The 288,358-nt window shown below is 38.1% G+C and overlaps 2 protein-coding genes across 2 annotated transcripts; both read right to left on the bottom strand.

Annotated features, from left to right (window-relative positions):
- Positions 1-63,130: 63,130 nt before the first annotated feature.
- On the bottom strand, positions 63,131-106,065 carry NEDD1 (NEDD1 gamma-tubulin ring complex targeting factor). The gene is made up of 15 exons (XM_083366028.1): positions 105,957-106,065; positions 98,584-98,730; positions 95,563-95,657; positions 92,777-92,893; positions 87,967-88,107; positions 83,640-83,869; positions 82,337-82,538; positions 81,816-82,005; positions 76,595-76,726; positions 71,254-71,301; positions 70,879-71,102; positions 69,818-69,965; positions 69,205-69,361; positions 67,367-67,433; positions 63,131-66,900 (listed from the first exon to the last, which is right to left on the bottom strand). Exons 2-15 carry the CDS (start codon positions 98,720-98,722, stop codon positions 66,796-66,798), a joined length of 1,995 nt encoding a protein of 664 aa, XP_083222154.1. The 5' UTR covers positions 98,723-98,730; positions 105,957-106,065; the 3' UTR covers positions 63,131-66,795.
- A 3,910-nt stretch (positions 106,066-109,975) lies between these two features.
- CFAP54 (cilia and flagella associated protein 54) lies at positions 109,976-285,134 on the bottom strand (the record flags this gene model as incomplete). Its single annotated transcript, XM_083366027.1, has 70 exons — positions 109,976-110,095; positions 112,005-112,082; positions 125,434-125,599; positions 127,403-127,509; positions 130,956-131,138; positions 132,528-132,736; positions 133,894-134,076; positions 135,082-135,223; positions 135,871-135,957; positions 139,179-139,290; positions 139,505-139,613; positions 140,605-140,760; positions 147,036-147,162; positions 148,400-148,579; positions 149,112-149,269; positions 150,026-150,176; positions 150,483-150,579; positions 155,241-155,410; positions 158,690-158,790; positions 160,758-160,974; positions 164,235-164,288; positions 164,655-164,777; positions 169,112-169,198; positions 170,140-170,322; positions 175,599-175,665; positions 176,123-176,329; positions 179,754-179,841; positions 181,770-181,979; positions 189,409-189,561; positions 199,741-199,825; positions 201,371-201,503; positions 201,596-201,819; positions 202,831-203,058; positions 207,773-207,933; positions 209,520-209,717; positions 211,857-211,999; positions 219,578-219,805; positions 226,671-226,774; positions 229,122-229,224; positions 229,693-229,819; positions 235,774-235,857; positions 236,531-236,630; positions 237,273-237,407; positions 239,540-239,662; positions 240,515-240,670; positions 246,372-246,519; positions 247,307-247,449; positions 248,200-248,385; positions 248,830-248,922; positions 249,918-250,088; positions 251,162-251,283; positions 251,359-251,430; positions 253,453-253,600; positions 254,352-254,480; positions 256,240-256,304; positions 258,529-258,673; positions 261,251-261,385; positions 262,026-262,111; positions 262,752-262,923; positions 263,038-263,150; positions 267,552-267,635; positions 268,586-268,784; positions 269,527-269,628; positions 269,708-269,821; positions 270,975-271,118; positions 272,977-273,035; positions 275,330-275,501; positions 278,042-278,188; positions 280,352-280,457; positions 284,935-285,134. 70 exons carry the CDS (start codon positions 285,132-285,134, stop codon positions 109,976-109,978), a joined length of 9,612 nt encoding a protein of 3,203 aa, XP_083222153.1.
- Positions 285,135-288,358: the final 3,224 nt, after the last annotated feature.

Genomic DNA, 288,358 nt, shown 5'->3' with positions numbered 1-288,358 from the left:
ATCAGGTATCCAATCTGAAGTTCTGAAATGTTAGGGAAATTCACCAAACTCATAGGAGGTCTGAACAATCAGGCTTCCCAGTGGACCGCCTTCTTCCCCTTGGGTTCCTCCTTCATGCCATTCCTGGAGTCTAGCAACAATTCCCTTTCAAAAGAGAAAAGCTTGCACAGGCCTAGTCTGAGCTGCGCTGTTGACTCGAGAAAAACAGAACATCTAAATGCATTCTCTCTCTTTTTCTTTGAGAAAGAGTTGCAGCAGTTCAGAGTATCCAGCATTCACGGGTATGCTTCACTTTTCAAGGCTTTAAGAGAAGTGCCCCCTCTGAAGCAAACCTGCAGAGCAAATCAGGACTTGCTCCTTTTCACTAAGTGGAGCAACCATTACTTTCTGCATTGGTCAATTATAACAGCTTTTTATATATGCAGAGGACAAAAGCTCAAAAACAACATTAGTGAAGGAGATTTGTTAGATCCTTAAGAGGCAAAGCACTATCACAGCAGCTGGCATCCTAGGAAATCCAGTGAAATGTTAGGTTTTAGTGGGCCTTGGCATGGTGCTCCCAGCATCAGCCAAATTCCTATCCAGCACCTCTGTCACATTCCTTTTCAGTGTTCCCTAAGCCTGATGCTGATCAGAGATATGGATTATTCATCATTAATTTTTCTATCTAGAGCCGTGGTGGCAAACCTATGGCCCGCGTGCCACAGGTGGCACACAGAGCCTTCTCTGTGGGCACGCACATTGTCGCCTCAGTCCTAGGCCTCCACCGCTGTGTGCAAAAAAGAAGGTTCAATCAATCAATTTCAACTTCTTGTGGGGAAAAAAAAAGATCTCGCAAAGTTGGAATTGCTTGATTGAACTTTATTTTCAGTCCCACACAGCAGCGAAGGAAGTGACGCGTCAGAGCTGGAAAAAAGGTCCTGTGGGGGGGTGGGGGGAGCGGTGGGAGCAGGGCACTCCATGCGAGGGGTGGGTCATGGCCTGTTGCTTACCTCCCCCTGCCAGACACCTGCCAAAGCCATGCAGGGTAAGGTTGCCGCCCCCACCCAGATGCCCTTGCCTCCCCCAAGCATTTTTTTACTAACCTGCATTTCAGCTGCAGTCTGTTCCTCCATTCTCTTCTCAGCCTTCACCTCATGTTTATGGGACAAAAAAAAGTTGCATGAGACTTTCTAACTTCTTGCGAGATCTCACAAGAAGTTAGAAAGTCTCATGGAACTTTTTTTTTTTACCGATAGTCCCTCAAACAAGTGGCAAAGGCTGAGAAACAAACAGAGAAACAGAATGCAGCTGAAAGGCAGGCTAGTAAAAAATCACTTGGGGAAGCTGCACAAAGCAGGCGGAGGGGAGGCTGGGCATATTGCAGGCGGTGGTGCGGAGGCTGCATGTTCAAGCAGGACAGCCACACAGGGTGAGGCACTGCCCAGGGCTGCAGGGAAGTCCGGGCAGATTGTGGGCACTGTCACTGCCGGCAGCGCAGAGGCCAATTGCATGTGTGAGTGGGACAGCCACGCAGGGCAGAGGCACTACCCAGGGCCACCAGCACCTGCAATCTGCCCAGCCTCCCCTCCAGCCCCAGGTAGCACCTCTGCCCTGCATGGCTGTCCTGCCTGCATGTGCATTTGGCCTCTGCACAGCCATTACTGCAAAAGTCGCACAACAGGGGTGTGTATCTGGGCAGCTTGGGTCAGAAGAATGTGGGCTTCATAGGGCTGGACCCTGGCACTCCCAAGTGCTCCCATGACAGTGCCCTGCTGATTGCTGGCTCTGAGGGCTGTGGCAGTGGCAGCAGCAAATGCGGCTCGATCCTCAGCAAGGCCTGTTTGCCACCTCCTACCCAATGCCGCTGCCATGAGGCCACAGAACAAGCCAGATGGAAGTAAGGAACCAAGTTGGGGCGGCGGGAGAAGGGCGGTCTGTGAGGGTTGGGTCTGATGCACGTGGGGCTGCTGCCTCACTTTCTGTGCTGTTCTGGGGCTGGGCTGGACTGGGCATGGAGCCTCCTCATCACTTCTTCCCCCGCAGACATCAGGAGCGGCCACCCCACCTACCTCTCATCCCAGGGCACCTCCAGCCCATTGCCAGCCAGCTGGGTGCGCTGAGTTCATGCCTTGGCAGATGGAGGCCAGAGGGGAGTGAGAACCTCTGCCTGAGGACGTGTGCAGGGAGAGGCACTGCCCAGCTCGGTAAGCCGTGCTCCGCCCACAGAAGGAGCAGAAGGATGGAGTAGGAGGGCTGGCTGGGGACGGGTGCAGGGCTGCCCACAGGGGCAATCTGACCAGCCCCAGCCTGGGAGGGGGGAGAGGCTGAGGGAGCCCAAAGGAAGGCATCCCAGTGACAGGCTGGAGAGCACAGGATGGTGGCAGCTGCCCCGGGATGAGCTGCAGGTGGGGTGGGCACTCCCGATGTCCACGGGGGAAGAAGCTGCAAGAAAGCTCCACACCAGTCCAGCCCAGTCCCGGCATGGCACGGAAAGCAAGGCAGCAGCCCTATGTGTGTCCCTGTGCGCAAGCGCACCCCTTCCATGCCAGGCAAGCAGAGCCGCGGCATCTACAGCAGAAGAGCGCAAGTGGGCAACGGAAGGCACGAGGAGCCCCAATCCCAGCACAGCCCCTCCTCCTCCCTCAGAAGAGCTACAGGGCTCAGGAGACTCCCCCCATGCCCCAAACCCGCTGAGCAAGATACCCTCCTGCCCACTGCCCCACCTCCTAGAGCAACATCGAGCTGGCTATGCCCACCCTGGCCACACCCACCCAGAGGGCCATGCCCACCCAGAACCTGGCAATACATAAGATTTTGGGTTGCAGTTTGAGCACTAGGTCTCTAAAAGGTTCGCCACCACTGATCTAGAGAGAGGACCAGTGGGATTTGGATCTTGCCATTTCTTTAACAATGCACAGTGATGTAATGCATCATTTTGAACAACAGTATGGAATATGTTTGTATTTTAAAAATATTTGTATTTTTTCTAAGAGAAAAATACGTATATTCCTGATTAATTTTTCACCTTTTTGTTTTAAGTATGTTCTTTGGATTTGTATTATTTGTATTTAGTTATTAGTATTTTTCTACTTTTGATTTTTACTTGTTTCATTTTTTTCTTGCACAATAAGAACTAGAAAATAAAATAAAATGCAGTGCTTGATTACTGATATAGGATGTGGTATTTTGGAAAATCTAGCAAGGCAGCTTCCTGTTATAGATAAGTGGCTCAGATTTCATTCAAAAATCAGTTTCAAGAATAAACATTGAAAAAAGGATTAACTACTTGTGGCAATATAAAAAGTGGTGATAAGGACTAAGATAACATCATTTTGAATTCCTCTTTACTTTTTTTAAGTGAAATTACTTATTTTTAAAGCTCTCATTCTGCTCCTTTTGCTCGTTTCTGTCATGGTTCTTTTCAGGGAAGGACCTCTTTACATAAAGTCATTTAAGAATATGTTTCTCCAAGTTTTTGAGCTGAAGCTCCTTGTTTATTTTGGGGGCAAGTGCACAAATCACCAACACTCAGAGAAGCCTATTTCAGTACAGAATGCCTGGTATACATATATTACTGAGTTTTTAGACCATATAGGCTGTCAACAACCATTATCAAGGTTGTACATGCCTGGTCTAGATCAAGACAATGCAGAATAGAAGTTTGGTTTGAGGTATTACTTTATATAAGCAAAATCTAACTCTGCATTCTACTACCAGGAGTTCAGTCCTAACCGGCTCAAGGTTGACTCAGCCATCCATCTTTCCAAGGTCAATAAAATGAGGACCCAGATTGTTGGGGGAAATATGCTGACTGTAAACTGCTCAGAGAGGGCTGTAAAGCACTATGAAGCAGTATATAAATCAAAGGGCTATTGATATTGATATTTGTGTGCTCTCTGTGTTAAATTAGATAAAGCAAAAGGTTACGTATTTTAATTGGACATGAGCTCCTTAGAAAAAAAAGAAACCATTTTAAGAAAAATAACTTTACATGTAAAATTCCTTTAATATCACTTTTCAGATCTACCGTTGCTTCAGCACTTGTACTATTATACAACAAAATGAATTTTTAAGAATGCTATATTATTTTGAAATATATTGGAACAAAATTACTGTATATCTGCAATTACAAGAAATATTTCATAATGCTGAAGAAAGGAAAACAAAGGTTTATTATTCAAAATATGACTTCATTTAAAATATTTATCATGGCTTCTTATTAAATATAAATTGCCTAACATTCTTCTTTCTACCCCTTCCCCACCTGTTAATTCTTTTAATATAATTGCATGTATGTATCTCCAATAAGAGTTAAGCACATTTGCTGGGCATGAAAATAAAAACTCTGCAAAATTAACAATTAGAAAGTTAGCAATTAAATTACCAGGCCTATTGCACACATCCAGCAAAAACCTTTCTTCCTCTTTTTATTAAAATATACTACTGATACTAGGCTATTGTGACAGCTGTATTTTATAAACCAGGTTAAGAAGGAAATAAAGTTTTATTGCTTTTCTAAAGACAAATCAGCAAGTTATGAGTAAAGGAAATCTTTTCTAATTTCTACCAGTTGTAAGGAAACTGCTAGAAGACAAGGGAGTCAGGATAGCGGGTGGGGGAATGGAAGTCATTCAGACAAAAGTGTGAAAAGCAAGAATTTCCTAATATTTTTAAAGCAGTGACACTAGAACCGCTCTAGGAAAGTTATTACAAGCTGACCTTAAATACACCAAGAAGAAACAGAGAACCAAACCAGCCTACAAAGGCTTATAGAGTACACTCAGAGAAGTGCTTCTTTTCTACCCTTCTGTTCTGTATTTTAATTAATCTAAAAGTAGAAATGCACAAAAGTCAAAGAAAAGAATCTATGCTGAGATGCAGCTACTCTTATGCTGACACCTACTCCAGGATTGAACTCAATTTTGGTGAACATGCACAGAATACAATTGAAATACATCTGCTAAGTAAATAGAAAGAAAATCTGGACAAACTATGCACGAGTGCTTCTTACTGCAAGACTCTATTGCCAAACTCCATTAACTGTGAAGTAAAAATCATCAGTTGCACAATCAAGACCTTTGGCTATGTAATGTGGACAGACTATTCAGACATAACCTGTGTTGGAAGGGAGCACATGGACCATTCTTTCATTTATTCAAGGGAAATTGGGTATGAAATTTGGAATCTATGGACTCAATTTTTTCTAAGTGCACAAGTCCCTCCTTTACAACACAGAGAAAACCCTCAGTTTGTGTTATGTACTGGGCTTGTGGTGATACACCACGTGCATTGCTGGAGCAGCTAATGGCTCTCCAGCAACCCAGACTAGCTGTCTCCGGTCCTGCAATTGGCTAGGCCCAGGCAGCAAGACTGGGTTCAAACCTATTGGCTACTGCCTAGGGGCTAAACTATATATTGTGGCTGGTTGCAGCCCAAGTTTCAGTACAGTTCTAGCAAGGATAAAGTTTGAGTTATCCTGTACTCAGCCTCGTGTTGTCATTCCTGCACCCAAGAGCCCACGACTTAACAGTGGCGATGAGGATGGGATCCTGCTTTGCTGATTAAGAGCTGAAGTCAACGAGGGGCTGGCAGCACACGCCGGAGGGAAGAGGCATTCCCCCCCTCTCTAGGCCAGCTAGTAAGCCACACTAGCAGCCTCGCACTCAGAGGAAGCATTCCCTGAGCCTAGAAGCAGGATCCAAAGATCGCAGGAATCTGAAGGAAGAATGCCGAAGGTCAGCAAATTAAGAGAATTTGACTTGAAACATCCGGAAGAATGGCCATCTTACCTTTCGCAAGTAGAAAACTATCCGAGAACAAATCAGATCGCGGAGGAAGGTCTGAAGGCCGCAAAAGTGCTTTGCGTGTGCGGCCCAGCAACCTTCGATTTGGCAGAGAATCTTTTTGCGCCGACACCCATCGAAGCAGTCTCATACGCAGACCTTAAAAACAAGCTAACTGGACACTTCCAGCCCAAGATGTCGGAGATGGCACGGAGATTAAAATTTGACCAAAGAGTGCAGCTACCTGGGGAGACAGCTTTGGAGTTCATTGTGGGCCTTAGACAGGCCGCACGCCTTTGCAAGTTCTCAAAACTTAGAAGAACGACTAAGAGACCAGCTCGTCTGTGGCCTTCAGGACAGAACATTTCAACAGAGACTGTTTGCTAGACCCAATTTAATGTTTTCCGAGGCACAGGATGAGGTGATGGCCGACGAAGCCACTGGGGGCGCAGTGCAGACAGTTCAGCCCACCAAACCTTAAAAGGTCAAAGAATCAGTCCATCTTGAGGTTGCCAAATGTGCCGGAGAATCATCAGAAGAACCCAAAATCAATAAACTCCAAAGGCAACCCAATGCGCAACACCGCAACAGCCACCAGCGAGAGGATGGTTACAAGGCAGTTCTCTTACTGAGATGTAAGGGGTGCTGAAGCAACCATATTCGCACCAACTGCAGATTTCGTTCAGCCACGTGTAGAGCTTGTGGAAGAACAGGCCACATCGCGGTGGTTTGCAGAGCCCACCAGAGAGACCGACCACCCAAACACCAGTTGGAAGAACTGACTAGGAGAGGTACTGGGGCCCAGGGTTCAGTTAGTGTGGGATTCTTCAGAAGCCAGAGAAGCATTTGCTGCACCGGGGCTCGATGCCCCCTCAAGCCCAAACTTAAGCTCTTAGTAGAGCTACAAGGAGTTCCATGTAAGATGGAGTTGGACTCCGGCTCTCCAGTCTCAATCATTTTGCAAGACACATACAACTTCGTGTGTAGGCGCAGTAACAATTGGGCCAAACTAAGACCCTCAGATATCATTTTAACGGATTTTCAAAATGCTCATGTTAAAGTTAAGGGTGAAGCCACCGTATTGGTAAAATTTAAAGGCTTTTTGGGGCACCTGGATGTAATAGTAGTAGGGGGCCAGAGAACAAGTCTCATTGGACTTGATTGGTTTGATGCCTTAGGTATTCAGATTACTGGCATAAACCGGACACAAACAGCAGACCTCATGTCAGTGTGCGAAGAAGACACAGATATTTTTGATTCAACCCTAGGGACATGCACAGGCTTGCCAATTTCTTTCAAGTTAGATCCCAACGTTGTCCCAATCAGGGTTAAACCTCACAGGGTCCCCTTTGCCTTAAAACATAAAATTGATTGTGAAATTGATAAGCTTGTAGAACAGGGCGTGTTACAGCCTGTTGATGGTGGGGAGTGGGAAACTCCTATTGTCACTCCACTTAAGGCCAATGGGAAAATTCGCATTTATGCTGATTATAAATGCACATTGAATAAGGCCCTCAAGCAGCATGCTTATCCAGTTCCAGTGGTCAACCATATTTTAGCCTCTTTGCAAGGGGGAACCATTTTTGCTAAACTTGATTTAGCACAGACCTATCAGCAATTGCTGGTTGATGAGGTCATAGCCATGGCTCAAATGATCGTGACTCACAGAGGGGCATTCAAAGTCAAACACTTACAATTTGGAGTCAGTGTTGCACCGGGTATTTTCCAAGGGATTATGGAATGTACACTTAAGGGTATCCAGGGCATCTGCCCTTATTTTGATGATGTTCTTATTGCTGGGGAATCCCCAGAAGTGTTGGCCAGAAGGCTCAGGGCTGTTTTGCAGAGGCTTCACGAAGCAGGCCTCAAATTAAAAAAGAACAAGTGTAGTATTGGGGTTTCATCAACAGAATTCTTGGGTTTCCGCATTGATGCTAATGGCATTCACCCTGCTGATTCTAAAGTGAAAGCCATTAAAATGGCTCCTAGGCCCAAATCAAAAGGAGAACTGCAAGCATTTTTGGGTCTCCTAAACTTTTATCACACATTCCTACCTCATAAGGCAGCAATAGCAGAGCCCCTCCACAGGCTGCTTGACAAAAAAGCTCCTTGGAAATGGACTAACTTACACAAACAAAAGTTTCCAGGACTTGAAAGCACTTCTGTCAGAAAAGTACACTGTAACTCATTACATAGAGTTTAAACCTGTATGTCTTGCATATGATGCATCTCCCTATGGGGTGGGGGCAGTCTTAAGCCACATAGAGAAAAATGGGGAAAAGGTTCCTATTGCATTTTACTCAAGGACCTTGTCCTCTGCTGAGCACAACTATGCCCAGATTGGCAAAGAGGCCGTGGCCATAGTTGCTGGAGTTAAAAAATTTCATGATTATTTATATGGCAGGGATTTCACTGTCTACACTGACCACAATCCTCTGTTGGGACTGTTCACAACAGACAAAGAAACCCCCCACATACTATTTCCAATAATGTTGAGATGGTCTATTTTTTTATTTGCATACAATTTTAAATTAATTCATAAACCAGGAAAGGAAATGGACCATGCCGATGGCCTCAGCAGACTACCACTGCCAGTAATGGATCCAATCCAGCTCCTGCTGCTAGAATACTGTCCATACAGGATATACCTAAGTTTCCCCTCCATGCAGGGGATATTGCTGCTGAAACTGCCACAGATGAAATACTGAGTAGAGTGTTCTCATGGGTATACACGGGCTGGTTGGAAAAAAGTCCAGGCTCTGAATTTCAAAGTTATTTTGTCAGGAGGCATGAGTTGTCTGCACATAAAGGGTGCATTTTATGGGGGAAGAGTCATAATTCCCACTTCCATAAGAGACAGGGTCTTACACTCATTACATGAAGGCCATCCAGGCATTGTCAGAATGAAAGCCTTAGCTAGAAGCTACCTTTGGTGGCCTGGCATTGATAAGGCCATCGAGGGTCAAGTCCATGGTTCTTATACATGCCAACAATCTAGGCCTGAAATGCCACAGGCCCCAGTTCACAGGTGGGAGGAAATGCACACTCCCTGGTCTAGGATTCACATAGACTACGCTGGGTCTTTTCAGGGGCAGCTTTTCCTGATAGTAGTGGATAGCCACTCCAAATGGCTGGAAGTTCCTAACATGACTACTGCTAGGACCATCCAGGTGCTGAGAAAACTCTTTGAAACACATGGGTTGCCTGATGTCTTAGTTTCTGATAATGGGGCCCAATTCACTGCTGCTGAATTTCAGGCTTTTCTTAGAGCTAATCTCATCAGACATGCAACGTCTGCACCATTTCATCCATCTTCTAATGGACAAGCTGAACGCATGGTAAGGACAACAAAGGAGGCACTCAAGCACATTGTCACAGGTGACTGGCATCACAGATTGGCAGATTTTTTACCCTGCCAGCATTCTACGCCCTGCACTGCCACAGGTAAAAGTCCTGCAGAACTACATTGGGGGAGGTGTTTGATTACTAAACTGGACAGGTTGCATCCAGACAGAGTGGCAGCAGAAGCCTCTCGACCAAAACCCCCGAGGGGACTGCACATGGATGACTGGGTTTGGGCCATGAACTATGGTCAAGGGAATTTATGGGTTCCTGGTCAAATAACCAAGGCATCCGGACCCCTATCTTATGAAGTGGGGTTGGAGGGAAGGCGAGTTGTCAGTAGACACATTGATCAACTCAGGAAAAGGTTTCCAGAATGGCCACTAAGTGAGGACTGCATCATAAGTCCCTCCCAAGGTCCTCAAACTTGCGGCCAAGCCAGCCCTCACTTGGACCACCAGGGTTTTTCCTTCTCAGTGGAGATGGATTCTGACGAAGAACCAGGTGGCACAGGAGTGCAACATGGATCCCCTGGTGAAGCGAGCCAACCAAATTTCAGCAACTGCTGTGCCTACTCTGCTGAACAGACTGACTCTGGGGTGGGCCAACCTGGCGAGGCCAGCCAGAGTGTTTCGAATCCCCTTGACACTGGAGCACAAAGGGACATGAATTTACCCAACCCACTGGGTAAGCTGGTAGACCACAAAGTGATGGGAACTCCAAGACATTCCTCTAGGCCACACAAGCCTCCTGCGTACCTCACAGATTACATTGTAAAATAAAGTGATGTATATTGTTGTAAAACTTGTTACCACTAACTACATAAAATAGTGCATTGTGAAACTGTTCAGTACTGCAATGGAAACCTGTTCATTAGACATTATTTAATCTCATTGTAGCCACAGTGATTTTATTATTTTTATTGTTTTTATTATTTTCATTATTATCACTACAGTTGTATGTGAGTTGATTAATAAGTCTTGACAACTGTCAAGACTAATCACGGTTGTCATAGTTTGATCTAAGAGGGGAGGGGTGTTATGTATTGGGCTTGTGGTGAAACACCACGTGCGTTGCTGGAGTAGCTAACGGCTCTCCAGCAACCCAGACTGCAATTGGCTAGCCTCAGGTCGCAAGAGTGGGTTCAAACCTATTGGCTGCCACCTAGGGGCTAGACTATATATTGTGGCTGGTTGCAGCCCAAGTTTCAGTACAGTTCTAGCAAAAATAAAGTATGAGTTATCCTGTACTCAGCCTCGTGTCGTCATTCCTGCACCCAAGAGCCCACGACTTAACAGTTTGGATATTATAAATAAGTTTTAGTTATATTTTTTGTATCTATTAGTTGCCTTCTAAAATGAATGTTTAATACATTATAGGCAATACATAAATATAAAAGTCATCAGAACAATAACAATCAGAATTAACATTCAAAGCTCTAAAAATAAAAGAATCAGAAGAATGGTATGGTATGGAATGAAATAGAAATCACTTGTTACACATTGACTAGGACCTTTTAAACCAAAACCAAACCAAACGTAAACCTAGAACTAGGATTTTTTAAACCAAAACCTTCCACTCAAAAAGTCAAGAACAAATATTATCAAAAAGCTTTACAAATAGTAAATAGTCTAGCATTGTAAATAGCATTTACAACTAATGTTAAGGAATAGAAATCATGCTTAATAATAAGCCATTATTTCTGTTAAAGTATTCAGACTATCAAACTATATTTACATTTGAATTTTGTCTCTTTTCAACAGTGCTATGGCTTCCATGTGGACATATTACTGAAATCTCAGGTTTTCAAAATAAAAGTTGTTGTCACAAAGCGAATTGCTCCATCCTAGTTTAGCATATATAAGACCTCTTGATCTCATAATATATAGTGGCTTAACTGACAGTTTTTTAAATCAATGAGCATATGAACCATCACTAGCTTTGGTTAGATCATGTGGCACAATAAAGTTATGCAATCCCACACTTAGGAAGAACTGTAATAAATATTTCACCTTGTAAAGAAAGTGGATTCTGAAATAACTATGACTAAATGAATAATAAATATTGCCTATAAGCATCTGAGGTTACATATATCATTCCCAAAATAACTGGAAGGATGTTATCTCTGCAGCTGCTGACAGTCTTGGAAGATGCCTATTATCTTAACCTATTTAGAAGTCCAGATGGTTGCCACAGGGAATTATTTTATCCCCTCTGTTACTTAAAATCCATATAAAACTGCTGGGAGCTCACACTAAATGTTAATAGTTAGGTGTCACCAATAAGCAGATAACACTTTGCTCTACTTGTGTCTGATATCAGTGCCTAGGTAAACTAACAGGATGAACTGGGGCCAATAAATTGAGAGTGAAACCAGACAAAATGGAGGATTTGTGGTTGGGAAATTCCTGGAGGGTTTAAATGTTTCCTGAAGGGTTTAAATGTTTTGAAGTGCCTTTGCGTACTAGTAGTCCTCATCTTACGACTATAATTGAGTCCGGAATCAAAGACATAAGCTACTGCAGTCATAACTCAAGGTATTACATGACTAGTCTGATTTTTTTTGACATTTTTATATGGTTGTTAAGTGAACACCAGAGTCATTAAGCGAACATGGCAGTCATTTTTCCCAATAGGCTTCTTTTTTTTTTGCTGAAAGCCAGAAGTAAATACTAGAAACCAGCCTTGTATATTACAAATATACCATAGGATCGTGCAAAGAGAGGGGGGGGGAGAGAGAACCTTTATTCTTAGTGATTGTTTTGCAAATATAAATGCTGTTTACCAAATATTAAGGTGACTATGTTAAAAAAATTCAATAAAATATATTTTTAAAAAATTAAAACTGTCACTAAGCAACTAGTCATAAGCTGAAGACTACCTATGTGTTCATATGGGTCTCCAGAGCTTATTCCAGAACTCATTCAGTTCTAGTAATTTCAATGAGTAGCTGGTAAATGCAATTGGAAAAAGTAACTGAGAGTATGTGCTTTGGTTAATGATTTAAAGCCACCTGCCCAAAAAATAATAAGGCCTGTAGACCTCAGTAGAGTATGACACTATACTGCAGCGTTAATTTCAAGGGATATTAGGTGGGAGTGGGGGTGGAGAGCTAGCCAAACCATGGGAATAAAGGAATTATCAATATGAACTCTGCATTTTGAAAAGATCTGCAAGTGGACATGAAACTGAAATTATGCTCTATACATTATCCCAAAACTTTATGTCTGGGTTTTCTCCCAAAGAATCTCACTTTTGTTTTCAACCTGCAGTTTAAAATGTCCTGCCTATTTAATGCTAAACAAGCTAATTTGTTAAAATTAAGTCATCATGCTTTTCCTTCTGTATACAGAACAATTATAGCAAGGAAACACATGTACTTTAAAAATAGAGGACATGAGCCTTCCTCCCCTAAGGTGCTGTAAGGTCCAATTGCTCATCTCTTCCTCTGCTCCAACTGAGGAGCTGGCAATATGTGGACCCCAATAAACCAGTAATGATGTACAAAAATGGGCAATGGAAAATGTTCTATATAAAAAGCTCCCTTCCCAATTTTTACCCCCATTTTTTTCCTGCACTCACGGGAAAAAATATAGTCTCCATGTTTTTTTCACCAAATGCTGACCCAAACATCAGCAGCAATTTTACTTAAAGAAAGGTTATTCACAGTTGTTTTGGCAAACAGAAACAATTATGCACAAAGAAGGATAGTACCTAATTTTAGAATATATGACAAACATATTTTTTAACAAAATGTATTTTCAGGAATCTTCTTTCATTGTTTAGGGCCAGAGAATATTATTTTAAAAACAAAGGAGGAATACAGATAAGTGGAAATAAAGTCTACCGTATTTTCCGGCGTACAAGATGACTTTTTAACCCATGAAAATCACCTCAAAAGTTGGGGGGTTGTCTTATACGCCGAGTCATCTTATACGCCGGAAAAATACCTCTCGGATCTTTTCTCTTTTCTGCTGGGCGGCGGGATCGCTGGGTGAATGGAGGTAGGCATGGGGACCCGTGGTAAAGCGGCTGGCGGCTGAGGGCAAACTCTCGTCAGCTTCTGGGGTGGCTACTGCAGCTGCTGCCATTGCTCTCTCTAGGACTGGCCATGCTAGCACCTCCAATGCTGGCCGTCAGGTCCCTGATGAGAGGAGGGGCAGGCAGTCCCCAGAGGCGCCCCGCTCGACCGTAGGAAGGGAGCACCTTTGCTCCCGCTGAGGCACCGCCTGACTCGTGCCGACCAGAAGAATTGCTTGCCCGGTCACGCCTCGGCTTCGCGCACTGCCACTGCCCGTGAATTGTCTCCAGCGCGCGCGGCACTCTTTTCAGCGTGGTGAGTCTGCCAATCAATCTTTGGGTTTTGGGCAGCGGGAGGGTGGGGGGAAAGAGAGATGGAGCGCCTCTTGTCTGCAGCCACTTGGTGCCCCTTGCCCGGAACTGAGAGCAGCAGCGCACCAGGCGAGAGAGCTCAGAGAAAAGAAGGCGAGGCACCCATTGGCGGGGAAGGAGCAAAGCTGGGCAAATCACAGAGCAGGCGGAGCAGAGAAACGTTACAAGGGAAAAGGGGGCGGGGTTTAATTATTCTGAAATAATGTCTGGTAGTTTTCATTGGCACCAGATGGTTACTAATTGTCTGACTGTGGGACTAAGAGGTGCTAACTAGTCAGAAACCACACACTGCATTGTGCTGGAGATGCTACAAACATAGACTTTTTCCTTTTTTCAAGCACTAGCAAGCCTTCCCCATTATAAACCTGGACATTTGCCATTGCTATTCAGAAGCCCTACAGATCTTCAATTGTAAATAAATAGTTGCTTGGAGTCAGATGGCATCAAATTACCTAAAATAATAAATTTACAACATAGGTAATGTCTTTTATGTCAATTATAAAGTCTGGCTTTGAAAAAAATAATTCAACTTAGTTAACATTAATTTTGTCCATAACTGTGGGAAAGGATGCAGTCTAAGGTTAGAAGCTATTATTTATAAATTTCATATAACATGACAGGTAAAATCAAATAAAGTTCATTGTGTACATTTGACCAAGTATTTTCATTGTCACAAAATCCAAGGCAATGTTCAATTTGAAAAGCAGCCATTATCAGTAAATGATACCCAGTTTCTTGTTCTAACGAGTCTCACACTGGCTCAACTACATCGTTTTCTACATTATTTCCATTCACCAATTTGTGAGAGAAGATAAAATATTGCCAATTGGAAAGTATAATGTAATTGGTATTTAAGATTTCTTTCCCTGTATAAATTTTTATTTTATGACTTTATATAGAAAACTGAAACAGATAAGCATTTAACAAAAAACAAATAGGAATCAAAATAATAACTGCAGTTTGTATAATCATTAGCTTCTTAACTTAGAAGGCTACTGATTATATAAATTACACAACAGAGAAAATTGTGCTTCAACGCAGTAGGTTTGTAAATCAACTAAATATCTCTTTCGTTCCTCTTTTTAAAAAAATGTCTTAGCAATTTTGACCTTTTAAATCAGAAGCTGTAATCAATCCAAGTTGATTTTTTGCTTTAATGTGTGCTGGCAACTAAAGTTTAAATGCCAAATGGCATTTCTTCCTTCATATGTGATGGTCTGAAGGACATTTATTGTAAATGTGCAATAGAGTGACAGCTCGCTCTGACTGATGTGTAAAGTTGTTGATCTACTGGTTAACTTTCTCTCATAATAAGCAGTTAATAGAAATTCACTGACCTGCAGTGCAGACTTAATTTATAACAGACAAGTAGTTGATTTAATAGGGCTGGAACACAGAAGAACAATAGATTTATTTTCTTTTTTTACTTGCACCTTCTGGTGATCTTTAGATATTTTGTCGGTAACAAAAATCAGTCTTAGCACTTGGAAAGGCTGCTGTGACTTTGAATAATTAGGCAACATTTGCAAAGGTAACTAATCAATATACATTAAATCACAGCCAAAGAAAAATCAGAAGATGTCTGTTATTTATTACTTTTCAACGTTTTCAATTTATAGAGCTGGAACTCCATGAATACAGAGCACACAAAGTGTACATAATATACTAACTACTAACCAGTAATACCTATTAGCCTAACGCAAAGGCTGCATCATTCAAGGGAATTTTCTTGGTTTACAGATATTATTCCTCCAGATGAGAAATGCTAAGGGATAAGAATAAGAAAGCAATGGAAGGTGCACCTCTGTGCAGTTCTTTTCTTCACACAGTTTAATTGCATAAGACAGCATTTTCAACCCATTTGTCTCCAAGTACTATAAATTGCAGAATTCCTATTCTACTGGGTAGGAATTCTGGGATATGTAGTCGCAGTATCTAGAGAAGGCCAGAGTGGATAGGAAATATTCACTTCTTTGTGTTATTGCTGATATTTTGAAATAAATCTTCAAAATATGCTAGAGTTTGTTCATGAGTCATTCAACCTCTATTTAAAAATTTAAAAAAAAATCAGAATCCTTGCACTATTAACATGAGAAATGTCAACCTGTGAAATATACCTTTCAAATATGAATGGACTGAATATTTTACTCACTCTTAAAGGTTGCCGTGTTGGTTGCTTTTGAACTAAATTGTTCCCATTCTTACTCATCAGTTGTTTAAAACTATTATTTTACATACAGGATCATTTGTAATTAGCCAAGCAAAAGAATGTATTAATTATATATTTTCTTTGTATTTTTAATTAACAAAAACAGTATGAAACTGAAACTTCTCTCAGCATTATAATGGAAAACTATTGTATAATACATTAGAGTAGAAGACAGGAAAATGGAAATCAAAGGAGGCAGAATAATAGTCTTGTTGGTTAAGAAGCTGGGCAAAATACAAAGATCTTTTTGTGAAGAGTTATTTTGTAACATGTTACTGTCTAACATTAACTGCAGCCCTTCCAGCGTAACGATTTTGGCACAATTCACTAGAGGTGATTATGCTGTCAATGTTATTTGCTTTACAGTACAGCATTCTTAATAGGACCCAGTGGTGGGATTCAACCAGTTCACACCACTTTGGCAGAACCAGTAGCTAATTTTTTGTTGCCCAGGCCCAGAATGGACTTCCGGAAGCAGCATCCACACAGAGAACCAGTTGTTCACATATTTGAATCCCACCACTGATAGGACCCAAAGCTTTTTTTTAAAAAAGACATTCCTTTGTTCCAAAACAAGATACCAACCTTCTGTGTTCATATAATGCTGTAAAATAGATAACTGGATTTAAGTAAAAGTCAACTTACTTCAACTGTTAAAGTTAATGACTGTGTTTTTCCTCTGTGACAAAACAACAGAGGCAAACGGGAGAAACAATAATTCAACGGTGCAACATATCTAGATTATATCCATGATACTTAATGGACCAAACTAGGCCAAGACTTCTAGTTGCAATTATGCCAGGCAGAAAAGAAAAGATAAAGTAACTAGTGATCTCCTCAGGGTCAGTCAGCTTTCTATAAAAATGCAACTCTTCAGTTTAGAAGAAAAATATCTGCTAGGAAATGGCTTACAGCTGGAGTGGGATCATTCTTTAAAACTCTGGTGCTATCCTAAGGCCTTTCAGAATGGTTCACAACTCCTAACTTGTATACATACATAAAAACTTCCACATGAACAGGTTTGCAGTCCACATGATGATGTCAAAGTGACAAAATGAGCATTGTGATAACATAGTGCAAGTTGTACTCTTTCATACTCAAGTCATGAAATGGTGCACAAGTACACAATATAAAATAAAAAGCCTTTATGTTGTACAAAACATATGTTACAAAACATTGTAACAAAAGTTTCATTGTTTTCTCCCTCCCCCATGGATGTTCATATCTTCAGCTACCAATCAAATGGCATTACAACAAGTACACACAAAAAAGGCATGAAAAATATTACATTTATCTCACTCTCTCATAGTGTTACTTTATGGTCATCTTCTGAAATAAACTACAGGAAATTCAGGATCAATATAATTCAGGACAAATAATGCTGGCATACCTAATGCTAGTTGAGACATATTCATTGCCCTCACATGTGATTACGCCCATCAATCCCTCCTATTCAGGGACTTGGATCAGGATCTTTCCCTGAACAAACTAATGAAGATCAGATTATCACTGGCAACTACTCATCATGGATACTGTATATACTACCTTTGAAATATGGGTGTGATACCTTAAAACAATTTACTATATAGCAGAAATTTAAGAGGTTAAAAACCCTGGTTTGCGTGTGTGGCGCTTCCGGACGTGCAGGAACAGTCCGCTTCCTGCCGTCCGTTCTTTCTCTTTCGGAAGACTCTGAAAAAAGTCGAAAATCACCCTGGAGGGGCGACTACTGCGAGGAGGCCTTCCCTAAAATCGTGGAAGGGCGGCAGCCCTCTACTTGAATCCGGGACAACTCCTTTGGCCCAAAGAAGAAGAGACAGGCCATAAAGATGGCTGATCATTAAGCCGCTCCCTGCCAAAAGCCAAAAGCACTACCTAGCACAAAAAAGCAATCTGGAGGACCTAGATGAGACTCTACCTTTTTTACTCCCTTAACTATTTTCCTGTGGGACTTTTTCTGAAAATTTCTTTCCCCACTTTTTGAGAAAATGGTGAATATTTACTTTGGGAACAAATCTTAAAGCTTTAAAGCCTTAAAGAAAATCAAGTAATTTAGCAAAGGAACTGAGTAATTTTATCTGTATTTACTAAAAAGCTCCTATTTTTTGGTGGGGATCTACTACCCTATTTCCTCTCTAAGCTGTAAATTAAAGGGAAAAAATTGGACTAATGTTACAAAAGTTTTATATTAATTTGGAAAAAAAGATATTTTCTACATTGCATTGTATATGCTATTGATGACATCTTGTGGCAAAATGTGGTACAGCAAGTAATTTTTTTCTCCTATTGTGAGAACTGACTGAAAAACAGAGCTGTCCTTGACGTTACTTTTAAAGATAAGTGTGGGAACTCCTGGCACTGAAAACAACTCTTGGAGGTGGATAATCTTTGACTATTATTAAAATAGCCTCCATGGAAGATTTAGCTGCAAATAACAACGAAATAGATGAATATATTCCACCACTTGATTATAAACTGATACTGGACACGATTTTAGCAATGACAGAGCAAATTAAAACCAAATTGCGAGAAAAATCTAACAACCTAAAGCCACCAAATCAAATTCTGACCTTAAATGAGGAAATAATAATCCAAGAGCAAACAGAAGAAGTGCAAACTAACTAAAACAGGAGATTTCAAAGAACAACAAATGCAATCTACAGAGAATCTTAAAGTCCAAATTTCAATGTCAACTACAAAACTTACAACTCAAAAAGCAATAGCACCTGAAGAAAGCAATATTAAGAGTGAAGACACTAAAGGCCTTCAAATATACCTTAGTGAGAATGCAACTAATCAAATGACAACCATCACACCAGCTACTACTCTCTACCTAATCCAGATGGAACTGGAAGAAGGAAAAGACGTGCCTGATTTAATGACAACTATATTACATCAATCATCAAAAACTGAACTATTAAAGCAAAGGGGACATTTTATTTGCAAAATTGACATTTGGATGCTCTGCCTGGATTCAAATAAAGGGTTTAGGAAGAAAGGGAGATATATTTGAGAATTTAAAGACGCTAAAAGGAAAGCCTGATTGGCACAAAAGGAAGGCAAGAGTTAGATTTTAAAAAACTGAACTTGTTTCTTTTTTGGGATTTCTAAAGATAGAGTATAAAAATACCTTTCAATGGATTAAGGGTAATCTCTAAAAAAATATAAGTGATTTTACATTTAGGTCTTAGATCTGTAAGGGAAGACAAAAGTAAATTCTTAGAATATAATTCTGAACTATATTATAGAATTTGGAATGATATATCAAAAGATAGTATTTTAACAATTGATGTATGGTTAAGACGATGTAAGATAGTATTTTAATAATTGTTGAACGGTTAAGACAAAAAATATCTTCCTAATAATTGGTGATTTGTTAAGATGAAAACAAGATTTTAATGGTAAAACATAAGAATGTTTTGTAATGAACAATGTAAGTTTTGTAGACAAGAGAATTATTCTTTATTGAAACAGGGAATTGTGGGTCACCCAAAAATTAAGCTTTCTTTTTGATATTATAGGCTATTCTAGAATATTCTATTGCAATAAGATAAAATTTAAAAACAGGGTATTGATATGTATTAGTGAAAATATATTGAAAATTTTGTTAATTGACTAGGTTACAACTAGAAATGTATTAATTTGACTATTTTGACTATCTGATAATTAATGGAATCAGAGAGGGAATCCTTGTTGATGCAACCTGAATTACTTACAACTTATTTGTTATTTTGACTACCCAACCACCGTATTGCTTCATTAATATATGTATATGTAAATATCATAAAATCAATAAAACTTTTATTAAAAAAAACCAACCTGACACTTGGGAACCTTGACCTAGCAAGATTCTGCTTATGTACCTCTTTTTTCTCTCTCACATTTCTCTCCTTCCACTCAACAAAAATGAATACTTCTTGGAATACTCTAAACATATACAATTTCCTTTAGTAATATATTCTAAGAACTATCTATTTATAGCTAATATATTATAATGTATCTTATTTAAAACACTCCTTGTTTTCTAGCAATATTGTGTACTATGTGAAATGTAACTAATTACAAGACCGTGTTTGATTTAAATATTAACAAATATTAGTATTTAATATTTGCTTCATTCTATCTCATCTCTCCAGACAATCCTACCTTTGGGAATTTGATTACAGAAAAGCAGAAGCTTCACAGACATGACATGGTTAAATAAGTTGCTCAATTAGACAAGATAGAAATCATAAATATGCAGATTACCCTAAAAGCAACAGAGAAATCAGGCCCTATATATCAGTCTGCTCCAGAGTACAAATCATAGTCTTTTTATGCCTCCTTTTGAATCAACAGAGGTTTGGACATTGTCATTTCAGTCTTGAGGGTAGGGAATAACAGTTAATAATGGTTTTGTTTAATTTTGAGAACTGCTTGTTCTCAGCTTGCTAGCTTCAGCTCAAATAATTTCCCCCTCATTTTTTCCCCAATTCTCTTGCCACTAAGTCTCAAAGTGCCTGGAGCATCCCTCCCTCCAGGCATGAGTGTGTGTACTTGACTTCCATTTCTTCATTGGCTGGATTTTTCTTCCTTTAAACATCTACCTCTGCTCCATCCTGCTTAAGGATCTCAGGAAGGGGGAAACTCTTATTTTTTTTTCTTTAGTGAAAACCAGAGATATTTCCCTCCTTTTATGTCTTTCTATCTCCTTTCCTTGACACCAGATAGAAGGAAAGGGGAACACTTCCACGTCTGCTGTTTCTCTATTTCACAATTTCCCTTCTCATGGATGTGGAGGTGGGGCTGTCCCTGTCATTAATCATTTAAAAAGTCTCTTATTCTCTCAAAGTAGAACTGCTAGCAAATGACAATGCCTGAATTTGTGGCCAGTTAGGTCTTTCTCCTTGTGATGGAACTGTCAAAGGAGGTGGCAGTTGTTTTAATCATCTGTTACTACCCAGTGGCCATTCCATTGAATAAAATATTCCAAACTGCCTCTCAAATTCTACAGTATTTCAGGTTCTTTTTCTCCACACCCAAGATAGGTGGTGATACAGTGAGTGATAAGGAGGGTATTGCAGGACCAGAAGGGAACAGTGGAAAACCAGGCATATTAAAGGGAATGATCCAGAATGATGATATCAAAATGATGGTACATGTATCATGATATCATGCAAAAATGCAAATACAAACATGCAAGCAAATAATTTGTTTTATTTGTAATAAGACACACAATATTATTTGCCTTTCCTACTCCCAAAAATTACCATGGGCACAAAACAGAATAAAGATGTCATCCATGCCTGATTATATATTGCTACAATATTTCAAGTCTTCCATCAGTTCCCAAGCAGACCCAGAATACAAAGTATATGGGATGGCTGACAAATGAATTTCACACATTTCATCTGTTAGTCTTTGCTTAAACTGGTCAGATATTGTTGCATCAAGCACTTACACTGTTGGAGGCAATGAATAAGATGTGTCACAAATTGGCAATGTTTTCCAAATCTGGGGTTGTTTTGCAGCAGAAGGGGATTGCCCATTTTGCAGATTACGTTGTCATTGAATCTCAATGGAATTTGAGATAGATCCCTGAGAAAATCATAATATCCTAGGGAGATGCATTGACAAGGCAGGGAGTACATTTTCTTGGATTTCCCAATTTAATTTAATTTAATTTAATTTAGACTTATATACCGCCCTTCTCCCGTAGGACTCAGGGCGGTTCACAAGGTTTTTTAAAACCAATACAACAAATTACAAAAATTAAAAACAATTAAAATGATTACACTAACCTTGAACTAAAAACCCAATTACAGTTAAGATACAGTTAAAACCCCAGTTAATACTCTCAGTCCAGGCCAGAAAGCTCGAAGAGCCAGGTCTTCAGGTCCCGGCAGAATGAGCGAAGGTCAGTGGCAGTCCTAAGCTCTACGGGCAGCTGGTTCCAAAGGGCCGGCGCACCCACAGAGAAGGCCCTCCCCCTGGGTATTGTCCGCCGGCAATCTTTTACCGGCGGTACCCTGAGGAGACCCTCCCTGTGGGAGTGCACAGGATGAAGGGAGCTTGATGCCGGCAGCAGGTGTTCCCTCAGATATCCTGGACCCAAGCCATTTAGGGCTTTATAGGTCATCACCAGCACCTTGAATCTCACCCGGAAGCCAATGCAGCTCACGGAGTAGAGGTGTTACATGGGAGTATCGGGAAACCCCCATCACAACCTGCGCGGCTGCATTCTGCACCAGCTGAAGCCTCTGAGTGGTCCTCAAGGGCAGCCCCATGTAGAGAGCGTTGTAGTAGTCCAACATATTTTTCAGGCACAGAACTAGATCCTTAGTGTCAGATTCTGTGAATGCTGCAGCTGCTAGATTTTACGCCAGGACTGGTATGGGAGTAACCATACGTGTCATACTCCACCCCACTTTGCTAGGGTATCTGATTCACTATCTGTACTAATAGTCCCATTTAGACTACAGTTTGGTTCTGGTATTGGAACTAGGTATTGACAATTTGATTTGTGGTTAGTGAAGTTGCAAAAGCAACTCTTGCTGTTATTTATCATTGTTGTTGACCTGCAGGACTCCTCCTATTGTGTTGTAATAATAATACACCAATCTTGCTATCAATAGTGTTGGCTGAAAGGTATATGGCATTCCTAGGCCACATTAACTGATGGCGCTACCTCCTGCTGGTGCAAGGATTTGCATTTTTAGAATGATTTGGAAGGAGGGGTGACCTGTTAAGCTTTGGACCCTAGGACAGTGCCTATTCAACCTTAGCCTGAAGGTGGCCCTGCCTATCAGGCTTTAGTCCTGGGCACAGCAATACTATAAATCCTGACATGGCCAAATACTAGGTCCCATCTTTAGGAACTGCCATACAGCAGACATTTCACAGGACTCATTTTCTAGGGTTCAATAGCCACTGTAAACCAATAAATGTGTTATGCCAATGGACACAAAAAAGAAAGCCATGTAAATGCAAGTTTGAAAGGCTTTAGTACTATGTCATAAACTTTTGATAATACCTGGGATCTGGGTGAATAATCAGCACTTAAGATTTAGAAAGATCAAAGAGTCTGTAACTTTCCTTATGTGAGACATAGTGACTTGCTAACAGGAGGTCCAGGATTTGACCACAAACGAGGTTTGGTTTGAGAAGATGCTCTGAAGGCCAAGCCTAGGTTCACACCAAAGAGCAGAAGTGTCAGGAATAACAATCTGGAGTTAGAAAGTTGTTTCTAGAGCCTGGGGAATGTCCTTATGTAGCCCGATATTATACTTGCTTGATTAAGGATATTACTAGCCTGGCTGATCACCTTTGTTCAGTCTTTAATAGCTGCTGATGTATTCTTGGGCTATGAGCCCTGTCAGAGTCTGGCCCCTCATTATCTGAATTGAGTCTCATCTCCTAAAGCTCATTTTTTTTTAAAAAAAAAACTGCTACAGGTGCTTGATTGCCTGCTAGCTCTGCAGGCTGATTATCTGTCTGGTCAGCCTCTTCAACCTCTGACTCAAAAGCTGCAACCAGCATAATAACAAGAAGATCCAGAAGGCTCCTGGGACAGACCAGCCTAATGGATTCCCTGTCCCTGTGAAGGACAGTAATGCTGATAAGCCTCAGCATAATCAGAAAATGATCTGACCATTACAGAAGGGCCTCTGCCCTCTTCACCTATCCAGACTGTGGAGAAGTATTGAATCTCTTCTACTTTCGTCCTTCTTAACTAGGATTGTTAATTCTTCTTTAGTGCCGGTATTGTAACATCCCTATCTCCATCCACTTTTAAAGGGGGAAAAACTTCTGGTGGATGCTTTTGCTTATTCTATTTTTGTGCAGTATCTTTTGTCTAAAATTGAGTACATTATTCACTAAGAGATAAAATTTACAATGTTACCAACTCATTCCAGTCAGGTTGTCAAACGGTGCATTCTGATAGTTATTACCAATCATTGAGTGCTGACTCACTAAGCAAACCATTGTTAGCACTGTACTGTCCTTTTCGAGTTCATTAGGTTTTAATACTGTATTTCTGGACCTAAACTAAGGGGCATAATTAGCTATTGCAATACCTCCATCCACAGTCTATGAAACTTCAACGGATATTACAGGGTGTGGTCTCCACTGCAACCTTCCAAATGGCAATTATTGGAAGTGGTAAAGGAAATGCAGCTGCTCTCTCTACTTCCAAGGAGTCAATATCCACTTGGATGCCAGCTTCTTCCTCCAATTTTGCAACTATGATGTCATCAACCAAACTTCTGGGCAGATTATACCAGCCCCAACTTCTATTTTGGCAAAGACAACTATTACAATATAAGAAAAGTGTGGAAAAGTATTACTATGTCAGAAAAAAAGTTTGGAAAAGTATAGTGACTAGTAAAGGAGCAAATTAAGTTTATGTATGTCTATTTTTCTTGTCTCGTGGATTTAATTTCCTTGGGCATTATTATTTTTCTGCTCTCTACATTATGTTGTTTACATTTAAAAAGTGAATCATGTGAGGAATGTGTGCTGCACACATTTAAATAAATGATGTACATTCCTTGTGAATCTCCCCAGGGAAAATATTTAATTTTTTTTATAATTAAAATAGATTGTCCAACTTGCTTATAAATTGTGTTTAGTGCTGAATAAGCAAATAGGATTATCTCCATAAGAAATCTTGTTGGCCATATCTATAAATTCCCTTTAATAATACATTTGAGAGCTTATGGTGTACTGCTAGATAAAATAAGATTAATCCCACCTGCATTTACAGCAGACAAAAGGAGGAAAATCCACTAGCAGAACAATCATTCAATCCATAAGCCTTCAATTCCTCTGTAGCTAATACATTCCAGCAAGCAGACACATGTGATAATTTTTTTCTACTTCTTGGAACTTGAGGTGAGATACAAGGAAGAATATACAATGTAAGAAAACATTAAAAAATATAACAGGGCATCATACATTGTAGTGAATAACCCCTCATTTGGTTAGATAACTACAGAGTAAAAAAATTAACCCTTAGTGATATGTAAATGCTGGTAATATATATTATAAAATTATTTGCAAAATAGAATTAATTTATGTTCATAAAATATAAGAGTATTTTCTGCAAGTTGTAAAAATTCTGGAAGGAAGGAAATAAATAATCTGGTCAGATTGATTTTTCTCTGAAAACAAAATAATCACTTTAGGAGACAGAGTAAGATAGAACAACCATTACAAGAGTTGATAGAACATGAATTATTCCTCTAACTACTTTTTATTTCTTGCTGTCTAGGTAATGGTCTAGGTTCTTGATACTAATTCTGCAAGACAGCAGTAGGATATGACCTGCCTTCCCACTGTTTGATATAAATTTCCACTGATACAAATTGAGTTCAGCCGCAGTGAACTTAAATGCAAAAGCTGGAAACATAAGACAACCAACTGTTTATTACCAGGAAGTTTTTAACTATGGCATATTCCCACATACTACTTTTGTGGTACATATCAAATTGGCACCACACATTGCATACAAATATCAAACAACATGGGCATAATATGTTCATTTTAAAAACAGAGTTGTCATGGCTAGTATACTTCATACTTCCCAATGTGAACATGTCAAACCTGCAGAAGTGTGGAATTTTGCTATGACCGTGAACACATAAACACATCCTATACTGTATCTGCTAGACCAGGGGTAGGCAACCTTGGCTCTTTTATGACTCGTGGACTTCACCTCCCAGAATTCCTGAGCCAGCCATGCTGAGGGAAAAGGGAGAGGTTTCCATGCTGAGCCATGCTGGCTCAGGAATTCTGGGAAGTGAAGTCCACGAGTCATAAAAGAGCCAAGGTTGCCTACCCCTGTGCTAGACCAATCGGGAGATATTCAACTTTCCCAGTCTAACTTTCTGATACAAAGCTGTAGTTTTGACCTGATTTTATTCATAGTTTGCAAATTTATAAGAGAAGGCTTTTTACAAAACATTTATTATAATAATCATGATTTCTAAAAAAAATTAGCCATATTACCTGAATTCCTCAATAGATTTCCCATGGATTAGCAGCAATTTCCTGGGATCCTTCAAATTCTATTTAGAGATGGCAAGAAGACAAAGCACATCCTGTGCTACTGAACAGGGACCTTTTTCTTTAATATGTACCAATTAAATATTTAGTGAAGATCAGTGTTCCTGGACAGGCATTGCAGCTATGCTGTAATGACTATAAACAGACTGTGCAATTAAACCTCCAGAAACACTTCTAAGAGAGGAAGAAGCTATTAGGGTATTCAGAAAGAAAGAAAACATTTTATTTTCTCTTGCCTTTTTGGTCAAATGAGCAACAGAATGCCAGCAAAACAGGGCAATGCAGGCTCGGGGACAGCATGCAGATTCATATTCCTCTTGTGTGCATTTATTGGAATGATGTGCTTGAAAAAAATGTACTTGTCCATCTATTCCCATGCTTATTTCCTAGCGAAAGCTTCCAGGGATTTACACGTGATCTGCATGCAAAGCAGCCTGAGCTCTGTTTTCAAACTACATACAGAGAATCCTTCAACTAGGAATACAATAGTTGAAAACAAGCAGTAGGAGCTATACAGTTTGTGTAGTTGCCTCCTGGTAGGGATATGGTACTTGCTGCTGAAATTTCACTATGGAATATATTTTTAGCCAGAAAGGAAAGTTTCATTAAAACTGTTCATCAGCTTTGTTTGATTCAGACTTTTAAATGTCAAATTATGACTGAAAATGACTGAAAACTACACATAGCTTTTACCAGAAGAATAAGTAATAGAGACATCTATTTATAAGAAGATTCAGAAGTAGTAAATTCTAAAATTAGGAAAAATATAACCAAATAGCTGACCCAGAATGTGCTTTGACCTTTAAATAAACCATTTGTTTGAAGTATTATCTTCTTTAAAATATTGCAGAAACAAAAAAATGAAATCTTATTTCAAGCCGGATTGCAAGAACATTACATAATAGTTTGTGAGAAACAGCAACTATATCCAATTAGATATTATTCATAACCAGTCTAAAGCTCATAAAAAGCTAAGTTTTAACTTCTAAAGAGGAATGACATTTTTATTTATTTATTTAGCTATCCAAAAACATTTATATGGCTATCCATGTTATATTAAACATTGGACAGCTCCCAGGGAGCAATTAAAATAATATCAATAATCAAAAAACATAATATATAAATACATTAAAACCAAAAAGTCCCTCATAAATTTTTCTCACCCAATTTCATCCAATCCCAGTGCCAGGTCTTCAGTGCTTTTTGGAAAGTTAGGAGGGTAGAGGGTAAAGACATCATCTGCTTTATTATTATTTTCAAATTAATTTCTACCCAGAGCTTACTTAGAGATAATAAATGATGGATGCAGTGAGCACCTAACTATATGCATGAATGTCTCTTTGAGCGAGGTCTGCAGACCAAACTGTGAAGGGGTGAACCACTAGTGGGAAGTGTATCCATAGTTAAGGAAGAAGTTTTTAATACACAGAACTGTTATATTCTACACAGAATGTTTTAAAGCAGGTAGAAAATTAAATCATATCCAAATTCTGGTATATTTCTAAATGGCCATGGAGTTATCTAGCTTGTTTAATTTTTTCTCCTGTAATATATTTGGTTTTGAGTGCATGATAGGAGACTTTGTCCAAATTCCATACTTTTCCTGAACTACATTAGTTGTTTCATTATGTGCCATCTGGCCCAGCAAGATGGAATAGCACTGTTGCCTCTCAAAGCATAGTATGACCATGTGTTATCAGAACCTCCAAAAGTGGCTTTGGAGTCTCTTCTATGTCATCCAGAAACCAAGGTTTATATCTGGCAAATTCAGAAAATGAAATGTTGGTCCATTCCTCAAAAGATAGGAAGATATCTTGCAATACCTGAAAGCAGAACCAATATAATTTAACATTTTTTTCTTTTACAGAAGTTCTTCAACTTGCCAAATTGCATCATTGTCCTTTGTGATGCTGTTAAATCTATTTTCACCCCACTGGCAATCATATGAGCTCCTTACTTTGAAGTGCTCATCTATGTTAAATGTCTCTTGCTTATTCACCTTGATGGGCTTCTTTCTTTTGCATTTCTATTAGGAAACTGTCAGTTTGAAACAGAGAATGGCAAAGCAGATCACACTATTCCTTCACTAATCCCTCAGTGTTGCATGCATATACACCTGCCTGTCATTTAGTTCTTCTTCAATATGTCATCTTGACTCTTTTCTATCTCCCCAACAGATTATGCTTTTTCATGGTATTTCCTTTTTTTCTATTTATGCCCACTGCTAAAGTTGTAATTGATGCCTTTCTTACTCTTGTACCTTATACTTATTTCTCTGAAATCATTGTGCACCTAGTACCCCTGACTACATTCTTTTTTTTTCTCCTCCCCAACCCTTTATTTTTGAACTCTTCACATAATTTTGCTCCAATAAAAAAGGGAATGGGACAAGGTTGACAGCTGTACTCTTAATTCAGGTTCTACTTACCACTGCACAATGAAAATGATATCAACTTCTGCTAAAGGGACCAATTTGAAATTGCATTTTCTGCATGGTCTACCACTAATAAAAACTTTTCTCCAATAGCAATTCATAGATACAGGCTCTGGTTGCAGTTAAATTGACAATGCCTTTGGGGGGCCCTCCCCTCTGACACCTACTAATGAAAAAATCTGTTATTTAACGCCAAACATGTGACAAACATCTAACTTAGCACTGTAAGAAGTCATTGTTTTCTACATCATGTAAACATCAGCATGTTACATGAACTGTTACATCTTGAGAGAGGCTTTCTATATGTGAAATAGTAAGAAAGCAGAGCCTCCTCACATTTGTTAGAAATGAAGCTGGGATACATAAATACAAAAGAAAGAAAGAAAGAAAGAAAGAAAGAAAGAAAGAAAGAAAGAAAGAAAGAAAGAAAGAAAGAAAGAAAGAAAGAAAGAAAGAAATTGTGAATTTCTCCAGATTAAAATTTTGATTTCTCCCCCCTCCCCCTCTTTCATTTGTCAAGCTATTTACTTACATTTATAGATGAGATTTATTTGCCACTTCAGTCGAAGCTGAGTCTTGTGTACTAAACAAAACTTTCTCTTCAGGGGCAAGTTCTCCTTCAAGGCAAAGACAAAACCCCATATTTAGGATCATTTTAATGGGAAAGCTTCTGCCATAAGCTAATGGTTACTCAACAAATTTCCCAAAGAATATATTTAGCAGCCATAAGCACCTGCGGGAGGACAGAAGAAAGTGTTGGAACATATTTGATGGCATCATGACGCAAAACCACAACTCGCATGCTGGTGTCAGACATTAAGATTCAAACACAAACAGAAGGGATTTGCATCATTACTTCACCATCCTTGTGACATTATTTGAACATATTGCTCTGAATGCCAGTGTTAGTAGCATTAGTTGGAGAAGACTCATGAAAACATCCCTGTTTGTTAGCTCAGGAATCCTATTATTAAAAAGGACACTGATAAAAGAAATTGATGTACCTCAAAATGACTGATAAAATACACATAAACACCAAGCCCTGTTTATAAAACCAAAACTTGCTGTGGTACATGAAAGTTAAAGAATGTGGAGGTTATTAAATATTCCATTTTTGTGACATTACTTCTTTGCCGTTTCATGACTAAAGTTGGTCAATACCCCTCTATGCAGGCCAGAGTTCAGGTAACTGGTTCCCAAGGCAACATACTGACAGGGTCTTAGAGCAAACACTTATACATGGACAACTTTGAATAATGCAAACACTTTTAAATGATACATTTTTGTTACGTTAAATATTTTATCCCCTATAATGCTGTTTTCTTTTTTTCCTGTGGAATGCACCCTTATTAAGAATGTAATTTCAAGCTTTACCAGTGGGTATGATGATTCTTTTATTAAAATAATAAAAATATTTTCAGATGAGTTTCCCACAATGTAGTAAAATATCTGCTCAACTCTTGGTAATACATTTTTAAAATACAATAACAATTGTCAAAGAGCCTATTTTCCTACAGTGTAAATAAGATGAAAGAATAATATAGTAATCACTCAATCTTCTAAGAAATCCATATGAAAAGATACATGTGATGTGACCAACTACAAGGCTTAAGCGGTTTTCCCAAGCTGCAAAACATATCAGTTTACAAATTTTCAATGACATTTCAAAATTAACACAATTTGGGAACAAATTGCCAGTTTAACTTCATTATTAAACAGGAATGCATAGCTGAAACTCCTTGAAAGAATCAGTGACATCAACATTGCAAAAAGCCAACTTCCACTGAATTTGCCCGCTCTGTAACATAATTATTAAATCTGAATCAGGAAGGTTCCAAAACAAGACCTATTATATAAGGGTTGATCAACCCTGTTGTTGTTGTTGTTGTTGTTAGCTGCGAAGTCATGTCCGACCCATCGTGACCCTATGGACGTTCCTCCAGGCCTTCCTGTCCTCTACCATCTTCTGGAGTCCATTTAAGCTCACGCCTACTGCTACAGTGACTCCATCCAGCCACCTCATTCTCTGTCGTCCCCTTCTTCTATTGCCTTCAATCTTTCCCAGCATTAGGCTCTTCTCCAGTGAGTACTTCCTTCTCATTAGGTGGCCAAAGTATTTGAGTTTTAGCTTTAGGATCTGGCCTTCTAAAGAGCAGTCAGGGTTGATCTCCTTTAGGACTGACCGGTTTGATCGCCTTGCAGTCCAAGGGACTCGCAGGAGTCTCCTCCAGCACCACAGTTCAAAGGCCTCAATTCTTTGGTGCTCAGCCTTTTTTATGGTCCAACTTTCACTGCCATACATTGCAGCTGGGAAGACCATAGCCTTGACTATGCACTTTTGTTGACAGAGTGAAGTCTCTGCTTTTTAGTGTGCTGTCTAGATTTGCCATGGCTTTCCTCCCGAGGAGCAAGTGTCTTTTAATTTCTTGGCTACAGTCCCCATCTGCAGTGATCTTGGAGCCCAGGAAAATAAAATCTGTCACTGCCTCCATTTCTTCCCCATCTATTTGCCAGGAATTGAGAGGGCCGGATGCCATGATCTTGGTTTTCTTAATGTTTAGTTTCAACCCAAGTTTTGCACTCTCCTTCTTCACCCGCAACAAGAGGCTCTTTAGTTCTTCTTCACTTTCTGCCATTAGAGTGGTATCATCTGCATATCTTAGGTTGTTGATATTTCTTCCGGCAATCTTAATTCCAACTTTTGACTCATCTAGCCCTGCCTTTCTCATGATGTGCTCTGCATATAAGTTAAATAGGCAGGGCGACAATATACAGACTTGCCGGACTCCTTTCCCAATTTTGAACCAATCAGTGCTTCCGTGTCCAGTTCTCACTGTTACTTCTTGGCCCACATATAGGTTTCTTGAGACAAATAAGATGGTCGGGTACGCCCATCTCTTTAAGAACTTGCCACAGTTTGTTATGATCCACACAATCAAAGGCTTTAGCATAGTCAATGAAGCAGAAGTACATGTTTTTCTGGAACTCTCTAGCTTTCTCCATGATCCAGCATATGTTGGCAATTTGATCTCTAGTTCCTCTGCCTCTTCGAAATCCTGCCTGTACTTCTGGTAGTTCTCGATCCACATACTGCTGGAGTCTAGCTTGTAGGATTTTAAGCATAACTTTACTAGCATGAGAAATGAGTGCAATGCTGCGATAGTTTGAACATTCTTTGGCACTGCCTTTCTTTGGAATTGGAATGTAAACTGATCTTTTCCAATCCTGTGACCACTGTTGAGTTTTCCAAATTTGCTGGCAAATTGAGTGTAGCACTTTTACTGCATCGTCTTTTAAGATTTTGAATAGCTCAACTGGAATACTGTCACCTCCACTACCTTTGTTGTGGCTCAGCTTTTCTAAGGCCCACTTCACTTCATATTCTAGGATGTCTGGCTCGAGGTCAGTGACCACCTCATTGTGATTATCAGGGATGTTAAGCTCATTCTTGTATAGTTCTTCTGTGTAATTTTGCCACCTCTTCTTAATCTCTTCTGCCTCTGTTAGGTCCCTGCCATTTTGGTCCTTTATCATGCCCATTTTTACATTAAATGTTCCCTTCATCTCTCCAATTTTCTTGAAAAGATCTCTGGTCCTTCCTATTCTGTTGTTTTCTTCTATTTCTTTTCACTGTTCATTTAAGAAGGCATTCTTATCTCTTCTAGCTATTCTCTGGAATTCTGCATTCAATTGGGCATATCTTTCTTTTTCTCCCTTGCCTTTCGCTTCCCTCCTTTTCTCAGCTATTTTCAAAGCTTCCTCAGACAGCCATTTTGCTTTCTTGCATTTCTTTTTCTTTGGGATGGTTTTGGTTGCTCCCTGTTGTACAATGTTGCGAACCTCTGTCCATAGTTCTTCAGGCACTCTGTCTATCAGATCTAATTCCTTAAATCTATTTGTCACCTCTACTGTATATTCAACAGGGATATGATTTAATTCATACCTGAGTGGCCAAATGCTTTTCCCTACTTTCGTCAGTTTAAGCCTAAGCTTTGCAATGAGAAGCTCAAGGTCTGAGCCACAGTCAGCTCCTGGTCTTGTTTTTACTGACTGTATAGAGCTTCTCCATCTTTGGCTGCAGAGCATATAGTCAATCTGATTTCTGTGTTGACCATCTGGTGATGTCCATGATGTCTCTTGGGTTGTTGGAAAAGAGTGTTTGCTATGACCATCGTATTCTCTTGACAAAATTCTATCAGCCTGTGCCCTGCTTCATTTTGTACTCCAAGGCCAAACTTGCCTGTTATTCCGGTTATCTTTTGGCTTCCTACTTTAGCATTCCAATCCCCCATGATGATAAGGACATCATTTTTTGGAGTTAGTTCTACAAGGTGCTGTAGGGCTTCATAGAACCGGTCAATTTCATCCTCTTCAGCACTGGTGGTTGGGACTTGGACTACTGTAATATTGAATGGTTTGCCTTGGATTCGAACTGAGATCATTCTGTCATTTTGAGGATTGTATCCCAGTATTGCTTTTCCTACTCTTTTATTGACTATGAAGGCTACTCCATTTCTTCTGAAGGATTCTTGCCCGCAGTAGTATACCTGATGGTCATCTGAATTAAATTCACCCATTCCTGTCCATTTTAGTTCGCTGATACCTAAGATGTCGATGTTCAGTCTTGTTATCTCTTGTTTGACCACGTCCAGCTTTCCTTGATTCATGGATCTTACATTCCAGGTTCCTATGGAGAAAAAATCTTTACAGCATCGGACTTTCCTTTCACCACCAGACACATCCACAGCTGAGCGTCCTTTCGGCTTTGGCCGTCGCTTCATTCTTTCTGGTGCTACTAGTACTAGCCCTCTGCTCTTCCCCAGTAGCATATTGGATGCCTTCCGACCTGAGGGGCTCATCTTCCAGCGTCATATTGTATTGCCTTTTGGTAATGTCCATAGGGTTTTCATGGCAAAGATACTGGAGTGGGTTGCCATTTCCTTCTCCAGTGGATCACATTTTGTCAGAACTCTCTGCTATGACCTTTCCATCTTGGGTGGCCCTGCACGGCATAGCTCATAGCTTCATTGAATTATGCAAGCCCCTTCACCACGACAAGGCAGTATTCCATGAAGGGGTGATCAACCCTGCATATCCCTTATTTGATAAAACTTTGTGACACTTAACATAGCTTCCATTGACTACAGGTAGTCCTTGACTTACAACAATTCATTTAGTGACTGTTCGAATTTACAACAGCACTGAAAAAAATGACATATGACCATTTTTCACACTTATGACCACATGATTTAAATTTGAATACTTGGCAAATGGTTCATGTTTATGACAGTTGCAGTTGTCCAGGGGTCATGTGAATCCCCTTTTGTGACCTGAGAAGGAAAGTCAATGGGGAAGCCAAATTTACTTAACAACCATGTTATTAATTTAACCACTGCAGTGGTTCACTTAACAATTTTTTCACTTGGCAACATAAATTTTGGGCTCTTTTGTGATTATATGTTGAAGACAACCTATATTATGGTGAGTCATATATAATAAGCCACATATGTGTAACTTATAATATCAAAATCCTTGCTTGAGGCCATATTTAAAGTTCCCTAAGGGAACAAGTTCTAATTTTAACTATACTTATATTTCTCAAAGTTCTTGTCATTGGCTAAGTTTCCTGAATAAATCTATCTCAATCTCACATTGTAATCCTGTGTCTAAATATCGAGGAGTAAATCCCATTGATTGTCAACTTTTAGCAACCACATACATACATATTCTCCATTATGATCTGTCCCTAACCTAGTCCCTCAACTCTTCCAATGGTAAACTGATCACACAGGGTCAGTCAAAAAGGACTCAAATATCTATACACCAATGTACAGAGTATGAAGGACTTGAACATTGGGCGCCATCTAACAAAATGAAATTCAATGGTGAAAAAAGAAAGGTTCTACATTTAGACAAGAAAAATCAAATGCACAGGTATAGTATAGATGGTACCCAGCTCAATAATAGTGACTATAAGAGGGATCTTGTAGTCCTAGTTGAGAATCACTTAAGTATGACCCAGAATTGTACTGCAGCTGCCAAAAAAGCCAACAGAGTTCTAGGCTGCATTAACTGAGGAATAGATTCAAGATCACATGAAGTATTAATACCACTTTATAATGTCTTGGTAAGGCCGCACTTGGAATACTTCATCCAGTTTTGGTCATCACAGTGTAAAAAAGATATTGAGACTCTAGAAAGAGTGCAGAGAAGAGCAACAAAGGTGATTAGGGGACTGGAGGCTAAAACATATAAAGAACGGTTGCTGGAATTGCGTATGTCTACTTTAATGAAGAGAAGGACTAAGGGTGACATGATAGCAATGTCAGGGACTGCCACAAAAAAGAGGGAGTCAAGCTATTCTCCAAAGCACCTGAAGGCAGGACAAGAAGCAACGGATGGAAACTAATCAAAGAGAGAAGCAACCTAGAACTAAGGACAAATTTCCTGACAGAAAAATTAATCAGCGGAACAACCTGCCTCCAGAAGTTGTGAATGCTCCAACACTGGAAGTTTTTAAGAAGAGATGGGGAACCATCTATCTAAAATGGTATAGGGTTTCCTGCCTGAGCAGGGGATTGGAGTAGAAGTCCTCCAATGTCCCTTCCAACTCTGTTATTCTATTCTATTCTATTCTATTCTATTCTATTCTATTCTATTCTATTCTATTCTATTCTATTCTATTCTATTCTATTCTATTCTATTCTATTCTATTCTATTCCTGTAACTGAGTCTATCCACATTGCTGCTAATCATCCTCTTCTTTTTCCTCTACCTTTCCCAGCACTGGAGTCTTTTCCAGAGAGCTAGATATTTGTACAATGTACAGTATATAAAGTAGGATAGTTTCAACCTTGTCATTTGTGCCTCAAATGAGAACTCTGGTTTGACAGCCCAATTACATTTAGTAGATATCAGACTACATATATCACAACTTTACTAATTTTATTTGCATTAAAACCCAATTCCATTTCTTTCAAATTTTGCATCTTGTCAAAATTTCATTTACAGACAAGCATACAGTTTCTGGAAAAAAAAATTCCAGTGTATTTATTATTGTTTGTAGGTATCATTCCTTAATAAATGCACTTACATATATTGCATTCATGAAAGCTAATTTTTAAGGCAATTTGTGCGCTGAAAGTGCCATCACAAAATCTTTAAAAAACTGTATTTTGAAGAACACCTATATCCTGATCCACGTTGGAACATACAAGAGCAGTTAGTTTCTCAAAAATACAGACCAGCAAACTTCTCCTGCATCCCTGACAGGATTGCATTGCTAATCACTGATTTCTATAAAATCATTTTGCATTTTCTCTTCTATCTTCCCTTTCATTGACTTCCACTGTTCCATACAGTGGTATTTCCTAGCAAATGCTCTTGATAGACTAAGATTAAAATTTTATCATGGCAGATTCTGGCATTTCCAAAGAAAATTGATTTATGATTTCATAATTACTTTGAATAGTAGGACATCACTACAGGCATGTGCAAATAGTGTAAAAAATAATTTAAATTATCAGTTCTCATCCAATTCAGCCTGACAGTTCAAATTGATTCAGAAAAGTGATCCAATTTCATTTGGATGTTCAAAATGAATTTTCAAATTGAATCAATTTATTTCAGTTATCCAAACTGATTTGGAAAAAGACATTTCTGTGCAGATGCAAAAACATTAAAAATAAATCTATTTCTTTCAGAGGCATCTGATTTCATTCAATGACTGAATCAACTTTTTAAAATTCCATTTGGAAAGTTGATTTTATTGGAGATTTCATTTAATTGCTTTTCATCTATATTTCTGAATAGAATACCTGTATACTGTACAGGTTTCTATTTGACTCCCACTATCATTATTCTCTTTTATGAATATATTCCTGTGTGATGAAATTAATGCAGAAGAGTAGAAAGTAGAAAGCTACTGTTTTTCTACGCACATGAAGATGCACTAAGAGCAAAAAGCAGTACTCAAAGAAAAGTGACAGTGAAGTAGGAACTCATTCAAAAATTATCACTTATTTATGCTCCCAGCTTGCTTGGACTTTCATATTGTTGGACACCCAGAAGATTTCTGGGAATGGTTAATTCAGCAAAGAAACCATGTTTTGTTTCTTCCAACTTTTTCCCAATGGGGTTTTTATAACTTAATCCCCAGGAAGTTTTTATCTCCAAAAAGGTTTTTGTTTTGTTTTAACTAAGCTAGTAAAAGCAAAATCTTAAAAAGTTTTGGTATTATAAAGAATTATTACACTGAAATATGCTTTTCTATTACAGAAGAGAGAGATAAAGACAGTTTCTGCATTATTTCAGGATGTTTGTGCAAATATAAACAAGCCTATATAGGTCAAAATGCCCATTCTAGATGGCAGCTATTCTTCAGGTTTAAGGCTTGACTTTTCCTACTCCTCTAAGGCATTCTCCATTATTTCTTGTTTACACAATTTCCTATACAAGAGAGAAAATGAGTAGATATGCTGTAGGTGAGTCTTGCAGGAATACTCAGTTTTAATTAGACTTTTGTTGCACATCCCTATTAGGTAAGTATTATTTCAGTGCTGTCACTCCTCGTTCAATTACTCTTTTCTAAGAACATCACTGTTGGCTCTTGAATTTATTTTTTCTGTATACAAAATCAGTCTCTTGAGCATATTGGTTTTTTTTCTTTGCTAAAAACCACTGTTCAAATTTCTCTCTCCAGAATAATTGCCTACAACAAAGTTCACAGTTGCATTTTTAAAGCATAAGCATAATATGCCGTATAACTTTCCTATTTCCTTTGTAACTCTTAACCTCCAAAGTACATTTTAAGTATTCCTTCATAATGTTACTATTTTGCTCTTCAAAAGGGAAACAAAAGAAAAGGAGGATAGAGAAAGAAAAGTAAAATGTATTATTTAATAAAGGATAGAATTCCAATTTTCATTTAATTTTGCAATTTTCCTATTCCTTGTTGAAAACAAAAACAAGTGCATTAAAAAGGGACTTCTAGATCCTTCCCCTTTATTTGCTTGCTTGTTTGTAATATTCTATGCCATTCTAAGTAGCATTGCAAAAAATCTTCATCAAGTAATCAAATGAAGCGTAAATCAACAATCATTTTATTTAGCAAAATCTGATAAAAAAAGAATTAAACTAGATCCAGGATGAAAATTCTTTTTTTATACAAGTTTTATTAATTTTTTAATATTTACATTCAAATAATTGTGAAGCAGTACAGTGGTTGGGTAATCAAAAGTAAACAATATCAAATAACAGGTTACTTCAACAAGGATTCCCTCTCCGATTCCCTTAGTGGAGATATCTACATAGTCAAATTAATCAAGTTAATACATTTCTAATTGTGACCTAGTCAATTAAAAAAATTTCAATATATTTTCACTAATACATAACAATATCCTGCTTTTAAGTTTTACCTAATTGCAATAAAGTAATCTAGGTTAGCCTATGATAAATCGAAGAAAGCTTACTTCTTGGGTAACCCACATTTCCCTATTTCAATAGAGAGTAATTATCCTGTCTACAAGACTTACATTGTTCATTTCAAAACATTCTTATTTTTTACCAGTAACGTCTATTTATCATCTTAACAATTCACCAATTATAGCAAAATATCTTATATTACACCTTTCCAAATTCTATAATATATATCGATTCTAATAACCAACTTTCCTTTAAAAGTTGAATACAAGATGAGTTTCTGTCTATATCATTACAACTAATATATTCTATATGTCATTCCAGATTCTATAATATAGTTCAGAGTTATATTCTAAAAGCTTAATTTTGTTTTCCCTTACAGATCTAAAACCTAAATGTAAAATCAGTTTATATTTTTTAGAGATTCCCCTTAATTCATTAAAAGATATTTTTAGACTCTATCCTTAGGAATCCCAAAAAAGAGACAAATTCAATTTTTTAAATCTAACTCGCCTTCCTTTTGTGCCAATCAGGTTTCCCTTTTGGCATCTTTAAATTCTCAAATGTATCTCCCTTTCTTCCTACACCCCTTATTTGAATCCAGGGAGACCATCCAAATATCAGTTTTGCAAAGAAAGTGTCCCCTTTGTAGCCATTAAAATTTTGCTTTAATAGCTCAATTTTTGATGTTTGATGTAATATAGTTGTCATTAGATCAGTCTGGTCTTTTACTTCTTCCAATTCCATCTGGGTTAGGTAGAAAGTAGTAGCTGGTGTTATGGTTGTCATTTGATTAGCTGAATCCTCAACATAGTGTATTTCAAGGCCTTTAATATCTTCACTCTTAATGTTGCTTTCTTCGGGTGCTGTTACTTTTTGAGTTGTAAGTTTTGTAGTTGACATTGAAATTTGGACTTTAAGGTTTTCTGTAGGTTGCATTTGTTGTTCTTTGAAGTGTCCTATTTTAGTGTTAGTGTCCACTTCTTCTGTTTGGTTTTGGATTGTCAGTTCCTCATTTAAGGTCAGAGTTTGATTTGGTGGCTTTAAGATGTCAGATTTATCTTGCAGTTTGCCTTTAATTTGCTCTGTCATTGCCAAAATCATGTCTAGTATCAGTTTGTAATTAAGTGGTGGGATATATTCATCCATTTTGTTGTTGTTTACAGCTAAATCTTCCATGAAGGCTATTTTAATAAGAGTCAATGATTTTCCACCTCCAAAAGAGTTGTTTTCAGTGCCAGGTGTTCCCTCACTTATCTTTGCAAGTAATGTCAAGGACAACTCTGTTATTCAGTCAGCTATCACAATAAGAAAAAGATTTACTTGCTGTACCACATTTCGCCACACGATGTCATCAATAGCATATAGAATGTGATGTAAAATTTTTTTTTTCCAAATTAATATAAAACTTTTTTACCATTAGTCCATTTTTTCCTTAATTCACAGCTTAAACAGAAAATAGGGTAGTAGATCCCCACAAAATAATAGAAGCTTTTTAGTAAGTACAGATAAGATTGCTTAATTTCTTTGCTGAGTCATTTGATATTTTTTTAAAGGCTTTAAGGCTTTTGAAAATTCTTTCAAAAAAAAGGGAGGAGATTTTCAGAAAAGTCCCACAGGAAGATGGTTAGGGGAATAAGAAAGGTAAAATCTCACCCAGGTCCTCCAGATTGCTTCTTAGTGCTAGGTAGTGCTTTTGGCCTTTGGCAAGGAGCGGCTTAATGATCGGCCATCTTAATGACCGGTCTATTCTTCTTCGGGCCAAAGGAGCTGCTCAGGATTCAAGTGGAGGGCTGCTGCCCTTCCGTGATCACAGGGAGGGCCTCCTCATGGTGGTCACCTCTCCAGGGTGACTTTCAACCCTTTTCAGGGTCCTCCAAGGAAGAAAGATCGGACGGCAGGGAGCGGACTCTTCCTGAACGTCCGGAAGCGCCGCACTCACAAACCGGAAGCCCAGGAAGAAAATTCTTGATCCTTTTGAGGTTGTTGGATTTCAGTTTCGATTAATCTTGGGTCACTTAATCAGGATGATGGAAGAGGTAATACAACAATATCAAAGGTAGCAAAAGCATCCTATGTCTGCACTGGGTGATAAAAAGCATATGTGAGAACAAAATCTTCATCTGAGATGTAAAAAAAAAAGACTTTCTACTTTGTGTTGCTTACCTTAAAAGTTGTCTCCTTTTCAATAGTAAGTGCAAAGATTGAAAAAAGAAATCTCTACTTCTTCAGCAGTCTTCTAGCAAACATTGGGTAACATTTTAATACAATAAAATACCCAGCTCATTTTTTATTTATTTGTTAAATTTATTTGCGGCCTATCTCACTGTGGGGCTACTCTAGGTGGCTTGCAATAATAAAAAGGAAAAATTATAAACAATAGAGATATTTTGAACACTGATGGGAAATTAAAATTTTAAAAAAGCGAAAACAGGATACTGATTGAACATATGGATATTAAGTGCAAATGCAATTAAGATACGTTTTGGTTAGAAAAGTGATCTAAAACTGACATTATTGATATTATGAGAAAAATTTAACAAAGATGTTGATAGTCAATTGTATATTTATTAATAATAATAAGAATTGTTTTTGCCTAGTGTGGGAAAACAGGTACTACCGGAAGAAGAGAAGAAACATTTGATGGTGTAATATTGGATCTAGATTGAAGAAGTTAACATATACCACTGAATTACTAATGGACCCAGACAACACGTTATCTATTAAGTATTTGATTGTAAAACTAGAAAATTAATAAAATATTTACAATAATAAAAAGGAAGAAAAATGAAAGGAATGTAAACAGAACAGAAGTAAAATAATAGAACAATAAAATAAACAATTACAAAAGAATACAATGAGAATAATACATCAATATAATAACCAAAAAGATGGTTGGGTGCAGAGCAGAGGTGGCGGGGGGGAGAATATTAATAACTTGAATAGACAATAATATAGAATCATTTACTCAAAAAGAAATAGACCATCCTGTTACATATGGGGATTCACTATTGGGATTATGTTGGGAAAATGTGCATTAAAAATTACATCTAAAGTGCAGCTTGATTCTTCATCCCCAAAATTGAGAGTCAGTCTTCTTCAGGTGTGAAGAACACATGTAGAATAATGAATATCCAGACGCAAAGATATTTTCATTTCCATTTTAACGTAGAGTTACACATACAGGAAGAAGGACTTGTGGAAGAGATTTTTATAATACTGCAGTTCAATTTTATTGTAACTGCAACAGGATTGACACATCATATCTTATTTAAATGCTTGTTAACATGCAGATCACACGAGCACTAGAGATAGAATATATAAAGATGAAAAGTGAGAACACTATAGATATGTGGCTAAACTTCAAAGACAGAAGGAAAAAGTGCATTTAAAACAAGAAGTTTTGTATTCCAAATCTAAATTCTGAAAAACTAGATGTGATTTGCCCTATATTCAAGGACTAAAATTTTGTTGAAGCAGACATGAAAAAGATGAGCATGACTTTGCTAATAATAAGAAAGGAAATCTCCTAAGGACTGCAGGTAATCCTCAACTTATCACCATTTGTTCAGTGATCATTTGAAATTACAATGGCGCTGAATGAAAAGGGACTTACAACCTGTGCCTGAGGTTATAGCTGCTGCAGTGCCCCCACTGTCACATCAACAAAATTTGGGTGTTTGGCAGGGTGCCTGCACTTACAACTGCAGAAGTTCTGGAAGTCTTCCCTGCATCTGCCTATTTCCTCCCGTCCATCATCTGTGCCCTTTTGTTCACACTGAATAGTGGCACTCGGCAGCTGTGCTGGAGCTAGGCATGAAGTTGATCACAAGGCCCTATCAGTCTGAAGCAGTTGTCACCATCCCTAGACCTCAGCTTCAGCCCAATTTGCTACCATTCTCACTGATAAATGCACCCAGCTTTCCACAGCAAGCCATGCCGCCACTATTCCACTCAGCCTCAATTACCAGCTCAGACTTGCGCTGCACAAGACCTGCTGCATGCCACTTACCTTCAACAGTCTTCTTCCTCTGCTGACAGGTCCATGCAGCCTATCTGAGGACCTCCTTGCCATACTAGGCCTTCTTTCTGAGGTCACCTTGCACCATTCTTATACTTTGGAAGCTTCATTCTACCAATCACACCATGGGGGAAAGGAAACTTTCAAAGTATCACAAAAAGGGCTCCTTCCATTCTCCATCCTGCTTTTTAGACAGGTGAGCAGAAAGTAAAAAAATAATCAAAAGCTCTCATCTATAAAGAGAGGATGTTCCATAGAGCAGGGGCTACTGCAGAAAAAGCTCGCCTTCTGGTCCCAGCCAGCCAATGTTCCTCAGCTGATGGGATCCGTAGCATGTTCATTTTGCTTCGCCTAGTTGAGTGGTTAGAGACAAAAGATGATCCTTCAGGTACCTCAGTCCCAAGCCATGTAGGGCTTTATAGGTAATCACCAACACACTGAATTGCACCTGGAAACACACTGGTTACCAGTGCAGCTCACGCAGAAATGGTGTTACCCTGTAAATCTGGCACCATTTACTATCCAAACAGTCTCATTCTACACCAGTTGGAGTTTCTGAATGGTCTTCAAGGGCAGCTCCATAAAATGCACTTCCCTGCAATCAGTTGCCTGAAGACTTCTGAGAGCAGCCTGCAAAGTTTCATAAAAACAAAGCTTTCAACTGTTTTGGGGCATTTGCTTCTACATAACCTGCAGTTCCACAGCTAAGAAACTTAGCAGATGAGTCAGAGTTCTGTACATTAGCAGTGCAAGTCTTCATTCTGGGCCTTCACATTAGAAATATAAACTGAAGTCTCTTCACTAATGATAGGGATCCCTTTACTGTTTCTATGTGCACAGATTCTCCCATGCTGGCTACAGGAAGTGGGGGTAAGAGTGAAAAGAGATTGTAAAGCTTCCTTTCCATACTATTTTTTCCATGTTTCAACTCTTCTAAATGTCTATCAGTTAACACCCAGTGTTAGAACAGTTTTTTAAAATTCTTTGGGGTGCCCTGCCTTACAAATTCATATCTTGGCTTATGGATGTGTCCTCAAAATTGGGCAATTAGAGTAAGATTATTCTATTCCCATTTCTATGGCATATAGTTGGAAATCCAATCTGTTTTTGCAGTGCTTACTGGTAATTATGTCTGTATGTTTGGCACATGATTCCAGGAATGAACTAAGGTATGCGCGCGCACACACACACACACACACACACACACACACACACACACACACACAGAGTTCCTGTCTTGGGCTATGCAACAACACACATTTCTGAAGTATTTTCCTATTTGGGACATTTTGTCTTCAATCACATCTAGACTGTTGTCAGACTTACTTATACTTTTAACCAAGTCCTAGCGAGCAGTTGGAACAATTATGTTTTCTGAAACAAATGATCAAAATAGTAAGTTTCTCCCTCAAAAAAAGTGGGAAACATACATGTAAATTATCTGTTCCAACCTGGTATGTTCCAACCTGGAAATGAACTATTTAATATGTGTCACATTTAATGCCTCAGAGGGAGATGGGTGGTTTAGAAATATGAAATATACATACATACATACATATATATACATACATACATACATACATACATACATACATACATACATAGAGTGAAAAATAGAATGTTCACAAAATGAAGGGGAGGAATATTACATTTCCACTCTGGTTCTGTATACAAGAGCATGAGTTCTGCTCCCATAATACTCAACCTATTATGTTTCTTCTTTAAAATAGTGGCTGTTATGTATTGAGATAAGTTGCTTGTAAATTGTGTGCAACGGTTAAAAGCCGTAATGGTTAAACTCCAGACAGCTTGTCTCCAGAGTTGTTACTTTGCATTTTAAGGTGGGAAGTTACTGTTTAATCTCATTGGCTGGTGACTAGCGGCAGAGCGGCGTTTGGGGCTGCTTCTGTTGTAACTGAATAAACTTGTTCCTGTTTCACCGTTCTGCCTCGTTCAAGGCCTCACTGAACCAAGAACTTAACAGTGGTGACGAAGGTGGGATTTGCTGCTTAAGAAGAAGGCAGGAGTCACTAGGGGGTGAGACCAGCACCTGAGCCTGGCAAGAACTACATTCCCCCCCTTGGTCTGCCAGCAAGTCATGCTGGAGACCACCATGCCCTGAGGATCCATCCTAGGGCCAGCACAGCAGCACAAGGCATTGCAAGGACAAAGAAAAAAAACTCACCATGGCCAAGGTCAGCAAATTGGCAGAATTCGACATGACGCATCCCAAGAGGTGGAGTTCTTACATCTCCCTCATCAAGAATTATCTGCATGCTAACCAATTTAGCGAAGACGGGTTGAAGGCCATGACACTTCTGTGTGTGTGTGGCCAGGTGACGTTCGATATAGCCGAAAACCTAGTCGCTCCGGCTACACTCGAGTCAGTCGCCTGCGCAGATCTTAAGAAGAAGCTCAAAGACCATTTTGAGCCAAAACTCTCTGTAATCGCAGTCCCTTAATTCAGCACCACAAATGGACTTTGGCTCGGGTCTACCGGGACAGACCAGCCAAAGGGACTTGGACCGATGCGGAGCAATCAGGTCTCAAAACCCTGGTCTACCTAGCCTGGCTGGTGAGCTGGTAGACCAGGAACTCCCAGCAACTCCGAGACGTTCAACATGACCGTGAAGGCCACCAACTTATTTAAAGGACTATGTACATTGTATAAGTATTGTACCATCTAGGGGGAAGGGTGTTATGTATTGAGATAAGTTGCTTCTGTTATAACTGAATAAACTTGTTCCTGTTTCACTGTTCTGCCTCATTTAATGCCTCACCAAACCAAGAACTTAACAGTGGCAATGGGAAAATTCAACTGAGGGAAGAAAGTTTCCAGCAGTAATCAAGAATATCAGCCCAATAACTGGATAAAATGCATCCTTCTTAATATTTCTCCCTATTTAAATACAGGCAGACTTTCAGTGTCAGGAAGAATCATAAAGTATTTTGCTGCTCAAAGAGGAGAGGAAATGGAAATCCTTTCTCCAAAGTACATAGTTAGTTTCCAAACCAGCCTTTTTATCCCTTTTGGCAATTCAGACAGGCGATTCCAGGAATGCTCTGTTACAATAATAACTAATATTTTTTTAGTATTCAAATCAACACCTGCAGCAGATACTTCACTCTAGCTAAGTGGAATCAGAACTGCAAAACAACTGGAAACAAAATTCAAGTTTCGAATCAAAGTTATTCAACATAAGTTTCCGTAACCTGTACCTATACAAGTATTAATATAATACAAAGGGCTTATTATACATTCAACTGCAATGGCAAAAAGCAGTCCAATATAACTTTACTCCTACATTTCTCTCAGTTTTAACAATACAAAGTTGCACATATTAAATATGACTGATTGCATATAAAATTGAAGAGACAACTGAATATTTTATATATTCAGTAGCTTTAGTATCATCAGACACATAAGCAGGGAATGTTGTTATACAGTGCATAATTTAAGGTGGCAATGCAATTTGAATCTTTTATTTATTGCTTAGTTTTAGTATACAGTATGTATGTGAAATATTGTGCACAGGATTTTTCAGAGGTTGCAGTAAAGAAAAGCCTCCCCCCAAATAATTTTGTTCATTATCTAGAATAAATTTCATGCAAAGCCTTCAAATACAGTATTTTGTTTTGTAGTGTTCCAGAACTATCACTGCAACAAGAGGATATATTAATCCATTTCCATTTTTTACAGAGTTGATGTTGTGTTATTGTTTCCCAAAGTCATAGACTTAGCTGTACCCATTACTTTCCTTTGTTATTTAGAACAGTTAAAAGATATCAAGCATTAGATATAATGTTCAAAATGCAAAGCTTATTTTTACAGTAAGTTCTTTTCTTTTTCTTTCCTGATTTTACACTCCTTTCAGGGTATCCCAGCCATTTACTAAAAAGCCCCAGATAGTGCTTAACCCAAGCTTTACCAAGGCTCACCTGATGGAATATTTGCTGCTGCTGTTGCTAATTTTTTTTGTTATTCTCTGCTCTTACTTTTCCTCTTTCTTTTTACAACCCTGTAGTCCCTTAATTCAGGATAGAGTCAGAGCAACAAGATGGATAGAGCTGAGTGTTTACTGTCTGTATGCCCTTCCTGACGCCTATGTGGAATTCGCAACATTTTTTTCCCTGTGCACAGGAGAGAAAAATTTGCCACTACCTAGGCTTGAATTCTCAACCTTCCGAGTAGGAGGCAAGCATCTTCAACACTAGGCCAACACACCACAGGGACAAATGCAATTACAAGCTATACTAATGCAATAAACCTCATCTCCAATTAACCTTTTTTCCTCCCCGTTTACAAGAAAATAATCCCATGTATCAAGTGTTTTTGGCTGCTCCTGTAGTGACAGGATTGAGCTGTTATTGTTGAAGTACCATTTAATGTCACAACACCAGGATGGTTTTCTGAATGGGATATCTCTAAAAATGGTAATATGAGAAAGAACATTTTGGAATTGGATAATCAATTCCAAGGATAATCTGGATGATCAATCCAGGGATAATCTGGGTTTATGCATAATGCTAAGATTATTTGGTCTTTTTGGAGTTCATTCATTTTTATGTGAACTATTCTGATGTCTTCAATCAGGTTCTCTAGCTCCATTTACACACCAATTGCTGAAAAGCAGAAATAGAAAAGAGGTATCTTTGTTTTGCCATGCTTGAGAGACCCACACAAGCATCCTGGATCAAATGCTCTTTTGAGCCCAATCCATCGAATCTCTTTTTGTATTTTTACATTCTTTGTGGTTTGTATGTAAATGAATGAGACATTTAATGTTTGTTTCTTTGCTATTTATATGCTACTTCATCACAATTTTGGGTTGGTGTGTGTGTTTTGACATATCAGCTACCAAATACAACCGCTACACTCTGCTTAGTGACTTGTAGAGCTATCTCCATCACATAAATAGAGGTTCACTCATTTGTTTTGGAATTCACTTATTATTCAATAAAATAAACAATCTAAATAAAATGAAATAAAATAAAATTTATCAAACGTATATAAGTATATCAAACATATAAGGCTTTCCAACTCTATAATGACTCTGGATGGCAAAAAAAATATTACACTGAAAACAATATAATAAAAAATAAAGAACAGTGATGTCCATACAGAACAATAAACATATAATCTAACATACATATCCCCATAAGTGTCCTGCCACCCATCCTAGCTCAAGGACTGGGGAACAAGCCATTTTTAAGGTCCATTTGAACAAGGGTAGGGCAGAATCCATACAAATTTAGAAAGCAGGTACTACAAAAGGTACTTCCTTGGTCCCAGCAATTGACACTATTTGAAGATGGACAGAGATGATTGCAGACTAAAAGCGCTTCAGCCTGACTCCATGCCATGAAGGATTTTAAAGGTAATCACAAACACTCAGAATCCTACTGGCAACCAGTACCTCTTACAAAACATTGGTGTTATATAGTAATATGCCCATTACAACATGCAGTACTGTATTCTGCATCCGCTGTGGGGTCTGAGGGGTCTTGAAATATATTCTTATTTAGGATACATTGAATAATCTGCATACAAGATGACTAAGGCATAAATTATTGTCTGAAGTACCTTTCTATTCAAGAACTGGTGCATCTAGTTCACAATGATTTCATGGCCAAAGATGTCACTTGCTCTTTGAGCAGGAGCTGCAAATCCTGGGAAACCTGCAAATTCTATTCAGTCTGAAATGGGACAGAGCAACCCCATTTAGGACTAAAAATGGACATTCTCCAGGACAAAGTGGTCCAAATAACTGCAGCCACTTAATGTTGCTATGGATGATCCTGAGTCTGTTCCTTCTACAGACACTGGACAAGATCCTGACAACACCATTTGATCAGCCTAAAATCAGAATATACATCTAGACATCATCAGCATACTGATACCTCATCCGAGCAATGAGTTATCTCACTCCATCGTGTCATGTACATCTTAAAACTCTCTGAAACTGTAGCCCAACCATCTCTTTAACCTTTCCTAAAACTGGATGGTTGGAGACTTGATTCCCTTCATATCTTACACTTATATACACACATATACACATGCACACAAAATAAATTATAGGACTCAGGATCATTTTTATATGTGTCATGATGAGAGAAGGGCAACAAGAGAGCTTTTGATGTGCTAACTTTGATTTGTTTATTTGTTTTTACATGTTGTATCGTAAGTGGTTAGCTTAGTAAGGTAACACTGGAGCATAAAGAATATAAGATTTGATTTATTTATTAAATTTATATGCTGTCCATCTCACAGTTTTAGATGACTCTGGGTGGCTAGATATAGATATTCTCTCTATATAATTTAAGGAAATAAGGACAAATAATAATTTATTAGATTGCCAAGATTGAAAGCAATGTACAGAGTTTAAAATATTATACAAATACATTACTGTAATACTAGCACATGGGGAAAACATGTAAACAAAACTCTAATCACTTATTGTCAACCAGGCAGAATCACAGAATGGTCTGGCCTATTGGAACAGCCAAGTTTCAAAATTTTTCTGAATGACTGATGGCACTGTATGGTTGATGGGTTTTCTGCATTCCAACCCTGTCTGATCTTAAAGGATAAGCAGAACCAACTGAAGAAAGTCTGTCCTATAAGCCACCTCACTTCAAGCCATGAAGCAGCACCTGAACTGCATCTAAAAGCCAACTGGAAACCAGTGCTGTTTGCAAGTTAGAGATGTTAAATAAGCATATTGAAATAGGCTACACCCATATCTATTTGTGCAGCCATATTCTGGACCAGGTATAATTTCTGAGTGGTCTTCAAGGGCAGCCACATTTAAAAACCATTACAATAATCCAGATGACAGGTGGTTATGGCAAGGGTCAGAAAGACCACAGAACGTATCTCTGGCTTACATTTGGCCAATCACTTTCTCTCACCCAGCCTATCTCAAAGGTTCATTTTGTTGCAAAGTGAGTAGTTAATGGAGAAATAAGTGATGTGATTCCAAGCTGACAAAGTATTCCTTGTTAAACAAGCAGTATAAGTGAGTTATAATCAAAGAAGTAGATACAGAGCAATAAATATATCCTTGTCTGGAATTTAAAAACAGCTAAATAATCAACATCATTAAATAGATATCCTCTTCTTCTGTAACTCCCAACCTGATTTGCACTTTACCTTCATATTTATTATCTACAAATTTAAAATGCTATTTAGCTTGTTTTCCGAATCCTAAATAAATATGTTAATTTATAAAATCAATCCCTGATGCTCTATCTGGATACACTACAATTTATAATTAACTTATTTATTTTCAAATTCATAAATCAAATACTCCTACTAGTCTCTGTGAGTTTAATTCAGCAGATTTTCAGTACTGCTGAGAAATGTTTACAGTCCTTCATTAGTTTTAATTCCATGTAGTAATCTTCATATTTAAGCCCATTTGAATTACCTTTTTCCATGAAGACTACTGAGTGTATTATGAAAATAATTTAATGAACATCAGACATCTGTATCAGAAGAAATATTACCATAGTGTTAATCTTTTTAAAATGAAACTGCTTCATCAGTTATGCAGATCTCTTATATTTTGCATGAGTAAGCAAATGAATCATAGTAAAAGTATGAATTCTATTAAAATGATAGGTAAATGCAGACATTTACAAAGGTTGCAAGATTTGTTTTTAACTTCTGATGTTAACCTAATTCAAGACCATTGGGATTATGACAAATTTGCTAGAGCTTCATCTTTTGATCATAATATAAAAACATAAACATGTATAAACATACACTTACTAGGAAGACTTATACAATAGATGTGTATAGAATTGTATTTGTAATATCCAGAAAATGACTTCAGTTGCTGTTAAATTTATTTAATTCTTAAATACCTTCATTCATCCTTTTGAACATCTATAGAAAGAAGTACATTAGTAAGAGAAATTACTCACAAGTAAATCAGTAAAAGAAATAACTTGCAAGCCAACTTCAGTTCCAGAACATTTGTTGAACAAACTACGATAAGGTAAATTTCATAGACTTACAGCTCAGTGAGTTTTATAAAATTCCCTAATACAATTGACCTTTTTCATTTCTTTTTATAGTATATTTCAAGTGAAGAAGGCTTCGTTACATGCACAAAATGTCATGCCTTTAGATAATTTATTGTGAACATTTGCAATATAGACATTTCCTTGTAGCAGCTTTATGAAATAATGCTGAACAAAAACAACAACAAAAATTTTGGGGCCTGCTATGTCACCCAGGATAATTAATATCATGGCAAATTCTTTTGTTGGATAAATACTGTAGAACATCAAGATTTGCAGTTCATTGTTTTCATATTCAAATAAGGACAGGAACAGCAAGAGCTTTGACTCACAGACATGAAGTGTCATACAAACAAGAAATATTATCGTACCAAGCTCTCTATTGTTTCATTTATTCTGCAATTGTCATATCTGTATTTATCATGACCCTAATTTTTAATAGTAAGCACTTTCTAAACTGCCACCTGAAATTTTATATTGGACAAAGCCCATCTTTAATCTTTCTTATACATCTTGGTGTTAAAATATTCTGTACTCAGAAGATAGAAAAATTAGCCATATTGTAATACAATACAGCATGTTTATTTGTTTAGTTATTTATTTGGTTATTTACTTATTATGTAGCAATAAGCCTTACGTTCCTAGACTTCCAATCCTTTTTAATCTGTTTTTGATGAATTTTAGTTCTGTTTTTTATTTCTGTTTCTTCTGAATATGGAATTAGTCTTTCTATGAATCCATAGTTAACAATGTGAAACCATAGCTAACCTGTGACAATATTCTAGTTTGTTAATCAGAATGTTAAGTTACAGGTTAGATTCACTTATAAAATAAAATATATATTTTTACTGCACTGAAAAAGAAAAACATTGTTTTTCTTTTCATATACCTTGAACAGAAATTTCAAATTTCCATCCATGTTGAAGAGGTGAGAATTCACTGCAGGAGCTCCTAACATACATATTGCCACATCTAAATATGATCTACATAGTCTGAAATTTCACTTCAAAGTGTATTAAATTAACTAGACAGAACCATATGTTCAGAAGTATATCTACTTCTAGTTAAACAGTAATCACTACAAGCTATTTTCTTAAAGCTGAAAATAACAGCCTTAAGAACCACTTAGAAAACTTATTTCAAAAAATATTTAACATTCTTTTGAAACAGGTATCAACACTGTAAGCTTTTATCAAACTCCAAAAAACCATTACATCACCATCCAAATAAAAGATTTTTAAATAAATTAGAAATGATCGAAATATTGTGATATCACTACACCTCAGAATATTTTGTGGATTTTCCAGGAAACCACTATAATATTTTCAGATTTCAGCTAATTTGTGCAAATTTACTAATTTTTCATGAAATTTTGCAAAATATTTTGGTGTCTTGGCCACATGCAAGATTACACAATCATGCCAAAGTTTACTTTATCCTAACTATTTGGTATCCTAGGCACCCTAACAGGAATAACCCAAACATCAAAGCTATAGAGTACTAAACAAAATGTTAACAGGTGCTTTTACTATTCTTAAATCACCCATTAATGATTAGGGTCTATTGTCATGTTAAAAAATAGAGGACAGTTACTTTGTTCTCTTGACTCCTCCTCCAATGAGAAACTTTTGCTTCTTTCAATTGATGACAACTTATTATTATATTAAAACCTGAATGTGGTTAGATTTATTTAGAGAACCCAAAACATGTTCTGAATATATTTTATTTCCCTATCATTAAAACTAGAACTGTTTTGTCCAATGTTTTCCAATGTAGGGAATTCCATTCTCTCGCATTTCCCTACCCTGACCTTTCTCCTTTTTCATCCAGGTGCTGTAGCCAAAACAGAATTACATCACTCCCTTTCTTGTCTCCTTTTCGGAGTCAGCTTTTCCGGAGAATTTTTCTTACACGTGGCTCTCTGAGCCTTGGTAAATCTGTAATGTTTGATAAAGCTACACCATCCTAGCTGTTCTGTGTTCAAAGACACCACAGCTTTACGAAGACAGCAATCCACAATTCTCAGTTAATGACTGCAAGAGGGATGCCAGGATTGCCATTGTAAGTTGGTGTGGTCATGTGACATCTCACTTTATGAGCACACTAACTTATGATGGCAATCCCAGCTCCAATTGTGGTTATAGGTTGAGGACTACCTCTACACAATTGGGCAACCATCAGTCTCTATGCACAGAAAACAATCTGGATCAAAGAGAAAGATGGTGGGAACCTTTCCTGTCTATCAGCAAGAGTCAATTCTCCAGATGCTCTAATCAACTGGCCATGGTGTTGATTCCATTTATAGAACAAGCAGTTTAAGTATCTCATCCCCAAACTGAATCAGAATGCAATCATTAGTGCTGTCATTTGGGAAAAGTTGTAAGATACATATTTACTGGAAAGTTTTTTCTGGGCAAGATTCAATTATTTCAGTAATTGTTTTTTTACTTGAATTGATTGTGCATTTTTTAGTGCTGCTGCAAATGATTCTAAGCTTTTGAGAAAAATGTCAGACTTTTTTAAAACAAAATGTAAGAGCACGTTAGGTTGGGGTTTTTAGAAACTGGATTTTAGATTGCTTCCACTCTACTTTTGATGAAGGCAGACCTTAGGATACCTGTCAGTATTAGTGTTGGGCACATCCAACAATAGCCATTGAAATAGATGCCAGAAAATTAAAGACTGATTGAACAATTTACTATTACAGAAAAGAGTTACAAAGAGGAAGTAATACCAGAAAAAATAAATACCGGTAGTAGGAAACTGAATTTCTTATAATTGATTCTCAATATTAACTCTTTTGTGAAATGGGCAAAGGAGCAGTAAGAGAGGCTGTTGAGGTTTCAAGTACAGCATGTCAGGCAACCTGTTTTGAAATACTCCTAACTTATTCACCTACAATGCAGGAAATTTACCTACTGTATCACCACAACTAAAATAAAGTGCATCTGACAGACCAGCTTTTCTATTGGATGGAAGAAGCACTGTTTTACTTTTTACTTTGGGCCTCTCAAAGTCTTGGGTTCACTTTGATCATGAATATAGACAATGTAGGAAGAAAGCCATACCCCACGACAGCAGATCATAAAACTTACACCTTTAATAATATTTGTTACTCAGAAAAAGTGCTACCAGAATCCTTCTGATAATGCAAGTAATGAACAAGCATGTTCCAGCTTAGTTGTAGCATAGAAAGCAACACTGTAATGCTTTGACTCCATTAGAATCCATAATTCTGGACTCAAAATATTATTAACATCAATATATATTTGATATATGTATTCTCCTTTGTTTAACTGAACGCCTCAAATTTTTAAAAAGCATGTATTAGGGGAAATGGTTTAAAACAGCATTCCAATACAGCATTTGCTTTCATTATAGAAAATTTGGCAGAATGGACCTCTACCTAAAATATTACCATGGACTTAGAATGATCTTTAGGATGGAGACATATATTCCCCATCAGCCAGAATTGTATATTAATCTTTCCTTTTAACTGAATTTCAGAAAAATAAGTTAAATGTTCTTAATTTATAGGATAAATCTGCTCTCTGCTGGAGAAATATTATAATCAGCAAAATCTCACACAAATGCTTTTGGGAAAGAATTAAATATTTAAGTTTTTTTAAAAAAATAACTTTATATAACAATTATTCAAGAAAGTTGTCCTTCAGTATTATGTTCAAAACACTCAAATATGAGGTATATAGTAGAAAACATTATGTTCAATCAAACTCATATGCATGGACAAAATGGCAGCTATGGATAATACTCAAGTATTTTCAGCAAATACAGAGGACACACAACCTTCCAGTTGTTACAAAATGAGTATCAAGCTACCTCAGCCAGTATAGCCAATAGTGAGAACTACTGTTGAGTTATAGTCTGCAATATTTCAGACTTCACTGATATCCTGTCACTGTTGTGTAGATTCAGGGCAATTGACTCGCTATAATAAATATCCAAAGCATCAATCCATTTAACCTCAATGGATGGGTATCTACATCTATATATAGAATTCAAAGCCAACTGAAATCACTACAAATGTAAGACATGATTGCATATTTTAAAAACATTCCCTCAGAGCTATTGAAACTTTACTTTAGGGATCGTAGTTCCACAGGAAGTGAATACTTCTATATAGTAACAACCTTTTCAAAACAACTACTTACCATCAGCACATGCTTTGTATCCTTTTAGTCATGGTATCAGTAGACCTGCTCCTTCTCTTTCAATAGTTCCCAATGGCAGTGACATACACGTTCCATTTTTTGAAGATATCACAGGCACAGCATCTTCTCATTTAATAAAGAATGGCTCAAAGGGTGAGAAACATATATGTGAATTTTCCTTTTCATGGTCAGCATAAATATTGTTTTTAGTCTTCCTCAACCTTTTTGTCATGTACACACTCATGCTCACAGATAGCAGTGAATGATATTTAATGATAGGAAAAATCTGGTACCAAAGGTTTCAGTCTAGAGCTAACAATTCCAGGTATCCTGCTAAATTGGTATTGTTTACAGAGCCTCCCAGTGCTTTTTTTCTAAAAAAAAAAAAAAAGGTGCCGGAACTCTCATCTTGGTGGGCGCAGGAGGCAGGGGGCGCGGGGTGTTGGTGGCTTGCTGTCCCCCAGGGCCAGAGCCGGTGTAGCTGGTGCTGTGGGAGCAGTGGGGCCCGCTCTATATGGCGGGGCTGCACAGGGTGGATGGCAAAGACAGTGCAGGCCAGGTGATGCAGAGCGGCCACTTAGGCATGCAGGGCAAGGTGGTGCAGGTCCAACAGCAGGTAGGCCACCAGCCTGGCTGACACGGGTGAGCACAAGGAAGGAGTGCACATGGACTCCACAGAACCCACCTCCCATTCCTTGTCCTCTCTTACTTACCTAGTTGAGATGGTGTAGTAGGGCAGCAGGGAGGGATGCAAAGTTCCTGTCAACTCACCTACGCTGCAGACAACTTGCCGGTGCAATGTTTGCCAGCCAGGTCTTTTGGCATGCTCAGCAGCAATTCCTATTGGCTTTCGAAAGCCAATAGGCTTTTGAAAGCCAATAGAGGGAGTAGCATAGCTTCTGCAAAAGCTTTTTTGTGTGTGTGCAAAAAAAGGTGCTGGAACGCCATTCTGAGCATTCTATGAGAAAAAAGCCCTGCTTTTATGTTTTAATCTTATAATTTTAAAAATATTGTAAGTTGCCCCAAACCTCACCATGTGGATTGCATACAAATATTATATAATCGGTAAAGGTAGAACATATGTTAAATATACATCAAATGATAATATGCTTCCCTATAAAGTCAATTCTTGCTTAATGACAGGCCAAAGAGTTAACTCGGAAAGGCAAGAGGAAAATCTAGAAGAGGTCTGTGCAACTTGTAGAAGGGAAAGGCCCACACTGATAAATTAAAAATCTTTGTGGTCTGCAAAGGAATGCTGATGGGCTAATCAATGATTTGGTGACTAGAGGAGCATCTACAGTGTTGGAGCTCGTGGTCATGATAAACCATGGAGGCACTAGGCAACATGACTTTCAGGGCAGTGGTGGTGATTTTATTACTTTTTAAAAAACAAAATCTGTGCTCTGTACAAGGGTGCTTGGTAGGCTGCATGTACAGGCCTGGTCTAGAATTTATTTTGGAGCATTCAACTATCTAGAGCAGGCATGTCAAACTCATTTTGTTTGAGGCAACTTCTTATAAAAGAATTGCCATTAATTTATTTTAATAAAATAATTTAAATCAATTTTTCACTTGATTTCAAATTAAATGAAGTGAAAGATTGTGACTAAACAAAATTTTAATGTACAGATAATACCACCAGAAATTATTTTAACCTTTTTAATAAATGTTGTTATTGATGTTAAGCTCACCATGGAAAACATCATATATTGTTATGTATATACTAGATTAATTATTTAAAGACTGAAGTGCAACATAACTAATAATCTAAATAATCTATTTTTCAAAACACACAACAGTCCAAACAGTAAAAGTAAAGTCCAAATTAAGAATATTTCATTCTTAAGAATTGTTTAATTTAAAGTGGTTTAGTTGTAATAGATGGTTAGATTCAAAATAGATTTCAAGAGTATGTACAAAAGATACTTTTTTTCTTAGCATCAGCTAAATTAGACATATTACATTGAGAAAAATGTTTCTCATTTCTTTCCTCTTACCTTTATTGATTTCATTGCAGAGATGTTAACATAGGAAATAGATTATTTTGTTATCTAATTTTACCTTCCAAAAGACAGAAGCAGATGAAAAATGTGAGGTTCTTTCCTGTTGGCTGTTTTGAATTAGCTGCTTTAGATTCCAAAAGTTTAGTTCCTAAAGAAGTAACCCTGTAAATAATTTTAATGTCCTCCTCTAGTGCAGGGGTAGGCAACCTTGGCTCTTTTATGACTCAAGGACTTCAACTCCCAGAATTCCTGAGCCAGCATGGCTCAGCTTGGAAACATCTCCCTTTCCCCTCAGCATGGCTGGCTCAGGATTTCTGGGAGTTGAAGTCCACGAGTCATAAAAAAGAGCCAAGATTGCCTAGCCCTGCAATAGGCTTAGGAAAGCCAATAGAGGGAGCTTCTTCTTCTTTTCTTTTCTTTTTTACAAAAAAGGTGCCTGAACGCCGTTCTGAGCATTCTATGAGAAAAAAAGCCCTGGAGTCTCCAGACAGGGAGGGCAGAGAAGATAGTTTATGAGCCCAGTTAGCAATATTTGTCTTCCTCTGAATGTATAAGCAAACCATTTTAAAGTGATGCCAGAAAAAGCTTGTCAGCAGGAATATGGTATATTTGATGCCAGCCATGCTATTTCCCAGAATCCTCTGGGCACCCTATCTCCATCTCCTTCTTCTCCATCTCCTTCAGTCTCTCCACAGTGAGCCAATCAATATCCTATCATAACTGAGCATGTAAGTCCTCTTTGGCCTTTTCCAGTGTTCTAACCCAGATTGTTTACCCTTTTCTAAATTTGTGGTTGTCCAAGTCTGAAAATAGTTCTGTTTGTGTGTCAATTGTGTGATATTGGCCATATAAGGAATCAGTCGTGGACGCTGCAGGAACCATTTTCTGCAAACACAAGAAGCTGCTTGAATGGAATTAGCTCAATGGACTGTACAGACTGTGACTGGACTGGACTGGACTAGACTAGAACAGAATAGAATAAGAGTTGGAAGGGACCTTGGAAGTCTTCTAGTCTAATCCGCTGCTTAGACAGGAAACCCTGTGCCCAAATAGTTGTCCAATCTCTTCTTAAAAACTTCCAGTGTTGGAGCATTCACAATTCTGGAAGCAAGTTGTTCCACTGATTAATTGTTCTGTCAGGAAATTTATCCTTTGTTCTAGGTTGCTTCTCTCCTTGATTAGCTTCTATCCATTACTTCTTGTCCTGCTTTCAGGTGCTTTGGAAAATAGCTTGACTCCCTCTTCTTTGTGGCAGCCCCTGAGATATTGGAACACTGCTATCATGTCACCCCTAGTCCTTAGTTTTTTTCATTAAACTAGACATATCCAATTCAGCAACTGTTCCTTATGTTTTAGCCTCCAGTCTCCTGATAATTTTTGTTCCTCTTCTCTGCACTCTAGAGGCTCAATATGTTTTAACATCATGGTGACCAAAACTGGATGTTGTATTCCAAGTGTGGCCTTACCAAGGCATTATAAAGTGGTATTAACACTTCATGTGATCTTGATTCTATTCCTGTTAATGCAGCCTAGAACTCTGTTGGCTTTTTTGGCAGCTGCAGTACACTGCTAGCTCATATTTAAGTGATTCTCCACTAGGACTCCAAGATCCCTCTCACAGATACTACTATTGAGCAAGGTACCATCTATACTATACCTGTGCTTTTGGTTTTTCTTGCTTAACTGTAAAACCATAATTTTTCACCACTGAATTCATTTTGTCAGATAGTGCTCAATGTTCAACTCTGTCAAGATCCTTCTATATCTTGAGCCTATCTTCTGGATCTCTGGCTATTCCTGCCAACTTGGTGTCATCTGCAAATTTGATAAGTTCCCCATCTATCCCCTCATCCAAATCATTGATGAAGATGTTGAAGAGTATTGGGCCTAAAACAGAGCCTTGGGGTACCCCACTGCATACTTCCCTCCATGTAGTTGCAGTTCTATTGAGTATTACACGTTGAGTGCAGTTGGTCAGCCAGTTACGAATCCATCTGTGGTGAAGTTGTGTAACCCACATTTTTCTATCTTATCTACTAGAAGGTTGGGGCCTATTTAATCAAATGCCTTACTGAAGTCCAAGTAAATGATATCCACAACATTCCTCTGGTCCACTAATTTTGTCATCTTGTCAAAGAATGCAATAAGATTTGTCTGGCATGATCCGTTTTTCACAAACCCATGTTGGCTTTTGGCTACTGACACACTGATAGTAACAGTCCAAGGTCCCAGGGAAGATTTTTTTTTCCATACTAGCCTGAGGAACCAAATCTGAAATCAACACTTTATTCATGAGATATGGTCCTTCCAGTGGCTTTTTCCCATGTAAAATAAATACTTAAATCACTGTTCAAAATCTGTTTTTAATGATCTTGTAAATGATGATATTCTATCTCACACCATTATTCTCAGACGCATTCCAGATTGTTTTTTAAAACATGAGGTAAATGGAACATGTATCTTCTGACTGGGTCTTTTTTAAAAGAGTAAAAATTATACTTCCTGAGTGGCAGGGAGTGAAAATTCCCATTGCCTGTCTTCATCCTACTAACCCTCCTAAGCAAACCAAATGTTTCTTATTCAGAGTAATAAATCCATGGATGAAGGATCAGAAATGTGACTTTGGTTTAGCAGAGGAGCTTTATAGCCCAGAACACCCCTAAAAGAATATTGCATCCTTAGTAGCTAGGCTTCCCAGTGAGCAATTTCCTTAGGTTTTTTTTTGCTTCTGTTTATTCCAGAAATTTTTGAGTACTTAGTCCATTGTGAAGTATGTGAAAATGTGTTTTGCTTTTTGTTGCGCTGGTTTACTTCTAACTACTGTAATATAACCATATGTTATTTGCTGAAATTATATTTAATTTCATTCTTTAGTTCTGGACACAAACGGTATACTTGTTCCAAAAGTATGCCCACTCTTCCTTTAAATGCGGAGATTCTAAAAACAGAATTAAATGAAGTGAGAGTGCCACCTGCTGGTAGTTAACAATATATACACATTAATGATGTTAGCAGCTACAAAACTTTTGTTTCTCTCACAGAGGGGGGGGGGACGGGGAGAAGGGGGAGGGAGGGAGAGGAGAGTCAAATGTGCTGTTTTAACATTAAACTGTACCAGCAAAATTATGCCCGATATTTATATTTGATTTGGAGAATATCCTAGAAAACAAAAGGAAGGCTTTATAGCTAGCCTTTTTATAATGGACCAAGTACTAGCATTTCAGAAAAATGAGAAAAATGTACTGCAACATCTGAATGAGCTTTACAAACAGAACAGATATCAACCAGTATTTTGACATTTTTATGGAGAAATCTATGATCTTCACAGTTACATTTCTCTCATTTACTAGGACATCTGAAAGAGGCCTATGTGGGAAGAACATACAGCCACAATCTATCTTTGCCCACTACTGTTTTAACTTTTATAATCAACTAGACAACCGTGTGGCACATTGAGGGATCTTTGACAGAAAGTTAGTACAGTGTTTTGTGACTAGAATTAATATTAAATTTATAATTAATAAAAAATACCATATTTTTTGCTGGGTAGTCCCATGATCATCTAAGAATATCAAAAACAGAAAAATAATTAGTGATATATGAACTTCACTGTCAATATTTACCTACCTAAAGAGATATACACAATGACCAGAAATGGGCAAAAAAGCAATACCAGGGGGAGTGGTCTACAGCTTCTTTTCAATTTCTCCATTGACTTTGCTTGTGGGAAGCTGGCAGGAAGTGTAGGAAATCATACATTACCACAGGGACACTGCAAGTGCCACAACTTTGCCAATAAATTTGACCTGACCATTGTGAAAATCTCAATTCCACAAATATTCTATACATTCTTTAAGTTAGCAGATTTTAGATATCTTGATTCAGAAACTGTTGACATATAATGCAGCATTTGTGCTAACTTGAGGGTACAGGCAGGTAAACACAGGTTTTAGTAGTATATAGATTCCAAAATGGGTTATTTAGACAAAGTGGAATACTATCCCTCTAACCCAGGAAGTGAGCACAGAGCAATTCTTATAGGGTTAAGGAAAGTTACGATGGCTGAGTCTCTTTTATACAGAGCACTTGATGAAGTTGCACCAATAACTGTGACAAATCTAATTAGGGCCACACAGTTTATTATTCAGGAAGTGATGTTACCTGCTTTGGTAATGTCTGCAAGAAAAGGTTCAGAGAGCAACCACTGTTCAACCCTGAACTACAGATATTCTCTTCTATTGGTATTCAGGAAATCCAAGGCCTATGGAGGTAGACTGGAAGGTCAAAAGACATCCCAGAATAGTCACCACTTCAAGACTGAGGCAAAGAAAATTACATATCCATGGAATCTCCAAGTGGAAGGATTTGCCTTTTCATTGTTAATAAAACTCAGATCCTAGTCATTATTTAAAAAGAAACCCTACAAATGTAGTCTGGCATCATCAGTTAACATAAGATCAAGCAAGTGGTGCATTTTAAATAACAATACAGGTGACCTTCCAAAGTCAGAGGTGTATAAAAGCCCTCTATCATCACACACTTCAGAAAATACGTACCAAGGGAACGTGGGAATGTGCATTAACAGAATCCACACTAAAGTTAGTCATAAGTCAGATGTATATCTTGATCAGCTTATTATATATGAGAAACTTTATGCTACTGCACAAGATGTTACTCTTAAGCAGGCATAGAAGGCAGATTCAGAACATTATATTAACTGAATCCAGTGCTTTTTTTGTAAAAGAAAATGGTGCCGGAACTCACATGTCATACAACCCGCATTGCCTACCCTACAAGGTTCCATCCAAAAGAGGTGCCGGAAGTCCGTTCTGAGCGTTCTATGAGAAAAAAAGCCCTGACTGAATCTATCTATCAAACACACTGCACTATACTATGATTTTATTAAAAATTTTCTTCAACATTTTATCTTAACTTTTGTCTGACCAAGACCCCAAAATTAATTTCCTGTTAGTTGGCTTTGCTTGCAAATTTAATAGCTGACTATAGACTGGCACCATATATGAAGGTCAGTTGATGTAATCTCTATTTTTAGTGTTTTACTATTTCTCTCATGACTCTACAAACTGTTATATTGGTTATTTTTATAATTTATTTGTAGAATTAGTTCAGAATTTAGTTGAAATTAAGTATTTGGTGATGGGCCTATGAAGAAGTTTTAATTCAATTTTAAAGGATACAAAAAAAATAACAGTACACTTCATCCTTGCACTATTACTGGGTTGTAAATCCACAAAAGATTGTTAGGGGCAATAAGCTGACTTTGTAATAATGCCGCTTGGGGCCCCCCGAAAGCCCTAATAAGCAGGCATATACATAGAATGAAGGCTATTGCTAAGCACATTTGATTTGTGCTTAGATTGTAAGCCGCCCTGAGTCTTCGGAGAAGGGTGGGATATAAATGGGATTAAAATAAATAAATAAATAAATACAATAAAATTAAATTAAATAAATAAAATAAAATAAAATAAAATTACTCATCACATTAGCAGTAATGTGTTTACTAGCCAGTTCTCGTGTGACTGACAGTAGCAGCTAAAAATCTTTTTGAGCTCATTTAGATGATTCCAAAATACAGACATTGCCATTCTTATAGAAGTCTATTTTATACATATTTTACCTGAGATACAAGCATGGAGGGAAAAGGTTAACAAATACTATAAAAATCTGTTTTTAACAGAGAAAATGGTTTAGAACAGGGCTTTTCAACCAGTGGTATGGGTACCACCTGTGGTACATTGGCACCACCTGTGGTACATTGGCACCTGGCAAGTGGTACGCGACCATCCTAGAAAAGCAGTAGCGGGGAAGGGGAATGAGCTGAACCGGTGGCAGCACCGCACAAGCCTGAGCGAGAGATAGCTGGAGCTGCAGGGCTGTCAGGGTTCAGTGGAAGCGCCAGGATCAGCACCTCTTTCTAGCTGATTGGCGCTTCTTCAGGGCTGTCAGGGCTCAGTGGAAGCACCAGAATCAGCGCCAGGCTCCAGCTGGAGCTCGGTGCTGATCCCAGCACGTCTGCTGAGCCCAGAAGAAGCGCCTATCAGCTGGAATGTTGCAGCATCTCCAGAATCTTGTGATTTACATTCAGATGCAACTGATTCATATTTATGATGGTCAGTGTCCCAGGCTCATGTGAAGTGACCAAAACCTGCTGCAACCACCCAGCAGAGGGGGGGGGGAAATAAAAACAAAACACCCCGCCACCCCACCCCCACTGCCAATCCTCAACAGAAATGCTCACAACAATGAAAAACTTGGACAGGAGGAAGAGCGCCACTGGGCAGGCAGGCAGGTGTCTTGCTCGGCTGTGGCTTCGGGGGTACTTTTTTCAGTGCCATTGTAACTTCAAACAGTCACTAAGCGAACTCTTGTAAGTTGAGGACTACCTGTACATCACTTTTTTCTCTCTTTTTTTGGTCATCAAGTTTTTGACACCCTGCTAGGCGACTGGTGGTACTTGGATGTTGCCATATCCTAAAAGTGATACAATGGGTGAAAAGGTTGAAAAGCCCTGATTTAGAAGAAACAGATAAGGTTTTGTCTATTGAAGAACTAACATTGCTTCCCCTTTATTCCTATCTCAACGACTTGCGTCATTTTGTACCTGGAATTTTGCTCCAACTAGCAAGAGTTTGAAAAAAGCTAATTTTGCCTCATAATAAGTGAATGCAAGGATAAGAAACAAAATGGATGTTACAAATAAAATAAACATTATTTTCTGTATATATCTTCCTTAAATATTGCATTGAACTACCTGTGAAAATAGTAAATATAGTGTATATTAAAAGGTGGTTTAAAAATAAAAGTAATAAAACAAGAAATTGTTTTAGGAAAACCAATTTAGAATGTAACTATATACACAACTAATCAGAATTAAATCCCACCAAATTAAGCAGATCTTACAATCAGGTATTCATGATTGCATTACTGGCTAAAAAACTGCATTTTTTGCTTTCATCACTAGAAAAATGTGACCTTAAGGGCTCCAAAACTTTGTACAAAATAAATGTATGGGGCAAAACAGCAACACCAGTCACCAATTGTTCTTGCAACAAGATATTTTGATTAGATTCTTCCACTTGCCCAGCCTGCCCCAAGCTTTCAAAGCATTTTATATTAAGCAATTTTATGTTTTGTTTTCACAGCAGAGGTTAGTGATATCCCTGCCACTTAGATCATTGTTTCTATGGCAACAAAATATACATCAGAAAGCAGAGGCTTTCATTTCAGTGCAGTAAAAATAAGCAGAATACCCCAAAAGAAAAGCATGTAATGTTGGAAAAAGTTTTATTTCCACTTCAGATCAACACAATACTCCAGAACAACAAAAAGAATCCCAATAAATGTCAAATGTTTTGCTATATTTTGGACAATATCCATTTTCATTTCATTTTGAAGTTGCTTATTTCATCAATCATTCACTCCATAGTCTTCCTTTCTGAATGACATGTCATGGAAACAGTGGCTTTAATTTAGAAGAATATAAAAGAGGAAATGTGAAGAGTAACTAGTTTGTACATTGCACTGAAACATAATTTGGTTAGTTTATATTTAGTATGATGTAAAGCCCAGTTTTCCAATAGAATACAATTAAGTATGGTGTGAGCCCAGCCCCTCTCTCTCTCTCTCTCTCTCTCTCTCTCTCTGTGTGTGTGTGTGTGTGTGTGCAAGAGACACTCCCTTGACTTTACCATAAATATGAAATAAAATGGAAACATCAATCACTGAGCTGCAACAACCTAACTGCATACACTTAGAATTAGATTATGAGTTAAGTAGAAAATCACAAGGGAAAATCATTGTAATAATTTAAAACTACTTTTGTGGTTACATGAAAATGATTTTGACTCCCAATTAAATACAAGCACAGGGGTTAAACAACTACCATTAATTATAGAAATGACATGACCAAAACTAGTCAATTTTGTAATTTCTTGGATATGATGTATGCTAGTATTGGTTTTTATTACATTTAATTCCAGTGTTAGAGTTCAATTTAATATATTACCTTTAATGAAGGCATAATTGCTGTCCATATATGAAGACTATTAATCTAGTGCTTTCTTTTCAACATAAGAGTCACATATTAATAGATTCCCATTCTTCTCAAAAATACTACTGAATTTTATATCTGTGAACATCTTTCCTCTCTAAAAAGGGGAACAAAATCCACTCTTATTTTTTTCTCATCATATTAAATGAACATATTTATGGTTTCTGCTTTGAAACTTGTTTTATTTATTTCACATCTTTGAACCATCCATGTCCCTCAGAGAGCTACTCTATGTACAATAAACTCATGCTATAATAACAAGCAACGTAATGGTAGCATCCATGTAACTGTTATATTTGGCAATAAAAAGACAATATTTACTTTAAAATATTTTAAAAGTTAATTGGACTGTATTTATTTTATACCACACAACACTTTCTGTGTTTAGTAAATGAATAAAGAAAGCATATTAATCTGAAAAATGAAACAGCATGTCAAAATTCACTCAGAACAGAAACCTGTGGATTTCACAGTAGGAAATTGGTTCAGTAAATTAAGAACTCACCATGCTTTCATTCTGGTTTCCACTCACCAAAGCCAGCATTCCCATCAATGTACCTCATATACTGTACTGCTTGTCACGTCTTATTTTTAAAATCCTGTCTATCTTACTAGTGTTCAAAAGCAGTATTCTAGCACAGATCTGCCATAACAATACTTAACTGAAGTATTAACTTACTTTATGACAGTATGATTTTTAAATATAAATTACATTTCAACTTTCTTCTGCATAGAATCTTGAAAGCATTTCTATATAGGACAGTTTTACAAAATAATCTAATACGGTTGCAGTTTTCTGAAATGATTTTAAGAGGTCACATGAAAGACAAGTACTTTCCATGCCAGATTACTGGGAACAGAAAACAGTCGGATCTTTAAGTCAGATGTGCAAGCTTACATACATACATACATACATACATACATACATACATACATACGTGTGTGTGTGTGTGTGTAAAAGCACTGAATAAGTTATACTCTGTGAAAGCATTTCATACTTTTACATTTTTAAACACTGTGATTTTGACTGCAGAATGTAAAAGAAAGTAACATGTCATATAAATTATGTTATGTATAATAAGACACCTGAAATTATCAAATGCTTTAGATATTGGAAAAAATATAAGGAAGACAAGCACAAGGTTTTGACATATTTTCCAAATATTTTATATCTTCTTCCAAAATAATATGCCTTATCTGTATAAGAAATTAAAATGGACTCATATCCTTAAACACACTGCCTTTCACAATAATTCCCATAGGTTCATTGTCAAGTCCCGTATGGAAAGTATATACAGTAGAACTGCTGCATATTATTCATTTCTGGAAAATTTAATTCTCCTGATTTGTAGTATGAATAGGAAAACAAAAGGGCTTTCATCGAGCCTTTTATATTTAATGCAGGACATACATAATTCTGATATCAGAACTTTCCTTCCTAAAATCAGTTTACTGTACTTATAAATAACTATGCTAGTTTGTTACTAACTAAGTAGCACCTGGAAAAGCAAATTCAAACTGCATTATTCATATTATTAAAATACTGAAATCTCTTTACATTTGGTGAAACTTACTGTACTAACTGACAATATGACACAATCTTTTGAAAATTTAGTCCAAACTCCTTGTTGATGGATAAAATCCATTACCATAGCATCTTGAAGCTGGCCAATTTGGGTTTACAAAGCTGCAATAAATAAACACTCTGCTGCTTTCAAAGACAGCCTGTTTTTATTCTGGAATGGACTGTATCACGATGTACACATTCCTCACTGATAATTAACCATTTTTTTGTACTTTACTGATCTGAAAAAAAAGGAATATTTTTTTCTCTCGTTATCCTATCCCACTCTTTCTTTTCCTTCCCCATTTCTCTACTATCTTTATTTTCCTTTGTACTTTATATTATGATAATCTAAATAAAATCTATATTAAAATGGATAAACTAATAATTTTACTGAATTGTATCAACTTGGTATAAATTTTTGAAAATATTCCAGCTGGACTATCAGAAAACATTTTCTTCATTTACATAGAAGGCACAGGTTTCTGCATTCTTTTAAAATATAATTGGTGACAGGAAGATCCAGGACACATTTTTGACCCATTGGATAGCTGAGTAGTTTTAGTTATTTTGTTTTGCAGATTAAATTACATTAAGTCCATTCAATTCTTTAATAACAAAAATCTAACAAACAGCAAAGTCAAACTGAAATAACAGTTTGACTATGGCTGCACTTGAAATCAAGAAAACTATACTGAAAGAACAGATTGAGGAATTGCTGATTTTAGTATAGTAATGCTATTGGGTCAAGTATGTTTAGACAAACTATACATATTTTTTATTCAAATTGTATTCTGAAATTATATAGAAAAGTTGAAGGTATTTTGTTTACAATTGAGTTACATATTAGAGTTGTATTCTGCACTTACAAAGTAACCATTGTAGGAAAGATATGTATTTTTAAAAAGCATGTACAATATAAAAATCGAAAGTCAGGCACTTGCGGTTTTTTTCAGGCAAAATGGAGAGAATTCCACCAACACCACACAAGGCAAAGAAGGTTGATTATTTGTTACACAAAAAAAAGTCCTATTTAGTTTCCTTTTTTATAAAAACACTTTATATACAGATAGAGAAATGGTTAATAATCCTGTTAGCCTCAATTTTCATCAACTTCTTTACCATAAAAACACTTTGATACAAATGTAAGTGCATTTTCTGTATTAAGTCAGTATATATTGCTTTTCTACAATTAAAAGATATTTGGTACTGAAAGAAATACTGAATTTACACTCTACTTCAGAAATTATCAGATGACACCACAATGTCTTAGCCATTTGGAACAAAAATATTAAATTATTTTCTTCACATGAATAGGAACCTGTCAGAAGTGGGTTTGAAGTCTTTTATTTTCTTCACGCAATTTTTCAATTTCTGCTACTAAACTGTCATTTATAGAATATCTTTCAAGCAAGGCATGCATTTCATTCTAGAGAAAAGAAAAGAAAATCAATATGTAATAGAAGAATTAATATTAAATTACTGTTAAATATGAAATTTTAACAGCAACATTTAAAAGTACCTTAGGGGTTTTTTTTAGAGAAAGGTAGATTTTATAGTTGTCACAAACAACCCAAAATTACCAAAACAGAGTAATGTTGTCACATTCTTTATTTTTTAAATAAACCACTAACCTGGAAAAGACCATTGCTCGACCTGACAATCTTGGACCATTTTTGTCTTGGCTCCAACCTCCCCCTTTTAGGTTGTTGAAAATGTAGCTTTCCTAATGTTTGGCTCCACATCCATTATGGCTAACAGTAAAGGATTATGGAGTTGCATTTTAAAACATATGGACAGCCTGCCCCAGATTTAGAATAATAAAATATTAAACGCTGCAATGAAAGGGAAGTTTGTCAACATATATGTACACCTCTTTATATTTGTATACATACCAACTGAACATGAAACTGTTTGATCATTTCTACTTGCAAATTTACAATGTCACGATGACAAGCTTCCCTGAGAAGAAAAAATACCAATTTATGTCACAAGTCTAGATTTTTTTTCTTCAACTCAGAGATTTACTACTACACAGGTAATTTTAAAATGATAAACTATCATCCCACTACATCCCCTCACTTCAATGTTAATGTATTTCTTTGATGGAACCTACTAGAAATAAGAGGCTATTAGAAAGGAGTGTGTTTCTTTTCATCTTGCTGCATTTCCAGTGTCAAGTACCCAATATGACAGCTAATGCATTAGGCTTCTAAATTACTTTGATAAATGTAGTACAGAGAAAAAAATCTGTTTATTTGTAGGAAATTCTGCAAAATATGTATAATTCTACAAATAGTTCTACAAAACACAAGAGGACAAATATAATTTGTGACATGACAAATAAGAAATTGTATGATTTGCTGCAGGCATAATCTACACATCAGTTTGTGCACGTGAGCATGCATATGTGTGTGCATATGCACAATACAGTTAGCTGAATCCTAAATTGGAAACTGGAGAAATTGACTATTTGCTTTCTTCTTAGGAAACATGTTGCAGTGTTCGCACTACTTCAATGTCTCAGGTTGTTTTTCTCCCCCCACATACCCTGTTTTATATCTACAAGTATTAAGTAATGCCCTAAATTAGAAATCTTCCCATAGATTCAAAAGTGTGTAACTCGACTATTAGTATATGGGATACTCAGTATCGGTACCAATGCACTAAACGAGTCTGTTTTGTATTTATCTTGAAAAAGATTGGATATAGAAGGCTTGCCAAAAATTTAGATCATTATTTTCAAACACTTGGTAAAATAATTACACTGCTTAATTTTTTATTTTTTTTAATCCCATTTATATCCCGCCCTTCTCCGAAGACTCAGGGCGGCTTACAATTTAAAGCACAAATCAATGTGCTTAGCAATAGCCTTCATTCTATGTATATGCATGCTTATTAGGGTTTTCGCCCCCCCAGCGGCATTATTACAAAGTCAGCTTATTGCCCCCAAGAATCTGGGTCCTCATTTTACCTACCTCGGAAGGATGGAAGGCTGAGTCAACCTTGAGCCTGGTGGGATGCGAACCTGCACTAATTGCAGGCAGCTGGTGTTACTTAAGGAGGCATTAGCCCACTGCTCCACCAAGGCTCTGTAAAATATTTGCTATATTTTAGATACTAATTGAAATAAGTACAAATAGAAAATATTTCTTTTAATTTTCAATAGTTTTCCACAGAGTTACTTCTTCTAATTTTTTTTTTTTGAAAATGGTTGTCTTCTAATTTTTTGTTGTATCAGCTACATCCTTTGTTTGGGGGGAGGCAGGGTTCTTATGGAATCATTGCAGAAATTACAAGAATGCCACAAAAATATCACCCCAAGGTCTTTCCCTTGAGAATTAGTACTGTAGTATATTTAAGAGTTTTCATCTTCAGGACCTAAGGTATTTTCTCTTAAGCAAATTGACAAGGAGATACCTACTGATGAATGAGCAGGGAATTTCATGACTAAGAGCGCATAAAGGTTATATGAAGATAGGAAAAGATTAACTAGAATTTGCTATGAAAATGGCATTAGCAGCTGTTTCAAGACTGACATAGAACATTATTAAGGCAGCCATTTCACATTCAGAAAAAAAGCCTGTTTCACTCTTGAATCAGGGCACACCAAATTCAGAACAGTTCAGTTTTGAAATAGTTTATATACAACATCTCCTAAGTGGTAAAGCTCATGAAAAATAAATGTGTAGAAAAATATGGTAAAGTAACATATGAATCTAATTCTCTTTACCTGAAATCATCCAGAGTTTCTTGTATCATATTCTGAATGAAATGAATTTGTATTGATGATAAAGGTGCATTTGATCGGCTGTTTCCAATAGTATCTATTATTTTTTCAGATAGTGTACTAGGAACTCCAGAAGTAATATTGGAAGTTATCTTTGGATCTATGCAAAATAATCAAGAAGCATGAGCATTTCATTTTTACAGGAATAATAGAAGTAGAATAGAAGTAGCCTGCACAATAGCATATCAAAAAGACATCTATAGTTACTCTTACCATGTCATTTCTCATCATCAACTATATTGCGAAGTAAGGAAGAGTAAGAAATCCTCATTCAGCGTACAAATTTAGAGCAAGCTTATGACCAAAACATTAAGGATAAAACCTTGAAGAATACAAATCAAATTCTAATACATACTAATGAAGACACTATCTGGAAATTATACTGTGTTCATAAAGAGTTAGAAATTTAAGATTATGTGATATTACCTTTCAGCTCAGCAATGTAGTAGTTAATGGTTTAAAGAAAGATTTTAAATTACTATTGAAATACAACAGCATTTTTAAAAATGTGAGCATCTCTTGAATATTATACCACAAAAGTGTGAGTTACACATACTTGTTGAGGTAGTGCCATTAATTGGTGATTCATATAAAAGTTGTGTCTGGGTATTTTTAATAAGTCTTTCTCTGGAATCAGGACTCTTGATTAAATTGGCAACAGGTGGAGTATTCAGGGTTGAAGAATCAGAGCTTGAGGAGCTCAACTACAGCAGGAAGGACAGAAAATACATGTATTAATATCCCATAACAATGTAAAAAGAGGATAGGGGAGACCTATCAAAGTACAATAAGTGATTATCTTTGCTACCAGCGTGATTGTTGCAAGGTAACAATTTCTCTCTTATTTGAATGCTATTTATCACATGCTAGGACCCATTTGAGATCCAAATCACTGGCAGCTATTCTTTCCTCAAATGCAATAAGTACATCTGAACTGCTTATTAAAACTTTCAAGGGGAAGTGCACAAGGCTTTTTGGTTTTGTCTGCTTATTTTTAAGAATCCATATCTGTTCTTAGCTTGCCCATGCAATATCAGTTTTTATATACAGTAGCATCAATAGCATCTATCTATTTTTAACTTTGTTCTCAAATGGGCTTTTTAGTTACATTTTTATATTATTTTATGATGTTTTTGATAAACTGCTCAGATTCACAGGTGAGATGGGTAGTGTACCAATTTGATAAATGAATAAATAGAGAAGTGAAAACAAGTACTGTAAAATAGAGATACCAAGCACCACCCACTCCTTTTACATCACTTGATAAAGCACTGTACTGATAAACTGTCATACTGGGACAAAGTGTCAAACTGTCAAGCAAGCAAGTACCATAATTCTGGCATGTTGAAATCATTCAAGAAAGCAAGGGCCAACCTATGGGCAGCCTTCATCATACCTTTCCTTCTAGGACCCAATAATAACACCTGATAGCTCCAAAATGAACAGGAAGAAAAAAGATGTGCACATAGTCACAGTGTTCCTGATGCAGATGTAATATGATCCAATCTTAAAGTTCCTGTAAGATTTCATGATGGATGATGTAACAGATTTTATGTTTTATGCAAAAGGAGAGAAGTTGAAAGCAATATAAAAGACAAAACTGTAATCACACTATACCTGTTTGATGTGCTCACTGGATTCTTGTTTTCCATGATTTGTTTTTTTAGCATCAATATCTAGATGCTCATCTTCCTCTTTAATGGGGGATCCAGCAAATATATTAAGTGGACTTGAATGAATAATTTGTGGATTTGATCCTGCTGGATTTTTTCTTGTAGGTAAAGCAGTATTAAACTGAGAGAGAAAATCCATGCTTAAAAGATAAGACTGAAAATCCAAACCTATAATGGAAAGCAAAAGATCATATATTTGCTTTGCTTAATTAAAAATGTTTCTGATACATAGTCAAAAGTCTTTTGAAATAGTATTTTAGTTGTATAATACCGCTACTATCATTATTATAACAGAAGACATGTTATAAAAGGTGCTTACCATCATTCTTTCCTGGAACATCTTCATTTGCTTTACAAGCTGCAATATCTAGAACAGATAAAGTGATATTGACAGTATAAAAAAAAAACAAATACATTCTGTTTTCTAAATTATGAGCTATTCCACCGAGTTTGTATCATTTACAAATATAATAAACATTCACAGCATCTCTTCATTCAAATCACTGATAAAAAGTATTGAACAAAAAAGGATCAATTTAGTATCTCCCTCCAATTTGATGAGAAGTAATTGATGAGCATTCTTCAAACAAATCTTGGGTCCACCTAATAGGTTTGACTATAGAATGACTGTAACATTCTAACCATAAGAGTCAATAGGAGCAAGAGTTCTCCAGCATGATAGATGGAGAATCCATGAATGGGTTTACACTGTCTTCCTGCCCAATTAGACTAAGTCTGACTTGCCATGCCTTTCCTGGGCCAGGACACCTCCCAGTCAGAACTTAGTCTGTGCCCAGAAAAGACGTAGCAAATTTGGCTCCCAGAATCCTGCTGAGTCTTCTCTTCAGAGTAATTTGAGCAGGTCGGATAGTTGTGTTTTTTTCCCCCTTCGTGGATTCTTCTCACCCCCTGCGCTGGGATCAGTGCAGTATCTGGTTTCTCCTTCCTCTTTCCAGCTTCAAGCTCTGTCTGAGCTGCAGCCTTCCAAAAGCCTCAGGCTTTCATTTTCGGCGGCCGCCATTTTGAATGCCTACTGTTTATTGTCAGTTCGGGGGGAGTTTTTCTCAGTTCAGCTGTCTGTTTAGGAGTGCCTGAAATTGCAGGAGCTCGTGAAAACATTCCCTTTTTTTCTAGCTGCAAGCTCTGATTAAGCTGCAGTCTCTTCTGACTCTCTGGCTTTCATTTTCCCAGCGCGTTTATTGCAGCCACCATTTTGAATTCTGTTTTTGAATTTTGCAAGTCTGTGGGGAGGCTTTCACTTAGAAATTCTTCATTGCTTGTTTTTTTCAGCGTGCCTGAAGTAGCAGAGGCACGCGAAGAGTGTAACATTTGCTTCCCTTCTTCTTTAGGGGAAGGAACAGATTCCCTCCTGTGCTCATTTTCAGTAGCGGCCACCATTTTGGGCGTTGCTATCGTCCCAGTTTTTCCAGAAAGCTTTTGGCTCGGTTTGTCCTTGCCAGCTCAGGAGGGGGAGCGGGTGGATTTCAAGCACCCTCAAACTACAGAGTTAAAGTTTGCTTTTTTCAATCCAAGGGAAGTTGGCCTCTGAGGCGCTGGACAGGCGCAGGGCCCCTTTTCAGGCTTCTTCCTTCTAATGATTGCAGAGGGCTCTGAGTTCGGATTCCTTCTGCTTGCAATTCTATATTTTGTGTGTGTTATCAGTTTTATGCTGACTCAACAACATCAGACCCATTTATTGTTTGTCTTGACTCCAAAACTTTTCAGAAGTGAATGGTCAAGCACAGGAGGTTTTCAACTGCAGTTCTAGACCTCAACCTAGCGGTTCTCATTGTCCATTCCAACAAAGTGTGCTGGCTGTGCCATCCTTGGCCTTGTCGCCACCAACTAGGACTAGTGAGCTGGCTGTTATCACCGAGGTGATCTGTCGCCACAGTAGACTTGGCCTATGCTCCAAAGCTGCTTCAACTAGTCTTGTGGGGTTTTTACTATCATTTTATTGGGGTTTTTATTAATGTATCAACTGTTTTTTATGGGCATGTATTTAATTACCTTTTAATTTTTGTAACTCTGTGTTTTATTCTTGCCCTGTACACCGCCCTGAGTCCTTCGGGAGAAGGGCGGTATAGAAATATTAATAAATTAAATTAAATTAAATTAAGGCCAGCAGGAACTTTGCAGGTGTGCCAGTTGTCCATTAAGTTGGGCCTGCAGTTACCATTGCCATAGAGTACTTATTGATCCCTGGGAGTGGCACACAGCCTCAGATTAGTACTCTGCTCCTCTGTTTGAGATCCCTCTCAGCATTCCACTGAGATATCTCCCAATTCTGATGGCAGACAACACCGCACCTCAGGCTTCACACGGTGCCCCCAACACTCCTGCACAATCAAAGCATAAGTCCTCCAAACCAGAGGCTGCTGGAAAGCTCAAGGCCAAAGCCAAGGCCATCTCTGGCAAAAGGTCCTCCAAGGAGGCAGAGAAAGAGGCCAGCAGGAGGCACCAGGCCTTAGAAAGACAGTTTGCGAAGGCCCAGAAACAGGGCACGATGGGTGCTGAACAGGTCTCTTCTCCTCCGGCAGAGGAATCTGTATTTGGGCCACAGCTTGCTTCTCCTCCCTCGTCTGCCCAGAGGGTCTGGTCTCTGGAGGGTATGATGACCAACCTTATCTTCCCAGGGCTGAGCAGGAGCAGATGGTTTCCTTTATCCAGGGACCAGGTATCCGACTGATGCCTCCAGTCCTGAAAGCAAAGCACTCCTGGCTCAAGGCCACCTTTACGCCCACAGCAGCCGGTCTTCGGCCCTCAGAGGCGCAGGGAGTGTGGTCGCCAGAGCAGTTTCAGGCTCTGATCTCCCAGGCGGTCGCCCAGGGCTTGGCACTAAAACATCAACAAAGGTATGCACCCAAATCGGTGGCCTCAATGACCCCGCCTTATCTCTCCCAGTTGGGAGCACCAGAATATTCTGATCCTATTTCTCCCACCCGATCTCCTCGCAGCAGAGTATCTTTTTCTGAGGAGTACGACCCGATGGAAATGCCCCTCTCGGAGGATGAGGATCTTATTCCGGACCCTCCTCCCTTTGTTGGTCTATTCAATCCAGCATTCTTTAAATCTCTGCTTCATAAGGCCAGCGCTACTGCTAAGATTGGTCCTGACCAGGTTCCCCATCCTGGTCCATCCACCAGCCAACACGCGAGGCCGGTATTTTCAGAGCATGTGGTCACTGAGCGTCACATCCCCTGTCCCCCTCTCTTCCTCAACACGGTACAGAAGCAATGGGGAACACCTGGCACCTTTCCCTCTCCAGGGGGGATGGACAAGAAGCTCTTTAATGTTGACCCGGCCTTGTCGGAAGTGCTAGAGGTTCCTTATGTGGATGAACCTCTGACTCCACTCTCCTCCTCCACAGTGTCCGGTGATATGGCTGAGACCTTGAAGGTGGAGGACAGGAAATCTGAACTTTCCTTCCGCAGGACCCACCAAGCCTCAGCATGGGCGGTGAGGGCGGCCACATCCACCTCTTTCTTTGCCAGAACCTCCCTTCTCTGGCTCTGCCAACTTCAGATCACAGTACCCCCAAAGTCCGAATGCACCAGGACTTAGCCAAATTAATGGCTGCTTCGGAGTACATGGCAGACGCATCTTTACATGCCGCTAGGTTGTCTTCTAGGGCCATAGCCTCCAATGTTACCGCTTGCAGGCTCCTGTGGCTCAAACACTGGCGAGCGGATGTTAAATCCAAGTGGCGCTTGGCAGCTACCCTTACTGTGGTGGTCAGCTTTTTGGTGAGGCCTTGACACCTTATTTGGTGGAGAACAAGGACAAGCGTAAGGTGATGTCTCATCTTCTTAGACGGGCAGACAGCCTACCTCAGGCAATTTTTCCAGTCAGGATCAGGATTGGAGTTTGCTCAGCCCTCCCGTTCCTTCCCTCCTACGTCTGACCGTCAATTTGACCGCCCGGGAACCAAAGACAGACCCAGGTCGCAATTCCAAGCAAAGCAGCCCTTTCGAGGCACGGGGGCCCGTCCCTTCAGAAAGTCTAAATGACTTCAGGGCAGTCTCCCCAATTGGTGGCAGATTGACATTGTTTGTTCAAAAATGGGAGGCCACCACCACAGACGCTTGGGTCCTCAACACTATCAGGAGCGGTCTGTCCCTAAAATTCATGTCCGTCCGTCCCCAGAGCGCTTTATTCCTTGTCCGCTGTCAAAAAATGCGGTCAGGAAGGCTCTCATGTCAGAGGCTATTCAGCACCTCTTAGAAATAAGGGCCATAGAACTAGTCCCGGATGGGTAGCTAGGAAGGGGGTTCTATTCTGCTAAGCTTGTAAGCCGCCCTGAGTCTTCGGAGAAGGGCGGGATATAAATGTAATAAAAATAAAAAATAAATAAATAAATAAATAAAATAAATATTCCATCCTCTTCATCATTCTGAAGACATCTGGAGGATGGAGGGCAATACTCGATCTAAAGGGGCTGAACGCTCATCTCGCATACAAGAAGTTCAAGATGCAAACACTAGAGTCCATCTTGTCCAGCATCAGGAGGGGAGACTTCCTGATGTCCATCAACCTCACGGAAGCATACCTTCACATTCCCATCCTTCCCGCCCACCGGAGGTTCCTCAGGTTTTGCTACAAGACTCACCATTTCCAGTACAGAGCCTTACCTTTCGTCAGCCCCCAGAGTGTTTACCAAGATCTTGGCGGTGCTGATCGCGCATTTGAGGTCCATCCCTGTATGCATCCAGTGCTATCTGGACGACATTCTCATCCAGTCCCTATCGGTCCAGCCACCTCAATCAGACCTGGCTTTGTCTATCAAGACTCTCCAGGACCATGGGTTCTCAGTGAACTTTCAAAAGAGCCAGACAGTTCCCTCAACCCGCCTTCTTCATTTGGGCACGGTCATAGACACCGAACTGTGCAAGGTCTATTTATCTCAGGACCGTCAGGACAGCATCAGAGCCCTGGTCCTTCAGGTCCAGAAAGAGCATGTAGTCACCCTGGTCATTCTTTCCCAACTGTTAGGGAAGCTGGTTTCCTGCATGGGAATAGTCCCATGGACCAGACTACATTCCAGGGCCCTGCAATGGTTCTTGCTCCCGTTTCAGAGACTCGGCACCAGCTCCTCCAACCAAAGGGTAAGGGTTCTGTCTCGGACCCTAAACTCCCTCCAGTGGTGGACCTCGCCAGCGGTAGCCAGGGGCTCTTTGTTCCAGGAGCCTGTTCGGATCCCCCTGACTACGGATGCCAGCCTGTTTGGCGGGGGGGCGCATCTCAGTTGGCTCAGGGCCAGTGGTCCCGGTCTGACCTACAGCACAACATAAATTGGTTGGAGCTCAGAGCCATACATCTGGCCCTACGCCACTTCCGCAACAGGGTGGCGAGACAACATGTTCTGGTCCTCACGGACAACATGGCGGCAAAAGCCCATGTGAACGGGCAAGGGGATACCCGTTCCAGGTCCCTTATGGCCGAGGCCCCAATGTTGGGCTCTTGGGCAGAGACCAACCTCTTATCACTCAGAACCGAGCACATCTCAGGGGAGGGAAATCAGCAGGCGGACTTTCTCAGCAGTTAACCCATTCGTGGATTCTCCATCATCATGCTGAGAAAAGGTGTTCAGGTAAGACAATGCCCCTTATATTGCAATGAACACAGTTCTTACTAACAAACAAACAGTAGTATCAACATACCATCTCGAAGTGGAGAAAATAAGTCACCCAAACTATTCTTTCCCAAGTCTTCAAAATTAGTTGAATTAGAAGTATTCCCATGATCCAACTCTTTGGAAGGAATTACATCCAAATTGCTACTCTGGGTCAAGCCTATAAGGGGAAAACATTTTTTAAAAGAAAAGAATTACTTTAAAAATAAACTAAACTCTCATTCATGCAAGCAACTTCTGTTTTCATAAGCAATATAATTTGGTATATTGAAGAGTCATAGCAATAATAAAACAAATTCAGCAGATTTCAGATAAGGGGATTAGAGATTTCTAATAAGAAGCTGACATTTAAAAAGAAGGAGTACTGCCAAAATATGATTGGTAGCATGTTCCACACAACCAATGGGGCTTATTGTAGAGGAAATATAATTAATATTGAGTTGCAAGCAACAGCCATAACCATAACCAACCATACCTGTGAATAACTTTAATTGTGTGGACAATGAATATTAACAAATTTTGTGCCAAGCCACCCCCAACACTGGTAGAATGCTACTTTTCTTTAGGCCTTAATTAACAATACAGGAAGGGCTGAAACATGTGCTGTCTGAATGAAGAAACACACCCCTCCCATTGTATGTGCAACTTGTAGTTGAGTATTTCTTCAGCATAAGTGAAAGTATCTGCCTGGGCACCTTAAAGTTATACACTAATTTATGGGTACTAATTGTAATGACTATCTCATTTTGTCTACTGATAACACTGGCCTTGAATACAAGATAGAACTGTTTTTCTGTAAATAAATATTTCTCAAAATCTCTTCCAAATCTTAAAAAAGGCATTATACTGCCATCTAAATATATTTATTATATCTGTAATCAGAGTTTTCTGGACAGATTACAAAATTATTCAAAACAAGAAAAATAATGAATAGTACAGAATACATTTAACACATAAAATCATTATCCAAGCATTTGATATTTTTTAAAAAAATGCCCAATAGGAGATTCCATAAGCATCCACAAGTCTACAACTTTTTGCCTAGAATGGCACACTGAAAAGGCTCTCCAAGTTGACCAGTCAAAATGAGGATTTTGTTATATTTTTATGCAAAGTTTACATAAGGTAATTTTTAAAAAGAAAGATATTAGTGAAACTACTTTAATCAAAATAGGAAAATGTTCTTGATATGCTATCTTAAAAGATAAAGAAACTTGTTTTCATATTTATTTAAAGCAGTGTTTTTCAAATTCAGCAACTTCAAGATGAGTGGACTTCAACATCCAGAATTCTCCACCCAGCATTCTTTCAATTCTGGAAGTTGAAGACCATTCAACTTAAGCTGTCAAATTTGGAAAACACAGATTTAGAGTAATATCCTTGATTCACCAAACAAACACAAAAAACCTCACAGATAAATGATTACATGATTTTCAAATCAGTATTGCAAGAAGCAGTGCTGGGAATATCAGATGTAGGAAAGGGTCATGTACTCCATTGCATTGGTGTTGCTGTCTTTAAAACACACATCTCACACACACACACACAGAAACACACACACAGAGAGAAAAAGAAGAGAAGAGAAGAGGAGAGGAGAGGAAGGGGAGAGGAGAGGAGAGGAGAGGAGAGGAGGGGAGGGGAGGGGAGGGGAGGGGAGGAGAGGAGAGGAGAGGAGAGGAGAGGAGAGGAGAGGAGAGGAGAGGAGAAAACTGTAAGAAGCATTTCTGGAAATACTGTACAGTACATATCTGCACAGCTATGCACTATGTTTGCCTAAATAAGTCTGGATTTATGAAGATATTAAGCTAAGATGAAAAGATACAATCAGGTTATGTCACTCAAGATACATAGTTCTTCAGTTAACAGCCCTGCTCCAATAGTCCAAATTTCTTGTTCAAATTCAAAAGCAAAGCCACATTGTGCATCCAGTATCTTTGCCATGAAAACCCTATGGACAGTACCAAAAGGCAAAACGATATGATGCTGGAAGATGAGCCCCTCAGGTCAGAAGGCGTCCAATATGCTACTGGGGAAGAGCAGAGGGCTAGTACTAGTAGCACCAGAAAGAATGAAGCGACTGGGCCAAAGCCGAAAGGATGCTCAGCTGTGGATGTGTCTGGTGGTGAAAGGAAAGTCCGATGCTGTAAAGATTTTTTCTCCATAGGAACCTGGAATGTAAGATCCATGAATCAAGGCAAGCTGGACGTGGTCAAACAAGAGATGACAAGACTGAACATCGACATCTTAGGAATCAGCAAACTAAAATGGACAGGAATGGGTGAATTTAATTCAGATGACCATCAGGTATACTACTGCGGGCAAGAATCCCACAGAAGAAATGGAGTAGCCTTCATAGTCAATAAAAGAGTAGGAAAAGCAATAATCCTCAAAATGACAGAATGATCTCAGTTCGAATCCAAGGCAAACCATTCAATATCACAGTAGTCCAGGTCTATGCCCCAACCACTGGTGCTGAAGAGAATGAAATTGACCGGTTCTATGAAGCCCTTCAGCACCTTATAGAACTAACTCCAAAAGATGATGTCCTTATCATCATGGGGGATTGGAATGCTAAAGTAGGAAGCCAAAAGATAACTGGAATAACAGGCAAGTTTGGCCTTGGAGTACAAAATGAAGCAGGGCACAGGCTGATCGAATTTTGTCAAGAGAATACGATGGTCATAGCAAACACTCTTTTCCAACAACCCAAGATACGGCTCTACACATGGACATCACCAGACAGTCAACACAGAAATCAGATTGACTCCTTTGGCTCTGCAGCCAAAGATGGAGAAGCTCTATACAGTCAGTAAAAAACAAGACCAGGAGCTGACTGTGGCTCAGACCTTGAGCTTCTCATTGCGAAGTTTAGGCTTAAACTGAAGAAAGTAGGGAAAAGCACTTGGCCACTCAGGTATGAATTAAATCATATCCCTGTTGAATATACAGTAGAGGTGACAAATAGTGTTAAGGAATTAGATCTGATAGACAGAGTGCCTGAAGAACTATGGACAGAGATTCGCAACATTGTACAACAGGGAGCAACCAAAACCATCCCAAAGAAAAAGAAATGCAAGAAAGCAAAATGGTTGTCTGAGGAAGCTTTTCAAATAGCTGAGGAAAGGAGGGAAGCGAAAGGCAAGGGAGAAAAAGAAAGATACGCCCAATTGAATGCAGAATTCCAGAGAATAGCTAGAAGAGATAAGAATGCCTTCTTAAATGAACAGTGAAAAGAAATAGAAGAAAACAATAGAATAGGGAGGACCAGAGATCTTTTCAAGAAAATTGGAGATGAAGGGAATGGGCATGATAAAGGACCAAAATGGCAGGGACCTAACAGAGGCAGAAGAGATTAAGAAGAGGTGGCAAAATTACACAGATGAACTATACAAGAATGAGCTTAACATCCCTGATAATCACAATGAGGTGGTCACTGACCTCGAGCCAGACATCCTAGAATGTGAAGTGAAGTAGGCCTTAGAAAAGCTGAACAACAAAGCTAGTGGAGGCGACAGTATTCCAGCTGAGCTATTCAAAATCTTACAAGACGATGCAGTAAAAGTGCTACACTCAATTTGCCAGCAAATTTGGAAAACTCAACAGTGGCCACAGGATTGGAAAAGATCAGTTTACATTCCAATTCCAAAAAAGGCAGTGCCAAAGAATGTTCAAATTATCGCACCATTGCACTCATTTCTCATGCTAGTAAAGTTATGCTTAAAATCCTACAAGCTAGACTCCAGCAGTATGTGGATCGAGAACTACCAGAAGTACAGGCAGGATTTCAAAGAGGCAGAGGAACTAGAGATCAAATTGCCAACATATGCTGGATCATGGAGAAAGCTAGAGAGTTCCAGAAAAACATCTACTTCTGCTTCATTGACTATGCTAAACCCTTTGATTGTGTGGATCATAACAAACTGTGGCAAGTTCTTAAAGAGATAGGAGCACCAGACCATTTTATTTGTCTCTTGAGAAACCTATATGCAGGCCAAGAAACAACAGTGAGAACTGGACACGGAAGCACTGATTGGTTCAAAATTGGGAAAGGAGTCCGGCAAGGCTGTATACTGTCTCCCTGCCTATTTAACTTATATGCAGAGCACATCATGAGAAAGGCAGGGCTAGATGAGTCAAAAGTTGGAATTAAGATTGCCGGAAGAAATATCAACAACCTAAGATATGCAGATGATACCACTCTAATGGCAGAAAGTGAAGAAGAACTAAAGAGCCTCTTGTTGCAGGTGAAGAAGGAGAGTGCAAAACCTGGGTTGAAACTTAACATTAAGAAAACCAAGATCATGGCATCCGGCCCTCTCAATTCCTGGCAAATAGATGGGGAAGCAATGGAGGTAGTGACAGATTTTATTTTCCTGGGCTCCAAGATCACTGCAGATGGGGACTGTAGCCAAGAAATTAAAAGACGCTTGCTCCTCGGGAGGAAAGCCATGGAAAATCTAAACAACACCCCAAAAACGCAGAGATATCACCCTGCCAACAAAAGTGCGTATAGTCAAGGCTATGGTCTTCCCAGTTGCAATGTATGGCAGTGAAAGTTGGACCATAAAAAAGGCTGGGTGCCAAAGAATTGAGGCCTTTGAACTGTGGTGCTGGAGAAGACTCCTGCGAGTCGCTTGGACTGCAAGGCGATCAAACCAGTCAGTCCTAGAGGAGATCAACCCTGACTGCTCTTTAGAAGGCCAGATCCTGAAGCTAAAACTCAAATACTTTGGCCACCTAATGAGAAGGAGGAACTCACTGGAGAATAGCCTAATGCCGGGAAAGATTGAGGGCAATAGAAGAATGGGACGACAGAGAATGAGGTAGCTGGATGGAGTCACTGAAGCAGTAGGCATGAGCTTAAATGGACTCCAGAAGATGGTAGAGGACAGGAAGGCCTGGAGGAACGATGACCATAGGGTCGCAATGGGTCGGACACGACTTCGCAGCTAACAACAACAAAAGAGTTTCATTTTTAAGCAGTAGTATTGTTTATTCTGTTTATCTTAGCCCGAAGATGATAAATTTTTTACCATAGACCAGCTATGATTGAGTTAAGGAACGTTTTTTGGCAAAAAGAAAAAAGAAAAAGGCCTTGCCAGAGTGAATAACTTTACATAACAAAAACATTTCAGTGGGGTTTCAGAAGTTTTAAAACAAGATAATGAAATAACTAACCTATACTGATTCTTTGGCACTTTTTGCATAACAGGATTTTTTAAAAAAAGTTTTTAAATTCTTTTTTTTACCTGATTTATCTGGAATAGCATCAGTTCCTTTAACTTCATTACTTGGCATGGACTGGGGCAGGAAAGTAGCAGGGACATTAGATATAAGATTTTTTAAAATGCCAACATTCTGAATTCCTGCAGTATTATTTGTCGACTTGACACCAGATTTTTTGCAAGTTTGTTTACTTGAACTTGTTTTATGACTAGACTAAAAATAAAAACAAGTATGTCAGAAATATTCCAAATAAAATTATCTACAACTATGACTAGAATATTAGCATCAATTATCCTAACATTTTTAATTCTTGTAAATATAAAGCATTCCAACAAATTATTTTCGAGTTAAATGTTAAACCAGTATGATTGAAAATATCAGCCATTTTGTAGACATAAAAACTGTACAATTTAAATACAATGAAAATATAAAGATATTTCAAAGCTTAATAAATATGCATGATTTGTTTATTGATTTGCCATAAATGGAAAATATTTAGTTTTTTTAATCAACGTTTCAACAATATATGCTCAAGATGTTTTACCTTTGAAAAACTGTTACAATTCTGCAGTGTTATGCATTTCACAGAGGTTTTGTGAGCACTGACTGATTTCACAGGTGCTGTCAGCTTTCTTAAATCATAATGGTATATTTTTCCACGAGAGGAGCCAATAGTTAGTGAATTTCCTTCAGGCATGAATTCTACTGCAGTTAGAGGAGATTCTGCTACTAAAGTTCTCAACTGCCTTTATATGTCAAATAAAGATATTGAACACAAAAGGGGGGGAGAAACCATAAGAATGTTACATACGGTTTTTAAAATAAAAACTGTTATCTTATTGAGTTTTTTGTTGGGTTTGATCTGGTTACATCTGTATATCTGACCCAAGATTATTCAGTGGGCTTCATGGCCAAAATAAGACTTGAGACACACAATGAGGACCCAGATTGTTGGGGGCAATAAGCTTTGTAAAAATGCCGCTTTGGGGCCCCCGAAAGCCCTATTAAGCAGGTATATACATAGAATGAAGGCTATTGCTAAGCACATTGTGCTTTAGATTGTAAGCCGCCCTGAGTCTTCGGAGAAGGGCGGGATATAAATGGGATTAATAAAAATAAAAATAAAATAAATTCCCGATAAATGATTATCTCTACCAATATGCCCATTTTATCTTTTTAGTTTTATTATTTATTCATCTTATATTTAAATATTAATGCATAAAGTTAATACACAAAGGTCATCATTCTTCTAGTGGAAGCATATCCCTAAATACTGCTAGTCGTGATACCTTCTCAATTTTGACAAAAATTCAATTATGTGGCATGGCAAATTGAACTCTCGGAGGCAATATCCTATACCTTATTTGTGGTTTCTGCTTAAGATTTTCTTCTCATACACTCCAACCATTATAGGTTCAGAATAAAAACAGATTTAAGGTTTTAATTGTCTGTGACAGTACATAAATAAATAAACTTCAGGGCATCAGCACTGGATTTTCTCCACTTTTCCCATTTGATTTAATCAATCTAATAATAAATTGCAAAGAACTTCATATTCAAGATTTGACATATGAATAATCATTTTCAAGTTTCATCACTATAAGGTTATCTTTACTGAAGCAAGCAAGATTTTTATATATGAAAAACATTCTAAAAACAATTTTCAAACATACTTTTGAAATTAAAATGAGTTTAGTTTCCTTAGAGAGTTCATGATGAAGGTTTCACAATATTTTGGGTTAGATGTAAATTTATTTAGTAAATATATCGGCAGCCCATTTATCAAGTGACTAGCTAAAAGCTGTTATTTATTTTGTAAATAAGTACACTGACAATTACATATTTACCTTTTACTTGCTGTGTCATAGAGAATTATTCTTTTATCTAGACCTACAGTTACAAGCAGCAACTCACTGATGGGAGAAAAACAGATTTCATAAGCTGGAGCTTTATGAGCATTTTCAAAGTTATGGTATGGAGTTTGACTGTTGACATCCCATAGGGTTACAGTTCCACTGTCAGAGACGCTGCCCAGTAATGCTTTTTTAAAGGGAGAATATTTCAAATGGCGTATCGGCTGTAAGAAAACAAAGAAACAGCATTCCATAATTTCTATTTCAACTGAAGTTTGCCTTAGCCAAAATCCAACTCTAAAAGTTTAAGTCAAAGTAATTAGTGGCACATGTTCATAATGTTTAATGTGTAGGGAGTCTTTTAGTCAAAGACTTCAAGTTGATGCATATTTGTGTTAAACGTACATTCCCAAGATGTCTTAATATTTTATTTTTAATCCTATTAATAAAAGAATTTATGTTTTTTAAACAACAGTTCAGGATCAAATAATCAGCTAAACACTACTTGAAATCTCAAGTTGTAAAAATCACATATGCAAGCAAAGGAAAATAAAAACTTCTATAGCAGCCTATAAAGTAGCCAAGGCATCTGGAAAAAAATGTGACATTTTTAATTATTTAAAAAGAATTGTAACACTTATACATTTCATGGGATCTCTTTCAAAACAAACTGGCAAAATCTACCATTTCTTAAGAACTGAAGGCCTTTAAGGTGAGATATATTTTTTATTTCAGTCGCTACTAAAAACATTTTATTTCATTTAGAAGTGTAGCACTTGTAATTTGGAAAGAATGGTGCATAAAAACTGGAGTGTTTTACTAAATGTGTTTCTAAATGAAGTTATTTCATAAACTCACCCATTTAAAAAAAGCAATATCTTTCACATTAATGCATAGGAGGCCAGATACTGTTGTTCCAATATAAAATCTATGGAAATACAGTACAGATAGTCCTTGACTTGCAATAGTTCATTTACTGACCATTCAAAGTTACAATAGCACGAAAAAAAGTGACATGACCGTTTTTCACACTTATGACTGTTGCAGCACATAATCAAAATTAAGACACTTGGCAACTGACTCATATCTATGATGGTTGCAGTGTCCTGGGGTCATGTGATCACTTTTTGTGACCTTCTGACGAGCAATTTCAATAGGAAAGACGGATTCACTTAACAACCGTGTTACTAACTTAATACCTGAAGTTATTCATTTAACAACTGTAGCAAAGAAAGGTCATAAAATGGAACAAACTCACTTAACAAATTTAGAAACAAAAAATTTGGCCTCAATTGTGGTTGTAAGTTGAGGTCTACTTGTTTACAATGAATTGCTGTACAGGCACTGATTGGAAAAAAAAGCACTGGTGCCTTTGCAAAAGGACTTTCTGTGTATATTATTCCCTTTTTCATATATTATGAAAAAAAAACATAAATCCTAATGCAGCATTTTAATAAAAATTCCACTCTTGGATGTCACCAAGAAAGAGGAAAGAATATTAAAGATGGCTTAGAGTATTAACTACTCTGTGAGACATTACCCAACGGTCTGCCCCAAAGATGTGTGTTTATTTTTTTTCCTCAGGATTTTTCTTTTGTTTGTTGCATTTGTTGCTAGATCTGGCCTATTTTCAAATTTAATATTCTGCCAGTTTCTTGTCCCACACAAAATCTGGCTCTGTTTATTTAGTTTTGGAACACTGAACAATAAAGTTCTCCCTTTCTTTTCCTTAATGATTTTCCAAAATTATGTTGAGTTGGAAAGAATAACAAGTTAGAGAAAAAACATGCAGAACATGTCTTTAGATCATATAGACTTGTATCAAAGCACAGCAACCTATTTTTTTTCCTTCCCAAACTATGGCAGAGAACTCAGCAATGCCACCTGAAAGAACTCAGGGGTTCAATTCAAGAGAATCTTTCAATTCTCTTAGGGATGCACTGGGAGATATTCTTCCCCTCTTCAGACCCAAACCAGAAAAAGTCATTTTTAAAATATACAGACCACACAAATTAGGTCCCAGTTCTCCTGCAGAGAACTGAGCTCTTTTACTTTATTTGTCTCCAACATTCTGTCAGGTTGGAAAGAGTGAAAACAGTGGGTCACAGGTATGGTTTTTCACTAAAAAGCACATTTCCTCTTGTGGCTCAACACTGTGGTCATAGCATAATACATAGCATTCAGAGAAGAGATTGAAACTGACACAATATCCAGTAGTGAGAAACAGAAAAGTAGTACCTGAAAAACCTTTAACTGAACGTCAGCACTGATACCACATCTTTATTACAAGAGCAGCCCTTTCAAATGTTTAGTCAGCAATTCTGCCATATAAGTTTCACTGGAGTGACATGCAATTAAAATTTAACAACTTTTCCAAGGTAGGCAATTTTGCAATAATGGAAACTTTTGAATCCTGACAAGAATGCCAAGCTTAGTGTCTGCTTTTTATTGCTAATTTTTTTTTCAGGACTGAGGTTGTGATTCAGCAAGATATTATGAAGCTAAAATTGAGGGAATAATGCCTTTCTTTAACTCCATGCATTCTTTGTTACCACAGAACATACTTTCAATGGGATTATTTTCACAATCCTTCATATATTAGACATTTAGCAAATTTTGAACACACATTTTAAAACTGTGCAAAAATGCTGGAAGAATCTGGGGGGGAGTGGGGGCTACTAGATTATCTCTACCTCCATGAAGTCTGCCGACCACCTCTTCATAATTACAGGTGGGGAATATTTTTATTATGGTGTTACATTTATATCCCACCTTCATTTATATAATTTAGAATATTATACACAATGCCTCTACCATCTATTTTTCTTGCAATAACCACCCTATGAGATGGTTTGGACTGAGAAAGAGTGGCTCAAAGTCATCCAACCAAGCTTTTGTGACTAAGGGATGACCAGAATTCAATCTCTCAGTTTCTAATCCTTTGCATTTTAACCACTGTTCCAAACTGGAACATATGCATCTTTCAGAGGTTAAAATGAACATGAAGGAGTTTTGAAACAGCTATACAAGAAAATCAGAAATGTCAGAGTAAGTCCATTTACTGTCGGAATATGGTGTTCTCAACACACACACACACACACACACACACTTTAAATTAGGCTACTTCTTCAAAACTTTAGAAATCACAGGTAAAGTTTACATGAGGAAGAAGACTTTAAATATTTTGTTCAAGTGTTTTCATGTCCTATTATAAAAAAAATTCTTTTCTACTTTCCTTTGTTCCATCTTGTACTTAAAAAAATAATTTATTCAGGTGGAGTTTCAAATAAACAAGCAGAAAATCTGAAACCTTTCATGTTTCTACTCATAAATTGCATTAAAAAGAATAATTTCATTAGCATATATTTTATATAACTATTTAAATTTCATTTATCAATATCATAGCAAATAATCCTCATTTCACTTTCATCCCTGAGTCATAAATCCCTATATTTTACAATAAGATGGTTCTAGATTAAGAGCAATTGAAATTTTATTCAGCTGGCTATAATGAAAAGTTATAAAAGTTACAAATGGCAAAATAAACCACAGCCAGGAATTTAAACTACACACAGAAAAGTCCAATTAATATAATCCAGCTATATGCCTTTTAGCACCTTGTCACTAAAACTCCAATCTTTCATTCCTATTTTCATTGCTTTGGTCTTTAAACAAAATCACATTGTCTATCAATAACTGTCAGACACAGTTTCCCAAATAAGCCACACATAAAGCAAGCAATGACAACTTTATTAGCTCTGCTATGAGGTGGCTTTTTAAAAAAGAGCAAACTGACTATTAAAAAGTTTGCATCAATATAACTGATGGATGATAACAACGAATCAAAAACATCAAAGTTTCTTCAACCTGGGATTTTGCTTTTAATGAACACAATGCCACTATCATATCTTTTGCAAAGTTGTGCTGTGTAATATTTAGTTTGTTCAGGTTACTGAAAATGAAAAGCAATATTTCTTATAAGAAAGATGCAATAATATACCTAAAAATAGGTTATACCATTAGCATCTGCTTTTCTGTTGTTATATATCAAAAGAATCCCACATTTTCATACATATTACCCTGTAAGTTTTATTCAAATAAAATTAAATAGAACCAACCAACTTTCCATTTATGTAAAAAATCATTATCCCTCTAATTTGTCACAAATTAGAATATGATAGCATTATTTGCAGAAGATACTCCCAGCTTTTGAAAGCTGTATATAAAATTGGTGTTCAAGTTGTACTACAGACCTTCTGTAAGATTACCAAAGAATTCATTAATGGCACTAGGAACAGATTGCTGTGTCACTGATACATACCTGTGAGCTTCCATGACCAAATGGAGTGCTGGATAAATTTGTAGCGATACTATGCAGGATAATTTCACCACTCATGGATCCTGAGGCAACATAGCAATCATTCCAATTAAATGACACACAAGTTATTTCATCTCTATGATCCTGAAGAAGAAAATATGCAAGCCTTAATTTAGTACAACACTCATGTGGCTCTAAGGAAATTTTGAGATTACATAATCACTATTTTACATGGCACTAGCCTCTTTTATGGTAGAAACCTCCACAGAACCAAATGGGATTTATGCTTTAGGTTTTTTTATCAATATTTATACACCACATATATGCAAGACTTGTCCTGCTACATGTCTGATTTTTAACAATCCACATTTTTAATCATCTGAATTTGAATTCAAGTCAAACTAGGGCAGACTACCTGTGGCCTCAGGATCTAATGTAGATCCTGAAACACTTCTTTGTGAATCCCAATCCTTCTGTGATCACTACTGGTGAAAATCAATGACACAATTTTTCACAATTCTGAAGGAAATACATTAAACCAGGAGTGTCAAAGTGTCAGCCTGTGGGCCGGATGCGTCATGCGGAAGCTGCGCCCACCCCATTGCCGGCAATGGCAAAACCATCCCGATACGTTGCACAACGTCATGGAACGTCACAAGTTTGGCATGTCTGCATTAAACAGTTCTGCAAATTCTATAATAGGCTTAAAAGAGTTTTTTTAAAAAGGTAGCCCTATCTTCCTAATGTTATTCTTCCATTCTGTGGAGCTCTTGCATTCCCACAAAAATATTAAGTGCAGCCTTCAGTCTCTAAAAGGTTGCCAGCTCCACCTCCCTGGAATGGTTATCACTCTCTATTCAACCAGTATATTCGTATGTGCTGTCTCTCAGAAATGATTAGATAGCAAATTCTTTTTTTAAAAAAAATATGGAACGCTTCACGAATTTGCGTGTCATCCTTGCGCAGGGGCCATGCTAATCTTCTCTGTATCGTTCCAATTTTAGTATATGTGCTGCCGAAGCGAGCACAGATAGCAAATTCTTGTTCAAATATCTGACTTTTTCTTTATTCAAAAGCTGAATCTCAGCAGGAATAAGACTTGCCTAATGCTTTCTGAACTGGGAGAAAGTATTTTCCCAAAGCTATAATACAGATGAAATCTCCAATCAGGCCCCCTGATTATTCATATAATGTCTCCCTCCTTTAATCAGAGTACCCCTGGATCCTTCCAGGCTTTTCCCTATCTTTCACTAAGAAAGATGCAAATCAGGTGCAAACAGATCCTAAAAAGGAACCACTTCAATCATTCTTTTTACTATGATCTCTGCAGGAACACAGATAGAGCTTTGATCCCTTTTCTCTCTACTTAGGGAAGGATCCAGCTCTTGCGTCCAAATTTCCAGATCGTCTTTCTTATAATGTTTCCCCATAGTGTATCTAATTATACATCCTCACATGTACATTCACTGCACAGTACTGAAAGCATACAGTACCAAGTAAATTATATTTAATTGTTATCCCACCACTGATCCTTCTTCATTCTGACAGAAGCTGTTATTGGAAGTACATGTCAATTTCTAGTAACTGTGTCTTCTCTGTAACTTCAGATGCCATCCAAATGATTCTGAAGGCTTTATATCTTTGGAGAAGGGCAGGGATGACACACGGAGATAAAGGAAAACTTCCCATGATCTCTGGTTGGGGTAATATGACCCTTTTCTACTAAAGTAGACAGTTGAATAGCCCTGCCTTCAGAGAGCGCACTGTCATGCCTTCCCTCCTTATTTATATTTAAATTTGATTTGAAATATTTGTTTCACCTGCCAGTTAAAATATAGTTATTTTATATTGGTCTTGGTTTAACTGTAATATCTCCAGGGAAATTTTTTGAATTGTAAACCATTGTATCAAATGTCTGATAAATTCCTAGAATAGTTTGCATTCTGAAACAGAATAATCTCTAAACAGTGCAATTCAGTACACACTGATATGAATCCACATCCAACAAATTATGCTAGAATATTTTGGAGGAACAAAGAAAATGTCTAATGCCTACCCAAATCTGCTAAAACAACCATGTGTACTAAGAATGTTGCTGACCATAATAACAGCAATTTTTTTTAATTGACACTAATCTGCAAGATAATGACGATGGTTAAAAAAAATAAGAAGGCAAAACATAAGCCTCAAACTTCAACACAAAGCCCTAAGAATATATCAAATTTAACCAATACCATTCAACTAAAGAAAAGATTAAAAGGAATGAAAATTTGCCTCTGAAGCAACTGATAGCAATGACTGTTCCTGAACTATTGTTGCATATTTACTAACCTTTAGCACAGAATGATCTATCTAATAACCATCAATCCAAACTATAGTGATAGGACTTATAAGCTTCATCAAAGATATTAACTGCAATATCTAGCTCTCGTAAACTTCACTTTTCTAGATGGCGATCTGCTTCACCCTCAAATTACTGAATGCTTCCTCGCATCAAACAGAGAGGGTCTTCACTAAGATCCCCAGAGCCTTACCCATTGGCCAGACTCTCCAAAAATATCAAAGGCCAGACTGTAATAGAGTGGGACCTATATTCTAATTACTTCAGACTGAAGTTCTTCAGGCTCTAAAAATTAACAATATTTTGTAATAGAACTGAAATTATCCATTAGTAAAGAAATATCCACACACATACAAAACTGCCATTCCCAGAGCCTACGTAAAACATTTTCCAACATTTTGCAAACATAAACATTGTACTTTAATACAATGCAGTTCCAAGAACTGCTTTGCTTCCATAGTGTTATTAATGATATTTACCTAACAACTGTCAATCAGTCTTCCCTATTGTTAAGTCGTGGGCTCTTGGGTGCAGAAATGATGACACGAGGCTGTGTACAGGATAACTCATACTTTATTCTTGCTAGAACTGTACTGAAACTTGGGCTACAACCAGCCACAATATATAGTCTAGCTGCTAGGCAGCAGCCAATAGGTTTGAACCTACTCTTGCCGCCTGGGGCTAGCCAATTACAGGACCGGAGACAGCTAGTCTGGGTTGCTGGAGAGCCGTTAGCTGCTCCAGCAACGCATATGGTGTATCACAAGCCCAGTACACAACACCTATAATCCTAAATTTGCACATACACAAATGTCAAAGTATTATCTTCCCAAACACATAATACTTATCATTTTGCAATTATAGATATCGGCACAGCTACTAAATTCCATAATCAAAGAAAAATAGGTAAACAGAGATTAATAACAGATTAGGATTAACTGCTCCCAAATGCAAAAGGTAAAGGTAAGGTAAAGGTTCCCCCGCACATGCGTGCTAGTCGTTTCCAGCTCTAGGGGCCAGTGCTCATCTCCATTTCAAAGCCAAAGAGCCAGAGCTTGTCCAAGGACGTCTCCGTGGTCATGTGGCCGGCATGACTAGAACACCAAAGGCACACGGAACGCTGTTACCTTCCCACCGTAGTGGTCCCTATTTTTCTACTTGCATTTTTACGTGCTTTCGAACTGCTAGGTTGGAAGAAGCTGGGACGAGTAACAGGCACTCACTCTGTTACGCGGCACTCGGGATTCGACCCGCCAAACTGCCAACCATCTGATCGACAAGCTCAGCATCCTAACCCACTAAGCCACCGCGTCCCAATGCAAAAGACTGTAATTAAAAATTGTAATTGTACTTTGCTATTTTTCGTTAACTTCTTTTCCAGGCCAATCTTATATTTTAATTAAAACACTTGGAACACTTTAGAAATATACATAAATACTGAAATAACTTACACTCTTGTGTACCAATACAGGTAGTCCTCAATTTACGACCACAATTGAGCCCAAAATTTATGTTGCTAAATGAGAAACTTGTTAAATGAGTTTTGCCCCATTTTATGACTTTTCTTGCCACATTTGTTAAGTGAATCACTGCAGCTGTTAAATTAGTAACATGGTTGTTAAGTGAATCTGGTTTCCCCACTGACTTTGCTTGTCAGAAGGTCACAAAAAACTGATCACATCACCCTGAGACACTGCAACCATCATAAATGTGAGTCAGTTGTCAAGCATCCGAATGTAAATCACATGGCTATGGAGTGCTGCAATGGTCGTAAGTATGAAAAATGGTCATAAGTCACATTTTCAGTGCTGCTGTAATTCTGAACAGTCACTAAGCAAACTGTTTAAGTTGAGGACTACCTGTATATATGAGTAACACTTATTTATTTGTTAGAGATAAAACCTTTCATTGGGGCAATGTAAAATAGCACGTCCTCCTTTAATTTCTATCTGCACAATAACTATGAGGAGTAGGCAATGTTGTGAGAGAGGCTACCTGGCCCAGAGTCACCTGATGAAACTCTATGGCTGAGAATCAACCTGAATCTAGATCCTCCTGGTCCGAGTCCAACATCTTAAGCAAAACACTCTATTTCACTTCACTAAATTACACTACACATCACGACAATTGTATTTATCTCACTCTATGATGTGAGAGATTTATTCAGATAAAATAAGAGTATCAATGTCAGTTGAAAGTATCGGATTTAGATTTGAGAAGGTGTATAAATTTTTCTATCACGGCAATAACTGCTCACTACTTGATTGTAAAGTCTGTGTAATATGATTAACTAGCACCACTGCTAAGTACCGGTAGCTATCATTCTGCTAGCACAAAAACATCTGTGATGTAAAATATGAGTTACATTTTGATATTTAAAGATTGGAGTATAAACCTAAATATTTACAGATGATATTAATCTCATATATATTAAATGACAAAAAAATCCCATAATACAATGTTGTATCTTACCTTAAGAGATCGGTGAAGTTTTCTGTATTTTAAATCCCAGATATTAACAGTGCTATCAATTCCTCCACTTGCAATATACACTGAATTCGAACTCAAGCTTATACATGTTTGCTTTGCCTGTTTGGCAATAAATTAAAAAAAAACCATCAAGATAATATCAACATCAATTTTAAACTAGGATAAAAAATTAATACAATCTGAGGCACCAATATAGATCTGATTAAAATAAATGACGTTTTGCATTTTAAGGAAATGAAGTGTTCAACAAATATGACACACACAAAATATGACTCCACAACAAGCCTGTGGAGTAGTCTGCTTGACAAAAAGTTGACTGGTCCTAATCTATTCAGCAAGCTTCTGTGACTGAGGTTGAATTTAGTCCAACACCTTAACCATTTTATTACTTTTAGCAGCAGAAAGATTAAAGACAAATTATAGTCATTACCTGCTCTTTCAACAATGTACTATGTGATTGATCAGTAATAATTGTTCTGGGTGCTTTTTAAATAGAAAAGGATCAAAATATTTTAATTAAATAAATGAAAATGGATGTCTGAAATAAAAATCATAGAGCTAATAAATAACAGCCTGTCTACCAAAGTGTATATTAAGTGGTCCATGAACATTTTAATTTATATTGCTGAATAATCATCCATTCCCTTTCATTGCTTTTCCCTGCAGCCTTCACACTGTGAAGAAATTTGAAGACAATTATACATTTCCTTTGACAAATGAAACAATTCTTCATTTATAAAAATAGACACCACATAACTGTAATACAAGACTGGAAACAAATCATTTTCCAAACATCAATATCTCTAAGTAGGTGAGTAGAGTCATAATATGGCAACAACAAGCTATGCCAGGTCAGAAGAGGTTAGTGCTTAGATAAGAGGCAATCAGGAAATCTTAAGGCTATAGATTAGAAGATTCTCTTCCTCCAGAATATTTTTTTTCAATGAAAAGCAAGTTTCAAATGTTGTGTTAATAAAATCACATCACCAGGAGCTGAGCTTAACTTAAAAGAGCCTGGATGGCTTTCTTTATAACTTAAAGCCATTGTGGATTATAACAGAAAAGGCACTGATTTGGGAATACCACTGGCAAAAGAACATTCACTCTGAAATGTGTATTGATTCTACATACTATCAGAAAGATCTTAATGAGAACAGAGAGAAGAAAATGTCATAGTTAATAACAGCTTAATTTTTGAAGGCAGCCTTATTAATGTATTACAGGATTATTTTAACCACACAGATAATAGCAAATAACACAGCTATAGACAATAGGAATTATGATTACATAATTTACTATAACTTATTATGATTATAAAAACAGCAGAAAGTTATGAGTTCAAAAACTGCAAAGAATCAAGAAAACATTGCTTTTAAATGGGTTGCAACTTAATCTGATGTCCAATAAGAAAAGTGATCATAAATCTTATATATGGCTTGGGTCCGGGATATCTGAGGGAACACTTCGTCCTGTGCACTCCCACGGGGAGGGCCTTCTCAGGGTGCCGCCGGCAAAGGATTGCCGGAGGGCGACACCCAGGGGGAGGGCCTTCTCTGTGGGCACGCCTGCCCTTTGGAACCAGTTACCCATAGAGCTCAGGACTGCCCCAGATTTTCGTTCGTTCCGCCGGGACCTGAAGACCTGGCTCTTTGAGCTTTCCAGCCAGGACTGAGAACTTTTAATTTTTAACCTATTGTAATTGAGTTTTTAATTAGAGTTAAGGGTTTTAGATTTTAATTAAGGATAATTTAATTTATTTTAATTTATTAACTTTTGTATTGTTATATTGTTTTAATCACCTTGTGAACCGCCCTGGGTCCTACGGGAGAAGGGCGGTATATAAGTTTAAATAATAAATAAATAAATAAATAAATAAATAAATAAATAAATAAATGACTTGTTTTAAAAAAGATTTAGAACAGATTATTTCAGCCATTAGTAGCTGAGACAGAGCAAATTATTGTTCAAATGTGGACAATATTCTAAGCTGGAATAAATCTAAAATTGAAGAAGAGTTTTCTAATCTCTACTAGTGAGTAATGAATACTGTATTACAGAACAGCAACAAGTGGTTCCTGGATTGTTTACAATATTTCCTTGATTTGATTTTAGGGTACCAGGTTTTGTTCTAGACCAATCCTTGTGAATTAGCTTTGCTGCTATTATATTCTTACGGTACAAGTAGAGATCATATTTCATGTTTTTCATTGGAAACATTCTGTGCTAAGACCAGCAGGTCTTTTTCCCTTACTTTTTATTTTGGTGGAGAAGAGAGTGAATAAAACTGCCTTACACGTAACAAGTGCCTTATATCTTTGAATTCTATTCACAAAAAGTGCCTGGAAGTGCAATAGTGGTACCTATATGCACTCTTTAGAGTAGCCATATTTTTTTCAGGCCCACACAACTGCTATATGATTTTTGGGGTGGGGGATGGGGGTAGGGGTGGAGAGGTATTACAATAAAGAATTGCAGTCAGATGCTACATTCGTGACCCTGTACACTCTGAAACATCCTTCTGGAACCAAATCCAAAACATGGTTATAAATTTATATAAATATCTAAATAAGCATTATGTATTTTTGAAACACAGAACAGATAGTAAGTAAAATTCATTTATTTGTAAATCTTATCACCTGAGTCTAGAGATGATTTATTTCCAGGGTAGCAATGCATAATCAGGAATATTATGAACACTTACGGAATTTGAGTACATATAAATAGCAATGCACTAAAAGACCACCTTTAAAAAAAGCTGTTCTACTTACCCCTTCAGCTAGTTCAAAGAGTGGAACTGGTTTTCCTTTATAATTTGAAATCACTATCTTATCACCAACAGCTGACGTTGTTACCAAAAAGTTATCTAAAATAAGAGTCAAGGAACACAACATGTGTTTTTGTTTATGCAAAATTGTTTCAGTTGGGAAGAAAACCTTTTTTAAGTAGGTATTTAATCACATACATTTCCAATTGAGAGAACCATACTTTTTCAAGAGTTACTTTAAAAAAGATATAATTTATTTTGACAAAGAACAGAAATGATGAAAAGTTTATAAAAACATTCTATTTTTGAAAAAATATAAAGATGTGGCATTTGGTATTTTATCATTATTCAAGACTTTATAATAAGCTAATGGTGTTTACAATACTTTCTATTCAACCCAATGAAACTATTTGTCTTTATTTTCCTTACTATCATTTTCTCAACATTACATTTCTGACTGAATTTGAAAAGTATATAGAACAAAATTCTGAATACCTGTGGCTTATTTATAAACTGTTAGTAAAATAAGATTCAGGAACAAAACAAGTCAAATATGGCATGATTAAATTTAAAGAAGACAATTAATATGCAACATGGGAATATCTATGGAAGATAACTATCAAATTTACTAAAAATATTAAACCCGAAGAAAATTATATATGATCAATGGTTTTTTACAGATAGGTTAAGCTGATGCTGACTGCCAAAATAGGTAATTCATATAAAGAATTGTAGGAAATGTAGGATCATTGTTTTGTTTTTTGTATTTGGTGGCAATATCACAAAGCTCAACAATTCTAGAAGATGCTTCATTGTAAAAAATATAATAATCTAAATATCAACTTTTTAAACAATCCTTTTTGTTAAGTATTACTAAGCCTCATATTCCTACAAAGTATGTAGAATTTGCTTTATATAGGATAACAGATGTTAGGATACTTTATTTTTCTTATTGGAATTGGTACATAATAATGTCCTTACAGCTATGGCAATATGCTTCAATGTGAAGAACTTTATATTTAAAAAACAATCTTATGCTTATTTAACCAAAAAATAATTCATGGGTTATAATTCTGCACATGACTTGTATTAGATCTGAAGCTTGGGTTTATTCAAACATAAGGCTTTTTAAAATATTAGATTCTGCCTGTTTCATTATAATGACAGATTTTTTTCAGATTAGATAAAACCTCCAACTGTTTATTGTGATTGATGATTCTTATTAGTTTAGTTGCCTCTGATAATTACCGCGTATTGTTTTGATTTTAATAATGGTTTCAACATGTCAAATTGATATAAATCACTTTTATATGTGGCATTAATCTAATGCTGTCTCAAAAATTCTTAGTTTTTATACAGCTTTTAAATATCTTTCTCTTCTGTTCTTTTTTTTCTTTCTTGCATTTTCAAATATTTATCATGGGAAAAAGCTGGGCTAAAAACTTGCTCCTTAAATATTTTTGAGCCAGTACTTTAGCACTCCCCTTTGCCATTGCTATATGAACTCCACTAGTTAGTTGAGGACCCACCCCAAGCCAAGCCATTTCTCCAGAATGAAGGCAAATATACATATGTCAGGATAATGTTGCAGGATACAATCTGGGTCGGCCACTGAGACCAGAGGTTTTGTCTTCCAAGCTTTTGGACGTTGCTGAAACCCATCTTCAGGAAACTTTTCTCTAGCAGAGTGTGTGCTATTCTGTGTGTGGTATTTGTAGTGTGTGTGGTAAGTGGCTTTTTAGATGTTGATTGGGATATGTTGATGCCTGGCTTTTAAGTCTTTAGCTGTCGTTTGTTTGTGCTGCCCAGCCCTCGCCTTCTAAGTTCTTGATAGGCTGGTGGTAAATCAGCACTCCTGTTGACTGACAAGGGGCCTGTTTCCCAGGCTTCAATCACTTGCCTTGCCTTTTTGTGTCTGCTCATCCAACAATCTTGGTAGCTGCAAAAATGAAAGTGTGTCCTTGTTCATTGGAGTGTGAGGCTACCGAGTTCGGATCTCATCTAACTGTATTCTTGAATGATGGTTAGCTACTTCCCTGTCTGTCCTACACAGTCACAGGGGCAATCCATGCAAGGCATTCGGTAAATTACATCGGATGTATCTCCCACCTCCAAGCCATTTCTGCTTGATCCCTCCCAGGACAAACCTCAGTTCTTCCAAATAAGGGACTGCTTCCCCTTCAACTCCCATTACATACCCCGCCCCATTTCTGTCCTTTTGTCAAAGCTGCACTGGGCCTTGTAGGGCAGCAAGTAGCCCCAGAACCATGAGGCTTTGGGTTACTTGCTATGTCATGCTCCTCCACCCCAGCTCACCTTCACCATCTTCCTGTTCCCACTGTTAACCACGCACACCCAATCTGGCCCTTGTGCAGGACGCACAAGGATTTCTGCCCAAAGACTGAGAGGAGTTGGGCTTCCTTTCCTGCAGCCCCAAAGTCACAGTGCACTAAAAGGCCCCAGAACCACAACTCAGGTCAATCTTTGGGAAGAAAGCCTTGTGTCCAGCAGCTCCCTTGTGAAGGCCAGGCAGGATGTGCTTGGTCAGCAGTGGGATTAGAAGATGGTGAAGGTGAACTGGGGTGGAGGAGCATGTGGAAACCCGATAGCACAATGCAGGGAACTAAAAGGGCAGAGATGAGGGGATGATAAGCAGGTGGGGGAGTTGAAGCACTCTTGTGGTCATAAGTGCTAAGTGTCTAAATTTTGATCATGTGACCCTGGGGCACTGCAACAAATGTAACTTCAGGAACCAGGTATAATTACCATTTGTTCAGTGCTTCAAACGGTTGTTGAACAAATTGTTGTAATTCGAAGACTACCGGTATTTTTGTTTAAAAGAGAGAAAATTCACCTTAAGTTTTTTTTTCCTCTGCCAATGGCAGCAACTGAAATATGGAATTCCTTGTAGAAAGAATTTTGAATGGCCATATCTCTGAGGTGTCATAAATAGGCAATTAGGACAATTGCTATTAACAAGTAATTATACAAAATAAGTTTCAAACACTGAAACAACAAAGGATACTGTTGCTACCCCAGCATACTGAGTTAACTGGGTGAGAAGATTCATGGGGACTAAACTGATCCACAATAGTTATAGAAGACGAATCCCATATTTTAACATCATCATCTCCTGAAGAAGCAAAACGGACACCTTCCTGCATCTCTACACCTGTAAAAGAAAATTAAAATTATTACAAATATATTTCCATTAAATATTATTCTACCTGGCAAACCAAAAAATGTGGTTTCTTGCACTTGAAAGAATGATAAACCTATAAAGTATAAATAAGATTAATACAACTTGTGGCAAACATTTGTTGCCAGATATTATTGACTGACGTGCTTTTTATTGCCACAATATAGCAGGCATATATAACTACAAGTACAATAAACCTAATCATCATCATCATCTCAGATTAATAAACCCAAACATAAATGCTTGTCATTAATGACAGCAAAAAGGAGTTAAATATTCAACAAAATATTTATGATCTCAGTTTTCTTATGATCCAATGCTTTCAAAATGTAATTTCTAAAAACAGTAAATTGAAAAAAATGAATAAAAAAATCTTTGTATTTGAGCCAGATTTGATAACTAATGAGTTGCTAAATCTGTCTGTAAACACTACATTTCTGACCTGATAAATTGTGGGGCATCAAATGTTTCAAGAAAGAAATACTACCAAACAAAACTGGATCACAGAATATTGACCCAGAGCACAATCATATTGGAGGCTTCCAGATAGACATACTTCAGTTTCATTCATTTGGCTGCTCTAATATAACATATGTGATGGAACAAGAGGGCCAACCGTTACATTTCTCACGGAAAAATTCTTCTCACTGTAATTTAGTGCAAATGCTACTGATATTAGATGGACCATCTATTTTTTTACATTCACACTTATTCCAATATTCTATCCCATAAATAGAAAGTGTATCTATATTTTTCTCTGCATCACAGCCTTCCGTTCATCTTAAAATTTTGAGAGGTTGGGGGGGAGGGGAGAGAAGGAATAAAGTATTAGTTATCCTCTAGTAAAAGCAACACATGATTTGTCATTACAACAGAACAAAGCCACACCTCTAATGTTAACCTGGGTAAAGCACCACTTTTACTAATGAAGATGGGAAGCAGTATTTTTTCTAAGCCACATGCCTAGGCAAAATAATTGTCTTTAAAAACATAATTTTACCTTCATTTGAAATTTAAGAAAATATGAAGTACCACCTATATACTAAACAATCTGCAGCTACCCAGTTTTAGCATGCAACAGTATGGTTCAAACACCCCCTCCTTTCCTATGACTAGACCTACCATCAAGTGTTCCTACTCCAGTTTCTGCCTTCCCATTGGCTGGATTTTTCCTACCAATAATCTGTGACTCTTCAGCAGTCCTCTCCTGGTACAGGTTGATGGAAGTAGGGACATATTTGGACAGTGAATGCCTTCTGGTGCTCCTAGTCAGACTGGAAGCAGGCAAGGCAGACTCATTCATGCAGTAGTAAGGATTTAAGAGTGAATCAGTATGAGCCGTGTAACAGTATAATAAAAGTATTTTGTTAAAAGTAATTTTCAAGGTTACAAAAAGAAATCCCAACAGTCACTGTTTGGATACCTAAAACACAAATGAATACCAACTCTTTTTAAATCTAAAGGTCAATGAGTCCACAGAAAGAACTACAAAGAAATCCTGTAACATGCGCATCAAACTTCATGAAATATTTCTGTAGGATGAAAGCCACTCTGCTGCTTGCTTGCACTTGCAAAGCTCCTAGAGAATTTTTGAAGGAAAAAACGTGGGTGTCAATGAAATCTCATATACATTGTGTACAAATCTCAAGGGGTGGGGGACACTCCTTTAAAAGGAGAATTGCTTGTCAAGTTGCTTGAAAATCCAGCCAAAAAGGAAAGCATTCAAATTCAGAAAATATTAACTAGCTTCCTTCTCTTTTTCTTCCTTCCTTTCTTTCTCTCTTTTTCTTTCCCTTTCTTGCTTTTTCTTGCTTTTTCTTCTTTCCTTTCTATTTATTTCTCTTTCTATTAGAAGGTATAGTCCAATGTTTTTGAATTTCTCTGCCACTAGCGTTATGTAGAAAAATACTACAGGTGAAACAGCAGTCGCAATATTTTCTACTTTAGCTCTTGATTAAAGCACAGACATATTTCCCATTAAAAGGACATAAAGAGATGAGACTCCTATAAGTGCAGGTCAGGGATATGGGGTCATTATGAGCTCATAGTGCAAATTAAGACCATCGCCAGATGGCCTTTGCCAGCTCTCTTTAGTGCACCAGCTGCACTCCAACCTGGGATGAGTTACTCTTTATACGTTAATTCATGCACATCGTATGAGTTTGCTTAGATTACTACAACATATCCTACACAGGGCTGTCCCTGAAGACCACTCAGAAGCTCTAACTGGTTCAAATGCAGCAGCCCATATAATAACAAATCAAAGTCCCTGTAATCATACAATGCCTGCCTTATGGTCATTTACTAATTACCAGCCATTTCCAGATAAAAGTCAATGCTGGGTTTAATGTACAGGGCCTACGTGTTTCGGCCCTGAGATACTTAATAGGTCTGAAGGAGACCATGTTTTTCAGTTGCAACCCCATACAGTGGAATAGAATTCCCTCTTGAAATTAAGCTGACACTTTTCTTATTGACTTTCCAGAAGCTATTAAAAACATGTTTGGGGAGGTTTTAGGGAATTAATCGACATAAATTGTGCAAACTGTACTATAATAGAATTTTGTATTAATTCTGATTTTAGATTTTTACTGTTTTTTTTGCTTTTATGGAAACAAACTGCCAATATGGTTTTGGCACCGTAGAAATACAGCAAATAGTTGACAACCTACTTTAAATTTAGACTCAAACACTATACATTACATAAACCTAGTTCAGAAGAATACTACAATGGCAAGGCGATGATACTGCAGTAAACTCATCCAATGCAAGGGATAGGTCGGAGCGGTGGTGGCGCTGGAGCGCTCCATTGGGATGGGGTGAAGAAAGTAGTGGCTGGCAGCGGGGCACTTCTCACTGCGTTTTTTTCCCCTGACCCTTTAAACCATTTTTTAAAACAGAACAAGAGTTGCATTACGGAAAAGCTAACCCATGGCTGAATGGAATACAATGGCCTCCTTGAATTTACCATCTTACCAAACGTCAGTAACAACCCCACAAAACCCCCATACCAGTAGTAGGATTCATTCCACAGAACCCGTACCTAATTTAGAGTTCAGAGAACCAGCCCAGAAATGGCCAGACTAGCGTGCATTCATATGCCTCCAATCCCTTCCTTCCTTGCTGCAATCTGGTTTGCAGCAAGCAAGGCGATTGGATGCACGTGAATGCACGCTAGTCTGGCATCTCAAAAGAAACGGGTTTTTCCCCTGCTCCTGACAGTGAAAATCCTCCACCTTAACCGAGACGGGGGGTTTTCTTCCCCTCCACAATGTTCGTTGCCAGACTGTTCTACTTGATGCAGAATGGGAAAGATCTGTTCTGTACCAGCCTGCTACCGGCCCTGCAGAAAAGGCAGGGACAACCCCTTTACAAACGGCAAGAGGCTGGAATTAAGCCTGCCAAATTTATTAACATAAAAGAGAGCAAAACAAGACACCAACCATGAAACAGGAGCTATGAAACAGGAACTATTCAAGCGGTTGCCGTCAGCAAACCAGCCCTCCCATGCATTCCCCTTTTATACAGTTCAGGGCGTGGCTTCTCTCTGCCTCCTTCCGAGGTGCCCCATTGCCTTCCTCTGTTTACTCCTGATTGACTGCCTCCTGCGTCGGACGTCCTTGAACAGGGACAGCTGTGGGTCATCTTCATCCAAGCTGTCAGGCTCACACAGCTGGGTCTCCGTCGTGACCAGGTGGGAGGGGCCTGGCTGAGGGCTCTCATCAGCAAGCTCTTCAACACCCCCCTCCTCCTCCTCTGAGTCGTCCGACCCAACTGCTGAACCCACAGGCTGACCCTGAATCACAACAGGATCCGCATTCTGCAACAAGTAAACTTTAAAGAAAGTTTAAAAGGTATGGCAGAGAAAATCCTCCACCTTACATGGAATCAGGGTTTTTTTCTCCGCTCCCTTTCGCTGTTCGCTGCCAGACTGTCTGGCAGCAAAAACACAAGGAGAGGAGAAAATCCTCCACCTTATGTGGTATGGGGGGGGGGGGGTTCTCTGTTCTCCAAGGCTTTTTGCTGCCAGCAAGTAAACTTTAAAGAAGTTAGGTTGCAGTTTGGGCACTCGGTCTCTAAAAGGTTCACCATCACTGTCCTTGGCCAAGAGATGACAAAACAGCCAGATCTTTAAGGTCCTACAGAACTCCAACAGGGAAATCTCATTCTAGAAGGCAAGGGCAGTGACAGAGAAGATATATTTCCCAAGTCTTGATAGATGGCATTATTTAGTCAAAGGCTCCTGGAGTGCACCAATCCCACCAGCTCAAATCAGCCTGCTAGACATACAGGAAACAGGCAGTCCCTCAAATAACTAGGCCATGTGCCATGTAAGATTTTATAAGCAACCTGAATCATACCTGCAAGAAACTGAACAACCAGTGCAGCTTATGGAACAGAGGTATCACATGTGCATACACATATTGGTGCATTTTGGACTGGTTGAAGCTTCAGAATGATCTTAAAGCATGATAGAGCACATTGCAATAATTGAGCTGTGAAGTGACTAGGATTCATGATCCTGGAAGAAACACAACTAGCACACCAGATAAATCTATAACTTTGCCAGAAAAAGCACAACTAGCACACCAGATAATCCTGGAAGAAGCACAACACACCAGATAAATCCCGGAAGAAGCACAATTAGCACACCAGATAAATCTATGCAAAGGGACTTCCTGACCACAACTGCCCCTTGATCATCAATCAGGAACTGAGTTCAGGAAGATTTTCAGATTGCCACCATGCTTAAATGGGGAAGTGTCCATGGTCAAAGATGGAAAAACCCTGGAACCAGGTGGTCACAATACCCACAACCACTTGGGTCTTGATAGAACTGAGTCAGAGATGGTTCCTTCCCATCTAGGAGGAACCCCCTCTGAGTCCATGAAGACTCCTAGATTAAATGGTATAGCAGCATAATTGAAATGTAATATTCCATACTTGTTAGAAATATGTGCTATACACTATAGCAGGGGTGTCAAACTCAATTTCATTGAGGGCCGCATCAGCACTGTGGTTGCCCTCAGGGGGGCGGGTGGGTATGGCCAGGGTGGGCGTGGCCTACTCGCTGGGCATGGCTAGAGTGCTTATGGCCTACTGGGTGGGCGTGGCCAGCTCTACATCATTCGCATCAAGGGTGCCTATGGAGGCCTGGGCAGGAGTGGGACAGATCTGAGGGTCTCTGGCAGAAGGAAGGTCTCTGGGCCAGGGCCAAGGCAGTGGGGGCCGTTCCTTCACTGTTTCCAGGATGGCTTCGCGGGCCACATGAAAACACTTTACGGGCCGCATCCGGCCCCCGGGCCTTGTGTTTGACATGTCTGCACTATAGGGATTTGATAATTTCTGAAAAATGGAAAGAGGTCAAGTGATAAAAGTTATTAGAACTTTAATGAGAATTCCCTACACATTGACTTGTAGCTTTCCATAAAAATACTAATGCCAAAAAACAGTGAATACTTTTGAATGTAACTGAATGGCTTTCAGACTTTTCAATGTAGGACATCGGTGCAAAGCGCATTTACACTTCAAGTAACTATTCACAAATATAATTTGTGAATAAATTATCTAATTTTAAAATGTTGCCATAAAAAGAACATAGGAACACTGAATAATTTACATGATTTAAATATTTTTGTCAGAATTCACTTTATAATCCATGCAGTTACAAAAATGTAGCCCAACGTGGGTTGAGGCATTTCATCTTGCATGTCAAAAACTGAACAAGACGAGGACAATGCCTCACTGATTTCAGTTTCATGTAATAAAGTTAACCTTCTTGTAGATTCAAGCTCTCAATAAAACAGTTAAGTGGATAGTAATTCCATAATTACTTTCATAAATATGTCATAACCATTTGACATGCAGGTTTCCAGAGAATGAAGTCCAGGAGTGGCCTGCTTCTGGCTGCACAATAACAACACAATGTGCAATTTTTGGAACTGAGCAGACTAATTGTATATATTTAAATAATAAACATTTTTTGTTGAAATACTATTATAGTCAATCAGTACAATAACTTCACATTTGCAGTACATGAGAAAAAGCATTAGTTTCACAATTTACCTAAATATAATGATCTCTGCACATAAAAACAGTTTTAGTATCTTGCAAATAATGGAGGTACACACTTAGGATCCACCACAGACAGAGAATGTGGCTTGAGCTGATGTATGTTAACAAATTATCAGTTTCAGAGAGAAATAATAGACTTCAATATGCTGCATGAGAGAATTCCAAAGATCACAGAGAAAAATAAGGAATGTTATACTTTTCTCTCTTTGACCCATTAAATAGGCCGTATCAGTAGACCAAATTACCTTATTTGACCTTCATGTAATTCCATAAACTGTTGTAAAATTATGTCCATCGCAAATTAAGAAAAAATGCTCGAAATTCCATATATTATTTACATTTGCCACACAGCACATATATTTGAACTCCGTCTCAAAAAAAAAAATCGTACACAAGACATTTGTTGCTCATAGACCTCTCCCAAAATCGGTGGAAGGCTTTCATTTTAAAAAAACTGCCTGCCTAGGTATCAAGGAAGCAATTCAGCTGATTCTTCTATGGAAGCACTTCTGTGTAAGAAATGCGAGGAAGCCATAGCCAGACTCCTAATCAATACACCGGAGTCACGTTGAACTCGCATTTCTAAAGATAAACCCTGCTGAATGAAACCAGCTTGATTTAGACCAGGGATAGGCAACCTCGGCTCTTTTATGACTCATGGACTTCAACTCCCAGAATTCCTGAGTCAGCTACGCTGACTCAGGAATTCTGGGAGTTGAAGTCCATGAGTCATAAAAGAGCCGAGGTTGCCTACCCCTGATTTAGACAGACAAATCATTGCGCAGAAAGAAGCGCTTCGGTGTTTTATCTGGGGCGCTTCAGAGAAAGCGTGAAGGATACTTTCCCCGAAATAAGTTTCCAGCGGGGAAGGCGCAGGGTTAACTACGGTTATTTCACACCTAAAGCTCCCTCCCATTCGGGGAACCTAAAGGGCCAATCCTGCCCGGTCAGGGTCCGTCCGTCACTACAGGAACCGCGAAGAGCCAGAGCCAAAACTAAAGGAGGGACCAAAGGACCGGCAGCTGCTGGGAGCACGGCCAGCTCCAGGACAAAGTAGAGAGGGCGGGCCGGGCTCCCAACCTATTCCGATTCAGACGAACAAGAGATCCCGCTTCTTCCCTCACCTTCCCACTTCTCCGGGTCACCCCGGGTAACAGCCTTTCAGCCAATCCGGATCATTTTTTTTCTCTCCCCACCATCCAGCTTTGTCCTTTCGCAAACCGAGGCAAGCGGACTTGCCCCGCTCCTTACAACTACTTAGCAGACCGTCCCAACAGCCACCGCGAGAGCCCGCTCCCCGCCCTTTTACGGCAGCCGAGAGAGAGCAAAATTGCCCACGTGCGCTCGTTTTCCGTAACTAGAAACGGAGGGGGGAGGGAGGAGGGAGGAAGCGAGGCCTTATCCTGCACCGAAAAGTTTGTCGTCCCCCTGGCGACGTTTCTTTGCTAATAGCAGACGTTGCTAAATGGGGCGAGCGAGTAAAGGGGTCTTGATGGAATTATTCTTTTGACGGCACGGGGTTCGTGTCTCCTAGTTTGCAAAACGCTTGCTGTTTGCCGGGTGGAGAACTCGGGGGCATCGTAGAAACTAACGGATCGTACCGTAAACGTTCGAGGAACTAGAGTTCCTTTCATCATATGCGCGAATCGTTGTCTGTGATAAGTCTGGGCATACATACCTACTCTTCCAGCAAGTTTTCGTTGTCTTTTTTTTTCCTCTTCCCGTTTGATCTACTGTTGGCAACAGAGGGCAACGCTGTACAGCAGGGGTCTTCAAACTTGGCCCTTTTATGACTTGTGGACTTCAACTCCCAGAATTCCTCAGCCAGCTGGCTGAGGAATTCTGGGAGTTGAAGTCCACAAGTCATAAAAGGGCCAGGTTTGAAGACCCCTGCTGTACAGTATACAGCTAGTGAACCCTCATTCACAAACTATGATGCGTTGTAATTTTTAAGGAGTTAGAGCAGGGGTAGGCAACCTCGGCTCTTTTATGACTCATGGACTTCAATTCCCAGAATTCCTGAGTCAGCATAGCTGACTCAGGAATTCTGGGAGTTGAAGTCCATGAGTCATAAAAGAGCCGAGGTTGCCTACCCCTGAGTTAGAGATTGGCTTTGGTGACGTTTGTTTGTTTTGGCTCCTCAGGCCCTGGTCGTCTTTGACTCTGGATGGGATTGTGCTTTCCCATACTTGGCTAGTGCACGTTTTGGATCTCTTCAGTAGACTAGTAGCTCTTACTCAAAAAGCAGGTGACAGCTATTGCTTGCAGCGATTCCTTTTGTGTGCCAATTGGACCCTTTCCTGGAGCTGGAAGCCTTCCTCAAGGTCATCCATGCCTTGGGTTACTTCCTGCTTGGGTTACAATGTACTCTACATGAGACTGACCTCGAGGATTACTCAGAAGCCATCACTTGTAGCAGCATGCAGTGGTGGGCATCCTGTTACACCCAGCTGCACTGGCTTCTACTTTCATTGCATATGCAATTTAAGCGGGTGCTTATTAACTTTAAAGCCCTTCATAGCATGAAACCATTTATTTGCAGGACTGCCTTTCCTTGAGGACATATGCTCAACTCAACACCCTGCATAGAGTAGGTATGCTCCTCGTCCCTTTCCTTAAATGCTGCCATTTTACATTTTTCCCTGTGTTATATCCCTTTAGAAGTCCTTTAACCATCCTAAAAACACTTAAGGCCTGACTATTACTTCAATTGTTGGTACGGTGAAATTTGCATGGGACAAACTTGTAGGCTGCATGGGAAGATTTAACTGGCGCAAGGTCTCTTTTATTTCATTGTTGACATATATCATTTTTATTTGGGGACTGCGAACCACACAGTTTGGCTTAAGTTAGATGACCATATAAAATGTTTTAAATAAATATTACATTGTTTCACATTACTGAAGGGATGCTGACAGAACTTTAATGATGTAGATTCTCCTGAGGCTGAACATAGACCTGCTGTGCCTAGACCACAGGTCTGCAACCCGCGGCTCCGGAGCCGCATGCGGCTCTTTCAGCTGTCTCCTGCGGCTCCCAGTCCTCTGCCATGTGCAGTCCAAAAAAAAAAAAAAGTGGGACTAAAAAAGTTCAACCAATCAATTCAAATATGCAGGGTAGGTGCATATCTCGCCTTGGCTCCACTCTTCAGTCAAACCCTGTTCTGCGCATGCACGCATGTACGCACATTTTTTGCGGCTCCCAGCTTTTCCTTTTGTGAGGGAACCAGTTCCGAGTGGCTCTTTCACTGTTTCAGGTTGCTGACCCCTGGCCTAGACAGATGGCAATATGTTTCTCCCTACTCCCTCCCTTGAATTCTGTATGACAAATTAGGCTCAATTTGTTACTGAAATAAACGGGCTTCAATATCAGGCCTCCCAAATAGCAGATGCTGGCATCAAAAAAAATTTTTTTGGACAGGCTTGTTGTTTGTGGGCAGTTATTCAAAGAGAGAAGAATGCTTTGATGTTTTTGAAGTTTTGCTCCAGTTTGGTTTTCTACTATTTAGGGCAACCTAACCCTAACCCACATGCTGATGTTGGTAGAAGATGTGATCCATTATAACTAAGGAAACGGGGAAGGGGGCTTCTCTCTAGTCTAGCACTTTGCAGAATGTCATAATTTGTATTTATTACATGGTGTTTTTATATATTCTTATATTCATAGTGTTGGTAAAAATATAGTGCATTTCAGAAGAATATGGATGTATGTGCATAAATAAGTGGTTTTTCTGCCAGCATCATCTCTTTGCTTGATCAGATTATTTATTGGTGACTAATACTCATATTTAGTCTCTAGAAGAAACCATTGAGGCTAGAACAGTCATTAAGTGAAACAAGTATGGTTTATTGAAAAAAGATTCCAAACAGTTTAGAAAGATGACTTCTTTCAGCTATTTTCAAAGAAGATTAACCAAATTTTATCCAGATGTAATTCACTAAATTGCAATCTAAAATTAAAATACAATATTTTCTAGTATTCATTGGGCCATGAATCTTAGAAAACAATAACTTGCTTCTGTCACTGTTTAGGGCTGTGCAGTGTTTCATATTCACTTCCGAATTGATGCTTGGAAACATGAATATAGCAATTTGCAGTTCTTTAAAAGAATGGTGTATTTTCCACGATCAGATGATTACCCTGTAATATTGCCATATAATCCTAGACAAAAATTACCTTAAAAACCAGTCAGTTGCTATATTTGCACACATAGTGTTCTGAAATACATTTCTGGAATCTAACGTGCTGCACGTTCCAAATATATATTTCTTTTCCAGCTTTTTGCTTGACATAAGAAACAATCAGAAAGGATGAGGAAATGTTACACATTTTTTAATTGAAAGTACTGTGAATAAGGCATTGTTATGCTTTTTTTTACTCAGGAAAGTAGTGCAAAATACTTCTGTTTCTTACTGAATCTGATATTAATGTAGTGCTGTTAGTTTTTAATTGTTATTTTACACCTATGCCAAGTGCATTAATAGGAATGTGGATTTATTCCTTTTTTCTTGTAGTCTGCAGATGCAAATATAAAGGCAAAGATCTCGCTGTTTATAGCAACTAAGAGAAGAATAGAAGAATGTTTGTATTTCTAACTTGCAAAATAAATATTACCAAAAGTAATAAAAATCCATGAACAAAATTAAACAGGTGTCACTTCTACAGTATTTTGACATCCTAGTTCTAACAACATACAAATGTTGGAATTCAAATAAATAAAACATTCAAAGAAAAGCTGCAACTCACTGACTGCTACTAGAAGAATATCATGTGCTAAATAATTACTTTTAAACAGTTAATTAAAAAATATTTTATAACAGTTTAAATGGAATGATTTTCATTTAAGAATGCAATCAAAAGACTAACTGGCTTTATTTTCCTTATGTTTGAAGAAAACAATGACACTGAAAGCGTTGAACCAAGAGGTATAAAACCAACCACCAAAAATAATATTCTGTACCAAAAGCAACAGAAATTTCAAAAATAACTGAATATGTTTAATATTTAAAATTTAAAGGTTTTTATGGACCAATTCTAGGCTTCAAGTAACAGAGTTCCAGTTGTTTCAGAGTGATGGGATATTGATCCAAAAAGCTGACAAATCATTAAATCAAACATGTTAAGTTTTACTCCTGAAAAAAATTCAAGTAAGCAGAGATACTATCCAACTGAAAACATTTCCTGCCATTATTACACATCCATTCGCTGGATCAAACAATTTGCTTAAATTCTTTATTGATGGCACAGTGATCTCAAATGGGATCTAGAAAAAAGAAAGAAGATGTTGAGTAAGCAATTTTGCTTGTCTTTGAATTAAGTTGTAACTGATCATCTTAGCTAAAGGGTCTTTGAGAGGAACATTTTTATTTAGGAACAATTGTTTCTCAACCCTTTGGTTAATATCAGATTTAAACTAACAAGAATCTTAACTAAAGAAAACTGGGGGAAAATCTGCCTAATATACATACATGGATGTCATAAGAAAAAAATCAATTAGTTTACATTAGCAAAAAGATGGCTTTACTGTAATTTTCCAAACTGATTCTGATTAACACAATACAGTTAGCCCTCAAAATTACCACGGAGGTTGGGACTGGCATCTCCATCACTGTGCGATGCAGTTCTTGCACTGTGATGTCACATGACCACATCAATTACCAATAGCAATCATGTCACTCCCCACTGCTGCCATTAACTAAACCCTACCAGCCATTACCCAAGGACCCACTGCAATCCAAGCAATTCCCATTTTGTCCCTCCCAGCCCTGAGGTTCAAAAAGCTTATGCTAAAGAACTAGATTCCTTCCTTTGCCTCCTCTTCAACTCCCCCCTCCGCTTATCCTGTCTCTGTCCTTTTAGCCACCTGCTGCTGCTGGACAGCTGCCCCTGTCCAGCCCTACTTGCCACCGCATCCTTCTAGCTGGGGGTCAAGTCCCACCTTAGCCGTGAAAGTCAGCTGGGTGGCCTTAGGCCAGTCACTCTCTCTCTTAGCCCAACCCACCTCACAGGATTGTTGTTATGAAGAAAATAAGGAAGATGTATAGGATACGTTCATTGCCTTGAGTTATTTGTAAAAATAATGGTGGGATACAAATAAATGTGAATGGGCCAAAGTGTGCTCAACTTTTATTCATGTCACTATGGAGCCATTGCAATGACCGGAATTTTGACAATTGCTTGTAAATCTCTTGATTGAATGGATTTTAAGTGAGATTTACTTGTAGTATACTGGGGGAGAGATAATAAAAAAATAATCCCAAAGTGGTACGCTTAGAACAGGGGTCAACCCTAGGCCGCGGGCCACTACTAGGCCATGGCTATTCAGAATTGGGTCACGTGAGTGCTGGCTGGAGCACTGGCCCGCTGCTCCCTGGCCTGGTTCCCCTCTCCCCCCACTCCCAGCCAGGCTGCCAAGCCACAAAGGTTGGGGACTGCTGCCTTAGAGGCATCATCATTCCAACGTGACCTTCTCTGTATGGATACCTTATAAACCAATCTTACAAGTTCATAGAAAAACAAACAAGCTTCAAGTATGTGTTGTGTTTTACAAAAACATACATAAAACATTCTTTTTTAGGTCACCTGAGAAGGAACAAAATATTTTATTCCACTAATGTTTCATTAATTATCCACTGCTATTAATATAACACATATAACATGGAGCAGTGGGCTAATGCCTTCTTAAGTAACACCAGCTGCCTGCAATTAGTGCAGGTTTGAGTCCCACCAGGCTCAAGGTTGACTCAGCCTTCCATCCTTCCGAGGTAGGTAAAATGAGGACCCAGATTGTTGGGGGCAATTAAGCTGACTTTGTAATAATGCCGCTTTGGGGTGTGTGAAAGCCCTAATAAGCAGGCATATACATAGAATGAAGGCTACTGCTAAGCTTGTAAGCCGCCCTGAGTCTTCGGAGAAGGGCGGGATATAAATGGAATTAAAATAAATAAAATAAATAAATAAACATATATAAATATTGTATAATGTATTGTAGCCTTTTACCTAAGAAGAGCTTATATTCCAGACAACAAAAATTATAATCATGCTAATACAATTTCATATTCAGAATAAGAATATGAAAAGTATATTTTCCAGAATACTATTAATGACAGAAACCTAGTAAAAAAAGAATTACAATTGGAGAAAATATATTTTTAAAAATCCAAATAACGTACCTCTGTAAGCGGTGCAGAGTGATCTGTAGTGATAGACAACAAGGCTTTTATTTCAGAAAAACACTCTTTAACCATTTCCTAAATAAATAATAAGAAAATAAATGCTACTTTATTATATATTTTTAATTTCTCATGTCATACCATCAACAGGTTTGGCCAAAGTTAAAAAATATTTTCTTAAAAACCAAAAGCTGTTTTTTAATTATTCATAGAAAACTTTAGGTGACCAGGTCTTGATATTCCAAAGAAAAGAAAAATAAAATAGAAATAAGTCATTGCCGATGTTGTTTTTAGTTGAAAATAGTGTTCCTGATCATGAATTTTGGATGTGTAACATTTTCTCCTCTGAACTGAGATAACTCATATTGCAACTCTCATTCAAGTTTTACCAGTCATGGTTTTTTTTAAAAAAAAAAAACCATATGATAACATGCCCCTTCATGGATTACTGCCTTGTCGTGGCGAAGGGGCTTGCATAATTCAATGAAGCTATGAGCTATGCCGTGCAGGGCCACCCAAGACGGAAAGGTCATAGCAGAGAGTTCTGACAAAACGTGATCCACTGGAGAAGGAAATGGCAACCCACTCCAGTATCTTTGCCATGAAAACCCTATGGACAGTACCAAAAGGCAAAACGATATGACGCTGGAAGATGAGCCCCTCAGGTCGGAAGGCGTCCAATATGCTACTGGGGAAGAGCAGAGGGCTAGTACTAGTAGCGCCAGAAAGAATGAAGCGACTGGGCCAAAGCCGAAAGGATGCTCAGCTGTGGATATGTCTGGTGGTGAAAGGAAAGTCCGATGCTGTAAAGATTTTTTCTCCATAGGAACCTGGAATGTAAGATCCATGAATCAAGGAAAGCTGGACGTGGTCAAACAAGAGATGACAAGACTAAACATCGACATCTTAGGTATCAGCGAACTAAAATGGACAGGAATGGGTGAATTTAATTCAGATGACCATCAGGTATACTACTGCGGGCAAGAATCCCTCAGAAGAAATGGAGTAGCCTTAATAGTCAATTAAAAAGTAGGAAAAGCAATACTGGGATACAATCCTCAAAATGACAGAATGATCTCAGTTCGAATCCAAGGCAAACCATTCAATATCACAGTAGTCCAAGTCTATGCCCCAACCACCGGTGCTGAAGAGGATGAAATTGACCGGTTCTATGAAGCCCTACAGCACCTTATAGAACTAACACCCAAAAATGATGTCCTTATCATCATGGGGGATTGGAATGCTAAAGTAGGAAGCCAAAAGATAACGGGAATAACAGGCAAGTTTGGCCTTGGAGTACAAAATGAAGCAGGGCACAGGCTGATAGAATTTTGTCAAGAGAATACTATGGTGATAGCAAACACTCTTTTCCAACAACCCAAGAGACGGCTCTACACATGGACATCACCAGACGGTCAACACAGAAATCAGATTGACTATATGCTCTGCAGTCAAAGATGGAGAAGCTCTATACAGTCAGTAAAAACAAGACCAGGAGCTGACTGTGGATCAGACCATGAGCTTCTTGTTGCAAAGTGTAGGCTTAAATTAAAGAAAGTAGGGAAAAGTGCTAGGCCAGTCAGGTATGAATTAAATCATATCCCTGTTGAATATACAGTAGAGGTGACAAATAGATTTAAGGAATTAGATCTGATAGACAGAGTGCCTGAAGAACTATGGACAGAGGTTCGCAACATTGTACAACAGGTAGCAACCAAAACCATCCCAAAGAAAAAGAAATGCAAGAAAGCAAAATGGCTGTCTGAGAAAGCTTTGCAGATAGCTGAGGAAAGGAGGGAAGCAAAAGGCAAGGGAGAAAAAGAAAGATACGCCCAATTAAATGCAGAATTCCAAAGAATAGCTAGAAGAGATAAGAATGCCTTCTTAAATGAACAATGCAAAGAAATAGAAGAAAACAATAGAATAGGGAGGACCAGAGATCTTTTCAAGAAAATTGGCGAGATGAAAGGAACGTTTCATGCAAAAATGGGCATGATAAAGGACCAAAATGGCAGGGACCTAACAGAGGCAGAAGAGATTAAGAACAGGTGGCAAAATTACACAGAAGAACTATACAAGAATGAGCTTAATGTCCCTGATAATCATAATGAGGTGGTCACTGACCTTGAGCCAGACATCCTAGAATGTGAAGTGAAGTGGGCCTTAGAAAAGCTGAGCAACAACAAAGCTAGTGGAGGTGACAGTATTCCAGCTGAGCTATTCAAAATCTTAAAAGATGATGCAGTAAAAGTGCTACACTCAATTTGCCAGCAAATTTGGAAAACTCAACAGTGGCCACAGGATTGGAAAAGATCAGTTTACATTCCAATTCCAAAGAAAGGCAGTGCCAAAGAATGTTCAAACTATCGCACCATTGCACTCATTTCTCATGCTAGTAAAGTTATGCTTAAAATCCTACAAGCTAGACTCCAGCAGTATGTGGATCGAGAACTACCAGAAGTACAGGCAGGATTTCGAAGAGGCAGAGGAACTAGAGATCAAATTGCTAACATACGCTGGATCATGGAGAAAGCTAGAGAGTTCCAGAAAAACATCTACTTCTGCTTCATTGACTATGCTAAAGCCTTTGATTGTGTGGATCATAACAAACTCTGGCAAGTCCTTAAAGAGATGGGCATACCAGACCATCTTATTTGTCTCTTGAGAAACCTATATGCGGGCCAAGAAGCAACAGTGAGAACTGGACACGGAACCACTGACTGGTTCAAAATTGGGAAAGGAGTCCGGCAAGGCTGTATACTGTCACCTTGCCTATTTAACTTATATGCAGAGCACATCATGAGAAATGCAGGGCTAGATGAATCAAAAGTTGGAATTAAGATTGCCGGAAGAAACATCAACAACCTAAGATATGCAGATGATACCACTCTAATGGCAGAAAGTGAAGAAGAACTAAAGAGCCTCGTGTTGCGGGTGAAGAAGGAGAGTGCAAAAGTTGGGTTGAAACTTAACATTAAGAAAACCAAGATCATGGCATCCGGCCCTCTCAATTCCTGGCAAATAGATGGGGAGGAAATGGAGGTAGTGACAGATTTTATTTTCCTGGGCTCCAAGATCACTGCAGATGGGGACTGTAGCCAAGAAATTAAAAGACGCTTGCTCCTTGGGAGGAAAGCCATGGCAAATCTAGACAGCACACTAAAAAGCAGAGACATCACCCTGTCAACAAAAGTGCGTATAGTCAAGGCTATGGTCTTCCCAGTTGCAATGTATGGCAGTGAAAGCTGGACCATAAGAAAGGCTGAGCGCCAAAGAATTGAAGCCTTTGAACTATGGTGCTGGAGAAAACTCCTGCGAGTCCCTTGGACTGCAAGGCGATCAAACCGGTCAGTCCTAGAGGAGATCAACCCTGACTGCTCTTTAGAAGGCCAGATCCTGAAGCTAAAACTCAAATACTTTGGCCACCTAATGAGAAGGAAGGACTCACTGGAGAAGAGCCTAATGCTGGGAAAGATTGAGGGCAAGAGAAGAAGGGGACGACAGAGAATGAGGTGGCTGGATGGAGTCATTGAAGCAGTAGGCGTGAGCTTAGATGGACTCCAGAAGATGGTAGAGGACAGGAAGGCCTGGAGGAACATTGTCCATAGGGTCGCGATGGGTCGGACACGACTTCGCAACTAACAACAACAACAACATGATAACATGATTGTCTGCTTCAATTGAGGAATTAGGTAAACACATAAACAATGATCCCTTACAAAAAAAATGACTAACCTGGTGTATTCAGCAGCAGATTCACACAATCTCTGGTGTCAAAAATATCAGAGGTGGTCTTTTTAAATATTTTATTAAAATGTATTATAAGATAAAATAAAAATAGAAACAAAAATCAGGAAAGTTTTAAAAATAATAATAAAGTTGGAAGGGACCTTGGAGGTCATCTAGTCCAACCCCCCTGCTTAGGCAGGAAACTATACCAGGGGTGTCAAACTGCCGGCCCGCGGGCTGGACACATCATCTGGAAGCCATGCCCACCCCATTGCCGGCAATGGCAAAATAGTCCTAATACGTCTAGCAACGTCACATGACATCACGAGTTTGACATGTCTGCTCTATACCATTTCAGAGAAATGGCTGTCCAGTCTCTTCTTAAAGACTTCCAGTGTCTGAGCATTCACAGCTTCTGGAGGCAGGTTGTTCCACTGATTAATTGTTCTAACAGTCAGGAAGTTTCTCCTTAGTTCTAGGTTCCTTCTCTCTTTGGTCAGTTTCCATCCGTTGCTTCTTGTCCTGCCTTCAGGTGCTTTGGAGAATAGCTTGACTCCCTCTTCTCACTGTGATATTGGAACACTGCTATCATGTCACCCCTAGTCCTTCTCTTCATTAAACTAGACATATAGAAATTTAATTAAATAAATACCCAATTCCAGCAACTGTTCCTTTTAAGTTTTATCCTCCAGTCCCCTAATCATCTTTGTTGCTCTTTTCTGTACTCTTTCTAGAGTCTCAACATCTTTTTTACATCGTGGTGGCCAAAACTGGATGCAGTATTCCAAGTGTGGCCTTACCAAGGCATTGCAAAGTGGTATTAGTACTTCACGTGATCTTGATTCTATCCCTCTGTTAATGCAGCCTAGCTTTGTGTTGGCTTTTTTGGCAGCTGCAGCACACTGCTGGCTCATATTTAAGTGATTGTCCACTAGGACTCCGAGATCCCTCTCACAGTTACTACTAAGAGTTGTAGAGAAGAAATTTTTTTTTAAAGTAGTGACTTCTGACCTTTTTTCAGTGCAATAGAATACAAAAAAAGTTACAACTTCAATCTTTTGATTTACGTTTCTAAATATTTCAAACATTTCTCTAATAACAAAGTCATTCTAGTCATCAGATGCCAAAAGACTTCTGTACAATTTTCTATGTCACCATACTATTGCTTCCATCTCCTTGGATTTTCTTTCACTCCCTGAATGTGTTATTTTCTCCATCTCTCCTCCTGTTGCCATGAAATGTGCTGAGAAAAATGGCATTCAGAGTATCCCAATACAACTCTTCTGCAACATCCTAGCCTGTTATGTAAAAGGTTTTTGGAAATAAAATCTAAATATGGAAATAATATTTATATATGTCTTCTCAGGTTAAATTATGTCTCCCTCTGAAACCAGCAGCAGGAAGCACCAAATTATAATGCATAGAGGGAAAATTTAAACTTACTATTGTACTCTACACTGAAAAGTCAGAGAAAGAGTTTGTGCCTATATATCTAGGTGGATATTTGGTGTGTGTGTGTCATGATATAAGTACACATCAGCATGCTTGAATACTAGTGCATGCATGACTGCATGGAGGAGCAGCCCTGGTTCAAGATACATTATGACATCATATCATCAGGAGCACAGACTTTGGCCATCCCTTCCCCTCGTCAAAGATAATTCTGAATACTACAATTTTTAATATACTGAAATGAGTACAGTATCAACTCTACAACGGGTTTGGCGCAATATTTCAACCATTTTAATTTCACCCTCAAATACTTCGTTGGGGGAAAGAACTTCCTGGCAGACGCTCTGTCTAGAATGCCCCAAAATAAAAACAGCCAGGAGGAAATTATTAATTCCATCATTCTTCAACCTCAATCAGCCTCTCAAGTAACCATGAGAGGGCAAATGCAGAGAAAATCCGATGAGCCTGATAGTCAACTCACTAAAAAACTCAAAGAGGAGTTAAAAACAGAGCCCTGGTTCAGAGACAATAGATTGCTATTGACTTTTCGAGATGGACTAGCCTGGAAGAGTTCAAAACTATACCTTCCAGCATCCCTCAGAATTCAAGCCCTTCAGCGCAGTCATGATGCAAAACCAGCTGGTCATTTTGGCTTTCTAAAAAATTTGCATCTAGTGTGGCAGCAGTTTTGGTGGTCAGGCCTGAAAAATTGAAAGATATTGCGAAGTTGTGCTACCTGCGCAGCCATGAAAAAACGCCTGGGAAAACCTCCTGGTTTATTGCAACAAGTAGCTGATCCTTCCCAACCCTGGGAGAAGACAACCATGGATTTTACTGTGGAATTACCTGAGAGCAGGGGAAGTACAGTGATCTGGACTGTAATTGATCTCTTTTCAAAGCAAGCTCATTTCATCGCTTGTTCCAGACTACCACCTGCCCAAAAACTAACCAGGTGTTTTTAAAACATATCTATCAACTCCAACGAAAAGGACTGTATTGCATAGTGGGGTTTAGCTTATTGCAAAATTCTGGAGGGGGTTTGTAAAACTAATTGGGTCTACCAAGGGGCTTTCATCTGCTTTTCACCCGAGTACGAGTACGAATGGATTGGCTGAACGTACAAACGCAATGGTGGAGCAATACCTGAGATGTTATGTTAATTACCAACAGACTAATTGGGCAGTCCTCCTCCTTTCGCCAAAGTGGCATACAACAACACTGTACACAGTAGCACTGGACTTACTCTGTTTAAAATAGCTACCGGTCGGGACTTTGTCCCTATGCCCGAATACCCCCAAGAACCTCCCACTTCACAGAGCTTAGATCAGTGGGTGACCTCTTAAAACAGGCACGTCAAACTCGCAACGTCACGTGACATCGCGCAATGTATTGGAACTTTTTTCTATTGCCGAAAATGGGATGGGCGCGGTTTCTCCGTGACGCTCCGGCCCACGGGCCGGCAGTTTGACACCCCTGTCTTAAACTATTTGGGCAAATGTAAAAAAAGCTATAGCCCAAGCTGCTGAGACATATAAAGAACAGGCTGATAAGAAGCGATCTCCCCAGAAGCCATTTCTTATGAGGGAGAAGGTTTACCTCTCTACTAAATATCTAAGGCTAAAATTACCAAGTAGGAAATTAGGACCTAAGTTTCTCAGTCCTTTTCCCAAAGTCAGAATTATAAATCCTGCCACAGTTCAATTAAAACTCCCATGGCTATTAGGGTAGGTTCACCCAGTGTTTTGTTGCACTTTGTTAAATCCAGTCGCAGAGTCATCTTTGAGGCCAGTCCCTAAGAAACTGCCTGGCCCAGTTTTAATAAAGGGAGAAACTCATTATGAGATAAAACACATCCTTGACTCTAGATTACATATGGGAAAGTTACAATATTTGGTGCAGTAGAAAGGTTACCCCTTGTCGGAAGCTACCTGGGTGAAACATACTGATGTGAAGGCACAGATTAATAAAGAAATTCTATGACAAGCATCGTCAGAAGACGGGGGAATTCCTAACTTGTGCCTATGTTTCTTTTACGGAACTTGTTCTCTTCCTAGGGGGGGGTCCAACTGTCAATTCTACAATGAACCTTGCTCGTTCTAGGTTGCCACAGAACTGGGAGGGGGTATGGAGGATTTCTGCCAGTCTAAAAATTTCACTGTCCTGTGGGAACCAAGGTCAATTCTGTTGGTTAAATGGGGGAGCGTGAGCATTTGGTGAGAAAGCCCACCAAACTGTTCTATCGGGAAATGTAGCTGATTGCATAGCAATGGGGTGGGAAGTTTAACTTTGTAATAGTGTTTCTCTTTGAGGAGGATTTCAGACTTGGTTTCACTTTTGACCGTGCTGATATTATGTAGCCAATAAACATGTTCTTTGAAGAAACATCTAGCCTCGGAGTTCTGATTTGGTTGGTCTCATCTATCGGAACCTTGACATACAGTCTATGATTTTACTATCAGTCTAGTGAGAATGAAAAGATTAGATTGCTTATTTTTTATTTTTTATTATGCTATACTCTATTCAATTATACATCCATAACTACTTCATTAAGTTTTTACCCCAAATTCCCTAATAATTATACTTTAGGTATACTTTCATTCTGTCTGATGAAAACAAGTAGATTATTTTTAAGAAATCCATCTTGTAAGAAATATAGAGCATCTATAACTCCTATTCCCCGTATATTTTTGCAATAATTTTACAAAATAAACAAAAATATTATATTTGTATTTAGTTTCTGAGTATCTAAATCTAATATAGTAATGTCTTAATGATCTGGCCATGATTGAACAAAAAAAGCAGACTAATGTTTGATCTCTTACTTTCTTTAACATTGAAAGAATAAGAAAAATACTAAGTTCAATAATGCTGAATTCAAACACAAACATATACAAATCTGGGAGACTTGACTGCTAGGTTCTTAGTATAACCTTCATCTAAAATAAATCTAGAGTACCAGAACAATAAAATACCTATTATACATAGAAATGGAATTGTTCCTAAGACAGCTGCAAATTTGTAAATATAATGAAAAATCTATTTTCAAATATTAGTTGCTACTTGTCTTTGTACAATATTAATAGCTTCTAAGTTCAAGAATGAAAATTTACTATTCCTGACGTGACAAACCAGCCCAAATATTTGCACCCATATAATCACTTCAAAATCACATTATTTTCAGTGTCAAAATACCTGAATATTCCACTGTCAATTAAATTAGCCTTCACAAAATAATACTGCCATTTAAATTGATTATATTTATATTACCACCTGAAATATTTGTCATCCATTCAAAACCAGTATTTTAATAATAAAATAGAAAACTGTTGTCTGTGCTGTCATAGCACCCATCAGATGAAATGCCAACACATGCCTCATTAATCATATCAGAATACATACTGAAGAAAATCTGTCACATGATAAATGTCTTCTCCTTTGAAAATAAACGTCTAGTTTTCTTTAGCATTCATCAACCAGCAACCAGTAACTTTGCAGATTATCAGTAAAATATCATGAAGAAATTTCCTAATTGACTCTGCTGATTTTGATTTAAAAAAACTCCTCTAATTACCTGTCTACAAAGATGGTTATCTTGCCCACTACGAGTTTCTTCCCTTTCTTCAATCAGTACCTATTTTTACTCAGAATGGGAAGCAGTTTATAGCTGAATTAATAAACTGAACTTTAACCCAAGTGCTCCAATGCCTTTCCATTAAGAACAGGTGGAGTAGGAATGGTCCAGATCCACTCAATCAAAATGTCATTTATCAGGACATCACTTGCCCTCTGGAATTGCATCCCCTTGGATTTCTGTATGTCTTTCGCCTGACACCCATCCAAATATTTCTGAAAACCTGGCTTTCCTCCCCATGACTGGGCAAAGCTACTATCTATATTACATTGATTTTTTTGTTCTCATTTATTGAATTTGTCTTTTTTCAAAAGTACAGGTTCTTTTTCTTTTCTTTTTCATTTTATTGCTCCTACTTTTGAAACATAAGCCACCCACAGCCATCTTGGGTCAAGCAGCCTCTAAGTCCATCTCCAGCTTAGATTACTGTAATGTAATTGACATGGATCTGCCTTGTAAATTGGTCCACAAAGTTCAGACAGACTAGAATGCAACACATAACATTTTCTTAATTACCAGGATATCAAATCCTGCATTTTTCTGTTTCTGGCTTCCTGATTGGACCTCCTTTGTCTTCAATCAATACCTAAACTACACAATCATACACCTTATTCCATCATCATTTATATTGTCTAGGGCAGGGGTCAGCAACCTGAAACAGTGAAAGAGCCACTCGGAACCGGTTCTCTCACAAAAGTAAAAAACTGGGAGCTGCAAAGGACGTGCATGCGCATGCATGCGCAAAACAACAGGCTTGATTGACAGAACAGTGGAGTCTAAGGGGAGACATGCAGCCGCCCTGCCCCCTCTGCTCTCATTCACTTGCCTTTGCTTGGAAAAGCTTCTCTCGCTCTCATTCACTCATGTTTTGTTTGCAAAAGCTTCTCTCACTCTCTCATTACCTCAACTTTGCTCTAAAAAGCCTCTTTCACACACTCATTCACTTACGTTGCTCAAAAAACGTTTCTCTCTCACTCATTCACTCACCAACTCAAAAGGCCAGCCACAGCACCTCCATTGACTTCCATGGGGACGCTTGGCAATTAAAACCACACCTGCTACTGCTAACTTTTTCACTTGGTGCTTGGTTCCGATTTAACCTGAGAATCCCCGGATGTCACTGCTGATCTCGCGCTCCTTACAGTCTCCCTCTCTTTGTTTCAGCTTGCTTTCTGCATTTGGGATGAAGACTCGAGAGAGGGAAACTGTAAGGAGCGCGAGATCAGCCCTTGCGGAGAAACACCGAATCTTGAGTCTTCATTCCAAATGCTTGCCTTCTGCAATGCAAGCAACTGGGACAGCTCAGCAGAGAGAATGGGCATTTCTCTGCGCCCGCTGATCAGCGCGTGTGGAGAAACGTGGATTCCCTGTGCGCCCTTGCAAAATATGAAGGTGTTCCAGGGAAGTAACTGGGATGGCTCAGCAGAGGGAATGAGTGTTTCTCCGCGCCCGATGATCAGCGCGTGCGGAGAAATGCTGAATCTTGTGTCTTCTTTCCAAATTCTTGCCTTTTGCAACACAAGCAACTGGGACGGCACCAAGCACCAAGTGAAAAAGTTAGCAGTAGAAGGAGTAGCAGGAGTGGTTTTAATTGCCAGGCAAGCAGAGGAAATTTGCCCAGCCTCCCCTCCAGCCCCGAGCTGCACCTCTGCCTCGTGCATTTGTTCAGGCTCCGCTTGCCTGGCAAGGGGGAGAAATCTGCCCGGCCTCCCCTCCGGCCCCGAGCTGCACCTCTGCCTCGCGCGCACATTTGTTCAGGCTCCGCTTGCCTGGCAAGGGGGAGAAATCTGCCAGGCCTCCCCTCCGGCCCCAAGCAGCCCCTCTGCCTCGCGCGCGCATTTGTTCAGGCTCCGCTTGCCTGGCAAGGAGGACAAATCTGCCTGGCCTCCCCTCCGGCCCCGAGCAGCACCTCTGCCTTGCACGCGCATTCAGTCAGCCTACGTGTCCGCCTCACACCCCATCTGACCAACCTACACACCTTTTTTCCAGCAGTCCTCCATCTCTTCTTCTGCTGCCACCACGAGCAGTCTGAAGAAGAGGTTTGTGGACAATCCCACAAACTAAAGAAGTTCAGCCAATTAATTCGCAAGATTTTTTTTTGTGAGAAATTTGAATTGATTGGTTGAACTTTTTTTTTCAGACTGCACATGGTGGAGGACTGGGAGCCGCTGAAACAGCTGCATGCGGCTCCGGAGCCGCGGGTTGCTGACCCGTGGTCTAGGGTTTGTTAAGAAGCAGTTCCAAAATTTTTATGAAAGTCCAAAATAATGTGGGTTCCATCCAGTGGTGGGATTCAAAAATGTGAACAACCAGTTGGTTCTCTGTGTGGATGCTGCTTCTGGAAGTCCATTCTGGGCATGGGTAACAAAATATTAGCTACCGGTTCTGCCGAAGTGGTGCAAACCTGCTGAATCCCACCACTGGTACCATCATATATGAAGAATCTGTGCCAGTTTGGAAGTAGGTCCAGGCCTCTGTGATTGCATGATATTAGCAGCGTTTGATATTAAGCCAATTTATATCTGGTTCAGCTGTGGTATATGGAAAATTTGAGCAAAGCTAGTATTTCCTTTATCAATGCTCTAAAATTCTGAACTTGTAAGTAATCTGGTGTTTCCACTGATGGGATCTTGTCTTATCCTGGTTCCTCACTTCACAGGAATTATTACTCTCCCCACTCCAGCCAATCCTTTCAGAATACATCTCCCTAGAACTTCCTTTGCAAAGTAGTTGCTAGAAAAAAGACAACAAGTCACAGCTATCTGAAAATAAAAAAGATGGAACACTTGTGCATTTTACCCCTAGAGACTTACCTAGAACATCAGAATAGTTGCTTGAGAAAAGCTGCAAGGATCTGAAACTATCAAAACAGCCAGCATAAACACCATCTCAGCTTTGCTACGCAGAAGCAAGCAACCACAATTACAGCTAGTTCTTGTTTACTGACTGCCTCATTTAACAATTGTTTGAAATTAACCATGGTAAGTTAGTACATCCTTCAGTCATATGATTATCATTTGCATGTTCCCCAACTGGCTTGCAACAAGCAAAGTTTATGAAAAGCATGGAAGCAAAATAAGTTATGGTCATCTGATGACATGATTACAGACTGCTATAGACAAGTGCTATAGACAAGTGATTTTTCACTTATGACTGCAATATTTACCAATAGAATTGTCAAGTCCCACTTCAATCACTAAGCAACAGCTACCTGTATATAATGTATATTGTTAACAAAAAGTGTAAAATTGCAAAAATGCTGTCATGGCTTTGTAGGTTACACTGGCTTTGAAAAAGAAGAAAAGTACCTTTGCAGCCAAGTTAGTTTTCTTCATAACAACCTGGCCAATATATATAATATTCTGAAAATGGGTTAAATATCCCACAAAGTTTGTGGAGAAGTTTTAAGATTGCCTGAAACTTTTTGAAGTATGTGAGTTCAGCAATCTCTCACTCAAAGGTGCTGTTGAAATTGAGACAGTACCTGTTAAAGCAGAGATTTGATTGACAAGATACTTGTAGCTTGAGTCATACATAACTTGCATTTGCATAACAAAGCTGTCTTTCCCTCCCTTATCTCATCCCTATTTAAATCTTATATCAATCTAGTTGCTCTATGCATCTGATAAAGTGAGCTACAGATAATGAAAGTTATGGGTTCTTTTAATAAAATGTGTTATTTGGAAAAGCTACTACTAGGCTCCTTATGATGTATGTGGTTGCTGATTTTCTCAAAGAACTCTTAAAAGATCAGTGACGCAGAACTTTGCAGAAATCTTGCTAACTGTTCTTTAGTAAGCCTTAGTCATTTTTCTACAATAAAATTACTATTTGTGTGGGAATCAAAATATAGCAGTAATTCTAAAAAAGCAGAATAATATGAACACTATATAAGGTAAAGGTAAAGGTTCCCCCGCACATGCGTGCTAGTCATTTCCAACTCTAGGGGCCAGTGCTCATCTCCATTTCAAAGCCGAAGAGCCAGCGCTTGTCCGAGGACGTCTCCGTGGTCATGTGGCCAGCATGACTAGATGCCAAAGGCGCACGGAACGCTGTTACCTTCCCACCGTAGTGGTTCCTATTTTTCTACTTGCATTTTTACGTGCTTTCGAACTGCTAGGTTGGCAGAAGCTGGGACGAGTAACAGGCGCTCACTCTGTTACGTGGCACTCGGGATTTGACCCGCCAAACTGCCGACCTTCTGATCGACAAGCTCAGCGTCCTAACCCACTGAGCTACCGCGTCCCTGAACACTATATAGTACTAGTAATATTCTGTTACATAGATGTAAAATAAAATTTATCCCTTGAAAAATAACATTAAAACTCAGCATGAAATATGACTCTCCTCTAATTGTTAGAAGAAAAAGGCATATAAAATTCCAAGCTCTCAAACATACCTTTGAAGTACAAGAGATTCCTTAACCTTGAGTAAGATACTGCTTTTTTCATAAAACAGTCTAAAAAGGAACATTCAAATCAAAAACAGTTCTAAGAATAAGAGCTCCTCAAACTAGTTTCTACATGTGTGGGGGTCTTTATATCTTGTATAGACAGATATTTGTGATTATTATTTCTGATAATTTCAGATAATTGATTCTGATAATTGTTTAGATACCTTTGTGTTTTCATCCAATAGCACCTTTGCTGTATGAGCGCCAAGTCCCTTTGAAGGTGAACTTTTCTGTATTTCAGTCTGTTCAGTCTGTTCAGTCATCTGTGACTGTATTAACATTTCAAGTTGTTGCTTCAAATCAGCCAATTTTTCACGTACAGCAATAACTCTAAAAGAATATAATATGAACACTATACAATACAATTATAGTGATATTGTACATGGCTAAGCTGTATGGGTAAGTTGTCACCTTGAATAATAAGATTAAGATGGGAAGATTTTTGTTGTAGATGCTACCATTTAAACTTGAAGAGAAAACTTTTAAATATTATCTGTTATAATGCTTCTGCAAGAGAATTCAACATGGTTGCAGCCTGATATATAGACACAGTTTGAAAATACAGATAATGAGGTCTATATACACATGTATACAGACTGTATACAGATATATACTGTCTGTATACAGATAATGATGTGGAATAGAAATATTAATATTCCAGAATATAAGAAGCAAGTCACAGAAAAGTCAGAGAAGGAGGAAGAGAAGTAGAAATTCAAGAGGAAATACTGGGTGTAGGACAAGAAAATGGAGATGAAAAGGCCATCACATAGAACAGCGATTGTCATCAGCTGGGTGTGGAGAGTGTAACAAGGGATACAGTACAGTATTCTGCCTGTGAATGGATGCATAAATGTGACATAACAGAGTAGCAAAATATATAGGCAATGATAGATCAGTACCTCAAGCGAACATATATCTCAGAACCACAGAAAAACCAGATTGCTGGTTCTGGTGGAGAGACAGAAGTTCCCAGATGATGACCCAAATGCTCTAGCATGACCCAAAAGCTTGGAAAAATAAACCTTTGGTCCCGGTGATCGACTCAAATTGAATCTTGAACCAGATTACAACTCAAAGAATGTAAAGACTGCAGTAAACTATTTCTGCTACATATGCTGGAGTGTTCTAATCAGAATGTAATATGGACAGGTATCTCTGCATAGGCAAGAACTGACAGGTTTATCTCACATAAAACACTTAAACACAGAACAACACCAGCAGGGCCAATTGTATCAAGCCTTTCCCAAATTGCTTCTTTCCTGTTAACATGTTAATCCTGTGGAAACATCTGCTTTATCTGTGTAACTGAAGTCTTTAACCTGCAGAAAAAACAACTTCCACATTGCTGGTGTACCACATAAATACTACTACATTTGATGGCCATCTAAAACTTTCACATTCTCAGCGTTCTCATATTCTCCATAGCTATTTCTCTAAATTTAAATTGGAAACATCTATAGCACAAATTAGGAAAAATACACAAGAATCTTTTTGTATTATTATTTTTTTACTATTATATAGTCTTAAGTGTAAATTATGTTATCCTATAATTTTCTGACAACTTGGATTATGTTTAATATTAAAAATATGACTATTTCAGATTTTTCTGCTGGAATTATTTCTTCAGCAGACTTTCTGCAGATAAATGATCCTGGTTTTATAGATGCTACCAGTACTTTCTCATTTCTTATTTGATAAATGTCATCTTCTGACATTTGATCTCCAGACTAATTTACTTATTCATTACTTCTAAATTCCCCAATGAAACACCACAGATGTTTCTTCAGTATGAATTGGCTGGAATCCAAAAGCTTATGATTAGTATTCTTTAGATAAAAGTGCTGAATTCCCACTTTCCCCTCATACCACCCTAAAAGCCGCCCTTAGTGATCAGATAACATACCTTGGGGCACTGGCAAAGTAGCTGGGGGAGAAATAGCAATTACAACCCATGGAGAATGTGCCATATATGTGCTCTTGCCCAGCAGAGGTTAGTTGATTTTGTTACTGCTTTTGAACTTTGATAAATGGCTGTTTTGAAGATGCTTGTTAATCTTGACCACAAAATATCAACAAGGCACATATTTTGTATGAAATAAAACATACAAGAAACAAAACAAATTAAATTACCTGTTCAGTGGGATCCACAAATAACCACAGTATATGTTGGCTGAATTGAAAGAACTGATATTGATAATTTTGACAGCTTTTGTATTATAAGCAAAAATGAACAAAACCTGCACAAAGGAGAAATATTTGATTAATATTATTGTTGAAATTGCATGTTTAATAACAACACAGCATGGTTTAAATATATTTGTTACCCTTCTGATCCATATATAGTAATATATTAAAATTTAAAGGAAATGTGCATATAGCTTTATGCTTATCTGATTGCCCATCCAACAACTTCTGCTGGATCATATGTTAATGATCAAAATGATATCAACTACTCGTTATTCAGCAGAGCACCAGAGGGAAGGATGAGAAACATCCTTGGAAACTGATCAAAGAGAGACGCAAGTTGGAATTAAGGAGAAACTTCCTGACAGTGAGGACAATTAACCAGTGGAACAGCTTGCCTTCAGAAGTTCTGAATGTTCCAACACTGGAAGTTTTTAAGAAGAGACTAGACAGTCACATGTCTGAGATGGTATAGGTCAGACGTGTCAAACACAAGGCCCGGGGGCCAGATCCGGCCCACGAAGTGGTTTCATGTGGCCCGCGAAGCCATCCTGGAAACAGTGAGGGAACGGCCCCCACTGCCTTGGCCCTGGCCCAGAGACCCTACTTCTGCCAGAGACCCTCAGATCTGTCCCACTCCTGCCCAGGCCCCCATAGGCACCCTTGATGCGAAAAATGTAGAGCTGGCCACGCCTACCCAGTAGGCCATATGCACTCTATCCACGCCCACCCAGTAGGCCACACCCACCCAGGCCACACCCACCCGGCCCCCTGAGGGCAACCGCAATGCTGATGCGGCCCTCAATGAAATTGAGTTTGACACCCCTGGTATAGGTTCTCCTGCTTAAGCAGGGGGCTGGAATAGAAGACCTCCAAGGTCCCTTCCAACTCTATTCTATTCTACTCTCAAGTCTCTGACCCATTAACCCATTCAGATAATATTATGGCAAGTGGAAAAGGCCTAAGCTTCAAATCTCCTGAGAAATCTGGCATCCTGCTTGAATAACTTTTTTCCCTTAGTTGTTTGCTTGCTTGTTGTAATTTTTTCTTTTAATCAATTTTATCTGTAATAGAAAAATAATGTGAACCATGCATCATATACATGGACACTATAGGCATGTTGAATATATTTGCCACCTTGACTTATTAGTAAAAATAATAAAGGTGGGATATAAATAAACAAATAAACATAGTATGTATGCACAGTATGTAGGGACGCGGTGGCTCAGTGGGTTAGGACGCTGAGCTTGTCGATCGGAAGGTTGGCAGTTTGGCGGGTCGAATCCCGAGTGCCGCGTAACAGAGTGAGCGCCTGTTACTTGTCCCAGCTTCTGCCAACCTAGCAGTTCGAAAGCACGTAAAAATGCAAGTAGAAAAATAGGGACCACTCCGGTGGGAAGGTAACAGCGTTCCGTGCGCCTTTGGCGTCTAGTCATGCCGGCCACATGACCACGGAGATGTCCTCAGACAAGCGCTGGCTCTTCGGCTTTGAAACGGAGATGAGCACCGGCCCCTAGAGTCGGAAACGACTAGCACACATGTACGGGGGAACCTTTACCTTTACCTATGCACAGTAGTCCTTTATATTTTATATTAGATGAAAAAATAAACAATTCAGAACAACCACGTCGATATGGAAGAATAAAGAGACAACCCACTAGATCTACAAGTCCTCCCCAAAAAATGGTGCCCGTATGGTTTTGCCAATATCAATTAATATACATGATATTACAAGGAGATTGTTTCGATGACCCAAAAACAAGGACATGGAAGATGATTTGGCAAAGGAAAAAAGCCAGAATAAGACTCAAGAAGAATGGAGTTTCGACCATCTTATTGAAATCTAAAACAGAATGTACTTAAATAGATAAGATGTGCATGTTGAACACACGACATTGTTATGAACTGAGATAAAGAAAAAAATTTGGTCATTAAAATTTAGCAGTATAAATACTAATAGCCAATTTGAATATTGACTTGTGCAAAAAGGTCATGTAAAGGTGAATAATGTAGATAAGCTAAAAACTTCTTGTTGAAAGAAATAGGTCTATATGGAACATTAAAAACAAAAATTATTAGTTTAAGCAAGAGATAATAGATACAAAGAGGAAGAGAGAGGAAGTATTAAATACTGAAATAAAAAGAAATTTTGATTACTACTTAAAAAAACCCTAAAAACTAGCAAAAAGGAAGGATATCATTTTGTATCCTTAATTTGTTGACATAGAGGGTGAGAAGTAGACGGGATGTGTATTTTGAATATTAGACTTTATGAGTAATGGTGATAGATGAATTGGGAGTATATTAAAAATCTTGGGAATGATAAATATCAAACATTAAACATAAATGTTAGTGGAAATCAAAACTGAAAAATCTATTAGGTCATTGATTGTCTAAAACAGGGGTGTCAAACTGCTGGCCCGCAGGCCAGACGAGTCATCCCAAAACTGCACCCACCCCATTGCTGGCTATGGAGAAAAAGCTTCGATCGTTGCACGACATGATGTGACGGCACAAATTTGACATGTCTGGTCTAAAAGACTGTATGTTAAAACAACTAGAATATGTGTAAACTAAAAACTATGTATATATGTAAGAAAGTTATTTTCTATGTGATTTATAGGATATAACTTGTCTTTAAATTTACAAATAGACAGTATATATGAAGGGGAAAAAAGAGGAAATGTTTATGGTAGCAATCTGAAATCTGTACTAATGATATCTGTATGTAATTGAATTACTACTACTCAGCCACGTTGGTTTTCAAATATATGTGAATGTAACATTAGAATATATATATATATATATATATATATATATATATATATATATATATATATATATATATATATATATATATATATATATAAATATATAAATATATATATATATATTTGTTTTCTGAGGTTTTCGCGGGTGCCTGTATGTGGATCCTTGGTTTTTCGGGTTTTTCCCCGCGTAGAACTAAAGGTGTAGGCGCAACGTTTCGACGGAATCCCATCCGTCATCATCAAGCCTGATGATGACGGATGGGATTCCGTCGAAACGTTGCGCCTACACCTTTAGTTCTACGCGGGGAAAAACCCAAAAAACCAAGGATCCATATATATATATATATATATATATATATATATATATATATATATATATATATATATATATATAATATATATATATATATATATATATATATATATATATATATATATATATATATATATATATATATATATATATCTTACATATGTTACCATACCATAGTCTCTTCTTCATTTATAAACCTTACATAAGTTACCCAAAAAACCAAGGATCCATATATATATATATATATATATATATATATATATATATATATATATATATATATATATATATATATAATATATATATATATATATATATATATATATATATATATATATATATATATATATATCTTACATATGTTACCATACCATAGTCTCTTCTTCATTTATAAACCTTACATAAGTTACCATACCATAGTCTCTTCTTCATTTGTTGATTTTTCCAAAGAGGGAAGGTACCACTGCACACAAAGTTCCTTCATGGGAGTACAGGTTGCTTTGTTGTCTGAATGCATGTCTATCTCAGAAATAAAAGTACTGGAAATCATTTTCACAGATGATGTTCTTTGAGAAATTCCATATGATCCTAGAGTTCCCTAAAAGTTATATACCCATTTATGAGAATAATTAACTTTAAAATATGTTTAAAACTATGAACTTGCTATGTAATACTTCTAATAATTTGCTACAGAATACTATTATTTTATTACATGTATATACATCCAATATATGCTTATCCTTTAAGTAGTATGGACAACTGTTGGATCTGGCAGAATGAGAGCTGTGACTATAACATAAAGCTTTTGATGTGTCCCTGCACAATAGATAGAGTGCCCTTGTTGAACTTAATATGGATATTAAGGGTACAGATTATTCTGATTGTGTTACTTGAAAAATTATATATTAATACAATCAGATCCTCAAAACAGCTTGTACAAATGTATTTGTTCAATGTGCAGTGTTGCTTATTTTTTACTCATTTTCCACTTACTTTTAACCCAAAATAAAATGAAATAAAAAGACTATTAGAAATGAGATGGTGAAAACAATTTGCTTATTTAAACCTTTTTTATAAGAGAACTAAATATTAAGTTTTGAAATTTGAAACTCAAGAACACCAAGTTTATATCCCGGTGTCAAACTCAATCACATCACGTGATGTATTGTGATGTATTGATATATTTTTTTGCCTTTGTGGAGCTGCAATGAGTGTGGCTTGCATGTGACACATTTAGCCCACAGGCCGCCAGTTTGACACCCCTGGTTTATATCCTTAAACTGGAAATTAATCCATCCAAAGATTGTTTTTCATATCATGAAAACTCACTATATAATTGTAGTGACAGATTTTTGTTTATTCTTTTTATGTATTTTTTCTGTATAATGTTTTTGTTTCCTTAAGGATTTATCTAGTAAACTGTTTACATATCACTCATTTTGCAATATTTTATGTAAGTTTGATAATAAAAACTGTTAGAAACAGACTTCAGGCATTTAAAATACAATCTATATAAAAAGTATTATTTCATATTCTGTCCCCTGTTTAGATAGGAAAGCAATCCTAAATGTCAAAATGTTTTTTCCCTACCTTCCCCAAAGAAAAAATGGTAAAAGATAGATTTTATTTATTAATCAAATGTATATAACCACCCATCTCATCAGTTTAAGAATTTACATGATATTGCTCAAATAATAGATTAAAACTTCAGAGGACAGGCAAATGACATCATAATCTTACATCTAAAAAAAATAATTATATTTTCTTTTATATTGTAAATTTTTTATTATTTATTGTAATGGTTCTTTAATATTTAATAAAACCTATTTCTACTCTGATGCCAAAAGAACCAAAACAAAACCCTTTTGGCAGCTTATGTAGAGTAAATAATATAATCATTTTATTAGGTATCTTACATATTTTACAGATGAATGGAATATTAATATGTATCAATGCATTTTAAAGTTATGATTAAATCTCAAGTTACCTTTCCAATTGCAGTCAGGCTAAAGAAAGGCTTCTCCAAGCCATACAGCTGTTTTGAAGGTTCTTGAAGACAACAGCCAGAATAAATGGGCAAATGATTTTTTAAGAAAGAATGAAGTTTTGCCAAACGCAGGGCTACTGTTGTGTCAAACACTGAGGTATACAGCACATCTTCTTTAACAAATAAGCCTTTTCCTGCTTTTGGGACAGCTGTGGAAAATAAGAACAGTACAGGTATGTATGTATGTATGTATGTAATTTATTTAGCTGGAATTCTATAGCAATATGTACGGCCTATTATAAAAATTATAAAATAGCTCACCTGCATTTCAAAGCAGAATTTTTGAGACATTACTAATCATGAGGAATAAATCAAAGTAAACATTTTTCCATAATATCTCACATAAATTATAGAGTATACTTCAGGTAACTGTCAGGCTTGGCAACAGTTTTTCTCAGATTTTGGGACATTCACCCTCTCCTTATTTAGTGACCAAGTCCCATTTCAGACCTGACTGAGAGACAGAATAAGACACTGCAAAAATCACTGGTTGCTGCTGGGTCATTCAAATAAAATTCTCTCATATAACTATACTAGTGTTACTCTCACTCTGGCATGTGTTGAAAATTGGTTGTAAATGCATACATTGTCAGAAAATGAATTTTATTACTACTGTATTTGAAAATGGCTGTTAATTGAAGATAGTTGCTAAAAGGAGTTCTTACATTTTAGTGAAGACTGTTCCACAGCATTATCAAGAAATGCTAGACCAAGAGTGTCCAGACTGCAGCCCACTGCAACATGCTGTCCTAGACAGCTAGGAATGCATCCCCACGAGATCCTAATTTTTTAACATTATAGTGTGGTTTATATCCATTAACTATATTATATGTCTTATATGTGGCCCAAGACTATTCTTCATCACTCAATGAGGTCCAGTCAATCCAAAATTTGGACATCCATGTGCTAGACATTGTACTCAGAAGGTTAATACCTTTCTCATGCAAAATATCAATTCTACATTGAGTTAAAACACTGCCCAATACTACTACCACTGCTACTCCATTTGTACTACTTAAGTAATTTAAGTCTAAAGCCTGCAAGCAGGTCAAAAATAGAGGGGAATTGCATGATTTCCTAATGTTCCTGGGTATTTGTGTACAATGGCTAAATTAAGTGGGAAGGAAAATTAAATCTTTTACAAAATTGCGTTTTTAAAATGAAATACTAGTTTCCTTTGTGTAATTTATCAAAATACTGATGCCGGAACATGGGTATACTATTTTATAGAAACAATGGACTTGGTTGCAGCACAATATTAAATATCTAAGATATATTACTTCTTCAACAGAGCAGAGCTTCCTACCAGCCAGTGGACTCAGGTTCAAAAACCTGGTTAAGTATGTATGGTAGCGTAGTACATGAAGCCAAGGTATTTCCAGTTTGCCTTGGCTTTCTTTAGAAGTGATTCTTTCAACTCCATCGATTTCTGATTTTGTCTCTTGTACAGAACACACCACGGGAATTTTATAAGTAACTTCATATTTTCCTAGAGTATGGAATATTAACAAAAATTAAATGAAACAATGTAACTAAGCAATAAATTTTAAGGAGTTATACCATGCTAAATTTAGCAATAGAATTAACTATAATACATAGGTATAGAGCACTCTGGACAGAGGTACAGAGCTGTAATACAGAGATGTAATACACAGGTAGTTAGGGATTATTTTCTTCAATGGCTAAGTGTACAAGTATATTTTTGACTCATTGTTTATCTAATTTTAGGACTTATGTGGAGAACAGATCATGTTTTAGATCACATTTTTGCAGAATATTAAAACTTCATAAGGATCCTCAAAGTTTTAAGCCCCATTGTCTCTGTTCCGGTAAGCATATTTTGGATAACTTACCAGTGCTACCCAATAATTCTCTGCCAATAGTAAAGGCTTTCATTATTACATGGCTATCTTATGGTTATTGACTAATCTGGTTTCAGGCCATTTCCTTTTGATCTTTCCAGATTTAACTGTCTAAATCCTGTATTTTGTAATACACACAAACCAATACCTTTATTGCATTTTAAGCAACAAAGTGATTTTTTTCTCTAAGTTTAATAGTAGAGCCTCTCATTTGCTATATATTTTAATGATTGCTTTATTTCACCAACTGATAGCATTGTGAAGCAACTTTTTACTGAAATGCATTATGAACAAACATTTGTGAAGTTTGGGATCAAGAGCATAATAGCTTATTACCTGTACCATTTAACAATAGTTATATAGAGATAACTAGCAAATTAATTATCTCAGCCAGAAAAATATTGCAATATTTACAAACAATGTAATTGAAATTAAATTCGTATGGATTCATTTAGGACTATAAGAGGCAAATTTTTTATCTTACTATTTAAAAACAAGAAAAATACCTATTTTTTTGTCACTGTGGCTTTTCTTTTTTCTCTGTCACCTAAAATGGATAGTCATGAACACTCTAATTTTATTCTATATCAACATTTAGACCATGTAACAACATAATATGAAAAAGCAAATACCAGACAAAAAATCTTTGTAAGAAGAACTGAGATCCAGAAGAGCAAATTCAGGCATAATTTGTTGCACTCTTTGTCTCATGTGAAACAATTTAACAGCCTTTCTTCCAATTAATTGCTGGGAAGTCAGAATTGCTTCACTGACCTAGATTTAAAATAGTAGGCTTAAAACTAGAAACATATAAAAATTACCATACTATACTAATTAATCTTCTCATCAGAGTCAAAGGTTGAGGTGAACAGTCACTGTTAAACATACTACAGCGATACAAAAAGGAACCCTGATTCTATACTGAAGAGAAGCCTTGAAATATTTAAAATGTGCAAATGTTAATTAGTAAATGAACCTTCAAAATGTTAAATAATTTTAACAGCAATATTGCTGAAATCAGCCATTACGATTTCATAAGTTTCAACAGATAACTTAATGATACAAAAATAATCTTAAAGTTAAAATTACAAAGCTTGTTTAATAAAGGTAATCCTCATTTAGTGACTACTACTGAGACCAGAAACTAAGTTGTTAAGCAAAACTAAGTAAAACAGTGATTGTGTTTACAATCTTATTTTAGCTTTGCTTTGCTTTACAGATCTGTGAAGTCACAAATTTGAGGTTCTGTTGTAAAATTACTTTTCCATCACTGTGAACCATTGCTAAACAAGGACTACCTGCATATAAAAGATACGAAATACTGCCATTATATCCTTCCTTTATTCCTTCCAATGTAAAATATAAATGTGTGGGGGAAAATAAGTGGAGATAAATCAGGTTTAACAAAAAGCACCACAAACCTGTGCAGCACTTCTTACAGCAATCCAGGCTTGTACTCTGTACATTTCAAGAACGGTAATTTCCGTAGTTGGAAGTCTGTTATTAAACTGAATGTAACAAAGATTGATTCAGGTTGGAACAAAATGACAGATTATGAGAAAAAGCATCTATGTACATTTAAAAAATTATACCACCAGAAAAACTTCTGAAATGCTATGAAAAAAACAATTAACCTTAATGGAAACATATATATCTAGTCTGAAACATTCATTGATTTACTCAAATGTAAGTGTGTAGAAAATTACTTCTTAATGGTTTATGCTCTTTTTCCTTATTCTTTGTCCCTTAAGTGGAACAGCAATTTTGTTTGCTTGTTTCAGAAAGGTACCTGATATTCGTTCAGTTCCCAGCAGTTTCAATACAGAACAAGCACTCTAAAACTCTGGCTAAGGTTCCTCAGTATGGTGCTGATAAGTGCTATTGTATCTGCAAACACTTTCCCCAAGGTCTCTTTCTCACCTGATGTTAATTTTTTAAAATTCTTTTCATTTAAAAAAAAAAAACAAAATCAGCATGCTGCAAACTGAAAGATGAGCATCAATTTTATTTTTGAGAAGGCCTCTGAGATCAAAAGCCTTCTCAGAATTTAAAAATGTTAAATAGATGGAACACAATGCTTCAGTGATAAGTATGCTTGCATGTTTACTCCAAATAAAATGACAAGCCAGTGATATAGAGCAACTGGGATGGAGAAAGAATAATAATATATTACATATTTCAAGGAAGTTACAAATTTTCCAAAGTGTCCTAGGCATTAAATAATATACTTCTTTAAATATTCAACCACTAATCTCATTTAATATAATAAAAAACAACTTTGTTCTCCTGTTGAATCACTACGCTCCTGTTGAAATGTTGTATATATTATTTTATTAACCTATTGGGCCAATTCATCAGCTATTTTACCCATGGCAAGCGAGGGATTTTTTGTACTTTTTGCCTGCCACCCAGTAGTTGTCTGGATTTGTGAAGCCAAAAAACATGAGCAGTTCAGCAATTATGCTGAAGAACTGGTATTTGAGAAAGGGAGTTAACTGTGGTGCTGCAGACACAACTTAGCTTACCTGAAGCAACCCAGTTTGATGATAATAACAATATTTTATTAGAAAGCAAACAATAAAAAGGTGAACACTAGGCTCCCAGAAAAGCATTGAAAGCTTGTTGAGCAGCCCTGAGCAAAGGCAAAATGTTTTAGGTAGACCCCTCTGGGCAATCTTTTATTATTTTTCCCTTCCTACTAGGTCAACATGCTATCCATACTATCTCTGAGATGTGATTGGTGAATAGAAACAATATAATTTACTGGGCCACAAGTTCTTCACTGATTCTTCCCCTTTGTCATTCTGGATCAATTTAGCTTCCTGTGAATATTTTCACGAGGGCACTTTAAACAGTTCACTTGAGGAAGGGAGTTGGGGGAATGTCAGATTGGTAATGAATGCAACTTAAAGGTGTAGGGTATAGAAAGACTCAAGTATTTTTATTTAGTTTCAATTACTTGTTGTTGGTGTTTAGCCAATCACAGTCTTGTTTATCTTTGCATTAGATAATCAGTAAACCCAGGGCTTTTTTTTGTCACAGAACGCACGGAACAGCATTCCGGCACCTTTTTTCAACGGAATTTGTGGAACTAAAAAAAGTTCAGTCAGACCTTCCAAATTCTTGTGAGAAAAAAAAAAAAAGATCTCACAAGGAGTTGGAAGGTCTGACTGAACTTTTTTTAGTCCCACAAACTCCATTTTCCTACAGAAGAAGAGAAGCACGCCAGAGCTGGAAAGCAGGTTACCAAAGAAATGCTTTCGGGAAGAGGGAGGAGCTGCACCGGGAGGAGAAGTGGCAGGAAACAGGGCTGCCATTTCCAGAAGGGAGAAGGGAGACGTGGGGCAATGCAGGGCAACAAGCAAGTGCTGTTCTCTGCTCTGCATCCCTGCACAGAGCTGCTGTGTTCTCCGTTCTCTGGGAGACAGACAACAAAGGACTGGTGGAGGCGGCAGGGAAGGCTTGTGCCACCCGGTCACGGCACAAGCCATGGGAGAGTTGGCAGAGGATAAGGAGGCGGCTACGCCCGGGCAAGTGATCTGCGGGGCAAAGCTTAAAAAAAGCCCTTCCAGTGGTACACAGCAGCAGCTGAGCCGTTCACTTTCACTCCCCCTTGGCTCTGAAACGGCGGAGGGGGAATGGGCCTACCCCACTCATCCCATCCACCTTAGTATGGCAGTTCAGCTCAGGAGGGGAGTGAAAGGTTGCCAATCAAGGAATGGCCTGGGGGGGTGAGTTCCAGCATCTGTTTTCTTACACTGAAAATGATACATTTACAAATAGAGTGGCTTCAGAAGGAGAGTTCCGGTCTCTTTTGCAGCCAAAGGAAGACAGAGGAATGTCAGGGACCTGACTGAAGGAGGTGGTTTCACAGAAAACTAGCAGAACCAATTGGAGCTACAAGATCTGCTGGCATGGAGCAGATCATTTCAAGCCACTTCTGCAATGCCCATTTATACACGTCATCTTGATGTGGGATATTCAGGAAAATATCATTTCCAAAGTGTAGCATTCCAACTATTCTTGAGCTGGCTGAGTTGTGGGAAGGGACAGATAAAGGCAGAGGCCTGCAGATATATGCTCAGAGACTTATTAATGGGTTGTCCTCACACAAGGCACAGAAGCTCTGTGAATTTGCGCTCAGATACTCCACATCAATATTCCAGGGATCAGCATAATGCAGTTCTTTTCAAGATGAGGTCCTTTTGGAGGGTCCACAAAGTGAATTAAATAAATATTTTAATATTTTGCAGTTTTAATTTCTAATACAGTATATATTAATTTAACCACATAAATCAAAGCTTCTTGAAGTCATCAATCATTTTCAAAAATATAAAGTGGTCCTGAAACCAAAAAAGTTGAGAACTGCAGGGTATTTAGCAACCACAACTGGGAAAAGCAACTGGATTGTTAAATGGAGCAGACACTAGGATTGGTCGCATATTTACTTTTTCTCACCATTGTAAATGTGAACAATTACTTAACAAGGACTGCAGTACATATAACATTGATTCTTATACAATAATGGTAGGATTTCAATCATATTATCTCACTCACTTAAATTTTTGAGCCCTCCCATCAATTCAACTTCATGCAAACCAGATGCAGGAATGTTGCACAAAGCAATAACAATGCCTCTATATTCAGGCATATATCTTTATAGACCAGTAATATAATACTAAACTTGGTGCTTAAATATATGGTTAGTGTTAAAAAGAATTATACATACCCTCTGCTTAAATGTTCTTCCTTTCACAGTACCTGAAGTTGGAGACTCTTCCTTGTTTGTACATAAATAAAAGTAAAGTAGTGCTATCTCCATGTATGATCTTCTTATTAATCTGCAAAAAATAAATAAAAAAGCAAGGAATCCAAACATCTTATGTTAGCATTTGGCAAACATTATTTATATTGTTAAGTGAATAAGTTTTATTCATCCAGGCCTTTTAAATGTCTTATGGTCTGAACTTTTCAGTGTAAATTGTATGTTTTAGTTATTGTTTTCTTTTAATTGACATACTAATCTAAAGGACATAGGGGGAAAAAACTGCTCACCCATAGTGCTGGTAACTCAGCAGGCTTAAATTTATGGCATCCAGCAAGCTGTCAACAGCTAATTCTGATTTATTAAGACCTAATGAATCAAGTTGTCGTTCTATTCTTCCTAAAAATGACACATATGAATTTATTGAAAGAGATTTGTTTTTTTCTGATAGAGCTAATGAAGCAGAATACTTTTTTCTTTTAAATTATATTTTCTTTTAAAAAAATTAAAAGACACCAAGACAAAGAAAAGAGAAAAAAATGACGAAAAATTGAACACAAATGAGGAAATGGAATTTACAAGTATCAAGATTTCAGTGTTAAATATTTCATTAATTAGTTTTAAGTAACTTAAACTACAGAAAACTACAAATTACAGATCACAAAAAACCACAGATCAGTTAAAATCCAAATAATATATGAATATCAATAGGAATCAACACAATATAAATCATAAAATAAAATTAAGAATGGCAGTAAATTCTATTGAGCAGCTGAAAATGTGATTTCATCTAATAGATTATTAAGAAATAGCATATTAAGATTTTATGTTTAAAGAAATTCAAACTTATGGTACAAGTACATATATAGAACTGTAATCCAAAAATGTCCAAGTTGAATTAAATTCTGCATCAGATTTACTATTAGCATACAATACAGTGTTGATGTAAGTGATGACCAGGCTGAGCCTGAGGGACAGGTCAAATGCATCATCAGTCATGAGTCCCTTTACGCCAACAAGAGATCTAAGTTCAGCCCACCTTCAATTCTTTTGACTCTTATCTATCACCAATTTGCTTTGACCAATATTAGTTCAGATTCTTGTAGAGAACATAAGCTTGCAATAAATCTTTATACTCATTAAAACTACCTAGATTTTCTGATTTCCTGGGGCTTGACAGTTATTAGATATCAAGACATATACCCATTACCTAATTAGCCACTCATCTGCAGAGGGAGCTATACATACACTACTTTGCAATAGGAACCACAGAGTATACAAAACAGAGAACTATAAACCATTAGGGAGCCAGATTACCAACTCTCCAGGTCTCAAATGCAACATGAAATTTGAACAGTCCTTTAGAAAAAAAAATTGAGTTGTATATTACCTTTTCGAAAAAGAAGTTCTGCTTCTAGATCTAAATCTTCTCTTACTGATGCTATAGAAAGATTTAGTGCTGTTTCTGTGTATTGTAGGGCTTGTACCCACTGCAATTCACTTTGTGGTCTGGATTTACATGATAATTCTAAAGTTAAGGTATGCCCTAGAAATCAATTTGCAGGAAATTATTTCACCAAATTTTTCTAAAGCAAAATAAAGTCAAACATTGAATAAATGAAATGTAGCCCCTTAATACAAGAAATGAATTATTCCAGACATATAATTTGCAATTGGAATTTAGAAGTGAATACTGTACATTTTCTCTAAACTACATACACGTAGTGTCTTGGTTAATGATCCTAACTGGGACCAGCAACTCCACTGCTAAGCAAAGCAATTGCTAAGTGGGAAATCCTATAACCATGACTGTGCTTTCAAGCTGTTTTGGTCTTCTACACATCAAAAGCAATGTGACTATGCCAGCAGCAGGAAAGGATTAAGCAAAAGAATGACTGCCCACAGAAACTGCTTGCTTTCTTTCACAGAGAGGAGATATTGGAGAAAACACAATTTCACAAGAGTACTGTAAATTGCAGTTTCTTGCAATTCCTCTTGTCAGAATCCATTTATATCACATTCATAAATATATGTTTAAAACATTATCCCCCCCCTATGGATTCTGCTATCTCCCGAGGAAGGAGGAGCATTTGTGGATTCAGCCTGCCTTAGGTTATTTCAAAGGCCAAGGGAACCTTTTGAACTGGGGGGAACAAAAGGGAGGGTTAGAGAAGAAGGCATCTGGACTGTGTCTTCTTTTAATTCTGGAGAGGAAGAAAGCAATAACCATAAAGATTCGAAGTTCCTTTTTTCCCATGAAAGGGATGACACGAAGTAGAAGGATGGGGGCTGACCAAATGGGGTTGAGGGAAGGGGGGTTGAACCAGGTACCCTTTATAAAATTTCAATTTGTAAAACAATACTAAGTCCTGTCTTGTATTCCCACAACCAAGCATGTCCTAGTAAAGATTCCTTTTGGACTAGAACTGACTCCAAGAGTTTTTGTTTTCCTAAGATGTGGATTGGGGTGGGTCCTGACACCTCTCTCCAATCTCCAATCTTTCTGCTCTGCAAAAGGGGAAAGAAATAATGTAGCTCAGGCACAGGAGGACAACTGACTGTAATGGTGATCATGTTGACTGACGGATATTGAAAAAGTCATACATAATCATAAATGGGCTGTAAAGTTATTTTTTCACCACTGTCATAACTTTAAATGATGACTGAATGAATGGCTGATAACCAATGACTACTTGGAGAAACTAATGAACAATGCCCACAGAAGAACAAGAACAATGCTAGACCAACAATCAATGTATTAATTCATTCAGTCCCAATTTTCAAAAAATTCCAGACCTTGTGAAATCATCATGACAAGTGATTCATACTATGTATTAATCAGACACCACAGTCAATGTAAAAAAATATGGAATTAAAACTGTTAGAATCACAATTGATTAATTAACATAACATATGAATTGGAATAATTGAAAGCCAATTTATCTTTGAAACAAATACTTTTGCAAAGGATCTTCCATGAAATGTTGACTTTAAATTCAAAATCATATAATATCCATATAATTTATATTTTCTTAATTCTCACTCCATTATATCTGTTTATTCCATCAATACTTTTTCATTACTCAAAGGAAAACATAAAAGTTATGCAGCAAAACGTACAACCAGCTCATCCCTGAAAACAGGATAATCTGGTAGTCTTGAGAGAATGTATTGAGGAAAGAAGCAACACATCAATTAATTTCTGCAGTTCTGCATTTTAGAACAGATGTACTTCAGCTTAAAGCAAAGTTTCTGATCTTACAAAAGTGAAAGATTTTGGACTAATCAAATGTTTGGTTTGAATGTGTTGCTGTTGCCATGGAGGTTGGAGTTTTATGGTTTTTATATTGTGGATTTTTATTATTATTATTATTAATAATTTAATTTGTATACCGCCCTTCTCCCGAAGGACTCAGGGCAGTGAACAGGGCAATACATAAAAACAAGATACATAAATTAAAAATTATTAAAAAGTAATTAAACAACAGTGCCCGTAAAATTAATACAGATTAAAAGTTAAGATACATTTATAAAATCCAACCCCGTCCCATCAGGCCAGGCCAGCTTGTTCAAAGAGATGGGTTTTAAGATCGCGCCGGAAGGAGCGGAGATCGGGCGCCATCCGGAGCTCGACCGGAAGATGGTTCCATAGATCCGGTGCACCCACAGAGAACGCCCTCCCCCTGGGGGCCACCAGTCGGCATTCTTTGACCGGTGGCACCCTGAGGAGGCCCTCTCTGTGGGAGCGTACTGGGCGGTGGGAAGTTGACGCCGGCCGCAGGTGCTCCCCAAGGTATTCCGGACCCATGCCATGTAGGGCTTTGTAGGTCATTACTAACACCTTGAACCTCACCCGGAAGACAACTGGAAGCCAATGCAGCTCGCGGAGCAAAGGTGTGACATGGGAGTGTCGGGAAACTCCCAACACAACTCTCGCAGCTGCATTCTGTACCAGTTGGAGCCTCCGAGTGGTCTTCAAGGGTAGCCCCATGTAGAGAGCGTTGCAGTAGTCAAGACGAGAGGTCACGAGCGCATGAGTGACCATACGTAAGGCATACCGGTCTAGATAGGGCCGCAACTGGCGCACCAGGCGAACCTGGGCGAAGACCCCCCTAGTCACAGCTACTATATGGTCTTCTAGGGAAAGCTGTGAATCTAGGAGGACTCCCAAGTTGCGAGCCCTATCTAAAGGGGGTAATAACTCACCCCCCATAGTGAGGGGTGGGATATCCTGAATATCCCGAGATGCCGGTACGCACAGCCACTCAGTCTTGTCAGGGTTGAGTCGAAGCCTGTTCCTCCCCATCCAGACCCGGGCCGCCTCCAGGCATCGGGACATCACGTCAAGGGCATCACTGGGGTGGTTTGGGGTCGAAATGAAAAGCTGGGTATCATCAGCATACTGATGATACCCAACTCCAAAACCACGAATGATCTCACCCAGCGGTTTCATGTAGATGTTGAACAGGAGAGGCGAGAGGACCGACCCCTGAGGAACTCCACAAACGAGAGGCCTCGCGGTCGACCTCTGCCCCCCTGCCAAGACCGACTGCGAGCATCCCAGGAGATAGGAGAACCACTGAAGAACTGTGCCTCCCACTCCCAATCCCCTGAGGCGCCGCAGCAGGATACCATGGTCGATGGTATCGAAAGCCGCCGAGAGGTCTAATAGGACTAGGACAGAGGAATTTTCCCTGTCCCGTGCCCTCCAGAGATCATTCACCAGCGCGACCAATGCCGTCTCCGTGCTGTACCCGGGCCTGAAGCCCGATTGGTACGGGTCTAGATAATCCGCTTCATCCAGGTCCAGAGGGAGCTGATGCGCCACCACACTCTCAACAACCTTCGCAAGAAAGCGAAGGTTGGAGACCGGACGAAAGTTATTTAAAACAGCCGGGTCCAAGGCAGGCTTCTTGAGGAGAGGTCTTACCACCGCCTCTTTCAAGGCAGCGGGGAAACTACCCTCACTCAAAGAGGCAGATATAACCGCCTGGAACCAGCCTTGTGTCCCCTCCCGGGCTGCATAAACCAGCCAGGAAGGGCACGGGTCCAATAAACATGTGGTGGAGCTCAGCCTCCCCATAATCCTGTCCACTTCCTCCGGAGTTACAGGATCGAACTCCTCCCAGGTAACATTGACAAGACCGCTCGTGTCCTGATCATCCGACGCTGCCCAGTCGGAGTCCAGACCTGTCCGAATCCGAGCGATTTTGTCCGACAGATGTTGACTAAACTCCTCGGCACGTCCCTGCAAGGGTTCCTCACTCACCTCCTGATTAAGGAGGGAGCGGGTCACCCTAAACAGGGCGGCCAGGCGATTATCTGCGGACGCGATGAGGGCAACGAAGTAGTTAGACCTCGCCACCCTCATCGCTGCAAGATAAGACCTAATATGGGTTCTTAGTCGCAATCGGTCGGATTCAGATCGGCTGGACCTCCAAACGCTCTCTAGGCCCCGTCTCCGACGCTTCATCTCCCGGAGCTCCGTGGAGAACCATGGAGCCCATTGGGATCTGCGCCGAGTCAGGGGCCGCAAGGGTACAACTCGGTCAAGTGCCTCCGTGGCCGTCCTTTCCCAGGCTTCCACTAAGGCATCTGCCGAGCTGTGAGCAGAGGAGGCAGGTGGGGACCCCAGTGCTGCCTGGAACCTCTCAGGGTCCATTAAGCGCCTGGGGCGGAACCATCTAGTTGGCTCAACACCCCCACGGTGGGGAGTGGCAAAACGGAAGACCAGCCGCAGGAGATGATGATCGGTCCATGACAGGGGCATAACAATTGGGGAGCCCCCACCAAGATCATCTAACCACCGTCCAGATAAGAAAACCAAGTCAAGGGTGTGGCCTCCCTCATGAGTCAGTCCATGAATTACTTGCGTCAGGTCCATGGCCGTCATGGAAGCCATGAACTCCCGAGCTAACTCAGATGCTCCTCCCAGGGATGGTAGATTGAAGTCTCCCAAAACCATAAGTTTGGGGAACTCAATCACCAGCCCTGAGAGGATATCGAGAAGCTCAGGCAGGGCTGCTGCTGCACGACTAGGTGAAAGGTACACCAGCAGCAAGCCCAGCTGTGCCCTAGGACCAAACCTCAATAAGAGAGATTCACACCCGACTATCTGAAGAACAGTGGCCTCCTGCGGACATAAGGTCTCCCTCATAACCACAGCCACTCCCCCACCCCTACCCTGAGTCGGAGGCCGGTGTAGCACCCGGAAGCCTGGTGGGCAAAGATCAACCAGGGGAATACCGCCCTCTGGGCCCAGCCAGGTCTCCATGATGCAGGCCAGGTCCGCATGCTCACCCTCGACCAGATCCCGGACGAGAGGAGCCTTATTAGCAACGGACCTGGCATTCAGGTATACCAGCCGGAGCTCAGGTGGCTGCACATCCCCGCTCCCGGGACCTCGGGTCGAAGACAGAGGGTCGGAGCGCCTCACCACTTGTAAATAGCAGAGATGCCCTCCCGGAGATCGGTACGGCCCTCTGATCTTACACCTGCTGCCATTCCCTATCGTCGTGGGAATAGGCAATCCCACAACCCGCTCCGGAGCTCCGGAGGTGGCCGACCCCGGCTCCCTCTCTACACGATCTATCCTGGACCTGGCCTGAACAACAGTTGGTGGATTACCCCCCATCTCCAACCAACCACAACCCTCCCCCCTCCCTAACCCTACAAAAAGTTTGGCTAAAAAAGTAACCAGGGGCCTCTTATTAAATTTATATCTGAGGCCCCTGTTCCTGCCCAGCCATATCTCAGGGTCCCGACAATCGGGCCCGTCATCAAGAGGCAGAGTAGAAGATAAGGCAGGTCGCACCCAGGATGGGGGGTCACCCCTGAGGGTGAACAAAACCGTGCTCGGGTAACTCAGGCCCATGATAATAATTAGATAATCCAGCAAAAAAGCAGACCCAGATCAAAATAAATAAAATGGGAGGATCTTAAAGTGGAAGGAGAATATCCAGACTGCAAACCCAGCTCCGCTGCCACTAGAGCTGGGTAACCCTGGAACAATCCCCGTCCTCTCACAACGGTCAGGACCGGGGAGCAGCCTGGAATATACAGCCGGGGAAAGAGATACCGCCTAGAGCTCTCACCTCTAGGATGGTAACAGGTGGAAACTCTTAACTCTTAACCACTCTCCCACAGTGGTTATACACCTGGAACCTTCCAGAACCCAAGGGGAAAGGAAAAAGGGGAGACAATAGGGCAAACAAGTCAACGAGATGAATTAGGGCTAAAAACCCATAAAGTCACAGAGTGGTAAGAGAAGCTCCGCTTTCAAGTTCCTTTTCGCGTCATGGAAGGGACCAGATGATAGTCGACCGATAGGGAGGAAACCAGGGCCCCATAGTACTTCAGTGGGGCCCAAAAGACATGGTCTTTAGTGTTGTAAGCTACTCAGAACCACCTGTATGTGAGTTGGGTGGCCATATAAATATGTTAAAATAAAATTTATCTAGCTTCCACATTTGACTAAGAATTTTCTTCTATGTTTGACTGAAGAATTAGGATTTCTGTCTTATAAAATGAAGATTATTTTAATATAAATGTATTAAACACTTTCCTATTCATTTTATACAATTTATACCTGCCATAGATTATCAAAAATTTGAAACACAAAATAACTGTAGGCGTAGTAAGTCATATATAATCATCCTAATGTTTTTCTTTACAATGTCTTTATATGTATTGATGCTAGCCAAAAATGTATTGTATAACTTTAAATATGAAATTACTAGATTCCACATACAATAATCCCCTTAAAGATATTAAATAATCTTCAGACATAACAAAACTTGTATTGCATTAAAAAGTCCTTACCAATTCTCATTTTGACTTTTGCCAGTAGTGTGATGTGTGGCAGGTATATATTCATCATAGGCATTTTTAGAGTTGTTAAAGTAGGATCTTGTCCATGTTGTTCAAGTGATTGCCCCAAAATAAACAGCTGTTGAAAATGTCAAACTTTATAATGAAAGATAAGTACATTATCAAAATATCCTAAGGGACAAACCATTTAGTCCCATAATAACTCACAACAGCCCAACAGCATGGGACATCAATTTACTGACTAGGGAAAAAGACAGAGAAGGGAATGGCTGAAAAATAAGAAGTCACACAGATATACTGGTATCTCATTGTCTAAGTAGATCATTTCCCACTTCATACTTCAAAGCTTCATTGAAGTGTCCACAAGGAAAGAAAGAAGTACTTTCCTTTTAAAAAAAATACAAAAAATTCAGAATTTGACTTTGGCCATCTATGTCTTCTGAGTCCTAATATCAACACAAATTAAAATCTGTATTATATGTAAATAATTGGAGGGGAAATAATCTCAAAATTCCCTAATGAGGATTCGTGCTCATTAAGTCCTGATCACTAATTGTTTAGAGAAAAAAGAGAAAAAAAATTAACAGAGGTCTATGGGAACAAAGAACACTCCATGGTGTGATATTGTATGAATAGCTCAACTGATACTATTTTCAAATAAGTAAAACACAGACTTGTAATTAGTATTTGTGTACCTACGGTAATTCATAGATTTCAATTATATTCCAAAAATAATCCATTCATTGTAAATCAGTTTCAGTAAATAAAAAATGATAATGTTTTCCTCATATTGAACAACTGAATGGCAAATCAAGAGCCAATGATACTAAGTACAGGATTTGGATCAGGGAGATGATCAGGATTGTATCCAGAAATCTGACAGTAACTTTACCAATCTTTCTATCATTTTCAATCTGTCCATATACATACATTTGCATTTACCAAATACGAATGTGATAAAAGGAATGTAAATTTCTTCTAAGAGTTTGAAATGCAGTTACTTCAGTGCATGGTCTAATGTTGAAGATGCAAAAGATCAAAATAGTAAAAGGTTCCTGCCACATGATCCATCTGAATTGCACCCACCTTTTGCATACTTGATCCAATTTCAAAAACAAAATTAAATCTGATTTGATTCCTGGCCTGGTTTTAAAAGTCCACCAATACATGACATTAATTTCATTTTTTATTTAATATTCAACTTTAAACTTAAAAATGCAGTAACAGAGGATAAGACTGATAAAAACCATCAAAATTTAAGCCTTTCCAAGGAAGCTGTGGTCAGTGCTATTCATATTTAAGCAGTGAACTCTGAAAAAAAAATAGTAACATGCAATTATTAGTATATACTTTACCTGTTTAATTACTAGTGCATGTGCCTGAACTAATACATTCAACTGGTCAGTTTTAGATGATTCTGAACCATCTTCTGTTTCTGTTCTCATTATGTCAGCTAACAGAAGCATACTCTGTACTAATATTAAATTAGCTGGTGGAGAAATCAGTGTATTTTCTTCAAGCAACTTGATTACATTCTGTGTGAACAGAAGATAGACAGACAGATAAATTTACATCTTCAGCTCTCAAATTCTATTATCAAAGACATGTTTTCTAAATTTATCCTGTTTTCTATCACTACTCTCCTGCCAAGCAATAGTCCTGTTTTATAGATAAGTATTGTATACACAATTCTTGACTGCAGCATCTATAAAGTATAGCCCTATAGTCCATAGTCTTAAGACTATGCAGAGTTTTGAACAGTGACTGTTCGCAAAATTAAGATTCAGTTTTGTTGGGAACCACTTACTACACAAATCTAACAACTAAGTTATAATATTCCTTGATGCAATACACACTCAATGCAAAAATTATGTGAATACCAAATGCCTGAAAATGTTATTTCTGCATTTTCCTTATGAAATACTGTTAGGCAGTGATATGAAAATAATTAGTCTCAGGTTATTTTAATGTAGAATGCAAATTAAATTATGAATAGCATCAAAATTCATTTGTTTCATAAGAATGATACTGGGGAAAAATTGATAATTCACTTTTGTGTTAATATACCTGTAAATGAAGCTTAATATCAGGCACTGGTAGTCTTTCTTGAAGGCCAAGTATAACAGCTTGCATAGTAATTTCAGCAAGAGTCTCAACATCATTGAATGCTTCAGCTTCCATTTGTACTTCATTAATCAGACTAGAACACTCTGTTAATTCATTTTCTTGAAGAAAAGTAAAATAATACCATCGAGAATAATTATGGTACAAAGGATCATTTTATAGTATTGTATAAAAATATTTGAGCACATACAATATTATTTTACCAGAAATATTTTAAAAAGTATATTGCTTTTATTATCTCAATACAACACATATAGACCCTGCTTAACTATGGTAACTGGGACCAGAACGTTCATTACTGCAGTAACTTTAAGTGAATTACCATGGGACATTAAATGAGGACTCCACATGATTGTGACTTCTGACTTCCTGTAGGCTTCCCCACCGATTTTGCTGTGAGAAGTCAAAAATTGCAGAACACTGCAACGGTCAGAAATCTGGACTGGTTTCTGAACACCCAAATCCCAATCACGTCACTGTGAACTCATTGTGATAGCTGTAACTTTGATGAAGCCATAAATAGTATTTATTTAGTGCCACTGTAAGTTTGAATGGTTGCTGAACAAGTAGTTGTTAACCAAAGAACAACCTATAGAGATTTACAATGTTACCTGAATGCTCAGGAGGACTCATTGTTTAATTATGATCATTCACATGGGTTTATAGTGCTAGCAAGATACAATGAAAATCAACTTCTATAAAAAAAGTATTTCTAGACAAGAAAGTAATCATTGGGAAATATGCATAAATATATAGATTTCTGAAGAAGTAACACAAATAGTTTTGAGAATTAAATTTTCTTTATGCATTTATCAGTTTTTATATACCACTGATTACCTTTATATAATACTGATTACCTTTCATTGTTTCAATGCCTCTTGCCTGTGCTGTAATTGCAATCACTAATGCCAAACGACATTTTAGCCATATGTGTATATTCAGATGTTCTCGTGCTGTTACATTGTGAATTAGATTGGAATCCTCAGTATAAATCCTTTCATCATATCCCTAATCAAAAGGGGAAAATGAACTGGATTACTAGGTTTAATGTTCAATTTTTCTATAACTGATTAATGCATTTTAACATGTAGAATGTCTCTAATACAGTCATACTTACTAAAATGTTTTATTAAATGTAAAATATATAGCTTACAGTATGCCACACAGAATAACTTCTGTATTAAACCAAAAACCCATAAAATAACAATAGAATAATTTAAAGTATTTTAATATTTATTATAAAATTGCTGCCCATAATGCTGTCAGTACTATCCTCCCTCATCAACTTAATAAAATGTGAATACTGAAATATACCTTATCTGTTTTCTCTGCATCTTTTTGAGAATTAGATGTATCTATGAAAACTTCTGCATCTTGAAGAAGTTTTATTGCAGAAAAAACCAGTGCAGCACTGTAACCAAAAAACACAATATTACATACATACACACACACACACACACATATTTGATTCATCACTCAGGATTTTAATAGAATCACAGAGGGGAAGAGACTTTGGAGGTCTTCTAGTCCAACCCTCTGCCTGAGGCAAGAAACCTTTTTTTTTTTTTATTGAAAAGTTTTACAATACAATTTTCCATTAAAAACCCCCATCCCCCTCCACCCTCCCCTCCCTACCTCCCCCCTACCTCTTCCCTCCCCCCTTACCTCCCCCCTTCCCCCCTCCCTCTTCCCTCCCCTACCTCCCCCCCACCCCCCTCCCCCCCCGGACTTCCCAGAGCTAAATACAAGGTATATATATATAAAAGCAATCATAAGCAACCATATACTAACAACCATAAATTCTAAAATCCATCACTCTCTAACTTATATAAGAACAAACAAAACTTAACATTATTAAATATATATAAAAAAAATAGGAAAAGAAAAGAAAAAACACGAAAGAAGACTTATTCGAATGCTAGATAAAACTTCTTAACCCTATACTTATTCTGGATAAACTCAATCCACTTTCTCCATTCCATAATATAACGTTCTTGCGAGTGATCTTTCAAATAAGCCGATATCTTCGCCATCTCTGCCAGGTCGGAAACCTTTAAAGTCCATTCTTCTATGGTCGGCAGCTCCTCTTTCTTCCAGTATTGTCCTATCAAAAGTCTTGCTGCCGTGACTAAATTCAGCATCAACTTAGAGTCCACCACTGTAGCATCAACAATTATTCCCAACAAAAAAAATTGCGGACAAAACTTTATCCTCCTTTTAAAGATCTTCTGTATATTCCACCAGATTTTAATCCAAAAGGCCTTAACCTTTTTACATGTCCACCATATGTGAAAATATGTTGCATCTTCAACCCCGCACCTCCAACACTTAGGCTGATAATTCGGGTACATACTTGCAAGCTTTTTAGGATCTAAATGCCATCTATAAAACATCTTATAAAAATTCTCTCTTAAATTTTGAGCTTGAGTAAATTTCACATTCCTCACCCAGATCTTCTCCCACATGTCCATTGTAATAACTTCCTGGATATTTTGGGCCCATTTTATCATACAGTCCTTAACAAGCTCTGTTTCTGAATCAATCTCTATCAATGCAAGATATATCCGTTTAATGTGTGCAGGTCCCTGATTTCTAATTTGCTTTATCAGATTTTCATCAATCGTTGCAAATCCAATTTTCTGGTCTTCTTTCCACCTGGCCCGTAGCTGAGTATATTGAAACCATGTTTGAACAACCTTCTCTTCTCGCAAGAAGCTATATGATTTCAAGCACCAAACATTCCTTTCCAAACTTAAAATTTCCTTGTAGGTAGTCTCATCGTGTTTGAAACCAGCATGTATATTTTCTATTGCGTGTTTTGGAATTGCCCACAATGGTATCTTGCAACTTAGCTTATGTCTATACTTCTTCCAAACTCTCAGCAATGCCTGTCTTAAAATATGCGTCCTAAACACAGTACCTACCTTCTTATCATACAACAAATATGCATGCCAGCCAAACAACAAATCATGGCCCTCAAGATTTAATAACCTCGATTGCTTCAAATTGATCCAATCACTTATTCCTACTAATGCAGCAGCTTCATAATATAATTTAAAATTAGGCAATTTAAGGCCACCTCTCTCACGAATATCCTGCATAATCTTAAGTTTAACTCGTGGCTTTTTCCCTGCCCACACAAATTTATTGATACCACGCTGCCATTCCTCCAAATTAGAATCTTTCTTAAGAATCGGTATCATTTGGAATAAAAATAAAAATTTGGGCAGGACATTCATTTTCACTGCTGCAATCCGTCCCAACAAAGTCAATTGCAATTTTTGCCAACTCTCCAATTCTTTTTGAATTTTCCCCCACAATTTTTCATAATTATTTTTATATAGCTTTGTATTCGAGGGCGACAAAATTACCCCCAAATATTTAACCCTTTTAACAATCTCAAATCCAGTTAATCCTTCCAAGAAGGCCTTCTGTGAAACTGTCATGTTTCTAGCCAAAATTTTAGTTTTCTGTATGTTTACTTTAAATCCAGAAACCTTCCCATATTGTGTTATTATCTCTATCAGGTCCACAACAGAGTTCTCTGGCTGGGTCACTGTAACAACCAGATCATCTGCAAATGCTCTCAATCTATAGTCCTGATCTCCAACTTGTATCCCCTTAATTTTTTCCGAATTCCGAATCTTGTTCAATAATATCTCTAAAGTTAATACAAATAACAAGGGCGATAACGGACATCCTTGCCTTGTACCCTTCTCAATATTACATACTGCCGTCAGACTACTGTTAACTATGATTCGGGCAGTTTGCTTTTGATATAATGCCCTAATCGGCTGTAAGAAATTTTCCCCAAAATCCATTTTATCTAACATTCTCAACAGAAATTGCCAATTCAATTGATCAAAAGCCTTTTCAGCATCTAAAAAGATTAGCGCTGCAGAGATCTGGTTGTGCCTTTCCAAATACTCTAACACATCAACTATATGTCTAACATTATTTTTCATTTGCCTACCACTAATAAACCCCGTTTGATCCCCATGAATCACCTGTTGCAGAACCCTCATCAGTCTATTAGCCAAAACCTTAGCAAATATCTTATAATCTGTATTTAAAAGCGAAATCGGTCTGTAATTTTTAACTTGAGTAGCATCCTGATCTTCCTTCGGAATCAATGAGATAAAAGCTGTTCTCCAAGACGGTGGCACCTTTCCCCCCCTCTGGATTGTCTGGAACAGTTCCTTTAACGGTTTTATCATCTCAAATTGTAAATTTTTATAAAAAGCCGCAGACAAGCCATCTGTACCGGGCGCCTTATCAACCTTCAAATCCTTAATTGCTGTAAGGATTTCTTCTTCTGTGATCAGTTGGTTAATCCCCTCTCTTTGTGCTTGCGTAAGGACCGGAATATTAGCATTCTCCAAATATTTATCAATGTCTTTTACCTCAATTTCCTCTTTGGTATATAATTTCGAATAAAAATCCACAAAAGCATCCTTAATAAGATTCTGTTGAAACACGACCCTTCCTTTATATTCAATCTTGTCTATATTAGAGGCCCTTTGTTTCTTCCTCAGTCTATAGGCTAACCATCTGCCTGGTTTATTAGCGTTGCAAAAAGTATTATGCCTAGCAAACCGCAGATTGGTTGCCACTTGGTCTGCCATTAATTTATCAAATTGTCCTCTTAACAGCCTAATAGCCTCTTTAATCTTCACGTCCCCTGGATTCAAAATCAAAGCCCTTTCTTTTTCCTTTATTTCATTCTCCAGTTCTTTCCTTCTGGTTTCCACTACACGTCTACGTCTATTATTCATATATATCAACACACCTCTCATATAGGCCTTACTAGCATCCCAAACCATATCCATAGAGGTACCCTTATTCATATTAATCTCAAAAAAATCCTTCATCCGCTGTTTACATTCTTCCACATTTCTCTGATCTCTAAACAAGTTCTCATTTACGCGCCACGAGCGCCTGTCTCTTTTCTCCTTATCAATCTCCAACCAAACTGGACTGTGGTCTGAAATAGTTCTTGCACATATCTTCACTTTTTTAGTTCTCAAAAAGAAATCATTAGTCAACAAAATAAAATCAATCCTTGAGAAAGATTGGTGTCTGTCAGAGTAAAAAGTATAATCCTTCTCCTGCAGGTGCCTCTCCCGCCAGATATCTCGCAATTCGAGATCATCCTTCAATTCAAAAAAAGTTTTAGGCAGTCTGGCGTGGCTTGGAATACGCTTAAAAGCTCCAGCTTTATCCAAGTGTACATCCAGAACACCATTCCAATCTCCCATAAAAATAAAAGATTTATAATCCAACTGGGTAAGCTTTGTATGAAGTAAGCTAAAAAAATCAGCTTGTTGTTGGTTAGGTGCATATAGTCCAACTAGAAGCATCTTTTTACCTTCTAACAGCAGCTCAATCATAACATATCTTCCATGCTTATCTGCTTCAATTAAATCTGCTGTTAAGGCACTTTTAACATAAACAACTACTCCATTTTTCTTATTCTCTGCAGAGGCAACAAAATGCGTACCCAGTCTCGAGTTCAGTAAATACTTTTGATCCAAAACTCTAATATGCGTTTCTTGCAAACATATAATATCTATCTTAAATTGCTTTAAATATTGAAAAACTTTCTTATTGAATAGAAAAGCCAATTGTTTAGATCAGAGTTTGTCAACCTCAACAATGTTAAAAGGTATGGATTTACTTAAACACACATCTTAAATTTGTTGAACTACTTTAGAGATTCAGATTGAAATTGTTAGGAATTTAAAGTTCAATTCATACATATGATGATAGCCCTACATACTGCTCATTAGAACAATCAAGGTAAGAATAGCTGTTGCCATTCCAATCAGCTCAGGAAAAATCACAGCTGGAGCACTAGCCATAACAGTGCAAATGTGCTTCTTGCCACAGTCACCAACTGTTACCGTAATTCAATTATCAATAAATAACTTCTTTTCTAATTTTCCAATGTTTTAAATGAAGTGAAAAAAGTATCAGTTAAGACAATCACTCATGAAGTACTATTTTCAGCAAATGTTAGTTTTATTCCAGTAGGAAAAAAAATGGATTTATCAAAAATGAATTTTTATTCACCTGAAAGCTGTTTGGAGTCTCTGTTCAGCAATAGCTGCAAGCTGAAGTTTAGCTTCAATGACAATTTCCAGTTCTACAGCTGAACACTTATATATCAGTGCACCATATTTATTTTGTATGGTTTCAAGAATTAAATTAATCCTTTCTTCAGCTTCTGCCAATAAAATTCCCTAAAATAATAAAACTATATCACCGATCAATTAGGAAACATTTTCAAGGTTCTGATACAACAAGAAAAATGGAATTATCAGGAGAACCATCAAAGTTTGGGAGGCAGAAAGTATTTATCATACTTATTTCATCGTTTGTATTCCCAAAAACATTTGTAAAAATACAGGAACTGCTGGGTAAGCGGATTACATCAACTTGGAAAATTACTCAGCAAAAGAAGAAGATATAAGAGATTTGACTCACCCTACAGATGGACTATTACATGAATAAACATTTGTTTGAATATGGCTAAAAGAACAGAGAATTTTGAAGACAAAGGGGCCTTATAACAAGATGGATAACAGATTTAAGTAATATAGTATGTTTTATAATATATGAAATGTTAAAATAGGTTGGTGTAACTTTTATTAATATATAAATGAAATATAAACTAATTAAAAAGGAATTTATATCTAGATATTATAAGATAGATAAAAAGTATAGTATTTTTATAATGCATGATATGAAATATTGGATGTACCTAAATGGGAAGATTTGGACAGTTAGATGACTAATATGAAGAAATTATGACTGATTCAATTGGATTTGGATTCAATATAAGGGAATTTAAGTGAACAAAAATTATAAAAATAGGATGCATGCTGAACTAATGAGATGAAGGTTATGAGAATAATATAAGCTGAAAAAATGTTATATATATATATATATATATATATATATATATATATATATATATATATATATATATATATATATAGATTATTATTTGTAGAAATATAAAAAATGCCTATATCTAATCATTTATATATTGAAAATATTAAGAATTATATTTTGGCTAAGGTTGAAGAAGGAGAATACAAACGTGAGAAGGGAAGATCAACGAAATGTATGATTAATTAATATATTAAGTATAGAATTACCAAATTTAATTATTATTGTTAATTATTATTGTTCCTTTTTTCTTCCTAAAATATAAACCAAGACAACATGCTGTACACCAGGCACTGGAGATTGTTATAGTTAAAAACTAATAAAATATCTGTAAAAAAATGTTTTAAATGTAATTATAAACCAGGTACTTATTATCATGTGTGGTGAACATGTGTAAAAGAAAAGAGATATTAGGCAAAAATACATACTTGACTAGAAAAGAAGTTGGGAAAACATGTAGATTTTAAACCTGAACTTTTTTAATTGGGTATATTGCCAGAAAAGCTTGATAAACAAAGTGTATATCTGATTTTGCATGTGATAACAGCGGTAAGAATTATATTTGTACAATATTGGAAAAACGAAGAAATACCATCAGAGGAAGAAATAATTAATAAAATACTAGACTATGTGGAAATGGACAGACTTACTCTGAGGTTGAAAGAAAAAGAAACAGAATATTTTCAAACTTGGGACTTATTTTATCAGTGGTTGGAGAAACGTACTAGGGATTAGGAATTTAATTTGTATTAGTAAATGATAAACTCAAACAACTTGTTTGTTGAATAAGCATGGTTGAATTGTATTAAAAAATCAATAAAAACTTGTAAAAAATAGACTTTAGAAAAATGAATAATAAAACAAAAGTAGGTTTCACTGTCAAACATTCTTGGATATTTGCCTGCCAAAAAGAATGAGGAATTGGTTATTTCCATCAAAGAAAGTAATATGCATCGATTTGTTTACAATCTCAGCTTCCCTATCCTATACTCATGTCTTTGATTTTTCAAATGTTGTTCAATTGCTTCTGGCTCTTTGTGACCCAAGAGTCATCACTTCTGTAAGTCCACAGACATTTTGCTATGTTCTGTGTTAAAATCTAAGGACAGACTTTTATTTATTTTTCACATTTTTGAACTGCTCATTTTCCTCAACCTTGTTGAATGATTTTTGAAAATCAATGTATATTATGTTCACCACTTTACCATGGTCAACTAAAGTGGTCACTCTGCCAAACAAGGTAGGGAAAGCATGCAGAGCATGTTTCTAAAAGTCTTTCTAGCCCCTTAAGAATAGTTCTGCTCTAGGTCATATGACTGAGAAGGAACAAGGCTGTCTTAGAACGAAAGAGCCATCAACATTTGGAATTACTGCTTAATTCTCTCTCCCACAGGGATACATTAGAGAAATGTTTTTGTTTTTTTAAATCTCTGCAGATCCTGGGCAGCTAAAACCCATTTTAAAATTTGTCTTTTTTGCCATCTTATTCAACCATACTATAGTTGGTTCACCTCTGTTCAGTTTTTAAGTTACTGTGCTTATAGATCAGCACATAGTCTTTATATTTTTTTCTCTCTAACTTTCCATTAGATTGGAAAAATAAAAGGACCACAATGGTTTAGCATAGTTTATTCTTGATAGAATCTTGCTGGGTCCTGCCAAGTAGAACAATCTTTAAATGCTCAAAATCGACAGTACAGTAATCATATTCAAAGTTTTGCCCTGTATAACATCAGACTGGCCTAACTGTACTCAGTCCTTTTGATTATTTTCAAGATACAATAAACCTCCATAGTGATTCCTCCTCCATTTCCTATGTATGTCCCTTTTAATTCTTAGCTCAGTTGAAAGCCCCTTACAGTTTCTTAAAATCTCATCCCTATTTTTAATCACCAGAATTGCATGCAAGTCTACTTCCATCACCTTACCTTTCAGGAATTTCCAATCTTCCTATGCTGTTTGACCCCAGAATTTTTGCTCATGGGATCTTATATAGTATTTCTGTAAGCTTGCTGAATTTTTTTCTGAAGTCTAATGTACATGTATAATATGTTTCAATTTCTTAGCTTGAAACTCAAGATGACATGGTCACCTCCTCACAGTTATCACTGTTTTTAACTCTTTAGCCCTCTTCTCTCATATCTAAGTATCAGATCTAAGAGGGCCAGTCCTCCTTCAGTCTTCTGGAAAATGAAATAATCAACAAGACTGAGATTTTGCAATCTTGGCCAAGTTGGTTTTTCAATAGAGTTAAGGTAATTGAAATCTCCCACTATTTCTAGGTCTGTCCTCCCTGAAGGATCAATAATCTGGTCTAGGATGACTTTTATTCCAATCTTCAGCCTAGTTCAGCAGCTTGTATCATACCTGACAACCATATCTTTCTTGTTTCCTATTTCTTGTACCCATCTCACTGAACCTTGTGCTCAAATACCTGGATCTCAATACATGTGTATATTTTCTTGTACAGAAACCCTTTAGTTTATATAAAATAAATTGCTTTCTGAAAATACAAAAAAATATTAATGTTAACTGTGGATGTTCATTTAATATAAATATATAATTACCTTTAGAACAGAAACATTTAATGTGTCTCTGTTCTTTTCAAGTTCTACAATCATGACAGTTTCTCGTTTTCCACTTGTAAATGCTGGAGTTATTATATAACCTTTGTAAAAACATAACATACAAGATCAATTCCAGTGAAAGCACTCAAAACAATGTAACTCTTCAAATAGCAAAAAGGTGAAATGAATTATTCCTCTGCTACTCTCAAGGGTATTTACTATTCTCATGTATAATGTAGGATTCAACACAGGCACAAGGATGAAAGGGAGTGTGTTGGTAGGGGTATGCAAGAGATGGGATGGAGGTCAGCAGGGTGTACAAGGGTGAGAGGGTCTACATGACAGGCGTGGCGAGGGTGAGATATATAAAGGTGCAAGGAGATCACAAGGGAGGGAGTACAGGAGGTAAGCAAGCATGTGTGAGTATGTGCAAGGATACAAAAAGAAACAGCAAGGATCAGGGAGAATGATTGGCATAGCATGAATGCAGGGAGGATGAGGAGGGGTGTGGGTGGGGGAGACTTACCCAACAACTTGGAACCTAACCTGCTGACCTCCTTATTTATTTTCTGGGGAAGCTGTCAGGGAAAGTTGCAAATTGTGATTGTGGGGAAACTGCAATTGATTGTAAGGACAAACCAGTTGCCAAGTGCTATCATGTGTCTGTAGGGATGAAGAGCAGGCCAGAACTCCAAGGATCAGTTACAAAACCCTATTCATTTACCTCTGTTGTAAATTCAAACAGTTGCTGAGTGAAGGGTTGCAGGTTGAGATTACCTGTTTATAATAATAATTGCCACAGAGTATTCCCTACTTCATGTATGAATCAAAACAGCTGATAGGGAGATGGGACTGAAGTCTCCAGAAATAATTTAGATTAGAAAACAAAAATAAGACTTGCTGCACAAGTTATCATTAAAAAAGATACATAAAGAAATACACAAAGAGGGCAGCTTTTTTAATTATAACATTCAAATTTTTTGTATCTTAAGATCAGAAACAGCAACTGAGCTTTCTTGATTTTTCTTGAAGACATTTCACTTCTCATCCAATAAACTTCTTCAGTTCTAATTAACTGGTGGGAATGGAAAGGATTTATACTCTTTGTAATTAGAATATAAATTGAACAGCCCTCTCTCAATAGAGGGGGAGGGATACAACATCATCTATCTCCAGTCTACAACACAGTACTTTCAGCAGTTCCAAGAAGGCTTCACTCATTTGTCCCACTCAGGAGACCATAAGGACACATATAAACCTCCAAGTGGCCTCAAAGACTCTCTAAAAGAATGCAAATGACCAGCTGTCTGCAAGAAATATAAATCCTTCTATTCACCACCATCCAGTCAAAGCTGAAGAAGCTTCTTGGATGAGAAGCAAAACATCTTCAAAGAAAAACAAGAAAGTCCAGTTACCACTTGAAAAAGCACCTTTGGGACAGTTAGCTAGTCATTAACACTCTATTTCCTCAGAATTTCCTGAATCAGAATGCAAATTAATTTTAACATAGATAGCCTTCTTGACTTCTCTTTCAAACCAATGGTCCTCCCTATCCAGAATGTGATCTTGGAGTGGCCCTTTTCTTTCAAATGCAGGAAAAAATGCTTAATCCTGTCCTGATGCATTGGTTCTCTTGTGTTGTGCCATGCATTTGTGTAGTGGTTGTTTTATTTCCCCAAAATTGAACAGCCCCTCTCTCAAAAGAGGGGGAGGCATTGGTCACTACTTAGCAATGCAGCCCTTTCAGCAGTCCCAAGATTCATCTGCACTTTGATTCAGGTGACTCTGAGGACGCAGATTAACCCCCAAGAGGTTTCAAGGACACTCAAATGTTAACGATTGGCTGATTGCAAAGAGTTCCATTCCCCACAAATTAGTTAGAACTGAAAAAGCTTCTTAGATGAAAAGTGAAACATCTTCAAAAAATAATCAAGATGGTCCAGTTGGTCTTTTTTTAAAAAAAAAAGCATGTTTGGGACATGTTAAGCAAGCATAACCAATTTAAAAATATTTTAAGCTTCATATACCATACAATTAAAATAAAACTCTTAGTTTATCTTATTAATACCTTTCATGAGTGCCTCTGTATATCTTCCTGACTTTCTTAAAGTTTCAGAGTCAGTAGAATATGCTGTCTTCATTACTTTTTCAGGAACACAATATAATGTTGCAGATAGACTAATAATAAAATGCATTTTAGCTAAAATAAAATTATCCATGATTTTTGGTTCACATGCTACAGTCCATGCTGAATGTATAGGCCTGTTAAATACGTCTTCTAATACCTTGTAAATTAAAAGAAAACATATTGTAAGACAAATAATTTTCTTTCAAAAAATATGCAAATAATATTTATTTTTAAGTAAAAGAAAATACCTTTCTTTGAGGCCAAATTAAAATCTACCAAAGACATACGGAATGAAATATTTCATGCAATTTCCATCTTCCTTACATAGCTACTTCCTCCATTTAAAATATGACCTTATATGAACTCAACCAAACTCATTTAGGCTAAAGAATCACAAATGTACCCATTGTTATCAGTATTGACTTAAAATAATGTTAAGAGCAAGAATTACAAGAAATCTTATAGGCATCTGCCCCAACCCTTTTTAGTGAAGGAATTCACTAAGGATATCTGCTAGGTGGCCTTGCAGCCCATTTGAAAACCTCTAACAATGAGATTTCATTGCTTAAAAGCTTTTATTGTCAAGAAATTCTGTCTAAATATTGCTTCTTTTCAAATTTCACTATATTGACCTTTGTCCTACTTTCAGTTTCAACAAAGAACAGTCCATCTCCTTTTTAAAAAGATATTTTTGGCAATTATTAAATTTTCTGTTATGCAAGCTAATATCCCCAACTCAAATATGTCTGTTAAACCTCTGCTCCATTAGCTGCATTTGTTGCCAGTTTACTTCTGAGTCCAATTTAAGAAGCTGTTTTTAACTTTTAAAGCCCTTCACGGCAGGGGACCAGGTTGAGAAACTGTTTCTGCCTATATACATCTACGTGTTCCATCAGGTCCGGCAGAAGAGATATGTTGCAGGTGTCATCTGCAAAGGAACTACATCTGGTGAGACCTGGGAGTCTTTTCTGGCATGGCATCTGCACAAAATGAGACTGGCACCACCCTTGTCATCCTTTCAAAACTGTCTCTAAATACGATTATGTCAACAGGCTTGGGAATTTCAAGGTAATGATGGACTAGTGAGGTTGCCACATTGTCTAAAGCAGGGGTGTCAAACTGCCAGCCCGCAGGACGGAGGCATCACCAGGAAACCGTGCCCACCCCGTTGTCAGCAATGGAGAAAAACTCCAATACATCACATGACGTCACGTGATGTCACGAGTTTGACATGTCTGGTCTAAAGCATCAAATCCTCTCAACTACTCTGTTAATAGTAAATACCAATGATTTTTTAAATTGTAGAATGTTTTTAATATTGCTTACTTTATGGCTTATGAGATGGGTGGCAATATAAATATTATTATTATTATTAAATAATAAAATAAATAATAATATAAATATGATGAGTGAGACAGTGTAAACAAGGGAATTAACAAATTAATGATTTTGAAAGCTCTTTTCCATCATTTTTAAAATGTGGTGCCTAAATTTTTCTACCTGATGCGATCTGCAATTTGACCATATTCTAGGTAATTTATAAAAATTGTAATAGCCCTAGGCACATGTAGCCCTGTGGGAATCCAATTTATACTTCACACTTGCATTATCCAAAGGATTTATGAATACATTTTATGTGTGGTTGTTCAAATAATTCCAAATTACTATTTAACAAATTTACACATAACTATAAACAATAAGGGACGCGGTGGCTCAGTGGGTTAGGACGCTGAGCTTGTCGATCAGAAGGTCGGCAGTTTGGCGGGTGAAATCCCGAGTGCCGCATAACAGAGTGAGTGCCTGTTAGTCATCCCAGCTTCTGCCAACCTAGCAGTTCGAAAGCACGTAAAAATGCAAGTAGAAAAATAGGGACCACTCCGGTGGGAAGGTAACAGCGTTCCGTGCGCTTTTGGCGTCTAGTCATGCCGGCCACATGACCACGGAGACGTCCTCGGACAAGCGCTGGCTCTTCGGCTTTGAAACGGAGATGAGCACCGGTCCCTAGAGTCGGAAATGACTAGCACGCATGTGCGGGGGAAACTTTACCTTTTATAAACAATAAATACCATTTATGGTATATTAAACTTCTAGATATTTTAATTTTATACAGGCAGTTGTTAAAAAGAAGTTAAAATTTCAAACTGAAATTATATTGAACTTATTTAACTGCAACAAATGTATATGCTTAGATGTCATTTTTGTGAAGTGTCTCAAGTTAGAAATTGCGTTTTAGCACAAAACAGTAACATGAGATACCTCTTGTAAAATAGCAGATTATTTATGTAAAATAATTCATGGATTATCTCAAATACATCTGCACTAATGCAAAGTTTCTTGTTTTACAATTTACTTAGAGTGATTTGGTAGCATGTAAAGAAACACATATGACCAACACAAATTGACAGGATTAGTATGAGTTCGCTGCAGAAACATTGAGTCTATCTGGATAAGACAAGGACAATGTCTGTCAGGACCCACCCCAAACCACATCTTAGGAAGACAAAACTCTTGGAGCCAAATCTAGTCCAAAAGGAATCTTTACTATGACATGCTTGGTTGTAGGAATACAAGACAGGATTTAATATTGTTCTACAAACTAAAACCTTATAAAGAGTTCCCGGTTCAACCCCCCCTTAACCCCATTTGGTCAGTCCCCCATCATTTACCTCGTATCATCCCTCTCGTGGGAAAAAGGAACTTAGGACTTTTTATGCTTATTGCTCTCTTCCTTGACACAAGCCAGATGCTACCTAACCTAACCCTCCCCCCAGTTCAAAAGGCTTCTCTTTTCCTTTGAAATGCCTAATACAGGCTCAATACACATTTGTTCCCTCCTCCTCGGGAGATGGCAGAATCCAGGAACAACGTTTTAAACATACATTTATGAATATGATATAAATGGATCCTGACAATGTCATTCTCAAAATTAAGTTCTATCTTACTGGTGTCAATCTGCAGCATTACAGAAAATATAATTTCTGTTTTGAGGAAGTTCTTCAGCTGTGAGAAAAACTAGGTTCTATGGGGGAAGAAGTAGATTTAGATGTTTAGATGTAAGTTACAGCTGACCTTATATTTTGAGGAAATCCCAAAATGGTTAGTATTTATATCACATTCTACTAAGGATATAATCTCCTCTTAGAACATGTAAATTAGATATGTCAGCTATTCAAAATAGTTCAGACAAGAAATCAAAACTGTGAATAAGGTTACAGTAACAAAAACCTGCAAGTCTGAAAGCACTTCTCTCTTCCTTTTCCTTTACTTTCCAAAGAACTAGGAAGAGTCTTTCTAAGACTCTCTTCACCTCCCATTCCTTTCATGGGCTGAGATATATCTGTCTGACCATCTTGGCTTCTCCTTTTTCTATTTCCCACAATTATTCTCACAATCCATGAAGCTATAACATTTTCTTACCTGTAGATTTCCACTTGTTAAGAGAGTTTGTGATGAATCAAAAGTTGAACAAGTCTAAAATTAGTAAAGAATAATATATAATTACTATATAATTATATACTGTAAAAAAAGGCTGGAAAACAAAGTAATAACATTAACAAAATATCGCTTTAGTTTCAGTTCAATTCATCAAATAAATGTACCTATTTTGTTTCTTTTTGCTATGCGGGGGCTTGAAATTTTCAAATGATTATTTTTATGGTAGTTAATAGGTTGCTTATGATCTCAAAAAGAGAAGAAAGCAATATGAAAAAATGAAAAAAAAATAAAAATATAAGCCAAGTGCTATAAATCCTTCAAAGGCAAAGTATCTGAGCAAATAAATGCAAGGGAGTCTATTTTCCGGATTTTAGGCTAAGAAAATAAAATAAATATCTTTACCCAAACTTTTGTAGTACGTCTGTATATGGAAGGCAATTTCCAAGGAATTTTCTCTCCACGATTAATGATACAGAGTTCATGAAAGGCATCAGAGAAAAATCCCAAATCTGTGAGTACTTTTACCTAAGAATAAAAAGAATAACTAATTAACATTCATGTACTACAGATGTATTTCTGCAACACTGGATGCTATTTCTTAAACTATAGAAGGTTCCCTGAGCCTAGAGAGCCAATATAATAATAATAATAATAATAATAATAATAATAATAATAATAATAATAATAATAATAATAATGATGATGATGATGATGATGATGATGATGATGATGATGATAATAATAATAATAATAATAATAATAATAAGAAGAAGAAGAAGAAGAAGAAGAAGAAGAAGAAGAAGAAGAAGAAGAAGAAGAAGTAGTAGTAGTTGGAAGGGACCTTGGAGGTCATCTAGTCCAACCCCCTGCTCAGGCAGGAAACCCTATAACATTTCAGGCAAATGGCTGTCCAGTCTCTTCTTAAAAACCTCCAGTGTTGGAGCATTCACCACCTCTGGAGGCAGGTTGTTCCACTGGTTAATTTTTCTAACTGTCAGGAAGTTTCTCCTTAGTTCTAGGTTGCTTCTCTCCTTGACTAGTTTCCATCCGTTGCTTCTTGTCCTGCCTTCAGGTGCTTTGGAGAATAGCTTGACTCCCTCTTCTTTGTGGGAGCCCCTGAGATATTGGAACACTGCTATCATGTCACCCCTCACTCTTCTCTTCGTTAAACTACACATACCCAATTCCAGCAACCGTTCCCTATATGTTTTAGCCCCCAGTCCCCCAATCATCTTTGTTGCTCTTCTCTGTACCCTTTCTAGAGTCTCGACATCTTTTTTACATCGTGGTGACCAAAACTGGATGCAGTAATTAATTTTCTTAGCTATGGAATTGGTCTTAAAACAATTATTTGTAGTTCAGTTTCTTCTAATAGATAATTACCAGAACAAATCATGATGAAATAGAATAAGTTTTATCAAGTATTTTAACGAGCTGTGGTGGCACAGTGGTTAGAATGCAGTATTGCAAGCTAACTGTGCCCACAGCCAGGAGTTTGATCCTGACCAACTCAAGGTTGACTCAGCCTTCCAATGCTAGAGACAATATGCTGACATTTGTAAACCATTCAGAGAGTGCTGTAAAGCACTGTGGAGTTGTATATAAATCTAAGTTCTTGTGCTAGTGTTAGTGCTAGTGATATCACAGTATTTTATTATTCCCAAGTTATTAAAAAATATGAAAAGCTACCCCTCTATTACAAATCTTTACATGTTCAGTTATGCATAATCCAATGGCATAAAACTGTTTGCTGCAGAACAGTACCACATTATAAATAAATCTCTGCAATACCCTCTAATTTAAAATGTAATGATTATTCAGATTTTATATGGATGAGCTCCACTCTGAAAACAAGGTGTAAATTTTAGCTCTGCCTTGTAGCTCTGACACTATCCTACAACTTCATCATTATAAATTTTGTTCAAAACTCAGGTAGTTTATGTATTATAAAATAGGAGTATGCACATAAAAGAAAAAAATATTTTCTTGCCACAGCCAGGTAGCAGCTTATCAACAATAGAAACATATTCTTTTTTTCTGGTTTACTTCTATAAATAACTGCTGTAGCCCAGGAAAGATTCAGCACAGTTTATGAACAGCAACAATAGCAAAGAATACATTTTTCTGGCTATCAGCTTGCAGTCTTTTTTCTTACTAATGCATGAATGCACAGTGTACAATTTTGTATTGGTTATCTGCCAGCAACACTCCACAAAAAGCTAAAATAACAGAGTCTGAAAACTCATGCAGGTGAAGTTCAACAAATAAACAAAAATAACATAATCTTTCCATTTAGTCTGCACAAAATGTTCAAAATCAAAAATATCTAGATAAAATAGAATAAAAGAATTGGAAGGGACCTTAGACATCAAGCAGGAAACCTTATACTATTTCAGATAAATGGTTGTCCAATCTCTTCTTAAAAACTTCCGTTGTTAGAGCACCCACAATTTCTGGAGAAAAACCATTCCACTGATTAATAGTTCTAACTATCAGAAAATTCCTTTAGTTATAGATCGGTTCTCTCCTTGAATAGTTTCCATCAACTGCTTCTTGTTTCGCTTCCAGGTACTTTCTCTTTTTGGGGGGCAGCCCCTTAGATATTCAAACACTGCTATCATCTCCTTCTTTTCCTAGTCCTAGTCTCCTTCTTTTCATTAAACTAAACATACCCAATTCCAGTAACTATTCTTCATATCTTTTACCTCCAGTCCTCTAATCTTTGTCGCTTTTTTCTACATTCTTTCTAAAGTCTTGACATTTTTTATATTGTGGCAACCAAAACTGGATGCAATATTCCAAGTGCGGTCTTATCAAGGCATTAAAAAGTGGTACTAAAAATATGTATCCTGATAAATTAAGTATAAAAAGTCAGCAATGGAACAGTGGTCCATAATTCCACACTCCATGAATTACCAAGACTCTACAACTGACTACTTCACATCAGTAGAAATCATAATTTTATATCTACATTCATGTGAAAAAGAAAGTACATCTCTTTGAGTTCTATCATTTTACATATCAGGACATAGTAAAAATCAACTGGTCCTTAACAGTTCTTAAAAGTAGATAAATACAATCTCAGATGAACAACAACACATGTTGTTATGTTATACCATGTCATCATTTACAAAAAGAAGGCCAAAATGGAGAAGCCATGTGTGAAAAACAAAGTACACCCTTACTGCTTCCATAATAATGAAGAGGCTAAGTAGCAGCCAGATATTGCTAATCATGTGCCCTTGATCAATTGATCATTAGCAAGTGTGACTACTGGTATCTCTATGAAAACTGAAGTTTTAGGAGTTTGCTGGTTGCCAGAATTGAGCTGTGTATTAATACAATGGCAAAGACAAAAGACATCAGCAATGAATTTAAAGTCCATCATTCTATAGTGAAGAAGATTATTCACAACTGGAAAACATTCAAGACAGCTGCCAATTTTTCCAGGAGTGGACATCCTAGCAAATTCACTCCACGTTCAGACCATGCAACGCTCAGTGAAAATGCAAAATATCCAAAGTTACATCTCAGACTCTACAGGCCTCAGTTAGCATGTTAAATATTAAAAGTTCATGACAGTACAATTAGAAAAAGACTGAACAAGTATGGTTTGTTTGGAAGGGTTGCTAGAAGAAAGTCTCTTCTCTCTAAAAAGAATATGGCAGCACAGCTTAGGTTTGCAAAGTTGCATCTGAAGAAATCACTAGATTTCTGGAACAGTCCTTTAGACAGACGAAACCAAAGTGGAGATGTTTGCTCATAATGCAGTTTGGTTTGGCAAAAACCAAACACAGCATATTAGCACAAAAAATCTTATACCAACTGTCAAGCACCGTGGAGGACAGGTGATCTGGGCTTGTTTTGCAGGCCCAAGACTTGGACACCTTTCAATCATTGAGTAGACCATGAACTCCTCTGTATACCAAACTATTTTGAAGTCAGATGTGAGGCCATTTGTCCAACAGCTAAAACATGCTTGACATTGGATCATGCAACCCGACAGTGATCCCAAGCACACCAGCAAATTTACAACAAAATGACTGAAAAGAGAAAGAATAAGGCAGTGCAATGGCCAGTCAAAGTCTAAACCTCAACCCTATTGAAATGCTGTGGCGGGATCTCAAGAGAGCTGTGCATAAACAAATGCCCACAAACCTCAGTGAACTGAAACAATACTGTAAAGGAGAATGGGCTAAAATTCCTCCACAATGATGTGAGAGACTGATAAATCATACAGAAAAAGGTTACTTCAAGTTATTGCTGCTAAAGCAAATAAGCAAAAGCAACAAGCTACTGAGTCATAGGGTGAACTAATTTTTTCACAATTTTGTAAAATAAATGATGACATGGTACATAATATGTCATGTGTTCATATGATATTGTATTTATCTACTTTTAAGAACTGTTAAGGACCAGATTTTTACTATGTCCTGATATGTAAAACAATAGAACTCAAAGAGAATGTACTTTCTTTTTCACATGATTGTATATTTATGTATTTGTAAATACAGAAACAAGACAAAGTGAAGTAATAGGATAAAGTAGGAGAATTTGAGTATCTGTTCCTGATATGTAGCAATGTAGTTCTCACAAGAAATCATCAGATCCAACAGTTGAATGAAAGTCCTAAGAATTGTTTTCTTCATCACTGACTGAATACAGACGTTTGTGTTGGAACTCTTTAAAAAGGAAAAATTAAAATTAAAAAGTATTTAAAAACAACAGATAACATGGGAATTGCATGGCTCTAACAACCTGTTTTCTAGTTTAAAAACTGAATGGCCTCATGAAATGGCAGAATAGAATAACCAATTTGCATTAAATTATTTTTAATAAAATAAAATTGTTATATTTACCTTGAGAATCCTTCCTTCAATACATTTAATTTCATTCCGACAAATTTCTGACACAAAGTACTGATACAATGTGAACAATGGCAAAATCTGCAAAAAAATTAGACAACTCTATAAATATTTATTTACATGTACATATAACTTTCTTCAACTTTTGTTGCATAGTTCAAACGTTATGCAATCCAAAACATTAATAGAGGACCTGTGTAAATTGTTCAGCAAGGCATTTTGCTAATATGCAAAGCTCATCAGAATTTCCAAAGATGTAGAAAAGTCACTTCCATCAAAATAATATTTAATGCAATAATACCAATACAGCAGCTTGGTAGTAAGAAAAAATGCTTTATATGCAGCAGACCCCAAGTTTAATCTCTTGTAAGTCAAAGCTGGAAAAAAAGTCTGCCAAAAACCTACAATGAAGCTTTCTGTAACTGAACATAACTCGAATAACTTCTTGATTAATATGCTTACAATTGTGAATATAAACTTTATTTTGATTTTAGAAACCTAATTTAGTCAATTTTAAGTTAACAATAGGAAGCAATATTTTCCATGAAGTTTCTTCACATTTTCTTCTCCTTCTCCTTTTTTTTAATTTCCCAATGTAGCCTACAGTTCTGGTCCTGCCCCAAAACTTAACAGGCCCAACCCTGCTTAGCTTCCCAGCCCAGAGTTATCAATTTGCTGAGACTATATACAAATAGGGAAATGGACAAAAAAAAATAAGTTCAAGAACATATTACAGAAAATATATCCTTACATGACAAATTTTATAAACTTTATGATTTATAAAGTATGTCTACATGTGCAACCTTGTTTGTAAATTCATTTAGCAATTGTGTCTGTTCTAAGCAAGCAGTTATATAATCTTAAATAACTAGGATCAGTTATATAACTAAAAAGATGCATAACTGTATGAATTGACTGTATGGTCCATGTAGTTAAGAGTGGAAAAAAAAACATGCTAATCAATATTATAAATTATACCTCTAACAAGTATAAATAATTACTTTATCTTTTATAATACTTACTATTAGATTTTGCCTTCTGCAATGCAATTCATGAAGAATAAAACTGAGACTTGCAATAACTGTTGCAATATCAGCTCGATAGTAATCCACAAATAAATCAACGCCAGGAATTAATACATCTGTTTCATATTGTGCAAAGTCACAATCAGCTTTAGGATGTGGTAGTGAGGCTCTAAACAAAGACTGAAATGCAGAAAAATAACAACATTCAAGCTTTAGATAGATATAAACACATTTAATCTATTTCTAATGTTTCAAACTCCTAAGGTGAAACTAAATATAATACTGAGCCTACAATAAACAAAACCAAGGCACTTTGTAAGATTGCCTTACTTTCCAATTATAAACTAAATATGAGATCAAAGAAGTTTTTAAATGCTAATCAGTTAATGCAATTATTTAGTTTCAAATGCATATTAGATTTCTACTACAGCTGAAAGTGCATTTCTTTGAGCAAAGTTCCTCTCCTCTAAAATTGCATTTCTCAAGGGTGTCATGCAGCTACTACAAAGACTATACCTTGCTTTCTGCACATGCAAGCACTGGTAACACTTCCTGCTATTTTCAGAAAAAGAAAATTGCTGTTGTGCTGCCACCACGTGGCTGTGTGGAGAAATCACAGTGTGGGCAGTCAGACCCTCCTACCCTATGACGTATTTCCTTTCCCCTCCCTTTTCTGGGATGGACTTCCTGCTCCTTTGTCCCTAGAGAGCCATGCTTCATTAGCAGAAAACATGGGGTCCCAATATGCAGACCGTGGGAGCATTATCATCTTCTAACCTTGGAGACACCTCAGGAATATCTTGGAAATGCTGTACAACGTCATCTGAATTGCAATAAAGGTATTTCTATATAAAAGGTGTTTCTGCGAGTTCAAACTATCTGGAGAGACCTGTTATAATTAACCTTAACAGGTCTCTCCAGATAGTTTGAACTCGTAGAAACACCTTTTATATAGAAATACCTTTATTGCAATTCAGATGACGTTGTACAGCATTTCCAAGATATTCCTGAGGTGTCTCCAAGGTTAGAAGATGATAATGCTCCCAGGGTCTGCATATTGGGACCCCATGTTTTCTGCTAATGAAGCATGGCTCTCTAGGGACAAAGGAGCAGGAAGTCCATCCCAGAAAAGGGAGGGGAAAGGAAATACGTCATAGGGTAGGAGGGTCTGACTGCCCACACTGTGATTTCTCCACACAGCCACGTGGTGGCGGCACAGCTGTGCTTCTGCACATAGTCAAACAGGGTGGGCATTAAGCTGCTGTACAAAACTTCCAGTGACTTCAGTGCTTCCAAAGGAGATGTTTTGCTCTTGCTACTGCAAAACATGTTTTTCAAATACTTTGAACACTTCTACTGCTGATAAATTTCCACTTCAGAGATTAGAGAAAGGAACAAAATGATTAGCTATATTTGAACTGATACCAGGTAGTAGGAAAGACATCATCAAGAAAGTGGAAGAGGCAGGAATAGTGGAACACAATAAGCAGAGAATATTGATATTACTAATTTTAAAGCAAACTAAACTGAATTGAACAAATTGATAGCTTTATTATCAAAACAAAGATAACCATAATTATTGCCAAATAAGCCATGGCAGGCCTTTTGTTTGTTTTTAAAATCTTAACCATAGAAATAGCTGGAAGAGAATTGTCAATTTAAGAATATAGGGAGAGAAAGGAGGAAGGGAGAGGGGAATAAATCTCTTGAAAGGCTATTCCAAAAGACCCTAAAACTCTAAAGGTCAGAGTCATCTGATTAACTGCATTTGTCAGGGCACTCAGGAGAAGGCCTTTAAGGAAGGTTAGAGTGCCCCAGTTGGAAACTACAGGACATTATTATGCCTTAAAGATATACCAACTTTAAGTAAATCAGGATTTTAAAGATCAAAATCAACACCTTGAATTGTGCCCAGAATTAATCTAAGAATAATAGTACTATCCAATCTCAGTTTAAAACTTCATAATTGTAGTTCAAGCTAACTAAAGTTTCCAAATCTTTTTTTAAAGTTTACCCACATCCAACACATAGAAATGCAAAAATGAGATTATGTAACCATATATTACCAGTGCCACAAAGACCTAAATCTCTTAAAGAGGTCTTGCGATCTGTCTAATTTCAAATACAGGGAGCTATCAATTTACAACCATTCATTTAACAATAGTTAACAATGGTTCAAAGTGAAAATGGTTGTATAATCAAATCCGGTCAGATGAGGATTCAATTTACAATCACACAAACTTACTACAGAAATTCCAGTCCCAAATATGCTCATACGTCAAGAACTATTGTCCTACTTTGTTGACTTTTACCTCCATCTGTATTACTGTACAAAAATCTGCTCAGAACATATGTAAATCCTGCCCATTCCACAATATCTTATAGAGTGGGCATGGGAACCCCAATAGACTACTTGCTGATCATCCATGGATTGAATCCTGCAATGGACTGAAAAGTATATACTGCACTATAATGCAAAGTACTGAGCAAGTATTCTGCATTATTTGCTTTGAAAGTACTGGGGTTTGTGGACTTAGGAAGTATTCTATATTTCTTTCTTCTCTAGTAGGTACTCCTGGCTGATTCCTTCAAAAGGTTTATCTGCTGACTGTGCATATACAAATGAAAGCATATTAGTTTAGTTTAGTTTAGTTTATTAAATTTTTATACCGCCCTTCTCCCGAGGGACTCAGGGCGGTGAACAGGGCATATAATAAAAATACAGAATACAAAAGTTAACAACAAATTAAATTATAGCCCAAATAAAACAATAAAAATATACAAATATTAAAACCCAAGTTAACTCCCCATCAGGCCAGGCCAGCTTGTTCAAATAAATGGGTCTTTAGGCCGCGCCGGAAGGAGCGGAGATCCGGTGCCATCCGGAGCTCAACCGGCAGTTGATTCCACAAAGCTGGGGCGCCCACAGAGAACACCCTCCCCCTGGGGGCCACCAGCCGGCATTCCCTGACCAGAGGCACCCTGAGGAGGCCCTCTCTGTGGGAACGCACAGGGCGGAAGGGAGTCGACACCAGCAGCAGGTGGTCCCCAAGGTATTCCGGACCCATGCCATGTAAGGACTTAAAAACCATCACCAGGACCTTGAACCTCACCCGGAAGACAACTGGTAACCAATGCAGCTCACGGAGCAAAGGTGTAACATGGGAGTACCGGGAAACTCCCAAGACAACTCTCGCGGCCGCATTCTGTACCAGTTGGAGCCTCTGAGTGGTCTTCAAGGGAAGCCCCATGTAGAGAGCATTGCAATAGTCAAGACGAGAGGTCACGAGCACATGAGTGACCGTACACAGGGCATCCCGGTCCAGATAGGGCCGCAACTGACGCACCAGGCGAACCTGAGCGAAAGCCTCCCTAGTCACGGCTACTATATGGTCTTCTAAGGTAAGCCGTGAATCTAGGAGGACTCCCAAGTTGCGAGCCCTATCCACGGGGGGTAAAAACTCACCCCCCACAGAAAGCAATGGAACATTTTGAATGTCCCGGGATGCCGGAATGTACAGCCACTCAGTCTTGTCAGGGTTGAGTTGAAGTCTGTTCCTCCCCATCCAGACCCGAACCGCCTCCAGGCAACGGGACATCACAGCGAGGGCATCACTGGGGTGGTTTGGGGTCGAAATGAAAAGTTGGGTATCGTCGGCATATTGATGATACCCAACTCCAAAACCACGAATGATCTCACCCAGTGGTTTCATGTAGATGGCAAGAGAACCGACCCCTGAGGAACTCCACAAACGAGAGACCTAGGGGTCGATCTCTGCCCCCCTGCCAACACTGACTGCGAGCGTCCCAGGAGATAGGAGGAGAACCACCGAAGAACCGTGCCTCCCACTCCCAATCCCCTGAGACGACGCAGCAGGATACCATGGTCGATGGTATCGAAAGCCGCCGAGAGGTCTAATAGGACTAGGACAGAGGAATATCCCCTATCCCGGGCCCTCCAGAGATCATTCACCAGAGCGACCAATGCCGTCTCCGTGCTGTACCCGGGCCTGAAACCCAACTGGCACGGGTCCAAATAATCCGCTTCATCCAGGACCAGAGGGAGCTGATGCGCCACCACACTCTCAACAACCTTCGCAAGAAAGCGGAGGTTGGAGACTGGACGAAAGTTGTTCAACACAGCTGGGTCCAAGGCAGGCTTCTTGAGGAGAGGTCTCACCACCGCCTCCTTCAAGACGGTGGGGAAATTACCCTCACTCAAAGAAGCAGATATAACCGCCTGGAACCAGGCTCGTGTCCTCTCCCTAGCTGCATAAACCAGCCAAGAAGGGCACGGGTCCAATAAACATGTGGTGGAGCTCAATTTCCCCATAATCCTGTCCACTTCATCAGGGGTCACAGAGTCAAACTCCTCCCAAATAACATTGACAAGACCGCCCGTGTCCTGCTCATCAGACTCTGCCCAGCTGGAGTCCAAACCGGTCCGAATCTGAGCGATTTTATCCGACAGATGTTGACCAAACTCCTCGGCACGACCCTGCAAGGGATCCTCTCTCACCTCCTGATTAAGGAGGGAGTGAGTCACCCTAAACAGGGCGGCCGGGTGATTATCTGCGGACGCGATGAGGGAAGAGAAGTAATTACACCTCACTGCCCTCATCGCTGCGAGATAAGACCTAATATAGGTTCTTAACCGCAACCGGTCAGATTCGGATCGGCTGGACCTCCAACAGCTCTCTAGGCCCCGTTTCCGACGCTTCATCTCCCGGAGCTCCGCGGAGAACCATGGAGCTCGTTGGGATCTGCACCGGGTCAGGGGCCGCAAGGGTACAACTCGGTCCAGTGCCTCAGTGGCTGCCCTTTCCCAGGCTTCCACTAAGGCATCCGCCGAGCTGCGAGCGACGGAGGCAGGTGGGGATCCCAGCGCTGCCTGGAACCCATCAGGGTCCATTAAGCACCTGGGGCGGTACCATCTAGTTGGTTCCACATCCCCATGGCGGGGGGTGGTAAAACGGAAGACCAGCCGCAGGAAATGATGATCGGTCCATGACAGGGGCATAATAAATGGAGAACCCCCACCTAGATCATCGAACCACAGTCCAGATAAGAAAACCAAGTCAAGGGTGTGGCCTCTCTCATGAGTTGGTTCAGAAATTACCTGCGTCAGGTCCATGGCCGTCATGGAAGCCATGAACTCCCGAGCTAAATATTGCTAAGACATATTTGGATAAGAATTATCATAATCATTTATCTGTAATATAACTCCATGATGGTTACCAATTAATGTTATTTGATATGAAAGTACTTTCCAGCTTTTCCTAATAAATAAATAAATAAATAAAAATTTATGAGATATAACTTACAAGTTATAAGATCTATCCATATGCATGCACATTCACCATATCACAGCATAATTTTGTATTTGTAATTCAAAAACAAACATTTATCTACAGATTACTATATAATGTCTACTTTTCAATACATCTATTAATTACCTTGAAGAGGACAGCAGATAAAATGCAGGTTTGGGTTCTTAGTTTAATGTTGTACTGTAATGAATGCCTAAATGCAAAAACCAAGCAATATAGTTAAACAGTAGTGTAGTTTGTGGCTCATTTAAAATACCAAAATAAATATTTGAGCTTTAAAATAAAGACATTTTTCTCAGAGATTTCATCAGACATTGATGTATAAAATTGGTCAGTATCTTGGTTTCATATAATTTCTGTTAACTAAGATCTCTGAATACAATGTACATAATTGAAGAGATGTTAAAAGACAAAGAAAAATTATGCTAGTCTGCCTACCAGGAATTTGTATAAAATCGTGACGATGCAAAGATACAGTAGGAATATAACATGAAGTAGGATTGTAAGATTTTTTTTTCTAGTTGGAACAGAGAAAGCCCTGTATTCACAATAAATATAAAATATATGAATCATTGATCTGAATTTCTATGAAATTAAATCATTATGTAAAAAAATTAAGTTGTAGATTAGTAACTAGAAAATATACTTACTGAGCTATTTTAGCTGCTAAAATTGCTCCTTGTAGGCAACCCCAAACTCCAGCCCGAGAAATAAACTTCTCAGAGTAAACTTGAGATGTTTTTGAAAAGTTACCAGTGGTTTTCTCTGATGAATCATCTAATTCTTGCCACTGATGAAGTGCATTATCCATTTTGAGAGCTGCATCAAGGCCCTGACACCAGCATTTGAAAGCAATTCTGAGATACATTGAAACTTACATTACTGATACTCAAATGGAAGGTAATTTTGCATATCTCTATTGTTAAATGCAATGGAATTAAAAAGTTATAGAAAGCAATTAAAGTACAAGTAATCTTTGACTTATGATGACAATTGTGGCTTGGAATCTCAGTAATGAGTGAAGTTTTTGTTAAATGTGATGCCCACATGACTGCTTCATTCAACGACTGTGATCCCGGCTCTCCCGTTGCATTTGTTAAGTAAACCCGAGGGTCATTAAATGGAGAGAGTGAAAAAGCTACCTGCTGAAGAAAGGCAGGACACTCCTTTCCATATGCAAAAGGGAACTCCTGCGCACAGCTGGAGAAACAAGGCTTAGATCTTCAAGATCCCTTCAGGATCTTTATTTCTCCAGTCCAGTGCACGAGTTCCCTTCTGCAAATGAAGAGGAAGTGAACTTCTGTCTTGGGCTGTAGAAAATAAGTTGGGATCCCAAAGATCCAAACTTTATTCAGTGAAGTATGTCAATTCCATGTCCCATATGGAGAGTCTAGGATAACTTGCCGCCGCCAGCTCACCATGGCCAACTTGCCGCTGCCACCTCACTGCCACTAAATTGCCACAAGACAACTCCACACAGCCACTCGCCATGGGGACAACTCCCCACAGCAGTCAGAAAGTTGAGCAGCCAGGCAAGCGGGTGGACAGAGCACAGAGCATGTCGGGGCAAGTGGCCATTTTCACACCCCTTGTTGCTGCTGCCATGCCAGGCACAGAACTACTGCTGATACCGCCGCCATGCCAAGTGCAAAGCTATCACTGCTGATGCAACCACACCAGGCATGGAGCCACTGATGCTGCCACATGGGGATGTAGCTGCCATGTCGCCATGCCAGGTGTGGAGCCAAGTTCAATGTAGTGGCAGTGATGGGGGAATGTGAAAATAGGAAGCTCCTACCCACCGTTCCTCCTCACCATCCGCCCCAATGTACACTCTGTCCACCTACTCGCTCAGCCACCTGGCTCTTCCTCTGGCCACTCGCAGTGAGTTGTCTCCATGGCAAATCATCCCCGCGGTGTCTTGGCCGTGGGGAATTGTATTGAAGCAAGTTGGCAGTGGCGAGCTGGCAATGGCAAACTGGCAGCAGCAAACTGGTGGTGTCAAGTCATCCCATTCCGGGCATGGAGAGAAGGGAAAATCATTCATCAGGCAGTAACAATTTACAACTTTCCCTGCCAGCTTTCCCCACTGACTTTCTGGGAAACTGGCAGAGAAGACTGCAAATAGTGATCACATGATCATGGGGCTCTTGGCAACCAGTTGTAATCAAGCAGTTGTAAGAAAAAGGTCATCAATTTCCTGCACCAACTACTGAAGGACAAGGCCATTGACAAGCCACAATACTACTCCCTTTAACTCTGGGAAAGCCACTCCATACATATATAGACTCCCTAAAATCACAAAGAGAGAACTTCACTCAGACCAGTTGTCAGCAACATCAACTCCTTCACCTACAATTTTGAGAAACATCTAATCTCTTTATTAACTCCTTTGGTCAGCAACACTACCTTTACTGACTTTGTCAGTAAAACTGGATCCGGATGAGACTATGGTTTTTTATGATGTGACTTCACTCTTCATCTGCATTCCAAAAATTGAAGCTGCCATGGTAGTGAAGAAACAACTGCTACAAGACAGCACATTAGATGAAAGAGCTAATCTCATCCCAGACCACATATGTGCCATGTGGACCTCTGCCTAATCACTATCTATTTTAAATACAATGAAGATTTCTACAGAAAAAAACACGGCTACATCTGTTCATCCACGTCACCCATTGTGGCCAATCGCTACATGGAAGAGGTAGAAACCAAAGGCCTAAACTCCTTCACAGGAATTCTACCCACTCACTGATATAGGTAAGTAGACAATACTTGGGTCAAGATTAAAACACAGGAACTGGAAGCTTTCACAAACACATCAACTCTGTGGACAGGGACAGGAAGATGTTAAGGAAAATACACTGGCTTTCCTGGTTTTCTAGTACACATTAAGGAAGACAGAAGCCTCAACACTGAAGAATACAGAAAACTCCCACACACAAGTCAGTATTTGATTCTCACTACCCACTGGAGAACAAAAAGGGAATGATCAGAACTCTACACCACCAGACTGAAGGTTTGCCTACTGGCAAAGAAGGAAAAAAAAAGAACTAAAACACATGAAGGAAGCCCTCAGAACTTGTAGTTATCCCAACTGGGCCTTCATCAAAGCCAGAAAAATATCCAGCAGGAGCTCCATACATTGCAGGAATATCTGAAAAGCTCAGGAGGATTTTTAACCAACATAACATGTGTGCACACTTTAAAACCAAGAATACAGTAAGGCAGAAGCTTGTCCACCCCAAAGATAAAACTGTGCAATGGAGAAACAAAACAACCACTTCACAAATGCATGGCACAACAAACCCAGCAGTTCTTGTGTTGTAGAATAGGTGATGTTGTATCCTTCCCCCTTTGTTGAGAGAGGGTTGTTCAATGTTAACATAGATGGTGTCTTTTACCCCTCTTTCAAACCCATCAGGACAAGATTCAGCAGTTCATCTGCATTTGAAAGACAAAAGGTCACTCTTTTGAAGACAGCAAAGTTCACATTCTGGACAGAGAGGACCAGGGTTTGAAAGAGTGGTAAAAGAGACCATCTGTTTTAAAACTGAACAACCCTTTCTCAACAGAAGGGAAGGATACAGCATCACCTATCTCCTGTCTACGACACAAAACTTTCAGCAGTCCCAGGAAGGTTCCACACCCATTTGTATTCTGATTCAGTGAACGCAAGGTACAGAAAAACTCCCAAGCGGCCTCAACAACTCTCAGAGAGCTAAGAACCGACCTTCAGAGTGTTAACTAGATGACTGTAAAGAATATAAATCCTTCCATTCCCCATCATTCAGTCATAACTGAAAAAGCTTCTTGGATGAGAAGTGACATTAAAAAAAAAGAAAGTCAAATTGCCTTTTGAAAAGCACATTTGGGATAACCCTGACCTGGATGATTGAGAATGTCCATAGACATCTACAAGAAAACAACCAATATCAGAGAGCACCAAGGACCTCACAGTGCAATCCTAAGCTACAAATATTTTCTTTTATAGTCCAACTAGCTAGCTAGCTAGGAAAGAAAACACAAACATTAAATCAGATAAGGGGAGTAGAAAATTAGTAGTAATGTTTTTTTTATTTCACTCCTTCAAAGGAATGAACAAAAGAGAATGGAAGAAAAGGCAAAGAGGAATTTAGGAGATTGAAACCTTTTATTATAATTCTGATGAAAATTGTGACTTTGCATGCCCCATTACTAGATTATTTCTCTACAGTGGTTATACATTTTACTAATTTTACAAGGTGTAGATTGAAATAGAAAATGTAAGAATGCTAATACCTTGTGCTTCCAGTGAAAAAACGCAGATTTCCAAGTTCATGAAAAGCCTGGACCATGAGACCATGCTGATTATTTGTTTGAAGAGTTTCTGTTTTTCATCAATTTGAGGGGGAAATATTTGAATATTTAATAGTAAATATATTTAGAGAAACTTAAATTGGTTTAAAATAAATTATTGTGTTTTTCTATATTAATTAATCTACCATTTTAGTACACTATCCAATCAGAAAGTTCAGGGTAGTAAAAAACACATTTTTAAAACACATTAAAACTCCACCAACAATTAAAACAATAGTAAACTAACATTTGCCACAATCACCCTATGGGTCAAAAGGCCTGCTGAAATAAAGTGGTTCTTCAAGGCTTTCCAGAATGAGAATGGAGTTGGGGCTCACCATACTTCCAGGACAGTATATTTGACTCTGGGAACTATTACAAATCTGTGCTAGCCTTTTGTATTTTTATTTTCTTTCTTTTAAAATTTCTTGCCATGTCTGTAATACGAAATTACAAAATATTTTAAAGCCAATTGTTTTTGCATTCAAAATGCCCCATTTTTTCAAGCTTGCAGTATTTATTTTATTTATTTATTTATTTGTTTTTATAAACCGCCCTTCTCCCGAGGGACTCGGGGCGGTGTACAGAATAAGGTAGGCATACAGAATGAACAATAGTGAAAACAAACAATAGTAAAATACAAACTGGGACCCCAATTAGAGCTATCAGGCCAGGCCGGACTGCTGGAACAGGTAAGTTTTTAATTCGCGCCGGAAGGTGCGGAGGTCGGGGGCCATCCGGATTTCGGTTGGTAAGCTGTTCCAGAGGGCTGGCGCACCCACTGAGAATGCCCTCCCCCTGGGGGCCACCAGCCGACATTCCTTGAGCGGTGGCACCCTGAGGAGGCCCTCTCTGTGGGAGCGCACAGGACGGTGGGGTGCTGACATTGGCAGAAGGTGATCCCGTAGGTAGTCTGGACCCATGCCATGTAGGGCTTTGTATGTCATTGTTAGCACCTTGAACTTCACACGGAAGGCAACTGGAAGCCAGTGCAGCGCACGGAGGAGAGGTGTGATATGGGAGTATCGGGAGGCTCCCAAGAGTGTCCGTGCCGCTGCACTTTGCACCAGTTGAAGCTTCCGAGTGGATCTCAAGGGCAGCCCCAAGTAGTATAAGATAGGAAAAAAAGTATCTTGTAGGAGATGACCAGGCTGAGCCCAAGAGAGGAGTCAAACACATCATCAATCATGAGTCCCTTTGTGCCCACAAGAGATCTAAGTTCAGATTAATGTTAGCACCAGCGAAATCAGGAGATTCCCAGAAGTTCAAATGTATATAAAGATTTATTGTAAGCATAAGGTCTCTACAAGAATATGAATACTAACAGTCAAGAGAAAATAGCAGGAGTTAAGAATAAAAAGAAAATCAAGGTGGACTGGACTTAGATCTCTTGTGTGCACGGACTCATGACTGATGACATGTTTGACCCCTCCCTCAGGTTCAGCCTGGTTATCTCCTACATCTCCTCTTGAACTAAAATGCTGCCATTTCAAAAATTGCAGAAGTGTTTTAAGATTGAAACAGAGCTATTGTATTCCTGAAACAATTCCACAATGACTGAGGTGGATGATTTACACTGTAAGCAACTGTTTTAAATTAAAACAGTTGTTTAGAACAGTTGAACTGGCAAATATTTTGCATACTACTAAAAGTACATATACTTTTGTACTGATTTTGCTGGGAAACCAATTCTCTTTATCTATTAATTACTGTTAAATAAATCCTAGCAGTAGCTATTCAATTTCACTCTTATCAGAGAGAGAAAAAAGAAAGCAATAGCTGGAACTGGAGTTCTACTGGAACTCTACTATCAGTCTGCTGAAACACCAGCTCCTTACTATGTTCCTCTCTCTGAACTATTTTAAAATAATAAATCTCTGCAAGCACAACATGTGCTCAAGTTTCCTATCAGATTATATGGTAATTCAATGAATGAAATAGAATGGATTATAAACTTACCAAGCGTTCGTTCATATGAAGAGATCACTACTGAGAGTCTTGACTGAGGAATGGAGTTGCTCTCAACCATACTGAGGCAAGTAAAACTTTCTACTGAAAGATCAGGTGGTTCTGGTTCATACGTCAACTCAGCTCCCATAGTAAATCCCACTTTTCCATCTGAAGTCTTTTGGTTTGCATATATTTTTGTATTTAATCTTCCAGAAGAGTCTTGTTTTATAAAGTAGATTTAATGAAAAAATCTTAGTTGTCCTTATTAGAGATTCTGAATATAGTATTAGATATTATAATATTATTCCAGAGACTCATACTGAAAGTAGATATATTTTACAATGTACAACTGATTTTAATTAAATTTAAGACATTAGAGAACACCTATGCTATCACACGCTTCCTTTCCTAGGTCTTTTCTTCCCTCACACAAATTTCTTTTCTTTTCCTCATCTTGTGGAAGTGATGATAAAACATTGTTATATTTATAAAAGGGAGTAGTTTGCCACCTCCAAATTAAGTTTCTTCTGTTTTACATTAACAAAAGGAATTAAATAAAAAGCATTTTTTTCAAAATAAGCCAGAAGAGTAATTGCTGAAGCCCCATTACATTCCATCAGAAGTAACCAAAGTTCCCAAGTCTATGTAACATTTTCAACAACCTTTACAGATTTGATGTTCAAAAGTGTGCAGAGCAGCAACTGCATTCAACAGCCTTCAGTCCAGCTATACCATCTCCAGGAAGCTGCATTCTTCTAGGCTTGGGTTAAAAGAGGCTGCTCTTGACATTTTTTCTTATCAGGCCCGCAAGCCTTCAAAAGGATAGAGGGCATATTTGGTCTAAGCCTGGATCAGTTGTTGGGACAACTACAATGGGCTGAGCATTATGGAATAGAATGGGAGTGGAATGATTGACGGTAGCTATACTAGCTATATTATATTTTCTATTATTTTTTAGTTTATGTACCTGGGAGAATCTTGCTATAATATCACAGTGAATAGGAGGTTATTTGTGTTCATACATAAATTTCATGAGAATTCCTGGATGAAGGCGCAATGGTTTTTCTTTGTATAATATGTTTCAATCTTTCTTCAAACAGTTCTTAGACATCTCTTGTCTGGCTCTTTTATGAATACCTTATCCTTTTATTTAAGAAGGTTGATCAGTCATTTTCTTTGATGAGCCAAACAAAACACTTTCCCATGAAGGTATATGATATTATTAATTCAATTAATTCCTAGGAACTTAAAATAAAGTCCAAAATGTTCCCCTGGATCCTTTATCTGTTTAAAACTTTTGTAACCTAAATTCTTATGCACTTTTTGCTATCAAATAATTTTTATAAATTTCTTGTTCTGTTAATTACTCTATGGTCATAGGAACACTCACCAGATGGTCCAATAAAAGTGTTATTCTGAAGATCTCTTTGTTACTTAAATATTTATAATCCAAAGTGATTTAAGAAGGGAAATTTGAGCAGACTAGCATCCCTAAAAAGGTTCTACTGAAGCTGCGAACCTGATCTTGGTTCCTAGCTACTCTTATTCCAGAGGTGCCCACAGAATCCATTTGGATCATGCAGGTGTCCTCATAAGAAGCAGCTGTCCAGATTATACATAGTGATCTCCATCTTCTGCTTTTTCTGGAGAAGCTCCACAAAATCAGGCACCTCTTCCAATTGCAATTCCAGCCTCTGGTTAATCTCCAAACCTTTGGAGATGTTTTAATCCATCATTTCTCTTACCGGAAACTGTGACAGTTTCCGTAGATATTTGAAGAAAATAATGAATGAAAAATGTAAAAGTATGTAATATAGATTAAAGGCAGAGTTTAACAAATTAAAGATTCTTGGAAACTAAGACTAAAGAAATAAGCCAAGATATAGAAAAAGATAATTTGATATTAGCACAATTGAGAGAGAAGGAATTTTGCCTGTGGTTGAGGCAGTTCTAGAAAAACCTGGTGAAGATACAAGACAGGATGTTGTTGTTAGCTGCGAAGTCGTGTCCGACCCATCGCGATCCTATGGACAACATTCCTCCAGGCCTTCCTGTCCTCTACCATCATCTGGAGTCCATTTAAGCTCACGCCTACTGCTTCAGTGACTCCATCTAGCCACCTCATTCTCTGTCATCCCCTTCTTCTATTGCCCTCGATCTTTCCCAGCATTAGGCTCTTCTCCAGTGAGTCCTTCCTTCTCATTAGGTGGCCAAAGTATTTGAGTTTTAGCTTCAGGATCTGGCCTTCTAAAGAGCAGCAAGGATTGATCTCCTCTAGGACTGACCGGTTTGATCGCCTTGCAGTCCAAGGGACTCGCAGGAGTCTTCTCCAGCACCATAGTTCAAAGGCCTCAATTCTTTGGCGCTCAGCCTTTCTTATGGTCCAACTTTCACTGCCATACATTGCAACTGGGAAGACCATAGCCTTGACTATACGCACTTTTGTTGACAGGGTGATGTCTCTGCTTTTTAGTGTGCTGTCTAGATTTGCCATGGCTTTCCTCCCCAGGAGCAAGCGTCTTTTAATTTCTTGGCTACAGTCCCCATCTGCAGTGATCTTGGAGCCCAGGAAAATAAAATCTGTAACTACCTCCATTTCTTCCCCATCTATTTGCCAGGAATTGAGAGGCCCGGATGCCATGATCTTGGTTTTCTTAATGTTAAGTTTCAACCCAAGTTTTGCACTCTCCTTCTTCACCCGCAACAAGAGGCTCTTTAGTTCTTCTTCACTTTCTGCCATTAGAGTGGTATCATCTGCGTATCTTAGGTTGTTGATATTTCTTCCGGCAATCTTAATTCCAACTTTTGATTCATCTAGCCCTGCCTTTCTCTTATAAACATTTTTGGAATGGGAAGAAGTTAATGGAAGCAGAAATGAATAAGGGGTTTAGAATTAACATTAGATACACCAAAGCAAATGTATAAGAGATATATAGTGCACTTTGTCAGGAAGACAACAAGAGACCACATCCTACAATAATACTTCAGTCAAATTAAATATAGGCATAATAGATGTAAAAAATTAAAAAATACCCATCAGAATCCCATCTAAAATAATAATAATACACCTTCTTGAACTGATAAATTAAAACAGAAGAAGATACTATTTAGGGTGAGACAAATTGAGTTATTCTGAGTTTTAGCAGCAAACATTTTGAGTTCAAAACGCAAGAGAATTCTTAGAGAGCATAAGACCGAACAGTTCGTCATGTGACAAACCCGATTTACAACCATCATGATATAGGACTGTAAGGGGTTATTTGGTACTCCAATACTATGTCTCTGAACTGCTAAGGGTTTTTGTCTATGGATCTCTCTATAATGTATATTATTTTATTTATTTATTTATTTATTTTATTTAGTTACATTTATATACCGCCCTTTCCCTGAGGACTCAGGGCGGTTTACAGGGAATTAAAAAATCCACCATACAAAAGTTAAAAAACCAAATTAAAAAATATTAAATTGACCCTGTACACTTAAGACCCCAATTAAAAATTTCTCCTCAGCCTGGGCCCGAGAGCTCAAAGAGCCAGGTCTTCAGGCCCCGGCGGAATGATCGGAGGTCGGGGGCAGTTCTCAGCTCCACCGGTATATATATATATATTTGGGACATTTTATACAAATGTCCCAAATATATATATTTGAAAATACTTTAAAAAGTAAATCCATTCAATCAATTTTCAAATACAGCATTTTTATATTTTATATTAGATTTATAAGATATCATCAGAAACCAAGAAAACATGCTAGTCCTTTTCTAGAACCCTCTAAATCAAAAGATTTCTCTTTCTTTAAAGAAAACTATTTCATAAGAAATTTGGCAATGTTAGAAGAGTTTATAACTTGAAAAAAGCAATGAAAACAAACTTCTTTGAAATTTTCATTAAAAATTTTAAGTAATAACATTACAATTTTCTCTTTTTAAAAAGTCAAAATTTACCTAATATTTTGGTAAAACATTACTTGAGAAGTTCAAAAAGTTTCTGTAAAGGAGTCTGTGAGATGTAACTATATAACAGTCTGATATTCTATTGATAGAATGGCATTTGGTTATATCTTTCTGGAACATTAATGTAAATATAAACCAATTTACTTCTTTCTAAATTATTTTGTTCCTATGCATATCAGCCAGTATGTTAGAAATTGTTTTTTGAAAAAAACTGCTAATTCAATCTAATTGAGAAAATTTTGGAAATTATGTTTCTCATGCATTTATCTTTATACTCTTTTTAAAGAAGATCTGAAAAAAAAACTTAATTTGTGGGGATTCTTAATTTCAAATTGTGCCAATATAATTTATATAAGCATGCAGTAAATAGGACAGTATATATTGTTATTAAATTATTATTAGGAATGCTTCAGTTTGTTTCTCCGCTTGCTGCCCTGGGGAAGAGGGAGGTCTGACTCCTGAGCTCAGGCTGATCTATTTTAATGCCAGGTCTGTTGTGAATAAAGCTCCCCTCATCCATGACTTGATCGAGGAGGAAGGCGCAGACCTGGCATGCATCACGGAAACCTGGCTGGGCCCAGAAGGAGGGGTCCCTCTGACTGATTTATCCCCTCCAGGTTTCCGTGTGCTACATCAACCTCGAGCTCAGGGTAGGGGAGGTGGCGTGGCGATCGTTATCAGAGAGACCCTCCATCCGCGGGAGGCCACTGCCCCTCAGATAGACGGATGTGAATCCCTCCTCTTAAGGTGGGGTCCTGGTGGTCAGTTGGGCCTACTTCTGGTATACCTCTCTCCAAGCTGCACAGCAACGGTTCTACCCAAGCTACCTGACGCCATCTCAGGATTGGCGGTCGAATTTCCAAAGCTTATGGTACTGGGAGACTTTAATCTACCTTCCCTGGGCAGTGCATCAGAAGTGGCCCGAGAGTTCATGGCCTCCATGACGGCCATGGACCTTACTCAAATTACTCAGGACCCAACTCACGAGGGAGGAAACATGCCGGATCTAATTTTTGTCTCTGGGCAGTGGCTAAATGGGCTGGGTGGGGTTACTCCAACATCACAACCCCTTTCATGGACAGACCACTACCTCCTGCGGTTGGGCCTCCGTCACGTCACCCCCCGATGTCAGGAAGCGGAACCGACCAGGTGGTTCCGCCCCAGGCGCCTGATGGACCCAGATAAATTCCAGATGGCGCTTGGACCGATTCCCACCTCCCTCTCCCACAACCCGGTCGAGTCCTTAGTTAATGCCTGGCAACAGGCTGCTTCGGAGGCGCTCGACCGCGTTGTCCCTTTGCGGCCTCTGACCCGGCGCAAGTCCCGACTCGCTCCTTGGTTCTCCAAGGACCTGCGGGAGATGAAGCGCCAGAGAAGGGGCCTAGAGAGCATTTGGAGAGCCAGTCGGTCTGAGTCTGACCGAACACAGTTAAGATCCTTTTCTAGATCCTATCTTGTGGCAATGAGGGTGGCAAAGCGCGCCTACTTCTCCACCCTCATTGCGTCCGCAGATAATCGCCCGGCCGCCCTATTTAGAGTGGTCCGCTCCCTTTTAAGTCAAGAGACGGGAGAGGACCCCCTACATGGACGGGCTGAGGAATTTAGTAAATATCTGGTGGACAAAATTGCTCAGATTCGGGCTGGTCTGGACTCTGACTGGGCAGTATCTAACGAGAGGAAATCGATGAAGTTGGCCAAGTACATCTGGGAAGAGTTCGATCCTGTGACTCCGGATGAAGTGGACAAGATCATGGGGAAACTAAGTGCCGCCACATGTTTGTTGGACCCGTGTCCCTCCTGGCTAGTCTATGCTTCTCGGGAGGTTACACGAGGCTGGCTCCTAGCAGTTATCAATGCCTCACTGAGTGAAGGGTACTTCCCTGCTGCCTTGAAAGAGGCGGTGGTAAGGCCCCTCCTCAAGAAACCGGCACTGGACCCAGCTGTTTTAAACAACTTCCGTCCTGTCTCCAACCTTCGCTTCCTTGCGAAGGTCGTTGAGAGTGTGGTGGCGCGACAGCTCCCTTTGAACCTGGAGGAAGCTGAATATCTAGATCCGTACCAATCGGGTTTCAGACCGGGGCACAGCACGGAGACGGCATTGGTCGCGCTGGTGAATGATCTCTGGCGGGCCCGAGATAGAGGTTATTCTTCTGTCCTGGTCCTATTAGATCTATCAGCGGCTTTTGATACCATCGACCATGGTATCTTACTGCGTCGTCTTGAGGGGCTGGGAGTGGGAGGCACCGTTCTGCGTTGGTTCTCCTCCTACCTCTCGGACCGTTCGCAGACGGTGTTGGCAGGAGGGCAGAGGTCAAGCCCTAGGCCTCTTAATTGTGGAGTGCCTCAGGGTTCGGTGCTCTCGCCCCTCCTGTTCAACATCTATATGAAGCCGCTGGGAGAGATCATCCGTAGCTTCGGGGTGAAATATCATCAATATGCTGATGATACCCAGCTATTCATCTCCACCCCGAACCAACCCAGTGATGCCCTTGATGTGATGTCCCGTTGTCTGGAAGCGGTACAGATTTGGATGGGAGAAAACAGGCTTCGACTCAACCCGGCCAAGACTGAGTGGCTGTACATACCGTCATCTCGTTTAGTCCAAGAGGTTCCATCTCTGACTATAGGAGGAGAGATGTTACCTCCCATTGATAAAGCACGCAATCTGGGCGTCCTCCTAGATTCACGACTCAGTTTTGAAGATCACATTGGAACCGTGGCTAGGGGGGCATTTGCCCAGATTCGTCTTATATACCAATTGCGCCCCTTTTTGGACCGAGATGCCCTACGTACAGTCACCCACGCACTCGTTACCTCCCGTATTGATTACTGTAATGCTCTCTACATGGGGCTGCCCTTGAAGACCACCCGGAGGCTTCAGCTGGTGCAGAATGCAGCTGCACGGGTTGTGATGGGAGCTTCCCGATACTCCCATATTACACCCCTCCTGCGTGAGCTGCATTGGCTACCAGTTGCCCTCCGGGTGAGATTTAAGGTGCTGGTACTTACCTTTAAAGCCCTACATGGCTTAGGTCCGGGATACTTGCAGGACCATCTGCTGCCGGGAACAAATTCCCATCGTCCAGTACGCTCACACAGAGAAGGCCTCCTCAGGGTACCGTCAGCTAGGCAATGTCGGCTGGCGACCCCCAGGGGGAGGGCCTTCTCTGTGGGAGCACCAACCCTATGGAATCAGCTCCCCCCTGAGCTTCGGATAGCCCAAAACCTCCAATCCTTTCGCCGCGGCCTCAAAACACACCTGTTCCACCAAGCTGACCTAGACTGACAGGCATTTCAATTAATTTATATTTAGTATTTTTAATTCATTTTAAAATTCTCTAATTTTTATTGCACTGATGTTCTCAATTTTCATTTTATCTTGATTTATGTACTTATTATATGTTGTATTGTGAGCCGCCCTGAGTCCTTCAGGAGATAGGGCGGGATATAAATCCCATCAATAAATAAATAAATAAATAAATATGAAAATTAGTACGAAAATTACAATTCTAATAATTATTAGATAATGTGGATTGTTTGAATAGAATAATCAAAAAATTTAACTATTCTAACATCAAATCAGTGTTTGTGTATTCATACTTACATATGCACAATTTTTTTTCAATATTTGACTTTTTAAAGTCTATTTACAGTTTTATACATATATACATCCAAATTCTAATGAGAGGTACTCACCTCGCACATGAGCAAGAAATAAAGAAAGCAATTTCCTGCTGTATTTAAGGGCTCTACTGTGGTGTTTTGATTGTTCCAGAGTTTCTCTAAAACATTTTAGCGTATCCCTCAGATCCAAAGGAACAGATAATAGTGATCTTGTTTGACTGATACCTGTAATGAAGCCACAGTTATTTTAATAAACTCTAAATATGTCAGTGTAACAAATATGTAATAGAAAAGTAAAACTGTAATAAAGATACTACTAGTAGTAGTAGTTTGAGTAAACTACTACTAGTAGTATCTTTATTACAGTCATGGATCAACTTACAGCGTTCAAATTTAGACACATAGGCAATGGTTCAAACTGGAAACACTATAAATATAAATAGTAGAATTCTAAAAAAGCCTTTGAATACTCAGAACTAATTGACTAAATTATAAAATTTATTTGTAAAAAAGATGCTAAAATATTAAATTCCTAAACTACTAATACACACACACACACACAAATGCTTTACATTATTTCAATGCAAAAAGCAGAATCAAACAGTATGAAGAAAAAATAAGAAAATCAAAGTAAATAGACAAAAAGTTTATAAACATTAAACCTAGGCTATGTGGGCTTCAGTAAAATAAGTCCACACTCTCAGAATAGAATTTAGTTCTAGGACTATTGTATATTTTACAACTTCAGATTGTTATTAAAATGCAATTAATAACACACACACATACTTTTATTGTAACTAATGAAATGTAACATACAGACATAAAAGCTTAAAATGACATGGCCACTCACATGAAAACTTTATGAATATTCTTTTCATCTTCTTTTGAGATCTAATAATTTATTTTTAATGGTGAGACAGGTGCTGGATTTATCACATTTGAAAACTGTCATGAAATCTACAATGGCTTATATGATGGGTGTCAAACTGCCAGCCCACGGGCCGGATGCATCATTGTGAAACCGCGCCTACCGCATTGCTAGCAATGGAAAAAAAGTCATTATACATCGGGACACATCACGTGACGTTATGAGTTTGACACCCCTGGCTTATAAGCAGTCATAAATCAAACTTGGGTTTCTATCAAAGATGAGATTTATTCATATGATGTTGATAAATTGGTACTGATCTCTGAAGATTATTTTATAAAGCATTAAATGGAGCTAAAACCTCTGGAAAATTTGAGAATCAGGATAGAATCACATAGTTCAAGGGACTGATCTAAAGTAAGAAATCACTGTATCATTCTTATAGTTTTCTGGACCATTCCTAGAAGTAAACTAAATCTAACCATGACTAAGTTGAAATAATTATCCCTAACCTAGGTGGAACATTCTACTGGGTAATGGCCAAGTCCCAGCTGAAGTAGGAAGAGTGAATAAGTAATCACTATCTCAGCACAGGTTGAATTTAAATTAATTTTCCATCCAACATTAATGTCAATGCTGCAAACATTGACATGTTTTTGCACTGACAATGTAAGAGGCAGCCTTTTGCTTAAACTGCTTCACTTTGAATCTTCAAGGGAGGGAAATTTCTAACAACTATTTTGAGAAGATAAGAAGCCCATGTACAGAATGGGAGGAGAGACCTCATAAGTGAAACTAATTGGATAATGTGATTTATGACATGTAGACAAGGGTGGGGATTGTGTGTGTGTTACAATGGGTTTGGGGGGAGGAGATTTCAGATTCTGGCATCCCTCCATGAGTGCCAATGTTTCGTTTCATTACTAAGACTTTTTAGATAAATAATATGTCTGCAATTTGTTTGATTTGTCTCATTCATCGGAACCATGACAATTAACATATAATTGATTGTAATGGAACCCAGGCACCCAATAGGTGAGATCACCATTAAGGTTATCATCTGCTACATCATTTACTATACAAAGTCTACATCTTTTGGCCATGCATAATAAATATCAGACTGTTTTACTGATACCCTGATCCAGTGGTACAGCTGGACTCCAGAGTAATATTAATAGAGAGAAATATGGCTATTAAATAAGAGGACAGAACCTAGTTGCTATTGCCAAACCTGATGTTAAGGTTACCTGCAAGAAAAGACCATTTCTGGATGTTCCCAAGAGGATTAAGATAATTATCCAGTTTATCCCATCCACTATTTGTTAAACCAATCAATTTACTAATGGGAAGGTAAATATTTATAATTAGAATATCTGGCTTAGAAGATAATGCTATATGTTCACATGGCTCCAATCATACAATTAGGCATAAGAAACTATTTAATATCAGTGTAGAAATACTTCTTATGCACAATGTCTTTTGGCACTAGAAACTACATTAATGGGGTATGTTAAGCAATCTTGTACTATCAGGAGTCTAGAAATTAAGTATTTTATAATAAAACAAAATCAGATTTATATATTAAAACCTATAAGTATTGAGATAGTCCTTTTTGGCATTCCAATTAGCAATGCTGCAAGAAATCAGGGAAGAACTCATCATTCACGGCAAAAGAGGTCCAAAGAGTTATGCTGAATGTGATTCAACAGAATTACAGTTATATCTAATTTAGATTGGAATGGAGAATACCCAGGTGATTCCCATGATTGTTAGACTGTTAGATTGTTAGGTTGGGTAACCTTGGGACTGTTTAGAAAGAAGTGGAAGGCTTTGAGTTATTATATATCCAGAAGAAATCCAGGCTAGAAACAATGAAATTATTCCAGTTGATCAGATGGTGAATATGGGAATCTCAGTGAAATCAGCTTGAAAGCAATGATCAGTGTCAATCTGTCTGGAGCTGGAATTTGTGGCAAGAGTAATTGCATCATGTGTGGAAGGACTATCACCTTCAGTAGAATGTCTAAATGATTTGGACTGATCACTGAAACAAATTTGGAGGTATAAGAGGAAGGAAAAGAAACTATTGGGTTGAGTGGATGCTTCAAGCATGATACTACATCCTGTATCTTAGTTGGTTCTCCCAGATGTGACATGTTTCCAATATTGTAAAATGAAGAAGAATTCAGTTGAATATTCAATTAGTGTCAATGGAATGTAGAATTGATGGATAATTGTTTTTTTTCCTTTTGTTTTGAAAGATATTTTTGGGGAAAGGCAGGCAGCTTGTGCACAATTGTTAGACAAGATATCCCCAGGATTCTCAATGTCTATCAAAAGATCAATGTTATCTTTAATAATAATAAAATAAAATAAAATAAAATAAAATAAAATAAAATAAAATAATAATAATAATAATAATAATAATAATAATAATAATAATAATAATAATAATAATAATAATAATAATTTTATTTATATACCGCCCTTCTCCCGAAGGACTCAGGGTGGTGAACAGGGCAAGCATAAAAAATACAAAATTACAAAAGTTAAAAAGGATTAAATATATGTCCAACTAAAAACAGTAAATACAAATATTAAAATAACAGTAAAAGACCCCACCCATCCGCCATCAGGCCAGGCCGGCTTGTTCAAATAAGAATGTCTTTAGATCGCGACGGAAGGAGCGAAGGTCAGGCGCCATCCGGAGCTCAACTGGTAACCGGTTCCATAGCTCCGGGGCGCCCACAGAGAAGGACCTCCCCCTGGGGGCCACCAATCGACATTCTCTGATCGGTGGCACCCTGAGGAGGCCCTCTCTGTGGGAACGCACAGGGCGGAGGGAAGTTGATGCCGGCAGCAGGTGCTCCCTAAGGTACTCCGGACCCATGCCATGTAGGGCCTTAAACACCATTACCAGTACCTTGAATCTCACCCGGAAGACAACTGGCAACCAATGCAGCTCACGGAGCAGAGGTGTAACAAGGGAGTATCGGGAGACTCCCAACACAACTCTCGCGGCTGCATTCTCAAGGGCAGCCCAATGTAGAGAGCGTTGCAGTAGTCTAGACGAGAGGTCACAAGCGCGTGAGTGACCGTACATAAGTCATCCCGGTCTAGATAGGGCCGCAACTGGCGCACCAGGCGAACCTGGGCGAAGGCCCCCCTAGTCACAGCCACTATGTGGTCTTCCAGAGTGAGCCGTGAATCTAGGAGGACACCCAAGTTGCGAGCCCTATCTACGGGGGGTAATAGTTCACCCCCCCAAAGAGAGAGGTGGAATATCCTGAATAACCCGGGATGCCGGTATGCAAAGCCACTCGGTCTTGTCGGGGTTGAGTTGAAGTCTGTTCCTCCCCATCCAGACCCGAACCGCCTCCAGGCAATGGGACATCATGTCGAGGGCATCACTGGGGTGGTTTGGGGTCGAAATGAAAAGCTGGGTATCATCAGCGTACTGATGATACCCAACTCCAAAGCCACGAATGATCTCACCCAGCGGTTTCATATAGATGTTGAACAGGAGAGGCGAGAGGACCGACCCCTGAGGAACTCCACAAACGAGAGACCTCGAGGTTGACCTCTGCACCCCTGCCAAAACCGACTGCGAACGTCCCAGGAGATAGGAGAACCACTGCAAAACCGTGCCTCCCACTCCCAATCCCCTGAGACGCCGCAGCAAGATACCATGGTCGATGGTATCGAAAGCCGCTGAGAGGTCTAATAGGACTAGGACAGAGGAATATCCCCTGTCCCGAGCCCTCCAGAGATCATTCACCAGCGCGACCAATGCCGTCTCCGTGCTGTACCCGGGCCTGAAACCCGATTGGTACGGGTCTAGATAATCCGCTTCATCCAGGACCACAGGGAGCTGATGCGCCACCACACTCTCAACAACCTTCGCAAGAAAGCGAAGGTTGGAGACCGGACGAAAGTTGTTCAACACAGCTGGGTCCAAGGCAGGCTTCTTGAGGAGAGGCCTCAGCACTGCCTCTTTCAAGACGGCGGGGAAACTACCCTCACTCAAAGAAGCAGATATAACCGCCTGGAACCAGCTTCGTGTCCTCTCCCGGGCTGCATAAACCAGCCAGGAAGGGCACGGGTCCAATAAACATATGGTGGAGCTCAGCCTCCCCATAATCCTGTCCACTTCCTCCGGAGTCACAGAATCAAACTCCTCCCAGGTAATATCGACAAGACTGCCCGTGTCCTGATCATCAGACTCTGCCCAGTCAGAGTCCAAACCGGTCCGAATTCGAGCGATTTTGTCCGACAGATGTTGGTTAAACTTTAACTGATAGAGGAACAGTATATACAGTATATACTCTTCCGATGTATGAAAAACAAATGTTCCCTTAGCTCAAGCAATATTCCAATCACATACAATAGGTAATCATGCACCTCCATTCTCTTCTTCCATCCTTGTCTTCCCTCTCTTTAACTGTATAATTGGCCTATTAGGGCAAGAACAACTTCTACTCTTATGGCCTTGTATAAACCCCACTGAACTGAAAGACCTGCATGTAGGAGTGTTATATTAATTGTGATATTTGAACTGTAAGTATATATTGTATTTTCTTTAATATATACTACTATTCTTGTTGAATTAGTTGAAGCGATTAGTTTATACACAATTTAGAACTATCTTGACTGAATCATTTTTTAAAAATTTTTTTTTTACAAATTTTATTATTTAAAACTTTGGACAAGATGTTAACGGTCTGACATTCCTTCTTGTCTTACATCATTTTTGTGTTTTATATACATTTATATATCATTTATATACAATTATACAATATTCAATCTTATCGACCACCTTATTCTAGTAATATGTGAAATCAGCATCTTGTATATCTATATTGAGACCTTCCTTTCTGTTCCCACCATAGGTAAAACTTATTCCAAATTTGTAATAATCTGACTCATCTTTATTTTTTATTTCCAAAGTTAACTAGTCCATTTCTGCGCACGCCCATATTTTATTCATCACTTCACTCTCATCAGGTATTTCACTATCTTTCTGGGCGAACGTCATTTTCACTGCTGTGTGATATGTATCATTATATATAACTCTTCTTTGGTTATGTTTCTCTGTTGTTATGCCAAGTAGGAAAAATTCTGGTCTGTAATCTACTCTCCGTCCTGATATTTCTTCTAGCCATGTCCATATCCTTTGCCAAAACTTTTGTGTCTTATTACAGAACCACCAAACATGAAAATAAGTACCTAGTTCTTCGGAACATTTCCAGCAACATTTTGTACATTTTGGCTAATCGTGCTGGAGGGAGATGCCACCGGTAAAACATCTTATATAAATTTTCTTTGTAAGCTGAGGCCAGCGTTATCTTTTTATTTCTATCCCAAAGAGTTTGCCATATATCAAGATCAATACCATGTCCCAAATTTTTAGCCCATATCAACATTGTTTCTTTAACTTGTTCCTCAAACATTTTATACCCCAATAACAATCTATACAATTTTCAAGAGTTAAATTCAAGATTTTACAAGATGCCAGGGAAAGAGGGGGACTCAAGGCGCCGAATTTGAAATTGTACTATGATGCGGTTGCCTTGACCTGGGTTAGTGATTGGCTTAATCTAACTAACAAGAGAATACTTCATCTTGAGGGATGGGATTTGGTATATGGATGGCATGCATACTTGCTTTATGATAAGAAAGTAGACAGGGCTTTTAAATCCCATATTCTTAGAAGTGCTTTCCATTCGGGGCATATATTTCTACTATCACTACTTTCCTATGGTTTATTTCTAGCTCTACTATCAATATTCTACCTTCTTTATCTTTATAAATTTGTTTAACTACCAGTTTCTCATTCATGTATAATACCACTCCCCTCTTTTTTGTTGATCTAATGATACAAATATATTTCCTAATTTTGGCTGGTCTAACAGGTGTTTTGGTTGTTCTTTTATATGAACTTCCTGAATTGCTATTATATCTCATTTTTGATGAATAAGTTTATTAAAGATTTTTCATCTTTTCATTGGTGAATTTAAACCATTAATATTCAGTGACAAAATCCTGCATTCTTCTCCCTTTATTTTACTTATATCTGGGTCTTGTGCTACTCATTGTGCAGATCTCTTTTGTTTCTTTGTCTCTACCTTCATATTTCTCTGTAGTCTCTCCAGATTTATTTCCTCTATCCTCTGTTCCTAGTACCTTCCCTTCTATAGCCATCTGTCTTGCATCCCTTTCTCTTATGTCCCCTCCATCTTGGTCTTCTACTTCATCTTCATTGTTAAAATGGAGCTTATAAAAATCTTCTGCCTTGTCTATCGAGTCTAATCTATACCTTCTATCTTGCCACGTCACTAGAATGCCTTCTGGAGTTAGCCATCTAAAGTTCACTGTCAAGTTTCCGACACATGGGCTTTTCAAGTGACTCTGAGGCATTGTTTACCTTAAAAGTCCTTTATTAGCCTAATACACTGGCAAATGCTTGCTCGAAGGAAGCTGGAATCTGAAACCTCCACCCCTTGCACAATATATTAAAACACAATTCTCCACCTTTCTAATTTTGTCATTAATCATATTCTCCAATTAATTTAAAGAATCAGTTTCCCTTCCGTTAGAAAAGCCACCAAGGTCTTATCTTCTCTAGTTAAAAATGGCCTTGAAAGGTGCAATCCTACTCATCCCCCCTCCCAACATTAAACTAACTTTCTTAAAGCAATACACAAGTTTAACATATGAAACGGCTACTTCTTCATCTCTTCTCAAGCAATAACATTCGATGTTAGCAGCGTTGACATTCACATTGTATCTAAACAGTTTGATGTCAAAAATTGGTAGCCTCATCTCAAGTCTCTTATTCTTTTAGGTATTTGTTTGAGAATTGTTATTTGTTGCCCCACCAACTACCTGGAAAAAACCACCAAATCCAAAATAAAAGCCTCTCCCATCAGTGAAGAGATCCAGCAATCATCCCCAGAGAGAAATCATCCAGATGCCCCAAGCTCTATGGCCTCCCCAAGATACACAAAGAAGGAGCACCACTCAGACCCATAGTCAGCTCCATAGGCTCACCTCTACAGAATCTTGCCAAATTCCTTGCCAAACAACTTCAGCCCTACACAAAATCCATCACCTCACACGTACAAAACTCACTCCATTTCATAGAAACAATAAAGAAACAAAACCTGCAACCCAGCGACCTACTCGTGAGCTTCGATGTCATATCCCTCTTCACCCAAGTGCCTATTAAAGAAGCCTTGACAGCTATCCAAAACAAATACAACCCCCCTAAACACTTCCTAGATCTGACCAACCACTGCCTAACCAACACATAATTCAGCCACAATGGACAAAGATACAAACAGATAGAAGGAGCACCTATGGGATCACCTCTCACCCGTCATCACAAACCTATACATGGAACACTTTGAAACCAACACCTTAGACAAATCTGAACACAAACCTAAACTCTGGCTTAAATATGTAGATGACACTTTTGTAATTTGGCCGCACGGGAAAGAAAAACTGGACAACTTCCTCACACATCTCAGCAGCCTACACCCCAAAATACAATTTACTATGGAAATAGAAGCTAACAAGCAACTCCCCTTTCTGGACGTCCTAATCTACAAAAAACCCAATGGTTCCCTAGGACACACCATCTACCGGGAAAAAACACACACCAACCGCTACTTAAACACACAATCCCATCACCACCCAGCACAGATCTACTCCGAAGCCAAGACCCTCATATCCAGAACCAAATGCCTAGCCGACAAAGACCACCTGAAAACTGAATTACATACTCTCACAAACGTATTAATTTCCAATGGATTCCAAAGAAACACAGTTACCAACCTAATCCAAAGGGAGACACCCCCCAAGAACCAAGACACAGAACAGGACAACGGCATCACCCTCCTCCCCTACATTAAAGGCACCACAGATAAAATCAGCAAAATTCTCCACAAACACAATATCAAGACAGCCTTCGGCACCGACCAAAAAATAGCCAACATCTTAAGAAACCCCAAAGACAAGATCCAGCTTGAAAACCAAGGAGTCTATGAAATACCATGCAAAATCTGCCCAGCCACATACATTGGACAAACCAATAGGAGAATAAATGCATGCATCGCAGAACACAAGAACACAGTCAGGAAAGAAGAAAAAACTTCCTCCCTTTTCCAGCACCTTAAAGCAACAGGACATGAAATTGACTTTGAAGGAATGAAATTAATCTCCAAAACTGAACACTACAACAAGAGAATAATTATGGAAGCCATCGAAATAGAGAAACACCCCCACAACATGAATAAATGTGATGATACCTCCCACCTACCAGACATCTGGAAACTAGCCCTAGTCAAAAAATGAGTCCCAGCCATGAAAACCGACACCAGACCCACAACAACACAGGACGCCACCACCAATCATCCTCACCAGACTCAAACCTAAACCCAACCCATAGATGAAATGCAACCACCATCCAGAAGCCAAACCACAGCGGCATCTCCAGCTGCTGCACCACCCCCCGACCCCCACACAAAGCAAACTGACACATGCCATGAACACAAGACCAGACCGCAAACTCAAAGCCAAACCAAAGCCCGGGATGTTACATCACAGCCTTCTGCTCAGGACATTACATCACAGAACTCAGGAGGTTACAATGCTAAAGCTCAGGATGTCACAACACAGCCAACCACCCAGGATGTTGCAGCACAGAACTCAGGATATCACTACACTAGAGCTCAGGATGTCATCACACAGCCCATTATCCAAGTCGGTACAACACAAAAGACTAATGGGCACACAGGATGTCACAACACAGCCAACCACCCAGTATGTTGCAGCACAGAACTCAGGATATCACTACACTAGAGCTCAGGATGTCATCACACAGCCCATTATCCAAGTCGATACAACACAAAAGACTAATGGGCACACAGCCAACACCTCAGCCACACAGGATGTTACAAAACAGCCGACTAATCCACAAACAATAACCCCATCAACCAATCAAGATGTAACAACACAGCCAATCAACCCGCTTACAGCAACAAAGCCAGCACCCCCACCAATATTTATAGAGAGACGGCAGCTCCGATCACGCTTTGTTTGCACAAGCACGAAGCCGAAGACACCAGCCTGAAGATGACGAGTGGGACCTCGTCGAAACGTCGCCAAGACACTCTCAAACTTACACAGGAAAAGACCCGAATACGCCAAAACCTACATATGTGTGTGTGTGTGTATGTGTATATGTGTGTGTGTGTGTATATATATGTATATATGTGTGTATATGTGTGTGTGTGTATATATGTATATATATGTGTGTGTGTGTATATATATATATGTGTGTGTGTGTGTGTGTGTGTGTACGTTACGTGATATACCAAATCTTTGCAACAAATATATCCTGCATATATTGAAACAAAACAACTTATCCATCCATAAAAATCATCCTAATAATCTAAACGAACACAAACATTTAATTATCCAAAAGAGCATGAACTCTGAAACTTTTAAAGAATATAATTTACATATCTTCATACCTAAATGATCAAAATGTTGATCGGTTGGTTCTTTCCATTTTGTAGCAGCATACAGGTTTTTTGCAACAAAGTTTCTGCAGCATACCTTAAGAGAGAATTTTTTCATATGGTTTACAGCCTTTTCAATTAAGATGACCAGGTTAAGTAGATGAATATTCTTAAAAATTTAAAATTAGACATCTGAAAACTGCAAAATCTCTCCCTATTATTCATATTTTCCAAAAAGCAAAGAAATCATAAAAGCCAATGTTCATTATCTAGAATGGATTATTTCCACAAGAAAAACTAAACAAAAAATAGGACATTCTTATTAAGAAGATGTGCTTGAACACCAACCAGTACAGTACTGCCTTGGGACAAAACTTTTCAGAATTAAGTCTTACAAAGTCTCATACGTAGTAATCTGACCTGAGCTTCCCAAACTAATCAGAACTCACAAGACAATTCTATCATTGCAGTCCTCCTATTGTGTCAGTTCTCTTCACTATATCCAGCCCAGTTGGAAATCAAGGTGATATGCATAATCCCAAACTGGTAATCTGGTTGCTTAGCACCATAGCACTTTATCCCCACAAAGTGATATGGAGGATAGGGCCACTTTTCACAGTAAAAAAAAATGAAACAGATATTTGTTAACTAATTCTGTTTTTAGAATACACTTGAGATTCAGGGAAACAAATTATTGTTGTTACTGCTACTACAATAACAACAACAGAGTTGGAAGGGACCTTGGAGGTCATCTAGTCCAATACCCTGCTCAGGCAAGAAACCCTATACCATTTCAGACAAATGATTGTCCATTCTCTTCTTAAAAACTTCCAGTGTTGGAGCATTCACCGCTTCTGGAGGCAGGTTGTTCCACTGATTAATTGTTCTAACTGTCAGGAAGTTTCTCCTTAGTTCTAGATTGCTTCTCTCCTTGATTAGTTTCGATCCATTGCTTCTTGTCCTGCCTTCAAGTGCTTTGGAGAATAGCCTGACTCCCTCTTCTTTGTGGCAACCCCTGAGATATTGGAACACTACTATCATGTCACCCCTCATTCTTCTCTTCATTAAACTAGACATACCCAATTCAATCAACCGCTCCTTATATGTTTTAGCCTCTAGTCCCTTAATCATCTTTGTTGCTCTTCTCTGCACTCTTTCTAGAATTCCAACATCTTTTTTACATTGTGGCAACCACAACTGGATGCAGTATTCCAAGTGTGGCCTTACCAAGGCATTGTAAAGTAGTATTAACACTTCACATGATCTTGATTTTATCTCTCTGTTAATGCACCCCAGCACTGTGTTGGCTTTTTTGGCAGCTGAGAAAGAGACAGAGAAAGAAATTGACTCACACTGAATTCCTATTAAGCCTGCTCTCTTTACTCACTAACTAGTCTGAGAGTCAGGGTGGGTCTTCTTGTTAGAAAATGAGATTTAGAACCTACCCATTTGTCCTAGGAAAAATATCTTTAGATTAGGTATCATTTTTGTTAAATTAGGGAAAATTTTAATGTGTCCATTCATAATCCTTTTTCAGGAAGTCCAGTACATAACTAAATATTATACTTATTTTTTTTAAAAAAACCACTTCTTTAAAAATTTCAATTACAAGTTTTTTTCTTTATCATCTAAAACACTTTACCTTTTCTCCAGTACTAGTGATTAATTCTTCTAAACAAGACTGTGGATTATCTGAATCATAGAGTTGGTTTTTTTCCTTCAGTTGTCTCTGGGCAAACACCAACACAGGAGTTACTTGCTCTGTATATCTCTCACTAGAAAAAAATTAGATGCATTTTAAAATAAATATTGTTAATAGAATTTTTAAAAAATCCTTTCTTTCCCAAAGTCAGTTCATATTACTTACTGTGTAATTGTGTTAAATTGCATAGCTATGTGTACTAACGATTCCCATTTCTTCAAACGAAACAGAAACTCAAGAGTTTGCAGAATGAAATGGCGTATTCCTTGGAAATCAATAATATTCACATCATCAAGGGGATTTTCAAAAGAAAGGTTGGAACCACCTTCATCAATAGTAATGCCTCCTATGCAGCTTGGAACACCAAAATTTCCCTTGGGCTCAATAATCTGTAAATTCAAACAGAGATCATAATATCCTATCTCATTTTTGCAGGTCATCCTCAAAATTATCGTACAAATATCAAGTAGAAGCTCAACTAGCACTTCTAATTATGTACATTTTCTTTACATTATATCAAGCATATTGTTCATTTACACAGCTAGCTGAAATATATAAACATTACAATTTTTAATATTGCATGTGTCCCTGATTTACATTAATATCAAACTCATAACATTATATTTTGTTAGTCTTTGATGTTTACCAATATACTAATGTATTTGTTAGTGTTTTATGTTTACTAACATCAGCCTCCTCTCTGAAGATATGGAACTCTCCCTGAAACAAATACAGTGGCTAAGTTAACTATACTGGATGTTAGAATATGAGCATCTCAAGAGAGAAATCCTACTCCTTGTGACCATTCCCACATTGTGTATAGTGAAGCAGATATTATCTAAGCACTAACAAGAAAGATGTTTTATATTTTTCATGAAACCCATGTTGAGCAGTTAAATTAAAGACTGTTTAATTTAGTAAATCTCTCCAACTATAATGATTCCTAGACAAAGACAGGAAGTGGCATACATTCTAATGCACAAATTCAGAACTTCTAATTGCACAAATACCGCATTCAGTGCACTCTTGTAAATCCATGTTCCCATTCTTTCAAGATTTTCTTATGTGTTATCATAGTTCATTTGCTTGTTTGTTTAAAAAACTCTCTTCTGGAGCATACAAAATCTAGCACAAGAAGACTTCTGCATCAGATATTCACAACACATTTACCTTTCTTGAGAGATTAATCCATCTCCATTTACGTTAAATAAGAAAAACAGTTTCATCACATTGCACATAAAATTATTTACTGTATCTTTTTCTAAATATTTCTAAATGTAAAGGCACAGAAAAAATGTACACAATTAAAATGAATTAAACATTGTTAATCTTTGTTTAGTCACTTCAAAATATAAAAACAGTATGCATTATGTTAATCATAGAAGTAAAAATATATTTACCTTAACATAATTGCTATCTTGAAGCTCAACTATCATGTCAAGCAATGCATCTGATGCCATATAGTATGGTAACCAAATGGTCTTAAGAAAAATCTCCTTGTTAACAGGAAAAGGGGCAGGAAAAGATGCTGAATGCTTAATAATCATTTGTATTTCCCGAGTATAGTTCCAAAGGTCTCGGCAGGCATTCTGAAGCAATGTCCAGTGACGACCTCGATGGGCAACAACCTGGATCATATTTATGAAATGCACAATTAATGAGTGGTAGTTGGATATTACAGTGATTTAAACAGTAAGTATAAATTATATTTTCATTTATTAAAAAAACTTCAAACGTAAGCATGTTTATTTGTAAGAAATCTACTGAATAAACTATTTCACTTTCCTAAGATACTAGTTGGTATATATTTCACATAGATTATAACTGTTTTGCTAGAACTACCTAGGACAGAGATCTAAAGCGACTTTGAGCAAGATATTCGTTTATGTAAGACAATTATTTATTTATTTATAAGCCACTCCAGTCAACCACCTACAACTGAACAATCTACAACTCCCCAAATTCATAATTTGGGCAAATATAGATAAAACACATTGACAAAAGCAATACAATACTGACAATTAGAAACTAATTACAATAAAAAAAGCAGACACTGAAATGCAACCATACATATATTGGAAATCTAATCTGCATTATGGCTATTATTCCTTTTTCCATATGATTTAGCCTCCTCTAACAGTTATGACTGGGTGAATACTTTATTATAAACTCAGGTGTTTCTTAAAACAATGATTTGTTGGATAAAAATAATTGGAGGCTTTAATATTAATCCATAATGAGTGCTTAGCATAGCATGCTATATCAAAATAAAACTATAACTTTGTGTTAAATGTAAATCAGAGTTCTTTATTTCTTTTGCAATCAGCTATCTAGAAATTATTTCCAGTTGTTCACAAATTGTTCCACATTAGATTTAAGTTTTTAAAAGGAAACCCCTACAGAACAAAAGCAAAATACATTCCACTTAATTTAGTAAAGGCATCATTTCTTACATTTCCTACTATTACAGTATATTATTAAATTAGCTTAAGCCAATAATAAATTCTACTTTTCAATCCTCTTGTGAGGATTCTGACTGAAACTATGCCTGCTTTTATCCCTCTCTCATGGCCTTTCCTTGCATCAAAACAAAAGGTATTTTATAGTTTGGCTTGATGGGAGACAATTTAAGATTTGGGGAAAACATACTTTAGGAGCCCTGATGTTTATTTCAGTTTTTTGTTATTTCATGTAAATGTTTTGTGATGCAAACACTATATTTGTACTGATTTTGCTAAGGAACTTTATTCAAACAAGCAACAAAAGCAATACATATTATATTAGGGAAAGAAGTATATTTTTTAGAATTAGTGTAACATGCTGATGAAAGTACTGACTTGAATCATGGAGACCCAGATTTTGAGACTCCGCCTGACAACCAGATGACTTCAGCTAGTCATTCTCTCAGCCCAACCTAATTCATGAGGTTATCTTTAGGATAAAAGAAAGGGTCTAACCCCATGTATCTATTTTCTGCTGTTGAAAAAATATGGGATATAAAACCAATGATAACAAATAAATATGCTGTTTTATCTTATACTTATTTCTGTTTTTGAGTCAGTGTCATCTTCTGGAGAGTGCCTGGACAAATCCCTGCAGGTTTTTTTGACAAGGTTTCAGAAATCGTTTGCCATTGCGTTTCCTGAGAATGTGTGACTGGCCCAAGGTCACCCAGTTGGCGTTCTACTTATGGTGGAAATAGAATTCACAGTTCCACAATTTCTAGCTTGGGGCCCTTAACCACTACACAAAACTGACTCTCTATATTATTACATCATTTAAATTAGATGTTGATGACTGATGATTACGATAATGCTGTCCATTCAATCACGTCCAATTCTTCAGTGATTCTATGGATCAGCTCTCTCCCTCTCCACGTTTTCTGATCTTGTGTGGCTTCTTCCAGTTGTTGTACATCCTGGCTGGTGTCATTTTTGATGGTGTAAAGCCACTGTGTTTTTTGCAGCCTCATTTCCTTTTACTGCTGACCACTCCAAACATAACAACCTTTCACAATGAGTTTAATTGCATATGATTGAAATAAATGGAATTTTGTGGGTTTTGCCTTCTAGTGATATGTCTGGTTTACACGTTCCAGTACTTGCTTGTTCATCACCTTTACTATCCAAGAAATGAGCAAGGAAACCTTTCCAACACTACATTTGAACAAGTTGATTTTTCTCCTGTCTAGTTTTTTTATTGTTCAATTTTCGCAGCCATGGGTAACTACGGCAAATACAATTGGGAGGACTAATCTCCATTTGTTGCCAGTCTGATGTCCTTGCTTTTCCACACTCGATTCATACTCATGATTACTGTGTAACCCAGTGCAATTCACAGCTTTATTTCTGGAGTGCATGTACTACTTTGGAATTCTTCCATGTCATCCATCTCTTCACCCTCAATTGTTATTTTAACATTTCCACTCTTTACAGCTGTCATAAGTTTGGAGTTTTTGGTATTCAAGAACAAGCCAAATTTCTCACTTTCTTCTCCTTTGGATCAGATGTTTCAATCCTTCTTTAAATTCTAAAAGTTGTGTTGTAAATTTATTGAAGACTTTTATGTTTCTTCTTTCAATCATTATCCTTCTTCCATTTTCCTCAAAATCACATTGGCATACAAGTTGAAAAAGAATGGTGAAAGAATGCAGCCTTGCCACACTTCTTTCTATATCTCGAACCAATCAGTGTCTCCATATGGACAGTGGCTACCTGATTTTGTTCAGTGACTACACCAACATGGCAGATGTGTTGGTACCTACAGGTCTTCTAGGGCTCCCCACAGCTTATCATGATCAATACAGCTGAAAGCTTTATTGAAAACAGAGGTAGATGTTCTTTGATATTCCTGAATTTTTTTCATGCTCCAGTATAGAATTTTAATATGGCCCTGAGTGCCATGACCTCTTCTGAAGTAAGCTTGAACATCTGGTTATTTCCTTGCGATAGTCAGCACCAGATGTCATATAAATTAATGGGAATTTATTTTATTTTTATTTATTAATTTATATACTCTCTAGCTCACTGTTGAAATGACTCTAGGCAGCTTGCTAATGTGAGGAATGAGGGCAAAAATTGGAGTTATCTTTGGAATTATCATTTTTGGCAATGGAATGAACACAGTTTCCAATCCTGTGGCCATGTGTTTGTTTCCCTAATTTTCTGGCACAGGAGTGTGATGCTTGTGGGTGATATAGGTCTCAACAATTCTGTGGGGATGGTATTAACACCTGGGACCTTGTTGGTTGGCAGATGACTCAATGCCCACATGACTTCTTCCAAAAGGATCGCAGATTCTATTCTGCTTCTCTTTCTTTATTATTCAGAGGAGACCAGGACTTCATGTTGCTAGCATACAGTTCTTCTGTTATATTCTCACCATCTGTTGTTGAAATCTTGTTGGTCAGACAGATCTTTATATTGTTTGTCTTTGAAGATGTTTTATGAGCAGTAAATGATGTTTGAATCCTTTTGACTTGCACAAAAGCATTCTGGTGTGGCTTTTCATGCAGTCCTCATCTAGCTCCTTGCAACCTTGGTTGGAGTAAAATTTGTTAGCTTTCCTTGTTGCTTTTTGGAAGGTTGTATTCAATTTCCTTGCTCCCTCCTGTTTGCCTGCTGTTTTGGCTGCTTTTCTTCGCTCACCTATTCTGATGGTTTTGTATGAAAACCAAGTATGCTTTTTCTCTGGCTTCTATTATGGCATATGTTCAATTGCTGTTTCAATGATGGTTGAGCGTTTTTTTGGGGGGGGCACAGTGCACTGGGCATATTTTCAGCAGTGTGGCAGTTCAGATATATTTTTCACTCCAGTTGCACACATGTGCTGTCTTTTTGATGTTGCATAATTTAACTTTGACCTTAGCTGCCAACAATTTATAATATGAACTACAATGGGCACGAGATAGTCTTGACAGCGACTGAAATACACTGTTGATGGCTGCATAGGACATAATTGATCTTGTTATGGTGCAATTTATTTGGTGAGGTCCAAATGTAAAATCCATGATTTGAAATCCCTTTTCATGGCAAAATTAATGCAAACAAAACTGATACAAACAATCAGCTGGATCATTTCTCTTCCCAAGTCCAAAGCTTCTAGTAATTCATATTTCTGCTTGGCTGTCAACCTTTGCATTAAAATCACCCAGGTATGTAAACAATGTTCTTTTTGAGCACTTGCTTCAGAGGGTTTTTTGAAAAAATAGAAAACCTCTATTTCAAGCTCTGTTGCATTAATTGTTAGGTGTAGACTTGGATAATTGTGGTAGTTAGAAGCTTGATACAGATTTGGGTGGATGTAATGCAATCGTTAACAATTAACAAGCTTCCCACTGCTGCAGTAAGTTTCTTCTTGTGAAAAAAGCCACTTTATTCATTTTTCTGATGTCATACCCAAGTGAATTCCTCAAGATAATGAATTCCTCAAACTGGAAATAGCCATTGTATAGCTCACTGACACCAAGGAGACTGATTTTCAACCTAGCCATTTCAGATTGCTGTCAAAGGCTTGTATCTCCAGCCCTGGAAAAAAAATCAAATTACTTTTGTAATGATAATGCTCCCTCTTGCTCTGAAATAAAAGAGCATGTATGGAGATGAATTTAGATTGCACCTGACTGGTAATGATTTCCATGAAAGAGAGGCAATGAACTAAAAATAGTTTAAAATTATCCTATGTCTTTTTCTTAAAGAGTTCTTATCTTCAAAAACAGAATAACAGTGCAGCAAAAAACTAGAAACTGACAGAAATATATTCTTGCCAAATGTGAAAACATTATTTGTTCAACAAAATCAGAAGAGATATGTTTACTAAAATTGTAAATATAGTTAACATTACCACAGCTCTTCTAAAATATAGGAATGTTTTAGTAAAATGCTCCAGCACAGCAGAATAACAACTTGCTTTTTCACGTTCTTTAACAGAAATATAACCTTGAGGCAGTCGAGGAGTGTCTCTATCACTCAATTTAGAACCACGCTCAGGAGAAATAATGGGTTCTAAAATAAAAACAAACAAAAATCAATGAGTTTAACTAACAGCAATTCATAAAAAAATGTAAAAACAGATTCTAAACCTCTTATTAAAAGAGCAAAATCTATACGGTGAGTCTTTTAATTATAATAATTTATCAAAATAATTTTTCCAAAGAAAATGCCACAGAATATTCTATATATACATTAATCGCTTAAGTCAATAAGCATGACACCCACATCTCAAATCAATATGTTTTAATCAGTGAAAAATGGTTCTTGGTACAATCTGAGTTAGTCATTTCACTCAGTCTTTGGAGAATATACTATTCCTCACTCTGCTTTCCAGAAAAAAATAAATATCAAATGCTATAGTGCAGTGGTGGCGAACCTATGGCACGTGTGCCAGAGGCGGCACTCAGAGCCCCCTCTGTGGGGACACTTACCATGCCCTGAAGATGGCAACCGTTCCTCTTCAAGCAGCCGCCCACTAACTCACCAAGGTCCCACGTGGCTGGATGCATCCTGACACGGCTGGTTTCCCTCCCCTCATCCCGTCCCTTCCCTCCTGGCCTCACATGCTCTTCTTTTCCTGGGCACGACCGACTGCATGGTCTCCTCAGCTGTTCGCCGGCCATCCAGCTCACAGGCAGCTTCTTTGAACTGCTGGCGGTGGATTGCAGAGCCCCAGAGTGCACAGGTCGAGGGGCCGGCAGGCTATGGCAGCTGATGGACACCATCAGCCCCCATGTGCTCACTGGCCCCTATGTGCGGGGGCCGATGGTGTCAGGCAGCAGCTACTCTGGCCCTTACCTTGCCCCATGGCAATGGCACCCCCACCCTGCCTCACTTCACCCTGCAGGATGAGCCTCCTGCCTACCGCCCCACCTGCCAGACTGCCTGAATCTCCTCCATCCCTGCCCACTCCCCACAGGCGTCCCTCTCCACGAGCAACATTGAGGTGACCACGCCCACCTTGGCCACACTCACCCAATTTGCCATGACCACTACAGCCATGACCACCCAGTGGGCCACGCCCACCTGGCACCCAGGAATAAATAAGTGGGTTTTGGGTTGCAGTTTGGGCACTCGGTCTCTAAAAGGTTCGCCATCACTGCTATAGTGAATGTTATATTTCTTTGGTTACTTGATTCATGAAAAATAAATAAGAATGGAAGGGGAGATATAACAAACCTTTTAGCTGACTTGTCCAGAAAAAAGGTAAATCATTAACTTTCTTTTATGTTTATAACTGCTATCTGAAATCCACATTATCAAGGAAAACCAATTGGTTTCCCTACCAGTTGCTAAGAGATTATTCTTCCTTTTAAAGTTCCTCAGTTTGTATACTGTCTTGCCTTACATAAACATTACCGTTTCCCATTGATTATTGACAACTACTCTGATTTTGATATTTTATCCACCCATAAACTTTACCGCATCCATATGAGACTTATAATTTTTTTCAAAGTCCACAGATAGACCACTTGGCAATGTGTAGTGAAAGTTTAGTTGTGAGTTAATAAATAATATTTTTGAAAGTAGATCCCTAATTTGTGAGGATATGATCAATTCAAAATTGTCAAGTACCTGACATGCATGTGGCAACCCACCTGAATCTTGGCCTGAGGTTGAGAGTTGGGTCAGTTCAGTGGATTCACTCATGGCATCAATTTCAGGGGAGAGACAATTATTGTGGTCAAGTATGCTTGAGCTGGAAACAGTGCCTGAAGAAATGCTTTGTAATGTAGGGCTAGAAGCAGGCAAGGAAAGCCCATTGGCGAAGACAGGGAAAGTAGGGTCAGGGGTGTCTGAGCAAAGAAGAGCAAGGAAGGTTATATTCATTGCAGATGAGCTGCTGGCAGCAGAATATGCAGGGAAAGTAATGGTTAAGAAATTTATAATTGCTCCCAACCTAACAAAAGATCAAACTAGGAAAAAAAATCTGAAGAAATATTTTTCAGCATTTCTCTGACAGCTAGTCACAGGTTATTGTGTTTGATTACTTATCCGCTGCTAGTAATAAAGAAGATTGATGGTGCAAGAAGAATTAGCAGTGACACATTATATTGCTGCTGTAAAATGATATTGAATGTAGGGGAAAAAATACGTAGGGAAAAAAATCATAAAGTCTTGTTTCCATTTCCATTAATTCAGGGAATTCCTGAAAAGTCTCAAGAAGGAAAGATATGCAGTACTCAAAAGTAAAAACTGAGAAAAATACATTTAAGTAAGAACTGCACTACTCTTTTCAAGGTAAGCAGTTGCCATGGTCAATCATGTCTCAACATGAACTGTATCTTTAAGTCAATGAATTCTTTCGAAAATAACTTCAAGATCTGCTTTATTAACAATGTACTTTTCTACATCCAAACATAAGCAATAAACAAAATCACAACAGATCCATATAAGTTATATTGTCTGGAATCAATTATAAGATGTTTGCCCTTGAATTTATAGATGCTCTAAGGAATTCATCAGCCATTTTTTGAAAACTATCAAGGAGACCTGATTTATGCTAAGCCTTGTGACTCTCTCAGCTTCCAGAGAGAAAATAATGTTTGACATCTACCTAATTCAGTTAAACAACAACAAACCCACATAATAGAATGCTGTAAATCACAGACTCTTCAGATTAGCAAACCAGCCCTGATAGACCTTTAAACATTGCCCTATTTTCTTATTAGACTTATAATGGAAGCTGTTCTAAGCAAAAACAAATTTAAGTTTCAAATTAAAAAAATACCCAAACTTATAGGTACAATGCTTTTGAAAGAGAAGTCAACAATATGAAGTTTACTGTAAGGCTAGTTGTACTATCACTCCCTGTATTTCATACATACAAATATTAATTTACAGATACTGAGTTTGAAAATATGTTGGACCAGACAGAAGAAATGGCAGAAAATAAATGCTCAATCTAGGAAAAAAGAATAGTGAAATAGAATAAAAAGAGAGAACGGAAAAAACATCTTTACCTATCCCATAGAGATAGACAAGATCTTTTAAATATTTCAAACTGGGAAAAGTCTCATTCTATAAACAGCACAGCTACTGTTTAAGGAGTTATGGAAATCTTTCTGAGATATTTTATTAAACATTCACTGCATCAATTCTCATTTTAAAGATTTGACTATAATAACTCTGTTTTTTTAGATGCAATACTGTTATCTATTCCCTGACAAACAAGAGTCCTGTTTGTGGTAATATAGATTAAGATCAAATGACCATTTAGAAAAAAATAACTAATGGAGAGACAGAAACAGTTATATTTCTATAGTGAGCCCAAGGCGGATAATTGGAAAGAGTCAACAACCAAAACCCATTAAAATCTTAGAAGCAGAAAATGTAGCAAAATAGAAAAGAGTGAGAGAGAGAGAAATAAGAGGAACAAAATAGAATGATGATTCAGAATATAATGCACATCTAGAACAAAGAATCCAGGAACAAGTATGCAAGATACAAGTAAGACTAGAGAAGATAAAATGTATAAATATATGGTTAGTCTTTAGATAACAATAGACTGAATTAAGACATTGGCCATGAAAGAGAAAACACGCACACTAGAAACATTCTTTAAGGAATCAGAAAGTCTGCTATATCAACATAATAAAATGGTATAATAATCTATGTGTACTGAAAAAAACAGATTTGGAGCACATTTTCAGACACTTCCAAAATTAGAATTCAGTGATTGGCCCAGAAGCATTCAATGTTAATGGATTATGCATTCCATTGACTCAAACCTAACTACCAAAGGTTAGCCACTCAAAAAAGATATTTTAAAATCATTTCAACATGCAACAATGATACTAATTTTACTGTTTCCTGTCTTAAAGTTCTGGAACCAAACATCCAAAAGGATTACTGTGGATACCTAATGTATTTTAATAAACAGCTGCATAAAACACAATAGTTGAAAATTCATATTTTATTATCTATAGTATTACCAGTTTTTCGACTGATTTTTTCTGAAAATGTTCTTTTAAAAGACAGATGTTTAAAATCTGTGATTTCTTCCTCTTTAGCTGATGCTATCATGATTGTGCCTGAATTGCTTAATGAGAATATTTCAGGGCTGAGATCATTATAACTGCAAAACAAAAACATACACACACACACAAGGACATACTTAATAATTGAAATGTACTAATATTACAATATTATACACTCTTGATGCAGAACAATTCATCTAAAGACATTAACAATCCTGTGGATAATCTAAAATGTAGCAACAATAGGATAAGCGTAGACTATATTAGTTAACACTCTTTTTTCTTTGTTGGTGTCAGAAGTTAACATTATGAACTGCTTCTTTTAACAGCCAGATGACTGCAACCAGCTCTTATTAAATAATTTAAGAGATCCAACATAAATGAAAGTTTTTTAGTATTTAAATTGTCAATATACAGTAAGCAAGACAAATTTCAAATCTGAAGCAACATTCTGTTGATATACTGTATATAAAAATCATTTGAGTTTGTTGCAAAGGATGTAATAGTAGTTATAGTACTGGTAGTAATTCATTTTGATCAAAAACCAGTATACTGTAGAAAAGATTGTATAAATAATTTGCATCATTTTAATTAAATTATAATTGATTCTCATTTGATGGACTAATCAAGGGAGGCTGACAGTCACAAATGTCTTTTAAATTGAAAAGCATATCATGTCAAGGACATTTATATCATGTGTATGATGTCATTATACAAATATTACAAATTACTACTTTTCATTAACTGACATCATTTTCATAGTGCCATCATTACACAAATAATATAATCAGCCAATACCCGAGCCATCAGACAACCACTGGAAATAGTAGGGCATTGGCTGAAAAGTGGAGAGAACCTATGGAGAAATTCTCTAAAAATTCCACTTTTTAAGTGACTTTATTGTTGTTCTCCTTGAAATATCCAGATTCTACTGAAATTTAGATGAACAGAATCCAATTCCACAATGTCAAAGTCATGAATGGACTATAGCTGTGCTCATAATAAAAGCTGTCATCTTATTATATAAAGGCTGAAGAATTGCCTCACTAGGTCTTTCTCTTATTGCTTCAAGATCAGGTATACCACACCTGCTTCAAATGTAAATCTAAAATATGGCCTCAGCAAGGAACAATAAAGGATGTGATTATCCATAGTGGACAGGAATTTGCTTCCATAGCTCAAGTATTTCCAAAAGGGTCTTAGTTTCTTAGAAACTACTGTAAGTCTTGAGACTTCCCAGAATATTATACATCTTGTTCGGCAGGTGAACTTATTTGGTCAATCGCTTCTAAGAAATGTAACTATGATGCTGAATTACCTCTATTTGTATACAATCTACCAGACAGTGGACTGGTAGTATAATGTTTTTGACTAATTTGTTTAATTGGGTTGTCTTTAACTAGTTTTAGATCTAGTGTGAAAACATATCATTTTAGGTCCTATTTATGCAGAAATACTGAAAATTCAAACAGGTTCACAAACTTTTAAACATCACCATAGAACTAAAAGGAATCCACAGATTACACTTGAAGAAAGTTGCTTTTCTTCAACTTTGTCCTAACAGAACAAAATATTTTGATATTAGCACTATGGCAGTTGAAATGAAATTCAGAGAAAAGCCAGGAATTAGCTGAAGAGCTTATGCAATGAGGAAATGTTTCCCACTAAAAATCTAACCCAGTTTTAGAACATTCCAACAATTACTTTTATGCAGGTTCATCACTTAACTATATGAGACAGGAGACCATGAAGATGTACATTCATTTTTATAGGAAACAGAAACAGCTAAATGAATAGCAGTTTCCAAAATGATGTTGTTTCAACACTTGAATAGTCTTCTGAATTACTTATGTCTTGTGATTAATTTTTTTAATTAATACATGGAAAAGGCAAACTGCAGTAGGCAAACTACAGTACCTCTTCATATTCAGTTCTGAGAGTTGTAAGATAAAGAACTTCAAGCTGTATCCCTATTAGATAATTATTTACCTCTTTTGTCAATATTTGCCAGACACTTAATTCTCATTAATATCTAATCTTCCCTTAGTGATGCTTAAACTAGGCAACTCTGAAGATGGAGGAGAGGCTGTAGGATTATAAAAGATGCCCAATGAATGCAACTCCTTTGTGAATCAAATTTGGGAGATCATTCCTGTCATTTGGGTTTACTGAGGCAATGGGGAAAGTGTTATGTACTGGGCTTTTGGAATATCACCATGTGCATTGCTGGAGAACTAACAATTCTCCAGCAACCCAGACAGGATGTCTCCGGTCCTGCAATTGGTCAACTTTGGGCGGCAAACATGGGTTCAATCCGATTGGTTGCTACCAGAGGGTCTGGCTATATATTGAGGCAGGGTGACTCCAAATCCTCAGTACAGTTTCTGCTTAAATAAAGAATGAGCTTCTCTGTACTCAACTGCATGTCTTCCTTCCTGCTCATCAAGAGTCCACGACATAATAGTGGCGACAAGGATCCTGCTTCACTGCCTAAGGGCTGAAGTCACAAGGGGACGGCATTACTCGCTGGAGGGAAGAGGCATCTTGCCCCCCCAGCTGGCTAGTAAAGCTACACTAGCGGCCGCGTGCTCAGAGGATTCGTTCCCTGAGCCTAAGAAGCAGGATCCAACAACGCAGGAATTGAGGAAAGATGCCGAAGGTCGGCAAACTCAGAGAGTTCGACATTAAACATCCAGAAGATTGGCTGTCTTACCTCTCACAAGTATAGAACTATCTTCAAGCAAACCAGATTGCAGAGGAAGGCCTAAAAGCTGAAACGTTGCTATGTGTGTGTGGGCCTGCGACTTTCGATCTAGCGGAAAATCTGTTTGCGCCAACACCCATTGAAGCAGTATCATTTGCTGACCTTAAGAAGAAGCTGACTGGGCATTTCCAGCCAAAAATGTCAGAGATGGCATGGCGTTTAAAATTCGACCAACGAGTGCAGCTTCCCGGTGAGACAGCATCAGTTTATCGCAGGCCGCACGTCTCTGCAAGTTTTCAAATTTAGAGGAGCGTCTGAGAGACCGACTTGTCTGTGGCCTGAGAGACAGAACCCTGCAGCAGAGATTGTTTGCCAGACCAAATCTCACATTCGCCAAAGCACAAGACGAGGTCATGGCTGACGAAGCAGCCGGAGGTGCAGTACAAACAGTGCAGCCCACCAAATCTCCAAAGATAGAAGATTCCGTCCACGAGGTCGCCAAATGCAGTGGAGAATCGTCAGAAGACGAAGAACCCGAAATAAACAAGCTCCAAAGACAGCCAAGCATGCAAAACCGCGGCAATCAGCAAAGAGAGAACGATTACAAGGCAGTTCTCTTAACTAGATGTAAGGGGTGTGGAGGCAACCACTCCCGCGCAAATTGCAGATTCTGTTCGGCCACGTGTAGAGCTTGCGGAAGGACCGGCAACATCACGGTGGTGTGCAGAGCTCAACAGAGAGACAGGCCACCCAAGCACCAGTCGGAGGAACCAACTAGGAAAGGTACTGGGTCCAGCCAGTGTGGGGTTCTTCAAGAGCCAGACAAGTGTTTGTCGCACTGGGGCTCGTTGTCCCCTTAAGCCTAAACTTAAGCTCTCGGTGGAGCTACAAGGAATTCCATGCAAAATGGAATTGGACTCCAGCTCTGCGGTCTCAATCATCTCGCATGACACATTCAACCTTGTGTGCAGACGCAGCAACCAGTGGGCTAAACTAAGACCCTCAGATATTATTTTAACAGATTTTCAGAATGCTCAGGTTAAAGTTAAGGGTGAAGCCACATTATTGGTGAAATTTAAAGGGTTTTGGGGGCACCTGGATGTCATAGTAGTAGAGGGTCAAAGAACAAGTCTTATTGGACTTGATTGGTTTGAGGCTTTGGGCATTCAAATAACAGGCATTAACCGGACACAGACAGCAGACCACATGGCTGTTTGTGAGGAATTCGTGGATGTTTTCGAGTCAAAACTGGGAACTTATACTGGGTCACCAATTTCCTTTAAATTAGATCCTAACGTTGTACCAATAAGGGTCAAGCCTCGCAGAGTTCCTTTCACCTTAAAACACAAAATCGATTTTGAAATTGATAAGTTAGTAGAGCAGGGTGTATTACAGCCTGTTGATGGGGGGGAGTGGGAAACTCCTATTGTCACCCCACTAAAGCCCAACGGGGAGGTTCACATTTGCGCAGACTACAAATGCACATTAAATAAAGCCTTAAATCAACATGCATACCTGGTCCCGATAGTCAGCCATATTCTAGCCTCTTTGCAAGGGGGAACCATTTTTGCTAAACTTGATTTAGCGCAGGCGTATCAGCAACTGCTGGTAGACGAGGCCACAGCTGTAGCTCAAACAATAGTAACTCATAGAGGGGTATTCAAAGTCAAACGCTTGCAGTTTGGAGTCAGGGTTGCACCGAGTATTTTCCAAGGGATTATGGAACGCACACTTAAAGGTATTCAGGGTGTCTGTCCTTATTTTGATGATGTTCTCATTGCCAGGGAATCCCCAGAAGTATTGGCCAACAGGCTCAGGGCTGTGTTACAAAGGCTCCACGATGCGGGCCTCAAGTTAAAAAAAAACAAATGCAGTATTGGGGTTTCTTCAATGGAATTCTTGGGGTTCCATATCGATGCTAGTGGGATTCACCTCATTGAGTCAAAAGTTAAAGCCATCAAAATGGCTCCTAGGTCAAAATCAAAAGAAGAGCTACAAGCATTTTTGGGCCTCCTGAATTTTTATCACACATTTCTACCTCATAAGGCTGCAATAGCTGAGCCCCTCCACAGGCTACTTGATAAAAAAGCCCTTTGGAAATGGACTGGCTTACATGAAAAAAGTTTCCAGGATCTCAAGGCTCTTCTTTCAGAAAAGTTCACTGTAACTCATTACATTGAGTCTAAACCTGTATGTCTTGCATGTGATGCATCTCCCTACGGGGTGGGGGCAGTCTTAAGCCACATAGAGAAGAATGGGAAACAAGTTCCTATTGCATTCTATTCTAGAACTTTATCTGCTGCTGAGAGTAATTATGCACAAATTGATAAAGAAGCCTTAGCCATAGTGGCTGGAGTCAAAAAATTTCATGATTATTTATATGGCAGGGATTTCACTGTCTTCACTGACCACAAACCCCTTTTGGGCCTATTCACAACAGATAAGCAAACTCCCCACATACTATCTCCAAGAATGCTGAGATGATCTATATTTTTGTCTGCATACAAATTTAAGTTAGTTCACAAACCTGGGAAGGAAATGGGCCATGCAGATGGCCTCAGCAGACTACCACTGCCACTAATGGATCCTGATCCAGCTCCTGCTGCTAAAATATTGTCCATTCAGGACTTGCCTGAGTTTCCCCTCCATGCTGGGGATATTGCTGCTGAGACTGCTACAGATAAAATTCTGAGCAGAGTACTGTCATGGGTATACACGGGCTGGTTGGAAAAAAATCCAGGCCCTGATTTCCAAAGTTATTTTGTCAGAAGACGTGAACTGTCTGCACATAAGGGCTGTATATTATGGGGCAACAGAGTCATTATCCCCACATCATTGAGGGACAGAGTCTTGCATTCCTTACATGAAGGTCATCCAGGCATTGTACGGATGAAAGCCTTAGCTAGAAGCTACCTTTGGTGGCCTGGCCTGGATAAGGCTGTGGAATATCAAGTCCATGGTTGCTATACCTGCCAGAGGTCTAGGCCTGAAACGCCTCAGGCCCCAGTTCATAGGTGGGAGGAAACACATAGCCCCTGGTCCAGGGTTCATATAGACTACGCTGGGCCTTTTCAAGGACAGCTTTTTATGGTAGTAGTGGATAGCCACTGAAAATGGCTGGAAGTAGTTTCAGTCCCTAATATGACTACTGCTAGGACCATCCAGGTGCTGAGAAAACTCTTTGCGACACATGGGTTGCCTGATGTTTTGGTTTCTGATAATGGGGCTCAATTCACTGCTGCTGAGTTTCAGGCTTTTCTCAGAGCTAACTTCATCAAACATGCTACGTCTGCACCATTTCACCCCTCTACGAATGGACAAGCCGAACGCATGGTGAGGACAACAAAGGAGGTGCTCAAGCGCATCATCACAGGTGACTGGCATCACAGATTGGCAGATTTCTTGCTCTGTCAACACACTACACCCTGCACAGCTACAGATAAAAGTCCTGCTGAGCTTCGTTGGGGAAGGTGCTTAAATACTAAACTGGACAGGTTGCATCCAGACAGAGTGGTATCCAAAGCCTCTAAACCAAAACCCCCGAGGGGGCTGCAAATAGGTGATTGGGTTTGGGCCAGGAACTATGGGCCTAGAAACCTGTGGGTTCCTGGTCAGGTGATTAAAGAATCCGGACCCCTATCTTATAAAGTGGGGTTGGAGGGAGGGCGACTGGTCAGAAGACACATTGACCAACTTAGGAAAAGGTTTCCAGAATGTTCACTAAATGCGGACTATGACACAAGTCCCTCCTGAGGTCCTCAAGCTGGCGCCCAAGCCAGCTCACACCAGAACCACCAGGGTTTTCCTTTCTCAGTGGAACTTGATTCAGAAGAGGAACATGGCAGCTCAGAAGTGCAACATGGGACCCCTGACCAGGCGGACCAGCCAAATCTCAGCGACCGCTGTGCCTACTCTGCTAAACAGTCAGACTCTGGGTGGGCCAACCTGGAGAGGCCAGCCAGAGCAATTCAACTCCCCTGGACACCGGAGCACAAGGGGACATGGGTCTACCCAGCCCACCGGGTAAGCTGGTAGACCACAAAGTGACTGGAACTCCAAGGTGTTCCTCCAGACCACACAAACCCCCAGCATATCTTACAGACTATATTGTAAAATAAAGTGATGTGTAATGTATGACATTGTACCACTACCTACAGAAATTGGGGGTAAATTGTAACTGCTGGCAAGCATGTTCATTGAGACATTGTTTTATCTCTTTGTAGTTATACTGCATTGACAAGCTATTCTTTAATCTCTTTGTAGTCCACTCTACAAGGCATGTCTGTAAAGGTCACGTAATGTCTTTCTAACTACCTTGGCTTAACAAAGCATCACATTTATTATTGTTTAGTATTATTTTAGTATTTGGGGTGTTGGCAGTGATTGATAAGCCTTGAATATTGTCAAGGGTATTATAGCCTGATCTTAGGAGGGAGGGGTGTTATGTACTGGGCTTTTGGAATATCACCATATGCATTGCTGGAGAACTAACAGTTCTCCAGCAACCCAGACAGGACGTCTCCGGTCCTGCAATTGGTCAACTTTGGGCAGCAAACATGGGTTCAATCCGATTGGTTGCTACCAGAGGGTCTGGCTATATATTGAGGCAGGGTGACTCTAAATCCTCAGTACAGTTTCTGCTTAAATAAAGAATGAGCTTTTCTGTACTCAACTGCGTGTCTTCCTTCCTGCTCATCAGAGTCCATGACATAATAGAAAGACTCATAGTATTGCAAATAATTAATGAGAACAATTTAAATAAAAATTATGTTTGTTTTGATCTTGGCAGTTTCTTTGATGTCTTTGGTATCTGTTATAGAAATATCCTGGTTTGATATCTGTTATAGAAATTTTAAATAAGCCAGCAACACAAGTATTTTAATATATATGTAAAACACATTTTTTAAAATAAGAGGCTGACACAGTTCAATTGCCTCATTAGTGATTATTCTTTTCACTTTCCACTTTTTACCTGTCTGGACTTGGTACAAAATTTTCATTATTATAGAGCTCCTGTGTCCGTTTTTTAAACAAAATGAAGTGAACAATTGCCAGGTAAACGTTGAGCTGAGCTCGCCATGGCATTTCTTCATTATATAGCCGACGAAATCTTCTTCGTCTTATGTAGACATCAGAACATATATTTAGCTTAATTATCAGGATTTCAAAAGCAATTTTTCTTTTTTCTTCCATTTGTTTCCTAAATAAAATCATAGGGACAGCACCTTGAATAATAAGCAGTCATAGGAGAAAAAATATTTTAAGATATAGAAACAATTACATTCCTAATGATGTAGATATAGATATGGATATATTTCTTTGAAACTTACTTCTTTGTAGATATCTACATTTATAAAGAAATAAGATTCATTAAATTAATAAATTAACTTTCATTAATTTAGTCTAAAGAAAGCATATACAGCAGAAATGAACAACTTCTAGAAGAGGGAACAGCTTATTCCCCAGACCAGACAGGGGGAAATATCTCTACAAAGCCCTCACCATGCACATTATGAAGTGTCTAGTTAGCAATTTGTTCAAGGCACAAGGCCTCTTTAAAGCAGTAGTTTCTGTTAAGCTGACTTTGCTTACCTTTTGCTTTTCATGTAGAAAAATTATGGAGACAGCCAAGTCCCCATAACTCCATCACTTCAAATATTATCTAACAGATTGACATTAACATTATCCAACTCTTTCCTATTACTTTCTATATATAAATAGCCACTTTGGTGTAGTGGTTAAGGTGCCAGGCTAGAAACCAAGAGACTGTGATTTCTAGTTCCACTTTAGGCATGAATCCAGCTGGGTGACCTTGGACCAATCACTCTCTCTCATAGATCCAGGAAACAAGCAATGCTGAAACCTCATCAAGAAAATTGTAGGGAGTTGTCTAGGCATGACCAGGAGTCAATATTGACTCAAAGGTATAAACACACAAACAAACAAAAGTGCACACGTATACTCTCTCACCCCTTCATGGATTACTGCCTTGTCGTGGCGAAGGGGCTTGCGTAATTCAATGAAGCTATGAGCTATGCCGTGCAGGGCCACCCAAGACGGACAGGTCATAGCCGAGAGTTCTGACAAAACGTGATCCACTGGAGAAGGAAATGGCAACCCACTCCAGTATCTTTGCCATGAAAACCCTATGGACAGTACCAAAAGGCAAAACGATATGACGCTGGAAGATGAGCCCCTCAGGTCGGAAGGCATCCAGTATGCTACTGGGGAAGAGCAGAGGGCTAGTACTAGTAGCGCCAGAAAGAATGAAGCGACTGGGCCAAAGCCGAAAGGACGCTCAGCTGTGGATATGTCTGGTGGTGAAAGGAAAGTCCGATGCTGTAAAGATTTTTTTCTCCATAGGAACCTGGAATGTAAGATCCATGAATCAAGGAAAGCTGGACGTGGTCAAACAAGAGATGACAAGACTAAACATCGACATCTTAGGTATCAGCGAACTAAAATGGACAGGAATGGGTGAATTTAATTCAGATGACCATCAGGTATACTACTGCGGGCAAGAATCCCTCAGAAGAAATGGAGTAGCCTTCATAGTCAATAAAAAAATAGGAAAAGCAATACTGGGATACAATCCTCAAAATGACAGAATGATCTCAGTTCGAATCCAAGGCAAACCATTCAATATCACAGTAGTCCAAGTCTATGCCCCAACCACCGGTACTGAAGAGGATGAAATTGACCGGTTCTATGAAGCCCTACAGCACCTTATAGAACTAACACCCAGAAATGATGTCCTTATCGTCATGGGGGATTGGAATGCTAAAGTAGGAAACCAAAAGATAACTGGAATAACAGGCAAGTTTGGCCTTGGAGTACAAAATGAAGCAGGGCACAGGCTGATAGAATTTTGTCAAGAGAATACGATGGTCATAGCAAACACTCTTTTCCAACAGCCCAAGAGACGGCTCTACACATGGACATCACCAGACGGTCAACACAGAAATCAGATTGACTATATGCTCTGCAGCCAAAGATGGAGAAGCTCTATACAGTCAGTAAAAACAAGACCAAGAGCTGACTGTGGCTCAGACCATGAGCTTCTTGTTGCAAAGTTTAGGCTTAAACTGAAGAAAGTAGGGAAAAGCACCAGGCCAGTCAGGTATGAATTAAATCATATCCCCGTTGAATATACAGTAGAGGTGACAAATAGATTTAAGGAATTAGATCTGATAGACAGGGTGCCTGAAGAACTATGGACAGAGGTTCGCAACATTGTACAACAGGTAGCAACCAAAACCATCCCAAAGAAAAAGAAATGCAAGAAAGCAAAATGGCTGTCTGAGGAAGCTTTGCAAATAGCTGAGGAAAGGAGGGAAGCGAAATGCAAGGGAGAAAAAGAAAGATACGCCCAATTGAATGCAGAATTCCAGAGAATAGCTAGAAGAGATAAGAATGCCTTCTTAAATGAACAGTGCAAAGAAATAGAAGAAAACAATAGAATAGGGAGGACCAGAGATCTTTTCAAGAAAATTGGAGAGATGAAGGGAACGTTCAATGCAAAAATGGGCATGATAAAGGACCAAAATGGCAGGGACCTAACAGAGGCAGAAGAGATTAAGAAGAGATGGCAAAATTACACAGAAGAACTATACAAGAATGAGCTTAACGTCCCTGATAATCACAATGAGGTGGTCACTGACCTCGAGCCAGACATCCTAGAATGTGAAGTAAAGTGGGCCTTAGAAAAGCTGAGCAACAACAAAGCTAGTGGAGGTGACAGTATTCCAGCTGAGCTATTCAAAATCTTAAAAGACGATGCAGTAAAAGTGCTACACTCAATTTGCCAGCAAATTTGGAAAACTCAACAGTGGTCACAGGATTGGAAAAGATCAGTTTACATTCCAATTCCAAAGAAAGGCAGTGCCAAAGAATGTTCAAACTATCGCACTATTGCACTCATTTCTCATGCTAGTAAAGTTATGCTTAAAATCCTACAAGCTAGACTCCAGCAGTATGTGGATCGAGAACTACCAGAAGTACAGGCAGGATTTCGAAGAGGCAGAGGAACTAGAGATCAAATAGCCAACATACGCTGGATCATGGAGAAAGCTAGAGAGTTCCAGAAAAACATCTACTTCTGCTTCATTGACTATGCTAAAGCCTTTGATTGTGTGGATCATAACAAACTGTGGCAAGTTCTTAAAGAGATGGGAGTACCAGAACATCTTATTTGTCTCTTGAGAAACCTATATGCGGGCCAAGAAGCAACAGTGAGAACTGGACACGGAACCACTGATTGGTTCAAAATTGGGAAAGGAGTCCGGCAAGGCTGTATACTGTCGCCTTGCCTATTTAACTTATATGCAGAGCACATCATGAGAAAGGCAGGGCTAGATGAATCAAAAGTTGGAATTAAGATTGCTGGAAGAAATATCAACAACCTAAGATATGCAGATGATACCACTCTAATGGCAGAAAGTGAAGAGGAACTGAAGAGTCTCTTGTTGCGAGTGAAGAAGGAGAGTGCAAAAGTTGGGTTGAAACTAAACATTAAGAAAACCAAGATCATGGCATCCGGCCCTCTCAATTCCTGGCAAATAGATGGGGAAGAAATGGAGGTAGTGACAGATTTTATTTTCCTGGGCTCCAAGATCACTGCAGATGAGGACTGTAGTCAAGAAATTAAAAGACGCTTGCTCCTCGGGAGGAAAGCCATGGCAAATCTAGACAGCACACTAAAAAGCAGAGACATCACCCTGTCAACAAAAGTGCATATAGTCAAGGCTATGGTCTTCCCAGTTGCAATGTATGGCAGTGAAAGTTGGACCATAAGAAAGGCTGAGCGCAAAAGAATTGAGGCCTTTGAACTCTGGTGCTGGAGAAGACTCCTACGAGTCCCTTGGACTGCAAGGTGATCAAACCGGTCAGTCCTAGAGGAGATCAACCCTGACTGCTCTTTAGAAGGCCAGATCCTGAAGCTAAACTCAAATACTTTGGCCACCTAATGAGGAGGAAGGACTCACTGGAGAAGAGCCTAATGCTGGGAAAGATTGAGGGCAATAGAAGAAGGGGACGACAGAGAATGAGGTGGCTGGATGGAGTCACTGAAGCAGTAGGCGTGAGCTTAAATGGACTCCAGAAGATGGCAGAGGACCGGAAAGCCTGGAGGAACATTGTCCATAGGGTCGCGATGGGTCGGACACGACTTCGCAACTAACAACAACATACTCTCTCAAGTCCTGATAGGCTGCCTTATTGTGGCAATGGGATGGGTGGGTGTTCCTGCTAGGGAAAAGCTAAGAATTCCAGGAATATAGGCCAATGTATATACTCCCAACAGGGAAACCTAAGGCATGAAGTTTATCCCACTTGGACTGGCCTCCCTCTCTCTGCGCTAGAGTGGCACCTACGGAGGCGGCCAAGGGCAAGCAGGGCAAGGCTGCTCCTGCTCAAAAGTCAGGTTTTGGCAGACAGTGAAGCGTGCACGTGGGGCTTTCCCAGGGCTGGCAGGCCAAACGGGGACCAGCCTCCCTCTCTCCGCGCTAGAGCGGCACCCGCGGAGGCAGCCAAGGGCAAGCAGGGCAAGGCCGCTCCTGCTCAAAAGCTAGGGTTCGGCGGCCGGGAAGGCGCTCACGTCGGGCTCTCCCGGACCTGGCGGGTGATGAGGGAGGAGTAGGCCGATCGCCTTACTGGTACTTGGCACTCCGACGCATCTTCCTGGCCATGTGTGCCCCGAAGAAGCACCGATCAGAAGTCAATCCAGTTGCTGCACGAGTCCCTGGGGAGGACGGGGCCTCGCTCTGCGCCTTCACTCTTCACTTGCCCTCAGTAGGGTTCCTGCAGGCCACTGCCAAGCAGCATGTTTTCTTCAAGCAAGTGAGCTAGGAAGTAGCGGAGCACGGAGGAGGCGGGGGGAGGTGGGGGGGAGGAAGGCGACACCACATACCACCAGCCAGGTGCTCACGTACCACCAGTGGTATGCATACCACCGGTTGAAAATCCCTGACTTAGCAACTGTTCAAAGTTACGACAGACCTCTGCAGAGGTACTTATGACTTGGTTTTGAAGTTACAACAGGCAGGGGCCCACTCTACAATCATGTGAATTGTGTTTTGGGCACCTGGAAGCAGACCATATTTACAGCTGTTTGTAGCGTCCCACAGTCATGTGACCATATTTTGATATTTTTGCCAAAAAATGACATTTACTTGTGGTTTTTGGCAAAACCAGTTCATAATGATCAATTGGTTCACTTTAATGACCACAGTATTCACTTAATGAGGGCCACAAAAAAGGTCATAAAATTGGGTCAGTCATGTGATGACCAACTTTATGACCATCAGGATTTATTACTGTACTGTACACTCCATTACAGTTTTAAGTCAAGGATTACCAGTGGCAAAGATATTACTTGCATATAATTCAATCAGTGTCCAATAATAAATATCAATTAGATTTCTTGGACACCCTTTTAATATAATTGCTATCCAAGCATAAACTTCACCATTGATGAAGAATAAGAGGAAATCAAGCTCGATCTGAAATCAATAGAACATGCAAGCAAGATGCTAATGGTTAGAGACTGGAATCACAAAGTTGGAGACAATGAAGAAAATTCATAGGTTTGTTTTTGGTGGGGAAAATGGAACTGACCTAAGGTCCCACTGCAAACTAGAATTCATGGTCTTCCAGTTTTAGCCTGCTGCTTAACTATTACATTAAATCTATATGGACAGATGCTTTTTGATTTCCCAGTCTATAGTTGATGGAGAGTAATGGCCCAAAGACAGCACCATCCCCAGCCAGCAAGTTTCTGTATCTCTTGGAGGACTACAACCTAGGCCTACCAATTTACACATTACATCAAATTTGCTTCCAACTGACTGTTTGACAGCCTCCATTTTGATTTGGATTGCTCAAATAATTCAAATAATTTCAAAATTTAAAAGAAATCAAACTTGTTTCAAGTCACCTAAAATTCAACCTGGAAGTTTACTGAACTTTAGTGAATATTAATGAAAGCAAAAATTATCCAGCATTCTTTTTTATTTAATTGTAATATGTCATAAATTGTAATACAGTTGCAAGAAAAAGTATGTGAACCCTTTGGGATTATGTGGTTTTTTGCATGAATTGGCCATAAAATGCGCTCTAAACGTCATGTAAGTCACAACAATAGAAAAACACAGTCTGGAATTCATTTTCCCATCAAGTATATTTTGCCAGTAGTGCTGTGGAACATCCAGGTGCTCTTTTGCAAACTTCAAACGTGGACAGATGAAACCAAAATTGAGTTGTTTGGGAAAAACACACAACACTATGTGTGGAGAAAAAAAGGCACAGCACACCAACATCAAAACCTCATCCCCACTGTAAAACATGGCAGAGGGAGCATCATGGTTTGGGGCTGCTTTGCTGTCTCAGGGCCTGGACGGATTGTTGTCATTGATGGGAAAATGAATTACAGAGTTTATCAGGACATTTTGCAGGAAAACGTACGACCATCTGTCCGCCAACTGAAGTTCCGCAGAGGATGGGTGATGCAACAGGACAATGACCCAAAGCATACAAGTAATTCAACAAAACAATGGCTTCAACAGAACAGAATACGTCTTCTGGAGTGGCCCAGTCAGAATGCTGTGGCATGACCTTAAGAGAGCGATTCACACCAGACATCCCAAGAATATTGCTACACTGAAACAGTTTTGTGCAGAGGAGTGGTCCAAAATTACTCCAGATCGTTGTGCAGGTCTGATCTGCAACTACAGGAAACGTTTGGTTGAGGTTATTGCTGCCAAAGGAGGGTCAACCAGTTATTAAGTCCAAAGGTTCACCTACTTTTTCCACCCTGAACTGTGAATGTTTCCATCTTATGTTCAATTAAAACATGACAACAGCTAATGTTTGTGTAGTATTATTTTAAGCAGACTGTGTTTTAATATTTTTGTGACTTACATGACGTTTAGAGCGCATTTTATGGCCAATTCATGCAAAAAACCACATAATCCCAAAGGGTTCACATACTTTTTCTTGCAACTGTATGTTATAAATTCCTAAACATAAATACTGTTGTAATTTATTTTTAAAAAAATTACTTAAGTTACCGTTTTCCACCAGGTGTTTTCACCTGGCTTGATGATTTAGTAGACTGTTTAGGCAGACCTTTCTTCTTGGAACCCCTCCCCTTGGGTGTTGGTAACTCTGTCACCTATATAAAGAAATCATTATATCACAATAATTATAAATGTTCAAAATACTAATTTCAGTTACCCAGAGCCCTGTAAGAACTCAAAAAACAAATATGCATTTATTTTATTTCTAAATAAATCCTAACAGTACCTTCATAAAATAAAATAATGTTGAGAATAACAATCATAATGAATTGTAATAAAATTGGAAACATTCAAGTTTTATAAATGCATACATATATACAAACGTACTAGGAAGATATTTTTTTTCTCTCTTGCAAAAAATTTTTTCCTGGCAAATCTATTTCTAATCTGATTGTTCAGGTATTTCAACAGTTACAATTGTGATTGAATCCATCCACCTTGTTATTGGTCGTTCTCTTCTTTTTTCCTTCTACCTTTCCCAGCATTATAGACTTCAGAGAAGTAAGTCTTCATATAAAATGAATCCAAATTACAATTTGAGCCTAGGAGGATTCTGATCTATGTAGCTATCAATACAAAAGTTTTTCTATAATCCATGAAGCACATGCCAATTTCTTTTTGGTATTCTTTGGGTTTCTCAATTATCCAGTGTGCATCAGCAATAATGGTTCACATTCCTTTGACTTTTCTAAAACCAGCTTGAACATCTAGCATCTCCTTACCACGTAGGGCTCTAATTTGTGTTGTATGATGATAAGCATTATTTTGCTTTAATTTTCATTTGCTAGTGTGTGAAATCAAAGATATTTTGCACACTTTGTTAAAATGGCTTATTAAATTTGGCTTTCTTTTTGTAAAATAAATGATGACATGGTGTAATATGTCATGTGTTATTCATTTCAGTACCTACTTTTAAGAACTACTAAGGAGCAGATGATTTTTACTATGTTCTGATACATAAAACCATAGAACGCAAAGAAAGTATACATTCTTTTTCACATGACTGTCTATGTAAGATCCTAAGATATTTTTCCCACGGGCCATTATAGAAACGTGCACAAAAGTGACTGGAGAGTGAAAATTCCTCTTTCACATGAATGTAGAGAGAGAAGTACAGCTGTAACAGACTGGAAAATTGTAACATTTTCCCATCAATTAGTGTTTTGAAGGGAAACCAAGCTTCTGATAAAGTAGATTCACAACTTTTCTCAAAGAAACAGGAATCTCTGTTCTCTGCTTACTTGTCAGCAATTAACAAACAAAACTCAAATAAAGGCCAGAATGGCTGGAGAATAAGATTGCTAATTGCTTGGTTTCTGAGTTGCTTATTGGCTGGCAATGCTGACACCTTGCTGCAACTGGAAGTATTTGAGACTAGAACATATTAGTTTATCTAAATGAGACAAAAGAGACAAAGCAGGCAAGAAAATGACAAGACACAGAAAAAGAGCTGAATTATCATACAGTGACAGAAAGTAAAGTCAGCTGAAAGCTACATTATGTGGAAGCAAAGGAGAAATAATTTAAGGTCTGAGATGAAATGAAGTGTACTTCTAAGTATTTCATCATTCTTGAATGTCTCAAAGAGAGAAATGCAGATCTCCCATTTGTTGAGGCACATTAAGCCAAAAAAAAGCCTCTGTAAAAAGATTTTGAAAGTGAAAGCAGTTTAGAAAGAAAGGAAAAACTGTACAGCACGTAAAATAAAAGCAGACTCTATGTGATCTGAACTTAGTCTGAACAAACTGAAAGAAGTTGTTAAAAATCTCTGTAGGTAAGCAAGTAAATAGGCTTAAAGGAAAATATTTGGGGTATAGGTCAAGTTAAAAATAAAGAAGGATTAAGACTCTAACCTAGTAAACCTAAGTGTTATGCATTTGCCTCTAATCTACTTCAATCTGTTACTACCTCTGATGCACCCGTGCTGAACCATCTGACGAGAAACCTGTGACCACTCTCATGCTTAATTTATTAATCTTGTAGCTCCTGCTATAACTTATCTTTATTATTTGATATAAATCCTTATTGAGATATCTTATCTCAATCACCAAAGCTATAATCTTACTGTTCAGCTTAATTTAGAAATGTATTTCCACAATTTATACTCTGTACAATTACAAAATGCATTCTTGCATATGGCCTTATTTGCATCTTCCCAACATCCAAAGTATGTTATGTCAGCACAAATACCACATACATGAATAACATCAATAAATACTTCATATACCTTACATAAGTCAAAATATAGAACATATTCTATATGAGGTTATTTTATATAGTTTTCTATTTTCACTGGTACAGTGGACTGTTAACAAAATTATAATTTTTGACTTCAGAATTTGATTTTATACTCAGCTATGACAAAAAATGTAATTCTTACTTACTGAATTTTTATTCAGTTAACTAACAGATCCCAAAATCTGGAAAAAAAATTCAATTAACCTTTGAAACATCTGGTGTTGTGGTCTTCTTTGTATCTGCAGATCCACGAAGCTTCTTCTTCTTTTTTGGAATTTGTTTGATACCAAGAAGAAATCTATTCCGTCTAGTAAACAAAAACAGTTAACATTACTATGTTAAGTTTTTTTCAAAAATTGGCAGCAGTTTTGAGTATTTATTTGCAATACTTAGAGCATTATTCACCAATAATTTTTGACTCATTTTTAAAAAAATTACACGGTTTTGTTTAGATTAAGAAAGGCTGAATGTTCTGTCCTTCAAAACATTTTAGTCTGATTTTATCATAGAAAAGGTAGAGGGAGTTAAGAATGAAATGAATAAGAAACAAGCATATACAATAAGAAGCCACTCCAATCTTAGTCTGATGATTATTGCTATAATAACTAATGTTCATTACAAATTATGGAAGTATGTCTTAGCAGTCATATTAATATGAAAATATATTATAGTACATTTGAAGGAAGATCAACTATCATTACAGCTATCGTTTCTGCAATTTGCATGGCCATTAACACTGACAGAATTTTGTCAATTCAAAATACTTTACACCTACTTTTTAAGATACTCTTGAACATCATCAGCCCACTCCACTATTCGCAACCATTTTTCCTCATTTAGTGCTCTGAACACAAGCATGACAAAATATTCAAGGAAACGGGAGTTCTTCTTAAATTTCAGTACTGTGTAAATGTAAAATAAGTGTAGTTATTCCATGCCATTATATGTTTAGTACTTTCAGTTTTTAGTTACTGTTCTTGATACAAGATTCCATTAATCAAACTAATTTGTATCAAAAAAGGTATAGGGTTTCCTGCCTGAGCAGGGAGTTGGACTAGATGACCGCCAAGGTCCCTTCCAATATCATCATCATCATCATCATCATCATCATCATCATCATCATCATCATCATTATTATTATTATTATTATTATTATTATTATTATTATTATTATTATTATTGTTATTATTATTATTAGTGGGGTGCCCCAGGGCTCTGTTCTGGGCCCAGTGCTCTTCAATATCTTCATTAACGATTTGGATGAGGGGATAGATGGGGAACTCATCAAATTTGCAGATGACACCAAGCTGGCAGGAATAGCCAATACTCCAGAAGATAGGCTTAAGATACAGAAGGATCTGGACAGACTCGAACACTGGGCACTATCTAACAAAATGAAATTCAATGGTGAAAAAAGTAAGGTTCTACATTTAGTCAGGAAAAATCAAATGCATAGGTATAGTATAGGTGGTACCTTGCTCAATAGTAGTAACTGTGAGAGGGATCTCGGAGTCTTAGTAGACAATCACTTCAATATGAGCCAGCAGTGTGCTGCAGCTGCCAAAAAAGCCAACACAGTGCTAGGCTGCATTAACAGAGGGATAGAATCAAGATCAAGTGAAGTACTAATACCACTTTACAATGCTTTGGTAAGGCCACACCTGGAATACTGCATCCAGTTTTGGGCACCACGATGTAAAAAAGATGTTGAGACTCTAGAAAGGGTACAGAGAAGAGCAACAAAGATGATTGGGGGCTGGAGGCTAAAATATATAGGGAACAGTTGCTGGAATTGGGTATGTGTAGTTTAATGAAGAGAAGGGTGAGGGGTGACATGATAGCAGTGTTCCAATATCTCAGGGGCTACCACAAAGAAGAGGGAGTCAAGCTATTCTCCAAAGCACCTGAAAGCAGGACAAGAAGCAATGGATGGAAACTAGTCAAGGAGAGAAGCAACCTAGAACTAAGGAGAAACTTCCTGACAGTTAGAACAATTAACCAGTGGAACAACCTGCCTCCAGAGGTGGTGAATGCTCCAACACTGGAGGTTTTTAAGAAGAGACTGGACAGCCCTTTGCCTGAAATGGTATAAGGTTTCCTGCATGAGCAGAGGGTTGGACTAGATGACCTCCAAGGTCCCTTCCAACTTTATTATTATTATTATTATTATTATTATTATTATTATTATTATTATTATTATTATTATTATTATTAGAATTAACATCTGAAAATAGATTTCTAAAATCTAAAATTTTTAATCTACATCCAAAACAAAAATTAAAGCTTGACATTAAAAAATAATAAAATGCTTGTTATAGAGAACATTAATAGGAAAAGTTAAAATTTAAATCACTAAGATTGATATATTTTTATGATGACAATTATTTGCATTTGACATATGCCTGCATTGTGGAATGTGTCAATTTTTTGCTAGTTAAGGAAGGGTGTGCCATGATTTTAAAAATGTACGTTTGCATGGTTAGACAAAAATCAAAGCTCGAATAACAGAGAATCTAAAGACCATCTGTAGCAGTGATTAAGGGTAGTGAAGTACAGAAATCCATTGCATCTAATTCCTTCCTAGACTAATCACAGAACAGTAAATTGTTTTGAAATTTCAAAGCAAATCAACAAAAGGTTATCAAATCTCACTGGCAATTACTGCAACACACTACTAATTGTCTTAGATCTTCAGAAATGATGATGATGATGATGATGATGATGATGATGATGATGATGATGATGATGATGATTTTATTTATATACCGCCCTTCTCCCGAAGGACTCAGGGCGGTGAACAGGGCAGAAATATAAAAAATACAAAAATACAAAAGTTAAAAGAAAATTAAACATATGCCCAACTAAAAACAGTAAATACAGATATTAAAAATGACTATAAAAACCTAACCCATCCCCCTTCAGGTCAGGCCGGCTTGTGCAAATAAGAGTGTCTTCAGATCGCGACGGAAGGAGCGAAGGTCGGGTACCATCCGGAGCTCAACCGGCAACCGATTCCATAGCTCCAGGGCGCCCACAGAGAAGGACTTCCCCCTGGGGGCCACCAATCGACATTCTCTGATCGGTGGCACCCTGAGGAGGCCCTCTCTGTGGGAGCGCACAGGGTGGAGGGAAGTTGATGCCGGCAGCAGGTGCTCCCTAAGGTACTCCGGACCCATGCCATGTAGGGCCTTAAACACCATTACCAGTACCTTGAATCTCACCCGGAAGACAACTGGCAACCAATGCAGCTCACGGAGCAGAGGTGTAACATGGGAGTATCGGGAGACTCCCAACACAACTCTCGCGGCTGCATTCTGTACCAGTTGGAGCCTCCGAGTGGTCCTCAAGGGCAGCCCCATGTAGAGAGCATTGCAGTAGTCCAGACGAGAGGTCACGAGCGCGTGAGTGACCGTACATAAAGCATCCTGGTCTAGATAGAGCCACAACTGGCGCACCAGGCGAACCTGGGCGAAGGCCCCCCTAGTCACAGCTACTATATAGTCTTCCAGAGTGAGCCGTGAATCTAGAAGGACTCCAAAGTTGCAAGCCCTATCTACGGGAGGTAATAGTTCACCCCCCATGGAAAGAGATGGGATGTTCTGAATATCCCGGTATGCCGGTATGCACAGCCACTCAGTCTTGTCGGGGTTGAGTTGAAGTCTGTTCCTCCCCATCCAGACCCGAACCACCTCCAGGCAACGGGACATCACATCGAGGGCATCACTGGGGTGGTTTCGGGTCGAAATAAAAAGCTGGGTATCATCAGCGTACTGATGATACCCAACTCCAAAACCACGAATGATCTCACCCAGCGGTTTCTTGTAGATGTTGAACAGGAGAGGCGAGAGGACCGACCCCTGAGGAACTCCACAAACGAGAGACCTCGAGGTCGACCTCTGCCCCCCTGCCAACACCGACTGCGAACGTCCCAGGAGATAGGAGGAGAACCACTGGAAAACCGTGCCTCCCACTCCCAATCCCCTGAGACGCCGCAGCAGGATACCATGGTCGATGGTATCGAACGCCGCTGAGAGGTCTAATAGGACTAGGACAGAGGAGTGTCCCCTATCCCGAGCCCTCCAGAGATCATTCACCAGAGCGACCAATGCCATCTCCGTGCTGTACCCGGGCCTGAAACCCGATTGGTACGGGTCTAGATAATCCGCTTCATCCAGGACCAGAGGGAGCTGATGCGCCACCACACTCTCAACAACCTTCGCAAGAAAGCGAAGGTTGGAGACCGGACGAAAGTTATTCAACACAGCTGAGTCCAAGGCAGGCTTCTTGAGGAGAGGTCTCACCACCGCCTCTTTCAAGACGGCGGGGAAACTACCCTCACTCAAAGAGGCAGATATAACCGCCTGGAACCAGCCTCGTGTCCCCTCCCGGGCCGCATAAACCAGCCAGGAAGGGCACGGGTCCAATAAACATGTGGTGGAGCTCAGCCGCCCCATAATCCTGTCCACTTCCTCCGGAGTCACAGAATCAAACTCCTCCCAGGTAATATCGACAAGACCACCCATGTCCTGATCATCAGACTCTGCCCAGTCAGAGTCCAGACCGGTCCGAATCCGAGCGATTTTGTCCGACAGATGTTGGTTAAACTCCTCGGCACGACCCTGCAAGGGTTCCTCCCTCACCTCCTGATTAAGGAGGGCGCGGATCACCCTAAACAGGGCGGCCGGGCGGTTATCTGCGGACGCAATAAGGGTAGCGAAGTGATTAGACCTCGCCTCCCTTATCGCAGCGAGATAAGACCTAATGTAGGTTCTTAGTCGCAATCGGTCGGATTCGGATCGGCTGGATCTCCAACAGCTCTCTAGGCCCCGTCTCCGATGCTTCATGATGATGTTGGAAGGGACCTTTGAGGTCTTCTAGTCCAACACCTTGCTCAGGCAGGGAACCCTATAACATTTCAGACAAATGTCTGTCCAGACTCTTCTTAAAAACTTTCAATGTTGGACCATTCACAGCTACTGGAGGTAGGTTGTTCCACTGATTAATTGTTCTAACTGTCAGGAAATTTCTCCTTAGTTCTAGGTTGCTTCTCTCTTTGGTTAGTTTCCATCCGTTGCTTCTTGTCCTGCCTTCAGGTGCTTTGGAGAATAGCTTGACTCCCTCTTCTTTGTGGCAACCCCTGAGATATTGTAACATTGCTATCATTTCACCCCTCACCCTTCTCTTCATTAAACTAGAGACATACCCAATTCCAGCAACCATTCCTTATATGTTTTAGCCTCGTCCCCTGATCATCTTTGTTGCTCTTCTCTGTATTCTTTCTAGAGTCTCAACATCTTTTTTACATCGTGATCAAAACTGGAGGCAGTATTCCAAGTGTGGCCTTACCAAGGCATTGTAAAGTGGTATTAACACTTCACATGATCTTGATCTATTTTTTAGCAGCTGCAGCACACTGCTGGCTCATATTTAAGTGATTTTCCACTAGGACTCCAAGATCCCTCTCACAGTTGCTACTACTGATTAAAATTCCACCTGCACTATACCTGTGCATTTGGTTTTTCTGGAGTGTTGGCTATTCCTGCCAGCTTGATGTTGTCTGCAAATTTGATGAGTTCCCCATCTATATTTCATCCTTAAATGGAAATTAGGCTTTAGATAGATTTCTAAAAATTTATAGCCCATGATATCGTGCTTAAGACCTTTAATGTCCCACACAAACTTTTTGACCAAAAAGTCTACCTATTCCTGTGTAAATTTCTATGCTTGTTGTTGCTAGCTGTGAAGTTGGGTCCGACCCATCGCGACCCCATGGACAACGTTCCTCCAGGCTTTTCTGTCCTCTACCATCTTCTGGAGTCCATTTAAGCTCACACCTACTGCTTCAGCGACTCCATCCAGCCACCTCATTCTCTGTCGTCCCCTTCTTCTATTGCCCTCAATCTTTCCCAGCATTAGGCTCTTCTCCAGTGAGTCCTTCCTTCTCATTAGATGGCCAAAGTATTTGAGTTTCAACTTCAGGATCTGGCCTTCTAAAGAGCAGTCATGGTTGATCTCCTCTAGGAGCGACCAGTTTGATAGCCTTGCACTCCAAGGGACTCTCAGGGGTCTTCTCCAGCACCATAGTTCAAAGGCCTCAATTCTTTGGCGGTCAGCCTTTCTTATGGTCCAACTTTCACTGCCATACATTGCAACTGAGAAGACTATACGCACAGGGTTGACAGGGTGATGTCTCTGCTTTTTAGTATGCTGTCTAGATTTGCCATGGCTTTCCTCCCAAGGAGCAAGCGTCTTTTAATTTCTTGGCTACAGTCCCCATCTGCAGTGATCTTGGAGCCCAGGAAAATAAAATCTGTCACTACCTCCATTTCTTCCCCATCTATTTGCCAGGAATTGAGAGGGCCGGATGCCATGAATTTGGTTTTCTTAATGTTAAGTTTCAACCCAACTTTTGCACTCTCCTTCTTCACCCGCAACAAGAGGCTGTTTAGTTCTTCTTCACTTTCTGCCATGGCAGAAATGACAGAAATTTCAATGCTACTAGAGGGGCTACTATCTGAACCCATTACCTTCTGCAAAATAATTTTAAAAAAGAAGCAGGACTTTTTCTAGTTACTCACTTTTTTTGAAAATGCAATATCTTTATCTTCTGGCATTAAAAAAAATCTTTCTTCCCTCATAAAATATAGACTCCTACAAAGTATGCTCCCATTTAGTCAGACAACTAATGTACCAAAAACAAAATATTTACATTGAGGGATTTTCTTAAAAAGCAAACTATTTAAAAGACACATAAGCTTCTGTTTAAATTTATATTCATTGCATTTTCTAATCTGTACATGTATAGTGGGAAAAAACCTAATACAGTATGCTAATAATACATTTTTTAAATGATTACCTTCCCTATAAGCAGTCTTCGGTTGCCAATTTGAGACTACTGGATACAAGAATAAAGGATCTTCTTCTCCTGTAAGCTCTTGTCCTAGACAGAACAGATTAGACTAAATTCAACACAATAGCAGTTTACACATACACTAAATACCTTTCATCAAAAAGTGGCATCACTTAAATATTTTTTTTCCATTTTGTTAATTTTTTTACTTTTCACTTGTTATATACATTTGTTCTTTTTTTTTCTTCAAAATGTTAAAATAGAGGAAGAGGAATTTTTGAAGTTTCCTGCCAACTTCCCACAAGGAAACTTAATGGGAAAGCCAGCACGAAGTTGGAAAGCACTCCCACTCCCACTGCTTTTTTGTTTGACCATGGTCATTCTGTTTCTCTGTTTCAGTAATGAAATATCTCTGAATGATGACTCAACAGGGCTTGGATTGTCTAGTATTATACTAAAGTTTAGAAAGTACTTAAATAGAATCAGGATATTTAGATTATTTTATTATCTAAATACAAAATAGGTTTATTTGAAGACAGCAGAAGTGACCGTAACTAAAAATGTTATATGCAGGATATATAGAAAAAACAGCTTTGCAAATTGACAGAGTTTAAATTCTATATTTAAAAAAGTATAAGTATACCTTATTTAGGATATGTGATGAAATGCTTAATATGCTTAATGAGCTTAATGTATTTAAATGTATGATTATCTTAATGGTAACAGTGGAATTAGGAGCAAGATATACATATTAAAAATATACCTGCTTTTATCAGTCTCAGAAGCATGTTTTCCAGAACTTCTAAGTTCTCGTTAACTTTTCCAACTATACTCATTTGTGCTCTCTGCCTTTTAGAAAGAATCTATAATAATAAATTAATTAACCATTTTATATAGCACATAAGCTAGCTGAAGAATTAAGGCAAAAACATCAGCACCTCAATAATAAACAAAACAGTAAATATTTCTAGTTCACTTTAATCTAATTTCAGAACACCAAGTTGTATTTCATTTGAATTCCAGACCATATGATAATGAAATTAATAGTGTATTAAGTTTTAAGCCATGCAGGGTTGTTGTGGACAAATTGAAGGAGAAAGTATATATTTGTTGTCTTGAGCTATTTATATAAAAAGGGCAGGATAACAATAAATAAATAAATCTAGCCCTCAAAACTGTGTAAAGTGGGATTAATAAACATAAATCTATGCCATTTATTCTGGAAACATAAAACTATTATTATGCCATACTCTTACCTCCATGCATATATGTATAAGTTATTGCTATGCTGGGGTTCCATTTACTCTATATAAACTACCATTCTAGTCCTGTTCAATCTGCATACTAACCTCATTCATTTCTCATCCCCCTCCACAAGTAGAGGCAATGGACAGCCATTTGAGTTTTGTTAACTCCTTGAAGACTTAAGAAAAACTTTTATTTCTATCTACATATATCATAAATCATTTAAAAAGAAAGAGAAAATGAAGAATAAGAGCAGTTACCTCTTCTTCTAGTATTTCATCTGTTCCTTCTCCAGTTATAGCCACTTGGGAGGGTGCTTGTGAGCAATCCAACAACTTTTTTCCATAGTTAATAATAACTATTGCTAATTCATATTCTTTCCATAAGCGCAGTATCTATTAAATATATATTATATAATTCTATATAATATTCACAAGATTTTTAATAAAAAAAATCAAAATCTTGTGCCAACTTATAAAATAAGCCTTAGCTCCAAAGAAGCTGTATACAGGGATTTATGGAGATAGTGATCAGGAGAATTACTGCTGCAAGAGGAACCAAAAAACGTTTCTACTAACCATTTCTCCCTTCCCAGCATATCCAAACATAATCAGATGGGTGCTGTTTTAACATTGAGTGCTTAGTTTCTATCTGCTCAAGTCTTGTGAAAATGTTTTCCTTCCATTTTGATCTTATTCACCAATAAGATCTTATTCTTTCTCATTAATGGCTTGTTGCCATAACACAGCTTGATACAGCTTGCTAGCAGTTTTGCCAACTTGAAGTCCATTCATGCAGCATGCCAAGGGACTGCTCACATTCTCCCCAGTGGAACAGGGAGAGAGCCCAGGGCTCTAGGGCTTGGTGGGAGGCCTGGGCTCTCTTTCCAGCACTCCGCTTAATGACTACAACTGAGAGAACTGGGATTGTAATTATTGTGCAATGTGGTCATGCAGCATCTTGCTTAATGAACATTTCATTCAATGACCATGATTCCGGGCCCAGTTGTGGTCATATGTTGAGAACTATCTGTATGTTGATGATAGCCAGCTTAGTATAGCCACTCTGGGTTGGACTGGAGATGATGTTTCCCAGTATCTGGAGCCTGAAATTGTCTGGATGGGGCAGAACAAATAAATCCTAGCAAGACAGTTACTATTTATACTTGATGGGACTATGTTATGCGTCGAGTATTGTTTCTTGACAGAGAACTATTACCTTTGAAAGATCTGATCTGTGACTTTGGGATTATCTTGGACACATAGCTCCCGATAAAGTAGCAGATGAAGGCCATGCCCAGAAAGCCTTTTCCTAATTAACTCACTGGATGGTTGCAGTAGGATTTACCTCTTTTTTATTGTGTATGAGTGTGGAGTCTTATCTTATGACCTTTAATAAAGTTGATATTTTGAATCCCAAAGTGGACCAATTGTTTTATACCTTGGCTAAGGTGTCACAACTCAAAATGTTTATTTGGTTTCCCTTCCTATAGTTTAACCAAACTTAGAGTGGGGTGTGGATTTCCCCTGCAATCATCTCCTGGCTTCCTCAAAGGTGTGGTGGGAAAGACTATAACAAATGGGTGATGGCAGCAGCAAGGATATCTAATTTTCCAGTCACTGTTTACCTGTGGGTACAGGTTATCTCGGAAAGGAAGTATCTCAGAAGAAGGTACTGGATTGAGTCTGGCATACCTTATTACACCTTGCCATTAGCAACATGAGATACTGATACTTCAGACCTTACACTGGTTCCTAAATAGTTTCCAGGTAGAATTTAAAGTGCTGGTTTTAACCTAAAAAGCGTTTCATGGCTTGGCATCTAAGTATTTCCAGAACAACATACTTCAACCTTCTTGGGAGAAACTGATGCTGATACTTGATTACCAAGAGGGTCGGGGAACTATTCTCAGAAGTTAATGCTTTTCAATTGTAGTGCCAAACGTATGGATCAACTTTCCTATTGATATAAGACTTACCAACTCCCTGACAAAATTCAAGAAAAAACTAAATAAACCTCTTCTATATGGATCTTCCATAGTGTACTTATGCAATCAGCTCTATTGTTGTTAACTTTTTAGTTTTTTAAAATTTTAAAATATTTTAAACATACTGTGGATGTTCTAATGTTACATTTGTTTGAATCTTATTCCTAGAGATGTTTTACGGTTCCTTACAGTGGATCTTTTTAAAGTTGGCAGTATGTAAGTCAAATAAGTTAGTATGTCACCACATGCAGTAGTAATTAATTTTGACTGATCTTGATAAAATCAATTATGTCAGTTATGCTTAGATGTCAGAACATCAGAAATCCTAGTTGTAAATGACACTGGAAAGTTAAAAAATATATATCCTGGAAGACAATAGCAAACCATTCCCATAATGTTGCAAAGAAAAGAACAAGGCCATGTCCTTGTGGGTGCCCAAAGTTGAAAAAGACTTCTCTTTTATGGTTCATATACTTTAATTACAAAGTTCAACTATTTTAAACTATGTAAATAATATACTATTTTAAAAACAATAAATACCTTTGCTGTGAAAAAGCAAGAACAAGCTATCATGTGCTGAATACTATCAAAGCATCCTGTTGATTTTCTTTGGAATATAATAATTGGAATTTCTTGAAGAACCACGAGATACTTAATAATGATCTGAAAACATAATAAGAAATCTGTACCATTACAGAATATTACATGTATGAATAAAACTAAAAATGAATCCTTGTGCTGTAAATGTAAGCATTTAAACTTCTACAGTTCAGTTTTAATACAAAATAAACTTATGTAACTCATGTTGCCTTAATTTCCTATTAAAAATGTAACCTCCATGTTAGCGTGCTCCAGTATCTATCCATTTTGTGTGATGACTTATTCTCTGAAAATCTTGCATATTCTGCTATGCTCAATACAAGAACTCACTTTATCAGATCTTTATGCAGCTTTCTTTGAATCAATATGGTCCCAAACATATATCACCCCCAGGACTTCAATACAGTCTTACAACAGTCCTCATAATTCATAGAATCTAATTCTATTTTTGTGGCTTCCCAGCCTCTGTTTTGGAACTCTAGGATTCCATTCCCTAGGACTGCACTATCCGATGGACAAAAATAGCAAGTTTCAAGTGTGTAATTTATTACTATCACCTTTCCTTTCTGTTTGTTTTATATCTTATATTTATATTTCAGCATAACTTTTTTATAATCCAACAATTAAAAAATGAACTCAAATCTGTTCCTTCAAGTCCTTAAAATAGAAACAACTAGTCTTTTCCACTGTTAGAAGTGGCCCCAGGAAAGACAAAAATGTCTGCCCGTCACATAAACGTATTAAGTTCTTATACTCTTATACTCTTGATGAGTCTTAGTTCTTGCTTGGTTTTGAGCCAGAAATCACAATGTACTTTTTCAACCATTTATGTCAAGTAGTTTACTCTTAATTATTTTTTTATTAGAGTATTGAACTAAACATTATACATACTTGTATTTTAAGAAAAACTCTTACCTGAATGACAGGTTTGGAGGGAATCTTGTGATAGATCAGGGGAGCTACAAGGCCGTAACAATTAACAACTGACTGCAGAGCATAGTGAACATCATTTAGCCAGTTACTAAGTTCAACTGCCACCAGCATTCGCCCACATTCATCTATTCTGCCAACCTAGAAAGAAATTTTTCTTTATATACATATATATATATAAAAACATACTTTTTTGAACAAGCTGGCCTGGCCTGATGAGGGGATGGGGGGGGGTTGCTATTGTTATTTTATTAGGTTTTAAAGATGTATTTTAGTATATATATATATATATATATATATATTGGTCATTCGGGTTTTTTCCTGCGTTCTGGGAGAAGCATGTGGTAGTGACTCTACCACATGCTTCTCCCAGAAGAAGGAAGCTGAAGCCACCAGCCTGAGGATGACGGATGGGATTTCGTCGAAACGTTGCTTTTACACCTTCAATTCTATGTGGGGAAAAACCCGAATGACCAAAGATCCACATACAAACACCCGCGAAAACCTCAGAAAACATATATATATATATATATATATATATATATATATATATATATATATATATATATATATATATATATATATATATATATATATATATATGTATATATGTATATATATATATATATATATATATATATATATATATATATATATATATATATATATATATATATATATGTTTCAAATGTTAACTATTTAGATTACCTTGCTAGGCCCCAAACATGGGGCAAATCTTTAATATGTGCATTAGATAAAACTGTTTTTAAAAATAAAAAGGAAAGAAATGAATAAGAATAAATGGTAGGTCTTTTTTACATTTGCATATGGTTATTTGACCAAAGAACTAACACCAAAAAATGATGTCCTTATCATCATTCCCTCCGCCCTGTGCGTTCCCACAGAGAGGGCCTCCTCAGGGTGCCACCGGTCAGAGAATGTCGACTGGTGGCCCCCAGGGGGAGATCCTTCTCTGTGGGCGCCCTGGAGCTGTGGAACCAGCTACCAGTTGAGCTCTGGACGGCGCCCGACCTTCGCTCCTTTCGCCGCGAGCTAAAAACATACTTTTTTGAACAAGCTGGCCTGGCCTGATGAGGGGATTGGGGGGGGGGTTGCTATTGTTATTTTATTAGGTTTTAAAGATGTATTTTAGTATGTGGGCATTTATTTAATCTTGTTTTAACTTTTGTAATTTGTATTTTTATTCTTGCCCTGTTCACCGCCCTGAGTCCTTCGGGAGAAGGGCGGTATAGAAATAGTATTAAATAAATAAATAAATAAATCATGGGGGATTGGAATGCTAAAGTAGGAAGCCAAAAGATAACCAGAATAACAGGCAACTTTGGCTTTGGAGTACAAAATGAAGCAGGGCACAGGCTGACAGAATTTTGTCAAGAGAATACGATGGAACTGCAAACAGTCTTTTTCAACAACAACAAAGAAATCAGATTGACTATGTGCTCTGCAGCCAAAGATGGAGAAGCTCTATACAGTCAGTAAAAACAAGACCAGGAGCTGACTGTGGCTCAGACCATGAACTTCTCGTTGCAAAATTTAGGCTTAAACTGAAGAAAGTAGGGAAAAGCATTAGGCCTAAATCATATCCCTGATGAATATACAATAGAGGTGACAAATAGATTTACGGAATTAGATCTGATAGACAGAGTGCCTGAAGAACTATGGACAGAGGTTGGCAACATTGTACAAGTGGTAGCAACTAAAACAATCCCAAAGAAAAAGAAATGCAGGAAAGCAAAATGGCTGTCTGAGGAAGCTTTGCAAATAGCTGAGGACAGGAGGGAAGAGAAAAACAAGGGAGAAAAAGAAAGGTACACCCAACTGAATGCAGAAATTTTTTATAGCTAGAAGAGATAAGAATGCCTTCTTAAATGAACAGTGCAAAGAAATAGAAGAAAACAATAGAATAGGGAGGACCAGAGATCTCTTCAAGAAAATTGGAGAGATGAAGGGAACGTTTCATGCAAAAATGGCCATGATAAAGGACCAAAATGGCAGGGACCTAACAGAGGCAGAAGAGATTAAGAAGAGGTGGCAAAATTACACAGAAGAACTATACAAGAACTAGCTTAACATCCCTGATCACCACGATGAGGTGGTCACTGACCTCGAGCCAGACATCCTAGAATGTGAAGTGAAGTGGACCTTAGGAAAGCTGAGCAACAACAAAGCTAGTGGAGGTGACAGTATTCCAGCTGAGCTATTCAAAATCTTAAAAGACGATGCAGTAAAAGTGCTACATTCAATTTGCCAGCAAATTTGGAAAACTCAACAGTGGCCACAGGATTGGAAAAGATCAGTTTACATTCCAATTCCAAAGAAAGGCAGTGCCAAAGAATGTTCAAACTATCACACCATTGCACTCATTTCACATGCTACTAAACTTATGCTTAAAATCCTACAAGCTAGACTCCAACAGTATGTGGATCAAAAACTACCAGAAGTACAGACCGGATTTCGAAGAGGCAGAGGAACTAGAGATCAAATTGCCAATATACGCTGGATCATGGAGAAAGCTAGGGAGTTCCAGAAAAACATCTACTTCTGCTTCATTGACTATGCTAAAGCATTTGATTGTGTGGATCACAACAAACTGTGGCAAGTTCTTTAAGAGATGGGAGTACCAGACCATCTTATTGGTCTCTTGAGAAACCTATATGCGGGCCAAGAAGCAACAGTGAGAACTGGACACGGAACCACTGATTGGTTCAAAATTGGGAAAGGAATCTGGCAAATCTGTATACTGTCATCCTGCCTATTTAACTAAAAAGCAGAGACATCACCCTGCCAACAAAAGTGCGTATAGTCTTCCCAGTTGCAATGTATGGCAGTGAAAGTTGGACCATAAGAAAGGCTGAGGACCAAAGAATTGAGGCTTTTGAATTATGGTGCTGGAGAAGACTCCTGCGAGTCCCTTGGACTGCAAGGCGTTCAAACCGGTCAGTCCTAAAAGAGATCAACCATGACTGCTCTTTAGAAGGCCAGATCCTGAAGTTGAAACTCAAATACTCTGGCCACCTAATGAGAAGGAAGGACTCACTGGAGAAGAGTCTAATGCTGGGAAAGATTGAGGGCAAGAGAAGAAGAGGATGACATAGAATGAGGTGGCTGGATGGAGTCGATGAAGCAGTAGGCGTGAGCTTAAATGGACTCCATAAGATGGTAGAGGACAGGAAGGCCTGGAGGAACTTTGTCCATGGGGTCGCGATGGGTCGGACACGACTTCGCAACTAACAACAACAACAACAATAAAAAGTCTGTAAGGACAGGAATGAATTTGAATATTTAATCACTACTTCTTTCCTGCTTTTTTTAAAATTATTCTTTAGAGGCAGGAATGTCTACAGAAAGGGTCAAAAAAGTTAAGATGATGGCCGTGACTATGCAATTGAAGACATCTCTTTTTAGGTATGCCATAAAAAGGGGGGAGCTTCAATTGTGCACCCAGAACTACCATCTTGATTTTGTTTTGTTTTTTTACCTTCCTGTTGATATCCTAGTTTTGAGTTATTAGGGAAACTAGAATTAAAGCTCTTGCAGGTTCAAACAATTTCTTCTACTGAGGTGCATAATATAAGTAATTCATAATATGCAATTCATTTTTAGTTCAAAGAATTTCAGATTTGAAAATATTATCCTAAAAGTTCAAACACCTGCTTTCAGTACAAAATCAGTAGTATCAGTGATTTTGGAAGTGCTTCAGGCATAAAGAAAGTATTTGGCATTCAAAACAAGAGTTGTTTTAAACACAGAATGCTTCTAAAATGGTTTTTAAAACACATTTTACAAAATTGGTCATTTTGAATTCATTTGTTTTAAATCTGAAATGGCTACACACCCCTGCAATTAAGCCTTAGAAAATTTAGAATATAATCTATCCAGTAGAGAAATACTTATTGGAAAAGTGAGAGCGTAAGGCTAAAACTGAATGGTATGTTCTGCAAATGTGTTCATTCAGTTATAAGAAAACTGAAACACAACTAATTTGCATCTGTTCATATATAAGAACATGACCATAAAAAAGACTGCACTGAATATAAATTAACTAAGTAACTAGTAAGAATTTTGCTCTTACAGTGGTATTTCTGCATCCACGCAATAGATACAGGTAGGCATCATGCCTATAATATAGATGGTTAAATATTACTATTGTCACTTAGCAGTTCTCCCCTTCAAAATCAGTCTTCAAGGTACGTCAGGTCAGAAAAGAGACACCACAATGACTGTTAGAACTCTATTGTTGTAGAGTATAATAATGGAATCTTGAAAACCGGACAGTTTCCCTCTGTGCCCTCTTATAAAAGAGAATCAGAACAGGCTTAGCTTTCTAAGGAAGAGGAAGCACCCTCTTCCTCACCATGGCTAAGGAGATGTTTTATTTAACCAGTCTTAGCTCCATCCTCCTTTACATTCACTTCCACAGAATGCATAAAAGTAAGCTGGCTCACTTCTGCTCAGCTGACTACAGAACGTATCTAAACATTGTCATGAACATATAGAATCACTCAAAACCATTTGGGTAGGGCTAATTAAATACAAACCTAGCAACTTCATAGCTTCAAAGCTCAAAATTATTTCTCTGAAGTAGTATTAAAAACATAGTATTTTTCATTAAGGTATCCTTTCAATAATGGAAAATTAGATATGAATTGTAAGATATTTATTTATTTATTTATTGATGGGATTTATATCCCGCCCTATCTCCCGAAGGACTCAGGGCGGCTAACAACAAAACATATAATAAGTACAGAAATCAAGATAAAAATGAAATTGAGAACATCAGTGCAATAAATTAAAATTAGGGAATTTAAAAAAATGAATTAAAAATACTAAATATAAATTAATTAAAATGCCTGTTAGTCTAGGTCAGCCTGGTGGAACAGGTGTGTTTTGAGGCCGCGGCGAAAGGATTGGAGGTTTTGGGCCATCTGAAGCTCAGGGGGGAGCTGATTCCATAGGGTTGGCGCTCCCACAGAGAAGGCCCTCCCCCTGGGGGTCGCCAGCCGACATTGCCTAGCTGACAGTACCCTGAGGAGGCCTTCTCTGTGTGAGCGTACTGGACGATGGGAATTTGTTCCCGGCAGCAGATGGTCCTGTAAGTATCCCGGACCTAAGCCATGTAGGGCTTTAAAGGTAAGTACCAGCACCTTAAATCTCACCCGGAGGGCAACTGGTAGCCAATGCAGCTCACGCAGGAGGGGTGTAATATGGGAGTATCGGGGAGCTCCCATCACATAGGCCCAGGTATAGCACGGAGATGGCATTGGTCGCGCTGGTGAATGATCTCTGGCAGGCCCGAGATAGGGGTTATTCCTCTGTCATGGTCCTATTAGATCTCTCAGTGGCTTTTGATACCATCGACCACGGTATCTTGCTGCGTCGTCTTGAGGAGTTGGGAGTGGGAGGCACCGTTCTGCGGTGGTTCTCCTCCTACCTCTTGGGCCGTTAAATCTCACCCGGAGGGCAACCGGTAACCAATGCAGCTCACGCAGGAGGGGTGTAATATGGGAGTATCAAGGTGCTCCCATCACTACCCGTGCAGCCGCACTCTGCACCAGCTGAAGCCTCCGGGTGGTCTTCAAGGGCAGCCCCATGTAGAGAGCATTACAGTAATCAATACGGGAGGTAACGAGTGCGTGGGTGACTGTACGTAGGGCATCTCGGTCCAAAAAGGGGCGCAATTGGTATATAAGACGAATCTGTGCAAATGCCCCCCTAGATATTATAACATATAATTCTATAGATGAACTTTACTTGTGATAAGAATATTAAGAGCAAGAAAAATAAGATCACACCAAAAATATTAATGCTAAATAGCACATACTTGTCTTTTATACTTAAGCTCATTGAAACAAATAGAATCACAGAAGAGATCTCCTTCAATGACACTAATGTCACTAATGATAAAAATACTCCTCAGAAACATATATAAGAGGCTTGGAGATGCCTGTGGCAGAGCTTCAAAATTTAGCCTACAAAAAGAAAAACAACAAATAAAAACATAGTATTTATTTTGTGGATATTGTTATTGTTTTAATGTTTTTAAATTGTTTTAATTGTTTCATAATTTTAGAAATGTAAGCTGCCCAGAGCCACTTGGTTGAGTTGGGCAGCTATGGAAATTCAATGACTGGTAGAGTAGAGTAGAGTAGAGTAGAGTAGAGTAGAGTAGAGTAGAGTAGAGTAGAGTAGAAGAGAAGAGAAGAGAAGAGAAGAGAAGAGAAGAGAAGAGAAGAGAAGAGAAGAGAAGAGAAGAAAAGAGAATAACTAAAACCAACAGTTAACTAGCTGCAATACCTTAAAATAAAAGACAATTCTAACTCTATTATAACTGGCAAATCTTCTGAATTGCCACTATAAAACATGATGGCAGTGATGACGACGACGACTGCTGGTGGCTACTGCTTATGCAACTGTATTGATCAATGTTGTCATATTAAATGTGGTATATGCTGCTATACTCAAGTTGTGAAATAATGACAGCACATGGTTTACCTATATAGTTTTAGTCAGTTTTATTAATCTTCTCTTACTTGTTTTACAGAAACAGTATTTCAAAAACACCCTACATTTTTCAAAACATAATCACTGAAGAAATTTTTTATTATTAAAATATTATTGTTTTTAAGACCCTATGTTTTGATAATTGTGTCTAAGGTATTTAGAAACATTTGTCAAACTGTTTAAAAGTGAGACAGTATTCACTATCAACAATAATCATATAAACTGAATAATTTGAAAAACAGCTCTGTTAGTTACCTGTTCTGCGGTACAGACAAAGTGCTGCTTACAGAAACTATGGTGACATCAGTAACAGGAGCACAAGGCACTGAGACAAAATAATCCCAGAGTGGCTGAAATGTTTTTTTGCATAATGCATAGTTTTCAATCTGGAAAGCAGACTAAAAATATGGTCATATTTTGAAATACCTTTTCTATGCTTATTTGAAATTATAATACATAATCAGTTAAAATGATGAAAGCATCAATACAATTATAATTAGATTCCTAGCTTTATACAAACTGAAGCAAACACATCACACAAGGTTTCTTAAAACAAAAGAGGAATTCTAGTGACATAAGGTAGCAAGATGGATAGGTTCACAATCTATTTTGTACGTCTTACAGTGGAACCTGTTGGAATGGAGGCAAAACGCAGTGATGGAATTAAATGAAATGAAGTCACAAATCCTAGGTTACTTGAATAAATTGAAGAAATCAGGGATGGTAGGGATATCTCACAAGCTAAATCTCTGGCCAGGAGGGAAGAATGCAGTGAAAGAGACAAAGCAATGGAAAGAATCTTCAGCAGAATTGGCTGCTGAGATTTTTTCCTAGAAATTTTTGAGGGATGGGTAATTTCAATTCAGGATAATGCAAAATAATAAATTTGTGTTTCATATAAAAACTTGCAACAATATTTTTAAAATATTAAAAATTCTGGATTTGCATTAAATTAGGACCACAAAAATAATAAAATAAATAGTATTCTTTCCTTAATAGTAAAAAATCTAACTGAATTACTGAGGAAAAAGATTTAGAAGTATTTTACTTTAGGGGGGAAAACCTTGTTTTTTAAAGGATATGTATCCTGAAAATGAATCAGATTACAAAAGAACTGGAATTATCAAGGCAAAAGTATTATATGCTACCTGAATCAGGTATGTTCGGACAGTAGCGACAGAAAGAGGAGGATATGCAAGAATTGGTTTAGTTGTTTCTCCAATGCTATCACCGATAATTTTTCCATCTGAGTCATAGGCTGCAACTGCAAATATGTAATTTTGATTGGCTTCTAAACCTTGTACTTCTAAGACACAAGTTTCATCCGCCGGTATCTGATAATAAAAAATGTATTTGTTAAGGTAAAAATAAGAAAAACATGCCAATTAATATCAAAATAATATTAATACCAAGGTTTTATATTTATTATGCTTTATGCTGTTCTTCTGACAAAAGCCTCAAAACAGCCCCCCTCTCAAATGTTTTAAGACTAAAACCAAGGTAAACATCCATACTTTTTTGATGGGCATCCTTTTTTCCCCATTTCCCCCTATTATACAATTAAGCTGAGGCTGCTCAATTAGCCCTCAATTTGCAGCCAGAATTGAGACTGGAACCTCTGTCACTAAGTGAGGAGAAAATGAATTTAAAATGGCCTCGTTTATATAAAAGTCCATTTTCACATGATTTTTTTAAGGTTCTCATAACACTGCTCGTGCCTAGCAATAGCTTTGAAGAAAACTCAGACAAATTAGCACCATCATTGTTAAAGACATTACCGCTTCTCCTGTGTTCTTGAGACTATAATTGTTTAATCGAGCTTTTGGATTACTTCCTTCTGCTACACACCCAAAAATGCTGTACCAACAAACCTTAAAACACAAAAACAAATACAAAACTGCTTTTAGTTCTACAGCTAAAATTCTGCATGTGTTTAAAAACTATCTAAATTAATGGTTTCAGACTCACAGTTCATGGATCATATGTGATCCTCCAGCTCGTTTTATGTGGCTCTTACCTTATTCACACACAGCATAATGGAATCTGGGCAGTAGCTTAACAATTCCTGAGCAAACAATAAAGTGGCTTTACAAGACAGGCTATGAGGTGGCTCTATCCCTACCTTCACCCCTCAGAGATATTAAAATAGCTAGGTCTGGAAACTGCTTCCTAGCCACTGCAGATCTTCCATGCTCTCTGATCAGACAACAAACTGGCAGGACTTGGACCAATGGTGCAGCGCAGAACCTGGAGAGCAGCTGCCCCCAGCCTCTCCTTCCTCAGGTGCTAAGCTGTACTTCTCTTGAAGTGGGCTTGTTCAAATATTTAAGCTTAAATGTAAAGCTATGCCGAATGAAATAATAATTGTCCAAAACTACACATTCCTTTTAATTATAATAAATTTTGCAAGACAAATTTTACCACAAAAATGTGATTTTTATAATTTAAAATATATTTCATTTTCCAAAAATTGCTGCATTTTCATACACATGCAATTTAAAAAATCCTCCTGAATGAACACTGAAAAATGATTACATTCTACCATCTAGTGGCACATGGTTTACATTTTGGGTTTTTTATTAAAAGATGTACAAAAATAGCAAGATACAGTATGTGAGCAATAATGTTCCTCTTTTAATTCCTAATGAGAACAAAAAACATCAGTAAATTGTAAATGTAAAATGTTTCAATATTGAATGAAGACCTTGTAGTGTAAATTAAAATTCTAACAAATATTTTGTATACTGTACAGCATTCAAAATATTTCTCTATATAATTAGGGCATGTTCTTCTCCAGAGTAGAAGAAGTTATTATACATTAAATCACAAGGATGTTGTTCCTCCCCCCCCCCTCAAAAAAAATTACCTTTACATCTGAAGCAAATGGTGCTGGCTTAAATGCCATGGAACAATTTGTCCTATAAAGTAGTATTGGAGGTGGTGGAACTTTGCTTTTCATGCTATTTGTGTGATTTAATAAAGTGGCATTTAATGCATTTTGTTCAATTTCAGTTTTCTGAATCAGAGTAAATGCTTCCTAGAATTTAAGGACAAATCCCAAGAAAGTATTATTTCATTTAAACTTCTTTCTATGGCAAAGTATAAAAGAATCACACAGTTAAAACCAAAGACAGTTTAGTAGACAGTATTAGAATTATTAAATTATTTTTCAACTGATCAGTTATTTAAATTTCTGAAAGACACAGTATCTTCTAGTCCATTGCTGTGCTTTTCGTTTTATTTTTTTGTAAGATTTACAATGTATTAACGAAGCAAAATTTCATTCAGTTTCCTAGAACTAAAATCTTGTTCTTTCTTTCCAGATACCTTTTGGTTCCTTCTCTTTTAATACCCTACTTATTTGTGATGCTTAATTTATAACACTGAATTTCTGCCTGTATTTTTGAAACTATTAGAAAACAGCACACATGTCCCCCTGTGGTTAGCTTGCAAGGGGCTTCAGAATTTCCGAATGGGTAACCTGCAGACCTACAAGGCTTAAGGGACAATTTCGTCCCTTAAATGGCCCTAATTCTATCCTCTACTCATTACAACATGCTATGTCACAGGTTGGCAACCCGCGGCTCCAGAGCCGCATGCGGCTCTTTCAGCCGTCTCCTGCGGCTCCCAGTCCTCCGGCATGTGCAGTCCCCCCCCAAAAAAAAGTGGGACTAAAAAAGTTCAACCAATCAATTCAAACTTCTCATGAAAAAAAACTCGCAAAGTTTGAATTGATTGGTTGAACTTCTTTGGTTTGTAGAAGCTATGTGAACTAGCCTATACATCACTATTACTGCTTTACAGTAATGTAATAATTCAGTTTTCATTTACAGTAATAAAAAGGGTTCTATATTTAAGTGTCTTTATAAAGAAAGTACTAGATTTGTAGGTTATTTTTATTTTACTTTTAAAAGTAATTCTATATTCTTTTTTGATACAGAAAATCCTTGAGTCTTATCTGTTATTAAAAGAATTGCTATGATAATTTTCAGGAATGTTGAGTTTGTACAGAATCTACAATTCATAAATACTGTTCTAATAAAGAATCATATGAATGAAAAATATAAATAACACATCAAATTTAACAGATTAACAATATAATTTATATACCTCCAGAAGCTGATTTGCAGAAGAACAAGCTAATCCTTCTGGAAGCATCAGTGTAGCTTTCTGCATCAAGTAGAGAGCTTTGGATAATTTATTCTTTTTTATTTTCTCTATTATCTCCAATTCTGTAAAAACAAATTTTGAAAGTTAATACAATTTCTTCATATAAAGTTTCTGTTGGCTATTTTACAAGTACATACCTGTTAATTTTAACTGGTTTACATTCTTTGCGAGACCCTTGGTCTTTGGATTTTTGTTATTACTTTGAGTATCTAAAAAAAACATAAATGTGTGTATATACATACTGTATGCTCTATAGAAGACGTAACAGTTGTACAAGTGATCTTTGCTTAACTACCCTTGATTCAGCAAACATTTGATCTTGTGATTGTACTGAACAAATGGTACTTATAACTGGTTCTTGAAATCCCAGTCTCTCTGCGGTCATGTGACTGCAACCTGAGCACTCAGAGTTCAGCTCACTATTACAACACTATAACATCCTGCTGTCTCATGATCACCATTTGCGACCTTTTTTGCCAGCTTCCTCAAGCAAAGTCAATGAGGAAGCCAGAAAGTCATAAATGGCAACCACATGATGTCCTCACTAAACAATGTGCTGTAATTTGCTTAATGACAGCAAACGGGAAGTGCTGGAACTGCCGTGCTTAAGCTTTATGATCATATTGGAAATTCTGCTCCAACAGCAGTTGTTAACCGAGGATTACCTGTATACTTTTATTAAGTGTTGCCTTTGGCTTTCTGATATAACCCTAGGTTTTGGAATATATCCTTTCTGATTTTTCTTGCAAGCAGAAGCCACAGATTTCAAATTCATTTATATGCCCTCAAAGCAGATCTAGCAAATTATTCAAAATGCTTTTTTAAAATAGTATCTAATATCAATAGATAATCCAATATAGAATTTTTTTAAAAAAATCAGAGACAGAAAAGGTTTTGAGCTTTATATTTTGATTATTCCAATTTGAGAATAGATACCAAATGTCTGCTGCTTCTCAAACTATAAACCTAAATTAATGAAGGAATGAAGTCTGCTAAAATGTCAAATAAATGCTTAGGTTGTATAGAGTTCTTTCAGAAGAACTGCAAAATAGGCTTCCTTTACTATGTACTATGTATTGTATTTGTCTTAGTTCCACTTAAACATTATTATCACAAAACTTTAATAACCTGAGATGAACTGAAAATAGTGAACCATTGTCCCTTTTTTTAAACAGGATTGGATGAATATTCTAAGCTAATTTATATACTGCAAAGCACAGTAAACTATAGTTTGCTATATTAACAATTACATGACATAAACATACAATGATACCTTAAATGGTAGGTAGCATGGTTTAGCCGTCCATCAAGACTTTTTTCAAATGCATTTTATACTTCTTTTTCAGTATTTACTCCGGTTTGTATTTACTACTGTATTTTATTCTTATTCAAGAAAGGAGGAGAAGTTGAATCTAAAACTCATAAATAATCTGGACCCATGCTTGGTGGTATCTGGTCCAGCTCTATCTGCTTCTCTGTCCTAGTTTTCTTAAAACAGTCACACTATTACCTTGATGGATTGGTTGTCTAATATACCCCAAATAATTGTAGGACCCCTCCTAATGGCAAGCTTCTGGACACAAATAAAGGAAAGTCTGGTGTTTCCTTGGAGTACGTACTCCAGTGCACCTTGCCGGCCATTTTTTTCTTCCCCTTTGCTAGGCAGTCATCCCTTCCATTGAAGACTCAACTTGTTCTTCACACAGCATCAACGTCTTTCCCAACCTAGGAATATCCGGCCACTTCCTCAACTCTGAGGCTACTCTCTAATCCAATTCTGGTCACTGATCACATTATTTTTTTAATACAAAAGGCTGCAGTTGAACAAGATGGGCATTTTGATTACATACAGTCAGAAAAAAGTGATGAGTCTCCATTATTCAGCTGGATTTATATATAAAAAGCATAGAAGTAGCTTTATAAAAGAAAAAAGGCAATATAATTAATTTCAGACTTGTAAACACTAAGCAATAGTGACATTTGCAAGACTGTAATATGTGGTATAAGCAAAGCAAAAATTTAGCTAGGTAGAAAAATATCATTATCCTGGAAATACATAAATACCATTCACTGAGAATAGTACCATAATAAAAAAAATCTGGATCTATAAATAAATAATAAAAAGCATAATAAATAAATACTACACTTTTTAAAAGTTATATTTTCACCTTTGTGAGACATAATAAAATGAAATGTAGTTACCAAAAAGTATTTATATCATTTTTCTTTACCTTGGGTTCCATTAAGTAGTTTAATTGCTATTCGGTGCTGAGCCTGAATGAGTTCAATGTGTAGATCCATAATAAAATTGTTTCCTATTGGTGATCTCTCATTATCAGATGAGGAAGTTTTATTCAAAACTTGCTCTTCTGCAGTCATCTGATTGAAAGAAAATTTACCAATTCATCTTTATATATTTTAGGAAGCATTTTTTCAAAATGGCTATTCAGCTTTCTTTTGGAATATTTTACTAATTTTATTAAAACAACTAAAAATAAAGAGTAATAATTAGCATAACACAAATCACAGGTATAAATAAAAACAAATCATAAAGTTTAAGGGGGGAAACTCCCACAAAAGACTACAGATGAAAAATATTTTCTAACTCAGAAATGTTAATAAGTTAATAATAATAATTAAATACCCTATGTTTCCTTTAATATACTGTTCCAAGAATAATTAGGTTAGATTAAAAAAAACCAATTTGAGTTTTATTCTTATTTTTTTATTATTATTAATTGTTGTCTTGCTGAAATATCCAACTTATTTTCAGCTTCTTCACTGACTAGGGGAAATTAGTTTTTAGGATATGTTGCTATTTAATTGAATCCATTGCTTCTTCCACTTGCAATACATTTCCTATGCTACTGATTACCACACAATCCCAAAGCAAATAGAGCTAACCCATGTTTAATTAGTTTCTTCAAGTGCTTACCCTTTTCTCTCCAAACATAAATTTGTGTTTCATCAGCTGATCATGGTTTTCTCTTGTGTACTTTCGGATAAGGTTAGGAAAAAAGTGTCCTTCTGACCATGCTGCCCAAAACTATAAGTAATATGTGGACAATTGCTCCAGAAACAGTTACGTTTATAGCTAATCTGCAGAGATCTATTGCTTTGAATAGCTTACCTTTTTACAATAATTATCAAGCACTGATGTTCCATCAGGTAAAACTGTTAGTACATGAGCTCGATTAATTGCTATAATTGCTCTGTCAATATACTCAGAAGCCAAAAATAATTGTTCTCGGGGAGGTTGCTGAAATATATCCATACATTTGATTAATAAAAAACAAAAGTGAGAGAAAGGCAACTGATTTTTGCTTCTAAGATTGTATTTTAAGAACTACAGAGGAAACCAAGAGAAATAAAATAACATCTATTATTTCTAGTTGTTAATTTTGGGAAATTGTGAAACTGTAAGTCTTAAGCCACAGAATTACATTCTGAGAGCACCACTATATTAAGTACAGCTCAGTTGGTTAAAATTTACCTCAAGGTAAATCAATATGCTTAAAAGACTTAATGACATAACTTCTTCCTGGACAGGGGCACATAACTTTTAAAAAAGAGTGAGAGACAGGATAGAGGGTTTGTATGCATGGGGTCCTCCCCCAGCTGGTCAGTGGAAGAGACCAGTTACTAAGGAGGGCACATTGTAGGAATGAGGGCTCTAGTTAGTCCTAAGAGCTATTATTTAAGTGCCGCCGCCAGAGTTTCACCCTCACACTTTGCATTGACAGATTAACGTATGGGGATGGGGATGGCTGGATGAGGAACAGGGCCACCAGCCCAGGAGGAGAGAGGCCAGGGTAGGAGACAGGGGATTTCGTCTCAGGGCTTGCAATGGGGCAAGAAATTCAAGAGGTGACAGGCATGGGATGATATGGGAGCCCAAAGGCAGGCCTTTGCAGAGAAATATGACCCTGATTACTTAATACCAGTGGCATGTTCCAGCCCTCTGAACTCACATCCAAACCCTGGACAGTGGATCTTTTGGAGGTCTGGGCCTTCAGCTGCTACTGATGAATGCCAGATTGGTCAACAAACAGCCCCCCCACACACACACACTTTATTTGTGACCTCACTGGAGAGAACAAGTCGATCTGACATGCATTACAGAGCCCGGACTGACTCCAGCAGGTGGAGTTTCCCTGTCAGAAATATGTCTAGCCAAATTAAGGCCCCTGCCCCAGCCGAGATCTCGGTGAGTGGACATGCCCAATTATCAGTGAATGGTTTCACCCTGTTGAAATTAAGGAATTGGACATGGTCTTTGGAGCCGTCAACTAACTGCTTATTAGATCCTTGTCCCACCTGGCTGTTGAAAACCTCCAGGATGGTGACATGCAGGTGGGTCTAGGTCAGGGGTATCAAACTTGCAATGTCACGTGACATGTCGCGACGTATCGTGACTTTTTTTCCATTGCCAGCAATGGGGTGGGCACAATTTCGCCATGACGCATCTGGCCTGCGGACTGGCAGTTTGACACCCCTGGTCTAGATGATGATTAATACTGCAGGAGAGGGCATTCCTGGCACCATTTAAGATTGAAATTAGATTGGCTCAAATTAGATAAGGGTAAGAGTTCTTTTGTTCTTATTTAATAGAAGATAACTCAATTTAAATTTTAGCTGTTTAAGCTATTCTTCTTGACAGAAAGAAAAGAATAAAATACTTCTAACTTCTCTCTTCCCCAATCATTGAAATAGTAGGCTGTTATTACTGATTCAGCATGTGAAATTGTTAAAGGAAGAATCAGTTGGTCTCTAATCTGGGAATTCCTCTCTACTTTGGATTTTACTGGTTAGAAAAAAAAGAGTATAACTCTTTTCTTTGAAACTAACATTTCACATGCTGAATTCTTATTTCTGGACTGAAACATAGCAAGCTTTCCCAGTATCTTCTCTTCTTGGAATATTTTTTTTAGCTACAGTTTTCACTTTATATTGTATCAGTGGTTTTTCAAAATTATAATCATCTACAAATATTAATCTAGTTATTAAGGGAAAAATACCTGTATTAATGAAGGAATGTTACTGGTACAGTATTCTGAAAAAAGAGAATCATCTTCTGCTAAAACTGCAGGAGAGGGAAAAGTAAAAAATATTTTTAACCATAAATAAAATGTAGGTTACAATAGGCCTGTAGTCTCTCATAAAATACCTGTAGTGATACCCTGACCTGCATTCAATTACATCTTTGGGATATTGGAGAATGAAGAGCCAGAAGAAAGAATCTATCATTTCTAACATACATTTCCACCTATAACATAGTCTTCTTTTAGGAGATACTGCATATGGACAAGAAAACTACAGAGTTCAAGAAAATTATCCTGGAAGCTGTGCTTGAAGCAGCTCAATTCCCACACTTTGTGAGAATTTAGACATGCTAATTTCTACTTCCTACGGATTCATATGTTCAATGTGCAATCACTGGAATGGTATGTAGTAGAAGCTTTTCTTAAATTAATAGGAATTAACTGGTTTTATTAATCCTGCCCTCATGCTACAGTCATGGATAAAAATTCATGTAAAGTAAAATAGGAACATACTGTATATAAAAAAATTATGTAGTCCTGGTTAGTGATTTTAATATGGGATAAATGATAGGCTGTTTTTGTTAAACTTCAATGCTAGTCCCAGAACTTTCCCACTTTTACTATGTCAATCTAAAGAAGTGATCAGGAATTATAAAGACCTCTGTCTCATAAAACTTCTATAAGACTGAATTTAACTATTTGTAATGGGTCCACAAATGATGACCACCAATCAAAAAAATGGGTTGTTTCTAATTCTTTGATATATTTTATTTATTTGATTTTTATCCTGCCTTCATTACTTTATAAGTAACTCAAGGCACCAAATATTCATTATATTTCCTCCTTCCCTTCCCCCACAACAACCATCCTTTGAATGGGCTAGGCTGGGAGAGAATGACTGGCCCAAAGTAATTTAGCCGGCTTTCATGGCTAAGGCAGGACTAGAACTAGTGTCTCCTGATTTCTAGGCCAGCATCTTAATCACTATACCAAACTGGCTCTCAGTTTGTAATTGAGTAACTCTGTAACTGAGATATTATATAATCTAAGCTTTAAACTGTCTTTATTAGACAATTGCCTTGAAAAGAATTACTTCCCCAAAAATTTATTTCTGAGAAACTTTGCCACGTTTCAGCTCCATCATACCACAATTGTAAGTGATGTTCTCTGCCTCACTTGGTTTAAATGGTCTAAATTATTTATTAGAGACAGCTAGCTTATTCCATTGGGGAATAAGGGGAGGGAAGCATACTTGGTCCCCTGGAAAGGCTATCCAGAGCCAAGAGGTCATGGGAGGCAGCAGCAGACATGGATGTGTTACAACTTGTGCAACATTTTCATGACCAATACTCTAACAAGCCCCGTCCTTGGCAACTATCAGCCTTGCAGGAGTTTGGCGCTGATTAAAATGGACATGTTCTTCTATGGGGTAGAAAGCATCTCAGGAAAAACAAGACTCCAAGGGAAAGTGACCCACCTCCTTCCAAATCATGATTACAGGACATAAGGAGGAACAATCAACTTCCTAATTGGGGAGAGGCAGTTGCCTCTACAGGTGCAGAACTCCTTGTATGATTTGGGGGAAATAAAGGCAGAAAGGGGAAGCCACAGATTTTTTTTTCTCATAGCCTGCAATCACTTTCCCCTGTGAACTTCGAAGGGGAGGCTGAATCTGATGGGGAGAGTGATATAATGGTATGTGGAAATGACCTTGGGAGATAGGACAAAGCAATGCAGCTAAGGCAGGCATGTCAAACTCACATGGTCACATGACATTGTGCGACGTATTGCGACTTTTTCCCCATTGCCGGCAATGGGGTGGGCGCGGTTTCGGCACAACGCAACCGGCCCGCGGGCTGGCAGTTTGACATGCCTGAGCTAAGGGAACAGTCAGACAAAAGGCAGCTGAGCCTGCAGCAGGAATGTGGGCATGGCAAGAGGCTCAGAAGAGCCCCTCTGTAGTTTCTTGGGATATAAAGGAGATGGGGGGGATACTTTCAAATGTGCAAGGTTCCGTTAATGTACTTTTACAATAAAGTAGAATTAGCTCATCTAGTTATATTTTCTGTCTTGTCTACCACATAAGACTGACAAAAACAGATTGCAAGATATTATTAGCACACCGGTGACATTTCATCCTACACTAGCAGATGGCATCTCCTAGCTTCTTCATAAAGATGTTAAATAAAATAGGATGAATTTAATATGTTATAACACTACATACCATTATTATGTGTTGTCAACTAAATTGTAAAAACCACGTACCTGGTACGTCTCCAGATTTGAGGTCTGCAATACTTTCCATCACTGATGTTAGCCTTAATGATACTTCAGCTATTAATACAGGATTAATGGTTCCAAGATTAATGGTGTGAATTACTTCATTAATTACATAAAGGATGTGAAGCCACTAGGCAAACAAACAAAATTAAAGTAAGACTGTTAGAAATTTACTGTAGAATTTACAAATAGGAAATAAATTAGTCTTCAACTTACAATTCATGGAGTGACCATTCCAAGTTACAAAGGCACTGGAAAAAGTGACCTATGACAATTTTTCACACTTATAACTGTTGCAGCATCCCTATAGGCATATGATCAAAATTTGGATGCTTGGCAACTGGCATGTATTTATGATGGTTCAAAAATTCCAGGTTCATGTGATCAACTCTTGTGACCTTCTGAAAGGTCACAATGGAGAAGCCAAATTCACTCAATATCTGTGTGGCTAACTTAACTGCACTTAACAACTGTGGCAAGAAAAGTCGTAAAACTCACTTAAGTACTGACTTGCTTAGCAATGGAAATTTTAGGCTCAACTGTGGCCTTTAGATAAGGACTACCTGTATATAGACATGAACAATGTATATACCAAGATAATTTTGCTTACCCATAGCATTTTACCAGGCAATCAGTGCAATCACACATACCCGTTCTCACTTTCTCCAAGCAACATTTCAAATTTCCTAGAGCTAGGCAGAGGCTTGGGTAGAAAGCTTGCCCATCAAATTTCAATTCACATAGTCACTGCTATCACAGCAACTATTTAGCAAACCATATAAGAAATTGTATTTTAAGTGTTCATCAGTACAATGCATGTTCTTTTTGACTGGTAAGATGTAAAAACTATATGGTAATTTCAAAATGGTGTCTCTGAACTTAGTTTTCATAGAATAATGTCAGTATGGCTAGCATAAAACTCAGTTTGGTCACACTTGTGACATACTGGCCAAACCATGCCAAAACTGTCTATCATATCATTACTAAGGAGTTCCAAAAGTGGATAAGGGTAACCAATCTACTTTTTTCTTTCCTAAAACTGTTATATGAAAATCTTGCTTGCCCATGATATGTGGAAGATTGTTGAAGTACGAGAACATGATAAAGAATATGAATCAATGAATGAAATGTAAAAAAGAAATACAAATATATATTTCTGATAAAAAAAGGAAGAGAAAGGATATAATATATTTTTAAAAGATTTTTTTGTCTTATGAAGTGGAACTGATAAATACATGAGAAGAACTGGAGCTATATATTTAATTATGAATGAAAAATCAAAAATACATCTAAGAAACTATGAACCTTTGTCATGTGGCTATGTATGAAAATAGGAATTCATAGGTTGGTGTCATCTGTATATTATGCTCTAATGGGTGATAAAAAAAACATGAAGAACTATACAACATTCTGAATTAATCAAACCAGATCAAAACTTAGTCTGCAAGGTCACATAAATTGATAGGTGAAGACAAATTAAGATAATTATGGGGCCCTTTGGAGAATCAAAAATGAATAATCAGTGGTAAATACCAGTTGGTTTTGAATGCAGTTTGAGCATGTCTACTAATGAATGAAATCTGTAAGTTTTATTAGTCTGATACAATTAAAATTGAGGGAATTAGTGAAGAATGAAAGTTTGATGAAAGATTTCATTCTTGGAATGTTTAGTGTATGGTTCAATATTGAACAAAACTGAAATCAAAAATAAGTCACCAGTACAAAAGAAACATATTGAGGTGCTCTGGTCATATGCAAAGTATGAATCAGGTCTAAACTGTAAAAGAATTATGTGAAAGAAGAAAGAATAGGCTGAAAGAAAGAAGAAAATTGAGAAAGTTATGGTTGGACAAAATTTGTAAGATTTTCATATGAGAAGTTTCAAAGAAAAAGGAAGTGCATGAAGTGGTATATGGATATGATGGAAGCAACAATTCCTAACAAAAAATAGAAATATTGTATACATATATTGTTCAGAGAATGGTGTTGATATGAATTAAATTTACATTTCTCTCCTTTCTTCTTTTACTTGTTGCTTGCAATTTATCTTATTTAAGCCTAAAACATAAACCTTTCCCAAATCTCCTTGTCAATTTTTTCTCTGCAAACTGTCCATAATAGCATTGCATCTTTGTTATGTTCAGTGGTGGGATTCAGCCGGTTCGCACTGGTTCGGTAGAACCAGTAGCTAAATTTTGTTGAGCTCAGAGAACCAGCTGAATCTATGCTGCTTCTGGAAGTCCGTTCTAGGTCTCGGAGGCCTGAAGGAGGTCTCCCAGGCCTAGAACAGCCCACAGGAAGTGCATGGATATCACTTCCAGAAGTCTATTCTAGGCCTCAGAGGCCCAGGCGTGCATCCATGCAGAGAACCAGATGTTCAGGTATTTGAATCCCACCACTAGTTATGTTACTTTCTTCTATTTCTTTCAACTACTACTTCCTAAGGGGCTGAACTGGAGCATTTCTATGTCTGCTGTCATCTACATGCTCAGCTTCAGCTGATTACATATAGCCCCTTTGCCCTATATGCACATCATAAGCAAATTGTACTTAATTTTCCTTACAGAAATTATCCTAGTTATACTAGGCAGAGTTTACCAAACAAATATCAGGACCCACTTCAAAATCAATAAGTGAACCGATTATAATTATGTAAGCTCATATTGATCTGTAAGTTTGTAAGTAAAACTTTATGATAAAAGATTACCTTGGGTGTTTGGTATTTATGAATGAACTTTAAAAAGTTATTTCCACTCATCTGGATCTTTTGAATTCCTACTTTACACTTTTGCCACAAAAACATGGTTGCATCAATTATCATTTCTCTGGCCGGCTGGTGAACCTGAAACATAAGTATTTTTCTAATGCTTCTTAGCAAATAGTTGTCAACAAGCAATAGTTGTCAAATACTTTTCTATCTGATGTGTTAATTTTCTCCAAATGCCCGATCCTTGTTATTCCTTCAATAATTGAAACTCCTGCAAATTTGCATCCTTCACAAAGTACATATTTAAAATGTCCAACTTTTAAAATGTGCAAAAACTTGAGAAGTCAAAAACTTTATAAATCTTATACTTCAGTGAAAGTACTTTTTGTGATTTGCATTGGTTTTGTAATATCTGTAAAACATATAGTGTATTTCAACTTTAAACATAATTATTTTACTTTCTAATTTCAGATGCACTTGATATACTGTACATTGCTATCTGAAGATAATTAGGTCACACAATTTCTTTCAAAGTTATTCAGTAGTAAGCTCAATGCATACTGAGAAAATACTGGAAAAAATCAAAACACTTTCAGGTATTCTTGTCTCCTGTCCACAGATTAACCAGTGGAATCATTAAACTGAATACAAAAATGCTAGGAGATAACTAAAATCAGACATCAATAGAAGCATAAGAGATAAACCACATTTACATCCCATTAATTTAACACTTCTATTTCATATACCTAATACCAATGATCTAATTTTACTATACCTCTTCAGATTTACAGACAGAAGAATAAAGAGTCCTCGCCAGCAGAAAAAGATCATCAGTAACTTTTGTTGGTTGTACTGCTCCTTCTACAGTTTCAATTTATTTTAAAAAGAAAAAAAATAAATCAATATTATATTAAGATATTAGTTAAGTTCAAATTCTCAGTTTGTTAGGGTTAGGTTAAAAATAAGAATTATGAAAATGAAGTATAGTTTCAATTTTATAGATCTTTTTGAATAAAACTAACAAAATATGAATAAACATGTCTAAGAAAATGCCAACTTAAATAAGAATTCATTTTTTGTTTAATAACAGCAAATATAAAATATAACACATTAGCAACAAAAATGTTCCTTTTCTGTCAATCTTTTTTATTTCATCTTCTCTGTGAAAATGTAAGTCTGGGATTTTTTTTTAATGTAATGTAATGTAATTGTTTGATCAAAACTAAAGTAATAGCCTGGTCCTGTTGTGCCATCAATTCATATGTTCAAGACTTAGAGTAGACATTACTGCAGCATTTCTAGACTATTAACATGATTTACAACAAAATGCAATACAAATATGCTAGTACTGGAACCAGGTCACAACTGCAACATATTAATTTAGAAGTGTTAAGACTTTTAGAAATCCCAAATAATGGATTATTTTATTTGTTAGAAAGACCATGTTTTAACTAAATTAATGAAATTCAGCAAATCACTCTAGTGGTAATCTGTAACCCACCTAGAAACCCTATATATTTTTTCCCTGGACTACGAAAAGCAGCTATTTCTCGGATATTATCTCCTTGAACAGACAAACCATGTCTTGCTTTTTTTACAGTCAATAAATTCTGCATTACAAGTAGTAGCTTGATTTCTGCCTTTGCTTTCTTCCATGCTGGATTGCTTTGATTCTAATATATAGAGAAATAAGAATTAATATAGGGCTTATTATCATTTTTAAATAATGAAACTACATGATTTATGATTGTATTATAGAACTGAATAAAACAAATAAAATTCTTTACCTGAAGGAATGAAAAAAACAGTACAATTGCATGATCAAATGAATCCCATTCCTCATAACTGAAGATTATCTTAATAAACCTTAACGCGGCATCTGCGGAAATACCATTTTTCCCTGTAAGAGTAATATAAACTGTTTAAGAATATTTTATTTTTTGTAAACTGTAATAAAATCTACAAAACGTTTTAAACTGTTACACAGTATATCCATATTACTAATTTTGCTGCAAACATCTTCAACTGCTTTCATTTAGCACAGACATGTCAAACACAAGGCCCAGGGGCCGGATCCGGCCCGTGAAGTGGTTTCATGTGGCCCGCAAAGCCATCCTGGAAACAGTGAGGGAACCGCCCCCACTGCCTTGGCCCTGGCCCAGAGGCCCTCCTTCTGCCAGAGACCCTCAGATCTGTCCCACTCCTGCCCAGGCCCCCATAGGCACCCTTGATGCGAACGATGTAGAGTTGGCCATGCCCACGCAGTAGGCCATACGCACTCTAGCCACGCCTACCCAGTAGGCCACACCCACCCAGCCCCCTGAGGGCAACTGCAATGCTGATGCGGCCCTCAATGAAATTGAGTTTGACACCCCTGATTTAGCATATCATGTCATAATCAATTGGAACTTTTATTCAAAGAATACATGAGAAGAGGTCATTCCTTGTAGAGGAAATAATGTTTCATTAAGGCCTAGATTAAATATATTGTGGAAGAACTATATAATAAGGTCTGGACGTAGGTATATGAAACCTATATTCTATTCCATTTTATTAATGTTAATGTTATAAGGCAGGGGTGTCAAACTGCCGGCCTGCGGGCCAGATGCATCATCCGGAAACTGCACCCACCCCATTGCTGGCAATGGCAAAACCATCCCGATACATTGTGTGACATCACGAGTTTGACATGTCTGTTATAAGGCATGGTTCACATTACAAGTTCTAGAGAACAACAGCTTTTTTGGGTAATTAGTGATTATCAAATGTCAGCTGCACCTTTGCCATTTTCTATACTATTTTTACATCTGAGATCCATATACTTTAAATAAACTGGCTTCACAAAATACACAAAATCAACATGCGGCTTGCTTGGTTCTAATACTGCAAACTGCAATCAATCGTGATAGTTTATAAATGTTAGTATATGGTTCTATGAACCTAGCCAAGACTTTATGTAAAAGCTCATCCACAAATCTATAGCAAAAAAGGGCCAAAATTACTGATATGGGAAAACCTTTATCACATATACCAAGATCTCATCTGTGAAAACACAGAACTGCAAATAATGAAAGGATAAGAAGGACAACTGTAGAAACCACTGGTACTTAGAGCAAGAAACCATTGTTGAAGACTGCCCGTCATATAAAGTTTCCGCTCAGACACAAATAGTGAATCTATGATGGCTAAGTCAGAACAAAATAGAGGACCAAACACTTATTCTATACTATATGGATAATATGATTGATTCTCTGGCAAAAACAAGTGTTAGTGGAAACCCTAATGACAAAGACTCAAAATAGCAGCCTAGTTTGGGCAGAAAAATATTCCTAAAACTATGGTTACAGAGCAATACTTAATGGAGGTGACCTTGGCAAGCATTAGGAAGGAATATACTGACTCAGATATGGCAGATGAATCTCACTAAACCTACATAAGGAAAATGGCTGAGGACTGCAAGGTACTTCAAAAACAACTAGTCTAAGAAGAAAACCTTTGCTTGCAAAACAGCCACTTTAACTAGTTCACTAGCAAATATAAGCAGATGACTAGCTAGTGATTGTGTACAGGTTATTGTTTGAATTCCTGACTTTTTTAACCCAAGTTTTCTGGTCTAGAGTCTGGCTAGGCTACACAACCTGATAACTAGAATGTGGTTGGTTAGTTGTAGTTCAATACACTCTATGGTTAATCTCTGTGGATAATTTATGATCCAGTACTATCAGCCTTTCAAGGTAGACCAGGTCATGAGACAGCATAACAAGAATACTAGAATTCTACTTTCCTATATACAGTTATATTGGGTTACATTGACAATTATGATCAGGATTTCTCTCACTGACTGATGTTGTAAAGCACAATATTATATAGCCACATCACTTAGAAATGGCAATCCTAGGCAGTTCTGATTGCCATCTTAATCCCAGATGTATGGGTTGTAAAGAAGGAAGATACAGGAATCTCAGGTTAGAAATGCAGGGCTACTGCAAAAGTTTGGGAAATTGCCATGGGAAGCTGTGGGAGGTTGGAGACCTGGTAAAGGCTGGTGCAGGTCACATTCTAGTCACAGGAGACCAGGGAAGTGCTGGAATAGCTGATACAGGCCACAGGAGAGTCATGAGGACCCAGGGCAAAGCTTGGGAGGGCTGGTGCAAGTCATGTATGAGTTGCAGGAGGCTAGCTTTCATGCCAGCTTCCCTATTGAGCTTCCTTGTGGAAAACCAGCAGGGAAAATCGCAAATGGTGATTACATGACTATGGCTTCCTACAATGACATAATTGCAAGCACAGAGATCGTGATCACGTGACTATGGGGTATTACATCCATTTTTTCAGTGAATAAATAGGACATAAAGCAAGGCAATCTGTATAGTAACAGTAACTTAAAATCCTGACAACTTATAACAGCCAGTCAAGGCAAAGCAATCTTAAGTCTCTTTCTCATGTTGTTTTTTTTTCGGGCTACACTCATATTTACTAAAAATATATTTTCTCCAACATTAATTCTGTACTCAACAATATACACTTATGCTGTGTGAATAACAGAGCTGATTCACTTGCCACTGGGCTGGCAAGATGTGCAAATACAGCTTGAAAATGAATAATGTCCTTGATCTTACTTTCCAACCTTAACTTCATTTGCACTAGGCATTATTGGAACTAGTATCTTTATTTTTGCAATACCTCATGTTCTGATTCTGTTAGTTTATATTCTGCTATTAATTGTGTTTACACTTTGTACTTAGTTTTTGCATTTTGATCCTTCAAATTTTGACTGTTGATTCTTGAATTATTGTTCTGTGTCAACAGAATACGTAATATTTTTCATGTTTCAATATACACTCAAGAGAGCAATGCGAACCAAGCAATTCAATCTACATTTAAGGTTTAAGGTTTATTAAATTTATATGCCGCCCTTCTCCCTGAGGACTCAGGGCGGCTCACAACAATAAAAAGTTAAAAGATATAAATACCAAAATTAAAAGGGGATTAAACAATATAAGAAATAAGAACAATTTCAACCAATAAAAAACCAAATTTAAAAACCATGATCAGTCCAGTCCCGCTTGTTGGAATAACCAGGTCTTTAGGTCACGGCGGAAGGACCGAAGGTCAGGGGCCATCCGCAGCTCCAGGGACAGTTAGTTCCAGAGGGTTGGTGCACCCACCGAGAAGGCTCTCCCCCTGGGAGTCGCCAGCCGGCATTGCCTGGCCGATGGCACCCTGAGGAGGCCAACTCTATGGGAGGTTGACATTGGCAGCAGGTGGTCTCGCAAGTACCCCGGGCCTAAGCCATTTACGTGCCATTAAAAAGGTGCCAAGAATGGCTTAAGCTACAAACTTAAGGTATTTGGGAAAAGAGAGATTTGCCCCACTATGAGCCAAACCTACAGTAGCACCTATACTCCAAATTACTAGTTTTGCTTGTACTGACCTGAGCATCACAAACATGTTAAGAAATATATGACCACTGAATGAATAAGTATAATAAAGTATGGGACTCCTTTATAGAAAATACAGAAGTTAACAAACGTATGAATGTTATATAAATGTATTAGATATGTATATGGATATGCTTGTATGTATGCCTGTACACACACTTGCATGTTTGCATCAGATAATTGTGAACAGAATTGTAACTGTTTCAAGGACAGAAGCAACCTAGAACTAAGAAGAAATTTCCTAACAGTAAGAACAATTAATCTTTGAAACAAGTTGTCTCCAGAAGTTATGGGTACTCCAGCACTGGAGGTATTTAAGAAGAGACTGGACAACCCTTTGTCTGAAATGGTACAGGGTTTCCTGCTTGAGCCGGGAATTGGGCTACAAGACCCTCAAGGGCCCTTCCAATTCTATTATTCGGTTTATTATAGCAACATATTATATTTTATATTATGGGGGGTTGTTTTTTCTGCTGTATCTTTTTAATTTTTTTTTTGAAGCTCTTATCATGTATTTTAATAATGTATATATGTATGTTTGTGTTTTGTTCCTTTTGTTCCTTTTTCTGTTGTTATTTTAAAAGCTATATGTCAAGCAATAACATTCGCTGTTAGCATTTACAAAACACTAAAAAAAATATGGTCACCTAAACTGTCAAATTACTGGTTATTTATTTTTCTTTAAAAGGGGAGGAGTAGAAGTTAATTTAGAAGGAGTAGAAGTTAATTTAGAAGGTGTCAAAACATTTTTATCTGCAGTAAAATTATATTTATTATGACTTGTCTTATAAATCACTATCTTACATAAACATTTTGTCATTTTAATTAATTAAGCACTGTAAAATTAAACATGTAAATACCTGCTAATATCTGTTGCATAAGTGATGAGGTAGTTATTATTGAAGAAACCTCAGAAGTGTTACTTGGAACACTGATACCACCACCTAAAAAAAACCCACAAATCTTTTCAAATACTATATATTATTTAATACTTGTTCAACTCCTTAACTTGACAAACCTGCTGCAGGAATGTCATTCCTCAAAATAGCCATGGAAGTTCCATTTATTTAATTGATGGGGCTCTAAAGTAAGGTTCATTGGACTTAAGATGTACCATTTCTGGAGCTAATTTCACATTAAGGGCAGGGCTTAGCACAATTTCATCTCTAAGACCCCACACGTACCAGGGAAAACTATTTCAACACTGTAGCAGTCAGTCCTGAAAAATCTCTAGAATTTTTACCATGATGAAAATCTTCTGAGTTGTGCTGTAAACTGGTTGTTGCTAACAGGCTTGAGGACCTGAGACAATGAGATCATTTCCCAATAAGCACCTTCTCATTCTTCTAGAACATGGCAGTTGAAAGCCAAAGAGTATTTTTCAAGTCTGAATTGCTTTCTCTGCTCCCACAGAGGTAGAAATTAGGTTTCAGTTTACCCATAATTCTAAGCGGGCAACACTTATTTAAATGTTAGGTACCTGGAAAATAATTTCCTATCCTTTCACAATTACTAATATTTCTGACTTGTCTGCCATAGAAAACTGATCAAACCTCTCTCTCTTCTAACACTGAAGATGTTACCTAGTCTGGTAACGAAACAGCTGCAAACAAAAAAACCAAGATCAGAGAACAGCGAGGACTCCACAGATCAACCCTGAGCTATGTATATTTTCTTCTATTGGTATCAGTCTGATTTCCCTAGAATATATAATATTCAATTCCCTAACTATCATAGCTATTGCTAAGAACCCTGAAAATCAGTCCATACATCTGGAAAGTGGCCAGATTGAGGAAACTTAACCTCTGTTAATTTTGTATAGAGCAGTGAGCTTGTATTTGTTTTCCTATCACTATATCATATATCATATCTATATATATATATATTCAATTACCATCAAGAATATCTGCGCCTGCAAAACAGAGTTCTGAAATAATATCACGCACTTCTACTTCATCAGGAACGGAAGGTCCAGGAATAAGAGTCCGTCTGTTTTTATCAAACAGAGCCTCCATAATGGCAAAAAAAATTGATGAATTGCAATCAAATATTTCCATCAGCAACCGTTCTGTGATGGTACGAGGCCAAGGCAGCTAAAATAAAATAAAAATATCAAGGATCATGTTGTATTTCAAATAAATAGAACTACGGTACAGTAATACATTTCTATAAAACAGTTACCATGACTGCTGAATGTTATATTGTAGAATTCGGTGTCAAGTGAAACCTGGCTGCTGTTTTTAATCCATTATAAGAAGCAAAATGTTACAAACCCGATTCTTTAAAAAAATGAATTGTTGGGGGGGAAAGCTAAAACATGCTGCAAATAGTGTGCATATGTATAACACACTATGCCATTTAATTATTAAAGATCATGACTCTGGCCTTTATACCAATGGGAGAGGCAAACGAGTAAGATTCAAAAAGCTACCGGTAATAGTAAAAGTTTCAGTGGCCAGGCACTGACAGCAACTGGTTTCTCAATAGAAATTACTTTCCAGAGATACAGCCTTCTAAGCCAGATTCCCCTGAGAAATCTATACATCAGGTAGTGGTTTCAAATACATTCGTACTTATTTGCAATTTCAGACAGCACCAAAAAACAAGACCAGGCAGGATAAAGAGTTAGGTTCCAATGTAAAGATCTCTTTTTAAAGACAGAATCTGGAAGCATAAATAATATAAACCCCTCAGTTGAGCCCCAAATCTTTTCAAAACAGGTATTCTAATGGTACAATCTCTATCTAAGTAGACAGACAGACAGACAATATGAAGGAAAGTCACCTTCATGATTTCCTATTCCGACCAGGACAAGACAACATTCCTAAAACTTACATGCTGTGCTTCTTTCAGATTAGCTTTTATTCTTGGTCTCAGAACTCCTTTTGGTCGCCTTCTTGGTTCAAACACTGTTCTTTTAAAAATCATTGCTGCCATCTGGCTCAAAGTGAAGAAATGCATGATTAATATATTACTTCTGTTTTGGAATGCAGTAATCTTTATGAAAAACATGTACCTTTACAGTTGCTTCTTTGAATTTTTTCTTTGTTTCTATACTCAGAGGTGATGAACTCATAATCTCCATTTGCTTTAGTTCATCAATTTTAATCAAAGCACGCCGTGCGAATACCTACAACATAATATATTCATTCATTTAATTTATTGTGGGAACTCTGCAAAGGCGATCAAACCGGTCAGTCCTAGATGAGATCAACCCTGACTGTTCTTTAGAAGGCCAGTTCCTGAAGCTAAAACTCAAATACTTTGGCCACCTAATGAGAAGGAAGGACTCACTGGAGAAGAGCCTAATGCTGGGAAAGGTTGAGGGCAAGAGAAGAAAGGGATGACAGAGAATGAGGTGGCTGGATGGAGTCACTGAAGCAGTAGGTGTGAGCTTAAATGGACTCCAGAAGATGGTAGAGGACAGGAAGGAAGGCCTGGAGGAACATTGTCCATGGGGTCGCGATGGGTCGGACATGACTTCGCAGCTAACAACAACACTCTGAAACTCTCACATAAAAATATTTTTGAAATTTTCTTTTTTTAATAAGGACATAGGAGGTAAAGAAAGGAAATAGGAATACTGTCTGCCCATTTTAACCTAGCAGTCCAATTGATGTTATAGATGCAATACTCCAAACCCTATCAGAGAGTCAGATTGCAAGTACTAAAAGGAACAAAGTTGGGAAAGGATTTTGGAAACACTGGCAATACCTGGGATGCAAATGTCCTTCAGTGTTTCTGCTCAAATGTCACAACTTTTGATTTGAGCCAATGAGTAAACAGACAGCAACATTGGAAACATATTAGAGAGACTACATTGGATATATAACAAATAATGAATGGGAAAAAGGCACATGAGAATTTAACCTATAGGCAGGATAGAAAAAACTTGTTTGATTAGTAATACCAAAAACAATTGATGCCCCATGGTAGCAAGAAATTAGAAGGGACAAATAAAATAAAAATGATGGCCTTTATAAAAGTAGTAATAAGTTAGTTGTGCACTTAAACCCAAATCTGATAACTCTTGTAATTCAAAAAGATTGTTGAGCAGAAAAAGGAAAAACTGCCAGAGGCAGTTAATCAATCTCCTATAAAGCACACATTGAAATCCTAAATTTTCATGTAAATAATTCCTATCCTAAATATAGACTGACAAATCTCAAATTCTAATATAAACTATTATAAAAGCAAAGAAACTCCTTTTAGCTATGCTTTAGAGAGAGCAGCTCAAATAGCAGTATCTTTTATATCTTTTAATAAAAAATAGAGATTATTACCTCTCCATGAATACCAGATTGACAATCATAGTAACACTGACAAACAGCAGCATACAGAGTGGCTCTCCATGTCAAATAGTGTACAGCTAAAAGTGGAACTGATGATTCCATACATACTGATGCCCACAATAAATATTCCAGCACCTATTAAAAAAGTATCCCTTTATTAATAAGCCAGACTGTGATTATTTTTTCTTTGATATTTTAATATATGTATTTCAAGTTATAGATCAAATTTTGACTACCTTTGGCTACCAACCTTGAGTGTATAAATCACATACCTTCTCCAAGAGTTGTTTGCTCCTTAAATTAAGTTAATACCCTTACAATCAGAAACCATCCTCTCTTCCCAGTTTCAAGCATAAAATTAGGGAGTAGTTTTTTTTCACATAAAGTCCTAAGTCACATCTCAAACTTCAGTTTTAAATTGGAGTGAGGGACTAGTCTTGCTTTATTGTATTTTCTTTATTTGCTTTATTTATTTATGTCAGGGGTCTTCAAACTTGGCCCTTTTATAACTTGTGGACTTCAACTCCCAGAATTCCTGGTTTGGCTAATGTTCCTAAAATTAATATTTTTTTCTTTTAAAGTATCCTGCATAGTAATGAAGGAGACCACTGTACAGTATCTTTTTAACCAACTCTTTTAAAAGAAAAAAAAATGTAATTGTGAAAAATAGCCACTAGATGTCACTGGAATTCAACCTAATACAATAAAAGTCCTCTATATAACCATGTAATTTTTATACTGCAAATAGCTACATTATACTTTTATATATTAAGCTTATCTTGAACATGTGAAAGCACAAAATAGTAAAAATATGTGCAAGACTATATATGGAGTATATTTTATAAATATTCCACGATCATATCTTTATAGTTCTGAAACCATCTTAGTTCTCACACTCTTAAGGCAAGCTTTATACTCTTATTTAAATATTATGATTTGCCTTTGAACTTCCCCAGAGAACTACCAGCCCTATATAATTAGCAAAAAAGGAAAAAGAAAAACAGATAATTGCTTTTTAAAAAAGGGATCGATAACCAAACAACTCCTAATTTGACTTTTTGTTCACAAATCAAATACAAATCAAAAGGGGCAAGATAAAATATTCTGAATCATGGTTTTCCGTTGCTTTGTTGATAATAACATGCTTTCTCCCACCATAAAAACTCTCTCAATAGTCACAAAGGACAAATACATATTCTTATAACAGAAAACAGCAATATTTTGTGTATTTAGCCCACAGATCCCCAACCTTTCCAGCTTTGCAGACCAGCGGGGGGGGGGGGAAGAGGAGGGAGGAAATATTTCCGTGTGAGTGGCAGGCGTGCATGCTTGCATGCACAGCTCCATTTGTATAAGCAACAGGCACAAATTAAGTTTCATGCGCACTCATGAGTACCTGCTGCTCACGCAAATGGAGCTGCGCTGCAAGCACACGCGCTTGCCGCTCACCCACCCCAGTTCCAAACGAGACATGGCCCAGTACCAGACCATGGCCCGGAGATTGGGCACTCCTGAGTTAGCCCTTAAAGAACATCCCAATGATGCATAGGGCCCATTTGGAGCTTTCCTCTAAGTTCAGGCAATGCATATTTAAATACAAAGACAATAAAAATGTTTAATAAATCATACATTAAAATGTCAAGGCAGTCATTTTGAAAATGGATTCCCAATTTCCTTACCTGTTTCTAAACCTGATCTCTGCCAAACCGCCTTTCCCCCCCCCCCCCCGCTTTTATAAGTGAATTTGCTCTTCTAGAGAAAACACATCTCTCTTCCTAATTATCTCTATAGGTGTGTGGGTTAAAAGTTTCCTATTCGAAAAATAAGTTTTGATTTCTTATTATTATTTAAGGAATGCATTTTAGTAATACATATTTGTAATGCAAATAAAAGTTTAAACATTCCCCAACACACAACAAACAGTAATTTTAAAAGACAATTTTATTTTGACAGAACCAGCAGTAGACAAATGCTTATACTTTATTTTAGGTACCTTAGCTGATTGGCCTACAATCATCAAGTGCCTGCATATGGTATACATATGAACTGTACCTATAAGAAAAAAATACTTTTAACCAATAAATGCCATCATTCTTTATTGAGATGAATTTTGTGAATAAATTAGAAACTTTCTTATTGTTACCCAACCTCATGTTCATTTAATTAATGAAACAAAAATATTAATTAAAATGTTTTTCACCCTAATTGTATCATTTCAATTCAAAGACCTTATGAACAATGTGCACAATCTTATATGTAATAAAATCACTGATACTATATAACAGGGGTATCAAACTGCCAGCTCGTGGGCCAGATGCATCATGAAGAAACCGCGCCCACCCCATTGCCGGCAACAGCAAAAAAGCTCCGATACATCGCGCTACGTCACATGACATCGCAAGTTTGACATGTCTGCTATATAATGTATCATCCCCTTAAAATAACTCAGTAAATAGTTTTATGAATGCTTTTCCTAAATATTTGTAATTCCAAAATAAGAACTATCCTCTCAGATGTACACATTTTACATACTAGTGTTAATATTTTAAAAAACAGTATCCCATTATATTTCCATCAACACTGAAAAGATGGGATGGGATGGGATGGGATGGGATGGGATGGGATGGGATGGGATGGGATGGGATGGGATGGGATAGAATAGAATAGAATAGAATAGAATAGAATAGAATAGAATAGAATAGAATAGAATAGAATAGAATAGAATAGAATAGAATAGAATAGAATAGAATAGAATAGAATAGAATAGAATAGAATAGAATAGAATAGAATAGAATCTTTATTGTAACTTTAAATGTGCACTAATACATTAAAATGAAGTTTTGTTGCATTCAGCTCTCAAATTAAGTGAGCTAATGCCTCCTTAAGTAACACCAGCTGCCTGCAATCCCACCAGGCTCAAGGTTGACTCAGCCTTCCATCCTTCCGAGGTAGGTAAAATGAGGACCCAGATTGTTGGGGGCAATAAGCTGACTTTGTAATAATGCCGCTGGGGGGAGCGAAAGCCCTAATAAGCAGGCATATACACAGAATGAAGGCTATTGCTAAGCACATTGGTTTGTGCTTAAATTGTAAGCCGCCGTGAGTCTTCGGAGAAGGGCGGGTTATAAATGGGATTAAAAAAAAATTACCATTATGCATATAACCACCTACACACTCATATATATGACACAGAGAAATATCACAGTCTAGTTTGAATGTATACATATGTATGGCAGGGGGAAAAGAATCCTGCGAATTTACAAGATGTAAGGAACAAAGCTGTTGCAGAATCTAGTAGTCCTGCTAGAAATACTTCAAAACCTCCTCCCAGAGGGGAGGAACAGAAATAGACCGTGAAGTGGGTATGTGGGGTCTCTAACAATGCTTCGACCTCTAAGCACATAGCACTTATAGGCAGTATCCTGAATAAAGGGAAGCGAGCTTCCTATAATCTTCTCAGCTGTCCTTACCTCTCCCTGTGGTAATATGATAGCCATCATACAGCAAGTTACTAAAGGTAAAGAGAAATGTGAAATGCTTCATCAGATTGTTTAAAAAGAGTTGCTTCAAAGCAAGAGGAGCGGCAAAAAAAATAATTGATAAATAAATCTCTCAAAATGGAAATCTTGTTGAAATTTTGTTTGTTTTATTGTTTTATTTGATTTCTATACCGCCCTTCTCCCAAGGGACTCAGGGCGGTTCACAGGGCATATATAAATAACGATACAAAAGTTAAAAGTAAATTAAACCAGTGCCCAATTAAAATACAACAATAATAAAATACTAAAAAACCAATTAAAAACCCATATTCCCCCATCAGGCCAGACCAGCTAATTCAAATAAGTGGGTCTTCAGCCCGCGGCGGAAGGATCGGAGGTCTGATGCCATCCGGAGCTCAACCGGCAGTTGGTTCCATAATGCCGGAGCACCCACAGAGAAGGCCCTCCCCCTGGGGGCCACCAGTCGACATTCCCTGACCGGAGGCACCCTCAGGAGGCCCTCTCTGTGGGCACGCACTGGGTGGAGGGGAGTTGACGCCGGCAGCAGGTGGTCCTCGAGGTAACCCGGACCCATGCCATGTAGGGACTTGAAGATCATGACCAGAACCTTGAACCTCACCCGGAAGACAACTGGTAGCCAATGCAGCTCGCGGAACAAAGGTGTAACATGGGAGTACCGGGAAACTCCCAAGACAACTCTCGCGGCCGCATTCTGTACCAGTTGGAGCCTCCGAGTGGTCTTCAAGGGAAGCCCCTTTTTAAAAGATTTTAAAAGATTCCTCCAATGTGGGGCAGCATAAAATAATATTTAAAACCGCATTCGGAGTTTTAAAAAGCATGGCATACCATTGTAGACAATCCAACATAAATGTTCATGGGGCAAAGTAATTTGCATGATGAGTTGCAGTATGGTTAAGATATTAAAACATGTCTTTCCAGAGTCTTGATTTAGCAGGTCACTGTCTTTATCACATACCATTTTATAAAGGCAAATATTCCTTGCTTGCAGAACATGGAGCTAAAATGAACAATAAGAAATTACTGAAATCAGAAATATATCGTCAAAATGTTACAATCTGATTTCTACAACTACCTGTAAGGACTACCTGTAAGGTTAAACTACAAAGTAAATAAATATTCTAAAGAAAGATAATATTGAGAAACTTTATACAATAATAGTAAATAATAGTAATTGAAACAATCACTGTCATTTAATTTAAAAGAGAAACTGATAAGTCTAAGAAGATATTTTTAAGCATCTAGAAGTTAAACTATTCTTTCAATATTGTTCACCTAATTTTAGAATACCCTAAACATAGACCAAAATATTCCTTTAATCCAATAAAATGGAAATTCTATATTGAATCAGTCTGCACTGGGCTTAGTTTAATTATAATCACAAAAATGCTCTAATGTTCTAAGTATTTAGTAGCATTTAGTTATCAAAGAATTACAATAGTTCTCATAATTGGAATCATGGACCAACTTATTGGAATATTTTTTTAAAAAAAAGGGTTCCAATAGCTCATTCTTCTGTTACAAACACCTGGTTTTCAGTTATCAACTTTGAAAGTGAAATATTTTTTCTCTACTTTGAATGCATAAAGAATAGATACAGTACCATCACAAAACAGATCCATTTCTGAATAATGTATTAAACAAGTGACAACATTTTATTTCATTTACATTAGATTAAGCTGAATTTGTACAAGGAAATGTATGAATTAAAACTTTTTTCTTAAAAGATAATCATGAAGATCCCATAGTAAACAAGTATAATACATTTTAGTAATGAACTAACAAAATAAATACAGGATATTGACAATTCAGCAATTATTTTGTCTGTATAGCCAGCTCTCTATACATGTGGAATACAGGTAGTCCTCCATTACAACCATTCATTTAATGACCGTTTAAAGTTACCATGGCTCTGGAAAAAGTTACTTATAACCATTTTCACTTATCACTATTACAGCATCACTAAGGTCATGTGATCAAAATACAGATGCTTGGCAACTGGCTCATATTTACGATAGCTGCAATGTCCTAGGATCATGTGATCACCTTTTGTGACCTTCTGACAAGCAAAGTCAGTGTGGAAGCCAGATTCACTTTACAACTGTGTTACTAACTTAACAAGTGCAGTGGTTCATTTAACAAATGTGGCAAGAAAGGTCGTAAAATGGGAAAAACTCACTTAACAACTGTCTCACTTAGCAACAAAAGTTTTGAATTCAATTGTGATCGTTAAGTCAAGGTTTACTGTACCTACTTTATACCAATAAGCTTGAACTGGATTTTGTTAATGGCTAAAGAAACCCAATCTAAACATTTGTTTTTCATACATGAGGTCTGACATCTTACTCATGTTCAAAAGAGAGCACAACAGAGGATGCATTGTTGTATAATGTGCACATGTGCTATAATTATATATACAAATGCAAATTTAGAAATTATCATAATGTAAATGAAAATTTGATACATCTCACCAATATAAAACAATGCAGGCAGTCCTTGACTTATGACAGCAATTGGGATTGGGATTGCTGTCACAATAGCAATGCTATTGTAAACTACGTTATCACGTAACTGCATTGCTTAGCAGCAACATCAGAATCCTGGTGGCCATCTTAACCTCAAGACATCCAGGTCAAGTGGGGAAGCAGTGGAAGTCCCATGATCACAATAATGTCGCAGGAGAATATGGGGGTAGTGGAAATGTGCCCTGGGACCTGGGAAAGGTCAGGAAAAATGGAAGCCTTGGGAAGGCCAGCACAGGCCAAGTATGAATTGGGGGAAGGTGTGAGAGTTTGGAAGACCAAATGCAGGCCGTGAGTTGGGGGAGGCGGGGGAAGTGGGGGTACTGCAGCATAGCACATGTACAAGAAGGCCAGGGGTGGATAACAAGGCAGGGCGATGTGCAGGAAGACGAAGAGATTCCAACTCGCTCTAGCACCTTTCTTTCAATCTGTATTCCCCATTGTGGCCAAGTTTATTCTCTTGTAATCCTTTCCTTTCCGATGAATGCAAATACAAACATTAAATCCGTTCTTGCTAATTATCTAGTGGCAGCGTGAACATTCCAAAGGGCAGAGGAGTGGGGGAAAAGGAAAGCTGAAATAAAACCATAATCATAGTTGTGGTCACATGATTCTCCACTAAGCAACTAAATCACTTAGCAACCAATTTTTTATCCCAGCTGTGGGTCCCTAAACAAGGACTACCTGTAATGCAAGACAGTTTACTATCAAAATCCAGAAATTAATTATGGGAGGGAAAGAGAAAATTACATTTCTAATACTTTGCTCTCAACAATTCATGAATGGATTTCACAAAAGAAAGAAGCCATCGGCTATATTTTCTTTCTGCTCTCATTTTTCTAAACTTGTTCCTAGAATAAAGTGTAATCATCTTGAAAAAAAATCGCATATTTTCTTCTCATCAAATAATACATTTGGAATATAATATGGGTCGTATTCATGGTCTATTACATGAAGCCTGACTAATGCCAAATTATAGAAACATTAAATAACATTAACAGCTGTTGTAAATACTTACTGTACGTGTAGCACTTTGATCTCTAAATCCATTTGGGAAAAAATTAGACTTTAATTCATGTGCATCTAATCCAGGATTGTTTATATTTATACCACTAATTTGTTGAAGATACTGCTCATAGCAATACAAAAATGCTAGCTTATATTCCTGAAAACAAAAATAATTGCGTTTCACATATATTTTCCATAAAATTGTTAATAGTTGTACACAAACAGGTAGGATAAAAATGCAATAATGATAATAGTCCCTTGAAAATGAATTATACTGAATTAAGTTGTTTTACATACTTATTGAATAGTTAAACGTAATACTTATTGAATATTTAAACTTATACATTTAAAGTTCAATAAGCTCATATAACAACTGAATCTACTGGAATTCATTTTCAAATAAGCAAGTTTTATAAGTTAGTAAACCGGACTTATGAATACAGTACAAAAGACATTGGGATATTTTATTTATTTACTAGTTTTAAAACTAAGTTCTTCTTTATTCCAAATAAGAACAGTCTCAAATAAACTTTTTAAAATACTTTCATTGAGAAGAAACATTAATATAGACAAAATTAGTAAAATTATCCCTTCTGCTCATATTTCACAGCAACTAGTAAGGATTCAGTTAATACACAGTAATAACCATCATATGGTTCATTGGATTTTGATCAGTATATTGTATGTAATATGTTTAAATAGTTTATAATTTATGACTTGGTGTTGTGTAAACCTAAACATTTACGCTCATTTAGCAAAACAAGTTAAACTAGATTATGGTTTAGGGTAGGGGTAGGCAACCTTGGCTCAGGAATTCTGAGAGTTGAAGTCCACGAGTCATAAAAGAGCCAAGGTTGCCTACACACCAAGAGGCATAATATCTCTAATAATAATCACAAGTAAACACTCAGATTGATTTCATACAAATCTGTATTAAATATCAAAAACAAATATGAATAATAGGTTCATAGAGGTATCTTTAAGTAATATTAAATATATTCAGATAATCATCAATGATAATTGACAGCAGAATTTCCATCCCTAAGCTGTGCAGTCATAATGTGCAACTGCATTGGTAAGTGACAACCATTACTGAAGAGCTAGTTACCATTGTTAATCAAATCCCGTAGTCATTAGGCAAAGCAACTTCTAACCAGATTCCCCATCCAAGTCAATGGAGAAGCCAACAAGGAACTTGCAAGTCCCAGGCCAGCATGCAGGTGAGTGGTTGCTGCTGGACTGTAGAGGGAGCAAGGGAGTGTGCTGGAGTACAGGGGACGCACAGTGAGGGTCAGAAAAGGTGCATGAAGGTACAAAGTGGTGCATGAGACATGTGGCAACAGCAAGGAGGATGCGTAACATTACAAGAAGCTGAATATGAAGCACAGCACAGGTTGGAGAGAGTGCATGAGAGTGTGAGGGAGCATGAGTGGCCAGTGAAAAGTGAGCACAAAGGGACTGGAGGAGGAGGTGCAGGTGGGCAATGAATTTCTGGGGAAGGCATCAGGGAATGTTGCAAATGTCAATCATGAGAGCACTGAAAGTGATTGTAAGTGTAAATCAATTGCCAATCACCCAGATTGCAATCGTATGACTGTAAGGATGCTGGGATGGGCAGAATTAAGGACCAGTCATGACCACCATTTGTTCAGTGCCACTAAAACTTTAAACAGACACTGAATAAATATTAATAGGTCAAGGACTACCTGTAAACAGAATGGAAGACACAGGGCTCAAGATTGGGAATACAAAATCATATAGTAGTTTTCTAAAATGCACATTGTGTAAGGCTATGATGAGGCAATTGAATCATCTTTAGGGTTATAAAATGCTGAATTCAGACAGTACCGTGTGAAATAATTTAGAATTTAAAATTATTTCAATCAATGCTTATCATTTTAAGATAGTATGTCTGCTGAAATTAAAGCTTAAAATATTCCACATTACATATGTTGGACCAGTTCTAGAGTTTGTTTCTGAGAAAAAGTGGACATTCCTTTTAATGAAGACCTGTTGAACCACTGACTGAAGAAATGGGGTAAAATACAGTAATTTTTGTCAATTCCCTCTTCCTCTTCCAACTTTCTACCATTATTCCCATCAGTTTCAGAGTTCCCTAATATTCAGTAAAACCTCCTTGTCTTTACAGCAGTCCTGATTGCGTCTCCTAATTCCTACTATGTAAAATTGACCTGAATTGAACCCAACTGAATTAAAATATTATATGCAAAACATCATTTTGCACAAGTTGGTGAACACTCATGCCTATATACATGTAACAGAAATCTGATAAAAGTGATTCATCAGAATCATTACTTACTTTCATTTCCATAAGCTGATCACCAATTTTCACAAGAGTTTCATTATAATACCAATCTGGGAGACGAGGCCTGTAGTTGTTCCAGATATTAAACAAAGAAGTGGTTCTAAATAAAAATCACCACAGGAAATCACTTACTGAGGTATGGTAATAATCCTGTCGGATTAATATTTTTAGAATGGCAATAAGACAATAGTGCTATATTTTACTGGATACCCTAAGTATTCTAAGAACGAAAACTGTTTATACATGTTTATAAAGTAACAGGTATTTAATTCATAAATATTAACACCAGTTTCATGTAGTGGCTAAGCTTCAAGCTAGAAACCCAACAGACAGTGAATTCTACTCCTGGCTGAGACACAATGCTAGTGGGGTGATTTTGGGTTAATTGCTTTCTCTCAGCCTTAGAAAGTGGCAAACCACTACTGAAAAATGTTGCAGGGTCTATTCCAAGCAGTTACCAGGAATTAACTCTGCCTTGAAGACCAAAAAAATGTTATAAATAACAGTAATATTTATAAGATATCTGAAATATTTTAACCTATTAAATTATTGTTTGATTGATGTATTGCCTGTAGAAGTTTTAAACACCATAAAATATCAAAATATTATTTCCATAAAACCTCCTTGAGATCTAAGTAACTAGTAAATTATAATGTGGAAATCTTATTACACTAAAGCTGGAAAAACAACAGAAACAATCAAAGAGATCCAAGAGAAACAAATACACTGCTTGAACGCTGAAATCAAGAGATACTATTTTATGTTGATATGCATCACATAAATTAAAGATTAAATCAAACCAGGAAGCAGAAAACAAAGATTAAAAGAGAATAGCAAATAAAAACATGTAACATATAAAACACTTCCCAATTATATTACTGTAGCATGCTCTCCATGAGACCTTTGTGAAAGCAATCATGAAGCTACAACTGCACGTGCAGCTCTGCAATTTGCCATCTTATACCACTGTGTGAGCTGAATTAGCTTCCAATTGCTTTTCAGGTGCAATTCAAGATGCTGGTTATTATTTTTAAAGCCTTACATAGCACAGATTATTAGAGAGACAACCACTTCCTGAGAATGTCTGCTATTCCACTAAATTAGATAGAGTGAGCACGCTCCAGATATCTTACCTCAAATGTTATAACCTAGTGGGAGCTAGGAAGCATGACTGTAGCTGACTTGGCCACTTGGAATAGTCTCTTACCTGAAATTGGGAGAGGGTAACTAGTTTTTAGTTTTCAAGAAAGTCAAGAAAACACTGCTTTTCCCCCAAGCAATGAACTAAGATGGGGTTAACTCAGAGGGTAATGATGCTTTGGTGGGAAGGGCATGGTATGTAAATTAATTAGTTGCAGTGAGATCAGTGGGTGAGATAAGTGGTCATATATGGTTTTTAAATAAATAAACTAATAAAGTATATCATAAAATGGATAATATAAAATGGGAGAAAACTGCAGGTTATCCAAATAACATCTGCTCTATAAAATACACTTAAAATAAGTGACTTTTACCTAATGACAGTTGTGAAAGGGGGAAAAAAGAAATGTTACTAAAAATAATCTTATCTCTCCTATTATTTTAACTTCATTCTTGTTAAAGCTCTGATAAAGGGGTGTGTGTGTTACTTTTCTTCCTGTTTCTTCCTGCAAACAGAAGTTTTCACCTTGCTATCAAAGCTGCAAGTCCCTGTAACTGGGGCAAAGGAATATTCTATTTCCCTTAGTAACAGCTGTAAATACCTAAGGAAATATTTTTGCTAGAAGGAAAACACAATGCAAAAGGAGCGAATACATGTTGTCGTAAGACAATGGTTCTACAGATTATCAATTGCAGGATATACTAGCAGACAATGTATATAACTTGGGCTTTCATAGTGACCACTGAATAGGGATTTCTTTCTTACTGGCTGTTGCCATTAAGAATTTATCAAGTTTTTAAAATAATAATATAATATAATATAATATTTGCATTTGTATACCGCCCTTTCCCTGAGGACTCAGGGCGGTTTACAGGGAATTAAAAATCAAAACATACAAAAGTTAAAACCAATTAAAAAGCATTAAATCACCCTGTACATTAAAACCCCAGTTAAAATTTTCTCCTCAGCCTGGGCCCGAGAGCTCAAAGAGCCAGGTCTTCAGGCCCCGGCGGAATGATCGGAGGTCGGGAGCAGTCCTCAACTCTACCGGCAGCTGGTTCCAGAGGGCAGGCGCTCCCACTGAGAAGGCCCTATCCCTGGGTGTCACCCGCCGGCAATCTCTCACCGGCGGAACCCTGAGCAGACCCTCCCTGTGAGAGCGCACTGGGCGAAGGGCGTTTGATGCCGGCAGCAGGTGTTCCCTCAAATAACCCGGACCCAGGCCATGTAGGGCTTTATAGGTGATAACCAGCACCTTGAATTTCACCCGGAGGGCAACCGGAAGCCAATGCAGCTCGCGGAGTAGAGGTGTTACATGGGAGTATCGGGAGACCCCCATTACAACTCGCGCGGCCGCATTCTGCACCAGTTGAAGCCTCCGAGTGGTCTTCAAGGGCAGCCCCATGTAGAGAGCGTTACAGTAGTCCAAACGGGAGGTCACAAGCGCATGAGTGACTGTGCGTAGGGCATTTATAATAATAAATGGGATAAAAAAATAAAGTGTTTGTTGGAGGAAATGAAATGGGGAGATTTGTCTGTCCTTCCTAACAGCAGATTTGCAAATATTCACTGAGCAATAAGTACAGGATGGTTTCTGAAAGCTGTAAAGCAAGCTATCTCAGCCGAGCACCATCCATATCTCCCGAACAATAATTCCCATCAGTTTGCAGCTATTTTAAATCAGGTTTCCATAATTTAATTTAATTTAATTTAATAACATTTATATACCGCCCTTCTCCCTGAGGACTCAGGGCGGTTCACAGGGCAGAATAAAATAACATAACAATAACAATAAAATAATTGCTCTTTCATTTCTAAAAGTTTATACATTTTTTTCCTATAAGCCAATTACTACAGCAACTCTTAAAGAAAAAAATGAATACAAAAAGAAGCTGCTAGATATCAATTTTATTCTGGTGGTTTTGTACACTAACAATTGATACAGATGTAATTCCAACCAGCTTACTCTTGCAAATGCTGCTCATTTGAACAAACAACTGGTACGATCAGAATGTCATAAGAGAAGTTCATAGAAGATCTAAGGGAAAAAAACCCTCTGTAAACCATAATCAGGAGACATGATATTCTGTGATCTCATTCCTCATTGGCCTCACAAAAGTAAACATATCAGCTGCACTTGAAGAAGTAGTATTATTAGTTTGTTAATTCACCCAATTCATCTCTATGGTACGTGTTTATATCAGGAAAGCTTTCCTATCTGTGGTTTGCCGCTTCTATGAAGAATCCAGCTTCTAAAAACTAAAAGCTTCCTTGTTCTACTTCAACAAATAAAAAATATAATTGTAATTGGAGCTGTGAAAAATTATAAATCTTCATGTGCAAATACAGCCAAACCTTATAAGAAATACCTAATATTTTATATTGGATTGTTTTTAAATTTTGCCTTGTAAACCGCCCTGAGTCCTTTGGGAATACGGCGGTATATAAACCGAATAAATAAATAAATAAATAAATATGGCTTTAGTAACCATACTGAATGCAGTAATCAAATAAATTAATTTTAATAAAAAATCCATTTATCTTTCTTTCATCCTTCCCTTGTAAGCTCCTCTGCCTTCGGAACAGCTTCACGACAGAGTAGACCAAAACAATATTTCTCCAGAATGGAGATGCACTGATGGGAGAAACATCATTTGATAAATTCCTCTTCCTGACAAAATATTCCAGGCAGGAGAGGAAGGGAAATGGCAATCACAGCATCACACTTTCAAAATTGGGGTTTTCCCCCCCCCCCATATTGTTAAAAGATAAAGTCTCCCTTAAGTCATGCTGAACTCCTGATGTTTATCTAGATCAGTGTTTTTCAACCTTTTTTGGGCAAAGGCACACTTGTTTCATGAAAAAAATCACGAGGCACTCCACCATTAGAAAATGTTAAAAAATTTAACTCTGTGCCTATATTGACTATATATAAAGTAATTCTCTTGAATAGGAATCAAATAAACACAAAGAAAGTATTTTATAATTACTTTTCAATTTTTCCCATGGCACACCAGGCAACATCTAGTGTGCTGCAGAACAGTGGTTGAAAAACACTGATCTAGATGTCTTGTTTTCCTGACAACAATAAACGGGTTTGCCACAACCTTTTCCGGAAGGTTTTGTTTTTTTTCCGCTTCCCCGGGACGCTTAGAGTCCGGGGATTATTTGGTACTTTCCCACCCAAATACTAACGAGGTCCGACCCTGCTTAGTTTTTCGACAGCCTCCATTAGAGGCTCGATGCTCCCTCCTAGTCGGACATAAAAGTAAAATACAAACGCAGGTGTGAGTTATGTTGAATCCACTCAGCAATCAGAAATTGCTACAGGGAAGGACGGAAAAGGAGGGAGTAGCCCGCGAGGGAGGCGAGATGCTTCGGTCGCCTTGGATCACGAGAGTCGGGAAAGGAGAAGGAGGTTCCCTCTCCGCTTTACCCTCGCCTGTGCAGCTCCTGATCCTTGGAACTCGCGCCCCCCGCTTCCCGTTTCCGCTTGAGGAGGCCCAGGCAATCGCTCAGGTCGGACTCGAATCGGTGAACCACTGGGTTTCTTGGATCCACAGAGCCATAGAAAATGGCGGGGGCCGAGGGAGGCAGAGTCGGGGAACGCGCTCTGCTTTTGGGCACCTCAGCCATAGCGCTCCCCTCGCTTTCGCCCGTTCTGCTCAAGCGGCGGCGGCGGCGGCACGCGGATGGTTGCTAGGAGACAGGCCAACAGGCCGAGCGAGCAGAGAGGGAGGCGGGGGCAGGAGGATCTCGAGGGGGAGGAAGCGAAGGGAGGGGCGGGCGCTCGCGCTTTCTTTGTCCTCCGGGTTGCTCGCGGGGTTCCTTCGGCTTTTGGATGGGGGGGGGGGTGGTGCATTGCGTCCCGGCATTTCCAACTATGGTAGTGGGGTGATCGCCCCAAGTCTTTTGTCTATGACCATCCAGTGGACTCATAGCAGAAGAACGTTTGCCTTCCCACCTTGTGTGAGAAATGCGAAGCAGCGTGTTCTATTTAAACCAGGGGTCTTCAAACTTGGCCCTTTTATGACTTGTGGACTTCAACTCCCAGAATTCCTCAGCCAGCAAAGCTGGCTGAGGAATTCTGGGAGCTGAAGTCCACAAGTCATAAAAGGGCCAAGTTTGAAGACCCCTGGTTTAAACATTTCCTGCTGTTTCAGAAGTTGCTTCAATAATACTGTTTATACCGGGACATCTTCCCCACTAACGAGACACAGGAATAATTTTTTGTTCACCAAATCGTTCATCTATATTTTTTCCCCCTAGATTTTCTCGAAAATGAACACTTAAGCTCCCACCATGCAGTGTTAAAAGTTAGTGGGGAAATTCGATTTGTAAAAAAAATGCATTACAGGTAGTCCTCAACTTACAAACACAACAGCCCAAAATTTCCATTTCTAAGCAAGACAGTTGTTAAATGAATTTTGCCCTGTTTTATGATATTTCTTGCCACAGTTGTTGAGTGAATCACTGCAGTAGTTAGTTGCATGGTTGTTAAGTGAATCCGGCTTCCCCATTGACTTTGCTTGTCAGGTCACAAAAGGTGATCACATGATCCCCCAGATACTGCAACCATCATATACATGCCAGTTGCCAAGCATCTGAATTTTGATCATGTGACCACGAGACTGCTGCAACAGTCGTAAGTGTAAAATATGACCATAAGTCACTTTTTTCAGTGCTGTTGTAACTTGAAACGGTCACTGAATGATTGTAAGTCGGGTCAAACCAGAGCTATGTATTTGGCTTTGTTACTGGTTCTAAAGTTTTACATTGTGAAATGCTCTTAAAATATTCCCACAGGTCAATCTTTATAAGCAGGACACAGGTGAGAAAGCCATGGGAGAATGAAATGAAATAGCTTTCATCTAAATTTCAGTCTGCAACTGAAGATCACACAAGGCCATGCATGTTTTTAAGCCATGGTAAATAAAACTAGCACAGCATTATTTTCTATCTAATAATGATGATAAATAGAACCACACTGTACAACACAGTAACCCTGAGAACCATAGGATCAAAGAAATCATATAGGATGACATCTTTGTGTGCCTTCATTTTTTTTCCATAACAGGCACAAATGTTCCATGAGTCAAATATTATTCTTAAGCAAAGAAGCAGACCTGGCTGCCACCCAGAAGTTAAAATTGTTGCTTCTTATCTGAAAGGGAGAGGAAAAATTTTCATGAAAAGATAATGGGGTATTGGGACATTTGATGGATAAAGGGAAAATAGGAGAACAAAATAGCTCCAGTTTCAGGAGCTATTTTGAATGAAGATCTGTAAGTGTAGTTATTCCAGAATAGAATTTGCTACCAAAATAAAATTGTAGAAGCAGTAGGTGATATTTTTGATTAAATTCCTTTAGTTTTATGTACAGCAGCAAATTTGCTTTTATACAGTAATAAATAATATTTTTGACTTTTGAACTGCTCATTGGGGCTAGTATTTTGTTAACAGCAAGAATCAACCATCAGGTTTTCCATTATACTGTAATCTGAAAGAAGTCTGAAAATAAAATATAAAGAATTTCTTCTTTTGTCTGGTGTGGATGACTGACATGTATTAGAATAGACAATGGCAGCAAATAGTTGCAACTAATTGTGTAGAAAACCGGGATGGCATCCCTGCTCTTGATTGGCACATAGCCAGAAAAAAAGCTAGAATTTCTGGGAAGCCCAGAAAATAGGTGGGGTTTGAGCCAGATAACACTGGCTTCACCCCAATACCGGAGACACAGGCTTTTTTGCCTTTGGCATTTCATGCCAGCAGTGCAATTCCATGCAGTGTGTAAAGAGAAGACCCAAGCTAAAATTTTGATTTAGTTTCATTTTATTTTAATTAAAATCAGTTCAAAACTATTGCATTTAATATCTTCCCCATATCACTTTCAAAACTTCAGTTCAGCAGCAACTTCTAGTTATCTCTATGAATATGTATTTATTTGTTAATATTTCATATTTTTATATTTCTCATATTCATATATATTTCATATTAACTGCCCATCAACCTCAGAGAAGGGAATATATGATATATATGACTGGATCATATCCCAACCCAGCTACAGATTTTTTCAAAAGTGGATCAATCAACAACAAGCATCTTGTCTTCACAGTAGCTGAAAAATAACTGGATAAATCTATGCAGTGAGTTACTGCGATACATTTTGCCATAAGATACCCACAATGAGGTCACTTGATACATGCACAATGTCAGTAGTTCCCTGTCTTGAATCTCCATTTATAGCAGTCCTTCTGAAGTTGTGACAAAAGGCAGCATATGAATATTGTAAATAAATAAATGAAGATCCTAAATATTATCATGATATTATAAACAGTACATTTATTGTGTTATATATATTTACAAGCGTGTTATTTTATATATAATATATTTTACACACTTGAATGTTTCAATGACTTATTCTGTATCCTATACTACGGGTTTATCCCGTGGTATGCATTTTCCCTGAAGCGAAGATTTGTATATTCAATCAGATATTAGGCCTGAAACTCTGCAAAAATTTGTCTAATTTTTGTTGGAAGTATATTTTGAGTGATTTCTTTCAAAAAGCAACAACTATAAAGTAGTGTTTATTTTTTCCCAACAATGCCAATATAGTGTGTATGTATGTATGTACAGTATACGTATAGATAGAGGGAGGGAATGGAAGAGTATTTTAACTGAAATGTGTATGGTCAAACATTTCTAAGTCATTCTATTACTCAATATTTACTTTATAATTTTCAGGTGTTTTAACAACCCATAGTGAGGTACTTCCTGTATTATTTTTTATTTGAGACCAGCTTAATCAATATATTTCACAAAATACAGTATAATTAACTATAAATAGTTTTGAA

This window comes from Vipera ursinii, assembly GCF_947247035.1.
Source record: "Vipera ursinii genome assembly, chromosome: 6".
Classification (NCBI taxonomy): domain Eukaryota; kingdom Metazoa; phylum Chordata; class Lepidosauria; order Squamata; family Viperidae; genus Vipera; species Vipera ursinii.
The sequence above is the reverse complement of the archived record's forward strand: the minus strand, read 5'-3'. Positions and strand labels throughout refer to the sequence as shown.

Excerpts from the sequence above, each read along its gene's own strand:
- NEDD1 (XM_083366028.1), bottom strand. The coding sequence starts at position 98,722 with ATGCAGGAAGGTGTCCGTTTTGCTTCTTCAGGAGATGATGATGTTAAA. Across the intron at positions 71,103-71,253 it reads TGTTCCAGGAAAGAATGATG|GTTTGGATTTTCAGTCTTAT; the intron begins GTAAGCACCTTT and ends TTTCCATTATAG. Across the intron at positions 69,362-69,817 it reads TAATGGCACTACCTCAACAA|ATCCAAAGATAACTTCCAAT; the intron begins GTATGTGTAACT and ends TATTTTGCATAG.